Source organism: Leucopleurus acutus (genome assembly GCF_964270905.1).
Source record: "Leucopleurus acutus genome assembly, chromosome: 19".
Taxonomy (NCBI): Eukaryota; Metazoa; Chordata; class Mammalia; order Artiodactyla; family Delphinidae; genus Leucopleurus; species Leucopleurus acutus.
The window spans coordinates 52,537,455-52,781,247 of NC_139161.1; the positions used below are offsets into that span (position 1 = coordinate 52,537,455).

General features: G+C 45.3%; 5 protein-coding genes and 1 long non-coding RNA gene across 11 annotated transcripts; 1 reads left to right on the top strand and 5 right to left on the bottom strand.

Annotated features, from left to right (window-relative positions):
• Positions 1 to 14,827: 14,827 nt before the first annotated feature.
• Positions 14,828 to 18,227, bottom strand: LOC309975488. The gene is made up of 3 exons (XR_014326947.1): positions 18,137 to 18,227; positions 17,760 to 17,945; positions 14,828 to 16,776 (listed from the first exon to the last, which is right to left on the bottom strand). It is a non-coding gene; the product is annotated as an uncharacterized lncRNA (long non-coding RNA).
• A 3,734-nt stretch (positions 18,228 to 21,961) lies between these two features.
• On the bottom strand, positions 21,962 to 26,815 carry RPL26 (ribosomal protein L26). The gene is made up of 4 exons (XM_082860859.1): positions 26,755 to 26,815; positions 25,784 to 25,956; positions 24,512 to 24,652; positions 21,962 to 22,122 (listed from the first exon to the last, which is right to left on the bottom strand). Exons 2-4 carry the CDS (start codon positions 25,949 to 25,951, stop codon positions 21,994 to 21,996), a joined length of 438 nt encoding a protein of 145 aa, XP_082716985.1. The 5' UTR covers positions 25,952 to 25,956; positions 26,755 to 26,815; the 3' UTR covers positions 21,962 to 21,993.
• A 7,180-nt stretch (positions 26,816 to 33,995) lies between these two features.
• RNF222 (ring finger protein 222) lies at positions 33,996 to 34,523 on the bottom strand (the record flags this gene model as incomplete). Its single annotated transcript, XM_082861276.1, has 1 exon — positions 33,996 to 34,523. One exon carries the CDS (start codon positions 34,521 to 34,523, stop codon positions 33,996 to 33,998), a length of 528 nt encoding a protein of 175 aa, XP_082717402.1.
• A 10,153-nt stretch (positions 34,524 to 44,676) lies between these two features.
• Positions 44,677 to 51,717, bottom strand: LOC309976153 (ubiquitin-conjugating enzyme E2 B-like; the record flags this gene model as incomplete). Its single annotated transcript, XM_082861631.1, has 2 exons — positions 51,268 to 51,717; positions 44,677 to 44,693 (listed from the first exon to the last, which is right to left on the bottom strand). The coding sequence occupies exons 1-2, from the start codon at positions 51,635 to 51,637 to the stop codon at positions 44,677 to 44,679; spliced, it is 387 nt and encodes a 128-aa protein (XP_082717757.1). The 5' UTR covers positions 51,638 to 51,717.
• An 878-nt stretch (positions 51,718 to 52,595) lies between these two features.
• Positions 52,596 to 107,870, top strand: NDEL1 (nudE neurodevelopment protein 1 like 1). Of its 5 annotated transcripts, XM_082861367.1 has the most exons (10): positions 68,499 to 68,615; positions 76,737 to 76,834; positions 78,240 to 78,393; positions 79,309 to 79,457; positions 81,397 to 81,533; positions 84,561 to 84,734; positions 88,723 to 88,814; positions 93,589 to 93,740; positions 97,002 to 97,036; positions 100,460 to 100,513. In XM_082861367.1, the coding sequence occupies exons 2-10, from the start codon at positions 76,749 to 76,751 to the stop codon at positions 100,465 to 100,467; spliced, it is 987 nt and encodes a 328-aa protein (XP_082717493.1). In that variant the 5' UTR covers positions 68,499 to 68,615; positions 76,737 to 76,748; the 3' UTR covers positions 100,468 to 100,513. The 5 variants fall into 5 exon arrangements, with proteins under 5 accessions (XP_082717489.1, XP_082717493.1, XP_082717492.1 ...); XM_082861363.1 differs by lacking the exons at positions 68,499 to 68,615; positions 97,002 to 97,036; positions 100,460 to 100,513 and adding exons at positions 52,596 to 52,694; positions 106,277 to 107,870; XM_082861366.1 differs by lacking the exons at positions 97,002 to 97,036; positions 100,460 to 100,513 and adding an exon at positions 106,277 to 107,869.
• A 1,524-nt stretch (positions 107,871 to 109,394) lies between these two features.
• MYH10 (myosin heavy chain 10) lies at positions 109,395 to 243,283 on the bottom strand. Of its 2 annotated transcripts, XM_082861232.1 has the most exons (41): positions 242,920 to 243,200; positions 236,212 to 236,588; positions 222,452 to 222,608; positions 209,011 to 209,038; positions 193,036 to 193,138; positions 186,361 to 186,453; positions 173,153 to 173,216; positions 171,335 to 171,433; positions 169,748 to 169,891; positions 169,399 to 169,494; positions 165,128 to 165,246; positions 164,345 to 164,497; positions 160,501 to 160,674; positions 157,912 to 158,085; positions 157,094 to 157,208; positions 143,373 to 143,566; positions 143,159 to 143,280; positions 140,752 to 140,821; positions 140,503 to 140,663; positions 139,392 to 139,500; positions 139,156 to 139,287; positions 138,082 to 138,288; positions 134,111 to 134,248; positions 132,893 to 133,016; positions 131,437 to 131,608; positions 130,151 to 130,363; positions 127,582 to 127,726; positions 126,793 to 126,999; positions 125,571 to 125,675; positions 124,230 to 124,382; positions 123,638 to 123,886; positions 123,143 to 123,355; positions 121,370 to 121,582; positions 120,130 to 120,291; positions 115,654 to 115,782; positions 115,205 to 115,293; positions 114,201 to 114,324; positions 113,923 to 114,131; positions 112,525 to 112,633; positions 110,960 to 111,132; positions 109,395 to 110,207 (listed from the first exon to the last, which is right to left on the bottom strand). In XM_082861232.1, exons 2-41 carry the CDS (start codon positions 236,554 to 236,556, stop codon positions 110,063 to 110,065), a joined length of 5,931 nt encoding a protein of 1,976 aa, XP_082717358.1. In that variant the 5' UTR covers positions 236,557 to 236,588; positions 242,920 to 243,200; the 3' UTR covers positions 109,395 to 110,062. The 2 variants fall into 2 exon arrangements, with proteins under 2 accessions (XP_082717358.1, XP_082717357.1); XM_082861231.1 differs by having other exon boundaries at positions 113,923 to 114,324; positions 243,187 to 243,283.
• Between the last annotated feature and the right edge of the window lie 510 nt (positions 243,284 to 243,793).

Sequence of the window (243,793 nt, forward strand, 5' to 3'; positions counted from 1 at the left end):
TGGACCTAGCAACCCAGATCTTTTACAGTCTCATTCTTTATTCAGTGTGTTATCCTTGGGCTGGCAGCATGGGCACCACCTGGGAGCCTGTCCAAAGTGTGGCGTCTGCATTTTAATGAGATGCCCAGGCCAGGAGTACACACATTAGAGTTTGAGGAACACCAGCAATGACAGGCCCACATGAAGGAAGGATGCATATTTCATAGATGTGAAAGGGAGGGAACATTGCAACCACTGAAATGAATTCTGGCCACTGAAATGTCCTAGCAATGCCACGGGTCTGGGAGCTCACCACAAAGGAGATTCATGCTGGTGTCTGTACCGGGATGAGCTGGCCTGGGGTAGGACTGTTTCTGAGTGTAATGCAGGTAGCAAAGCACGTCCACGTGGACATTCAAGGAGTCACCAATAAGCCTGTGTTCTTGAGTCCATGTTCTAAGCCCAAGTCCATGTTCTCCAGGTCGGCTTTGCCCATGGGCACTGAGAGGCTATTGTCCCCTAAGGATGTCTAAGCACCTGCCCTTACGGATGGAACAGTGGGGCGCCTTCCTTCTCAGAAAGCTCCCAGCCTTGCACTCCATTCTGGCTGCATCTCTGTACCTGTGTGAGCAAGTGATCATTATTTGCTGACTGCTCAGCTTCCTTTCTTTTGGCAACGATCCCTCCCCAAAGCCATGTGGTTCTGGTGGGCTGTCAGTCAAGGCATCCCGGCCAATCAGACTCTTGGGATTTGGAACCCCCCCGCCCAGGAATAGACAAGGATGGAGGTTTGGGGGGAACAGGAGGGAAACAGCGGGAAGAGAGACCAGCTCATGCTAATGATACGTCCATGCTCCCCTGGTCTCTGTTTAGTTATAGGCCTGGATGTTCTGCTTCCCCCCGAGTCTGTTTATTCAGTATCGCCTCAATACATTCCTTTTTTCTTAACTTCGTCTGGGTTCGCGCTTGCAACCAAAGAACTCTCACTGATACAAAACCTTGCAAGATAATTGGCCAGGACTTCCCTGCGGTCCAGTGGTTAAGATTCTGCGCTTCCACTGCAGGGGGTACGGGTTCGATCCCTGGTAGGGAAAGATCACTCATGATTCGTGGTGCAGCCAAAAAATAATTTAATTTAAGTTAAAAAAAAAGATAATTGGCTAGCACTGCTGCTAGCCCATAAGGGGTCTTTGTGCCTTTAACCTTGTTGTTAAAAGGCAGCCCCTCTGGGCTTCCCTGGTGGCGCAATGGTTGAGAGTCCGCCTGCCGATGCAGGGGACACGGGTTCGTGCCCTGGTCCAGGAAGATCCCACATGCCGCGGAGCGGCTGGGCCCGTGAGCCATGGCCACTGAGCCTGCGCGTCCGGAGCCTGTGCTCTGCAACAGGAGAGGCCACAACAGTGAGAGGCCCACGTACCACACACAAAAAACACTTCAATAAAAAGGCAGCCTTTCTGAATAGATGGACGGGTAGTTGACTTGGCAGATAACTGCACTTTTATGAGATACAGAACTAGGCGCCTCTTCCTCCAGGCCCCTGGAGCCCCCTTGGCGGGGCTCGGCTTGTTGAGCAGAATGCTGGCTGGAGTTCAGTTCTCACTCACCTCCTTTGCTGCGTGCTCTTGTGCAGTGCCCATCCTGCACAACCTTACGTGGAGACTCTGTTGTCAGGTCGCCCACATTTCCCTTTGGCTCTTTCTCTTCCTTCCGCCTTCTAGTTTACCTCTTCTAGGCTTTTACTGTGGCAACATCAAGGTTGATAACAGCTATGTTTACTTTCATAGCTGTAGTTAAGTTTTCCGTGCTTTGTCCATCTGTTGATTCTAAAAACTGAAACTCGATGAAGAGTGTTTACCTTACATACTGTGACTGTATAAATATCTTTCATTGCAGAGCTAGTAATCACTAACATTATATTTCCTTTCTTGAGGAAATGCTGTTGGACTACTTTTAATTACCTTTTGAAAAAGAATGTTTGATACATTCACAGGGTTATATGAAATATATGTTAGTTATAAATGATTCGAATATAATGAATACCTGTGTACCTATCACCCAACTCAGGGACAAATTACTTATTGCCAATAACATGTTATGTACCAGTGTAACCCTCCCTGTCCCATTTCCCTGTAAACTGCTCCCTCAGTTTTGCATCAGAGTTATTCTAACCTGCAGCCAGGGAAGCTCGGGAATTTGCCCACCAATTCCCTATCTGTCGTTAGTTCATAGGTCAGCCTCCAGACCCGGGTGACCCTGACCATGGCTAATGGGATGGCACCTGTCCCTGGCAGGGCCAGAGAATGTTTGGGCTTGGGACGGAGAGACAGCCCGCGGCTCTGGCGGCTAAGGACAGCCCACAATATAAGGGCCACATTTCTCACCACGTGGACCAGAGGAGGAGGTTGGTTTGCAGAGAAAGAGCAACATGGTCAGGGAAGGGACTTCCCTGGTGGTCCAGTGGGTAAGAATCCTCGCTCCCAATGCAGTGGGCCCGGCTTTGATCTCTGGCAGAGGAACCAGATCCCGCGTGCCATTAACTAAGACCCGTGCAGCAAAAATTAATTAATTAATTTTAAAAAAAGATGCTCAGGGAGGAGCAAGACGAGAGTCCAAGTGCTATGGTCTGAATATTTGTGTCCCCCAAATTCGTATGTCGGGAAAGTAACCCACAAGGTGACGGTTTTAGGAGGTGGGCCTTTAGGCGACTCCACTTTCATTAATAGGATTAGTGTCCTTATAAAAGAGACCCCATAGAGCTCCCTAGCTCCACGTGAGGACACAGCAAGAACTCAGTGACCTGGAATCGGGCTGTCACCTGACCATGCCAACTATGATGGACGGCACCATGATCTTGGACCTCCAGCCTCCAAAACTATGAGAAATAAGTTTCTGTTGTTTATAAGCTACCCAATCTGCGGTATTTTGTTATACAGTCCAAACAGGTTAAGACACAGAGGAAGAGTCCTCACAGGATTTGAATTCTGTTTTTTTTAATTTAATTTATTTTTTATACAGCAGGTTCTCATTAGTTATCTATTTTATACATATTAGTGTATGTATGTCAATCCCAGTCTCCCAATTCACAACCCCCCACCACTTTCCCGCCTTGGTGTCCATACGTTTAGGATTTGAATTCTTGATTCCAACTATTCTGAGGTCCAACTGGACACGTGACCTCACAATCCGTAATTAACTCCCCTTTGGCTTAAACTAATTTTGGTTCCCTTCCATCATTTGCAGCCACTCATTGGCAAGGATGCCTGCCAAACACCTCTGTGTTTTTTGCTCCTTCTCTGTTTGCTAGTAAAAGAGTGCAAAACAGTTAAAACAACTTAGCAATAATAACTCCACTTTCTGGGAATTTACCAAAGTGTGCTTTTTGTTCATTATCTTATTCCATACTCAAACCAAATCTAGATGAGTATTATTGTGCTGTGTTATAGATGAGTAAACTGAGGCATAAAGAAGCTATGGGGGGGGGGGGCTTCCCTGGTGGCACAGTGGTTAAGAATCCGCCTGCCAACACAGGGAACACGGGTTCAAGCCCTGGTCTGGGAAGATCCCACATGCTGCGGAGGAACTAAGCCCGTGTGCCACAACTACTGAGCCTGCGCTCTAGAGCCCACGAGCCACGACTACTGAGCCCACGTGCTGCAACTACTGAAGCCCGTGTGCCTAGAGCCTGTGCTCCACAACAAGAGAAGCCACCACAACGAGAAGACGGCGCACCACAACGAAGAGTAGCCCCCGCTCGCCACAACCAGAGAAAGCCCATGCGCAGCAACAAAGCCCCAACGCAGCCTAAATAAATTAATTAATTAAAAAAAAAAAAAAAAGAAGCTATAGGGGGACTTCCTTGGTGGTCCAGTGGTTTAGGGTGTGGAGCTTTCACTGCCGGAGCCCGGGTTTAATCCCTGGTCCCAGAATGAAGATCCTATAAGCTGCACCAAAAAAAAAAAAAGAAAGAAAAAAAAAAGGAAGCTCTATGAATCCTGCAGGTTCACAGGACCGTTAAGAGAAAGGCCCGTTATCCATGCCTCTGCCTGCTTGACCTGAAAGCCTGTGTTCTTAACCTCATGTATCACTGTCTTTGCAAAGTGAACCACCACTGGTGGGATCCAAACTCACATCCCAGATTTGAAAGTCTCCTTCCTCACGAGAATTCCAGAGGCTGACTGAGGTCTGGAAGGCGTGGTGATCAGGCTGCTGCGGGTGACTCCGATTTATTTTCCGATAGCTTAAAAGGGAGCTTAGAAAAATCTTCTCAGACTGTGTGACACCCCCATGTCCTCTCCTCATGCCACAAGGCCCTCTTCATGGGCTGCTTCAGGGCTAGCTGCCCCCAGAGCGAGCCACCTAAGAGAGTAAGCTCCGTTGCCTTTTATGACCTAGTCTTGGAGGAGAAGCACTGTCACTTTCATCATATTTCTATTTGCTGGAAGCAAGTCGCTAGGTCCACCCCACACTCAAGGGGAGGGGAATTAAGCTTCACCTATTGAGGGAAAGAGTATCAAGAATTTGTGGGGGGACTTCCCTGGCGGTCCAGTGGTTAAGACTCCGTGCTTTCACTGCAGGGGGCGCAGGTTTGATCCCTGGTCAGAGAACTAAGATCCCGCATGCAGCCCAAAAAAACAAACAAACAAACATAAAAAGGAATTTGTGGGTCTATTTTAAAACTACCAGAGTTTGCCTTCTGGTCACAAATTACTTACATTCCTCCCTCATGACAAATATGCTCACCTAGCCCAAGGTCTCCAAGCATCTCATCCCGTTCCAGCATCAACCAGCTGCAAGTCCAGACTCTTGCTGTGTTGTAAGTGGGGGAGTTAAGTCCCCTTTGTGGAGTCTTTGAGGATTATTCCAACGTGGCTGTGGCAGTGCCAGCTGAGAGGCGTAAGAAATTAGAGGTCCTAGAAGAGGGGCGCACGGCATGCCACGCAGGGGCCACATGGGAGGAGCACCCAGGGAGCGGGCTCAACCAAGCAGGTGGAGAGCTGAGAGCGAGAGTGAGGACCCGTGGGCAAATGTCTTTACGGGGTCAGGGTGGAGTCCACAGGCAAAAGGCATGAGGGGATTTCATTGGTGCGTTTGGATGTCACTAGGTCACAGAGAGGGGAGACCAAGAAGGGGAAATTGTGCCAGGAACCAGACCAGCCTGATCACACTGGTGCACCTGGTTACCTGGTGAGGCATCAGGGAAATATGAAGTTTCAAAAATTTACAATACATTTGCCAGTTGTTATGGGCTGAGTTGTGTCCCCGCCAAATTCATATGTTAATCCCCAGTACCTCAGAATGTGACTGTACTTGGAGATAGGGTCTTTAAAGAGGTGACTAAGTTAAAATGAGGCTATAGGGTGGGCCCTTCTTGAACTGACTGGTATCCTTGTAAGAAGAGGAGATTAGGAATAGAGACACCAGGGATGTGTGCTCATAGAAGAAAGACCATGTGAGGACTCAGTGAGAAGGTAACCATCTGCAGACTAAGTAGAAAGATCTCAGAAGAAACCAAACCTACGTACACCTTGATCTTGGACTTCTAGTCTCCAGAACTGTGAGAAAATAAATTGCTGTTGCTTAAACTGCCCAGTCTGTGGTACTTTGTTATGGCAGCCCTAGCAAACCAATACACCATCTCAATCAAGTCCAGGTACAGATGAGGCTCTTTGGATGTAATTCCTTAAGTGCAGCTCCTGAATACCTGTGAACTAAAGAGACAAGCGATCATCCCCTGCATACCCAAAATACAATGGTGGGACAAAGGATAACCATTGTAGACATTACCGTTGCGGTACGCAGGCCTCTCACTGTAGTGGCCTCTTCCGTTGCGGAGCACAGGCTCCGGACGCGCAGGCTCAGCAGCCATGGCTCACGGGCCCAGCCGCTCTGCGGCATGTGGGATCTTCCCAGACCGGGGCACGAACCCGTGTCCCCTGCATTGGCAGGCGGACTCTCAACCACTGTGCCACCAGGGAAGCCCTCTATCAATTTTTTAAAAAGGAGAAAACCAAGTGTGAAGAAAGAGAGAATATAGAGTTTAATTTTCTACAATGGAGAAAACTCAAGGGTTATACTTTCCTGCCTCCACAGAGCATTTGACAGAAACAGGTTGAGAACCCTTGCTGTACAGCAAGGAATGTCATTGAAGGATTCAACCGCTGGGAAGGAAGAATTGTTCTCTGTGGGGGACCACTGTTTGAGGGTGAAGCTTGGTCAGTGGGATAGAAACTGTCCGCGGTATTTGTGAGAATTCTGGCTCTGTGTCTGTTTATCTGCACAGGGATTTGTCAGACACTACGTTCTACTGAATCCCTGAAATATACTTATGTATGGAGGGGAAAATGGCACAGGGGCTGGGGGCTTTCAGTCACCTTTTGGGATCTGCAACCTGGGCGATGAAGACGGATTGCATGGGAATTCCCTGGTGGTCCAGTGGTTAGGACTCTGAGATTTCACTGCTGGGGCCTGGTTTCAATCCCTGGTCGAGGAGCTAAGATTCCCCAAGCTGCATGACACGACCATGCTTGCATGGAACGCTGCTTCTGCAAGCCTAAGACTTACTGCCCTGTATCCCCATGTTCACAGGTCCCCAGGCCTAAGGACTGGTCACAAGAAGGCAAAGCTGTCTGTCCTCTTGGTGGGACTCTGACAATTAAAAAAATTTGTGGTGGGGCGGAGACACCATTTCAGAGTTACAGAAAAGTTGCAAGAACAGTACAAAGAATTCCTTTATATTCTTCACCCAGATTTCCCCAAATGTTAACATTACTACATTGCTTTGTATCTCTCCCTCCCTCCTTCCCTCTCTCTTTCTACACACATGCACACACACACATACACACTTATTTTTCTTTACCATTTAAGTCGCAGACATGATGCCCCTTTCCCTCCCAATACTTCCGTGTGTATTTCCTAAAAACAAGGACATTCTCTTCCATAACCACAGCACAAGTCTCAATATCAGGAAATTAACATTGATATAATAATATAACATCAGATTTTGCCAATTGTCCCAGTGATGTCCACTGAAAAGAAAGTCCTGGATCATGCACTGAATTCATTTGCCATGTCTCTTTCACCTACTTTAACTGCAACAGTTTCTCAATCTTTCTTTGTGTTCCTAACATTGACCAGTTATTTCATAAGATGCCCCTCCATCTGGATTGGTTTCATGTTTCTTCATAATTACATTCGGGTGATGCATTTTTGGTAGAAACATCAGAGAAATGTCGTTGTGTTCTTCTCAGTGCATCATATCAGGAGGCACCAGTAGTTGTACCAACAATGATGGGATGCTCATTTGATCACTGCGTTAAGGTGGTATCTGCCAGGTTTTTCTACTGAGGATCTTACCAAGTCTATTTCCCCTGTAAGAAGTCCTCTGATGCAAAGGAGGCAGAATGTAGAATGTTCACTGGTGAACTGCAAACAGTCCTTCAAAACTCAGCTTAAGTGACCTTTGTGTGGGTCCCTTGTAAATCTTTGCTTTGTGCCCTATTTCAGCATTTAGCACTCTCTATCACGACCAATGACTTGATGGTAAACCAGCACGATGTCTGGCACATGGTTGGTGTTTATAAATGTCAAATGGATGGATGAAAGAGAGGCTAGAGAAGTGGGTGGGTGAGGAGAGATGCAAGAGGGAAAGCCAAGACTGATAGATTTCAAGGTGGCTCTCTCCCTGGTACAGAGAATACCTGCATCTGGAGATGCGGAAGGGTGGCAGCTGCCAGGTGTCAGGACTGGCTCCCTCCACTCCACTGAGGGCAGAGACAGTGTTTCAGGGTTATTACTGGTGATGTGGGTTAAGTGTTGAGGCAAGATCCTAGGGGTCCCTGCAATTAAGGCAGGATTCCTGTCACTGCATCAGGAGAAAGGCATAGGGAAAGGGGATATCCTCCAAAGACGAGCAAAGAGGGGGGCAAACACCTGGTCACTGCATGGCCCACCTGTGCAAAACCCAGGGAGGAAAGGCTCATGAGACCTCATCTGCTAGTCACGTCAAGGGAAGTGTCTAAAAGTGAAAAGAAATCCTAGACCAGCAGAGAAGTTATTCTGAACAAGGAGCTGCTCAACAGAAAGGATGTACCAGTTCAAATGAAATAGAACAGGAAGATTCTACAAAGGAGACTTGGGGAAACAAAAGAGAAAATGTCAGGACCAAATTTCAAATGGAAAAAGAGAAAATATAATTAGATCTAAACCAAAAAATACATATATTTAATCAATTATAAATAAGAAAAGTAGATATAAGATAAATGCGTCTGTAAAAGGCAAAGCCTCATATTAAAGCGGAAAGCCAACTGCCTCAGGAAGCTCAGATTTCCTGTCCACTTTGTTTGCTAGGAAAACACAGCAGAGCAGACCATCTGGGGTAATTAATTCTGGGGTAAAAATATCAGAGCCTGGGTAAACAAAGATTAGTGCCAAGATAACAATGATAAGGTGGAACCAGGAACCAAAAAAAGAAATGAAGTTTCAATAATTCAAAGGAATAGAATTTTGGATAAAATTCAGAAGAAGATTCCAGGGACAACCTTATTCTGCCATTGGCTAACTTGTGCACAACAGAGGGTTCTTACCCTTTTATATTTCAAAGTATCTCAGGTTTCAAATCAATTTCTGGAAAATTTCTCCAAAACAAAAGGAAAGATGTGTAAATCACATATTTAAAAACGGCTCCCCTCCCCACCAAAATGTTTCCCCTTAAAATTCTATTGATACAACCCAACGCCACCAAATCTGAAAAGGTTAAAATAACTAGGCAGAGGTAACTGGCCCACACAGTGTTGAACCTCACCTTGGCAAACCCTGCTTTAAATGGTCTGTTGCACAAAAGTCCAGAAAGCATGCAGAATAATTTGGAAGCAAGAGTTTAAGTCTGAGCTTCTCAGACACCTCCCCCTTCCTGTCTCAGAGCTAACTAATGACATTCCAATGTGTGGACTCAAAAAACTACCGGGAATAGAATCTCAGAAATATCAAAAGAAAATGTTTTTTCTTCCCCTACAGCTGCAAAAAAAGCAGATTCTATTCCACAATATTAGGCTAGTTTTGATAAAGTCATAAGTGGAAAATATTCACTAAAGCATCAATCTCTGAGTCTCCCATCTTCTCTCAAAATATTTGCAAACCATATATCTGATAAGGGGTTAATATTCAAAATATTTAAGGAACTCCTTCAACTCAAAAGCAAAAAAACAAATAGACCAATTAAAGAATAGGCAAAGGGGAACTTCCCTGGTGGTCCAGTGGTTAAGACTCTGCGCTCCCACTGCAGGGGGCACAGGTTTGATCCCCAGTTGGGGAACTAAGATCCCGCATGCCATACAGCAGATATCACCTCACACCTGTTCGGAATGGTATTACTAAAAACAAACAAAAGCTAAGTGAGTGTTCGCAAGGATGTGGAGAAACTGGAACTCTGGGACAGTGTTGGTGGGAATGTAAAATGATGCAGCTGCTATTAAAACAGCACGGAGGTTCCTCAGAAAATTAAAAATAGCAATTAAAAAAACATAATCCAGCAACCCCACTTCTGCATATTTATCCAAAAGAATTGAAATCAGGATCTGTATTTGCACGTTCATGTTTGCTGCAGCATTATTCACAATAGCCAAGATGTGGAAACAATCTAAATATGTACTGACAGATGAATGGATAAAGAAAATGTGGTATACATATAATGGAAGTTTATTTTATTCGGGCTTAAAAAAGAAAAAAATCCTGCTACATGTGACAACATGGATGAATCTTGAGGACACTATGCTATATCAAATAAGCCAGTCACTGTGTGATTCCACTCCCACTCCCGTGAAGTATTTTTTCAAATAGTCAAAACACATAGACGTGGAGACTGAATGGTGGTCGCCAGGGGCTGGGGGGAGGGGGAAATGGGGAGTTGCTATTCAAGGGGGTATAAAGTTTCAGCTATGCAAGATGATTAAATCCTAGAGATCTGCTATACAACACTCTGCCTATAGTCAACAATACACTTCAAGTTTGTTAAGGGGGGTAGATCTCATGTGAAGTGTTCTGACCACAGCAGAAGTGTGTTTGAAAACCAGAGTTGCTCTGGTTTTCCTGAACCAGACTGCACTCCTGAACCACCCCGGGGGCAGATGGAGAACCGAGGTGCATTCAACCTTGAAGGGTTGAGTGTGTCCTGACCCAGGGCTCCAGGACAGGCCTGTGGCTTGGAATGTGGCTGGACGTGTGACTATGCAGAGGGCGCTGAACCTTGTGCCAGTGGCAGAAGCCAGGAGGGAGGACCCAGTCCAGCACGGACTCGACTAGGACTTGCCCACGTTCGCTGCTTTCCTGCCTCCAAATCTCTCTTTTTTTTTTTTTTTTTTTGGAGGAAAGGACTTGCCTGTTTGGCTGGTCATCCTGGGTAGAGATGGAGCTCTGTGAAAGCTCCCTAAACTGGACGGAAAACAAGCCCCTCCCCCCATGCCCATCCTCTCACACACTTTATCACAATTGGGATCATTATTATCATCATCCCCATTTTACAGGCGAGCTTTGAGCTCAGGGGATTTGTTCAAGGTTACGTATCAAGTTTACAGGCTTGAGCCTGTGGGGCAAAAATGCTGCAGGATCCTCACTTCACCGTTAAGTCAAATCATCTTTAGCCCATTCTCCATTTACTTTTCCTAGTAAAATTGAGTTCCATAGGCCACAGAACAGAATCCCAGAGATTAGTCTTAAAAAATGTAAGTCTTCATAATTAACCAAAGGAGCCTCAGAAAGATATGGCAATATTCCCTCTCTCCTGCGGACGATGTGGAGGGAGAGACACTGTTTTGCATTTTAAAATTAAGCCAAGGGGAACTCCCTGGCGGTACAGTGGTTAGGACTCCGCCAAAACAAAGCCAAATAATCTGGTTGGACAAGGTATTAAATTAAGATCTTTCTCAAGAACTGATATTGGAGATTTGTATGAATGTTTGTAACTGGTAACTCATTTTTTCTGTCTTCTGTTAGAATAAATCTGCCCTTGTAAGTATCATTTAAACGGGAGGGTTTTGTAAGTCTTCTAAGACTTTGGAAATTGTTGCCATACCTCATAAAAACTACCTCTTAAAAAACTGTCACACTGATTGGCTCCTGCTATATGGGTTGAACTGTGTCACCCCAAAGATGCTGAAGTCCTAACCCCCATCTCCTGCCCTGTACCTGTGACTATGACCTTATTTGGAAATGGGGTCTCTGCAGATGATCAAGTTAAAGTGAGGTCATTAAGGGTGGTCCCTAACCCACTACGCTAAGGGGAAATTTGGACACAGAGACAGACACACACAGAGGGAAGATGATGTGAAGACATAGGGAGAATGTCATCTACAAGCCAAGGAACACCTGAGGCCGCCAGAAGCTAAAAGAGGGGCCTGGAACAGATTCTTCCTCACAGCAATCAGAAGGAACCAACGCTGCTGACATCTTGGTCTCACACTTATGACCTCCAGAACTGCGACACAATGAATTTTTCTGCCACTCAGTTGGTTACAGCAGCCCCAGGAAATGAAAACTGCTGTCCTGAATACAGTATAACCATTACTGTAGTTCCTCATCAGTCTATCTGTTAAAACAAGACAGTATCACTAATTTTTCTCCTCTCCCCCATGCATGGCAGAAAAAATAAAAACCCTCAAATAACTTGAATCTGTTTCATATAAATGGACAGCCCTGATCTGATTACAAGTCCAGTGCACTTCCATCCCACCACAGCTGCACCAGGGCACAGCTACCTGTTTGGTTTTTTTCTGCAGTTAACCTCTGCTCTTTCCTTTTGGCCGCTCTTCTCATTAATTTATAAGTGCTCTTTTAAAAATTAGGTTCTGTGCACAAAGAATGTCGCCTGCAGTATCAGTAAACAAAGGATGTTGTGACCATCAAGTCATGAGTCCCTGCAGCCGCCCACGACTGTGCACGCTGAGGAGAGTCAGGATGGAGAAAAACAGGATACTGGTCCCTAGTTAAGATGCGTATCAAAGGGATAATTTCAATAAGCCCAGACTCTTGCATCTTCCCATACATAGAAAATTGCTAAACTCATTAACTTGAGATGTCTGTGTTTTTAAAAAAAATTAGCAGTAATCTTTTGATGTTCGATTACCTGTTTTGGGTTTTTTTTTTGTTTTGGGGTTTTTTTTTGGTGCCAAAACTGCTATATATCCTGGCTCTTCCCTTACCTCTTTGGACCAGTCCCTCAGAGCTAACTGAGAACCTGTATCCTGGGCTTAAGTCCTCAGTAAGTCTGCTGAATAAACCATAATTCTCAACTTTTAGGTTATGTATTTTTTTTCAGTTGACAGTCCCTTATGTCTGTTTTAGATGTTGCAAATATTTTCTTCCAGCCTGTCATTTACTTTTTTCTCACTTTTTTAAAGGTATTATTTTTCATAGATATTTAAAATTTTTATGTAGCCAAGTATAGTAACCTTTTCTTTTATGGCTTTCTCCATTCCAAGATCCCCCAAATCTCCTTTTCCCCCAATATCTTTTAGTTTTGTTTTTTATATTTAGGGATCAGACTTCATTTTTTTCCAGTTGGATAGCTATATGATCCAGCACCGTTATTTTTTTTTAAATTGAGGTATAATTGACCAGCACCATTAACTGAATAATACAACCCCTCCCAGTTGTGAAATGCCCCTTTTATCATAAATTCCTAGAGGCATGGGTCTGTTTCTGGCCTTTATTCACATTCTGACTTCATTTGCCTTTCTTTAGCAACAGGCCACAGAAATGCATATGCAAAAATGCTGCAATGGCCCAGATGGTGGCCAAGTGTAGAACGCAGGCTTGCTTCCTGGGGGTTACCACTTGGTCCTCTGCTGCCGTGCAGAGTTGCGGGGGGTCAGATCTTCCAAGTTTTCAAGAGGTGCTGGACATCCAGATTTTTATGTGAAATCTTCTGTTTTGAAAGTGGCGGCAATTAATTTTTTACATTTAAAAAACATTAGGTGGGGCTCCCCTGCTGGCGCAGTGGTTGAGAGTCCGCCTGCCGATGCAGGGGATGCGGGCTCGTGCCTCGGTCCAGGAAGATCCCACGTGCCGCGGAGCGGCTGGCCCGTGAGTCATGGCCGCTGAGCCTGCGCGTCCGGAGCCTGTGCTCCGCAACGGGAGAGGCTATAACAGTGAGAGGCCCGCGTACCGCAAAAAACAAAAAACAAACAAAAAAATACATTAGGTGGACGAAATATATTTGCAAATTCAAAGCAGTCAGTTCTGTTCCAGATGCTGAAATGTGTTAATGAAGAGTAAGGCTGGACCGGGTCTAGGTGTCCACTCCCGCTCTCTCCACTGCAACCCTAAGGACCAAAGGAGGAAGACAGATGCAGCAGCTCCGGACGCCTAGGTTATTTGTGGCCACCCCCGGGAAAGGCAGTAGCGTCCTGCCGCATTTCACCTCCCACCCACACGAGTTGATGATGTGGTTCCTGGTTTGCTCCGCAACCAGGAAGTCAGCATACGGGGAGGGCTGACAACATCAGTCGAGTTGGGCCTCCAAGGCCCTGCTAGCCTGAGCGATACAGAAAGGATGGAACGTGAGGTGCTGGCCAAGGATAGAGCAAGATTCTGGTCCCCCCCAAACAAGCTGGAAAGTGATATCATCTCCTTTCTAATAATAATGCAGCCTTCTTGGATATCCAGCTTAACACTGTTTAATCAGCAAAGGAATGGCAACGGACACAGATCTCCAAAGCTCACAAGGAGGATAAGATCTGCTGATAGCAAGGACAACTCACATCTAGAACTTCACATGCCTTATCTCACTGTCTTTCACAAAGACCCCATGAGGTAGGCGGCATCAGGACTGTTCTTGCTTCTTTCAGAAGAGGAAACCAGCGCCAGGGGCAATCAGAATGGTTTTGAGATGCAGGAAGAATGAACGGGAGAATAAGGGACTGCAGCCCCCTTCTCCTTCCCAGTGTCCATCTCTGAAGAATCATTTGTTCACTCAGCAAATCCTTTCTGAACACCTCTGATGGGCTATGTACTCTTCCAGGCCTTGAGAATACAGCAGTGCACAGATCCTGGGCATTACTCTCCCCTTCACTCTGAACTATGACCCAGACTGGCCTTTGCTCTATTCTTCTCTGGTTGGAGCAGTGACCTCAGGCCAACTTTTGTATTTTGCTCAGGAGTGCTTAGTTGTTTCCCTGCTACTAGTCACTTCCTGGAATGCACTGACCCTTTCCAAGAATACATGTTGTACCGTGCCTGAGGTATAGAAAACTGGCAGACTCAGACCCAAATCCCAGCCATGCCTTAATTTTGACCTATTTTTAAAATATGTTTCAGACACATCACACAATAATCCCTGTGGGTGCCATTCGAGAGTGGGCATGGTACATCAGGTTTCTCTTGAAGCAGGCAATCTCTGGGGCATGTTAGGTCAACCTCTTTTCTTCTCGTTATTTGTCCTTCACCTACATCTTTTTCTCTGAGGCCCCCATCTTTTGGGTTATGTGTCTAGAAGCAGGAACAGGCACTAGATATACGTAAGGCAGTCCCACCAGCTCTACAGGCTTCAGACCCTATCAGTTCATGTTCTGCAGGCTAACATACTCTTCCACTGACTGTAGTTGGTAGAACTGCAGCCCCCCAAAAAGATAACGTCCAAGTCCAAACCCCTGGCATCTGTGAATGTGACCTTACTTGGAAAAAGGGTCTTCACAAATGAAATTAAGGATCTTGAGGGACTTCCCTGGTGGCAGAGTGGTTAAGAATCCGCCTGCCAATGCAGGGGACACGGGTTCGAGCCCTGGTCTGGGAAGATCCCACATGCTGCGGAGCAACTAAGCCTGTGCGTCACAACTACTGAGCCTGTGCTCTAGAGCCCGTGAGCCACAACTACTGAGCCCGTGTGCCACAACTACTGAAGCCCACAGACCTAGAGACCGTGCTCTGCAACAACAGAAGCCACAGCAAGGAGAAGCCTGCACACTGCAACAAAGAGTAGACCCCGCTCGCCGCAACTAGAGAAAGCCCACTCGCAGCAACGAAGATCCGAGGCAGCCAAAAGTAAATAAAAAGAATCTTGAGATGAGATCATCCTCAATTAGGATGGGTCTTAAGTCCAATCACATAGATTTGGTGTCCAACAGTGTCCTTGTAAGAGACAGAAAAGGAGCACACAGACAGAGGGGAGAAGACCCACGTGCAGATGAGGCGGAGACTGGATTTGTGCTGCTCTAGGCCAAGGGATGCCAGGACTGCCGGCAGCCACCAAGGAGAAAGGCATGGGATGGATTCTCCCTCAGAGCCTCCAGAGGGACAAACCCTGCCAACACCTTGATTTCAGACCTCTAGCCTCCAGAACTATGGGAGAAGAAAGTGCTGTTGTTTTATGCCTCCACAGTTGTGGTAATTTTTTATGGCAGCCCGAGATCAGAGACCCAAGTTGCTTTCCCCCTGTGAGCCAGGACTACCATGGACAGCTTTCCTGAGAGCGTGGCCTTCATTCCTTTCATCTGGGGCCTTGGCAACAGTTCTCAGGTGGCTACACGGTGCCCAGAGGCAGGTGTCTGTTCACCAGCAGAAGAGACCTGGGGCCCCTTGGGAGGTGCTGGGCTCTGCAGCTTTGGGAGGAGTGGAATTGACGTCCTCGTCCATGTCAGATCGGTCTGCTCCGACCTCAGCTCTTTCTTCCTGCCTGATCCAAAGGCTGCTTTCTAGCTGTTCTTCAGCAATTTCTAGTTCTTCTTCTGTTTGTAAAACAGACACAGTTTCCCGGGGTAAGTGTGAGGAATAGAGTCCAAATTTGGCTTTACAACCAAACATCGCCTCATATGGACTTTGCTGCAAGGAAACATCAAAGGCCTGATTCCTCACCATCTGCATGAATCGCAGGCCTTCAGCCCAGTGATGTGAATGGTGACTCTGCATCCAGGCACTTAGCATGTTCTTGACATCACGGCTTGCTTGCTCCAGGGAGCCCTGGCCTTGGCCAGGGTGGTACTTACCAGGGACAATCTTTAGGTCTGGCCATACCTCATTGAGCTCATTGACAACCTGGTTTGTGAACTCCAAGCCACTGTCAGATTCTAACATCGTGGGTGTACCAAGAATTGTGAAAATATCCAAGAGGACAGAGACCACCTCATGGGCCTCTTTGGCTTTTAATGGCCGTAAAATAATAAACTTGGTCAAGTGGTCCTGGTAATACAAAATAAACTTGAACTCACCATCAGCATTTGACTGCATGTCAAGGATTTCAACTTGGCATCTGGAGTCAATGTCCTTAAATGGCATGGGCTTGGGTGCGAGGCCTCTCTTGGATACTGGGTTCTTCTGGTGGCACTGTTTACACAGAGTCAGATATAAGACAATGACTTCTTTGGTGACGTTCCCATATTTTCCTTGAAGCTCCTTGAGCATGCGCGTCCGCCCGCCATGGCCAATATTGAGATGTGTGTCATGAAGAATGTCAAACAGCTCTTCCTTGTGTACATAATACCGTATTCGATCTTGTTCTCCATGAGTAGCTTCTATTAGTTTCTCTGTGCCTTGTACAGAGATCACGTCATATTTTGCTGCACGGCGATAATCACGTGATGACTTCCTCCCCTTCTCCTTAGCTTCTTTCACTTCCTTTATTGTTTGAAAGTACTTTTCTTTGGAAAATACCTTGCTGTTGTAACTTTTGCTTTCCACTAACTTTGTCACGCTGATGAGAAACTTTTCTCTCATGTTACTTATCTCCTTTTCCATTTCACTTGGATTTGAAACCCCAGGGGGATCATTTCCAGCTCTCTGTGGCATCATGGGGAACTAACTGGAAGAAGGATCCTAAGAAAGGTAGAAAGAAACAGAACAAGGTTAAATTTGCTGATATTCCATCTGCAAGACTTTCCCTCTAAAGTTCCTCATTAACTCTTTCATCTGATTTTTGAACATATGGAAGAAAGATTACTAAAGTAATGGTATAAAGCAATAACAGAATAAAGATAACTAGAGGGACTTCCCTGGTGGCACAGTGGTTAAGACTCTGTGCTCCCAATGCAGGGGCCCCGGGTTCAATCCCTGGTCAGGGAACTAGATCCCACATGCATGCCGCAACTAAGAGCTCACATGCCACAACTAAGGAGCCCACCCACTGCAACTAAGATCAGGCACAACCAAATAAATAAAGAATAAAGATAACTAGAGGGCCCACTGGGCCCATTCATAACCAGAGCATGTCAACAGAATTTTAAATCAGCAAGATATATATACAGATATGTAGTAATTTTTGACTTTAGGCAAACAGAGTAATTAATAAAACTGTTAGCTCAAACAGTGAAACCTATTAATTCGTCTTTGCTAACTGAAGAGGAGAGGATAAATGGAAATGCCTAAGGCAATAATAGGCTGATATCTCATCCTCCATTCCTTTTAAAATAATATAAATGGGAGAACGTTGCTAGAAGGAACCCACATAACAATAGTAAGTTGTGAACTTGAAGTTAGCACCAGAGACGGCTTTTCAGCTTTCCCACAATCAACTTAATTTCTTGTGGCTGAAGAGTCTGTCCTCATTTTAGGAGACTCAAGGAGAACGCGGTGGGATTTTGGGGGGATTTTTCTGGCCGCACCACGTGGCTTGTGGCGGGGTTGCAGGGGGAGGGCGGGGGGGAACCTTAGTTCCCCGACCAGGGATCGAACCCGGATCCCCTGCAGTGGAAGCGTGGAGTCCTAACTACAGGACGGCCAGGGAATTCCTGAGATATTTTTAAATGATGGTTTTCCCCATCGATTGTACACAGGATTAGTAAATGAAGACAAGTCCTTACGCTGAGGGACTGGCTTCTTGCAACTGTCCAGCATTGTGCCCCTGCTGCAATCCTTCTGAGAGGTCTCTTGACACTTCCAATCTCTGGTCACATCCTCAAATGTCACTGCCTCCCGAAATGACACCAGCTGCTGCCACAGGGACGGTTCTGTCTCGGGTCCTGGGCTAAGGAGTAGCTGCAGCAGGACTAGGAAAGAGACAGTAGAGGTATTGGGAACAAAGGCGTGCCCACATGCATGACTGAATGTCAGTCATGTGAGTACTACACAAAGAAAAGATAACGGAGGGAGAGGAAAGGTCTCATATCCAGCAAGATGAGTCCAGCTACGTGGGTGAGGAAGAGGGGTTTTGTCCTCCTGGGAGGTCTGTAGGCCTGACCTGTTTTGACACTGCCAGAGCTGGAGCCCACATATTTCCAGAACGAAGCAGAGAGTCCAAGAGAACTTGAGCACTCCAAGGCCGGGAGACACTTTCAGGTACAGGCTTGATGGTTCTGACGAGGCAGCAGGGCCTGTTTCAAGAAATGAAAAGATTACATCTAGGGACATAGAGATATGTCAGGAGATTATCATGCCAAAGAGATATCCCAAATGGAGTCCACACTCCACCAAGATTGGAGAATTCCTCCGGAAGAGAACTTGATACTCAGGTGTCTAAACCGAGGTTCCTTAGTTAGAACAACTCTGGAACACAGGATGGTGATGAGGCCAGGGGAAGAGTTCATGTGATGATCACAGGAATTCCAGTAATCTTAGGAAAACAAGATCCCTGAGATGCCAGCCATCAGATGAAGAGCTGAGGGGTAGGGCAGAATTCTGAGAAGCAGAGAAAGATGGAAACATTTAAAATATATATATATATATATATTTTAGTATTTATTTGTTTGGCCATGCTGGGTCTTAGTTGTGGCACACGGGATCTTGGTGTGGCATGCATATGGGATTTAGTTCCCTGACCAGGGATGGTACCCGGGGCCCCCGCACTGGGAGTGTGGAGTCTTAACCACTGGACCACCAGGGAAGTCCCGATGGAAACAATTAAAGCTCTGAGCAAGAGTCTCAGTTAAGCTGAGCCTGCTTCCAGATCCTGAATGTCCTCCACTAAAAAGGCTTCGAATTCCCTCGACTGGCATCACTGGTTAACCATGGAACATTCCTGATTCTAAGGACACTACTGACTGTAAAACCACTGACATAATGACAATTTTCTTTTGAGAGGAAAAACTGAGGCCCTATATTAAATGAACATATCCAGATGTTTTTTTTTTTGCCACGCTGCACGGCATGCGGAATCTTAGTTCCCCAACCAGGGACTGAACCCGTGCCCCTTGCAGTGGAAGTACAGAGTCTTAACCACTGAGCTGCCAGGGAATTGCCCACACATCCAGATTTTTTAAAGGTGAAAAATATGCATTTCAGGATCGAAGAAACAGAATGTTTTTAATATGCTCTTTAAGCCTGAGCTCAAGACCCTCAGTGCAAACTGACATTTTTAAAGGCTCTGAGAAGTCCTGCAGTAAATAAACCAGTCTGTTTCATCCACCAGTCCCATATAATCATTGACATGGGGCTTTGTTTCCCAAAGAATATGTATTACCATCCCACAGTCCTTAGAAGAGACTTGAAACCACAAGGTATTCAACGGGATCCAGGAGCACCTTCCAGACTCCTCACTGAAACCAGCATCTCTCAGAAACTGGCTGCACTGGCTGCTATCTGAGGCCCTTCAAGGAACTACACGGGAAGGAAAGGCCTCATCTCCATCCCATAAAAGAATGAAGAAGACACGCTAGAAATAGTTTATAATCAAAAGATGGAAAAATCTCAGTCTTTAATATGAGAAATGGTCCTTACCCTATACCATGAAATTCTAAAGCACAGCCCTAGGGTCACATTTGGCTAATAGACATATGTTGGTTAGTCTACCCAGTTGTTTGTTTTTTAAAAATTGAATGGTTTACCTATATTTACAGACTGGGGAGTTCATATAAAAATCTAGGTTTCTGGCTTTCATGAAAAATGGGACGATCCAGTCATACTGGGAGCTTTGCTACTTGGCAACAACTGGCTGGAGTAGAGAGGCAGCCACTCCCTTTAGATAGACTACACTCGGTTTCCCACAGTCTTTAAGCCAGCTACTAACTATTTACCTTAGCTGCCCACCCCTGTAGTTACCTGAGTTTTCAACACCTGCTCTAAAGCAAAAGGAAAGAAACGAGGCCCCAAAGAAAGATGGCCAACTTCCTGGTGTGATCTGTGCTGGTGGGCTGATAAATGAGCTTGTTTAGAGAAAACTGGAAATATCTTCCTTCCTCACCCACCTGCGAGTCTTTGCTTTGGCTGTCCCGGACCTGGAACAGGTTCTTCCAAATCACACCCAGCTCAAATCAGCATCCTTCCTGATGCACTCCAGCTGACTGCCATCTCTCCCGCCTCTGAACAGCCTGCACCACTCACTGGAGCGCTTTGCATTTTCAGTCGACTGGTTCAGGTGTACAAACCTAGAAGGCAGGCGCTGAGGCTTCTACCTCGCTGTATCCCCTCAGAGGGCAGATGAATACAGAGCTGAGACGAAAGATGTTCAAAGGGCATTTGTCAAACACTTGGCTTACAAGTATAGAAGAGAGGCATTGCAGAGGCATGGTAAGTCAATTTCTGACGCTATTATTTACTGTGTGAGTAGGCTGGGCAAAGTTACTGAGGCTTCATTTTCCGCAACTATAAAATGGGGAGAATACCACTCTCCATCACAACGAGTTGTTGGGAAGACTCGGTGATAATGCAGATAATGACCTGGTTCGGGCATCAAGTCCTTTGTGCCGTCCTGGGTTCCGCGGTCTCGGCACCACCGCGCCAGGCTCCACGCGGGTTCCGCCTGCTAGTCGGGCCCGCCCACTCCTCCAAGGGCGGCCAACTCCGGGGGAGGAGTGAAATGAATGAGCCAGGCCAGCGGGAAGAGAGGCCGATCCGGGTGGTTTTGCAGAAGAGGGAGGTCCGGAAGGGAAAAGGAATGCTCCAGGGCCGCTGTGCCTGGAGCCCGCCCCACCCACGGCTGCGTCCGCCAGCGCCGCCCAGTCCTTTCCCGCCCGCGTGGGTCCGCGGCGGCTGAGGCCGGCCGTGCCGGCCGGAAGCGGCTCCGCGCCGGCCGGAAGCCCCGCCCCCCCGAGGGCCAGTCCGCAGAAGCCGCGGCGGGAAGAAACCTTAGTCCTTTTCTCGGTTACAAAGGCTGTGTTCCGGGGTCCTGCCCAGCCTGCAGCGTGCTCGGCGGAAGCTGCGGTGAGTGAGATCACTGAGGTGATAGCTGGGGCCGGGCCCAGGTGCGACCCTTGGCTAAGCCAGCCACTAACTCAGGTCTCCGGCGGCGGCAAAATTGGTCACCTATTTCCACACGTTGTCGTAAAGGCTCCAAGATAAGTAAATGCTCGCCTCCAGCCTGGAAAGTAAACCCCATTCATCGTCCTACACGTTTAAATGCTTAAGTCTAGAGTGAGGAAGGTGTTGCCAACAATTACTCTGTGCACGGTATCACTTAATCCTCTAGGAGAAACTGCATTTTAGGTGAGCACTTTTTGCTTCAGATTGTAAGCTAAAGATTCGTTTTGGTCTAACAGCACTCACACAACATCAGTGCAGAAAACAAGGTTGTAAAGGGGGTCCTCGGGTATTCAGCTTTACCCTAAAGTGCTGCTGCCTCTGTAAAAGAAAATCACTATTTTATCAGTCCCGACCTCGGAATATTCTTAGAAAGCATTTCAATCATTAAAGAACTGATGCTTGGGACTTCCCTGGTCGCGCAGTGGTTAAGAATCCGCCTGCCAATGCAGGGGACACGGGTTCGAGCTCTGGTCCTGGCAGATCCCACATGCTGCAGAGCAGCTAAGCCCATGCGCCACAACTACTGAGCCTGTGGTCTAGAGCCCGCGCTCCCCAGCGAGAAGCCACCGCAATGAGAAGCCCAAGCGTAGCAACGAAGACCCAACGCAGCTAAAAATAAATAAAATTTTTAAAAAGAACTGATGCTCAAAGTTGGTTAAAAAACCAACTCTCTCTAAACAGTACTTTTCATTACTGGAATCAAGCCACAAGATAAGGGTAGTCCGCCCCTAGATAGCTAACATCACCTGAACTTCCCTGAAAACTGACCCACCGAAATCTAGTCAGCGTCTCAAAGCACCACACATTAACAAAGACTCTTAATTTTAACAGTCTTTAATGAAAGTTGTAAACAAGATCACTTCATTCCTGCATCTTCTCAATTGTTTCTTCCTTATATTTGCCCTTTTCCTTCCCTACTTGGCGAGACTTGGCTTTACGTTCGAGGATCTTTTTGCGGTCTTTGTCCAGTTTTAGTCTGGTGATGACCACCTGCAGACAAATAAGAAAAAATGCTCCTGAGCTTTAAACAATTACCAACACAAAACACATGGGAAGCCCAACATTCAGTGCCGTTCCCCACACCTGTGGGAGTGGATGCCTAAACACTGAAGCGCCAGAAATGATTCTTTACCCCCAAACCTGGCTTAAATTTAAACGTTCACTAATGCTCAGCCAACAAAGGAGAAGGCAACGTGGCACTGGTGGTTCTTCTCACGTCCTCTTCTGTGCTTTATTTGAAAATCAGCTTTTTCTACTGCAAAATGTTTCAACTATTCCACTCCTCTCAGTTTTATAAGCTAACAAAGTCATACACGTTTTTGTTTCTATAGTAACGTTAGTACCACAAGGTTGGAAATTAAATGTAGCCTTCACACATGCTTCAACCTGCAAAACCTTTAGTGAAGTCATAGAACAGACCTTATTCCAACAGACTTGTCACTAAAGACACCCAGATTATGATAAATTTTAGTCTTAGAGAGGAAGGTGAGGGAAGGCAAAGACAGCACTGAACAAGGTATGGAAATATAGCATAGCGACCAAAAGACAATCTCCACCGCCATGGAGGTTATATCTAATATGAGATGGAATGCTGGAGGACAGGGGCTAAATCATGATCGAGATTAGGCAAAGCCTCACGGAAAGGTCTATATTTGAACAGAGACCTGATAAGAAGGGTAGAGTATTCCAAACAGAACAGCAAGCACAGAAGTCCAGAGGCAGAAGAACTTCTAAGTTTAACAGGTGTGTTTCTCAAATTTGAGTGTGTCTGGAGGGCTTATTAAAATAGACCCCTGGGTCCCACCCCCAAATTCTGCTCCAGTAGACCTGGGAACAGAATGTACAATTCTATGAAGTTGCCAGGTGATCCTGCCAACCAGCAGACACACTGAGTAGCATGGCTGTAGGAACAGTAAAGAGGCCAGTGGACTAGACACGGAGAGTGGAATAAGGTGACATCAAGAAGTAGCTGGTGATGGGACTTCCCTGGTGGCGCAGTGGTTAAGAATCTGTCTGCCAGTGTAGGGGACACGGGTTCGAGCCCTGGTCGGGGAAGATCCCACGTGCCGCGGAGCAATTAAGCCCGTGTGCCACAACTACTGAGCCTGTACTCTAGAGCCCACGAGCCACAACTACTGAAGCCCGTGTGCCTAGAGCCCGTGCTGTGCAGCAAGAGAAGCCACCGCGATGAGAAGCCGGTGCACCACAACGAAGAGTAGCCCCCACTCGCCACAACTAGAGAAAGCCTGTGTGCGCTGCAAGGAAGACCCGATGCAGCCATAAATAAATAAATAAATAAATAAAAAGAAGTAGTAGCTGGTGATCAGTCTTATAGGCCACTCAGATGGTAACAATATTCTGGATACAATGTGACAGCAGTCAACAGGTCTTATCGACTCATGTGGGGTATATAATAATGACATTTTGGCCTGAGCCATTAGGACAAAGCTGCCACACACAGTGACGGTAACAAACTGCAAGAGGGTTCAAGGATAAAATCAGGAGTTTAAACATGTCAGGTATGAGATACTGCTTGCAAACTAGTCAACTGGATATTGAGGTTTGTCTGGAATAAGAGATGAAGATGAGCCACAAAGAGGGAGATCAACTGTCAAATGCTGCATTAAGTTCATAAAACACTAAGAACTGGTCACTGGATTGGTGACCTTGACAACGGCTCATCTAGTTGGGGGCAAAAATAAGACTGTAGTAAAGAATGGGAAAGCCTTCGCTCTTAAGAGATACACACTGACGTAATTAGAGGTGAAGTGCCAGGATGTTTGTAATCCACTAGTGGGCAGGGCAAAGGGCAAAGAAAATGGAGATTGTGAATTCTACGTGAAAGATATGCAACAGCTGTACTAGTCTTGCGACTTTCCTGTAGTCTGAAGATTAGATTTGTGGTGCCAACTCAAGATCTTAAAAAAACGAACACCTCATTATCTGAATAGGCACCAAGCACATTTATTACCTTTATATTAAACATATTTTTTTAATTGAGAGAAATTAGACAGCAGTATTGGAGAATTCACATTAAAGTCCAGGACATGAGAATCAGACCATTATCTTCTATTTTGGCTTAGATACCACTATCAATGGGATCTAGACCCTGAGGTCCAGATTTTTTCCATCTGCAAATAACTTAATACCTACTTTGCAGGGCTGTAAATGTGCCTTACTGTTTACTCAATTCTGTTTAATACACAGGATATCAGCTCCATATTATCTAAAAATTACCCAATTTCCTATATTTTAAGATCTATTCATTTTTAGATTGATCGATCAGCTTACTAATAGCTTTTAAGGAAAAGGTACATTAAATACACATACAAAATAACTTAAAATTTTCTTCTCCCCTCTCATTCTTAAAAACACCTACCTTGCTGGGGTGAATGCCCACGTGGACAGTTGTGCCATTAGCCTTCTCCCGCTGCACTCGTTCAATGTAGATGACATACTTCTTCCTGTAAACCTGGACTACTTTGCCAATTTGCTGCCCTTTGTAGTGCCCTCGTACAACCTAAATGCAAATTCAAAAATAAAAGATATATGTGGTTAAAAGAATATTAAACTTGAAAATCAGGAAACCTATGAATCAGGTAAACATCATTCACGTTATCAGATACACAGGATCTTCCAATTTTGAAAGACCTAATCATTAATGGAAATGTGCCAATAATTCTATCTCTGGCTTCAATTAACCTGGAAATAAACTATGCTCCATATAAATCTACAGTGATGGACAGTGCATCCTACAACTGATGACCCACCAGCAGTGGTGGGCTTGTTAAAAGGTTAAAAACGAGGAACAAGCCCACCTTGGTTTTTTGTACCGAGTTGACAAGGAAACTGTCACTCCATCTCAAAGGGAACAACAGACCATAAATATTAAATTCACAACCCATTAAAGGGCCCAACTAAGTGCCAAAGAGTGGGCAGCAGCTAATATTTAAGGAAACATGCCACTTCTTTCCCTGAGGTTAACTAACATCGTTCTGTACCCGCAAGTCCCAACGACCCTCAGCTTGCCAAAGTGCTTCTGAACAGATGTTTCTTCCCAGTTGGAGAAAGCAGAGACTGCCTCCAAAACCTACTGGCAATTTTAGCGCCAGCACAGGAGCGACAAATGGCTATTCATCTCATGAAATGCTGGTAACGTGTAAGCTGCTTTAGAGACTGCTTGAATCTTAATCACTAGCTGCAAGTTACAGCTAAGAAACATTAATAGACATTTTCACTTAAATAGACTTGACAGATTATTTACTGTTACTCTCAAACAATCATATGGAACTACAGCTTACTTGTAACTCATATATGGATTTTGATTCAGGCACAGAATTGTTTACTGGTCCTCAAAAGCCTCTCCAATGCCCAAACACACCCAGAAAAAGATAACTCCAAACTAAGATTCTGGTTCCAAACCCCTTTCTTCTGTTTAATTATGACTGCATCTGACGCTTGAGACAACTGATTTTCACCAAAGTGTAAAGGTGAAGGAAGCTACATGCTTTTTGTTTAGCCCCCAGCTCAACTCCTTTTGCAATGCTGTTCTGGGAGCCAATGTCTCAGATGTATCGCTCTCAGAATGCAATCCATCGTCTGTGCCTAACGTGCGGGATATTCGCCAAGATGACCTGAACACGGCACATACCTGAACTTCATCATCCTTCCGGATGGGCATGGATCGGACATTGTACTTCTGTCTCAGCTCTTTAGAAAGAGGGGAAGACATAATTTTCCTGCGAATGTGGGAAGGCGCATTGAAATGCCTTTTCCGGTTCTTGCTTCGGTCAGAAGTCACAAAGGGATTGAACTTCATTTCGGCTAAATAAAAAGTTAAAAGAGGTGTAAACCCTTAAATGACCAAATCTCAGTTTACAAACAAGTAACTGCAACAATTTCATCTGGAAAGTTCAGAATGCTCACAAAAGCTGTCACATTCTTTAACTTCATCAAAAACTGCTTGTAGTGAACTGCTTTACTGGGATGTTTTCTGTATTTGCTTATGGAACAGAAGAACGTTCCATTACCAACACACCTGTTGTAATTAAACTTTTTGTTTACACTCTCAAACTGCATAACCACTGCGTAAGAAAGCTAAAACAGGCCTTATATTTCCGCTGAATTAGGGCAAAGCAGACTGACAATTCAACATCACATCACGTTTTAGAAAGACCAACCAACGTTAATCTGCGAACTTGAGCGTGAACACATTTAGCCCCATCCCAAATGAATGAAATCAGGCCCTCATCCCGAACCTGGAAAATGCACATAACTCGGGTCCAAAAAGCCTTCCAATGGGCGAGCGCCGTCTGAAAGTTCAGTAGATTTACCAACAAGTTATCCTGAGACCATTCTTTAGGAAACTACACTGCCCAGACTAGACTCCATCACCATAGGCCCTCTCCCCTTCAGCTCCCGTTTCGAAGTCCCCAAATCCTCTTTCCTCCTCCCTTCCCCACCCCGGCGGGCCTTGAGCTAGGAGAAAGGTCGAGACCATCCTGGCCCCCCTTCCCGGCTGCTACTCGGCCACCGGAACAGTATCGGGGCCCCCGGGGTCGAGATACACCGTGCCCGTGAACGGATGGCTGCAGATTATACGCGTTGTCCCGGCAAACTCACCCGTTAGCGCTTCAGCGATGGCCACAGAAGGGAAGAAATCCACACACAGCTTCCGGTTTTGTAAGTTTCCGAGAGGTCTCGCGAGACCGATGTTTCTTGGAGCGAGAGAGGCGCAGAGTTTGAACGCGGACGGAAAACTGGGAAAGAAATTGATCACTAGCGTCATCTCGTGGCTCGGAGGGGAACTGCAGAGCCCTTCTCCAGGTCCTGGTGCGTTCCGTGGGAGCTCTGGGTTCTGCAGCTGCGTCCTCTGGGAACGGTGGTTCCCGGGCAAGTGGCGGGGGCTGCTTGGGGTCTGACTGCCCCGCCGGGTGTTGAGGGAGCTAGCGGCCCCAGGGACCCGTGTCCCTTCACTCGAACACCGGGCAGCGGGTACTCCCTTAGCCGGGAAAGGGCAGGTCCTATATTTGACCGCCAGGTGGCGCTGGGACTCCGGCCGGCCGGTCACCTCGGTTACCTAGACCTCGGGCCAAGGGCGTGGGCCTGTCGAGTGTGCCTGACAGGTAACCAGCCAGCTCCAGCCCGGCGCCCGCAGCCGCCCCAACACCAATGTGTGTGCTGACTGCTCCGCGGGGCCCGCCCGAGGTTCGGCTCCCGCCGGCGAGGGGCCTTCCGAGGACTGGGGCCGCGGGTCTGCCAGGTGATGCCGAGGGTGCTGGTTCGAGACCACAATTTGAGGATAGCGGCGTGAGGAAGCTTTTCCACGTAGAGAACTGTGCCCTTTTCTTTCTTTTTTTAAAAAATAAATTTATTTTATTTATTTATTTTTGTCTGCGTTGGGTCTTCATTGCTACACGCCGGCTTTCTCTAGTGCGGTGAGCGGTCTTCTCATTGCGGTGGCTTCTCATTGCGGTGGCTTCTCTTGTTGCGGAGCACAGGCTCTAGGCGGGCAGGATTCAGTAGTTGTAGCTCACGGGCTCTAGAGCTCAGGCTCAGTAGTTGTGGCGCACGGGCTTAGTTGCTCCATGGCATGTGGGATCTTCCCGGACCAGGGCTCGAACCCGTGTCCTCTGGATTGGCAGGCGGATTCTTAACCACTGTGCCGCCAGGGAAGCCCCACTGTGCCCTTTTCTTAATTTTACTGCCTGCTCACATTCAGTTCAGGATCTGATGGAAGCAGGGCAAGGGGGTGCGCCCTCCTGAAGGATTGCAGTGCGGGGTGAACTCCTGCCGCGTGCCTGGCCGCGCACCTAGTAAGCGATCGGTTTCTGTTGAATGAATAACGCAGGTGTCATACTAGGGGAAGACACATGTTTCATGATACTTAAGACGTAGTAAGCTTGCAGAGTCTTAGGGACACCCTTCTACTCACTGCCTTTTTAACTCCTTTAATCCACCAAATAGCCTTGCCATCCTGGTCTTGTTGTCCTGTTTTACAGATGAGGACCCTGAGCCACAGAGAAATGAGAGGAGCTCGTGCAAGGTTATACAGAACCCATAGGTTATAGACGAACCCGTGCAGGCTGGCTTCCCAGCCCCTTCTGATAATTCCCTATATGGTCCCACTTTGTAGGAACCCACTGGGGTCAAGTCAGAGAGTGAGAAACCATATCCTTGAGGGCCCAGAGTGGAGTCAGTGAAGAACAAGTGTTTTCATGATTTAAAAATAGTTGTGTTCTTAGATATGCTGTGAAGATATAGCCCCGGATTTTATTTGTTATTCAAAACTTCAGTGAGAGCAGAATTCTTCTGCTGCAATTCTTTTCAACAAGTGTTTATGGAACATCTTTCATGGGCCAGCCAGGTTGCACCCTGGAGCTACAAAAGGCAATTAGTCAAAGTTTCTGCCTGCAGGAAGCTCACTGTCTAAGAGATGAGATAAACAACAAAATTAACAACCACAGGCCCCCAGAGAAGTGCTCGCTGAGCCTGGCTATCCTTGGTGCCTGGGTGCTTCCGGAAGAGAAGAGAACTCTGGGGTCCGGGAAGACCTGGGGTGAAGTCTTCCTTTAGTGACCTTTGAGGAATGTTAAAATTAGCTCCAGGAGGCAGAGGGAATAGCTTGAGGGAAGGCGTGGAGGTGTGACGCCCATGACACACTGTCACCAGGTGCCGGGTCCCTGTGGCTGGCATGAGAGGGATTCAGAGAGGAGCCCATGGGGCTCTGGGGTTGAGCTGAGTTTGACTTGGACGCTGAAAGTCGTAGGGAGCTGCTGAAGGCTCCTGCCTCCCTTTCTGGTCTTCACTTTCTCTTTCCTCTTATTGTCTTTACTAGTTTCCTTCATCGCCTCTTCTTCAGGCCTCCCCATCATCTTTCTCACTTCCCACAAAGGTCCTCTCTGTTTCTTCAGCCTCCCCATCATTCTCTGCTGTCACCCAAGCCTCTCAGACCTCCCTCCATCCATCCAACACAGTCATCGAAATTAAACTCGAGCCCACCCACCATGTGGAAGCATAACCACTTTATACAGTGTGAAGACTGTTGGAAGTTGTACCCACAGATGCAGATGACTGCTAGCCTAGTTACACAGTCTGTTTATCTTCACAAGTGTCTGTTGGGCGTCATGGCGCCACCCTACATGAACCTCTGGCCACCTCACCTGGCTGTCCTCTCTCCACATTCTTCTTACGTGAGTCCTTTTTTTTTTTTTTTTCTTTTTTGAGTCTTAACCACTGGACCTCCAAGGAAGTCCCCAAATGAGTCCTTTTAAACTGGCTCCTTCGGGTCATTTTGAGGGTGGTCTTTGTGTAGCCCTAAGACACACCAAGGTAGGTATTATCCAGGCTTCATGCCTACATCCCTGGACTAAACTTTTTTTTCTGGACCACAAACCGTCATGTTTACTTGTTCATTTGTTCATCCATTCATTCCTTCACTCATGCATTCTTCAAATATTTATCCAGCTTCGACTCTTTCCTAAATTCTGTGCCAGACACTTGGTATGATCTGAGCATCTTGTATGATCTTGTCAAGGAGCACATTGTCTAGAAGGAGGAGACGGACTTGTCAACAAACACGCATCATCAAGTGTCTCGGGAAGATGGTGGAATGCAGCAGGGGACACAGCACAGGTGCGGCCAATTCTAACCAAGGTAAGGGTTGGGGGAGGTTTTATAGGTAACCCATGAACTGTTTCTGGAAAGCTAGGTAGGAGTTTTCCAGGTAGACAATGGGGGAAGCGTGTTCCAGGTGGAGAGAGCTACCCAAACGAGAGCCCAGAGGCCTGCACCAGCATTGCTTGTAGGAACTGCCAGTAGTTTGTGTTGAGAATTAGTTGTGGCGCTCCTTTGTTCTGGGTTTGAGGAGGACGAAGGAAAGGGACAAGTTGTGAGGGTGGGCCAAGGTTGTTTATTTTGTATCAAAAAAGGACATTTGGATCGTGAAGGTCAAAGAGAGAAGTGGTGATTGCAGAAGAGCTGCCCGCGTCCTCAGGCTTCACTGAGGGCAGAGGTCACGGGCCGAGGGGCAGAGCGGTCTCTGATGTGCCTGCCCAGACTCCTGGCAGCCCTGGCCTGGGGCCCACCAGTGCAGTAGGGATCCTTCGGCTCGCTGGGTTGGCCTAGACTGTGTATGAGAGCTAAAGGTTATTGCAGTGGGGGGTGGCAAAGGGAGTGAGTGTGTGTGAGTGTGAGAGTGTGTGTGTAAAGGCGGGGGTATGCCGCTGGACAAGGGGAGAAGGAGAGGAGTGACAGTTTATGTTTAACCTCGGGGCATCCGTCTGCCTGTCTACCTATCTGTCTATCTATGTTATCTTCCTGTAGTGCCCTGACCCCAGGGTGGCTGCTTAAAGCGAAAGATTTTATTTGAGAAAGAAAAGGAAGGATAGAGAAGAGGGAATCAAAACAGGGAATTCCCTGGCAGTCCAGGGGTTAGGACTCCCACTCTCAATGCCAGGGGCCTGGGGAGTTGGAAAGCTAAGGTCCCACAAGCCGCACAGCACAGCCAAAAAAATCGAGAAAGAGGGAATCAAGATGAGCACATTAAATGGTGGGGCCCAGAGAAATCCCTAGGAACTTAGGAACGCTGAGAATATTAAACATTTTACCTTCCTTCCTGGGTGCCTGGTAAGCCTGAGATGTCATACCTCGAACGAGACACATCAGCTGACACTTTGGAACCACAGGTCAAGCAGTCTGGCGGCTCCTGGGGCCGACTCCTCAGTAGGCAAGTGTGTACACTGAAGATATCTTTAGCTTCTAATATAATTTTTCAATTTAATGTTCAGATAATACCTACATTTACTTGGTTCAAAAATCCCAAAATACCAAAGGTAAAGGGAGAAGTTCCCTTTCCATTCCATCATTTTCTCATCCCCATCCACAGTTCACCACTCTTACTAGTTTTTTTTTGAATATTCCCAATTGCTTTATGCGCAAATAAACAAATCAGAAAGTAAATTCTTTTTCATTTTTTTGGGCATGCCACGCGGCATGTGGGATCTAGTTCCCTGACCAGGGGTCGAACCCGTGCCCCCTGTAGTGGAAGCACAGTCTTTTTTTTTTTTTTTTAAACATCTTTATTGGAGTATAATTGCTTTACAATGGTGTGTTAGTTTCTGCTGTATGACAAAGTGAATAAGCTATACATAAGTATACATATATCCCCATATCTCCTCCCTCTTGCGTCTCCCTCCCACCCTCCCTATCCCACCCCTCTAGGTGGTCACAAAGCACTGAGCTGATCTCATTGTGCTATGCTGCTGCTTCCCACTAGCTATCTATTTTACATTTGGTAGTATTTATGAGTCCATGCCACTCTCTCACTCCGTCCTAGCTTACCCTTCCCCCTCCCCGTGTCCTCAAGTCCATTCTCAGCGCACTCTTAACCACTGGACACCAGGGAAGTCCCGGAAAGTAAATTTTTATGCCCCCACTTTCTACACAGGTTGTAGTATCAGATACCCAGCGTTTCACACCTTGCCTCTGCCCATCGGCCATTGGATCTTGGAGACTTTCAGAGTCAGTTTGCAGGTCCTTCCTTGTTCTTTTTACAGCTGCATGACAGTTCCTGCATCTTAAGTTACACAACCAGCCCCTTCTGACTGGCATGCAGGGTTTCCCAATTCTTTGTTTTTAGGAACAACACTGCAATTACATATGTCAATGCCGCAATATGCAAGTGTATCTGTCACATACCTTTCTAGAACGGGAATTGCTTGGTCAAAGTGGACATTTGATAGATAATGTCAAATTTCCCCTCCTAGGGGTTTTATCAGTATCCCTTCCTACCAACCTCACTTGCTTCCCTCAGCGTTGGCAGCAGGGTGAGTTTAGACAAGCTAATAGGTGAAAAATGGGATGCCAGCAGAATTGTAATTTGCACTCCTTTCACAAGTGTGGCTGAGCAAATGTTTAAGAGCCATTTGCATTTGTGTTTTCGGATGGTCTTTTTCATTTAAAATGAATTATCCTAAAAGGCCAGGCTCATCGCTTCCCACATGCATTTACAGTGTGTCTGGAATCTTTGAGAAAATATATAGCTTTTGACATTCTTTGAAAATAAAAGGAGTGCTATCTACAAGTCACGACTGAACAATATGGAAACACTACAGGTATTTCGAAATTAACTTTCGGCAAACACAACAGAATCTGAAGAGGCTAAAAGCAGGTCCCCAGACATTCATGACACTGTTTGAAGCAGCCTGGGTGTGGTTAAAACTGACTCAGTAGAGTCTTTGTAAATGTAACATTTTAATTCCTGTAATAAACATTTTTCCCATGAATCCACCTGTACCTCCCCCAATAGCACCTATGTTCTTCTCTAGTCTTGAAAAGAAGCCCATAAGTGCATTAAATCAACTCTCTCTGTGTCCCAATATCGCCTGCAGGTGGATCCCATCCCCGAATGGTCCCCAAATGACCACCATTACAGGCTTTTAGGAACTAGGTAAGAGGGCGCTACTTCTTTCCCCACAGACAGCGAGCTTCGCTGAGAGAGGCAGAGGCTGTGGAGAGCTTGGCTGTTGGCACACCTGGGCTCTGAACCACCCATTTCAGAAAACAGCTTGAGGTTTTTGCTGGTTTTAGTCCTAAAATTAAGATGATGGCCCACTGACTTATGGGCCTTAGTAAACAGAAAATAGCTGTCCCCGAATGGCTCGCTCCCCAGACAAGACCCAATCTGAGCTTTTTCTAGTGTCCTCATCAAGGACCCCCAGCATAGGCGGGGTCCCCAGGTGATGTGACCTTGGCCAGCGCCGACAACAGCTGGGTTCCAGTGTTCACTGAGACAGAAGCGTCTCTGCCAAGCACAGCTGTGTTCTTCCCCACCCTTCCTCACCCAGCCCAGCCTGGGAATCCACCCCGGGAACTGGCCCAGCTGGTGTGGCCTCTAATGAGTGGTTGGTCATGAGGAAGAGGAGAACCTGGGCTGGGAGGAAGCCCCCAGGGGTTCGTTTGCCCACATAGTTTTCAGCTGACTCAAGTCCCGGCCACCAGGCTTCCCCTGCACTGCCCGCTTTCCACACTATCCTTGAAAACCCCAGGACTCAAAATTTGGACCATTCTTGGGCCGGGGAGGCTTGGGGAGACCTCTGGCTCTGTGGGCCATTCTGCTGGCCTCAGCCTCTGTCAACAAACTTCCGACTCCTGATGTGGCCTCCGCTCCCCTTTTCTGTTCCTTCCTCCAGCTCCCTGAGATCAGCTTCTCCCTCAGGGAAGACCTTCCAGGCTGGCACCCTTGCCCAGCTGTGGGGTGTCATGGATGGCGGCTGAGATTCCAGGAAACACAAGCGCCTTTCGCCCCTGCGCCACCCCTTCTGTTTATTGCTCGGAGCGGGTTGGAGGACCCTGGCTGGGAATTCTGTCCTGGAGGAGTCCTGCCCTTGGGCCCCTCTGGGATGTACCCCACGCAGAACCCCAGCTGGGCTCAGGCAGGTCACCTGGCAGGTGAGGACTACCCCTCGGGGCTGGTGAGCCCACAGGACGGAGCAGCCGCCCATCTCCCTGCGTTGCTCGGCTCCAGCCTAGAGGAAGGGTCAGCATCCCCGGAGGGTATACCCCTGCTGCTGTTTCTGAGCAGGGGTGTCCATCACGTTTTCCTCCCTGGCCTGGAGCCTGGAGTTTCCATTTCATTCAGCCCAGAGCCTGGCTGCTCAGCCCAGCCCTGGCCTCCCTGTTCTCCCTGAGACGCACTGGGAGCAAGGAGCCCGGGGTGGGGAGATGCCACTGGACCTCCAGCCAGCAGCGCCCTAACATCCCTTCTGCCCCTGGCCATCCCTCAGGGCTCGGCTGACACCCCCCAGGCAGCCTGGCTGTGTGAGCGGGCAGCTTCCAGAGCGGCCCTCGGGCCGGTGCCCCACTCACGCGTGCTTCCTCACCAGCAGCACCCAGGGCAGGATGGCAGCCACCACGGACACCACGGCAATGAGGACGATGAGCAGTAGGGCCTGGAAGCGGCTGCAGAACGACCGGGTGGAGCTGGGCACCGGGGAGGCCTCCAAGAGCTCGGCCAGGCTGCGCCCGGGCAGGATGCTGTCCTGCTTCCCCAGGGGTATCCCATGGCTGCTGATGAGGAAGATCTGCGGCTCCCGGAGCAGGCCGGGCGGCGGGTCCAAGGGCACGGCCAGGGTCTGAGAGCTCTTGTCCAGCTTGGAGGGCCAGCAGGAGCTCTTCTTGTCGAGGAAGGTGACGTAGCGGCAGACGGGGCAGACGACGGTCCTCTGGACCTGCCCGTCCACGCGCGTGGAGAGGAGGTACTTGACCAGGCAGTCATGGCAGAACATGTGGCCACAGCTCAGCGTCCGGCTGGCGCCCTCCATTTCGCGGAACTTCTCGTAGCACACGGGGCACTCGCCGCCCAAGCTTTCCTTGCTCTCCCACTCGGACATGGCCGCACGGGAGAGCAGGGCCCTGGCTGTGGGCGGGAAGGGCCAGAGCATCAGCGCCTTTCCCTCCTTCGCTCCCCTGCCGGACCCCTCCGGGCCTCCCGGCACCCCGCTGCCTCCGCCCCCTCCTCCCGGGTCCTCTCCCGCTGCTCCTCCTCCAGGGTCTACCGGAAGTAACCCCGGACCCGCCGGAAGCGATGAGGGGCCGCTTCCGGAAGGGGGATTGGGAGACAAATAACGAGAGCTCCCAGCCACGCTGGGCTCTGGAAGGAGGTGGGTGGCGGGGGAAGGTGTAGCCTCCCACCTCCAGCCCGACGGGCACTCGCTGTGAGGTCACCGCCTCCCGCTTCCTGGTTCCAGGCCCGAAGTGGAGGCCGGAGGACCCATTTCCCAGGGGAAGCGGGTGGCTAAGCGGTTGCACCCGCGGCCTCAGTCCAGGCCTCAGTGTGGGCGTGTGCCCAGAGTGGCCGTTTTCCACAACAGCCTCTGCTGGTGCTGCTGCGTTTCCCCGCCTGGGCTGGCCAACCCACTGGGTTGTGCGCAGCCCCTGCGCCGCATTCCTGTGTGCCACGTGTGGCTGTAAAGCAGCGAGGGGTTTGAAAATGAAACTCCAAACTTACACATCCAAATGACGGCTGGCCGGCCGCGCGGTCACGTCGGGGAGCTGTGGGCTCCTTCCTTTGCCCGTCACAGCTCACTCATCCTTCAGACTCTTCCCGGAGGCCTTCCCGAGGCTGCGAGAGAACCTTCTGATTAACCTCTGTGAGGGCAGATTTTCATCCTTCGAGGATACGTCTGGTATTTGGAAATGGCCAAAAGTCACCGGGTGCCCATTCTGGTGAGAAAGCAAATGAGTACTCAAGTGGCATGAGATTGTTTTAAATCAAAGAAAAGGAGTCACCATGATGCAACAGGTGGGTTTCTAACATTATCTGAGAGCTAAAGAGAGGCTCCAGCGATGCTGTCAGCAACGGCAACATTGTTGGATTTAGTCCAGTTTCCCAAGGTGTGAACCTTGATGGGAAACACCTCTTTGGGTATGTGATGTGGTCCAAGTGTTCTCATTATGCAACGTGTCCCCAGTATCACAGCTGTGTCATCTAAACTCCTCTAGAACAGCCTCTTCCTGTTATTGGTATATCAGTGATGTAGACAAAAGACCCCTGGACACACTGACACCTAGAGCTGTGTGGCAGCCCCCAGATCTGAGAGGTGACGTAGTGAGAACAAGGTTAGTTACTAGGAAGGACAAACTAGAGTTGGTTTAATCACAAATCTTTTGGAATCTCTCCCCGCCCCTGGCTTGGTTCCAAGTCCATTTTGCCAAGTTGAAAACTTGGTCCCATAACCAAGAAAGAGCAAAAATATGTAGAGGGCGGGGTAGGGGACTGGGGACCCTGGTGGCAACACCAAAGCCTGTGCAGGAGTTTTCAGGCTTTGGTCTCTGAAGTGGTCAGTGTGGCTTCCAGGCTGGGGTGAGGGTTCAAGTGCTCAGACTCTGAAGCTGGCTTCAAATCCTTGATATACCCAAGGATATATCTGTATAACCTGTCTGAGCCTCGATTTCCCATCTCTAAGGGAACGCTTCCTCTCAGCGTTGTCCAGAGTATTAAGTAAGTATTAAGTGAGGTAGCATGAGTGAAAAGTCTGGTTCGCAGTAAGTGCTCAATAAACGGTAGGTGTCATTGTTAAGGCCGCCGAGCCCTTTCCCCTCCTGACATCTGCCTTCCGGCCTTCCCTCTCCTCCCCAGATGTTCCTTATTACATAAGTGACTAAAGAATATCACACCCCTGACAGAGGGCAGCTCCCATCAAATTAGAATAACTGAACAGGATGACAATAGATTAGGTAAGTGATGGGCAATAGATCATTAAGATGGTGATTCCAGAGTTTCTCAGACTTTTTACTTTTTTGTTTCATAACACACTTGCAAGTGTCTAAACTGGGGTTATTCTCAGGATGGCCTTGATTTTCTTAAGCCGACCAACTGCTAACATGTCCCCCTGCATCTCATTATTCCCCACAGGCATATGGTGGCAATTCCATCCATCCAATTATTCAACAAATATTTATTGACCGCTTGCTGCGGGCTAGGTACTGAGCCAGGCATTGGAGATATGCAGTGATCAGGAAAGCCCTTCATGGGGCTTCCCTGGTGGCGCAGTGGTTGAGAGTCCGCCTGCCAATGCAGGGGACACGGGTTTGTGCCCCGGTCCAGGAAGGTCCCACATGCCCCGGAGCGGCTGGGCCCGTGAGCCGTGGCCGCTGAGCCTGCACGTCCGGAGACTGTGCTCCGCAACGGGAGAGGCCACAGCAGTGAGAGGCCCGCGTACCGCAAAAAAAAAAAAAAAAAAAAGAAAATAAAAGAAAGCCCTTCATGAAACTTTAGAGCCTGGGGGACATTTATAAGTTTTATTGAAAAAAGATTTTTTTAAAAGGAGGGATGCTCAATCGCTTAAGTTGTTTGGGTAACTAAGAAGTAAGTTATCAAGACAGGCAAGAGAAGTAAAGCAGGGACTTCCCTGGTGGCGCAGTGGTTGAGAGTCCGCCTGCCAATACCGGGGACACGGGTTCGAGCCCTGGTCTGGGAAGATCCTACATGCCACGGAGCAACTAAGCCCATGCGCCACAACTACTGAGCCTGTGCTTTAGAGCCCGCAAGCCACAACTACTGAAGCCCGCGTGCCTAGAGCCCGTGCTCTGCAACAAGAGAAGCCGACGCTCTCTACAATGAGAGAAAGCCCACGTGCAGCAACGAGGACCCAACGCAGCCAAAAATAAATAAATAAATAAATAAATTTTAAAAAGGAGAAGTAAAGCAGTTAGATAAGAGAATGCTGGGGGAAGAAAGGACTTCTGAGGCCATTTAGGAAAATCTAGTTTTATAGGTGAGCAGACCCGGGTCCAGAGATGGGGAAGTGACTTGTCTGAGGTCACCTGGGAAGGAGAATGGAGAGGGAGATGGGAGAGAGAGAGAGAGATTTCATAGATAGTACAGAAAACATCAGAATCAGTTGATAGATTGGGTGGGTGAGTAGATATTAGCCAAATCAGGAAGCGCCTTCCTCCTTGGGATGAGAAGGGGAGCAGGGAGGACTGCGTTTGAGGAAAAATTAAAAGGATGCAGGGGCTGCAAAAGACATCCCAGGTCCCCACTGGTGGCCTCTCTTTGCAGTCCCTTCCCCATCGTGTGCTTCGGGAGAGGCATGTCACTCACGTCTGGACAATGCCACCCGCCCTCCATCCCCATCTTCTCACCTCCCTTTCTCAGTCTCCGTGATGCCTCCCTCCTTGCGTCCCTCCCTTTCTCTTAATTCCATTTCATTCTCCATCCTTGAGTTCCTCTTATGGGCCTGACTCTGTCTCGAGTGCTGGGGCAGGGGAGAGGGCAGCAGAAGAAATGCAAGGAATAATGCTCTGATTTGGGCACAAACTAGCTAAATAACAGTGCAAGACATTATCTACCAAAGGCATCCCCATTGGTGCTTCAGGAAATTTCGGGGAAGGAGGGCTGAAAAGTCTTCCTAGGTGAGATGGGACCAGTGTTGAGCTAATAAATAATTATAACAGCGACTATTTATTGAACACTAGTTATGTGCTTAGCATTTTGCATGCCTTCCTCATTTCATCATGACAGCGACACTGGGAGGGGGATATTATTTCCATTTTACGGATGAGGAACTGCGAGGCTTAAGTAACTTGTTCAAAGTCAGGCTGCTAGTCCTGGGCAGACCCAGGGTTCGGGGCCACGTCAGTCTGGTTACGTGGCCCATGCTGCGTACCACCCTCCTGTAGTGAGGGCTCGGATGCCTCCGTGGAGGGCGTTCCAGACCTTGATCCAAGGAGTAGGTGAAGAATCGAGAGCAAGGTGGCAGAATTGGAGGTCCCAGCCCTCACAGAATGCTTCTCTACAGAAACACTGATCTAACAAACATCCAGGGTTGAGCATACCTCACGAGAGCTGCAGAATCCAGTTGTATATATTAAATATGTACAGCTTGTTGTATGGCAATCATACCTCAGTAACGTTTTTTTTTTTTTAAGGAATAGATGAAGCCTGGATGGGAAGGTGACTCCCCAAACTTCCCTCCTCAGAGTGATTGTAAACGGGGCTGCCCCTCCAGCCGCCTGGGAGGCAGGGGAGGACGAGGGCCAGCGCAGGGGGAGCCGTCCTCGTGAAGCCCCAGTGCCTAGTTTCACCCACAGCAGCCCACCTCGAGGACTGGAGGGGGGTGTCACCAGCCCAGACGATCCCCGCCCCCCACCTTGGGACAGTGAGCCTGTGAGGCAGAGTGAGACTTGTGGGCACCGGGTTTCCCTCCTGGATTCCCAAGGCAAGGCTTTGTTGACCACTTCCTCACCCCTAGACACCATACACACACACACACACACACACACACACTCTACACACACACTCTACACACACTCTCTCTCTCTCTCTCTCTCTCACACCCTGGCATCACTCCAATGTCAGTGCAGAGCCCTGCCAAGCTCTGACTGGATCCCACTCCTTCCCTGCCCCCAGCCCGGACCCCAGACTCACTTTGGCTGGAACCAGGGCGAGTAGCATCTGCCTCTCCACCCAGGCCCTCCATGGAGCAGGTCTGAGCCACCCAGAGGTGCTGGGCGGGCGGCACGTCCTCCTGCCGCTGTCACTGTGACAGCCGCTGCCTCCAAGGCATTTCCTAGTGACTGAGCAGGTCGGGAGGACAGCACGGGGAAGTGAATGTCGGCCAACCCGTTTGAGGCTGGGAGGCTCCTGGCGTTGCCCAGGGGTTTGGCCCCTGCTGGAGTCAGGTGGTGTCGATGAGGATGCTAGGAGAGGAGGGGCCCCTGCCTAAGGAGGAGCCCAGGGATGGGTGCTGGAGACAAGCAGAGGGTCTCACGATGGAGGCAGTGATCCAGGAGCTCTTTGACTGAGGCTCCCCAGAGATAGGTCTCCGCAGCTCAACAATAAAAGTCATACAGCCCTTCAGCCTCCTGGATCCATTTCTGCGATCCTCCCCTAGCCCCCTGCTCCCCTGCCATGAGAGGGTGAAGGGGTCAGTAATGCTTTGCCACCCAAAGTCATACACAAATATTTGGGTGATGTGCTTATGTACATTTGTCCTTCATCTCACACTCAAAGGGGCTCAGAGCTCCAAAGACCAAACACCATGGAGATAAAGAAGGAGGCAGAGTAAAACAAAGAAAGTAGGGCTTCCCTGGTGGTGCAGTTGTTAAGAATCTGTCTGCCAATGCAGGGGACGTGGGTTTGAGTCCTGGTCTGGGAAGAACCCACATACGGCGGAGCAACTAAGCCCGTGTGCCACAACTACTGAGCCCGAGTGCCACAACTGCTGAAGCCCGCATGCCTAGAGCCCCTGCTCTGCAATAAGAGAAGCCACCAATGAAAAGCATGGGCACTGCAGCTCGTCGCTTAGCCTGCATGCAGCAGCAAAGACCCAACACAGCCAAAAAAAATAAAATAAATTTATTAAAAAAAAAACCCAATAAAGTAGAAATGCACACCTGCATGGAAGGAAGTCCCTGATATCACATGAAATAGTAAGTTTCAGGACAGTCTCTGTGATTCTGTTTATGGAAATGATGATGATATATTATCATTTTTATAGAGGAAAAATCTGGAAGATACCTCCAACTTGATAGTTTTATCTCTGGAGGAACTTTTTTTTCTTAATTTATTTATTTTGACTGCTAGGGGTCTTAGTTGCAGCATGCAGGATCTTTAGTTTTGGCATGCAGGATCTAGTTCCCTGAACAGGGATCAAACCTGGGCCCCCTGCATTGGGAGCACAGAGTCTTAACCACTGGACCACCAGGGGAGTCCCTGGAGGACCTTTCTGACTTATACATTCCTGTGATATTTGAATGTGTGTTTCTTTCAAGATCAGGAAAAAATAATCAAGAATAAGGCAGGGACTTCCATGGCGGTCCAGTGGTTAAGACTGTCCAGTGGTTAAGACTCTGCTGCCCTCTCCCCTGCCCATTGCAGGGGCACAGGTGCGATCCCTGGTCAGGGAACTAAGGTCCCACATGCCGTGTGGCGAGGCCTAAAAAAGAAGAATAAGGCAGGAGTCCTTGAGAAATTGGTTTTCTTCTGACAAAGGAGGTTCCTGGATCCAAGGCACAGCCAAGCATGAGTGTGACCCCCCCAGGGCACCCCATGATGGCCCCTCCCTCACCCAACCAACCCTGGCCTGGCTCCATGGCCACCTTGAGGCTGGGGCGGGGGAGGACGGTCAGGGCGTCGCACCTGGTCACCTCGCCCACGGACGCTGTACCAGCTGTCACGACGGTCTCTTACGTTCTTTCCCCAGGAACTGGCTGTGAGGAGACCCAGGCAGGCCTAAATTTAGCAAATAGAAATGCAGACTGGGGACTTCCCTAACGGTCCAGTAGTTAGGGCTCCGTGCTTTCACTGCCAAGGGCCCGGGTTCAATCCCTGGTTGGGGAACTAAGATCCCACAAAAGCTGCGTGGCTCAGCCCCCCCCCCAAAAAAGCAGACAGCCCAGATGAATTTGTATTTCAGATAAACAAACAATTTTTAGTATAAGGGTGCTCAATGCAATATTTGGGACCTACTCATGGGTAATGGGGATCGACTGTATGGTGACAGACGGAAACTAAACTTTTTGAAAAATTTATTTATTTATTTATTTATGGCTGTGCTGGGTCTTTGTTTCTGTGCGAGGGCTTTCTCTAGTTGCGGCGAGCAGGGGCCACTCTTCATCGCGGTGCGCGGGCCTCTCACTATCGCGGCCTCTCTTGTTGTGGAGCACAGGCTCCAGACGCGCAGGCTCAGTAGTTGTGGCTCACGGGCCCAGTTGCTCCGCGGCATGTGGGATCCTCCTGGCCCAGGGCTTGAACCCGTGTCCCCTGCATTGGCAGACAGATTCTCAACCACTGTGCCACCAGGGAAGCCCCAGACGGAAACTAAACTTATGGTGGTGAGCACGCTGGAGTGCATACAGAAGTAGAAATAAAATGTTGTATGCATGAAACTTACATTATAAACCCAAAAAAATTAATACTTAAGCTCTATTTATACTAATAAATTATCCATTGCTTATCTAAAACTCAAATTTCAGCAGGCATCCTATATTTCATTTTGCAACTCTAGTCCCCGAGGGCTGGCCAAATCTTTCTCCTTTTATCAGCATCTCCAGGGGCACCTTCAGCAGTGTGGCTTCTGACTCTGCCAGGGCTTCCTGGGGGTCCCTGAAAAGAAGCCCCAAATACCCAGCATCAAGGCTGTGTGTGTCCCCCAGGGAGGGGACTGAGCCAGGCCAGGCTGTCCTTAGACTCAGACTAATGCAGCGGTCCCCAACCTGTTTGGCACCAGGGACCGGTTTCGTGGAAGGCAGTTTTTCTGTGGACAGGAGGGCGAGAGGGTGTTCAGGCGGTAATGCCAGCAATCGCGAGTGGCAGATGAAGCTTCGCTCGCTCACCGGCCGCTCACCTCCTGCTGTGCGGCCGGGTTCCTAACAGGCCGGTACTGGTCCGTGGCCCGGGGGTTGGGGACCCCTGGTCTAATGTGAAGTGGTTATAGTGGAAAATCTTTTCCACTGGTCCTGCCCTGCCATGAAGCTTGACTTTGAGGATTACTTTGAATATATAAGTATTTATTACCATAGTCTGTCATGGTTTTGTGTTCCAAAATAAGAATTCCACTTTAAAAATCATAGCTACATATGTATGTATAGGTATGCGTACACACACACACACACAAACACCCCTTACCTGAGAGAGTAAGTATATCAGCTGGGGAAACCTTAGCTTGAATTTATTTATCAGGTTGCCTCTAGCCATCTAGCAAGGTCCTAACAGAGTAGGACATAGGACAGTTTTTAAAAAAATATATTTATATATTATTTATTTTGTCTGTGCCGGGTCTTAGTTGTGGCATGCAGACTTCTTAGTTGTGGCATGCGGGCTTCTTAGTTGCCTACGGGATAGCCTTAGCATCACATATTATGGGGTGGTGCCCCCTCATTTTTGACCCCCAAGGAGCCCTTCTGCACATGTGCAATGTTTCCCTTGCTCCAAGGATGGGAAACGTATGACCTCTTGATCTTTTAACAGAGTTCAGTCCCACTCCGTCCCTGCCATAAAAATGTCCAATGTCTGGTTATTTACCCTATTTCTGTTGCTGGTTTTTATATCGAGGTGCAGATCTCGAAATATAGACAGGAGTCCGGTCATAAATATGAAGTCCTGGAGCTCGTTTGTCTCTTGCTTCAGGAAATGTAAACAGGGGGCTGGTAATGAATGTCCCGCCTGGAGCCCCTCTTCTTCTCACCCCGGGAAGTGTAAACAGGAGGCTAGTTGTAAATGTCTAACCTGGAGCCCATCTATCTCCTGCCTCAATCAGGGAAATGCAAATCAAGTGTCAAGTGCCCACCCCTGCATCCAGTTGCAGGGGCCCTGCTTGGTTCCAGCCAGCTCAGAGGCTGTTTTGGGATTTCAGTTCATTCACACCCCTGAAAAATCTCACTCTGTCTTACCTGTTCCCTTTGTCCCCTGGGCTCTCCCCCCATTATTACATAGCCTGGGGCTGCTGGTAGCACAGGGGAGACCTGGGGCCTTTGAACAGAACACAGGCCCTGCCAGGGCACCTGGCTTGGTAGGTGGACAAGAGCTGCTCTCATTCCCAACTCGCCCCCCTTGGCCCTCAGCCCCCTCAGTCCAACCTCCTGCCCAGCACACAGCAGCCAAAGAGCATCTTCACAAATGTTACCCTGCATCCCTCTCCCCCCTCTGAAGACTTCCATGGCTCCCCACTGCCCTCAGTGCAAAGCCCACCCCCTCAGCCGGCACATGAGGGCCTCACTGCCTTTCCCAGACTGTCTCTGGACATCCTCTTGCCCTTGGCTGTCTCATGCCACACAGAGTGGCCAGAGTGCTGGCTTTTAGTTTAGATACCTTGAAGGCCTCAGGCTTCTGGGGCTCTGTGATTTTTTTTTTAATGCCTTTAAAATAATTTTTTTTTTTCCTGGCTGGAATGCCTTTCTACCTCATCACCTCCCCTCTGGCATCTTTAACTTTTAAGACCTTGTAGGAGGGGATCCTAACTCACCTCTGTCCATTTTTGTGGGCCTGGTGTCTATCAATAGTGCTCAATAAATCAATGTGGTTTTTTTTGTTTGTTTGTTTTGTTTTTTTCCTTTGGGCCGCATCAGGCAGCACGCGTGTTCTTAGCTCCCCGACCAGGGATTGAACCCAGGCTCTCCTCAGTGAAAGCTTGGGGTCCTAACCACTGGACCGCCAGGGAAGTCCCTATCAATGTTTGTTAAATGAATAAAGGTAACCTCTGAAGCCTAGCTCACGTGTATGGGGTGTGTGTGTGTGGAGGGGTGGCGCCCAAGAGAAGTTTGGACAATGCATTCTCCCAAAGTCATTCTCCTTTCTATTCTAGACGCCTTTGGAATCCATACCAAGATTCCCCCCTCAAAGTCATAGTGGACTGAAAACCTCAGGTCTGGCTGGAGACAGGAGGATGAGCCCACCACCGGGGTACACAGCCACTGTACACCAGTGTTGTTTTAGAAAAAGCATGATCTTGGACAGGTTCTCCAGGAGGTGAGTCTGGGGAGAGGAGGGAAGATGGGCCGGGGAAGAGGGAGGGACTTGTGACGGAATCTGGGGCTTTTAAAGGAGGCATCCCCCCGGGGAAATCTTAATTTAGTGGTTTGTCTTGGTAATTGTTGCCACATCTAAGTACGCTTGTTTACTTGATTTTTCTTTAAACAACAGCAACAAAAACCTACCCTCTCTCATTCTGAGCATCCATTCTGTGAAATCACAGGTCTGATGCTCTAATTATATTCTTAATAAACAGCAAAATGAATACATACTGTTAAGTAAAAAAAAAAAAGTTTCTCTTGTGTACCACCGGAAGTCGTGGCGCGCACGGGCCCTGGCGCACGCTGATCTGAGACGTACGATTGGGGGATGATGACCCCCAAGGTCCGGAGCCGATCTCAGAGCGGAAAGAAGCCACTTCAGGATTTTTCAAGGCTGAGCCCGAGGCTAGCTTTCAATGCTTGAGAGCTCATTGGACGGGAAGCCACAGAGTGGGGTCAACCGAAGGAATCCTGAGAAAAGGAGAAAAATAGCTTAGACTTGCGAATGAAACTGGCAAGGACGGACGGTCACCCGAGGGTGAGGGCTGCGGGAGGAGACAGAGGGCAGCAGGGGTGGGGTACTGGGAGAGCAGGAAGGCTGAGTCACGCCGCAGCCGCGCACGAGCCGCCGTGGGCTGCGTCCTGCAACTCACCTGGTCTGCGTGCGCCCCGCCCCACGCCCTCCCACCGTCGTAAAACACACAGACCCCAAATCGCCAACTGCAGGGGGCCGAGATGCTCTGAGACAGGTGGGGGAAGGGAAGCTAAAGAGCGGAGAAGCCCAGAGATTTGCTCGCTGGGCGGTATGTGGAAGGGAAACCTCTCCCCACTTCCTGGGGGTGGTGGCAGCTGCAGAAGAAAGACTGCTTGAAATCAGTCTTTGTTGGAGGATTTTCTGAGTCTTCACTCTTCATCCCAGAACTGAAAGCCTCCCTGACAGCTGAGAGGCCTCAATGCTTGAGACAGGTAAGACCAGGGTCAGGGACAGAGTCAGGAGTGAAAAAAAATTTTTGTATTTTTTCTGATTATAAAAATAGCATTAGTGTTGAAAAAAGTGGAAATTTCATACAAGCACACGTGAAAAGGAAAAACATAAGCTCTATACCACCTCCACACATAACTATTATAACTATTTTGGTGTTTATTCTTCCAGCCCCTATATATATTATTATATATGTATATATATATATGATTATGCTAAAGATAATGATATATTATATAATATATAATTATAATATGTGATGATTTAAAAATAAATGGGATCACACTGAATAAATACTTTCAGGATCTGCTTTTTTTCAATTGTTATCTTGTGATCCCAATAAATTTTCTTTTACACCCTCATTTTTATTTTTATTTATTTTATTATTATTATTTTTTGGCCACACCCTGCAGCTTGCGTATCCCAGCTCCCCCACCAGGGATTGAATCTGTGCCCCCTGCAGTGGAAGGGAAGCTCAGAGTCCTAACCATTGGACTACCAGGGTACTCCCATACACTCTCATTTTTAAAAAAAATTTATTCATTTTATTTATTTATTTTTGGCTGTGTTGGGTCTTCGTTGCTGCGCATGGGCTTTCTCTAGCTGCGGCGAGTGGTGGCTGCTCTCCATTGCGTTGTGTGGGTTTCTCATTGTGGTGGCTTCTCTTGCTGCGGAGCATGGGCTCTAGGCCTGTGACTTCAGTAGTTGTGGTGCGTGGGCTCAGTAGTTGTGCCTTGTGGGTTCTAGAGCGCAAGCTCAGCAGTTGTGGCACATGGGCCTAGTTACTTCGCAGCATGTGGGATCTTCCTGGACCAGGGATCGAACCCGTGTCCCCTGCATTAGCAGGCAGATTGTTAACCCCTGCGCCACCAGGGAAGTCCCCAGAATTATCTTTTTTAAAAATGTACATTAGTTGAATTTTGCTTCTGGTCATGACAGAGTGGCTTGTATCAGGCTAGGATTCCTTTAGAGAACAATGTAAAAATTAGATTCCCCCCACCCCCCCCCCACACTCACAGCTGTTTTAAGGCTTTAAGAGTAGCCAAAGTGGGCAGAACTTAAGTAACCAGGATCCTGTACAGAAGGAAAACCCTTTGAAGTGAGGGGGATCATCTCCACTGCTTTCCTTAAGGAAATTCCTTACAGTAATTTGCTGATTTGCTTGGGAGGCATCGAGGCTGAGCAGAAAATGGTGGCCTAAAGTTTTGGCATTATCACAAGGCTCAGGAGTTCAGGAGCTGACAAGAAAGAGGGACCTGAGAAACACTTTAGGGTTTCAGCTGAGACCCCTGAAGGGCTATGATCTAGGAGCAAGGGCAATCCAGAAACATACCAGCCCATACAAAGCCAGGAACATCTCAGTTCCTGATTGTATTCAATGATTTAACCCTACTCTAACTGCCTGGAAACAACAACAACAAAAAAAAAAACCCCACAAACAACAACAAAACCACCCCCCCAAGACAAAAGAAAAACCCCAGAAATTTCCCATCTCTTCTGGAGAAATAACATAATCCAGAGCCTCTATGGTTTTTCATTCTACACAGCATCCAACATTTAACAAAAGTTAACAGATATACTAAGAGACAAGACCAAATGAACAAAAACCAAGAGAAAAAAATAAATAGTAGACCTGAAGGAGAAAAAGATATTGATATTATTGTACATGGACTCTAATACATTCAAGAAAGTAGATGGAGAACTAGAAACAATTTTTTAAAAAGAACCAAGTGGAAACTCTAGAATTGAAAAATACAATTACTTAAAAACAGAAAAAAAAAACCCAAACCAAAACAAAAAAACTCTATAGATGGGTTTAACAGCAGTTTTTTGTTTGTTTGTTTGTTTTGGGGCCACACTGGGAGGCTTGTGGGATCTTAGTTCCCTGACCAGGGACTGAACCCAGGCCACAGCAGTGAAAGTGCTGAGTCCTAACCACTGGACCGACTGCCAGGGAATTCCCAACAGTCGGTTAGATATAACAGAAGACAGGATTAGTAAACTGAAAGACAGGTGGGTAGAAAATATTCAGTCTGAAGCATGGGAGTGGGATAAAAAAGATGGAAAATACAGAAAAGAGCATAAGAGAGTATGGAATGTGATGTAAAGGTCTAAATACATTTAATTGGATTCAGGGAGAGTGAGTGAGTCGTTCTGAAGCAATAGGTGAAGAGTTACTGATTACAAATTTTACAGTATTAGTGAAAGACATTAAAACACAGATTCAAGAAACTCTACAAATCTGAAGCAAAATAAATACAAAAAATCCCTACCTGGGCAAACTAGTAAAACTTCTGAAAACCAAAGTCAAAGATTATTTTAAAAAATTGACTGAGGGCTTCCCTGGTGGCGCAGTGGTTAAGAATCCACCTGCCAATGCAGGGGACATGGGTTTGAGCCCTGGTCTGGGAAGACCCCACATGCTGCTGAGCAACTAAGCCCATGCACCACAACTACTGAGCCTGCACGCTAGAGCCCGTGAGCCACAATTACTGAAGCCCGTGTGCCTAGAGCCTGTGGTCCGCAACGAGAAGCCACGGCAATGAGAAGCCCACGAACCACATTGAAGAGTGGCCCCTGCTCGCCGCAACTAGAGAAAGCCCGTGTACAGCAACGAAGACCCAAAGCAGCCAAAATAAATAAATAAATAAAGACCTTAATTAATTAAAAAAAAAAGAAGTTGGAACAAAGAGGTTTACAAACGAAAACAGAGACTTCATTGCCGAGAGAGCTGAACTAAAAGTACTACTAAAGAACATTCTTTAGGCAGAATGAAAGTGACCCCAATGGAAGCAAAGACATGCAGGAATGAATGAATGACAAGAGGGAAATGTGTGGGAAAAATACACGAATATTGACTGTATAGAATAATAATATTGATAATATCTTAAGTTTAAAAATGCATGAAAAATTAAAATACTTGACAACAATAGCCAAAAAGCAGGAGGAGGATATATGGAGTTAAATCAATCCTAAGATTCTTGCATTAGCTGGGGAGTGGGATTGCTTGATAACCATTAAAATAATAGTGAAAGGGCTTCTCTGGTGGCGCAGTGGTTGAGAGTCCGCCTGCCGATGCAGGGGACACGGGTTTGTTCCCCAGTCCGGGAAGATCCCACATGCCGTGGAGCAGCTGGGCCCGTGAGCCATGGCCGCTGAGCCTGCACGTCTGCAACGGGAGAGGCCACAACAGTGAGAGGCCCGCGTACCGCAAAAAAAAAGAAGGTAAGCAAGGTTTAAAATAGAGACATTTCTTAAAAATGTCTTTGACTAATTATATTTCTTCTGCTATGAGCTTACCTGTATCTTTTGCCCTGTATGCTATTCGGATGCTTTCCTTCTGCTATTGATTTTAGATGGATTTAAATATAGGTAAGTAGAAATATGTCCATGTGAATGTTGCAAATACTTTCTTATAGGGATCAGTTTTAAATCTTTATGCCTAGGTTGTAACACTAAGGGCGTGGTTTCACCACTTGCTTTGATGTTAGTGAAAAGAGAAATGGTCAGGTCTTAGGCTTTACACCCCTAATCAATTGAACTGAACTGAGGTCAAGGGAGCAAGCAAACCTGAGGTGCTGCATTCTTGTCATTTAGAGAGTATGGAGTTATCTGAACCAGTGATAGGAATAACGAATGGTGAATGTTGAAGTCTAAAGAAGGAAGAGAAATAAACCGGGCTGGGAAAAACTACAAAAATCCCCAAGAGAAGGCTCAGCCGCCGCACACAAGTAGCTGCCGCTTTGGGAGGGGATGCCTGGAGCAGAGACGTGTGATGCATAGCTAATCACGACCAGCAGGTGGCGCTCTAAAGCCGTCCGATTGCTCTCCAGACTTCCAGAGTTGAGATTTTGCTTGAGCACCTAGAAAGTGGAAACTGAGGCCCCGGGAGCTTCGGACCCCTAATTTTTGGCTCTGTGGTCTAGTGCAGCGGTCCCCAACCTTTTTGGCACCGGGGATGGGTTTCTGTGGAGGACAATTTTTCCACGGACGGGGGTGGGGGCGTGGTTCAGGCGGTAATGCGAGCCACGGGGAGCCATGAGGAGCAGCAGATGAAGCTTCGCGGGCTCGCCCGCCGCTCACTGCTCACCTCCAGCTGTGCGGCCCGGTGCAGTCCACGGTCTGGGGGGTTGGGGAGCCCTGCTCTAGAGGCAAAATCCCCAACATCTAGAGCCCTGTGGGGTTCTTTTTTTTTTTTTTTTTCGGTACGCGGGCCTCTCACTGTTGTGGCCTCTCCCGTTGCGGAGCACAAGCTCCGGACGCGCAAGCTCAGTGGCCATGGCTCACGGGCCCAGCCGCTCCGCGGCATGTGGGATCTTCCCGGACCAGGACACGAACCCGTGTCCCCTGCATTGTCAGGCGGACTCTCAACCACCGCGCCACCAGGGAAGCCGAACCCTGTGGGGTTCTTTTTCTATGCTTGCTTTGCCTGTGGGTGCCTGAATTCCATCATCTCTTCAATTCAGTGGCTCAAACCTTGATGAGCAAACCGATCACCTGGTTCTCTTGTGAAAATGCAAATTCTAATTCAATCGGACTGGGGTGGGGCCTGAGGTTCTGCGTTTCTAACTAGCTCCCTGGTGATGACTCACACTCAGTAGTTCCGAAACTTAGAACATGCTGACTCTAAGGTCCTTTCTCTGCGATGTGGGAGGTGGGAGAGTTTGCAGCTTCCTGGAGTAAAATCCCTGGAGTAAAATCTGAAATGTCTACAAGTTAAAGTTGGGCCAGTTGCGTGACCTCTTGGGGTCTCAGTTTCCTCATCTGTAAAATGGGAATGGTGACGACCTTTACTTAGAGAGTTATTTGAAGGTTAAAGCAGGATATTGTATGTAAAACACCACAGTGCCTGGCGCCTAGTAAGCCTCAACAAGGCTTGGGGTTACACTATGAGAAGTATGGAGACGGGCAGCCCTGGTGGGGTGATACCTTGGAGGGAGCAAGAGGTGAGGGGCAATCCTTAAGAAGGTGCCATCTTAGTTATCAAGAGATCTGTCATCTGAAAAAAAGGGGACCTTTTTGTCATCTGGCTGAGGACAGAGAGCCAGGAGGAGAGCAGGTCTCCTGATCAGGTTGTAAACGTAAGGCTGCTTTTGAGGGAGATTTAAGTAGGCTGCAGGCTACGTGGGCTTCCTTCGGGAGATGGGGGCGGGATGGGAAGCAGTAGTTACAGGCAGCTTGAGCTGCAGCTTTCATCACACTCCACCATTTCACATCTTTAGGGGCTTTAGGGGTTGTGAGAAGAGCTAAGAGGAGCCAGGGATCGCCCTGGTCCTGCCCTCCTGCAAGGCTCTGCTGCAGCCTGCAAAACCGTTGCTATGGCGACCTCAGCCCAGATGCCGGAGTTTACCAAAACGCTTTAAATAGGGCGGTGTTTCCATAGCATCTTTTTTTCTTTTTATAAATTTATTTATTTATTTTTGGCTGCATTGGGTCTTCGTTGCTGTGCGCATCTTTATCTAGTTGCAGTGAGCGGAGGCTACTCTTCGTTGTGGTGCATGGGCTTCTCATTGCAGTGGCCTCTCTTGTTGCGGAGCACAGGCTCCAGCCTCGTTAGCTTCAGTAGTCGTGGCATGTGGGCTCAGTAGTTGTGGTGCAAGGGCTTAGTTGCTACACAGCATGCGGGATCTTCCCAGACCAGGGCTTGAAGCCAGGTCACCTGCATTGGCAGGTGGATTCTTAACCACTGTGCCACCTGGGAAGCCCCATAGCATCTTTTTTTTTTTTTGCCCTGAAGTTATGTATTTTAACAGCTTTACGTGTAACGTTCATATATAAAAAACTTTAAGTGCTTTCCTCCAATTAAAAAAATCTAAAGAATTCAAAAATAAGGCATTCAATATTTGAAAAAAGTACAGATTTACAAAATGTGCAGATTCTGTCATGAAAACTCCACACTAACATTATACACTTGGAAAAAATACAAGCAGGATATATTACACCTTTATGTAAGCAACAACTTAGTTCACACCATGCAATAAAAAGTACATTAATCAAGATACACTAGCTTTTGTAGATTCTAAACTGAAGGACTTTTTTTTCCTGCAGAATCCTTAAAACCTGTGGCACTTAAAATTTGTTAGCCTTTCTACTGCGAGGTAAATTACACACAACAATGATGAAAAAGATGAACAGACCAGTTGTGTATTGTGAATCATTCCAGCTTTGTTCAATAATGGCCGAAACCCTTTTCTCATCTCCTCGTTTGTTTTCCTGATAAAGCTGTGCTGCCTGCCTACTGGCTGGACTATTTGGATTCGGTTCATCCAGCAGGGACTGAATTGATGTTAAGAGAGAAGCTACTTCATATATTGGACTCCATTGATCCTGAAGGATATCTAAACATGTGCTACCATCAGCATACACATTCGGATGAAGCATTTTGGATAAAAACCTGACAGCTGGCAGTATATCTGGATACTCTTCAGAAAATTCTGTTACTGGTTTAAAAGTACCATCTTCAAAGGATGTCCCTTCTGGTCCAAATATAACTGCATTCCAGTGCATGATGTTGTTTTCAGATGGTGCGCCACTGACACCCACAGGTGGGTCCTCTTGCAATCACTTGAAATCCCGCATAAGCCTCCTCCAGGGCGGGTCGGCATGCTCCCCAGCTGCCCGCAGTCAGTCTGAAAGCCCCATGGCATCTTAAAGGTCCATGAACATTTATGGACTAACTTCCAGTGCTCTGCTGGATGTTCCTGGGGATACAGAGACAAAGCCATGCAGCCCTTTCCCTCTCTGGGTGACCTTGGGGAGGTAAACGTCACCGTGGGAAGGAGTGATCAGTGAAGGGCCTCAGCAGCAGTTCTTAGCAATGGTGCTTGTCCTGCGTGGTGGGACTTAATGACACACGGGACCTGCAGCCGCTGTGGAGGTGAGAGGTGTTTGGGGTGACTCTTCAGACCAGGATGGTCTGACCTGATAAAGACTTAAGGAGTGGGTCAGATTTGGAGAGGCAGAAAGGAGGGGGGATGCCACAACCCACTAAAGGGACTAATTGGATGTATATGAAGCCAATTACACACGTTATCTCATTTAAGCCCAAACAATAGTGTGAGTCAGTGCGGCATTTCATTTTGGGAAAATGCAGAGACGCACGGCAACCCGTTCAAGGTCTCGCCGCTAAAAGTGGTAAGTGGAGGCTATCTGACTTCAAATTCTTTCTTTTAAGTACCACATGTGTGCTCTGCCAGGCTCTGTGAATCTCTTCTTCCCCTCGCCTTTCCCCTCAAATACAGGGCCGGAGACATACATGCATATAGTAGACATGGGGAAGCTTGAAGTTCCGGCTAAAGAGTTAGGGCTTGAATTTCTTTTTTTCCCTTCCCCAGCCCTGAAGTCTTGTTCAACAACAGCTGAGCGATGAGGCTGGCAGGGTTGCCTCACTTCTAGAAGGCCGGCCCCAGCCTTCCTGGCCTGAACCCACTTCCTGTCCTTGTGCCTCTTGTCAGAAGGTGATTCTCACACTTCCTGTTGATTTCTATTTTGTTTCAGCGGCTTCAGCTCCGGCTGCTTTGTGCTGCTGTTGGTCTCATCAGCGAGGGCTGGGACACGGGACCAGGTACGTTGGGGTGGTGGGGAGTTGGGGGGTCAGCTTGGACAAGGTCTGGGCCAGGTGAGGGCCAGCTGGCAACACGCCAGAGTTGGGGTGGGGGGCTCCTGGTGGACCCTCTCTGTCCATGTGGTCGGAGGACTGTCAGAGGCTGAGGTCAGTTTGTGAAGTTGGCTGTGTCCCTGTGTGTGGGGGTGATACCAGGGGTTGGCTTTGGTGGTTTGGTGGTTTCCTGAAATCCCATCACCTTGATTTGGTTGTGTATTACCTGAGCTGCCCAGGTAGCATTTTTCTGGGTTGCAGAGAGACCTCCTTGGGTTCAGACAGGTTTATCTGAGGTTGACTGAGACGCAGCTGGTGTGCTGCTTGCAATTTTGCCAAGCTGACCAAGTTGGGGCTTGTGATTAAGTCTTGGCTTCTTGCCTTACTTATGGGCAAGTCACTTTCCTCTGAACCTGCTTTCTGGTCTACACAGTTGTAAAATGTCTCTGCTTTGTGGGATGTTTGTGATGCTTGAGCAGGACAATGATTGTGAAAGTGTTTTGTAAACTATAAGATGGCATTCTCAGGGTTTGAGGTTACTTTTATTTCATTTTCTTTGTTTTTTAAAATAAATTTATTTATTTATTTTTGGCTGCGTTGGGTCTTCGTTGCTGCATGGCTTTCTCTAGTTGCGGCGAGCGGGCTTCTCATTGCTGTGGCTTCTCTTGTTGCGGAGCACAGGCTCTAGGCGCGCAGGCTTCAGTAGTTGTGGCTTGCAGGCTCTAGAGCGCAGGCTCAGTAGTTGTGGAGCACGGGCTTAGTTGCTCCGTGGCATGTGGGATCTTCCCGGACCATGGCTCGAACCCGTGTCACCTGCGTTAGCAGGCAGATTCTTAACCACTGCGCCACCAGGGAAGACCCAAGCCATCTCGTTCTGTTGAGAAAGACTCTCTGATCTCCTGCCTGGAGGGTAGAATCCAGGCTGCCAGCATTCTTGGAGGGTCAGTAGGGGAGGGAATTTGGGGGTCTCATCGTTTGATATGAAGCCTTTGAAGAATCCTCCCTCCCTTTATCCCACTTCCCTTTCTAGTGTAGTGACAGCCTTTCCTTCTGGTGTGCCCAGTGTCCCTAGTTCTGGAGCTTCTCTGGTTTAGTTTCTCCAGAGGAGAAGCCTTCTCCTCCTGCTGGGCAGAGGGAGAGCTAAATGCCTTGGCTGGTCAGTTACCTGGACTGTGAAGTTTGAGTGCTTTGTAAACACACTGTGCTTTCAACAGCCTTCCTGTTTTTGGCTCCACCCCACCCCGTCTTCTGACATAGCTGGCACTTCCAATTTCTGGGCCTTTCTGCGGTTCAGAGGCACACCCTGCTTGCTTCTGGTTGGCATTCAGTTTCCAGCCTTCTCTGATGCAGTCCATCAGCTGCCATTCACCATTCTGCTTTCTGTCTTCCAAGTCTGTTGACGTCTGCTCTCCCGTACTCTGTCCTGATGGGTTTCTACCTTTTAAAATTTGTCCTGGGCTTCCCTGGTGGCGCAGTGGTTGAGAGTCCGCCTGCCGATGCAGGCGACATGGGTTCGTGCCCCGGTCCGGGAAGATCCCACATGCCGCGGAGCAGCTGGGCCCGTGAGCCATGGCCGCTGAGCCTGTGTGTCTGGAGCCTGTGCTCCACAACGGGAGAGGCCTGCATACCGCAGAAAAAAAAAAAAAAATTGTTCTGTCTTTTTTGTGATGTTTCAGGAGGAAGTGGAGCTATTGTATTCAATCCATTGTGGTAACTGCTATAGTTGTAGCATTTTCACTTGGACCAGTGTTGTCTGAGAGTGTTGGCTTCCTCACACTGTTACCAGAACTGGGTATTATCATTTGTTTTATTTTTTTAAATTTTATTTATTTTTATTCGTATTTCTTCAGTGAACCACTTATTTATGTTCATTGCTCATCTTTCTACTGGAGTAGGATAATTGTTAAATTGTTAACATATGGCCAGCTCAGGAAAGAGGTTTGTGGTCGATCCCTTATTTTCTTGTATATGTGATCTCAGAGCATAGGCTTCAGAAAACAGCAGTTCTTAATGACTATGTCAAGAATTTGATGAATTTTTTTCTCCTTTGGATTATAAAAGTAATCTGTGTTCACTGTAGGAAATTTGGAAAATACAGATAAACACAAAAAAGAAAATATAAATTGCCTAGAGATAGCCACCAGTTATAAATATATCCTTCCAGTCTTTTTTTCCTGTGGGTGTATACTTATAAAAGTGGAGTCATTTTATTTTGTATTCATGCTTTCGACTTACTAATCATAACTTGTTCTCATATTATTATACAGTGTTCTATTACATTATCATTCGTGGCTACCTGGTATTCCATTGTGTGGATATATGATCATTGATTCAGTCAATTCCCTTTGATGGACATTTAGGGTCTTACTGGGTTAAAATTTGCATTAACAATTTCCTCTTTTGGTCATGTCCCCATATAACCTTGTTTTCCACTGTGTATCTGCTTAGCAATTTCTTTTTTGGGGGGAAAGGATGAAGGTAAACATTAATCCTTTTCTGGTTAAATTATTACTCATTCCAAATTATACAGACTCAGGGAGATTTTTCTAGCACTTTTTTTTTCTGTGGGTCAGAGGGAGAGATGGGGAAGGGTCACTCTGGGATTCTCATTAAATTCCTCCACAGCTTTCAATTAGAGAGAAAATGATGAGGGGCAAAAGCACCAGGGAGGAGAGATGTGTGCAATAATGAGAAAAAAGAAGCTGACCAGGCAGGCATCTGAAAAAAATCATCCAAGAAATAATAACTTAAGAGAGAGAAAACCTGAAAGAACAAACTGGTTTGAGAGTTGAAGACCTGAATTTTTTCCCTGAGTCTGTCATTAAACTGTGTGTCCTTGGGCAGGTTGCTCAACCTCTCTGGTTTCCTCATTGGCATTCCTCATCTCAGGTAGCTTTCTAAGTTCTCTTTTATCTTCTGAGGTTCTATGAATATAGACTTTGTCACACTAGCTGTGTGATTCTGGACAAGTTGCTTAATTTCTCTGAGACATGGTGTTCTCAGCTGTAAAGCGGGAACACTAATAGCTACTTCATAGGGTTGTTGTAAATGGATGTGTGTAAAGCACTTATCACAGGACCTGTCCCAGATGAAGTATCCAATAAATGAAAGCTTTTAAAAAATTTTTTAATAGATATTTATTGGAGTATAATTGCTTCACAATACTGTGTTAGTTTCTGTTGCACAACAAAGCGAATCAGCCATGTGCATACACATGTCCCCATATCCCCTCCCTCCCACCCTACCTATCCCACCCCTCTAGGTCATCGCATATCACTGAGCCCATCTCCCTGTGCTATGCTGCTGCTTCCCACCAGCCAGCTATTTTACATTCAGTAGTGTATATACGTCAATGCTACTCTCATTTTGCCCCAGCTTCCCCCTCCCACCCCACGTCCTCAAGTCCAGTCTCTATGTCTACCTCTTTATTCCTGCCCTGCAAAAGGTACTAGGTTTATCAGTACCTTTTTTTTTTTTTTTAGATTCCATATATATGTGTTAGCATACGGTATGTTTTTCTCATTCTGACTTACTTCACTCTGTATGACAGACTCTAGGTCCATCCACCTCATTACAAATAACTCAATTTCGTTTCTGAAAGCTATTTTTATTGCATGCCAGTTGTTATGTAAAAGGAGGGCAGTTATATCATCCCACACCCTGTGTATTGGAAAGGAACTCTGTCTTCTTAAAAGCTGTTTCCAGGTTCAGTCAGCAGCTGGGACACATGCCAAGGGGCACAGTACAAAGTCACCACTGGCCTCGGATCTCCCTTTGCAGTGCATTCCTCCCTGGCACCTGGATGCTGTCCAGATATGGGTCAAGTAAACACCCTCTGCTCAACACAGATAAATAGGATGCGTGGATGTTGGTCCATAGGGGAAGCAATAGGAAACCCCACTTTCCAAATATAAAATACCCGGAAATGTAGCCGAAGGGGAACTGAACCCTAAATGATATGAATCACCAACGCGAGATGCTATTTAGAAAACGCTGACATCCTTTCAAACTGTGATTAATGAGCACGGAGACAGGAGGAAGAAGTCGAGGGTGTAGCTGCAGTTTTGCTGTTCGCTGCTGTGCCTTCTTGGATAAATTACCCTATTCTGTAAAATCAGGAGGCTGGATTCTATTTTTTTTCCCCAAAGGACAGTCTGTGTACTACTGGTGGCACGCACAGTGATGTTATGTGGTGCAGAGATGAACATTTGACATTTTTTTAAACTTTTTATTTTGTATTGGAGTATAGTTGATCAATGTTGTGATATTTTCAGGTGTACAGACATCTTTCTTAATGTATATATATTTATTTTTAAAAATTTTTATTGGAGTATAGTTGATTTACAATGTTGTGTTAGTTTCAGGTGTACAGCAAAGTGGATCTGTCATACATATACACGTATCCACTTGTTTTTAGGTTCTTTTCCCATATAGGCCATTACAGAATATTGAGTAGAGTTCCCTGTGCTGTACATAGGTCCTTGAACATTTGACATCTTAATAGTCATGTATTTAACTTATGAAATAGCAGGGAAAATACGACTAGCAATCAATTCTATAATTTCATAGATATGATTGTTTTTTAAAAAAAATATTTATTTATTTATTTGGGCTGCACCAGGTCTTAGTTCTGGCATGCAAGATAATTGTTGCGGCATATGGGATCTTTTTTTAGCTGTGGCATGTGGCATCTTTTAGTTGTAGTACGTGGACTCTTAGTTCCGGCATGTGGGATCTTGTTCTCCGACCAGGGATCGAACCCGGGCCCCCTGCCTTGAACCCGGGCCCCCTGCCTTGGGAGCTCGGAGTCTTACCCACTGGACCACCAGGGAAGTCCCCAATATGATTATTTTTTAAGTTCATTTTCTTAGAAAGTGATCTGATTCAAAGAAAAATTCAAAGATGAAAAGCAGAAATGGCAAATATCGTGAAGGTGGTAAAATTGGAGCATCAGATGTGGTGGGCAGAATAATAGCCCCCAAAGGTGTCCAGGTCCTAATCCCCAGAACCTGTGAGTATGTTACCTTTTATGGCAAAAAGGACTTTGCGGTTGTAAGTTAAGGATTTTGCGATGGGGGGATTATCCTGTTAAGAAGAGCTCTCCGATCTCCTGCTTGGAGGGTACAGGCTGTTGGCATTCTGGGAGACCATCAGGGAAGGAAGCTGGGGTCTCATTTGATATTCAGCCTTTGAAGTATTCCTCCTCCCTCTCCGGCTTCCCCCCTCTTTTTTTTTAAACATTTATTTATTATTTATAGTATTTGGCTGTGCCAGGTCGTAGTCAAGCATGGCATGCGAGATCTTCGCGTGGGATCTTTGTTGCTGTGTGCGGGATCTTTAGGTCCCTGACCAGGGATCACACCCAGGCCCCCTGCATTAGGAGCATGGAGTCTTAACCACTGGACCACCAGGGAAGTCCCCCGCTTCCCTTTATATTGTATTGATTCAACCTTGCTCTCCCGTATGCTCAGTGTCCCAGGTCCGTATGCTCAGTGTCCCAGGTCTGGAGCTTCTCTGGTTTAGTTTCCCCAGAGAAAAAACTTCCTCCTCTTCCCCCTGCTGGGCTGGATTATCTGGATGGGCCCAACGTAATCAGAAAGGTCCTTATAAGAGGGAGGCAGGAGTCAGAGAAGGCAATGTGATAACAGAAACAGCCACTGGAGTGATGCGGTCATGAGCTCAGGAACGCTGTGGCCCCTAGAAGCTGCAAGTGGCAAGGAACTGGTTCTCCCTGGAAACTCCAGAAGGAACCAGGCCTGCCAATACCTTTATTTTAGTCCCATAAGTCTCATTTTGGAATCTGACCTCCAGAACCGTAAGAGAATCAATTTGGGTTGTTTTTAAGCGCTAAGCTTGTGGTAATTTGTTACAGCAGCTTCAGGAAATGAAAACACCAGATGTTAGATGCACTTGAAGGCGGTTTATTCTGCAAGTTCAGCGATCCCGAGGCATAGCAAAGGAACGCTGGCAGGAATGAGACTGTTCTTGGTCATCTACCCCCCACCCATCTAGGACGGGGCTGACCCTGCCATCACATTGGGCAAACTGGCCAAGGAGAGGCAGGGTCTAAGCGCCCCGGGAGGGTGCGGGAACTGTTATCATCTGGTCCAACGTGCACATTTTACAGATAAAGAAACTGAGGCTCAGAGAAGGGAAGCAAAATCACCAATGATGGAGCTGATTCTCCAGAGAGGAGCAAACACCTGAATTCCTAAGGTGGAGGTTAGGGAAGATGAGCAGGCGGGACTGGGCTCTCACACCAGGGTGGGGAGCCCTGAGAAGGGGTGGTGCCTGCACCTTTGGCTCGAGGTGGAGGGTGGATCTTGCCACCCTTTGATCACCTCCTCTGTGTGTCTGGGCCTCTTGCTTTATATCTTTTTTTTTTTTAATTTATTTTTGGCTGTGTTGAGTCTTCGTTGCTGCGCAGGGGCTTTTTGTAATTGCGGCGAGCAGGGGCTACTCTTCGTTGCTGTGCGCGGGCTTCTCATGGCAATGGCTTCTCTTGTTGCTGAGCACGGGCTCTAGGCGCGTGGGCTTCAGTAGTTGTAGCGCGCAGCCTCAGTAGTTGTGGCGCACGGGCTTAGTTGCTCCGAGGCATGTGGGATCTTCCCGGACCAGAGCTCAAACCTGTGTCCCCTGCATTGGCAGGCGGATTCTTAACCACTGCGCCGCCAGGGAAGTCCTGTGCTTCCTCGAATATCTTTTTATCAGGGTTTTAACAACCATCCTGTCAACAGAAGACTTTCAAAAATGGTTGAAACAGCAACATGCTTGAAGAAAGGGCTCCTCTGCTCCCCGCTTATCCTGCCCCCAGCACTTTAATTAATGTCTTCTCTTCTGCCTGGACTGCATCCCTCCAAAGGGATGCTTCTTTTCTTTTTATAGAAGGGACATTTCTACTGTGATTAACAGCAAACCTAGGATGTTTTATTTCTGCATTTCAGCATTTATTTCTGCATTTCAGCATTTATGAATCAAAATTGGCTTCTGTGGCCAGGACTCTCCTGAGTAAAGCCCTTTCTCCTAATTTTGAGCAGAAGATATTTTCCATGTAGAGGCCCCCAAAACCCCCTTGTTGCAATTTTCAAAGTGGACATCAAGGCCTGTGTTGTTATTGTACAGGAATAGATGAAAACTAGCGTGAAATTGCCTCAGGTCCCATGGACTGTCATTTTACCATATTAGGTTATAATTATAAGTGGTCAGGGTATTGATCCCCTTATTTAGACAATGGTCACCAGACAAGTGACCCCTGGAGAAGCAATCCTTACATTCCAGATTACCTATAGTTGACATCCCACATGGTTCTATCAAAGTCCCAAATATCATTATGTCATCAGTTAATGGATATGTAGAAGATATGACATTTAAAAGATTGTGGGGTGGAAACTTTACACCTGTGGAACCAGCACATATATGTTTACTGGGGAGAATAACATCAGATTGGGCTAACTAGGGAGTCATAGCAGGAGGAATTAATTCTTTGGTTTTTTTGGCCATGGCATGTGGCTCGCGGGATCTTAGTTCTCTGACCAGGGATTGAACCTGCGCCCCTGGCAGTGAAAGTGCAGAGTCCTAACCACTGGACCACCAGGGAAGGGAATGAATTCTTATGATCTGTGCTATAGAATTAGGAGCCCTCCTACTGAAGCTTACCGACACTTGAGTGCCATGTCACTCTTGTCTCTGCTAGAGTGACTTGGCTGAAAGGCTGGGTTTTAAAATGGTCCTAAAGCCACAAACTTAGGAAAATCATTTGGAAAGAATTTTGAGGAAATGATCTTGCTTTAAGTTTGGATGCATTCCTTTTTTAAAATAAACTTAAAAAATTATACAGAAAAGAAACAAAAAATTATTTAATTCTGGTTAAAAATACAGAAGAGAAACAAAAAAGGAAGGACAGATGAGAGAAAATTACCTGTGATCTCACCTTCCATAGATGAGCACTGTTAACATCATTTTGGTATCTATCTTTCCAGACATTTTCTATGTAGAACATATGTATTTGTTTTACAAAAGTGGGATCCTATTATACATATTGTTGAGCTGCTTTATTCATCTGTTTCATTGTTAATATTGTTTCATACCATCATTGTTACCAACTATCTACTATTATATTGTGGCTATCACATAATTCCACTTAACTGATCTTTTCGTGTAGGTTGTTTCTAATTTTTTTGCCAAACAGTGCTTTGATGAGCATCCTCATGGATAAATCTTTGCACACATCCTTGATAACTTCTCTTCAGGTAAATTCCTAGGAGAGGCTAGATCGCAACGGCTGCATATTTGTAAGTTTCTGGCTCACGCCACTAAACTGTCTGCCAGGAAAACTCACACATGGGGCACCCACTTCGCACCGGACACGAGAGTGCTGGTTTCTCTGTGTTCTTGTCTCCACTTTGTAGTCTGATGTTTTAAAAATCTTATATGTTTGTTGGATGAAATGTAGAATCCCTTCTTTGCTTTGCTACTTTGAATGGTTTTGATTTGGAGCCAGGTGGAATGTGATATGTTTGTTAGCCCCCTGTGTTTTTCAATTTTGTCAATTACTCATTTTTTAATAGGGGAGTTTTTTAGTAGAGTTCTAAATGATAAAAGTGCTTTGATGAAAGAAAGAAAAAGGAGAAAGACGGAGCAGCAGAAGAGAGCAACGAAAATAACTCAGAACCTAACATTCTCTGCAAGTTTTTTATTCACTCAACAAATGTTAAGGGCCTACCACACGCCAGGTGCTGCCTTAAATGCCACCCTAAGTATAAAATATTGAAAAGTCCTGGCTGGCTCCTTTCCTCCTCAGTACTTACAACTGTCTGACATGCTAATGTTTCTTTATCTGTTTTCGGTTTCCATTCTTTCCCTTCTTTTCTGTAAGCTTGTTTTGTTGCCTGCCCAACTCTGGGGCCTAGAACAGTGCCAGGTACTCAGTTATATTCGTTTGATGGTTGAATTCATGATCTTTCATTCCTGGTAACTTTGACTCATGGGTTTACTGGTAATGGGAGTTTGGCTGAAATTGCCTGGTGACAGTCAGCTCAGGTTGGTAAGAAACATTCCATTTCTTCTAAGCCCTGTCATTTCATTAGGATGGTTTGGGAGTAGGCAAAACTGGTGCCACCTCGTCTGTGCAAAGGTGAATGAGCAGATGTCGCTTTTGTCTGGGGACAGTTACACTGTTTATGTAGGTGTGATGTCAGCAGCCCTTGGGGTTGCCAGGTGTTAACCAAATTAGCAGTGTTGTGCCATCCTATTCTGTGGATGTGGCTGTCACTCTGGGGTGTGGGTAGTGACCATGAAGGGGCTGGGGTGGGGGCCAGGGCTGACAGTGAAGACCGAAGCTTGGGGGAGTGGAGGCCCTGAAGCCAGGAAGCCCACGAGGCTGCAGACAGCTCCAGAACAGGAGGAAGTCCACAGTTCAGGTAGGCTTCTGGGGAAGAAATGGGGACGCTCCAAGAGATTCCTGGGGGCACGGCAGGATATCCGGGTCCATCGATAGGGGAAAGAGACTCTGGCAACCTCAGTTTGTCCCCCAGATGAGGACGAGGGCCCTTTCTTTCCTGCTACCAGTAACCAGGGCAGGACGCTGGCGGGAAGGCCTGTTGTTGCAGGCTTTACCTAAATTGTCCTCATTTTTCTCACCTGCAAGAGCCACTTGTCAGCGAGCTACACCTGGAGGCCCTCAGAGGGCGAAGCATCCTGCCAGGGCCAGAAGCAGGCCGCATTTTCAGACACCACAGAAAGGGAAGGAAGAGCAAGGAGATTTGGAACCTAAAACCCCTCATAACAAAGTCATCGTACCCACTTCCTGCCTTTCTGTTGACTTACAGCCAACTGGAGTTTGAAATTTAGGGGACAAATTCTATGGAAGAGCTGAGATTTGGGAGCCTGAGTTGCTTTGGGTAGTTGGTGAGCACTGTTTGCTCAAGAAGCTACCGAAGATGCGATAAAGGCAACAAATGGAAGTTCCTTTTCCCTTCGGTACAGGGATGCCATAGGCTGAGCTCTTGATGGCTGGCTGGGTCAAGGGTTAGGGACCCACCAGAAGTGGGCATTAAAAAAAAATTTATTTTATTGAAGTATAGTTGATTTACAGTGTTGTGTTAATTTCTGCTGTACAGAAAAGTGATTCAGTTGTGTATATATACACACACACATTCTTTTTCGTATTCTTCATGAAACCATATGGTTTATCACAGGATATTGAATACAGTTCCCTGTGCTATACAATAGGACCTTGTTGTTAATCCATTCTATGTGTAATAGTTTGCATCTGCTAATCCCAAACACGCAATCCTCCCTCCCCCACCTCCCCCCATCTCCCCTCCCCCTTGGCAACCACAAGTCTCTTCTCTGTCTGTTTCTGTTTCGTAGATAAGTTCATTTGTGTCATATTTTAGATTCCACATATAAGTGATATCATATGATATTTGCCTTTCTCTTTCTGACTTACTTCACTTAGTATGACAACATCTAGGTCCATCCATGTTGCTGCAAATGGCATTATTTCCTTCTTTTTATGTATATGTATTGTATATGTATTGTATATGTATATGTATATATGTATATGTATGTATATATGTATGTATGTATATGTATATATGTATATGTATATGTATATGTATTGTATATTGTATATGTATAGATATATATATACTTCATCTTTATCCTTTCATCTGCTGATGGACATTTAGGTTTCCATGTCTTGGCTAGTGTGAGTAGTGCTGCTGTGGACACAGGGGTGCACAGGAGTGGACATTTTTGAATCAGCCATGACCTGGTTATTATTCCTTATCTTGGAAGGGGAAATTTACCATCTGATTGAAGGCTCTGGCATTCTGTAGACCACCTAGCAAGTCATTCATTCAACCAATACTTACTGAGTGGCCACTCTCTGCCAGGCACTATGATGGAAAGTAAGATAAACTTCTCTATTTAAGGCACCTGCACATATTTTTACGTTCTTAATTTCACATCTCTGTTGCCCTTTATTTTAAGGGCTTCGACAGTTTTACAGCGAAGAATCCCCTGAGCATTAAGCCCTATTTTCCCTCAGGCAGCAGCCCGTGCCACACCTTATCCTCTTATCCTGGTGTGTTTCTTTATAGTACTTGTCATGACCTGACAGAAATAAATTTGTCTATTTGCTTACTGTCTTCTCCATTAGAATATGAGCTCCATGGGGGTGGGGTGTGCTTTTTATACTTATATGGTTGAAGCCCCAGGGCCTAGAACAGAACAAGCACTATAAACCCATAGCTGATGAGTGAAAGACTTTATTAAATCACTTCTCACCTCAAGGTCCAAGTATATAGTTTTTTTAAATTAAAAAAAACTAGTAGTTATTGTAAATTACAAAAGCAAAAGATGTTGCTTTGGAGATTGTGGATGCTATAGACTGAGATTTTTTAGTATGTATGTATTTATTTATTTATTTATGCCTGCATTGGGTTTTTGTTGCTGTGCACAGGCTTTCTCTAGTTGTGGCAAGAAGGGGCTACTCTTCGTTGCAGTGCGTGGGCTTCTCATTGCAGTGGCTTCTCTTGTTGCGGAGCATGGGCTCTAGGCGTGTGGGCTTCAGTAGTTGTGGCATGCGAGCTCAGTAGTTGTGGCGCACAGGCTTAGTTGCTCCGTGGCCTGTGGAATCTTCCCGGACCAGGGCTCCAACCCATGTCCCCTGCGATGGCAGGCGGATTCTTAACCACTTTGCCACCAGGGAAGTCCCTATAGACTGAGTTTTAAGTTTGGGGCTAGAGAAAAGTCATAATTGCTCATGATATAAATCCCAGTTCCTTTGTAACCTAGCATCACCTAAGTTCAGCCTTTCAGACCAGTGAAAAATCTCTCTATATGGTAATTTTTCTCAGAATGTGGGGCATTTTCCAGAAAGTGCTGTCAGTCTTGCATTTGGAGTTATTGCCACCAAACCATTGATTCATTTGCTCACTTGCTGCACTGTGTGGCTTGCAGGATCTTAGTTCCCCAATCAGGGATCGAACCCAGGCTCTGGCAGTGAAAGCGCCGAGTCCTAACCATTGCACTGCCAGGGAATTCCCTCTGTGACTTTCACTGAAGAATGTTAAATGAGTGTTTGCCAAGTGCCTGTTGCTGGCAGATACTAGAACAATCAACATTATTCCTGTGCTCAGTGAGCTTTGGTTCCTTGGGGGAGGTCAGACACCTCCATGACCAAAAGGCCGTGTTCAGTAAGTCTTCTGTGAACTATGCAGGGTTCTACATAGTTCCTTCCTCCTGAGAGGCTTTAGGTATCAGGGAAGGCTTCCTGGAAGAGGTAGCAATGAGTGAGACTTCAAAAGGCAGAGAAGAATGCAGGCTGGCCCTAGGGAGTAGCTGTAGCGCATCTGGCAGTGGAAGTCAACAAAAGGCCCAGAGAGGAAGGGAATTGTCCATTTGGGGTACACAGTGGAGGGTCTGATTAGACCCAGCTAGGTAAACTGCAGGACGGAGACAGGAGAAGTGGGTTGGAGTTGCTTTGGGAGGCCCTTGAAGGCCAGACTTCGTAGTGTGTATTTTATCACAAAAGCAGTAGGACGCCGAAACAAGTTTTGTTGCCCTTGATGCTCTGTACACAGTGGGATTTTAGAAAGGTTATTCTGATGGCGGTGTGCACTGCAGGGCTGGAACAAGAAATTTGAGGGAGAGAAGTTCAGGAAGGGATACTTTGGACTGGGGAGATTCAGGGGCAGATGACTGGAAATGTATTTGAGAGTTTATGAAGGGAAAGTCTTTCAGATTTCATTTCACGTGAGTGAAGTGAAAGCTGGGGAAGGGGATGATGAAGGGTGAGTTGACGAGGCTTTTGTGCCTTCCTGACTAGGGGAGTAATGACACCATTGGCAGAAACGTGAAACCCTTTCTGGAAATTTCAGCTGTGGCAAATGGAGAATCTCTTTGACGTTTAGACACAAAGAGCTGGAGGTGGTGATGGGAATCTCGTGGACGTATCCAGCAGGCCATCAGTAACTAGCGGGCCTCTGGGAGTCCCTTGCCCAGCTTGATTGATGCCCCTATAGCTTAGCAGAAAACAGTTGGTCAAAGAGATATGGAGATCAGACTGAATCAAACCTTTGAGGTGTCTGCTCCCCTGATTCACTAGCTTCTTCACGTGCCCCATCTCAGAGTTTTCACGGCAGGCCTGTCTGCACCGCATCCCCTTTTGTGAGTGTGTGAAGTGGCTGGAGTCCGCATTCTCATTGGCTGGAGTCTGTGTTAGTGTCCAGACCTCTCCTAAGGCATCTGGTCAACCCCTCCTCTTCCAGCGTTGGAACCTGGCCTCTGTTTCCCGGGTCTCAGAGTTTGTGGTAGGGAAGATGGGATGCTCTCAGGGACTGTGACGTTTGACCACCTTGGCTTGATCCAAGAAACACCTTGGATTGGGACCCATGCCTCAGCAAACCCCTTCCTAATGGTTTATGAAGGCAGAGGGTGGGGCAACCTTCACTCACTTTTCTACCTTCACAAAGCTGATTGTAACTTCTGTTCCCCTTAGAGGCTGCCTTCCATCTTTACCTCCACTTTATTTCTCTGGGATGGACAAACTGGAAGCAGGGAGTGGGAGAAACTTTGGAGAAAACTCAACCAACACAGAGGAGGGAGATCAGTACAGGGCTTTGATACCTCTGAGAGCCCTGCCAAGCAAAGGCCATTCATTAAGATGGGGCCAACACACCAGTCCTGACAAATACCAGCTCTGGTCCAGGCTGGGTGGGAGGGGTGGTGGCCTGGAAGATGATGCCCACATTTTCTGCAGGGCCTGGCCTGCCATTAGGTGACTCAGTGTGTTTCCCAGGACTTGGCAGGGACCAGAGCTGCAGCCTTTATTTGCTCTTGGGGTGGGACTGTTCCTTCTTGGCACCAGATGCACAGGAAGGCCTCCCTGCTCATCACCTCTGGGGCTCTGCTTTCCTGGCTGAAGCTGTGCCCTGATGGATGAGGTCACAGGCTTCCATGATGTCCCAGGTCACTGGGCTTGCACTAAGACCTGCTTGGGTTTAAACCTCAGCTCCCCGAGCCTCAGTTTTCCAGTATATAAAATGCATGTAATAATTTTAGCCTCCCAAGCTGCTTGTGAGGAAATGTATGTAAACCTCTTAGCACAGGGCTCTAGCCCAATAAGTAGTCGTTATTAATAAGTGGCCTCTCACGTTGCGGAGCACAGGCTCTGGACGCGCAGGCTCAGCGGCCATGGCTCACAGGCCCAGCCGCTCCGTGGCATGTGGGATCTTCCCGGACCGGGGCACGAACCCGTGTCCCCTGCATCGGCAGGCGGACTCTCAACCACTGCGCCACCAGGGAAGCCCATCCCCTTTCTTGAGTGGCAGTAGAGTAGTGGTTAATAGTGTGGTTTCTCGAGTTAGATAATCCAGACTAGGTGGGTTTGAACCTTGAGTCCTCTTTTTTCTAGTTAAGTGACCTTGGGCAACCTCATCTTACTGGGTCATGGTCTCCTCTTTGGTAGACTGGGAATAATAACAGCACCTATCTCATGGGGTCATTGTGAGAATTAAATTATGCAAACCAAGCATTTAGCACAATTGCCAGTACATACAAAAGGAACAACAAAAGTGTACTACTCATTATTATTATTATGATCTTTTCAGAGTCTAGTTCGAGGTGCCATCCTTCCCACAATCCCATTAAGTACTTCTTTGATTTTCATTGATTTGGACACCTCTTAGAATCTATCTTGCACTGCTCCTGTTTATGTCCATGCCCTCAAAAATATAACTGGACCTCCCAGGCTCACCTTGTTCTCACCTTGAGACCTTACACATTACTGTGTCCTCACAAACCCAATCCCAAGAGCACTGACATCAGAGAGAATTATGTTATACATTACACAGCAAAAGTTCCGAAAATTGTTTTAAAAACAGCTCTATTTCTTCAAGTTTTCACTCCCTAAGCAGTTGCCCATCCTCCTCTATCTCAGCCAGTTCACCCCGCCCCCCCTTCTCCAAGTCTTCTGGAGGGGAATATGTATAAATAAAATGGATTCCCTTAGTTGGGGGCCCAAGGGAATGAAAACACATACATACGCATATTTACATGAATAAATATACGCTTAGATATATAAAATATACAAGTGGAAATATTTATATTCCCTCGGTCCCCTCAACGAGTCCAATCATTCATTCAGCAAAGATGTGAGTTCCCACTTTGTGCCTGGGACCAAGCCATCTGCTGGGATAAAAAAGGAATGAGGCTCCGGTTCTCATGGAACTTACATTTTTACTAGAGGAAGACAGGAAGTAGTATAAAATTTCAGCTAGTGGGAATGCCGTAGAAACAACAGAGGTGTTCGTGAGAGGGAGTGACGAGGGGGCTAGAATACGCCTGAATTGGGTGGTCGAGGTGGACTCGGAGGTGGAATCCGAGCCGAGGTTCTTCTTGTAAACTGGAACACTGAAACAAACACTTGGCGGACTTGATGGCGGAAAACCGGGAGGCAGTTGTCATCCGCGGTGATGCCACCTTCCCGAACGTAGAGGCTTTTTGGGGAACCACGAAGGTCGCAAACGACACGCAGTGGGGCCCAGAACACCGGCGCAGAAGGCCGCCGCCAGCTTGACGTCAGCGCGCCGGGCCCGGCGCGGCCCGGCCCCCCGTGACACCATTCTCGCCACAGCCCCGCCCAGGCCGCCCCCGCGCTCGCGCGCATGCTCAGAGCCCCGCCCCCGTGCGTCACAGAATGGCCTCGGATACCCAGGCAGCCTCTGACGTGTCGGGGAGGAGGCGGGCGCGGAGGTGCGCGGAGTGGAGCTCAAGGCTGCGGAGGGGAGAGAAGCTGAGCGGCTGGGCGGGCCTGGCCAGGCCAGCGGAGAGGAGACTGCGGTTGAGCGGTGGCGAATATGCGCTTTTGACATATTGGAGGTGAGCCTGTGGTGCGGGGCCGCTCCCGAGGGTGCCGCGCCGAGTCGGCGGCGCCGAGGCCTGTCCCCGGGGAGCCTGCCAGCCCGGGGGCTGTGTCCGAGGCCCCGCTGGGCCGGGCCCGGGTTCCGGGGCGACCAGTCCGGCGGTAACTGTTCCAACCGCTCTTAACTGCCCTCTCCCGCCCTGGTCCGAGGTGTGGCCCACCGGGGCGCCTGGAATGGAGCGAGCCGGGCGGTCTCCCTAGGCTGTGCCCGTGTCCGCGGGTGGGGTGAGGGATGGCGGGGACGAAGGCCGGGACGTGGCACCATGGGCCCGGGCGCTGGTGGAGCAAGGAGCGGCTCCGTTGGAGGTGGCGGCGGCAGCTTAGCCATCCTCCTCCACCGCCCCTCCCCCATCCCTTCAGCTTGGGGGGGTGGTTCGGAGCCGGGTTGGATTTAGAACTCCCCGCGGGAGAGAAGCGAGGGGCCAGAGCGGAAGCAGCCCACCTTGGGCTCCGGTGGCATTCCCGTGACTGCCTGTCCCAAACTGCTCATCACCCCTCTTGGAGTTCAGAAGAGTGTCACCAAACGGGTTCGGGTTGCTTGTGCTGGCCTTTCTTTTTTTTGTTGTTGGTAAGCAACGAAGTAACCCTTTACGTTTTGCCAAGGAACTGAGGGTTCTTTCACTCCTGATAATTTTGTTACATTTCTGTAGCGCCTTTACTCGTTTCAGAATAGTCTCGCTATCTCCTTTGAACCTCATCACCTGGTTAGTGGCTGTGCCTGATTTATCTTCTCGCCATTTGACGGATGGGGAAATTGAGACCAGATGGGGTGGGGGCTTAAGTGATTTCTACTGTGGATTCTACCAGCCGGTGAGGGGCTTCGCTTGGTCCAGGATTTACATCTCCCGGCTTGGAGTTCTGGTTTCTCTTTGTGGGATTTTTATACCCTTCTCAGCTAGAAAGCAAAGTAGAAAGTTTGCCAAAAATATACCAGAAGCTAGTAGGAGATGTGCTCGAATGTTTTTGAGCAGACCTACCTAGGATAAGAACTGCTACTCATTTGTGAGAGAAATCCTACACTGGTACTTGGTCATGGTTGCTGGCTAATTATTTTGTCTGATAAATTGTGCTGCTTTTAATCCATTTATGAAACAGGGTAATGGCTTTGCTAAGTCATGAAGTTGGTGGGGGTAAAATGCAGCATTAAGTCATGTGTTGAAGAGAATAAAGGGGAACTAAAATACCGCCTCTGAATCTTTATTAAAGTTATTATTTAAAATCAGAGATCAGAAGGAACAACAACAACAACAAAACCTTTGGTTAGCCCTGGTTGAAGTTGACTGGGTCCAGATAGAAATCTTATGAAGCAGTTGTTTTTGTTCTGTTTTGGCTTTTTAAATTAAGTAAATTGAAATTGGATGAGGAACATTTAAGTAGAAACCTCAGTAAAAACCTAGATTGCTTTTGTGACATCTCCAAAACTTATTTTTATTCTCATTTTAAGTCATACTGGGATAAATTTGGTTACTAAAGCTTAAAATTACTTCTGACGTAAGTTTCTGAGCACTTCATAAGGTAGAAAAAGAAGTTTGATAGGACCAAAGGGGAGACCATATTTATGATTGACTTTGAAAAGGTTAAAATTCTGTATGTGTCACCTTTGGGAGTAGAAGAATTTTGGTAAAAAGGTATCTATTATCTATTGTGAATTCCAGAAGAACTCTTCCAGTCTCACTAGTCCATTCTACAGCTATTAACAAGGAGATAATATCATATAAAATGGATTTTCTTAGCATTGCACAAAGAATAGTTTCTTTGTAAATATAGCATTTGGGACAGGCAGTTTTATACCCAAATGAGTTGATTTGTCAGTTGCTAGATATCTAAAGGTCACATACAATATCATAATGCCCCATGTAGAAGTTGTCATACTTCTGGGGTTCACACTCCATCTGTATGGGACAAGGTATTGAGGGAAGATTTGGGTAGTGCGGAAGAGTATATAATTATCTACTTTCATTTCAGCTTCAGAAGATTGTAGATGTGTCATTAAAGCTTTTTCTTTTTTTTGGTAGCAGTATAGTTTTCTGTATTGACTTTCTGTAGTCTAATATCTCCAGTTACATAGTTTCATATAACACAGTGGACACATCCTCCTGCTGTAACTTGAAGCAAAATGAACAGATTGTCTTTATAGCCCCTGAGAAGGTAGCAAATTTTTGTTATTTGTAAAAAATCCAATTTCTGTAAAGGCTGAGTCTCATGAATAAAATTAGAGTGATAAAGCTGGATAATAATAATTAGGCAGTAGAAATGAGGTATGACCACAAAGAAAGAGCTTTTTGTTTATTTTTTAATCTGGTTCTTCAAGGCTATTCCAGAAGAGGTTTTAGAAATGTTTTCAGTAATGGTGGTATCACTGAAATATGCACATAGCTTCCAGAAGTGATTAATTTTAAGGAATCATTTGTATGTTCTAAATTCTGAAGTACATTTATTTTGTGGTTATACTTCAAAGGTCTGCAACTGAATGACCAGTTTTTAAAAATAATTTAACGACGCAACTAAGACCCGGCGCAACCAAATAAAAAAATGAAATTTATGCTGCGTTTGCTGTGCCAGACTCTGTACTAAGTACTTTCAAATGTTAACACACTTAATCTTCATGACAACCCTATTTTAATTATTATCTCCATTTTACAGGTGAGGAAGTGGGTCACTGAGTGGTTAAGTAACTTGCCCAAGGTCAACTAGTGAGTAGAGGACTCTGATTCCAACCTGGGCAGTTTGGCTCCAGGGTCAGGGCTCTTAACTGCTATGCTGTGCTGCTCCTACCACTTGTTACCCTCTTAAGTGTTTTTAATTGGTTTGTTTGGAAAAGCTGATGGTCATTTTAGTAAAAGGCTTCTGGCATAGGTTACTGTTTGAGGGACCAATAAGTGACTTGTAAAAGCAGCCTGTTAATTAGAAAAATTGTAGTCTACGTTCAACTCACATAAGATTCAGTGAGAAAACAGAAGCGAGTGTGAAATAAAAACACATATTAAAATAATTTGGCTAGAATTATTTGACGCTGAGCTAAGTAGTTGGACAAGGAAAATACAAGAAATAGAACTAGATTCTCAAGAAGTTTCACACGAAAGGCTATTTAAAACCTGAGTCGCCAGGGGACACTGATGGAAAAATTGGTAGTTGTATTAAGAATACGGCCCTATTCAAGAACCAAAAAACAGGGACAAATGGACACTTTATAGTATACCCAGAGGTGTAAACAGTGAGATTCCTCAGGGAACACTACTTAGCTAAGCACTCTTCAAAGTAATAACAGCTGTAGGTCCTCTGATACTGTATAAATGGGTCAACAACAACAATGAAAAACAGCCTCACACAGAAAAGTTTCAAACTGGGCATGTGAACGATAACATTTGTAGATAAAAACAACCCTAACCCTATTTGTAGAAGGGTTGGCTCCACATTCAAATACATTCAAGTAAATGTTAGATGCCAAGGGAGGCATCTAGTAGTCATTATGAACTTCTATAAGGACTTTGGCCCATGGACCAACCGCCAGAATCATCAAATACTGCACAGTAACAGGAGTACTGGAAACTGTAAAAGTATCCTACCTGCGAATAGAATGTTGACATGCTGAAGTAGCATCAGTCACTGAACTCCAGAAAGGCATGTTTGTAATCTAGAGAAGTTCCAAAGCAAGACAACAAAAATATTTAAGGGATCCAGATGGCTGCCAAGTGAATACAAAGCTAAAAGGACAAGAAATATTCACTTTGAGAAGACCAAGGCTGAGAGGTATTATCATCAAAGTCTACAGAATTAGGGCCTAAAAAAGAATACAGACTTGTTTACCAAATCCTAGAATCTTTAAAGGGAGCAACACACTAAATGTAAATTTAACACCAAATATACTGTGTTTTGATTTCTCTGGAGTTTCCAACTTGCTTTTTTTTCTTGTTGACACAAGAGTGATGTCCTTTTATCATAACCTCAGATTTATCCAGCTTCCCAGTCATGGTGTCTGTTACGGGGTTCCTCCTTTTTCCTGGAGCCATCCATCTGGACTGAGTGACTCTCGGGGCGTGATGGACTAGGCTTCATCTTGGGATGTTTCTTCTTTGCAATCCTGGGTTGGAGCCACTATTTCCTATAGCCTGTGCCATCCAGGTCTTGTTCTCTCTTTTGTAGCTGTCTCAGGAGATGTGTAGGAGGTAACCCTCCTGAGTTCTTGTATGAGAAGAGTTCTCTCATTTCCTGAATTACCTGTTTCCTCTAGGTTCAGTAGGTCCTAGGATTTTCTTACTCATGCTGCTGGCTTTTCTCATTTGTCTGGTGGTTCTTGGTTGTCCATTTATATTTAAGAATTAAGGGCTGGACAGTGATTATTTTAGGTAGCTAGTGTGCAGCAGTTATCGCCAAGGCTCGCCCCAGTAAGTCCCAGCTGCTCCCTATTCTGTGATGTGGAGCCTATGCTGAGCTTTATAAGTGACTGTGAATGTGGCTTGGCCTGCCTCAGACTGATAATTTTGTCTAGCCGAGAATGATAGGTTTTATAATCTTGATTTAATACATGGTGGTGTGTTGTGAGGTAGAAATAAACTGCCCACACATCTTTTGACTTACACCATTTCTGAAATGGGAATTTCGATATTAATAAAGGAAAGCAGTACTTTGAAAGCAAAGAGGGAATAATAGGAAAAAAAAAGATTATAAGTCAGATTCAAATATTAGACTTCTACGGCGTTCCATGTTCCTGGTGAGGCAGAAGGGATTTATAAGACACAGGTCCTGCCCTTGGAAACTACCTGGAGAGACACAACCTTTCATCGCTCTTCAAATATTTCTTTTTTTTTTTTTTTTTTTTCGGTATGCGGGCCTCTCACTGTTGTGGCCTCTCCCATTGCGGAGCAGAGGCTCCGGATGCGCAGGCTCAGCGGCCATGGCTCACGGGCCCAGCCGCTCCGCGGCATGTGGGGTCTTCCCGGACCGGAGCACGAACCCATGTCCCCTGAATCGGCAGGCAGACTCTCAACCACTGCGCCACCAGGGAAGCCCCAAATATTTCTTGTTTAAAATAAAGTAGCAGCAGAACTTTGCTTCTTGTGTCCCTTAGATCTTCATAACATTTTGCAATACCATAATTTATTGATTGTGTATGAGAAACTGAATATTTGAGCTCCACATTGATACATGGTTGCCAGTGTTCCAGTGGCGGATGTGTCTCTCCAGATTTGAGGACCAGCACCCAGGAGCTTCTTTACGGCTGGATTCATAGATTTCAAATGTAATTAACTTTTTTTTTTTTTTTTTTGCTTTTTGGGAAAAGACCTTATGTAGAGCATTCAAGGGACACAATGATTATTGCCTCACCCTGAGGCGCTTCTCTCATGTGTCCTGTAATTATATCTTCAGCTGGGTTGTCAAGGAGACTTAGGCAATGAGTCTGAGGGGTTTTTGATGCCATGTGGTGATGCCCTTAACTGCTCTGGATACTCTTCTGAGATACAAATAAACCTCTTGCTACTGGATTAGCCTCATCTTCATTCACACCTTACTACAAATTAAATTACAGTTACAAATAAGATTATCCCTACATCTGGGGAAATTGAATAGGAATTGGGAACTTTGATGAAGAGTTAGGATTATAGAATTAATCAGTATTATTTACTAACCAGTATACATATTTGAAGAAACAAGTCAGCTAGTATAGTGCAAACCCTTATTAGATGAAAAAACTGAGACTTTAAGAGATTAAGCAGATTGCTTAATTGCCATTAAGGAATTTAATGGCAGAGTGGAAACCCTAGAACCCAGTCTCAGCAGGACTCCTAACTGTGGGTTTTACATTTTAGTATGCTGTCATGCTATAACGGTATCTTCAAGAATAGAAAAACAGACAAAAGTGTGCCAGTGTAGGGGTAATAAGATTAGAGGAGGGTGCATTTGGTCCACTGAATGTTTATCCAGCACTTAACAATGTCTGACACATTGTAGGTGCTCAGTAAACGTCTGTAAGCACTATGTACTTTCTCTGAGCAAAGTGCTGTGCTTAGTGCCAGGAAGAGATGCCACGTATGTCAAGGACCATCTCTTTTCAGAGAACTCTTAGGCTGATTGGTAATTTAAGTTAATTAGAAGATTGACTAATATGCCAAAAGTAATAATAGACGATGTGGTCAGAAAAGACTTGACCAAAACCGTAAGAAGTCACAGTAGGCCGCAAAAGCATCACACTAAATGTATATATTGATAGTTACATTTTAATTTTATTCAACTAGAAGCCATTCTTGTGTCTCTTTGGTATACCTACCCTCAAGTTGAATTTGTACTGTATTTGTTCTTGTCCATGTCTTTTCCAAACATTCGTGAGTAGTGAGTCCTGCTGGATGAATTCTGTATTCTCTACAACTTCAAGTTTTAATTTACTTTTAAAATTTATTTTTGGCTGCTTTGGGTCTTCATTGCTGTGTGCGGGCTTTCTCTAGTTGTGGCGAAAGGGGGCTACTTCTCGACATGGTGAGATGGCTTCTCTTGTTGCAGAGCACGGGCTCTAGGCGTGTGGGCTTCAGTAGTTGTGGCACGCGGGCTCTAGAGCGCAGGCTCAGTAGTTGTGGCACATGGGCTTCGTTGCTCCGCGGCATGTGGGATCGGACCAGGGCTCGAACCCGTGTCCCCTGCATTGGCAGGCGGATTCTTAACCACTGCACCACCAGAGAAGTCCCTATTAATTTACTTTTAAAGCTGGCCTTGAATTCTTGCTACCCAGTATGGATTAGGTTGAATCAATTTTGGTTTAATTTAATAAATATTATTGAATATCTGCTATTGTGCAGGCAATGTGCTGGGGTTGAAATCAGTAAGAATAATACACAGCCTAATAGGGGGAGGTGTAAGCAAATGCATTATTATGTGATAAATATATGCATGAAAGCATATTCATGGAGGCCAAGAGTTTGGGAGATTTTAGTGCTGTCTGGGTGAGGACAGGAAATGATTTCTGGAAATAGGTGACAGCTAGGTTTTAAAGGATAAATAGGAGCTTTCTAAATGCACAAGGAAGGAGAGCTATTCCAGGTAGGGAAAATATCCAGACCTGAAGCAGAATGGTGCATTAGGACACTTTTGAACAGTATTGCTGGAATATAAAGTAGGATGCTTGGGGAGAGGGTTGTAGGAGGTAAGACTGAAACACTTAGGTGTGAATCTAGGACAAGCCCAACGTCTTTGGTATTCCATTGGGCCTGACAGTCAGTTGGGAATTTTAGGTAGCCAGTCTAAATGCAAGGTTAACTAAATAGATATATATATATATTTTTTATGGTACGCGGGCCTCTCACTGTTGTGGCCTCTCCTGTTGCGGAGCACAGGCTCCGGACGCGCAGGCTCAGCGGCCATGGCTCACGGGACCAGCTGCTCTGCGGCATGTGGGATCTTCCCGGACCGGGGCACGAACCCATGTCCCCTGCATCGGCAGGCGGACTCTCAACCACTGCGCAACCAGGGAAGCCCAAAATAGATATTTTTTAACCCACTCTGAAAGCCTTGGGAGAAGAACCAAGGTGAAAGAACATTGAAGTTGGAGAATTAGTGGACTTATGGAGGAAGTTTGGGACTTAAAAGATAATTAACAGGAAATTTTTAGAAATGTAATGATAGTAAATTATTGGGAATGTGGTCCCTGATCTTCTTGAAAGGCTACCTGGTATAAAATGTTTCAAGCAGGTGTTTTGAAGCAATTGTACAACAGAGACGGGCACGCAGCAGTAGCAACTCTAACAGTAAGCTTGTTTTCTGTCACCTGATTCCCAGAAGATCAGTTCGCTGTGAACCAGCTGCAGGATGATTCTGTGGGGTCAACTCCCCAGAACCTAGTGCCGCCACCAGAAGCGCTTCACGTGGCTTCCGTGACTTTGTTCATCTCCTCTCCTGACCCCGTCCACAATGCTGGTGGTCCCTGTGAGTGGGGCAGTGAAGTGATTTAGGTGCCTGAGCTTATTGTAATAAAGAGTTCACTGCTCTTAGAATCTTTCGTGTTTGACTCCCTCCAAAATGCTGCAGATTTATACTTTTACTAAGATTCCTATGTTCTCTATTAATTTATTTTCGTCTTTAATATTTCACAGGCTTTCTTGATCATGGATGGTGAAGATATACCAGATTTTTCAAGTTTAAAGGAGGAAACTGCTTATTGGAAGGAACTTTCCTTGAAGTATAAACAAAGGTAATGTTGAAAAGCATCCTAAAAATAGGAGAGGGCTTTGGAATACATAATCTCTAGTTTGTGCCTTTTTTTTTTTTTAGCAAAGCTAAATTTAGAGTTTCTGATATAGGATTGGGATTCTAGAAATAGTCATAGCATTGCTTGTATTTAAATAATATAAAAATGACATAAATCCTTATATTACTCGAATTATTAAAATAGTAAGAAAACTGTCATTTGTGATTTCTCCTGGTAGTTTACCTCCTTTTATAAAGCTTATTACTGCTCTTGGCCATCTTTGGCCTGCTCGGTGTACAGATTCTGCCTCGTCATTTTGGTCTTTTGGAGATTCTGATAAGCTCTCTAGGGCTTCATAGGGTAGACTTTCTTCAGGCAGGTGTTATCAGTGTCTGGAGCCAGCAAAGCTTTGAGGGAGGGGCAAGAGCTTCAGGGGTATATGCAGCATTTTATAAAATCTCAATCATTTCAATTAGTTGGGAAAACTTGTAGATAACCTTTTAAGTACCAAAACTTATCTTAAATTTCTTTTTAAAATGAAATCTTTCTAAAATATATATACATCTTCCAACTTTGGTTAACAGTTTAGTAAGACTTATCAGACCTTTTTTTTTTTGGGGCTGCATTGGGTCTTCATTGCTGTGCACGGGCTTCTCATTGCGGTGGCTTGTCTTGTTGCGGAACACAGGCTCTAGGCTCGCTGTCTTCCGTAGTTGTGGCTCGTGGGCTTCAGTAGTTGTGGCTCGTGGGCTCTAGAGTGCAGGCTCAGTAGTTGTGGCACGTGGGCTTATTTGCTCCGCGGCATGTGGGATCTTCCCAGACCAGGGCTTGAACCCTTGTCCCCTGCATTGGCAGGCAGATTCTTAATCACTGCGCCACCAGGGAAGACCTGTCAAACCTTTTATTGCTATTTCGCTGTTGTTGCTGAAGCCAGTTACTGTACTGTGCTAGTGGATATGGAAAGTGTGCGTCTATGGCAGGGGTTCTTAGTCTTTTTGTGCCATAGGTGCCTTCATAGGCTGGGGAAAGCCTATGGACCCCTTCTCAGAATAACATTTTTAAACGCATAAAATTAAATAATAGAATTACAGAGGAAACCAATTACATTGAAAAAACAAATCTAAATGTTAAACTAATTTGTGGATAGTAATATGTGCTTCTTTATCAATATGTTAAATAAGAAAGGGGTGAAGTATATAAGAAATGAATCCTTTTGAGGCTTATAATTTATTTTCATTGAATCCTGAATATAGAGTAAGAGATGCAAAATAGATAGCCTTTATTGTTTAGTATATTTTATGGTAGCATAACGTTCAGGCAAAAATTATTGAATTGATATATAATCATCTTCAGGATGATCCTTATGCTTCCTACTATAACTGATCTTTCCCGCTTTGTTTCTGATTAGCTTCCAGGAAGCTCGGGATGAGCTAGTTGAATTCCAGGAAGGAAGCAGAGAATTAGAAGCAGAGTTGGAGGCACAGTTAGTACAGGCTGAACAAAGAAATAGAGACTTGCAAGCTGATAACCAAAGACTGAAGTATGAAGTGGAAGCATTAAAGGTAACTGTGGCAGTAAAAGCTGGTGCCTCATTTGCTGGGTTTTATTAAAATGAGAAATACATTCTTTTAGGTGGAGCTTAAGAGCAGCAGGCAACATAAACATGTAAAAAGGCCTAAAGTGACTTTTTGACAAAAACTGTTTGCTTTCATGGAACCAAGGGAAAGGTGGTTTAGAGTTCAGGAGTTCACTTGGAAACTGTAGCTGTCAGTTTTTTTAGCTGTAATGTTCCTAGCTATAATATTACGCTGTAGTTCCTATAATTTTCAAAAGCTGCCTGATTATTTGTTTTGACAGAGTACCTCATTGTGTGGCACTTTAAAATTATATTTGTATGAAATACACATTTATTTCATTATGGTTCGTAGTCCCTTTAGTTTTGGAGTTCAGTTTTTAAAAATTCCCTTCTAACAAGGAATTTTCAGGAGTGAAAGATTAACCCCTTTTTGCTGCTCTTCCTCACATGCCTAAGCCAGATGCTTGGGGTATTCCTGTGTCTGGGCAGTGGGGTAGGTTTGGGGAAGGTGAGGTATAGGGAATTTGAACTCTTTGTCAGTCAACTTCTTTGTGCTTACCTGGGCTGCATTCAGCCTAAGAACCCGGAGGTTCCCCCACCAAGATTGAGGTTTTTAAGGCAACGGTTTCACTATTTTACCTCTTTTCAGAGAGATCATTATTAAATTTCTTTGAGAGGAGAACGATTGACTAATTTTATATGAGTTAAGGCACTTGGAATGAATGTGTCATTGTTTTTAAATAGTGTAAAAAGGAGAGAGGGGTACCATCAACTCAGATTGTGGGTGAATCTCTTGGATCCCACCCGCCCCCGTCCCACCCCTTACTTGAGTTACATCCTTTATTAAAGAAAACTATATGTTAATGACACATGCTTTCCTTCCTTATACCCACACCTTCAGGAGAAACTGGAGCATCAGTATGCACAGAGCTACAAGCAGGTCTCAGTATTAGAAGATGATCTAAGTCAGACCCGGGCCATTAAGGAGCAGCTACATAAGTACGTGAGGGAGCTGGAGCAGGCCAACGACGACCTGGAGCGGGCAAAGCGGTACGTGAGCGGTGTGCCTTCTGTTGCAGTGACTGAAGTTGGCAGTCAGTGATTAGAATTTGGTTTTAGGCTCAACCTATCACCTAGATCTTAGTTCCAGAGCATTTCCTTTTGGTATTTCATGTCACCTGTAACTCGTCACATTGAAACTTACCAAAAATCCTGATCTCCCCAGATAATGCCCTTCCAGGCTTTTCTTTCTGGTTTTCCTTTTTCCTTCTTCTTTCAGGTACCATTGTTGATCCTGTTGGTTTTTCTTTAAAACATGTCTCATTCATTCCTCCATCTTCCCTGTATGTTCTCAGTACTACCACACTTCTTGAAGGTCCTCACATCTTATATCTGAATCCTGCAGTTAATTCCTAGCTGATCTGTCTTTAAATTTTCACTGCTTTTTATTCTCTTCTGTTTTAATACTGACCAATGAATTGTCTCAAAATAATGCTTTTATTATGATTTTGCTGAACAGCCTATAGTGGCTTGCCGTTACTTTGCCAAGATTGCATATATCTATAATTAGTTGTTTCTTAACCATTGCAAACTTAATTCCTATTACTTTACAATTATTGTCTGATATTCCTTTCCTTAGTATCTGAGTGACACTTAAATGCTTGGCATGATGCTGGAGTTGAGGATACAAAGATAAACTAGCCACTGCCCTTGGGCGTGACAGATAGGGACAATCCACGTGGTAAACACTGGTACAGAGGAATGTACAGACTGCTCCAGGGCATAGAGAAGGGCACAGCTAAAGTACTCTGTGGTAACTGGGGAAGCTGAGTCTGCAAGGAGGAGTAGATGTTAACCGGTGAAGAGAGAGATGTGAAGGCAGAGGCAGGAAGGTGCATGAGGTATTAATATTTCACTTTGACTGAAGTGTGTAAAGACAGTATGGCTGAACAAGATGAGACTAGAAGATGTTTGGGGCCAGGTTGTGGAGAACCTTGTGCTCACCTATGTTTGAAAGTCATTCTGTAGGCAAAGAGGTGCTCCTTAAGAATTTTTAAACAAAGTAGTATTATCAGATTGTGATTTGGGAAGATAATACTGAGGAATTGAAAGTAGGGAGGAGGAGATGTGAAGACCATTGAGGAGTAATCCAGGTGATGGATGAAGAATTAAGCCAAGGGCAGAAGGTTGGAGGAGAGCAAATGGAATTGAGAGGCGTTTTGACAGTTGACGGGAGGTGGTAAAATTGGACATGGCATTGGGCAGCGGTCCCCAACCTTTTTGGCACCAGGGACTGGTTTCGTGGAAGGCAGTTTTTCCACAGACAGGGACGGGGGTGGGGTGGAGTGGAGGGGGTTTTCAGGCGGTAATGTGAGCGATGCGGAGCGGCAGATGGAGTTTTGCTCACTCATGTCGCTCACCTCCTGCTGGGGACCCCTGACATTGAGAGTTCTAACTTGAGGTTAGGAAATTTTATTTCTGTAGCACATAGTGGGTAGAGGGCACATAGCAGGTATCTGTGAATGTTTGCTGAATAAATAAGATGAGAAATGCGGGAAGAAGAAAAGCTTGGTAGGAAGAAAGTAAGTAGAGTGGGACCTGGGACTGCCTTTTAAACTAATTCTTAGTTAATTCTTAACATACTCTAAAACTATTGAAAAGTTTTCTTCCTGAAAATATGTAAACTTCATTGACTCATGTTTAAAGTCCAATGGGGAGATACAAATTGTATGATAAGTAGGCTTCCTTTAAGACACTTGAAGGAATTTAGATGGGAATTTAAGAGAAAAGAATACATTGAATGGCCCCAAATGGTAGTAGAGACACTAAATGCACCAGAGGTCAGAAGGGGGCGAGATCATTCTCTTTTAACTGGGCCAGGCTTTCTAGGTCAGGAAATGGCATGAGATAAACTGACAATTTCCTTTTGTAGTAGCTATTTGCACGTTATTTATTTAATTCATGGACTCTCATTTTTTTTTTTTTTCAGGGCAACAATAGTTTCGCTGGAAGACTTTGAACAAAGGCTAAATCAAGCCATTGAACGAAATGCATTTTTAGAAAGTGAACTTGATGAAAAGGAATCTTTGTTGGTCTCTGTACAGAGGTTAAAGGATGAAGCAAGAGGTAAATTATACTTAAAGAATATTTATTACCTTACTGTCCCTGAGCCAGAGTGCTAAGCTAGCTTCAGGATCAGCTTTTTAAAGCTACACGTTTATATGCTTTTGTCAAACACTATGCTAAGTACTTTGAATCTGTTTATTCAATATCTACATCCTCAACTCTAGGAGGTAGGTACTATTATCCCCATTTTATAGGTCAGAAAACTGAGGCACAGAGAGTTTGAGTTGTCAGTAGGGATTCAAACCCTGGTCTGTTTCCCAAAGCCTTAACCATTACCACTGTGCATATATACTGCTTGGTTTGTTTGGAGTTTTTCCTTTTTGCTTGTCCTAAATAATTTTGTCATGCACATATTAGCATTACATATGTGTACATATTGCTGTATATATATTATACATATAGAGAATATATACTTTCTTTTAAAATTCTCCTTCCCTCCCTCTTTTTTTCTTTCATGCATGTTAGAATGCAGAATATTGTAAAGAAGAAACTAAAAGTCTCTGTCAATCCCTTTATCTTGAGAGAACCCACTAAGAGTTTGGTGTGTTTCTTTTCACTCTTCCCTGTGACTATACATAAACATACCTGTATATTTTTTTCCTTTATATAATTGGAACCACATTATATATACATATATATTTTTTTCTATCCTCCTTTAATATAGTGAATGTAATCCATGCCATTAAAAAAAATCTTTTGAAACAGGTTTTTAAAAATGTATAATATTCTATTACATATGATTTTTTTTGATGGGTCCTTTATTATTGGTGGTTAATTTTTTGCTGTAAATAGTGTCCTTGTACATAATATTGGGGAGTATCTTTGATTTTCTTAGATTCTTAGAAGTGGCAAAGGATACAAGTATCTTTAATGGTTGTAATGGATGCTGCTAAATTACTTTTTAGAAAGTTGGTAACTTTACACTCTGGCAGTGACTGAGTGTCCTTCTCACAATGTTTACTAGTATTGTGAATAATAAAAACAGATTTTCTTTCTTTCTTTTCTTTTTTTTTTTTTTTGTGGTACTGGGGTCTCTCACTGTTGTGGCCTCTTCCGTTGCGGAGCACAGGCTCCAGATGCGCAGGCTCAGCGGCCATGGCTCATGGGCCCAAGCCGCTCTGCGGCATGTGCGATCTTCCCAGACCGAGGCACGAACTCGTGTCCCCTGCATCGGCAGGCGGACTCTCAACCACTGCGCCACCAGGGAAGCCCCAAAAACAGATTTTAAAATTATTTAAAAATCTATTTGAAAGTTGAAAATTGATATCGCATTGTTTTTAATTTGTAGTTCTTTGGTTACTACTTGTGAGAACTTTTTGCTAATGTTTATTGGCTCTTCTAAAAATTGTTTTTTTATGACTTTTCCTTTTTTGGGGGAGGGTTTATTCATCTGAAGAACTCATAATTTATATAATGTATAAAATATTAACTCTATCCTATTTTTAAGTTTACAATTCTGGTTTAAAAAAACCACGTAACATAAAATTTACCATCTTACCCATTTCTAAGGGTACAGTTCAGTAATGTTAAACTATGTTCACATTGTTTTGTAGATCTCTAGAACTTTTTCATGTTGCAGAATTGAAGCTCTTTGCCTATTGAACAACAAATTCCCATTTCTCCCTTCCCTAGCCCCTGGCAACTGCAGTTTTACTCTCTCTCTCTCTTTTTTTAAAAATAAATTTATTTATTTTTATTTTTGGCTGCCTTGGATCTTCGTTGTTGTGCGCGGGCTTTCTCTAGTTGCGGCGAGCAGGCGCTACTCTTCCATGTGGTGCGCGGGCTTCTCATTGCAGTGGCTTCTCGTTGTGGAGCACGGGCTCTAGGTGCGCGGGCTTCAGTAGTTGTGGCATGCAGGCTCAGTAGTTGTGGCTCACGGGCTCTAGAGCACAGGCTCAGTAGTTGTGGCACACAGGCTTAGTTGCTCCGCGGCATGTGGGATCTTCCTGGGCCAGGGCTTGAACCCGTGTCCCCTGCATTGGCAGGCAGATTCTTAACCACTGTGCCACCAGGGAAGCCTTGCAGTTCTACTTACTGTTGTTAGGTGTGACTACAGTAGTCCCTCCTTATCCGAGGTTTAGCTTTCCATGGTTTCAGTAACCCATGGTCAGCTGCAGTCTGAAAATATTAAGTGGAGAATTCCAGAAATCAACAATTCATAAGTTTTAAATTGTGTGCTGTTCTGAGTAGCAGGATGAAATTTTGCACCATCACGCTCAGTGGACGTAAATCATCCACTGAGGGTCTTAGAACATATGTTCCTCAGATAAGGGAGGGACTACTGCACCCTAGATACCTTATATAAGTGAAATCATACAGTATTTATCTTCTTGTGACTGGCTTATTTCACTTATCATGTGTCCATAATGAACATGGATGTGCAAATATCTCGGTGTCCTACTTTGAATTCTTTTTGATACATACCCAGGAGTATGGTAACTTTGTATCTTTTTTTAATAATAAGCAAGTATTCTGTAGGTCAGTTGTATAACTGGAAAAGAAAACATTAATTTTGGGTTAAAAATTCAATATTTCAAAACAAGAAAACAATTTGCAACTATTTTGACTACTTCCTTTCAAAACAAAGTATTTCATAGGATAGTTAGTAAAAAAAAAAAAAAAGCCAAGCCATTTAAAATGACAAAAATACACTTCATTGATTTTGTAATAATCCCCAAACTACATCATCATTTCAAAATAAATGCAAATGAGTTGGTAAAGAATATTTATTTTTGTGTCATATATGTTCACTGTGAGTTCTACTTTGGACTCTGCCCTATTTCTTTTTTCATATAGGCATAAATAATTGTTCTGTTAACTTTATAGCATTTTTAAAGTCTAAATGATCATGTAGACAGTAGGGTTGTTGTCATTTTTATTCCCCTGGTAATAAAAATTGTTAAATAGGAAATTCATTTTTGAGAAGTAGTAATTTAGGAAGAGTGTCTTTATGCCATTTCAGATGTGACTTTGCTTGATGTATTTGCTTCCTCTAGTGAATATTACTACTTTTGCAACATTTTACAGATTTAAGACAAGAACTAGCTGTTCGGGAGAGACAGCAGGAAGTAACGAGAAAGTCGGCTCCCAGTTCTCCAACTCTAGACTGTGAAAAGATGGATTCTGCTGTCCAAGCATCACTTTCTTTGCCAGCTACTCCTGTTGGCAAAGGAACAGAGAACAGCTTTCCTTCACCAAAAGGTTTGTAGTGTCTTTTCTTTTTGAACCTGTGGTTGATTATCCACTTAAGAGGCTTTGCTGGTGAAGCAGGGGTTGCTAAGTTTTAAGCAATCATTTTAATTTTTTTTTTTTTTGGCCATGCTGTGTGGCATGTGGGATCTTAGTTCCCCAGCCAGGGATCGAACCCATGCCCCCTGCATTGGAAGCACGGAGTCTTAACCACTGGACCACCAGGGAGGTCCCTAAGCAATCATTTTAGTTTAAAAGTTGGTTAAATCTAGCACTGAGTGAAGCAGAAGGCATTGTTGTCCTAGGCCAACTCATTAGTAGGAAACAGTGAGATGAGGGCTACATTTAAGACAAGAGCAGCTTAATAAATTGAAATTTTAATAAAGGTTTTTAAGGGAAGTTTATTTTTTGACTATAGCAGTAATACATGTTCATGTAGAAAAAATTAAAAACAAGAGAAAAAATAAAATCCATCTGCAATCTTAGGGCTCAAAGTCAACTCTTATTAACACTTTGAATTTTTTTCTGTTGTGTGTGCTTTTTTGTGTTTGTGCCACCTTATTACACACAAGTTTTGGGATCGTATTTTTTTTTTAATTAATTTTTATTTGAGTATAGTTGCTTTACGGTGTTGTGTTTGGGATTGTATTTAAATGCAGTTTTATTTCTTTTGCCACTTGACATATCATGGGAGACTAGAAGGCTTTATACACAGAAAGTACAGAGACTCACTGAGTTACCATTCAGACTTGTCTTAAGATTGGCTTGCGTGGACATGTCCATTCTATAACATGCCTCAGTAGCTGCCATTTTCATAGGTGATGTTCAGAGTAACTGATGAATAGTACAGAAAGAATATGCCTTTTGCCATCAGTCAGGGTGTTTTTTAAATCCAGGTAAGCTGAAAAACGATTTAGTAGCCACTAGATAGAACGTTAAGAACGGAACCCTGAAGCTCTCAATTGAGATTTATTTAGTTTTTGCAGCTTGGAGATCATATTTCAGCTACTTCCACACCCCACCCCCCCATACTTTCTTCTCCCCCAATGGAAGCTGTCTTTCTTCACACTTTTTTAAAAAATATAGGACTTTATCTTTCAGAGTGATACGAGAAGGTTTCTGTCTGGGTGGTTAGTGCACTCCATGTTTGTGCTGCCCAATACAGTAGCTACTCCAATGTGACTATTTAAATTTAAAATTTTTATTGATTTAAATGAATTAAAATTTAAAATTGAGTTTCTGATTGCATTGGCCACATTTCAAGTGCTCAGTAGCCCTTGAATAGATAAGTCACCCTATTTTCGTCTTTTTATGAGCTGAGGTAAGGTATGTGAAAATTCTGTATAGTTACGTTATTGATTGTACTGGTATGTGCTGACTCTGCTGCTGAGAATACAGAGCAGGCAGTATATAGATTACAGCAGTCATCAGAAGCTCTCGTTTTTTGGAATGGCTGCTTGTGTATTTGAGGACCTTAGAATTACTAGCATTTGAGAATTAACAAAGCTTTGCTTTTATGTTACTAATTAGAATTATGCAGATAAATTCTGAAAATTCTTTAGTTGAGCACTAATCAGAATAGTCTGGAACCTCAAGGGGGTGTTAGTAGGACATACAGCTTTGCTCTGGCACAGTTACAATAATGTCAGCCCTAAGGCAGTAATATTTGTCCAGTCAGACATGTTTTTCGATTGGAACTGATAGCATGAGCTTTCACTGACCTAAAAGCTGCCGTTGCATGACAAGAAAGTCTGCACAGACACAGTGAGAAGCCAGAGGTTAGAGAAATCAGTGGCAAGATTGAAGAGCTGATCTCTACGAAGTGGTCTAGCTCTAATTGTGTTTTATTGATAAAATGCCTGTTTCCAAAAAGCATTCAAGACAACTTACCATAAAAGTACAGATTTAATAATACCTAAAATATAAAATTCGAGGGGAATAGGGAAAAACAAGATCCAGAAATTGCTGCCAAGAGAAGTATAGCAGTTTATTTGTATCACACTGAGCACCTGTTATGTGTCAAGTATTACTCAGGATGTGGGGAGGATAGTGGTCTAATAAGACTAAGTTGCTACCTTCAGTGTGATTATATTCTAGAGGACAAGGGTAGCAGCAGCAGCAACAAAAGCTTTTTACCTGCTGATTACAACTCTGTAGAAAGAAGATAAAAATAATAGTAACATTTATTGAGCACTTACTGTGTGCTCTGCATTTAAAAAATTTATTAATGAATTTAAACTTAACAACAACCTTATGGTTTAAGTGCTATTATTAGCCCCCTTTCACATTTGGTTACTTAAGGTCACACAGTTAATGGCAGAGATGGATGTGTTTCTAGCAGTTTAGCTCCAGAGCTCTTAACCGCCATGCTTTAATATCTCAAAAATAAATTGAAGAAATGTGCACGACTGAAAACCTTTGCTGAGGGGCATGAAAGAAGATGTGAATAATTATCATGTTAAATACCATGATTCAGAATAGGAAGACTTAATTTAGTTGCAATATCCATTTTCCCCAAATCATTCAATAGTTTAAATTTCTAATAAAAATTCTAATAGGTTTTTTAAGTTGTGAAGTTCATTTTAAAGTTACTCTGGGGCTTCCCTGGTGGTGCAGTGGTTAAGAATCCGCCTGCCAACACAGGGGACACGGGTTCGAGCCCTGGTCTGGGAAGATCCCACATGCCGCGGAGCAACTAAGCCTGTGCGCCACGACTGAGCCTGCGCTCTGGAGCCCGCGAGCCACAGCTACTGAGCCCGTGTGCCTAGAGCCCGTGCTTCCACAACAAGAGAAGCCACCGCAATGAGAAGCCCGCGCACCGCAACAAAGAGTAGCCCCCACTCCCCTCAACCAGAGAAAAGCCCACGTGCAGCAACAAAGATCCAATGCAGCCAAATATAAAATAAAAATAAAACTTTATTTATTTTTAATTTTTTATTTTTTTGCGGTACGCGGACCTCTCACTGTTGTGGCCTCTCCCATTGCGGAGCACAGGCTACGGACGCGCAGACTCAGCGGCCATGGCTCACGGGCCCAGCGCTCTGCGGCACGTGGGATCCTCCCGGACCGGGGCACGAACCCATGTCCCCTGCGTCGGCAGGCGGACTCTCAACCACTGCGCCACCAGGGAAGCCCCTAAAACTTTATTTTTAATAAAGTTACTCTGGAAGAGTAAATGTGCAAGAATAGTCAATAAAAGTTTGAAATAGGTTAGTAACAAGAAGAGGCTTTGCCCTTTAGGAAATGTATTTTAACACTATAATAACTAAAGCCGCATATTTCTGGTAGAATAGACAAATAATTTAATGGAACTTGAAATGTATAGAGAATTCAGTGTGTGGTTTTAGTGCCATTTCAGATGAGATAAGTCTTTTTCACTAAATGGTATTATGACAATTAGATATCCATTTGGAGGGGAAAAATTTAGATATTTGATGAGTTTACTAATCTAAGTGGTGAAAAGTTTTTTAGAAAAACATTAGGAGAAAATGTGGGGAACATTTTTATTATGTTGCAGTGAGGAAGCCCAAGGCTCCCCCCGAAACCACAAAGTTGAAGAGATAAATGTCACACTGGGAAGTACAACATATATAAGAGAAAAGGTGAATATCTATAGTGTATAGTGCCCTTGCAAATTGGTTAAAGACAACCCAGTAGAAAAAAGTGCAGAGATTAAACAGATCACTTCCAGAAAAAAAGATTCAAATGACTCTTTGATTAGGGAAACAAAAATTAAAACAAAGTGACTATCAAATTGGCAGGAAATCCAGAAATACTTGTCTAGATGTTTTAAGGGTATATGTCCTTTTAGCATTGTTTATATTGATGAAAAATTGGATATAATCTAAACATCCAACGGAGATATTTGTGGTATCTCCACTTTACCCACAGTTTGGAATACTATACTGATTTTTCATTGAGCGTATACTGCTTTGTAATATCAAAACCCAAATGTAAAGGGAACTGCAAGAGTAATCACTCACCTTTTATTTTTCTCTAGCTATACCAAACGGCTTTGGTACCAGTCCACTGACTCCTTCAGCTAGGATATCAGCACTAAACATTGTGGGGGACCTCTTACGGAAAGTAGGGGTAAGCCTTTAATTATTTATCACTAGATGTTTCAGCTGCCAAGGTAATGAATTATTTCTTAATTTGCAGCGAGGGAAGATAAAAGGATACCTTACTGTGTTAAAGTCTGTAATTAAGCTGAGAAGCAAGAGCATACAGTGACCAGCTGAGACTGTGAACACCTCCAGGGCTCAGCCTTGCCAGTGCCTCTGCAGAGGGTCCCTGCGCTTAGCTCCCAGGTTCCCACTGGGCCTTCTTCATGTTCCCCATGGCTGTTACTAAAACATCGTGATTCCTCCTACTTCCTCTAAGGCTGTATGTCTTTTTTTTTTTTTTAGGCTGTATGTCTTATACCGCCCTCTGATCCTTTTCTTTGCTCTGCCTGCTGTCCTCCTGGTCATCCCCGGGCTTTTTCTTCATAGGACTTCCGCATTGGCTCATGACATGAATTTCTTCTCTTAGTCATACACGTCTTACTGCTGCTTGACCCCCTCAACTCCTGTGCTGTCTCCTTGGCTCTAACCTTGCATTCCAGAACATTTCGGCTTTTGGAATATTAAACTTGGTTTTGTGCTTATTCAATTTTTTACTCTGTGTAATACCTACTCTTTGACTTTATCGAGAGCAGTACTCTTGTTTTGATTTTTCGCTTATCTCTTGCTTTCACTTTGTTCCTACGCATCTGTGATCCACGGATCTCTTACTCTGCCGTTGTTGACTCATGGGCTCTTTGGCCATGGAGGAGACCTGCAGCCTGGATCAGTCAAGGAACTGGATTTCTTTCCTGCATCCAGATCGCAGGAAACAGTCATATGACCTTGTGGATTTTTAAGCCACTATAAAGTTAACATTTCTAGCATTAGTCAGTTTTCTTTCCTGTTTCCCTCAGTGACTTTTCTCTTTTCAATAATCTACCCCTGAAACTTCCCACTATCCACTGCCCATTCACTTATTTTTGTGTGCGTGTGACTCTGAAAAAAGCAGAAATTGCATTATACTTTACACAAAGAAGAAATGGGAGGCCAAGATAGAAGGTCCTATTGTTACCTTTTCTGGCTCATAAAATTATTGTCTGACCGTCAGATTAACTCTAAATCTGCATTTTAAAGTTACTATAAAAAGTAATGTGTACAAATCATTCATACATAGAGTAATCTTCCCTTACTCCTAACATAATTTCTTTAACCTAGCTGTCGTAAGAGTTGCGTTGTAATAGTGTAACCTATTTGTTGTAACCTATAACTTGAAGTAATGTGCTTGCTTTTCAGTATCTTAACAACTTTAAGCAAAAAGATGAGGAATTTAACTTACATCCTCCTAATTTTTTATTTTTCTGTTGGTTATTTTTATAACTTTAAATAACATGCTTAAACCTATGTTTGTGAATTTATTAGACTGTATCTCAGCTCCCTGTTGTGTGTGTGTGTGTCTCTGTCCCTTCTTGAGCTCTCCATTGGTTGGTTCTGAAAATTAGTCAACAGCACCTAAAATATTATGCCTACATGTGTATTATTTACTGAATAATCATAGAGGAGGAGCTGGGCTCTAGGGCTGTTTTACTTGTGCTGCTCAACAGGTGTTTCAAGCATTTTGTTCTTTACCTATTATTTACTCAAAACCATATTAGGTTTTTTCATATTTGTATCACAGTTGACATGTATGTCTTTTTCTTAACATTTTTTAAAATTGGCCATCTTTTTTATTATTTTCACTGCAAAACAATTTTTACAAGAGCACAATAAAATAAATAAAAAGAAAAAAGCTAAAATCCTGTCATTTCAATGAATTCAACCATTTTTATTTTTTAAAATTACATTCAGCCTTTGTATGCATATATAATTTGTATATCATTGGATATTTTTGTTATCATGGGTCTTACTTAGCATTTCTGATTACCTTTGTTTTCTTGTGGAGGGAAGAAACATACACTTTCTTTGCTATATCTTGTGTCTTCCGGCTTCTTATTTACTGAGTGCTCTGATATGCTTCTAGGGCTGCTGCACTGCTGTCAGCCTTGAATTTCTCTTCATTATACTCTTGGGTTAGTTCTGCCTGTTCTGGACCCCATGTTGTCATCTTTGTTCCCTGTTTTGCTTTAGTACCTTAAGTAGTTTATTTAGAAATGGTGCACGAAAGTTGAACTTAGAGTCCTTGCATTGTTTACACATTCAGCAGACAGTTTGTCTTTTAAGGTGTCGTTAGAATTTTTGGTCTGCTGTTATCCTCCAGCCCCTGCATACTTTTATGAATATTTCATTTTCTACTTCTTCACACTACTTTGTCCACTGACTTCACCTGGAAGCCCCATTCCCACTCTTGCATCCTCTTCCACTGAGAAATCAAGGCCATCTATTTAAACTTTGTTTTCCTCTCTTAACCTTCTTTTAGTACTCTCCTATGATTACCTCTGTGGCTGTTCTTCCTTTTTATCTCAGTGGTAAAAGTATCACATTCCTCCCATGGCTAATTTTGTCCCTGTGTGCTTTGGATCTCATTCCTTCCAGCCTTCTCATCTTATGTCTCCTGTATCTTCAGACTTTTACTATATGTTTTAATATTTATATGCAATATTTATATATAATGTATTACATATATATACTTTATATTTACTATTTATACTTTATATCTAATATTTATATATTACATATTATACACTTTTTAAACCTTAAGAGCAAAAATAAAAGCAGCTATTCTTTCCTTTTACCCTGCGTCTCTCTTTAGCAGTCATTCTGTTTCTCTTTTCCCTTCCCAGCCAAGTTTTTGAAAGCATGTCTCCATTTATTGTTAGCATTTTTGATGGCACACACACTCCCAGATAGCCTAGTCTGGGCTATGTTTCCTGCTCACTCCACTCAGATTGCTCACTGATGATCTCAGTGCTGTCAAATCCAAGGGTTGCTGTTCTGTCCTAATTTTACTTGAAACATTCAACACTGACTTATTTTTTTGAAATGGCCTTCTTTTCTCTGCTTTTCTGATGCTGTGTCGCTGTGTCACGTCTGCTTGCCTTCCTGCCTGTTCCTGTTGGTCACCTTGTTGGGTCTTCATCTGCCCACCCTTTCGGTGTTGATTTTGCTCAGAATTCTGTCCTTACCTTTCTGATCTTCTTCACAACCACAGTTTCATCTCCTACTTGGTGTGGATATGGTCTGAATCTTGATTGCTAGGCCACTGTTTTTGACTGCCAGACCCAGTGCTTGCATTAGGCTGTCTCACCGACACCTCAGATACAAGTTGTGCCTGTTATATGATAGATTCTCAGCAAATATCAGAACAAATAAATGAGTGTCTTGAATATAGGAAATTAATGGCTCTCAATTTTTATTGTGTATGTGTCTATTTAAGAAGATGCTGAAAAAATGCTTATTCAGAGCTTGTCCTACAAGGTCACTACCTCTCCTCCTTCTTCCGTTGTTATTTTACTAGGTCATGGTACTTTTGTTTTAAGAAAGGAGAAGAGAAAGAAGTTTCAGTCTGTTTCTGTTGCTCTGTCTTAATAGCTGTTGTTGAAATTATGGGGGGAGGGTTCTCAGAGTGGAATGTGTTATCTGTGGATTTAATTTTTTTAAATAAATTTATTTTATGCATTTATTTTTGGCTGCGTTGGGTCTTTGTTGCTGCGTGCGGGCTTTCTCTAGTTGCGGTGACGGGGGCTGCTCTTCATTGCGGTGCGTGGGCTTCTCGTTGCGGCGTGCAGGCTTCTCGTTGCAGCGTGCGGGCTTCTCGTTGTGGTGGCTTCTCTTTTTGTGGAGCACAGGCTCTAGGCACATGGGCTTCAGTAGTTGTGGCATGTGGGCTCAATAGTTGTGGTGCATGGGCTCAGTTGCTCCTCAGCATGTGGGATCTTCCTTGACTAGGGCTCAAACCCACGTCCCCTGCATTGGCAGGCAGATTCTTAACCACTGTGCCACCAGGGAAGTCCCTGTGGGTTTAATTTATCTATGTATTCCACATTCCTTAGTGTCATGGATAATAGGATTGGACTATTTTTTGTCTTTTTCTTTTTTCGGGGAGAGGGGTTTGATTTGGTTAAGTGTTTGTGGGAAAGGGGGAGTTGGTGATATTTGTGAGCAATGGAAATTGATGAGAAACTTCTGTTCTCTTCATGTCATCTGTTGGTTTGTAGAGCCTGGCACTGACCAGGTGTTGTGGTGACAGGTGCTAAGCAGGCAGTCAGTTTAGAGGTAAATGCTAACGGGCTGGTGTCATTTTCAGGTGAATTATTTAATTATAGACGAAGGGTATTAGACGTTTTACAGTGTGCTCTCAGAAGTAGAGTAGCATTTAACTTCATGTGAGGTGTTGTAAATGAACTTATCCATTCTGATACAGTAGAAATGACTAACCTGAAGCCCTAAATAAAGAATCGGCCGCTTTAAAAATTTTTCAAGTGATGTTTTTGCATTCTTTAAAATGCTTGCTCCCAAAACACACACACGCACACACCCAACTAGCCAACTAACAGTCCACAACTTAGAAAGAAACAGTGGATAGGGCCAAGAGACCTGGGATACCTCTCTGTATACTGTGCCACATTTTTCTTAGTTGTAAGGTGAGGATTATATCTGTATCCCTCAGTAACACTGAGAGAAGTGTATATTCTGAGTTCATTAGAAAGGGAGTCAGCATAAATATTCCCTCTTTCTATTAGAAAGGTGATTGATATGGCTTAAACAGCCACCATTATCAACTGAGAGAATAAGATTTGAGTCTTGAAATAGAAATGGTTTGAAATGCAAATTTTTATGTGCAGCTACTGTTTTGACAACCAAATCATTCCTTCTTCCTTTTGTAGGCTTTAGAATCCAAATTAGCAGCTTGCAGGAATTTTGCAAAGGACCAAGCATCACGAAAATCCTATATTTCAGGGAATGTTAACTGTGGGGTGATGAATAGCAACGGCACGAAGTTCTCTCGATCAGGGCACACGTCTTTCTTCGACAAAGGGTAAGTCTTGGAAATTCTAAACGTTAATTTTTTGGGTAGTGAAGTTGCCCATTATTAATTGAGCTTGTTGAACTTTGAACAGATAAACTCAGTTTGATAAACCTACCTGAAGCATTATCATTGAGATCTTAGGGGACATGAAGTCTGTTGTCTTCTAGTCCCCATGGAGTCTGTTGCCCTGGGAACCCTGACTCTGAAGCTTCTGTCCTGGGAAGCAGACTCTTGAAAGGCAGCTGTGTTAGGCTCTGGGGATTTAAAGATGACTGTGATGCAGCCCTTGTGCTCAAGGTGCTTGCAGGCTAGTAGACTTTCTTGGCAAATATTTGTTAAGAGTAGAAGAGAACATGATGGTCATGTATGTGTGAACTCTTCAACAAACCTTTTGTCTGAAGATTTTAGAAAAATATAAAACCACTGGATCAAGTACAGTTTAGGAGATACAAGTTTTGTATAATGTGAAGATGTTTTTTGGGGAATTGAGAATTAAAAAAAATTGTTGTAAGATTAAAGCAGTGGTACATCCTTAATACAAAAAATATGTCAGTTGGTACAGAGTATATAAAGTAAAAAGTGTTTTCCGTTTTCACACTGTTTTTGCATCCTTATAGTTATTCCTAGGCATGTAAAATCATATTTTTATGCATCTGCTATACACTTTTAAAAACTTATGGGCTACTTTATTTATTTAATTAATTTATTTAGTTTTGGCTGTGTTAGGTCTTCATTGCTGCGCGCGGGCTTTCTCTAGTTGCGGCGAGCGGGGGCTACTCTTTGTTGCGGTGCGCGGGCTTCTCACTGCGGTGACTTCTCTTGTTGCGGAGCACAGGCTCTAGGCACGTGAGCTTCAGTAGTTGTGGCATGTGGGCTCAGTAGTTGTGGCTCGTGGGCTCTAGAGCGCAGGCTCAGTAGTTGTGGAGCACAGGCTTAGTTGCTCCATGGCGTGTGGGACCTTCCCGGACCAGGGATCGAACCTGTGTCCCCTGCATTGGCAGACAGATTCTTTTTTTTTTTTGGCTGCATTGGGTCTTCGTTGCTGCACACGGGCTTTCTCTAGTTGTGGCGAGCAGGGGCTATTCATCATTGTGGTGCGCGGGCTCCTCATTGCGGTGGCTTCTCTTGTTGCGGAGCACAAGCTCTAGGCACGCGGGCTCCAGTAGTTGTGGCTTGCGGGCTCTAGAGCGCAGGCTCAGAAGTTGTGGCGCATGGGCTTAGTTGCTCCACGGCACGTGGGATCTTCTCGGACCAGGTCTCGAACCCATGTCTCCTGCATTGGCAGGCGGATTCTTAACCACTGTGCCACCAGGGAAGTCCCTGGGATACTTTAAATACTGCTCTACAATATGCCTGTGGTGACTTATATTGCCAGTATCTTTCCGTGTCAGTACATATTGTTCTACTCAATTAAAAAAAAACAAACCAACAAAATGCTGCATGCATATACTCTTGTATGGGTGTGCCTTGGTCTAGGTAACTGGTTAGGACCTATGGTCTGAGATGCTGACCGTGTGACTTAAGGTAGCTGGTAGTGGAGCAGCAACTGAGGCACCAGTGGTCCCTTGCCACTGTCTCTGCTTTGAGTCATAGAGGCAGCTTGTCCTTGTTCTGTGAAAGCAAAATAGAAATTTTCACAACTTCTTAAAGGAACTTGTATTTTCTGCTTTCCTCAGTGACAGTGGCACATTTATGGAGGCCTTGATTTGATACATAGTCCACTCTAAAAAGCTTTTTGTTGTTCATCCTTGTGGAGTGGAGTGTTCTGGTTTTTCTCTCTCCCTTAAGAGAATTCTACCTTGAAGTATATGTATTTCATTAAGGAGCACATTCTAAAATAATATATAAATCAGGGCTTTCTTTATACACATTTCATTAAAAGCACATTCTAAAATATCAACATATAAATCAGAACTTTATTCTAACCGTTGGGGCTCCTCAGTGGTGGTAAGAATAAAATTAATATTCCGCATGTTTAGGAGTTCCAGGCAACCTTGAGGAGTGTCATTTTTTTTTTTTTTTTTGGCGGTACGCGGGCCTCTCACTGTTGTGGCCTCTCCTGTTGTGGAGCACAGGCTCCGGATGCGCAGGCTCAGTGGCCATGGCTCACGGGCCCAGCCGCTCCGCAGCATGTGGGATCTTCCCGGACCGGGACACGAACCCGTGTCCCCTGCATCGGCAGGCGGACTGTCAACCACTGCGCCACCAGGGAAGCCCAGAACAAATTTTTAATTGTATTCTTTCTGTTAAGAATGAAATATGGTTTTGTGGGTTGGCTTTTTCTCAAGTGTTTAGTTTACATGGTAAATGGATTGTGTATGCACACTCAAATATTAACCTGTTCTTGCTCGAGTTACGTTTGTAGTTGCCATCTTCCTGAGGATAACTCTCGTGTGGGTTTTGCTATGTTCTTACTTCCTTGCTGCTTTGCTTTGATTCTGGCTTCCTTTTGGCCTGCCTGGCTTTTTACCTCTGGCCTTCCTTCCTGCTCACCTGGTGACTAGATAAAAACCATGATGGCATATACCTGCTGCAAAAGGAAGGGGTAAATATCCCCACTCCCAGCTCCATTATTAGACCTGGCTGGTTAAAAGCATAAATGACAGTTCTTGTAGAAGTGTAGCTTGTAGTTTCAGCATGAGAAGAAGCTTTCCATTTAAAAAAAGCCTTTGGCTCTAGAACTTGCCTGCTGCCTCTCACTCCAAGGAGTCTGTCTGTAGCACTGTTACTGTTTGGGAGAGTTTGCCAAAGTTGGTTTGCGTGCGTGTGCACGTATTGAATGTGTGTGTATACACTGTGCGCTCCTGCTTCCCTCAGAATCTTGAGATGAAGCAACGCCTTACCACGTAAACATAAAGCCTTATTGTTATGTATTGCTTTATGGGATTTGAAAATATTTTGTAAGTTCTGATTAGTTGAGGGCTTCTTGGAGTCAGGATTTTATCTTGTCTGATCACTTCAGTCCCTAAAATGCGGGTTACTGGGCCTACTTCCCTTTTGTTGCTGTTTCCTCCAACTGCTACCAGCCGTTCATATCACTCATCCAAAAGGACACCAGTTCACATGCAGTGCAGTCATTTGAGTTCTCTCAAAAATGTTCTTGTTTTCTCCATAGCTTTTGTTTAGCTTCTTACGTATCACTTGTCCTAATTTTGTAAGCCAGTCTGATTTCTTTTGGGTTGGGTGTAGGTGAACGTAAACTAATTTTAGGGCATGGTGTGAAAATAGTATTTGTATTACTGTTTAATATTTTTTCCTTTCTTTTACTAGGCAAGAAAAAGTTATATTTCCCACGTTGTTCATGGGTAACTGAACTTGTTTGCTGTGCTCTTTCATTCTTAATCATGGTGTGTGGTGGAAGACAAGTTAACATTAACAAACTGGTTTTACTAACTGCATGGGGCTGACTGCTTTAACCAACTTCCAGCCCATGAGTGAGCTTTCAAGTTCCTGTTTGATTTGACTGTGCACCATTATTATTGGTTCAGCTGTGCAAAACAAAAACAAGTTAGCTGTAGTGGTCCTGGGGCGGTTGTGAAGTGCTCTGATGGTACTCCTGTTACAGGTGGGAGTGTGGTAGAGATGACGCCAGCCGTCTTGGGGCGGGGGGTTGGGGGTCACTGCCAGGCCCTGGGACCCGCATATGACTGCCTCCACGGGCCTGGGGTGCTTCCTGTTACCCAGTGTCTTCTGTTTTCTCAAAGCAGCGCTAATGATATTGGATTCTTGCTGTGTGGGGACTTTCCTCTGTGCTCACGCTTGTGTTCCCTCAGGACACTGGAATGGTAGATGGGGACGTGTATAAGGGCTGCCTTCCTTTTGAGGAATGTAAATTTCAGTTTGCAGAGCCTGGGCCGAGGACTGGCGCTGTGCTGAGCTTCCATTTATCCATATAGCTGGAAGACTGGGGTCTGGAGTGTGTCTGCCTGCTCTCCTGAATTAGCTCTAGCCCAATCTCTTCCTTTTCTTTCCTGCCCTCTCAGGTGTACCTGTTCTTGCTTTGACAGATTTAGTCCCCATGCTTTATCTATATTGTGTTAAATTTATTATCCTCCTGACCAGCTTCTAAACATGCATTGGTTCTTTTCCCTCTTTCACGTCTTCTGTTGCCATTTACAGCTGACCTTTAGTTCCTTATCTTAGCTGGATTCTCTATTTTTCAGACTCTTAAACTAGATTTTTGTGGTATGATCAGGAAATTTTATAGCTTCTGGAACCTTTTTTACTTAGATGATTCCCAGATCTGTATCTCCATCCCTGCCCATTTTTTCTCCATTCAGTCCTGTGTTGTCCACTGGGACATTGCCCTTCGGCTCTTTTGCTGCTCTCTAAAACCAAATGTGGTGAGTATGGAGATGTTTCTTTTCTTGGAAACCTTTCCTCATTAAACAGCTTTGCGGTTCCCTCAAGGGACCTCACCAGACTGATAATTCTGCCTCTAGGTTCAGCTTTCTCCTTCCTCCTGGTCTTTTACTTACTGATTCTTGACTCCAAGAGGGGAGCGAGGTTAGACCCTGGGGGATTGTTATTCTCTCTCTCCCATAGAACTTTCAAATCCAGAATTCCCATCTCTGTCCACACAGAGAAGCTACATTATCTAGTTTCTTGTTTTCCCTTTATATTTTGGATCGCACTGCTTAGTTTTCCCATTAGAGCAACCTGCAGTGGGAGCACCAACGTGCTTGTTCACTGGAGCCTGTCAGGTGTCCCTGGGCCAGGAGGAAACTGAGAAAGGATAATGGCCTGGGCATCTGGAGGCAGGTTGTGGGCCCAGCTCCCCATTGACAAGCTCACAGGGTGCACTCAGGTGAATGGCTGGACCTTCTCCTGCTTTTGTTTCCTTGGCAGTATAACAATGGGGATGAACTTAACATTCCTTAAAGGTCCATTTCTGAAGATGCAGGAATCTCAGTCCTAAGCCTGCATGTGGAGCCATCCTCACATTTGCTGCTTTTGCACGCCTGTGGGACAGGCGCCAGGTTCTTCTTGGCACCCAGCAGTGCTCCCTTTCTGCCTAGTTTTGGGGACTGTCTGTAGCCCTGCCTTCTGCCATGCTCTGTGCAGCTCGGAATCTGATGTCCACACGTGTAAAGCTGAAGCTGTTTGTGAGGCCTGCCTAGTTAGTTCTCCCTGAGATTCTAGGAGAGGAAGGCATCAGGGCTCTGGGACCAGGCAGACAAATGACAGACAAATGGCTTATTATGTGAGGGCTACAATGGCATGTGGATGTGGGCTCTGTCCCCAGAAGAGGCAAAGGCATACAGCCTTGGAGGATGGGGAGGGATGAGTTAAAGTTTTCAGATGTGATGAAGCTCAAATATCAGACCTCCCCAGCCCAAAGAGAAAAGAGAAAATCTTGAGTGTGCATCACTGAGGTGGAAAATGGACAACAGGGAGAGATTGCACTGGTCAGAGCCCCTTCTGTTGCTCTTGGCCTGTGCGGGTAGCATGATTTCCAACTCAAAATCTATACGCAGGTTAGTTTCTTCAGATGTTAACTGTTCTTCAAAGTAGTCAAGGGTCATTAGTCAAGTCTCTTTGCATGCCTGTTTCTCCAGGAGGTTGCCCTCACCTCTTCAGCGTATGAAACTGTCATCTTGATCTTGGTGGGGAATGTGTCTGTGTTTTGCTTTTTTAAGAGCACCTCTGTCCATGAGTCTGTATTCAACTCCCTGGGCCCCTCTGATGAGTAGGCCGGTGGGGACAGTGGTGGGTACGTGTGGGGCAGTCCGGCCCCTTGCACTTGGTGGCATCTCCCAAGTTGTGAGTGGGACACATTTTCCTAGGAAGTTTGTCAGTGTGGAAGGGCTGCAGTGGTGTCCTGAGAGGGGCTGCAGGCCTTGCACTCATTCCCTCATTGCTTCCTGAGGCTGTGCTGCTGGGCGCTGGGGCTGGGGCGGGGCTGGGTCCTGGCTGCAGGTGCTTGCGCTGGGCGGGGCTGGTGTCTCACAAGGTGGCAGAGAAGCCTACCCATCTGGCTTTGCTTGCTGAACAATTTAAAAAAGTTATTTTTCTCCCCCTTATTTAAGATGTTCCTGTACATTGTAGGAGATTTGGAAAACAACAGAAAAGTATAAAGTAGTAAATAAAATTTACCCACAACTCAGAGGGAAGAAGAGTAACTATTGTTCCATTTTCCTTCTGTAGTATATGTGGGGGTGCGTGTGTGTGTCCACACGTTCTAGATTTAGCTCTGGGTGGTAATGTCTAGCTGTATAAGGGGCTGTAGTCCAGAATATGTACTACTCACTGTTTTGCCTTCATATTATGGAGCATATCCAGTTTGGTAACCTGATGCTTTTTCCACCTAGCGTTAATTACATTCGGAATATTTTCCGTGCTGTTAAGAACCCTGGAATGTGTTTTTAATGGCTGTATGATATTTCATTGTTGGTTTGTACCCTTATTTATTTAGGTAGTTCCCTACTGGTAGACGTTTAACCTGCTCTGTTGGGAAATCAATCAGGGCTGTGGCTGCCACAGCCAGTGTGATGAAGTTGCCGAGAAGGGAGCAGTAGTGTCATCACCCCCAGGACCACAGGCTTCTCAAGTCTCTCACCAGCTCATGCTCTCTAGGCAGCTCTCTCCCCTGGGCCATCAGGATTCTGCTCTAGGCCGGGAAGAGGAATAGTTGTAGAGAGCAAATGAATTTCGCTGTGTGTCGAGTGATTTTAAATGACAGTTTCTCTTTCTCTTCCCTTCCTTCTCTGCTCTGGCCACCCCCACAGGGCAGTAAACGGCTTTGACCCGGCTTCTCCTCCTCCCGGTCTGGGCTCCTCGCGCCCGTCGTCGGCACCGGGTATGCTGCCTCTCAGCGTGTGAGTGCCTGGCCTCCAGGTCGGGGCTCCCGCCCTCCTGCAACAACCCAGGACACCCACGCCTCACCCCTCGGTGCCCGGGCCCAGCTCGTGCCCCTCTGTCTGCCTCCCCACGGCTGGCAGAGGGCAGGCTGCATGCAGTGGCGGCTGCTGGGCCCTGCCCAGCCCCAGGACTCTGCGCGACATCAATACTGGCTATTTTCTCTTCTCGCCGTAGTGCCGTTGGTTTCACATGATTGCACTTTTGTGGGTCACAAGGTGATACATACACGTATTACTTGGTCACTGGATGCAGAAGTACCCATTCATCACACCTGCCTCATAGCCCCCTCCCTGCTGTACTGATAGGATTTAGTTATGTTTAGGACATTGCAGATCTTCTAGAGGTTCTCCCCCAAATCAGGTCAACGTGTGCTCTCCTCCTGAGCTCCCACCCAAGCATCTCCAGTGCTCATGGATCATGTGTCCCCCACCTCCACCCCCACGGTTTGGGCCTGTTGCTGGCAAAGAGTCAGGAAGGTCACTGAATTAGGGAACATTTTCTGCACCTTCTGGTTTTACTTTAGCAGTTATCATTCCATAGACTAGCCTCCCAGAGCAGCAAAATGCCTGTCTGAGCCCAGGTGGCAGGAGCTTCTGGGACCTGGGCACGTGCAGGGCTGTGCCCCTGCCGTCTCCTCCTCCTCCATGTGCCTGAGACTCGGGGCAGGGAGTGGTGGCAACCTCCTCGCCAGCTCTCTGGTCCTTTGTTAAATGACACCTTCAGAGTGTTTTTGTTTTGTTTTCAGAGGGCCTGTCCAGTTGTGTTAGGAAGGGTTGAGTGGCCTGATTCCAGGGGCTGGCTGGTGCCAGCTCCTGGGGGCAGACTGACCATAAGTGGTTGTCCCTGTGCATCCTTTGATTACTCTCATGCTGCATTTACTGTTTACATTTGTTTTATTGTACATAGGTTTGTAAACATTATTGCCTAAGATATTTGTATATAACTTGGGCTTTGTAGCTTTTATTTATTCAGAACTCATATGGCATGTTAAAGACTTACGATGGTGTCCTACTCTGGGCAGCTGTGTAGGATCATCACGTGGTTAAAAAAAAAGACTCCCCCTCAAAAAAATCTTTTAATGTGGAAACAATAAATTTCACAGAAAAAAAAGAAAAAGGATTGAGGTTGCTTTATTGGGTTTCTGCCATCCTGGGAGAGAAGAGCTGGAGTTGCAAAGCCAGGTTCAAATGTCACTTCTGTTGTGACATGGGACATGGGGATGTGGACAGCAGCTGTGGAATAGGGCAAAGAAAATTCAGGCGGCCTCAGGATGTGTGAACAGGCATTCTCATGCTGACTGTTTTTTATTTATTTTTTTAAAAATTGAAGTATAGTTGATGTCCAATTTTACACAAGTTACAGGTATACAATATAGCGATTCACAATTTTTAAAGGTTATATCCCATTAATAGTTATACAGAGGTACCGGCTGTGTTCCCTGTGTCGTACAGTACATCCCTGTGGCTTATGTGTTCCTCATGCTGGTTCTTGATGCTGGTTTGTGCTCCTAGCTGTGATTTCCAGGAGAGCCTGAGAATAGCCCTGGCCCCGTGTGGGAATCTGGGAGGAGGGACCTGCACTTTGAGGGAGGCAGCTTGCTAAGTCTTGGAGTAACCGCGATGGATCCAGGAGCTGGTCCTCCTGCTGGGCTGCTGTTCATGACACGTGCTGGTGTTCTGGGATTAGAGGTTACTTGGATCCGGGCTTCTCTCCTCATCCCTTGAGAGAAGGTGCCAGATGTTTAGTAGCAAGAGACAGGGTGACTGGACTTGAGGAGCGAGTTAACTGGGGCATCTGTACTAATGTGTCAGATTCTGAGCACTGCTTATAACAAAGAGCATAAACGGAGTAGTTTGTAGTTTGAAGACTATATGTAAATGAAAAGTAAGTGAATCCAGTTCCTAAGTGCATAAGAAACATTAAGGTAGGTTACATTAAACATTTTTTCTTTTGTCAGTATGCAGGCAGGAATAGCTTCTATTAGTTGTTCCTGGAGATTTCATCATAAGTTGACTCAGGAGAGACGCTTGTCCTGGTGTGTGTGTGCTGTGCCCAGCTCTGCTGGCCGAACAGTTGAAAAGAAAACTCCAGGTCTCTTACTGATGGGCAGACTCCCAGCTTCTTTCCCAGCCATCATTGGAAGGGTTGGATTAGATCAGAGGTTTCAACGTTTAGCAGACCTCTTTGTTTATGCAGGAACCCCAAATCTAAAACATAACAAACAGAGCTACTCTGGTTAAAGTAAGGATGAGTTCTGGAGCTTCAATCCTTTTCCTTGGCTCCCCAGCGATTTCTCACTTCCTCTCCAGCTGCACACCCCTGGGATCATCTCACCAGTTGTTACTCAGGCAGTGGCTGGGAGTAGGGCCCTGGCTGCAGGGGCCCACGTGTTATTCACTGATGTCTCACCACTGCTTTGGGTCCAGGAGAGCACAGGCCAGGTCCGTGAAAGTACGGAGTGTGCTGCTAGGCTTATTTCTGGCCCCTTCAGGACTCCCACATAGTTTTGGTTTTTGATAGCTGCAGCAGCCCTTGGCATATGACCCCCTGAGGAAGCTGGTTGATTCCCCAAGCCTCTTTTAGCTTTCTCCGTGGATTCCAGATCTTCCTCCACTTACAGTGGGATTACGTCCCAGTAAACCCACTCATTGTAAATTGAAAATGCGTTTAATACACTTAACCTACTGAACATCATAGCTTAGCCTCGCCTACCTTAAACATGCTCAGATGCTTAGACATTAGCCAACAGTTGGGCAAAATCATCTAACACAAAGCCTATTTGATAATTAAGTGTTGACTATCTCATCTAATTGATTGAATAGTGTACTGAAAGTGAAAAACCAAACGGTTGTCTGGGTGCAGAATGGTTGTAACTGTATTGGTTGTCGACTCTCATGATTGTGTGGCTGACCGGGAACTGCCCTGTCCAGCATTGTGAGAGAGGATTGGGCTGCATATTGTTAGCCTGGGAGAAGATTAAAATCTAAAATTCAAAGCATGGTTTCTATTGAGTGTATCGCTTTTGCATCATGCTAGAATCAAAAAAAATCTTAAACCATTGTAAGTCAGTGGCCCTCTGTATCTGGTTCAAGATGCTGCTTTGTACTTGGCTCAAATAGAGCATTTGCTTCCTGGTGTGAAGGTTCTACTAACTGCTTGCCTGTATAGCTAAAGATCCTCTGAGTGGGTTCTCCTCCTAGGGCTGCTCGATTGCCAGGTTTGCGTGGCTCACACTGAAACCTTCAGGAATGAGCTGAGCCTGGGCTGGGTCCACATGGTCTCCCCTGCGTGGAGGGGGCTGATTTTCCAGGTGGCAAAGGACAGCTTCTTGTCTCCAGATATTTTCGTCTCACCACCCATTCCCATCCCTCGCTCCTGAAACATCTTCCTGCATAAAATAGGAGCCAGCTGAGTGGCCGGAAGTGATACCCCACCAACCCAGTGAGGAGCCAGAAGCCACAGCTGGGGTGTTGAGTCACAAGTAGGCAAGTGGCAACTAGATACAGTGGCCTGGGCGCAGGATGAGCTGGTTTTGCCTCGGTCTACAGATGGGAAGGCGGGCCCAGGGTTTAGGTGACTGGCCTAAGCTCACACAGCTGGTTCACGGAAGAGCCAGGTTTGGAAAGGAGTCCAGTGGTTTTCTGCTGTCTTCACCACCTTGTCAAACTCGAGGCCTCGCTGGCCTTGACTCTGTCTCATGCCTCAGGAGGTGAGCTGATTCTGAACGCTTGGAAGTGATGCGCACGAAGGCGACACAGCCTTTGCAGCGGGAGGAATGCGGCTCATCCACCCTCCTCCTCTCCCAATCTTGTCTGTCGTGTGTGGACTCTGTTTCTCTCAGAAGCTGTCTTGGAGACGCCATTAGCATCTCCTGCGAGGCAAGGTGGAAGCTGGCACCTCTGGGGAAGGGGACATGACCTGGGGTGCGGCAGTGGCTTTAGGGGGCAGCCTGTAGCCAGGTCTCTCCTGCCTGGCCGCTGGTGGGAACAGGGCCTGAGGGGGGGTTGGGTCCAGGCTGTCAGTTGTCCGCACTGTTTGCCTAGAGGATGCTAAGATAAGCCTTTTCTACATTCTGACTTTTACTTCATGGGTTGTTTTTCTCTATATTTGCCTCAAAGTTTGAAACAAATTGAGAGCACTAGCTTGGCCTTTAAAATTTGAATGTGTTTACTGAATTCTTTTCTAAAAATGGGAGCGGGGGCAGGAGGCATCTTTGCAAATCATTTTCCTATGACTTAGAGCATCTTATCTAACAACTGGTCCCATGACTTAAAAATATGATATATGGGAATACAGTAGCCCTTTTTTAATTTTAAGGAAAAACAATCTCTAGTAAATATTAATGTAACAGACTTCTTTTATGAGATAGTGCATGTGAAGAGGCAAATTTGAAAACAGAGCGAAGCTTATGGTGCTGGTGTTTGTGCCACATGGGGTTATGATTTGGAGTCATGCTTTATCCTGCTGCCCACCTGCACCCACAGGAGTTATGTTAGTGTTCGGAAACTGAACAGATGTTTCACTTGTTTACCTGTGGGGTGTTTTCTAATCCGGTATCAAGTTTGCTGCCCCCATTGAAATATGGGCATTCTGCTTGGGTCATGATATGCAGGTGGAGGCCTGGGAATGAGGTGCTGGACTGGCAGGACTGGGCAAGTTTTCTGTGCGTGGATCAACAGCGACGTCTGTGTGAGGCTCAGAGCCTTGTCAGTAGATGGAGCTATGAAGCAGTTTTTTGGTTCTAAAAAAAGTGAGTGCTTTAACTGCCCACCCTCCCCAGCAAATCCTGCTGTCACCTAGAATTTAGGGGACTAGGTACACTTTTACATATTGGTGTCACTAAATTAGCCTCTGTAAGTCTTGACTCAATCTAACAATGTGATAAGCTGTAACAGCTCTTCATCTATGGTAGTAAGAACAAACAAAATTGGTCTCAACAGTACTAATATAAATGTCTGATGGCAGGGGAATGGAATGGTTGGGATGACTTATCAGCTGAACAAAAGACCACAGAGCCACTGAAATGTAAGTGTGCAGTTGTGCTAATCTGTGGGAATGGACATGATCAATGAGGACACAAAATAGATGAACATGCAATTGCAGCTTTATAAAAAAAAATCAGAAGTGAAATGAAAAGATGAAAATAGTTTACTATTTGTCAAGGTTCTAAATTTTCCTGTAAAGTTGCTCAAATTTTTTAAAAATGGAAGTAACAAGACTGATTTTCTTTCACTGCCCCAGTTGGTCTGAAGAATTGTGCTGAGTAGTTCTGAGAGTTGACCAAGTAGCACAAAGCAGGGGGCTCCCTGACCTGCCAGACGACCGGGCTGAGTCATACTTGGGGAAATTTTAAAATGCAGATTCCCCCAGGTTCCACCCCAGCGCCAGCCTAGTGAGGAGAGTTCTGTATTTCATGGAGTCTCAAACGTCAGCAATTATAAGACACACCTTTATTTTGTAAACCGGTAAGAAAAATGTGCCAGCTGGAACTATGAAAACGCCTATCGTTTAGACTTTGTATTTATTGAAAGTCTAAAAGACTTCTTTATGCAGATTTTCATCATATAACACTTAATTCATACACAAAAAGGAAAATGTGAGAGATAGTCCTAAAACTTCATTGTGATTCCAACGTTCTGAACTACATTTTGACGCAGAGTTGTCCTTGTCCGTGTTTTCCCAAGCAGTGTCATCCTCTGCGCTGCGGTGAGCACTGGTGATGCAGTACTTCTGAAAAGCATACTCTACTGCTGGCTCCAGAATTTTACTCTAAACTGCTGACACTCATTCTACAAGATCTGACGCTGGGCTTTATTGACCTTACCAGGAGTCAGGCAATGACAACCACATGACAACTGCCACCTCCTGAAGGCGATTATGAGATGCATGAGCTTACACGTGAGAACAGGAGCATCTTAGCTTCTGTGCAGTGTGGTCCTTTGAAGGAGCCAGCGCTCTGCTTGGATGTCTCAGTCAGACCCAGTGTTTAATAGTCTGATTATGTCACGTTACCTCTTGAATAAGGCTTCGTGACATCCAGTTAGCGGGGACGGATTCCATTATTGGGCGACTTTGAAAAAAATAAACAGACCTCACTGCTGTAGTGCATCAAACACGAATTTGTAGTCTTGGTGTTAGGGGTGAAGGGCGTGTTCATACTTCGTGCGTGTGGTACGTAGGCACTGTAATTACAGTTAACGTTGTCTTTGGAAACTGGCGTCATGTCATTATATCTTTATAGTGTTTCATATTAGATTTCTGAAAAGAACTGTATGATTTGCTAGATTTCCAAATGACAGGTGGCTACACGAGGAAGTAGACTGCCTGGTTGGTCCTGACCGTGCACAGGACATAGCATTCTTGCAAATGCTCAGCCTTTGGGAAAGCTCTTGGTGAAGATCTTTTCCCTCCCAGAGCGACTGGGAAGCTTCTGTGGATGGGGACTCGCCTCGGGTCTCAGCCACGGGCTTCACCCAGGCCTGCCTGAACTAGGGGGAGTGGAGCCATGTCTCCACTTTCTAAAGATTCCAGCCTATGGCCTGTTGTGACTTTTTTTTTTTTTTTTTTTAGGGGCGGGGCAGGAAGTGGTGGTTCCTAGCCTCAGACAACCGTGAGCTCTTTTCTTCCGCAGTCTTGACAGACATGTCTATTGTCATAGCAACGTTGGCGTCAGGAGGAAGGGGCCATGGGTCAGTGATACCCAGAGCCATAGGGAGGGCCGGTTGTAAGATATCGGTCTTCTAGCTCATTTCATCTTCATTGAGGTTTCCAGGGATGGGGAAGATTGGTGACAGAAGTAAATGTGATAGGGCACCAGTCTTTCTGATATCAGAATGCCCAGGACAGTCAGGCTAGGCACAGATGTGTTATCCGTACCAAAGTAATTTAGAAGAATTTCCTAGAACGTCTGCATTAAAAAGAGCAGCAACTGTGGTGTGCCAAGGGCAGACAGAGCATTTAAAGTGTACGTGACAGAGTTAAAACCCCAGCAGAGCTCATCTAAACTTCATTTCCACAAAAGGCTAAGGCTTTCCCACGTCTTGCCTGAGTCCTTCCTCACGATGGACCATACACCTGTGGGGTGGGAGCTGGCCTATTGCTTTGTCTTTGACACTCAGAGCCCGGCTCCCAGGGATTGGAATCTGTTCATGTAGATTATATGTTTCTCCTGATAGGCTGAGTAGTTGGGAAACAGTGTGACATTAACACCAGTTAAACCAGCCAGCAGGGAAGGATTCTTTTTGAGAAAAACAAGCCTCTGAATTCCACAAACCCCTGGACTGAGATATTGAATGCAGGGGTTGAGAACACACCTGAGACACGGTAAGTGCAACTCACCTTTTTTTCCTACGGTAGTGACACAGGAGAAAGGGAACACTTTTGCCCATTTTTCACATCCCCACAACTGCCGAGCAGCCTAGGTATATAGTTCAGACCACCAGAATCAGCCTAAGCTGAGCATATCATGGAAAACCCCCCAGCATTCTCTACATGATTGTGTTCCCCTAGTATTTCTCTCCAGCCTGTCCTAACGGGCTCACAGCTGCCCTTGGATCTCGTCGCCGAATCCTCCCAAAAGCATTTTTAATGTGCCTCCTGCCTGAAAATGTAGTCTGAAACGTCTTGGACCTCTTAATCCAGTAATGAGCTTCATTGGTTGGTGACTGGAAACCCTCCTCAAGGCTTCATCCTGCAGCCCCGGATTGCTCCCTTCTCCATTAACAGTTGGCGCTCCAGCTCCAGCAGCCCTTTCCTTCCTGATGCAGCTACACACGGAGGCCATCGGTGAGAAGAGGCTCTGTCACCACGACTGCCCAGACTTAGCCTGTCATCCGACAGTTTCTGCGAGTGCAGTGCCCTCAGATAAAAGCAGCCTGGCTGTCAGCATTTAAACTCTCTGTAGCTTCCAACCTCCGATCAGACCACAGGTGGGAAATCGAGAACAGAAGGTGAGAAAACAGATTTCACATTCACATGATTATTCTTGTTTATTGAGGTCTGTTTATTCTCAACGGGTGCTTTTTCCTCCAAGTAAATAGAGCAGGCGTAAATATCTATAATGAATAAATTTATTGTCTTACAAAAATCATTGTCTAGAAATATGGGAATACAAGAAAAGATATTTGCAGTCAGGTGTCTGGTGGTCAACAGCCAGTACAATTCATAAAGGGGAAAATCAAAGATTCCAAACCCACATGACAAATTCTTCCTAACAGATGTTAAAGCTTTTAACCCAAAAGGTTTGTGTTTTCAAGCATGTTGCAGAGGATCAAGGATTTATAATTAACACTGATTCATTGTCACTGAATGTTTATAATACCACTTTGACTAGAGAGGTACATGATATATGAAGCACAGTCAAAACTTAATACATTAGATTGTTACAGAGGCAAATAATATATTTAACATTGTCTTAGTACTGTAGTGTCTAAGGCACTTTCTGTAATGTCAGTTTGATTAACTAGCAACCAAAAACAGAATGCTAAATGTTCACTGTAACACTGTCCCAAGGGGGAGGGGAAAGGAGAAATCAAAAAGGAGTCACATCCACTGGCATGTCAACATTCAGGCAGGTGGCATCTGTTCTCGAGGTTCTGTCAACCTCATCAACAAACTTGGAACAAGTCTCGGACACAAAACCAATATTCCCGTTTTGGGCTCAAAGCAGCGGCTGAATTTGCAAGGTCAGCATGAGAGCCTGGCTGGCGAGGGAGGGTATCGCCCGAGCTCCTGCTCCGGGGCCTGCAGCTGCTCGCTCCAGAAGCGAGGAGCACACCGGGGAAGCCGGGGCCTCCGGAGGCCAGTTCACGTGAAGAGAGGGGGCACACCACGACTCGAGGGAGGTAGGCATGGCCACCCCACACGGACGCCGCTTCCCCACATCCAACCCACCCCTCCTAATCTCTCCAAAGCCCCTTTCACAGTTTGCTCACTGAAATAGTGTTGATCATTATTTGAAGGAAATGAGAGCTACAAGTGCAGTTTAGGTTCCACAACGTTCTAAGAGACTTGACGTGGCTGAGGAGGCAGGGGCCACATGAACACAGAACTAAGGTTAAGGTAGCTGTCCGTACGACAAAGCATGCAGAGCGACTGGGCAGCAACCCCGGGGCTGCCCCAGCGACCGGCAACGGGGTCTAGAGTTTGTTTGAAAAAGGGTTCTCTTCTTAACATGTATTATAAAATGGTCTCTTGATGGATATATGGAAAATAGACGCAATCATGAGACGATCTGTTTAGTATGTGTAGGTTTTGTGTGTATATATATATATATATATAAAAAGGGGAGCAATTGTACCTAAATCTGAAGCAGGAGACAGTCGTGTAGGCTGCAAGTCCTTAAGACACAGTTGATCTCTCAGGAGTCGTGCGGTTCGCCAGTCCCCCAGATCTGCAGGGGGCCCCAAGGCCGGGGCGCTGGGGGACTTCCTGCCTGTCCCTCGGTATCGCCTCCGCCGGCTTCCTCGGATCTACTCGGACTGGGGCGGCTGCGTCTCATTGACGTCACTGGTCTTACTTTCTGTGTCGTCATCCGACAGCTCCAGGGAAGCGCCCTCGATGTGCAGCTGGCGCCGGCCAGATCGGCTGGCGGAGAAGCTGATCGGGCCTCCTCGCCTGGAGAGTAGAGAAAGTGTGTGGGCACGACCGCAGCAGCTCGTGGCTGGCAAGTCGTTCAACCGCCTGACGACTCAACTTCCAGCCCTTCCTCAAGACGCACCAGCTGGGGTGGTGGGCAGATGAGGAACAGCTCCGTGCTTTCCCACCTCTCCCACACCCGCCTGCGGGACATCATCCTGGGAGGGCCCCGGAGCCCTGGGGGTGGCTGGACTCAGCCCCCTGCTCACCATGGGCCAGCCTCTCCCCAAAGGGTGGAGAGTAAATGCTCTATTTAGGCTTTGTGGGCCACCTAAGGTCTCTGTTGAACACTCTTATTTGTCTTTTTACAGCCTTTATAAATGTAAACACCATTCTTAGCTCCCTGGCTGTGTACAGGAGAGCAGGGCGCAGACAGGATCTGGCCCATAGGCCACGGTTTGCCAACACCTGTGCTAAGCTGTCCTTCTGGGGGAGAAGGTGTAGCCTTGGCTCCCCGTGTTCTGCCCTCACCCGGGACGCGGACAGACACCTGGGCTGGCTCCCAAGCCTCGAGCCATGTATTCGCACAGCCCACTAGCAAACGCGGAGCAAATGAGTGGGCCTGTTGCTCCTCCATCCTCAAGGACTACTGACGGTCAGGGATCCTGAACAGGTAAACAGGCAAGAACGAAGAGCTGGACAGGAGCCTGAGAAACCACTGCACCCGGAGCCCATGGACGCAGCTGTTTGCAGGCTCTGGGTGTGACCTCACGGAGGCCCGGGGCACTCACCTCAGCCGGTTCTTCAGCGTGCTGACCTCGCGGCTCAGGCCCTCGTTGGCCTCGGTGGCGTCATCCAGTTCCCGCTGGAGTTTGCGCCGAGACGCGTTGGCACGTGTGGCTTCTTCCTCTGCTTCCTCCAGCTGCCGTTTGAGCTGCTTCATCCTGGCGTTGGCCTTCTCCATCTCGGGGAAGTTACACGAACCAAGTCACACCAAACCGGTGAATCCAAATTCGGCATCGCTGCATCCTGAGAGTGTCAGCATAGGCCTCTGCCCTGCCAGCCACGCGAGTGCACACACGAGTGTACCCACACACACGGCAGGCATATACACGTGCGAGTGCACTGATACACAAGACTGGGGCCTGGCCCAAGGCCTTTTGACCAGCCTGCTATTCTCAGCAAAACCATGTCTATGCAGCAAATTATGCTAAAGGAAACTTAAAAAAGAAAACACACCCGCTTTTCATCCCCGAGTTTTCTGCAGAAAAATGACAGTTTAGTATCTTCACACGAGCGCCCTATGGGACTGTGAAAGGGAAGGGCTAGTCCCGCAAGACGCAGAAGAGCCAACAGCGTGGACAGTCTCCAACCCCAGGAGATGCTCCATTCATTTTACACCTCTGTTCAACACAGGTTTGTTGACGTTCTGTTTGATGCAAGTACAAAGCCACTCTGGAAGACCTGACAGGAGAACTCAGCCTGCCCACTGGATCCCTCACTCCTGAACCACAGAGACTGGCCAGTGCCCTGCGGGTCCAGCTCACACCCACCCAGAACTGCCCTCGGTGTTGCTAGGCCCTGAGCGTGGGGGTGAGAAGGGAAGGCCAGGCTGGGTGCCCGACTGGAGCAGGGGAGGAGGAGAGGGGGAGGAGGAGAGGAGGATCTGGGCCAGAGGCACTGGATCCTCAGCTCCAGCCACGGCGGCAGGTCTCAGAGAGGACCGAGAGCCAGAGGAGAACACAGCCCCCACCCAGGTTTTAGCCAGTGCAGACCTGACCACGGTCCAAAGCCCTATCAGCACATGCCCTTGGCACTGAGAAAACAGATGCCTGGACGCAGACAAGGAGGACCACTCGGGTTCCACATGCCGTACACTTGCTTTCTCTTCCCTTTTCATTCAACAATGTATCCACCCCTCCATCCAGCCAACATTCAGTGACTGCCAGCTGTGCCCAGAACTATTCTAGGCATTCAAGAGATGACAGTGGGTGAAACAGGCAGAAATCTCTGCACTCATGGAGCGTCCATTCTAGTGGAGGAAACATGATAACTTTAAGGTCAGTCCAGGCCTCACACTTCAAGCCTTCCTGACGTGCTCTTGCCCACTCCGGGGCACCTGGGGGGACTCACGGGGCAGGGCCAGGTCCTAATCACCTCTGTATCCCCAGCACCCGGGAGTGAGTGGCAGGAACAAGGAACAGCACATGTTTGTCGAAACGTTAGAATGAAGAGGTGCAAATAGCTCTTCCTCATTCACCTGGTCAAATGGCAACACGGCTGGTTTTGCATCCGTCTCCTTGCTACAGCATTTAGAGTGGAAGACGTGTTCCTCCTACCTGCCTTCTGCCCTTACCTGTTCTTTATACTGGTCGGCGTGGCGGCGTTCATCCTCGACCTGCATGAAGATTTCCTTCAGCTTCTTCTCGGTGCGACGGACGAGTTTGTTGGCGGCTGCTCTTTCCCTGTGAAAATGAAAATGATCAACACGTTAGTTTTCCCAATTCTTGAAATGAGTATTTTTTTTAAGTCCTTTTCTGTGGAAGATGGCATTTGTTAGAGTGCTTTCCGGGACCTCTGTATCATCGTGATCAATATGGCCCAGAAACGTTTCCCTTCTGGTCAAACTGTGGATTGCCTTTAATGTATTCTAATGCTTGACAGGTAGAAAAACTGCATTATTCCTTCACCATGTTAATCACTTTGTTTAGTGATCTACCAAAGATCAAATGTTACATACAAGCTACCTGTCACGTATTTGAGTGTAGAGTTTTTGAAGACAAAAACCTTAGTTGGTTACTCTAATCTCCTAACTCTTCAGCCTGGAAAACAAAACAAAGACTCAATTTATTAGGCAATGGTTTCAATTTAAAATTTACTGACTACATACGAAGATGCTAGAGCAGCTGACACTGAAACAACGCCCCCATCCCTCCACGCTTCACGTAGGAGTCAAAGCACCATGTTTCTAGACAGGCCTCCACTGTCCCACATGAAGCAGAGGTAGCTTATTTGTAGGACTCCACTGAAAACAGAAAAAGTTCTTTTGTTCCTCCACAAATGTTATGCAAAAACGATAGTGATGGAGTCAGCTGAAAGGGCGAGTCATGTTAATTACAACCAAGAGCAAACAAACCCTTAACTGTTAGAGTTGAATGCAGGGGCAAGTCTGGGATGCTGGTTGCAGAGGATGTCAGGCTCTGAGCACAGACCCGCATTTCTGGGCCCCAAGCTCCCCGACAGGAGGGTGAGCTGAAGGGCTGCTCTAGCTCTGGCAGTCTGTGATTTCTATCCTCATAGATTTGTAAATGCCTGCCAAAGGCTGTGTTGTGCAACTCATAAACTTCAGAGCGGTTTACGACAACAGAACGGAAACTGTCGAGCAGTCCCTTCCTCAGGGAGAAAAAAAGCTTGTATTTTTGTCATACCGCATTTCTTCTCTGCCAACAAATTGTAGCATTTCACGTGATGCCACCAACTCGGGCAATCGACTTTGGGTAGAGATGTAAACTATGGAACCAGGAAGTCACGGGGCACAGTGCGATGAGCCCTCAGCTAAGTCTGGGAAGAGCTGACAGGTGAGCCCAGCGTACCCTGAGGGCTCACACCACCACCTCTCTGGTTACACGTGTTCTTGTCATTCTTCCCCTGCCAAGGGAGCTCCCATGGGATAAGGGGCATGTCTGTGTCATCTCTGACTCACAGGCTAAACCTGGACCTGGTCTGTAGCAGAGACACGGTAAAAACCTCTTACTTGGCCTCCTGCTCAAGCTGCTCCTCCAACTGCCCAATCTTGGCTTCCAGGGCTGAGATGGTGGCCTTGAACTTGGACTTGACAGCACCCTCCAGCTCCTGCAGCTTGGCCTTCAGCTCCTTGTTCTGCCGCTCCAGCTGCTGGCGCGCATTGTCGCTCTTCTGGGCGGCGCTGCGCTCGGCCGCCAGCTCTGCGTTCAGCGTGTCCACCTGGAGAGGAGATGGGTCAGTCGTGCGGGGACGGCGCGGCCCTCCCTGGGGCGGCCGCTGCGTGCCCACCTGCAGCGTGGTCTTGCGGAAGCGGTCGTTGAGCAACTCCATGTTGCTCTGCTCCTCTTCAAGCTCCTCCTCCAGCTGCGCTATCCGTGCCTCCAGACGCCGCTTCTCATCCAGCAGCGCAGACCTGCCGGGCGAGGAGGCAACAGCTCAGAACCGGTCTCCACGGCACGGGAAACTCCCAGAGGGCGCCTCCACCCACCCTGCTGCTGGAAGCCGAGCAGCACTGTTGACTTTTCTCTTTCCTCTGTTCCCACCCCAATCCGCCATGCCTAGCCGGTTACGCTTCCAAACACACCGCCCACTTCTCTCCATCCCCAGGCCTACCACCCAGGCCAGGCCCCATCATCTCTCGTCTGGACCGGTGTGCAGCCTTCCCGCTGACCGCCCTGCTGCCTTCTCCAGCTCTTCTCGGCAGCCAGTGTCAGCTTTAAAAGTGCAAAAACATCCTGGCATTCCCTAGCTTTTCTAGTGCACCGAGATCAAATGCCAGGTCCAAATGATGGCGTGCTAGAAAATGACCACGATGAATACTCAGTACAGTAACTGAATGGAGAAAGCAGCCTCTTAATTGGAAGAAAAAAAAAGGGCTTTTAATGCAAAGTGCATCCAGGGTAAGGTAAGTCTAAGGAATGTGCTTGTCAAACCTAATGAGTCTGAAAGCGAGGACTTGCATTGCCAGGCTGTGCACCCTATGGAGACCGGGCTGGTTCTGAATGTCTTTCCTGCACACCTATGTGGGCATGACTGGCACAGGGAGGTGTGACCTGCCGGGGTTGTGCAGCCAGCCAGGGGCCGAGGCAGGCAGCCCGGAGGCTCAGCGTCTCGTGCTCATCTTTCCAGACTTTGAACAGATGAGCAAACCAACTACTGACTCCTAGAGGCCAGACGACCCCCATGGCTGTCTCAGTGCCACGGGCGTGCCCCAGTGCCCATGAAGATGGGGGGGGGGGCCACCACCGATTGTGAGATGCCCGTCCCTTCCCACCTGTTGCCAGGAGACTCACTTGCCAGAGGCGCTGTTGGCGATCTCATCCGCCAGCTCATCTCTCTCCTGCTCGGCGTGTCGGCGGGCTCGCTCAGATGAGGCAAGTTCCTGAATAAGTTCAGACCGTGATGGAAGCTCTGGCTGTTAACAGTTTCCTCAAGTGTGAAATCCGACAGTGCCTGTAGCTGCGGCCACCTTGCTTGAGGCACTAAGTGTGCCTCCAATTGCAGTCAGACTTGAGAAATTACCCATCAACTTCTCTGACGTTAGCCAGGTAGAACAGTGTCAAAGTATGACCACTTTGTTTGCCCAACTGAAGCAGTAAGATGGTCCAGTACCATACTAAACATGGATAGTGAAATTACACTAGGCTACAAAGATACTAAAATATAGTTATCTGGTCTTAGAGAAATTTCAAGGGCAGATATATTTTGTTAAACAAATGGATGAATAAGTAAACAAACAAACCTCCTGCAGTTGAAGGATTTCTGCTTCCAGACTCTTCAGTTTCTTTTCACTCTCTTTGGACTGAGCAAAGATCTCATCCCGGGATGCACGAGCTTCTTCTAATTCACGTTGGTAGTCCTTCATCTGAGCCTAAGATGAAATAGGAAGAAAGTTTTGGGGTAGTGTCCATTCTTAGGTTTTAAACATGATATTTTTCTCCAGATTATAATATGTATGCATTTATTGTAAATATAAAAGTATGTGGAAGTGACAGAAATAAGACAAGAAAACATTCAGGCCAATATCCCTTATGAATACAGATGTAAAAATCCTCAACAAAATAGTAACCAATTGAATCCATCAACATATTAAAAGAATTATACATTGTGTATATTTATATACCTTTAATACCCCACCATCCAAGTGGGATTTATCTGAGGAATGCAATGTTGATTTGATATCCAAAAAATGAATTAACTATATGATCATCTCAATAAATGCAGAAGCAGCATCTGAAAAAATCTAACACCTTTTCAATATAAAAACACTCAATAAACTGAAGGAAACTCTGATAAAGGGCATCAGTGAAAAACTAACAGCTAATATACTTAATGGGCAAAGATTGAATGCCTTCCTCTAAGATAAGCAACGAGACAGGGATGCCTGACCTCGCCCCTTCTGTGTAGCACTGTAATGGAGATTCTAGTCAAAGCAGTTAGGCCAAGACAAAGAAAGAAAAGACATTCAGATTGGAAAAGAAGTAAAACGAGCTCAATTTGCAGACGATATAACCTTACATATTGAAAATCTTAAGGAATCCACTAAGAAACGATTAGAACTAATAAACGAGTTCAGTGAGGCTGCAGCGTACAGGATCGATATACAGTCAGCTCTCCATTATCTGTGAGTTCCACATACGCGGATTCAACCAGCAGTGGATCAAAAATATTCAGGGGAAACAAATTCTCAGAAAGTTCCTAAAAGCAAAACTTGAATTTGCCACATGCGCAGCTATTTATATATCGTTCACCTTGTATTAGGTAGTATTATAAGTAATCTAGAGACGATTTAAAGTATACGAGAGGATATGCATAGGTTGTATGCAAATAATACACCATTTTAGCAGGGTACTTAGGAAGGGAAGGAGAGACCTTTTTTTCTCCCCCCCACCCCACCTTTTTTGGCTGTGCTGCACGGCACGTGGGATCTTAGTTCTCTGACCAGGGATCGAACCTGTGCCCCCTGCAGTGGAAGCGCGGATGCCAGGAAGTCCCAATACAGCATTTTACATCAGGGACTTGAGCATCTGAGGATTTTGGTATCCATGGAGTAGGGGGGTCCTGGAACCAATCCCCTTGGATACCAAATGACAACTGTACAAAAATCAATTATATTTCTATATACTAACTATAAACATTCTAAATATTAACAAAGCAATTACACTTAGCATCAAAAAGGATAAAATTTAGCTAAAGTATAAGACTTGTACATCAGAAACTATAAAATAAAGCATCGTTGAAAAAAAATTAAAGAATAGCGAAATGACTGGCATGATAGCCATGTACTGTTAAGATGGCAATACTTTCCAAGTTGATCTTCCAAGTCAACACAATATAAGAATCCAGGTGGGGGGCTTTGGGGGTTGGTGGGGGGGAGGCAGAAATTGACAAGCTGATCCTAAATGGAATTGCAAGGAACCCAGAATACAGTCATGAAAAAGAAGAACGAAGTTGGAGAAGTCACACTTTCCAACCACAAAACCTGCAGAGCTACGGTAATCAAGACTGTGGTACTGGTGGAAGGACAGACATAGAGATCAATGGAATACGACTGAGAGTCCTGAAATAAACACAAGTCTATGGTCAGCTGATTTTTTACAAGAGTGCCAAGACAATTCAAGAGGGGAAAGACTAGTCTTTTTAACAAGTGGTGCTGGGACAACTGGATATCCATATCCGAAAGAATGAAACTGGGTTCATATATGAGACCATATAACAAAAATTAACTCAAAATGGATTTAGAAAAAGAGCTAAAAATATAAAACTCTTCGGAGAAAACACAGGACTAAATCTTCAGGACTTTGGATAAGGCAGTGGTTTCACAGACCTAACAAAAACAGAAGAAACAAAAGAAAAGATAAACTGGACACCATCAAAATTAAAAACTTTTGTGCTGTAAACAATACCATTGAGGGAGTGAATAGATAATCTAGACAATTAAAGAAAATATTTGGAAACTGTATATCTCCTACAAAACATCCAGAACGTATACAGAAATGTTACAACTCAATTACTGAAGACAACTCAAAAGCTTAGCAGAGGACTGAAAGACATTTTTTCCCACATATGATATGGGCCAATAAGCACATGTAAAGCTTTTCAACATCATTTGTCATTAGGGAAACGCAAATCAAAACCACAATGAGGGACTTTGCTGGTGGCGCAGTGGTTAAGAATCTGCCTACCACTGCAGGGGACACGGGTTCGAGCCCTGGTCCGGGAAGACCCCACGTGCTGCGGAGCAACTAAGCCCATGTGCCCCAACTACTGAGCCTGTGTGCCACAACTACCGAAGCCCACGTGCCTAGAGCCCGCGCTCCACAACAGAGAAGGCACCGCAATGAGAAGCCCGCGCACCGCAACGAAGGGTAGCCTCCACTCGCCGCAACTAGAGAAAGCCCGTGCGCAGCAACGAGGACCCAACACAGCCAAATATAAATAAATTTATATTAAAAAAAAAACCACAATGAGATTCCACTTCATACGCACTGGGATGGCTATAATTAAAAGATGGACAATATAGCAAGTGTTGTTGAGGATGTAGAGAAACTGGAATCCTCATACATAGCTGGTAGGAATGTAAAATGTCGCTGTGGAAAGACCGGGCAGTTCCTCAAAGTTAAACAGAATTACTGTATAACCTAGCAATTCCATTCCTAGGTATATACCCAAGAAAATTGAACACACACATCCGTACAAATATATGTGAACGTTCATAGCAGCAGTATTCATAGTAGCTAAAAAGTCAAAATAACTCAAATGCCAACTAATGAATGGATTAATAAAAAAAATATGGCATGTCCAAACAATGGAATATTATTTGGTAATAAAAAGGAATGAAGTACTTATTTATGCTACAACGTGGTGAACCTTGAAAACATGCTAAGTGAAAGAAGCTGGTCACAAAAAGCCACATATTGTAGGATCCCGTCTGTATGACATGTCCAGCATAGGCAAATCTAGAGAGATGGAAAGTAGATTAGTGGTTGGTCAGTGTTGGGTGTGGCAGAGATAGTGTGGAGTCACAGCTAATGGGCACAGGGTCTCTTTTAGAGGGAACCAAAATGTCCAAAATGAGACAGTGGGTGATGCAGGCACAGCCCCTATGAATATTCTAAAAAACAGCAAAACACTCTAAATGGGTAAATTGAATGTTGTGTGAATTATATCTCCATAAAGCTGTTAAAGTCATAGTAATATAATTTATATTCTTTGTAATTAGCTGGTCAAAGTAAAAACCTTTGTATTTAGCTTTTTAAAAAAGTGTAAGGAAGCAAATAAGCTACTCATAAATCTATTATCCAGAGATGACGTTTCCTTCTAAACTTTTTTTCTAAATGTGTGTATCTACCTGTCTATATATAGAAGTTTACACACATGTGTGCTGAGTTACAAACTAAACTGCCCTCCCTACACTGTATCTTCCTGTGTCACTGCATACATATCCCCATCATTTGAATGGCTGGCAGTCCACCTACATTTAGGTTATTTCCCATCATAAATAACACTTCAGCTATGGTCTTTGTATGTAAGTACTTCTCCTCATATTTACATTTTGTTAGAATAAATTCTCAAGATGCAGAATCACCAAGGTCAAAAGGAATGGAAACTTTCTAAAGCTTCTGTCCTAACAAACCTCCCTCCAGGGAAGTTGTGCCTACTTCTATGAAAGGGCCCATCACATCCTGCCAATACTGTGAGTTACTATAGAAATCACTTTTTGTCACTGTGATAGTGAAAACCGGCACACCATCTGGGTAGCAAAAGTGACGATTCAGTGAGATGGAAAGGCTCACTAAAGCTCACGGCGCTAGCGGAGGGGAGTCGACACCACTCTCCTCTTGGTGGCTCAGTGGCTGCATGTTTGGTTGAGCATCAGAGGCTGTTCAGAGCCCCCAAAAGCTTGTCCTGGTGGCTGCCGCCCTGCTGGTGACTCCACCCCGATCAGTCCAAGTGGGGCAAGCACTGGCCCACTGTAGACACTGGAGCTACACACGTGCCATCTTTATGGCCCGTGGCCCCAACCCACAGCCGAGGCTGACGGCCGCACTGTGCTCTCTGCAGGGGTGACCTGGCAACCCTGAGCCTGCGGGCAAGACGGCAGGCTGGGTGCTGCCCGGAGCCCTTCTCCCCAGCTTCCCGGGCCATGTTGCGCTTGATCTAAGTAGGGCCAGATGACACCTGCCACCACCAAGGACTGACGGCTGGCCGCACTTACCTGAAGTTTGCGGAGCTGCTTGATCACTTCATCCCTAGCTTTGTTTGCAGCCTCGATTTGAGCTTCCAGGTCCTTCAGGTCTATTTCCATTTTCTTCTTTGAAGCCACAGCAAGGGCCCGCTGTTTCCGCTCATCCTCCAGCTCAGCCTCCAGCTCCCGCACCTAATGGACCGCATGGGGTTACGTCTGGTCAGACGCAGGTGCCCACACAGAGAACCGGCACGTGAGGGCTCGGGTTACTCTGGAGAGGTGCTGCCTGCCACTGGGCAGTTATGACTGTTATTAGCAGTTAATTTGTACAGAGAGATCTTTAACCACCACCACTGGTACAAACCATTTCCACCGACCACAGCAAAGGCACGTAAGGAGGCAGAGCTCACGGTCTCGGTGATGCAACGAGACTGGCCCACGTGCCCAGAGCAGAGTTCTCGGGCCAGCACCTTGCGGGTGGGCCAGCACCCCGTGGGCAAGCCAGCCAGGATGCAGACCCTCCAGCCCCCGTCGGGCCTTCAGGTGACACACCCTGCTAAGTCCATTCTGAATTCCTGACCCACAGAAACTCAGTTAATGCGTGTTGTTTTAAGTCACTAAGTTTGAGGTAAGTTGTTATCTAGCAATAAATGACTAATAAAATAAGTATTAGTGGACTGCAAATAACAAAGCAAAATTAAATCTATCTCAGATCCAAGACTTGGTACCATGAACTCCAAGGGGCTGAGAAAATATCCACAATTAATTTTTAAAGTAAACTTTTAAATTAGAAGTTTAACATGCACTCAGGAAAGTGTATAAATCATAAGTGCCCAAGCAACTTCTTAAAATTAAAAAAAATGTAAATACCTAGAGGTTTCCCTTTAAAGAGTGGCTTAATGAGGACGTGTGATCTGACCTTTGGAATACTCTGAATCACCTTGTCAGGTACATACTGATTCTTCCCTTTATCGATATTCATGAGACTCACAGAACTTGAACCTGACTACATGTCCCTGGAGATTCCACTAAGAGCTTTTCAATGGATATCCTGGCTTGTAAGTAGCAGTGATATTATCTGAGAAATAGGAAATCAAAACCAGTTGTATTACATTTTAAAGAATAAAATTATCAAAAAAAAATTATCAAATGACCAAATAAATTTCCTCCAGCTAATATGTTCCAATGTGAATGAATAAGATATTGACCCAGAGCTGGGCTTTGAGAACAAACCAGTTCCTGTTCCGGGGGCCACTCTTCCGTGACCTACCTGTTTAATGAGTAGCCGCTTCTTTTCCTCGTTCTGCTCATCTCTGGTCTGCAAGTCCCTCTCGAACTGGGCCTTCATGGCCTGCATGTTGACCTCCAGGCGAAGCTTGGCGTCTTCTGTAGCCTGAAGCTCATCTTCCAGCTCTTCCAGCTGGGTCCTCATTTCCTCCACCTGCTGCTCTAGGGCCCGTTTGGATTTTTCAAGTTCATGAACCTGGACCACAGGAAGCACAGGGAGGGGATGACCCTTGGTGGAGGGACAAGCAAGGACAGCAGTTGCTGTTTATAGGCACCCCACCCCCCTATGCATCCTCCCCTCCCACTGCAGCTACACTAGTCCTCATTTCAGAACGCGCCATCTGAATGACAGGCCTGATTTCTTTATTCACGTGTGCTCTAGAGTCGATCAGTTACTCTCCCATAACCTTGAAGCCGAGAGACCTTTAAAAGCCATGAACAATAAAAAGAGCGTGGTGTCAGGGGAGTCGCCTGTTGACTGGCCACTGTGTCTAACACAGTACATCCCTCTTGCTGTGGAAGAGGTCATTTGTATTGAAAATGCACGTGTGGAGACTTAACGTACTAGGTGTGCGAGGCCTGCCAAGCAGGGTGCAGTGAAGAAGGGGTTTGACCTTTCTCTGCGCAAAGATCCCCACCACACACGTTTACTAAGTTCTCGGTGCCAAGCGCTGTGCTGGGTGCTCCCCCTTCACGTCCCCTCTGATCCTGGAGACGATCCTTAGGCAGGCGTGCGCAGGTGCTATTATGATGTGTCCCTTTGGGGTTCACGGCCATGTCAGTTCTCACGCGGGCAGGAGAGGCCTTACGACGTGAGGAGGGCCTGTGTCTCTTAGTGTCTGGCACTCCACAGGCACAAAGGAACGCTTGTGGAATGAACGTGGGACTGTCGATTGTTCTAAAGAAAACTAATGTGGAACAAGAAAACGGAATCGGTCGTGGAATTCTCTCTCTACATTTTACTACGTAATCCTGGCCATTTCTACTCTAGGAGGCCTCTTCTTGTCCACGGGGCTGGTCCCCAGGCTGTAGGAGACTCAGCAGGAAGGTAGGACAGTCCTTCCTCCCTTATGATGTGGCCAGAGAGTCCGTGTCCCAGGAAAATGAGCTTTTATCTTTAGAGAGGACTTTATGCCTGTCAGAGCACAGCCGCAGCAGCTTCATGAAACAGGCAAGTATCACGTCCATTTGACAGAAGAGGAGACGTAGGCTTAGGCAGGTTAAATGGGAGCTTGGGGGAGAGTCAAGCCCCGAACCTGTTCTGATCCCCAGGCCTGGGTCCCCATCACTGTCCTCAACACCTCGTACACTAGGGGAGGGGGGGAGGGTAAATAAAAATCCCAGCAGCTCCTGGGGGAGGCGTGTGCAGTGGGAGGACAAGAGGGTCCCCCCGGCTCCTCTCCAGCTTCCCCACTCGGTGCAGGAGACAGATCCCACGACCCTCAACCTGAGGGGACTTCAGGTACTTGCGTGTGATACACCTGAGGCTCAGGAACAGAGAAGCCCTTCATTTAAAGGACGCCCGTCGGGATGCAGCTTAGGGCGGGGAGGGCCTGTGAAAGCGACAAGAACTCCCCGCCTGGCTTTGGCACAGGTAACCGAGAACAGACTGCAGAAAACCTGATGGCTCATCCTGGGAGTCTTTAACCCCCTAATTACATACAGGCCAAGACACTCCTGGCCCGCTCCGCTGTAGGGCTGGGCCTCCCCAGAGTCGCCTGCCTGCCCCGAAGGCACCGGTCCCCGGGACACTCACGTTCTTGCCCACGTCGTCCTTGGAGCTCATCAGGTCCTCCATGTCTGCCCGCAGCTGCTTGTTCTGCCGCTCAGACTCTTCCTTGGCCTCCAGGGCCTCCTCAAGGGCACGGGCCAGGGACAGGGCTTTGGTTTCCTTCTCTCTGGCCTCCGCTTCGGCCCGGTCTCGCTCTTCCGCGTAGCGGGCAGAGATGTTCTTCTCTTCTGCTAACAGCTACACGGGATGGCGTTGGGAGACAGTAAAAATCGATTTCAAAAGCAACAGAGACTCCTCTCATTTGCTACGTGCCTGAATTATTGCTAAGAATATCAGGCGTGTTCTCCTGTTTCCTTCTTTATGCTGGTCTGCTTTTTCCAATTTTGCTATAAATACATATTGCTCTTAAATAAGAAAGGATTATTTTAAGCCGAAATGACAAAGGCGAGGGCTTTGCCAGGAGGAAACACGTGTGGCGCTGGCCCTGGAGCCCAGGGGTGGGGAGCGCTGGGCACCCACCTGATCGAACTTCTTCTGCTTCTTCTCCAAGTTGGAGACGATCTGGCGCTGGTGGTCCAGGTCCACCAGCAGGTCATCAAGCTCCTGCTGCAGGCGGTTCTTGGTCTTCTCCAGCTTGTCGTAGGCCAGGGCCTTCTCCTCCAGGCGCTGGCTCAGTGCTTCCACGTCTTTAAGGAGCTTCTTCTTGGCTTCTTCCAAACTTTCAATTGTCCCCAGGTCGTCATCTACTTTCTTCTTGGTATCTGTCAACTGAAGGAAAAAAGATCACGATTAAAGAACTCAACTGGATGTCACACTTGAGGAATAAAGATAAAACTTGTTTTCAGTATTCTGTCAGAAGAAATAATATCAAGCAATACTATGCGTCTCTGAGCAAATGGATCTTAGACCATCAATGTCTTCGCTAATCATCTATAAAAGGATGACTGGATTGGAATTTACATAGTGGACACAGTCCGAGGGTCTTCACCTTGCTCCCAGCAAGACCCAATTAACTGTCCCAACTGGAGTTGAAACCACCCAGCAGGGCAGGGACGTCAGCTGCTAAACACACACACTGAGGCCACACGGCGTCCCGAGCGGATGCACGCACCTGGGCCTGCAGGGCCAGCACCTGCTTTTCCAGGTTCTTCCTGGCCTCTTCCTCCTCCTCCTGCTGCTCCTGGAGGCTGTTCTTCTCCTCCTCCAGCTGCCGGATCCGACTGCTCAGGTTCAGTTTTTGGCGTGTCTCTTCCTGAAGAAGCTCCTGTTTATTTTTATAAACGGTCAGTACTTAGGTTATGGTAATCACCCAAACCACAATGCCTCTGTTAAAAAAAACAGTCTCAGTGTGTGCGAAATACCCAGTGATATTAACAAACAAGTGATTTTAAAACACACCTGATCATTTAACAAGTGCCCTTAGTACAATATTGCTTTAAAGTTGTTCACGAGGGAATTCTCTGGCAGTCCAATGGCTAGGACTCCGCGCTTTCACTGCCGAGGGCGTGGGTTCAATCCCTGGTCGGGGAACCAAGATCCCGCGAGCCGTGCAGTGTGGCCAAAAAACCCAAAACAAATTTGTTCACGAGCAATGGCAGCGTCACCCCCCCAGGGGCCCAGGCCAGGGACCTGCGAGCTTCCCTCTCCCACATCTTTTATCACTCCTGGAATCCTTTCCTGTTTCTCTCAGGTCAGCGTTAATGAACGAAAACCATGAGAAAATGTTTAAAACGGCCAGCAGTGCACGAAAGTATAACAGGACCACCGCCTGGTGAACCGTACCCCGGTGAACCGCACCCCAGGCAGCGCCCGGCCAGACGGCAAGAGCCGCCTACCAGGCACCCACATGCCTGCCAGACACAGGAACCGCAGGCTCTAGATATGAGCTCAGAGGTGAGTTCCTGAGCATCAGGGCTGGTTTTGGTGCAAGATGGTTGAAAGTAAACGTAGAGCAGAATGACTTCCCTGGTGGCGCAGTGGTTAAGAATCCGCCTGCCCATGCAGGGGACACGGGTTTGAGCCCTGGTCCGGGAAGATCCCACATGCAGCGGAGCAATGAAGCCCATGTACCACAACTACTGAGCCTGCGCTCTAGAGCCTGCAAGCCACAACTACTGAGCCTGCACTCTAGAGCCCGGGAGACAACTACTGAAGCCCGTGCGCCTAGAGCCTGTGCTCCACCACAAGGGAAGCCACCGCAATGAGAAGCCTGTGCACCGCAACGAAGAGTAGACTCCGCTCGCCGCAACTAGAGAAACCCCGCATGCAGCAACGAAAACCCACCTCGGCCCAAAGTAAATAAAATAAATAAATTTATATAAAGAAAAAAAAGTAGAGCAGAAAATCAGAAAGAGGTGATAAGAGGGCAGTTCTGGGAATAGCATGTTTCACCAATTTACAGATTACAGAAACAGCAGAGTTACTATTAACACTCCACCCCCAGGGGAAATACCTGTGTGTCCTGGAGTTGAGACTCAAGACCAGCTGCGTCCTTGGCAAACTTAATACCCTTTTTCTCTGCTTCTTCTAGAAGAGTTGAGACATTATCCAATTCATTCTGCAAGGAGGAGTGAAAGGTTATGACTCACTTCGGCAGCAGGCAGAGAGAAAAGAGTGGTGGGTTCTGGACCCTAAGTGCACACCAAGCGAGCATATCGCGGGGAGGAGGGGTCAGCCTCAGCTGAGGAGGGCTCACCACCGAGAATCTGCCGCCCCCGTGAGCAGGCCCTGAGCCAGCCACCGCAGAGAGCCTCCACCCACGACCCGGACAGCGAGGCTTAGGACGGCAGAGCCCACACGTGGAGGGCGTTCTCCTAACTGGCTTGCTATCTTGTTTTTCAGCGTCAAGAGACAAAAATTATACCAAATCCTCTGAAAGAGTGGCTGCTGTCCTATGTGAGGAGGCTCAAGATCAGCCGGTGTTTTATTTTAACCCTTTTTCACACGAAGATGCACCATCCCTATACTGGGGGGAGGTGGGTGGGGGCGCAAGTGTAATTCATTTTCTTAGAGAACTTGAAAACTTCATCACACAGATTCATGTAAGTTTAAATTCTAAGAGTCACAGCCCACAGTTCTTTTTCAGCTGAAAGAAAATCTGGTATGATATACTTATCATGAATATGTAGCTATTTCTTATGGTCAGATTTTATGAATAATGTGGTAAAAACATTTTTTTCTTTTTCGTGTTTAATTAACGAGAGCTCTAAAATACCTCCCCCCCTAGAAACCCCCATGGCGTAAGACCGTCTGTGTCTTTTGTGGGGACAGTGGGTCGTAGACAAAAGGAACAGGAGCTGCCCTTCGTTCTAGTCTGTCCTCTAGTCACGTGAGCAAAGGGAAGGCACACGGAGGACGTTTCTATACTTGAAACTCAAGCTGATGGCATTTGTTTTTCCTCATTTTAGCAGTGCCCTTCAGAGATCCCCCCACTTCATCAGTCTTGGCAGCAGCGGGGCGGGGAGGGCTGTGGACTCAGCAGAGCCCAGAGGCAGGCAAGCTTCTCACGTCCTCGTCCACCAGACTCACCCGGGGGGCGCTGTGAGCTTCAAGTGGGAGAGCGACACGAGGAGCCTAACGCGGACCTGAGGCAGCCCGGGCGCCCCCAATGTCAGTCCCCTCCCCACCCCGCCAGACACTGGGGGCGACGTCCAGGAAAGGCTTTCCAGGCCTACCTGTAACTTATTCGCTTTGTCGGCCAGTTCCACCCTGAGTCTGTCTCCTTCCGAGACCTTGGCGTGGAGCTCCTGGACCTGGGCGTCCAGCTTCTTCCTCTTGTGCTCAGACTCGGCCTTGACCTGCTGCAGCACTTTCACCTCGCACGCCAGCTCCTTGTTGTCTGTCTCCAGGCCCTGCTTATTCTTCTCCAGATTTGCCTTGAACTAGGAGAGAGAAGGGAGGAGCACTTCACTCGCAGTTCTACAACAGAGGACGCAAAGGGCGCGGCTTTGGTGTCCGGAGAACCGTGCTGACACGGAGTGAGCCTGCAGTCGACATCTGTTGCATAAATGAAGGAAGACACCTGCTGTTCTCGGAGTGTGAAGACTTCTGTGGGCGGGGCACCCCTGTACACCCCGCTCAGGGCAGCAGATACAGTATGGGGGGGCGCTGGCAGCACCGCGGGGGGCCAGCATGTGAGAGGCGGAGGCGGGAACGATGAAGCAAGGGCAACGATGTGTGCGGTGCCTGAGACAGACTGGAGGCGGGAGGGGCAGGGGGCAGGGCACCGGGGACACCCAAAGGGCCTGGCGGCTTCTGGGCAGCAGGTGAGCGAGAGCAGGACGTGCAGCTGCTGAAGCTTTAGAGCTCAGTCATCAGGAGGAAGAGGGCTATCAGTGAGAGGAATATGTGATTTAAAAATAAGATCGGGGGCGCCTGGCTCTCCCAGGCCAGCACTGTGCTCTCAGAGAGCGGCCGCTGCGGGAGCACCTGGACCCCCGCGCTGCCCACCGACGTGTCCCTACCCTCTTCGCCTGCTCTAGCTGCTCCGAAAGCTCCTCCAGGGCGGTCGCGTGTCTCTGCCTCATGTCCTGGATCTGAGCCTCGTGGTTCTTCGTTTCCTCCTCGAGAGCTTTCTTCAGCTCTGCCACTTCTTGTTCACGTTTGGTGCTAGAGAAACATAATTTTAGAGGAAGAAGCTCAGAATTAGTTGAATGACTAAATTAAATGCACATTTTTAAAGTTCTGCTTTTGTTTGAAACATGACATGGATTCCAGGAGGCTGGCGTGTCTGTTACTGTGGTAGCGGGAAACCTTCCAGAACCAGCATGACCCCCATTCCACATGCGACTTACAGTCGAGACGCGGTGTAATGTCCCTAAGGGTCTTCGGACGTCCGGGGCAGCCTGGGTGTATCACAGGCCAGGCACTGCTTAACACAAGATGCCAAAACGCCTGCCACAGCGCCAGCAGGCATTTCAGTAAAACCGGAAGAGGGTAAATCCCCAAAAGGGCTGGTAAAGGCTCATCAGGCGGGACACTGCACCCCGACAAAAGGGGGGCTGAGCACCACCTTTGATTTAAGCGCACAGCTTAACACTGAAACCAGTTAAGGTAAATACCACTCCTGCCGAGAGCTGCCGTAACACCGAGAGCTTAGAGAGCAGTAACGTTCCCATCATTCTGCAGCACAACTCTGGCAAACTTGCTCTAAAACCCGTGGCCAAAGCAGTGACGTATATGCTGATTGCTGTGTGGGCGCACTTTCCTCTCTACAAGGAAGCGAAATCTAGGGGCTGCGACCAGCTGCGGCAAAGAGAAAAGGGGCCCAGGTGGCAGCTAGCTGCGTGGTGGCAGGTCACCAGACAAAGGGAGCCACCAGAGTAACGGTGGCGCAGCCTGGCTCAGCCACACGTTCACTGGAGGTGAAAGGCATGCGGGGGTCTGGCCTTGTCCTCTGCAAGCTTCCGTGCAGAGGAAGGGATGGATGCTGGAGGTGGGGGAGGGGCACCGGCATCCAAGCATCAGCCCGACAGGACAGACTCCATCGAGGTTACCTCAGTTCACCCCCCATCTACCAGATAGCAACACCATTTCCCCTGACGCGTCGGAACTGCAGGCCATCCGACCCCTTCACCAGCAGAAGCAGGGAGTGCTGTGTTGGAGCACATCCACGGTTTTAACCAATATGCACATACTGGACTTCCCTGGCGGTCCACTGGTTAAGACTCCGTGCTTCCAATGCAAGGAGGGTGGGTTTGATCCCTGGTTGGGGAACTAAGATCCTGCAAGCCGTGCAGTGTGGCCAAAAAAAAAAAAAAAAAGCGCGTATCATTGGTACTTTTTTTTTTTTTTTAAACAAGAGTTGAAGGGAAGAAGTGAGCAGAACCTTTTTTTCTACCGTGGTTGAAAGCTCAGCTGAGAAAGGCTATTTCAACCAAGTCTAATCATTAGACTGTGGGTTCCAGCCCACAGTTCAGTGGTTTCCAGATATTTAAAAAGCAGGTATTTTAAAGCCAAGGCCAGGACTTAAAACTGCTAAAAGCAGAGCTGCTCTGTGGAGGCGGGTGGGAGGGCTCGGGTGGCTCTGCGGGGACACACCCTCCCGTTGTCCTGAGGCCCTGCGTGTTAGCGGGCAAAGTCCCTGGCACGCCCGTTATCAGGCTCACCTCCTCCGCTTCTTCAGCACTGAGCGCTCCGGACACCCCCCGTCTGACCTCAGCCTGACGGCTCGGCACGGCTTCTCTCCAGGCCCAGAACCTGACAGGCACACGCCCCTACCCACCTGCCTCTGTAAATGACCCCTACTGCCCTCGCCTTGCTGCAGGCTTTCCCTTAGCCCCCTTCTCGGGGGCAGGCTCCCCTTCCCACCACGCACAGCCTGGGACAGGTGGCAGGGGTGTGGGGGTGTGTGTGTGTGCAAGCAGCCAGGTCTACCCGCCAAGGCAGCCTGGGGATTCCTGGGCTGGCCTCACGCGCCCGGCAGCTTGGGTCTTGAGGAGGGAGGAGCCGGTCAGGAGGCCAGCAGGGGCCTCAGGCAGCCCACCTGCTCACCGCTAGTTGCGCGCGCTCTCCCGGGACTTCCCGTGAGTCGTGTCTGGCTGCGCTCGTCACTTTCCTCTTGCCTACGCTCGGCGGCTGGCCCATCTGTTACTTGGGTACCTGCACTCACCTGTCCTTTTGTCTTTGTGGACACGGGCCTCCTCCTCGTCTGTTTCCTCACCACTGTTCATCAGACCAATTGCTGCAGCCAGCAGATGCCCAAACAGCCCCATCTCCTCCTGTTTCTGTGTCTGTCCCCTCTAGCCCTCTGGTCCCTGCACCCCCCTTACTTGGTTCAGGTGTAACTCTCCCTCCAGCCACGTGTGCGTACCTGGGGCTTTTCTGATCACACCTCCCTCTGTGCACCTGGCTGTGGTGCATCCACCCGCCCTGTGCTTTCTACCTACAGGCCGGTTGGTTTCTAACCACCGAGATTTTGTTACTGTTCCACGTGCCACTGTTTCCAGGAGGGAGAGAGGATGCTCGAAGTGACAGCATACAGGAAACACCCCACTCCCCGAGGACGAGCATCTCTGCCCTGCCCCCACTCACCGCAGTTCCTGCTGAGCTGCCGTGGTGTCCAGCGTGTCCTCAAGCTCTGTCTTCAGAGCTTCCAGCTCCTCACTCAAGTCCCTCTTCTGCTTTTCCGCCTTGTTCCGCGAAGCCTTCTCGGATTCAAAGTCTTCCTGCAGCTCAGCAAGCTGGGCTTGCAGCTCTCGCACGACTTTAAGCGCGTTGTTCTTGTGCAGTGTCTCGTCGTCACCCCTGCGGAGACACCCGGGCACGGGAAGCGCTCAGAGCCGGCGCCTGGGGACTCTTCCCACAAGGAGACCCTGAGACACCACCCCCAGCCCACGGCCCACGGCTTGGAGGCCCAGAGCTGGTATCAGGATGGAGTCTGGGTCCTGTCCAAAGGGCTAATAAAGTTCTCCGTGAAAAGGTAGGACCATCTCACTTTAATGATTATAATATTTAAAAATTCCCTCTCAAGCAAATGTTCTTCTAGTTAAAACACTGCTCAAGGTAGCGGTCTTGTCCGTCAGATTGGTTCCAGCCCACGGCAAATGTGCAAATTCAGAGAAGTTCTTGGAACAAAGTGGAAGCAGACCCGCCACCTTCACACCCTCCACTCTACGCCTCCTCTATCCTCTGGTGCATCTTTTTGCTCACGTGTGATTTAATGTGGGTGGATGTTCTGACCGGGGATGGGTGGGAAGTTTGAGATGAGGGAGGGGAAGCTGACACATGGGAGCAGGTGGAGAATTTTAGTTCTGGGTCTCAGCCCTCACCTCTGTAAGTGGCCGAAGAAAGACTAACAGTGACAGAGGCAGAGAAGAATTTCTGTTATAAGATTTTCTTGATTGTAATAAATTATAAATTAAACCGAGTCCTATGACCATGTAACCAAACAGTTACTGGTTAAAGAAATGAAATGAAATATTAGCATAAATGTATTTACTATATATGACTTACATTCTGTAACTGAATGGTTTAGGACTGAGTAGCAAATCGTGCTACAAGAGGGGGGAATACTTCTGAAAAGCGATTTCCTCTAAACTTCTAAATCATATTGAAATTAATCTGTAACGTACAGAAACCAGAGCATTTGATATGGTTAAAACTGTTGGTTCAGGTGTGAATTTTCAAGGATTTCATGATATGACTCGTGATTTTTAAGTGTAAATACCAAGAAGGATTGATGAGATTTTCTGGCTGCCCCAACACACATGCTCCCTGGTCTCCCAGGCCCGTGTCACACCCAATGACGAGGAAGCCATACGTCGGTGTCCCGGGGTCTCTCTGTCGGGACCCCCTCCAGCCACATGCCTAGCGCAGACCTGGCCAGGGCGCCCTGCAGCTCCTCCTCCTTCTTGGCCACCTGGATCTTGAGCTCGTCAATCTGCGCCTGGAGCTCGGCGATCTGGTCCTGCAGGTCTGTGGTCTCACCGTCCAGTTTCCTTTTGGCCTTTTCCAGTTCCTGGCGGGTCTTCTCCTCCTTCTTTAAGCGCTCTTTAGGGCAAGAAACAAGAAGCCCTTCAACACACTGAATGTCACTCCATATGGACAAATTTAAAAAGTAAACTGATTAAAGTTGAAAATTAGCCGTTGCGTTCTAAAGCACGTCGCTGCCAACCGCTCCATCACCTGAAACCCATTAAGATCAAACCGAAGGCGAGATATATTAGTAGGAGGGTGGGATTTTCAGGAAGAAACTGGGAGGATTCTAAGGATATCCTTCCACAGGGAGCGGGCCCCCGCTCTCAGAGCCAAAGTGACCTGGACCCCGTGCTGTGCCCGGGATCGCAGAGGGCTTGGCAGAGGCGGGGCGGCATGTGACTCCTGTCCCCCCGGCTCCCCTTTCACCGGGAATCCCTGGTTTGAACCCAGACTGCAGTTCCTGAGCCCTGAGGGCGAGAGGGCAGAGTGTGGGCATCTCTCCCGCCCGCCCTCTGAATCCTGCAGTGATTCCTTAATTAGGGCCCGGGATGCTTCCCTTCACACGCTGTCCTCACCCGCCCAACAGTCAGGTGAGAAAAGGACAGGCCTACCTACCCTCCCCAGAAGAGTCGCCTGCAGGTAAGAATGGTTTACGGAAAGAATTTCAGGCTGACAACAACGAGGACAACAAAATAAACCCTAAATATTGTTTTAGAAACCACTCATTTTCTCCCCGTTATAAACGACCACACGACAGCAGGGTGTTAAGAGCCAGGTTCTTCCTCCTCTGTCGATGCCAGTCTCCAGCTGCGGGTCAAAGGGAAGGTTTTCTGGGGTCTTTCCAACTTCCACCCTCTTTTCTTATTTCTTTTGCAGAAGGCAGTGATCCATTTTGCAAAAATCCTAGCATTTGTTGACATGACTTGGGCCATCAGAGTGAGACACTGCTACCGTGCACAGAGTCTCCTGTCCCTGTCAGGTTTTGTGTCAGCAGCTGTCCCTTTGTGAAGGGAAACCTAGGCACCTCGACGCAGCATTTAGATTAAACACATACAAATTTAACGGCCTGTACAGCTCAAACTTAATTTACGTCCCAACTGTGTCCACCAAAGGGCAATCTACTTTACTATAGGACCTAACTTTAAAAGTTTAAAGATAATCTAGTGCCGTTTGATGACACTAAATACCTGGTGACTAGGCAAATGACGACACCATATAAGAGGGCTATTTTAATAGCTGAACCCAAACTGATGAGCGGTCCCCATGTACACTTCCTATCACAGCATGTTCTGATTTAAGTAGAATCTAAAGGCTCACATGTCCTAGCCCTAAATTTCTCTAGCCTCCAACACTCACCTTCTAAGTCTGAGATCATCACTTCTTGCTTATTCCTGATCTTGGCCAGGTTTTTTGCCTTTTCTTCCTCTTCAGCCAGCTGAGAGGAACACTCAGCAATGCGATCTTCCATGAGTTTCTTTTCCTGAATAGCAAAAACGGCTTCAGAAAAGGCATTCAAAATGACAAGTGGGTTTGGTTATTACTTAGAAAACAAGTAACGTTGGCACTGTCACCCCCAGCAGACCGTATATTCCAAGAAGGCAGGAAAAGGAGGCTCAGGACCCTCTAGAGCTTCGCCCGCCCGCCTGGCCTGCAGTCCCGCAGCCGGTGCTGAATGTATTACCGCCCAGATGGGAACAAGTCGTCGGTGAGTGTCCAAAGGGCACAAAATGTCCACGTTCAGTCATCTCAGGGATTAAAAGGATGTTTGGTGGATTAAAAAAATTAAATAGTTTCTGTCTTTAGAAATCTATACCGACTATAAATCTGTAGAGACTTAGAAAACTGAATAAATGAACTTGAAATCTTGAGAACTTCCTGTTTCAAGCCACTTTCAGTGAGAGCATTGACACAAGTATTTTCCATATTCTAAAAGCAGCTCTTGGACTCCCCTGGTGGCACAGTGGTTAAGAATCTGCCTGCCAATGCAGGGGACACGGGTTCGAGCCCTGGTCCAGGAGGATCCCACATGCTGCGGAGCAACTAAGGCCGTGCACCGCAACTGCTGAGCCTGTGCTCTAGAGCCCGTGAGCCACAACTGCTGAGCCCACGTGCCACAACTACTGAAGCCCGCGGGCCTAGAGCCCGTGCTCCGCAACAAGGGAAGCCACTGCGATGAGAAGCCTGTGCACCTCAACGAAGAGTAGCCCCTGCTCGTTGCAACTAGAGAAAGCCCGCGTGCAGCAACAAAGACCCAACGCAGCCAAAACTAAATAAATAAAATACATTTATTAAAAAAATAAAAATAGGGCTTCCCTGGTGGCGCAAGTGGTTGAGGGTCCGCCTGCCGATGCAGGGGACACGGGTTCGTGCCCCGGTCTGGGAGGATCCCACATGCCGCGGAGCGGCTGGGCCCGTGAGCGATGGCCGCTGAGCCTGCGCGTCCGGAGCCTGTGCTCCGCAACGGGAGAGGCCACAACAGTGAGAGGCCCGCATACCACAAAAAAAAAAAAAAAAAAAATAAATAAATAAATAAATAAAAATAAAATCAGCTCTTAAATGGAAATAGTCTCTTACTTTGATAAATTTGGAATTTTGGTCCTCGAGAAGCAGAATCTCCTCTTCCATCTTCTTGATCTTGGCCTCTGCCGTCACCTTCTCCAGCTGCAGTTTCTGGCGGGCCCCCTCCTCCTCGTCCAGCTGCTCCTCCAGGTCCTTGGGGAGAAGTACATGCGGTCAGTCTCCCCACTTTCTCTACGAAATTCTACACATGCTAACAAGCAAGGTCAAAATGAAAGGCCAGTGTTTGATTTTCAAAATGGCAGGGTTATTTTTAAACATGTAAAATGTAATTATGTGAAACAGACACTTGTGTCCACTATAGGTTAAGTACAAAGTGGGTCAGTCCTTCTAGAAGCCAACATGGAAGAATGGAGCAGCTCTGAAAAAGAGCATTTCTTTTAAACCAGCGGTTTCAGGAAAAGGCACAGATGTGATTTATATTGAAAAGACCTGTAGCAAAGTGTTATTTATCACACTGAGGAACTATGAACATACTTCAAAAAAGTCTTGGTGATTAAAAGTGGGTACATTTGTAAAATGGGATAATGTAGTTATTAAAATCCATACTTTAGAATAGTAGTAACACAGGGAAACTGAATAATATAGTCCAACTACATCAAACACATAAGAGAAAGACAACTCAGAAACAACCATGGAAATAGTACAGGTTGGTGAGAATGGACTGTCTCAGGTCAGGCGTGCCGTGCCGTTCACAACATGAGTGCACCGCCAAACTGGGTGGGATTCCAGAGTTTACACATGGTTTTCCTATCACATGCTTCTCTTTATTTCATACCCTACATTATCGTAGCTAATAAACATATGCATTACAGAACAGAGTTGTACATACAAATCAATATATGGCCAGTTTAAGAAGGTTTCAAGGGACTTCCCTCGTGGCACAGTGGTTAAGAATCCACCTGCCAATGCAGGGGACATGGGTTCAAGCCCTGGTCCAGGAAGATCCCACATGCCACGGAGCAACCAAGCCCGTGCGCCACAACTACTGAGCCTGCGCGCCTAGAGCCCGGCTCCGCAACAAGAGAAGCCACCGCAAAGAGAAGCCCGCGCACTGCAATGAAGAGTAGCCCCCGCTCGCCACAACTAGGGAAAGTCCGTGCACAGCAACAAAGGCCCAACGTAGCCAAAAATAAATAAATAAATTTATTTTAAAAAATTAATAATAAAAGCTCATAAACACAGAGGTTAAAAAAAAACTTTCAAGGGTAATTTTGGCTAAATAATTTATCACGGTTGATTCTGTAATGAAACCTCTGCACAAGATTAACCTTTTTTGTGAAAAACTTCAAACACACATATAAGTACAGAGTAGCATGGTGATTCTGACACAAATGCATCAGCCCAAGCTTAACAAGCATCAGCTCATGGTCAGTGGTCACTTCTAAACCCCCAGCTTCTCCCTCCTCCACTGCGTTATTTTGAAGCAAATCCCAGACATCATATTTCACCTGTAAACCTTCAGGCTCTATCTCTAAAAGATGAAGACCATTTAAAAATACACTTGTTTGAACTGGAATCCAAATAAGGTTCACACACTGTGATTGATAAGACTCTTAAGACTGCTTTAATCTCTAGGTTCTCTTAAATTTCTTTCTCCTCCCTTTTTCTCACCATTTATTTGTTAAAAAAAAAAAAAACCAAAAGGGCTTCCCTGGTGGTGCAGTGGTTGAGAGTCCGCCTGCCGATGCAGGGGACGCGGGTTCGTGCCCCGGTCTGGGAGGATCCCACATGCCGCGGAGCAGCTGGGCCCGTGAGCCATGGCCGCTGAGCCTGTGCATCCGGAGCCTGTGCTCCGCAACGGGAGAGGCCACAACAGTGAGAGGCCCACGTACCGCAAAAACAAAAACAAAAACCAAAACCAAAAGAACCCCACAGGTCATTTGTCCTACAGTTTCCCAGAGTCTGGATTTTGTCCACTGCATCCCTGCACTGCACACTCCTAAGGTGACAAAAGCAGTGAACAGAACAGTGGGTCCAGTGTAATTCAATTAATAAATGAATCCACATATATCTGTTCAGAAATATATGCAAAAAATAATAGGGATTAATGGGATGATGGGTGGGAGGAGACTTCTAAGTGCGATTTTATATTCTCTGGGTATTCTACAATATAGTGTTATAATCAGGGAATTAATATTGAAAACAAAACCAAAACCAAAAACAGCTCTAGTAGAAAAGGAGACAGATCAGAAATCCCTGAAAGCCTCACTTGTGGGCGGGGGGGGGAGGACAAGAGACCAACAAGGTTGGGTTTTCCCAAGAGCCATGCAGTTAATATAGAATCTCAGATATTCCATAAGAGGGGGAAAAAAATTTAATAATAACATTACCATAAATATTTTACAATGTGTTTGAATTTACAATGGAGATATTAAGATAACAGTGCAAAAACCCAGTGAAAGAGTCTAGAGTAAAGGTTATGAAGATGGAAAGTACTGAAAAAAAAAAACAGGCAAACAACAACAACAAAAAACCCTGTTCTTACAAGGAAATGCTTGTTTTCTAAAGAGAGTAATGCAAGCATTTCATGTGGAGTTGTTAAAACGTGGAGCGTAAAACAGTAGGTTGGGGAGACTGGAGATGACTCTGGGTGTCCTTACCCTGTGTGAGTAAAATATTATCACTGAAATGAGCACATGCTCTGAAACAAAGAGAAGATCAAAATGGAAAACGAATTTGAAAAAGGACACATGTATATGTATAACTGAATCACTTTGCTGTACACCTGAAACTATCACACCATTGTTAATCAACTATACTCCAGTATAAAAATAAAATGTTTAAAAAAAAAAGAGAAAATCAAAACTGTTGATAATACCACCAGAACTCACTGTTATTGGTGACTATTATTCTAGATCTTCTGTACGTCCCCTTATAAAAATCATACAGTTTGTAAGTTATATACTTTTTGACCTTACTGTGTATACTCTTTTGCAACTCCCCTTACTAATGTATTATAAATACCCATAAAAATAGACATCTTTTAAATTTATAACTGTATATTATTACCGTAGTTTAAGAATCCCCTATTGTTAGATAATTAGTAGGCTTCCACTGATTTATGCTTTCAGTCCTAGAACTAGAATTGCTGGATTAATGTGTACTTTTTATAGCTTTCGTGATATTTTGCCAACCTATTATGGGATACTGGAAAGCTGTTTGTGTTGAAGAATGGAGAGGGCCTGGACAATTTATTGTATGGGGTATTTGCCAAAGAAATAATATGATATCTTTTGCGGTTCTGAGAAATGTCTGAAATGTCTGTGCTTTGCGAAGATAAGCCAAGTGGTGGGGATAAAATTAAGGGAGAGATCTGGAAGAAAGGAAGTTTGGTGCTGGACCCATGAAGCAGCGGGGGCAGATACAGACACCCTGACACTCGAGGCCGTACTGGGTAGGCTGGCGTGGGATTCACGGAGAACGTGTCTCAGGGCACAGGCACAATCACTGTCGTCTGCATCACTCATCTGGGTGTTCAATCAGAGAGAACCGCGCTTCGTGTGAGGACAGCTGGATCTCAACAAGAAAGTAGCTACCAGCAGGAAGGGCTAAGTGTTTTATTCTGATTCCTGGCCACCTCCTGCGTCAGCGCTGAGCATTTATTGTGAACCACACCACCTCGTAGGTGTCTCTAATGGATGGAGTGAGCAGTGGAATTATTAATGAGAACACAACGAACAAGCTCCGTCCCCGCAGACCCTGGGACGCATCCTCTAAGATGCCACAGCAGAACGTAAAAACGATTCCTGTTCAAAATAACCAATCTGCGTTTGGAGGAATCTATTATATGTGTGCTTCGAGTGATCTTTTAAAGGGGTGGGGGGGGGTGGGGAGAAACGGCTTATTACTTAGGCTCCTGTTGCTCCTCAATGGACACAAGAATCCAAACCCAGAGCATCTCTTCACTCAACAGATCCACTTGGAAAACCCCAACTATAACCCTAAATGAAGCTTATCGCAGATACCTGAATGTGTGCTTGCATTTTCTTCTTCTCATTTTGGAGGATTTGGTTTCTTTCTTCTTCTTCTTCAACCCTAGACTCCAAGTCATGGAGAATCTCTTCTAATTCCTGCTTCTTAGCGGCAAGTCTTGCCCTCATCTCTTCTGCTTCAGCGAAGAGCTCAGTCTCTGCTTGTAGTTGCTCTGCCAGGATATTCTTCTCTTCTAGCAGCTGCAATCACAATAGAGCGTCCGGTGCTATGACTGGCCGGTTGTGCACAAGAGACAGTCACTGGGACTCCAGTGGCCAGTGCAGGTCGCCCAAGAAACCCGGAGTTAAAAATATATAACGTCACTCGCAAAACTTTCAAATATATCTTCGGCTCTAGCAAAATAAGCTGGGTGAAAACTTGAGACAACAGAAACAACGAAAAAGGTTATCCTGAATAATACATATTAAATTCATGCTATTTGAAAGAATTCCCTTTCTTACTATTAAGGTAATTCACAAAGGGACCAAAGAATAGGAGGAGAAATATTATACAAATGCTATGAAGTTCATGGTGACTGAAGCCACCTGGTATCAAATGATATTCTGGCCTCTACTGTTAAAACTTTTCGGCCCTGAACACATCAGTCCTATCACTGTCAACTACAAACATTTCCTGAGTCTCTGCTTTGTCCATGAAGCACGGCTCCCTGAGAACGGGATGTGGACTCAGGACCACTGTGGCTGGAGAACAGGCAGCGGGGTGCCTTGTACTGTCTCATCCTTTTACTTTTTTCTAGGTCCCTTGTGAGCAGTCACAGGAAGGTGCTAATACCAGGAGAAGTGTCACCGGTGTTAAACGCACCCCTGATAGCAAACTTGATCATCTGGGTGTCCAAAGGGTGACAAAGGCAAAAATGCAAGAGCTCAAGCCGATTTCAGTTTATATATACCCCAATGCTTGGCCTAATACATCTGCTACCTCTATGCTCAAACGTCTATGAATACACATAAAGTAAGATGCTGTTTATTTGGAATTCACTGGGTGGGTCCCTATCCGCGGGATCGCGCATCTTCTTCCAGGGCTGAGCGGGAACTGGTGAGCTGTACCTGTTGGTGCTTCCTCTCCATCTCCTCCAGCTCCCCTTCCACCTTCGTCTGCTTCTCTTTCACCTTCAGCAGCTCTTCGTCTTTGGCCTGGAGTTCCTCCTCTTGGCGAGTGACTTGTAGGAGCGGCTTCACCTACGTTCACGACATTGAACGCTGACCGTCGCACCCTGCACCTCCCCGCCCCTGGGCTTCTCTTGGTCCCGTGCGTGCCACCCCAGGGGGAGCCGGGCGCCCACCTTGGTGAAGACGCGCCACCACTGCCAGTGCCGCAGCTTCAGGTACGCGGCGCAGTTGCGCTGCAGCACCTTCAGGGCGCTCAGCTGCTGCTGCTTCTTGGCGAAGGCCCTGAAGAAGAGGCAGGAAAACTAGTTAAAGAAAACTGTGGTTTTGTTTTTGTTTTGTTTTGCTTGTAAACAACAATCATTTATTCCTCACAGTTCTGGAGGCTGGGAAGTCCAGGATCGTGGCCCCGGCAGATTCCGTGTCTGCCGAGGACCCACTTCTTCACTGACAGCTTCTTCTTGCTGTCGCCTCACGTGGGGGAAGGGCGAGGAAGCTCTGTGGGGTCTCACTCACGAGGACACTAATTCCATTCGTGAGGGCTCCACCTTCATGCACTAATCACCCCAAACCCCATCCCACTGGGGATGAGATTCTGGCGCACGAATCTGGGGGACACGTTCAGGCTACAGCAAATAAGAGAGAACTGGCTTTGACAGCTGCTGTCACAGGAGACTTCCTAGAGGGAATGTTCTTTGTGGGCTGGGCTGGGGATCGGGGACACAACCACGTCCCTGCTGGATGGCGGGCCTGCTCCGCCCACCTCAACTCTTGTCACGGGACCTGGTACTCTGTTCACAGACGCTGCCGGAAACGGCCCCTGCCACCTACCCCCAGACACACACGTCCGTACGTGTCCGCGCGCACGCGGGTGTGAACAAGGCCCTGCTCTCCCCCTCCCTTTGCTGCGCTTCTCATCCATCCTCTATTAGATACTCTTTCCTTTTTGGATGTGTCACAGGACAAACATCCCTCTTTCTTTCTAAGGTGCCCTTTCTCCTCCTTCCCTCCTGGACTGGACCTGCAGGTCCTCTTGCTGACACCTCTCATTTACAGACGGGCTCAGAGAAGCCCTCCCCGAGGACCCACGCTGAAGCAGGACCCCTTTATTGTCTGTCTTGGCCCCTTGTTTGTATCCTTATTTAGAACGTGTATCTGCTTACCTGGCTCTCGGTCCCACAGGACAGGGACCTCAAGTCTCCCGCGCTCTCGTATTTCTAGCACAGAACACATGCTTATTAGCGCAAGCACACACTCTAAGCATTTAATACATGATTTCCCACTTACTTTCTGGCTAAGTAACCTCTGCAAACAGCCTGAAAGAAGATAATGATATCGGTAATTTTTAAATCTCTTTCTTCCTCTAAGTGTGCCAGAACTCCAGCTCTGAAAAATATCTTGCTCTGTCCAATCCTGTACAAGTTTGGGTCCAATTCTAAAGCCCGGATCTGAGAGAGAGAGAGTCTGTTTGTTATTTTTGCTACAGGAAAGATTGTGTCAACAGCCCACGAACCAGAAAAATCCAGAAGAGCTTACCATGCGCTCACAAGCCTGTTTGCCATCCATAAAGCCCTTAGGAATAGCATTTGGAGTTAGGATCTCGTATCTGTAAGAAAAGCAGCCCAAAAGCCTTTTGTAAAAATCTGTGGAAATGTTTACCTACTAACTATGAGTCTGCTTCCCCTAAGAGGCAAGGATATGATGGGCAATCATGTCGAATGAAGAGTAAAGAAATGACCAGCTGATAATCTGAGGTTTTCTGCAGATCTAGTTTCTATTTCTTAAAAGCAGCAGCAAAATGAAAATGCAGTCATTTCTCCCAAGTCAGAGACCATGTTTAAGAAGTTGTGGTGGAGAGGAATCAAAAGCATGATGATTTTAGAAACTTTCTGTTTTTTGTCTCCCACAAAATGTCCACATCCTTAAGATGCAAGCAGAATCTGGCTCTTTGCGTGCTGAGTCACTGTCAACTTGTAGGCATTTATTAGATAACAGAGAAGGCGTAAGAGCAATGCTTGGAGGGCCTCTGTTTAGAACAGGAGGAAGGGGACTTCCCTGGTGGCGCAGTGGTTGAGAATCCACCTGCCAATGCAGGGTACACGGGTTTGAGCCCTGGTCTGGGAAGATCCCACATGCTGCGGAGCAACTAAGCCTGTGAGCCACAACTACCAAGCCTGTGTGCTGCAACTACTGAAGCCTGCGCGCCTAGAGCCTGTGCTCTGCAACAAGAGAAGGCACCGGGATAAGAAGCCCACGCACCGCAACGAAGAGTAGTCCCCGCTCACTGCAACTAGAGGAAGCCTGCGCACAGCAATGAAGACCCAACACAGCCAAAAATAAATAAATTAAAATTTAAAAAAAAAAAAAAAAGCACAGGAGGAAGTCTCAGGGTGACTCAAAACAGCACTGGGCTGGGCGCACATATGTTCACCGACCTGCACACTTGAGGGCTGTGCATTTACTGTATGTGTGTTATACCCAAGAAAATAAATTTTAGCACAAAGACAGTGGCTGTATTAAAAGATGAATCCTGGCTACTTCAACCAACTTTGTATTTTGGATGCTAGTTATGTTCCATTTTCTTCTATCAAATAAAAAGTGAAGGGCTTCCCTGGTGGCGCAGTGGTTGGGAGTCTGCCTGCCGATGCAGGGGACATGGGTTCGTGCCCCGGTCCGGGAAGATCCCACATGCCGCGGAGCGGGTGGGCCCGTGAGCCATGGCCGCTGAGCCTGCGCGTCCGGAGCCTGTGCTCTGTGATGGGAGAGGCCACGGCAGTGAGAGGCCCGCGTACCGCAAAAAAAAAAAAAAAAAGTGAAAATCTACCAGCTCGTTTATCATATGGTGGGGCCATAATAAGGGTTTCCCCGAAAACCTGTAGGGATTGGAACAGTTTTTCAACTGGATTCCCTCTGGGAGAAAGGGCTACTCTTCGACCTGCAGCACTGTTTATTTTATGGAAAAACAAATGCTTCATATTTGGAAACTTGATTTCCAGGAGCAAAGAGGAAAAAGGCAAACTAGACTAACTGTTAAAGAAAATTACATAATACACTTTAAAAAAAACTGTTGCCCATCATATGTTTTCATCCATTTCTACTGCACACTGATCTCCCTCTTGTTTTTTTTCCTAATTCTTTTCTAATCTCCACCTATTTCCGACCCTACTTTAGTAAAAGGATTGTAAGAACACACACACGGGCACACACAGTGGGAAAAATATATACATACACACGTACACAGATATATTCATTGAAAAAAAGATGGAAAGAAATGTCCCAAAGTGCTTTTAGGAGTCACACCTGAATAATTTTTATTTACTTTTAACGTATTTAAAATTTTTCCTAAAAGGAACATACGTTATTCCTATATTTTATTTTTATTTTATTTTATTTCTTGCGGTACACGGGCCTCTCACTGTTGTGGCTTCTCCCGTTGCGGAGCACAGGCTCCGGACGCGCAGGCTCAGCGGCCATGGCTCACGGGCCCAGCCGCTCCGCAGCATGTGGGATCTTCCCGGACCGGGGCACGAACCCATGTCCCCTGCATCGGCAGGCGGACTCTCAACCACTGTGCCACCAGGGAAGCCCCCTATATTTTAAAACATCAGTTTAAAACAAAGTTATGCTTAAATCCCAGGTAGAACTGTCTGAATGAGTGAACTGTAAGTTCTCAGCTCTGTGTTTCCTCACAGCTGCCTCAGGGTCCCAAGGCCCCCGTCTTTGCTGCGCCCAGAGAAGTTATGAGCACCCTGCCTCTTTGTAAAGTAGGCACTCAATATTCCCGACCAACGGTAAAGGGAATAATTATGACCGCCCTCCTATATGAAAAGAGAACGGAAACCCTCCAGGGAACAAGGAGGAGTCTTTTCGCATCATCTCACTGTTTGATTCACATTCAGATACGCTTTGATACGCACAGAACCCAGGTAAAGGTGAGCAATACCTCTGTCTGAATTCCTGGAAAACAATCCGGTTGGGGAATCCCTGGCGACAGATTCGGATCCCTTCCAGGACACCGTTGCAGCGAAGCTGATCCAGCACTAGGTGCGGGTCCAGTTTCCCAGCCTAATCGAGCAGATGACAGTGTTAGAGCTCCATCTCTGGGACCGGACCTCGATCCGCCTTCCACACCCGCCTCCGTTCTGCTAAGCACGTACCCGCTTCTCGTGATTCGGAATGATGCAGCGCACGAAGTTAGGGTTGGTGTTGCGGAGCGTCGCCATCAGCTTGGTGAGAGATTCTTTGTAGAGCTGCCCGACTGTACGGAACATGCCCTTCTTGGTTTTATAGGCAGAGCCAAAAGCTGTCTCCGTCATCCCCGTCACTTGGTCCAGACCCACGATCCGGTCCACTGGTGGAAATAAAAAAGACAAGCGAAAATAAGGCAACTCTAACTCTTGAGCAGGGAAAGAAAAGACAGAGTGAGAGTGCAGCAGCACAAGCTTTGTGGGACAAATGATAAGAGATGCCATAGAGGTAGGGCAGTCAGCATATTTAGACACTGCACAAGCCGTGGACCTAAAAGCCACACACTTCTAGGGCAGGATACTGTAGCGCTTTGACAACTTTGTACCGCACCCCAGCAGGTGCCTCCCGCTGCACTAGTTTCAGGAACTCACTGCCTGATACCATTGGCCTGTCACATATACAGTTATTTGGTAGATGCAAGATTACTGGCTGGCACTGATACGCAAACCGACACGGTAACAAGTCTCAAAATAGGAAATGGCTTCTAAAAATGTACGTTAAGATATACGTTTATACAAAGCAAGTCCACTTAGTGAACATGCTCAGCAGTTAGGGACCAGAGTCATCTCTTACGGGTCATTAGATTTCGAAAGAGAAAGGCCAGCAAATGCAGGAAGATTGGGTCACCTCAGCTCAGGTTTTTAGGAAGGAGTAAACTTCAACTCTCTCCTCAAAGCATGGATGACACTCATGAAAGGGCAAGAACGCTCCAGCGGAAGGAGTCTTCTGAAAAGTAATCAGTGCCCGAGCTCAGTTCAACGATGGCTAAACCTCTCAGACGCTACGCTCTTATTAAAGCAGCGGACAGTTTCCACTGTCCACACACCTAACGCTTCCCGTGATGGGATCACACGCAGAAGCCCGGCAAGTGCACCGGCGGCCAGCCAAACATTCGGTGCCTAACACGCTCTCGTCAAAAAAAAAACTGATGAATGAACGAAACACACAACAGAAATACTTCTTTAAAAAACCAAAATATCAGTTGAACTACCCCATCCACGCTCTCTTCGACCCTAGCAGTCCCCTCCGTTTCTCCCGTCTGCGCCCAGGGCAGAAAGCACGTGGGGACCAGGCACCACATGAAGTGCTCTCTCAGCAACACCTCAGTCTTGATTCCAATCCTTGCTTTCCAGGGAGGTTTTTATGGAAGAGGCGACCATGGCCCGGGAGGTAAGGGAACTTGTCCAAGTCACGCAGGCCTTCCGCGGAAGCTGCGAGAAGGGTGGACGACGCCTGCACACTGCCTACACTTTCCCCTGAGTGAAGCCAACAGACTCGAGGGTTGAGGGCAAAGCTAGCCCTGCCTGTGCCCCTCGGAGACCAACACTCTCTCCTGGGCCTTCAGCCCGTCTCTCCTCACCAAGCCTGCCCCTGCACGCGCCATGACAATGAACTTCCGTGAGCCACCCGCTTCCGTCTCCTCAGAGCCGGGCCTCTTTCTAGGCGGTTCCCACACCTGCCATTCCTCATCCTTCCCGCCAGTTCCTCACTGTGCAGCCGACTGGCTTCCAGGCCACCCTCCCCCCACACCCCATTCCACTCAGGCCACGACAGGCCCGGGCCTTATTCAACTTGACCCTGGTCCATTTACCTGTTGACCGTCACAGCAGCATTCTAGAAACTCGCCACACCTGGCTTCTCTTGTGGACTAGGGACCCCACCTTCTCCTGGCCCTCGACCCACCTCTCTCACTACCACACTCTCCTTGATGACTTCTCTTTTGCGTTTTCTGTACATCACGACGCTCACTAAGGGCCCAGACTCAGCTCACCTAAAATCCTTTCTAGAATAAGACAGGACACAAGTGCGGGCAGAGAGCATTTGACCAGAATTCCTCAAGCCCCAATCTCATCCTGGGCGATCACATCATACCTGACCTCCCAGCACCTGTCACTGAACACCTATATTCTGCCCACCCGGAAGTCACACAGCTGCCTCTGCCTTCCACACAGTGCCTCTCACGTCTGCTTTTCTCAGTATCACCCCCCTCTAACCTAGTGCGACGCCTGGCATATAACATGCTTGATACATGTATGTTAGCAAATAAATGAAGTAAACATTAAATGCTTCCATAATTACAAACAGTGAGAAATGCACTGAAAGAAAAGAACAGGATGCTACGAGAAGGATGGGCGGTTAGAGACCTCTCTGGAGAAATTACGTTTAATGCCTTAAGGGTAAGGACGAGCCAGTGCGGAGATCACTGCAGGCAGTGGCAAGAGCAGGCGTGAAGGACCAGAGGCAGGAAGAAGTGCAAGCAGCTGGTGCCAGTGGGGCCTCAGGAGTGAGGAGGTGAGGACACGCACGCAATAGAGAATGGACTGGGGGAGGGGTCAGGGAGCAAGGCGTGGCCCATGCTGTAGTCCAGGCTCTGAGAGAGATGATGGTAGGTTGAACTTGGAAGATCACAGAGGAGATGGTGGAGAAGGAAGATTCCAGATGTGTTGTGGTGGCAGGACCGCCTTGCTCTTAGGATGAACTTGGTATGAAGAATATGGCAGAGGGCGAGGGCAAGAACTCCTGGGATTTGGGCTTGGGCAGGCAAGTGGCTGGTGACACCACTGGGAAGATGGGGAGAGAAGGGGGTTCTGTGGGTAGAAAGATGGATCCAAACCCTATTCAAGTTTGGGGCGCCCGTGACACGCTGAGGCGGAGATGTCAAGTGGACAGCGGACAGTCTGCTGCTAAGAATAGAGGTCTGAAGGAGAAAAGGTAGATTTGGGGGTTGCTGACTTGCAGGTAGGACTTAAAGTTACGGGACTGGATGAGCCCCCTAACGGGCAAATGACCAGAGATGGGGGCGTGGGGCAAGCCCTAAGGAGCTGGGGCAGATGGAGGAGTTGGATAAGGAGGACGAGAAGGGGCTGGACGTAGGGGGGCCCAAGGTCAACGTCCTAAACTGAAGCACATTCTCCCCATCCCTCCTCCTGTATATCTAGTGCAGACGTGGCCACGGGTTACTCAAGCCAGAAACCGGGAGTCGGCCTCCATGCCCCTCCCACATCCAGCTGCTGATTTACCGGAACCAGTCAGGACAAGCTTCCGGAGTCTTCAGTCCATCCCTCCTCTCCACTGCCCTGGTCTGTTCGACAACGCCCTACCGGGTTCCTTCCTCTAGCCTCACTCTCCCATTTCATCCTCCACCTCTGCAGCCACAATGTGCTTTCCAGTTACACCTTTGTCACGATTAACAGCTGTGTCTAAAACTAAGCAAGTTCCTTGCTCCTAGACTTAAAATCCTTCCATTTCTCCTACAGCTTGTAGGAAACGGTCAAATTAACAGCCCGGCAGCAGAGCACAGGGATGAAGAACTCTACCCAGAGAGTCAGAAACACCTGCAACCTACAAGCTGCGTGAACTCGGGTCTAGTTACCCATCTTCTCCCAGCCTCAGTTTGTTCCTCTGTGAAATGGAGCCAAGGTGACCTACCTTACAGAACCGAGGTGCCTAGAAAGCATGAAGTGCTCGGTGAAGGGACCTCCTGTCACCTTCCCTAGACGCCAACTCTACAAACCAGCTGCATTTTCTCAAAGACACAAAGCTCTCAAGTCTTCACCCTTTTCTCTCTGTCAGGAACCCTGCCTCCTTGCAAACTCATAATGGCTTTTAAATCTCCATCCCTTTCCCTACCACCTCTTCCTGTCCACCTGCCTCCAGGCTAAACAGGCCACTCCCTCCTCAAAGCTTCAAATCACATACGTCAGACCCTGGGATGACACTTCCACTCTGTTCCCTGTATATTCCTGCTGGACTAAGCTTCCGGGGACGTCTCTCTCCAGCATGGAACACACACGGGGTCCTGAGAGCAGATCCCTGGTGCCCCTGGGCCCCTCTGATCACCAGCTCAAATGGCTGCTTCTGCCTTCCCCACGTCCTGACGTTGGCCTGAGCATGGTCCCTGGCACATAGTAATTTTTTTTTTAAACAAATATCCACTGAATGAACACAAAATTACCCACAAGAACAAGTCACGCCCATAACAAAAGAGAAGGAGCCCCACGCTGACTGCGGGGGTTTAGCCGCACCGGTCTGCAGCTCTTTCCCTGAAGGGGCAGCTCCTCTTCCACAGGGCAGGGTGGCAGGGACCCGCGATGCAGCCCTGGGCAAGGACCACTTTTTTGTTGTTTTTTAAGTAATAAACAAAAAATATAATCATAATGAGCCTGATTTTCAAATTTAACTTTAATAAGGGTAATCCAAAGCTAAATATTCAGAGTTTTAAAAAATTAATGCTTCAAACTTTCAGTTTTTGTTTTTGTTTTTTTTTTTAAATTCAAATACTTAAACTCAGGGTTAGTTTCTACCAATGAGTAAAATTATTGGGTAAAAGAGAAACACTTCGGGAACTTCATTAAATGATTTGGGCCACACTAATCATATACGATTTCACTCAAAAATCAAGACCTAGGGCTTCCCTGGTGGCGCAGTGGTTGAGAGTCCGCCTGCCGATGCAGGGGACACGGGTTCGTGCCCCGGTCCGGGAAGATCCCACATGCCGCGGAGCAGCCCTTGAGTCATGGCCGCTGGGCCTGCGCGTCCGGAGCCTGTGCTCCGCAACGGGAGAGGCCACAACAGTGAGAGGCCCGCATACCAAAAAAAAAAAAAAAAAAAAAAAAAAAAATCAAGACCTAGAAAAACCTCTGGGTTTTTGTTTGTTTGTTTTTTGGTGGTACGCGGGCCTCTCACTGTTGTGGCCTCTCCCGTTGCGGAGCACAGGCTCCGGACGCGCAGGCTCAGCGGCCATGGCTCACGGGCCCAGCCGCTCCGCAGCATGTGGGATCTTCCGGGACCGGGGCACGAACCCGCGTCCCCTGCAAAGGTAGGCGGACTCCCAACCACTGCGCCACCAGGGAAGCCCAAGAACGGCTTTGTTTATCCTCCTCCTCCATCCAGGAAAGGCTGGCTAGGCTGCTGGTGGGCACTGCAATTCATTACTTGGTTGCCCAGTGGCCTGAAAAGAGTTCCAAGTATTTTATACTAACAACTTATTAATCGATAAACCCTACGCGGACAGTCAGAAATGAGATGAGCTCTACAGACCTGCGATCTCTAAGGGCATATTCATAGTTTAGTTTTACGTAAGGAATGGTGTCGTCTGCAGCCGGAATGCTTAACTGGCCCTTCTTCTAGCGGACGGTCTCAGGAGACAAGAGGAATACATGAGATTTTTGTGTTCTTTAAATCTGTCCATGGGCCAAAATACTAGTGGTATTATTTCATTTGAAGTATTTAAGCCAGTTCTTCAGAAACTCTCTCTAGATGATAGAGCTGGAGACCAAAAAGGGGGGGAGAAAACTGTCTTAATGTTAACTTCAACACCCAGACACAATGATTAGGAACTACAACACACACTCCCATCCTAGAGAAGCCTCTAGTCCCCAGCACGGTGCCAGGCACATGGTGGATTCTCAGTGCTCATTTACATAGACTAAAAGACTGTTCTACTCTTAAGGTACACTAAAATGTTACGAACAGTTGAAAATGGTTCCGAAACAGATATTTAACTTCTATGAATTCCCAGAGACAATCTTAACATTGAATCGTCTATCTCCAGGGTACGGCTATTACACAGTAATAACAAATTTACAGTGGTTACATAACTGGGTTGTAGAACCGATCTGTTAAATGTTCTAGGGTGTTTGGGAAGTTTGAGAAAACTTCCAGGAAGTTCAGCAGTTGACGGGGAGCGTGTGATTCAGGAAGAGAGCAATCTGGCCTCCCCCAAGCGCCAGTGTTAAGGTGACCTGAAATTTGTCTCCCTTACCCATCCTCCCCATCTGTACTTTCTGCCCCTGCAGAAGCCAAAGTTTGGGCACACAGGGAGCCCCACGCTTCCCGCCAGCACCTCTGGCACGGCTACTCCTGCTTTCTCCTGCGGGCAGGTCCCATGAATACGATTCGTGCCCACCGCGGGCAGCACAGCACGACTGCCTGTCAGCGGGACCTCAGGGCACTGAAGAAAAGAGGACCTGCGTGAGACGATGGCCAAGGAAATAAGCATTTATTGATCTTCTCTGTTTTTTATAATTAGAACAGCAGCAGCAACGAGGGTACGACAGCAATTACGGTAGCTGCAGAGGCAGCCACGGCAAGTGCAAGGCCAGGCAGGCAGCGTGTACTCAGGCACCTCCCGGGCCGGGTCAGGCTCTCGCTGCCTCCTCTGATACTCGCGGTAACCCTGAGAACTAAGTGTCACTGTCCCCACTGGACCTCGGGAACTGGAGGTGCCGTCCCCGGAAGCTGCTTCTCCTCGAGCTCCCAACTCCAGTTAGAACTCAAGATAAAGAAATAGGAAAGAGTAGAATATGCAACGATGCATATCCACTGAACACGAAGACAATGAAACTGCGAACAGAAACCGGATCACACCTAAACCAGAGAGTCTAAAAGGCACTAAAAATGGGGGTTAGGACCAGTGGATACAATCTATACGGAGATCCAATGATGACCGTTTTTATCAGTCGTGCTACTGGATACTAACAGCTCACTGAAGGAAAAAAAAAAGACTGGTTCAAAGTCTTCGAAGTCAGAACGTCATCATTTCTGTTATGCCAAGAAGGAAGGGAAGAATTCCAGGGCCACTAGGAGATGAAGGGAGACCCCAGTGGGTCAGCCCTCCCGCAGACCGGGACCGAGATCTCCCTGCTGATTCCCAGCCCCAAGTGAATTGCTGTCACCACGTTTCAAGCGCTGCTTCTGCGAGAGATTGAAAAGGGTGGCGGGAGTTCTCTATCGACGACGAAAACTTGCTTCCTGTACTTCTCACAGTGTCTCCGGTGGTCACCCTTCCAGACCCATCAGCTGCCGTCCAGCGCTCGTGGGGGGGTCAGAGAACCTAAGGGTACTTACTACCCTGTGAAGGACACGGCAGGTGTCCGCTAGCATCAGGGCAGATTACACACAACCGTCCCTCCGACACAGTTCGCATCAGGACCAAAGCCACAAACTACCACCCCTATCGTCACAGGCCCTTTTAGTCTAAAAACCCCGCCTACCACTTTGAGGTTAGGAACCCGCTTTGCTAATTCGTTGCATCCTCCATTACTAGTTTATCCCAGGAGTCTAGAGTTTCAACATATATTTGGAAGAAAACAGTCCTTTGGTTTACAGCAGAAACTTGCATGACCTCCTTATTCTGCCTCTAGGAATTCTGTTCCTTTCTTCCTGCACTTGCTCTTGGATGGTTTTGGAAACCTCTCTTACCCCCATCTCTCACCTTTCTCCTCAAAAGCCCGCACATTCTTCTAATGCTGTTTTCCTAACTTATGGCTCTACTTAGAAGCACAGGGCCCGCGGTAGCTCTCTGTCACCTCATTGAGAGGCACCGCCCACCTCAGTGTGTCAAAGGCCATCACGATTTGATCCTGAGGAACCCCTTCATCCACCGTCTTCCGAGAAATCACTGAAAATACCAAAGCCCATGTTTTCATTTAAAACCCGTTACCCCTCCCTGGGGTTTGAATCCATGAGCACATGTTGAGGAGAACATTTCTGCTGGAGAAATATCAATACTACCTACAACTTCGAAGACCACCTGGGGCCATGGTGGATAGAAGGCCCTCCGGGGTGGGGAGAGACTGAGACCCCGACACTCGGGTCAGCCGGCTGACTCAACCAGAGGCCACCTCATGAGAGAGACGGACCAGGCACGTTTCCAGTGCCCAGGCAAGCAGACGGGAGGAGGGAGCCGGCTCCCTCAGGGAATGGCTTTGTCTAGGGTGGCCCTGTACCTGATCCTGCAGGTACAGAAAAGCACCTGGTCCACAGACCCCGAAGATCACGGCCCCACAGGAAAGAGCATCTGTGCTGCAGGAGAGGGAAGGCCATGGTGGGAGGGGCTGGGCGAGGCTGCTGCCCCTAGCTGCTGGGTGTGGGACACCCACCCCCAGACTTCACGGTGCGCCCGTCTGGAGCCAGGAGCGGGGGAGTGATGGGGGCCCACGGGCTGGAAGTCTCTTAAACGGTTAGAAATCCAAGAGTTGGAGGAATGAATTTAAAGAGGGAGCTCTACTTTGGGAGAAAGTCCAAAAGCTCGAGCGCCGACCTTTCAACAAAGCATAAGTCCCAGGCAGACCATAAGCTTCAAACTACCACCTAGCTCTTTCTCTCCCCACTTCCTCAACTCTCTCAGTACCCCCAAGGCCAAAGATGGCGGACCTTGAAGAGTTCTCCTGTGGACTAGTCATCCCAGCTCAGGAGCAGCCTTCGGCATCGTCTCCCCCTCCCTCCGCCCCCCTGCTTGCAGCTTCCTTAACAGTACGTGAGCCAGAACTGACCCCAGGAATCTTGGATTAAGACGGGTATGTTTCTTTAACATATTTTTAAGACACTTTTGAGATGGGTTCGGGTCTCAGCATTATGTTCCAAAAATCATGAAGGAAATTTTATAAGACGAATTTGACTTTACCTTGGAGTTTTTACTGCTTGACAATTTCACTAAACAAGTGGAAGGTTAGGTGATCTTCATTTATATTAGGCTTTTGGAGGGCCTCTTCGCCACGGTTGGGCTGTATTCTTTCCTTCCTTCCATCTATCTATCTATTTTTAAAGTACAGTCGATTTACAGGTTAGGCTGTATTTTAAACAGGGCTAAGGATTCAATCCATAAGGCCCAAATGTGTGAAACTCAATTTCAGGTTCAAGGTACAGGTTCCAACACTCCACTCTTCGTATCAACGTGCACATATCAAGCCTTGTAGATCGTTTCATGGCTTTCAGTTCAAAAGAAAAGGGCAAGTAGCCAGACATGTACATAAATTCCAAATAAAAGGCATAATGATGAGACCAACATACGTGAGATAATTATGTAATTATTTGTTCACAAAATGTTAATGACTTGAAAAAAGAAAAAAAAAAAAAACCCTACTCCTCCTTGGAGTTCCTTAGAGTTGAAAATTTAAAGGTAACTCAAAGACAAAGGAGATATTACTGGGCACATCGATTCCTAACAATTCCCTTCGAGGACTGTGTATCAAACGGCACTACTGGAAAAGGTAGTGACAGACCTTTTGCTCTGCGGTGCTTACGGGCTACGCATAAAAGAAGCAATGTGTAGGCAGTAGCGACTGAATTGTTTATGCGCTCAAACAGTTGCCTTGAAGGATAAATAAAACTGAGCATGAAATGAAGGTTCATGCAGGTCTATGAGCAGAACAAAAACCAAAACCCAGAAACCAAGCCCCCGCCCTCCCAGGCCACCCTGCCGGGCCCCCACCCCGCAAGTTCTTCCTCTGGGCTGAGACCCCTTGTGTTTGGAAGACCTACAGGCTTTATCCATTCACCTGGTGGCTCATGAAGACCAGAAACACTGTCATAGAAAGAAGCTCTCTGAATATTCTGAATCTCTAAAGCAGAGAAACAGCAAAAACAGGAGGACAGAAGGGCAAATACACAAACACTTCAGTTAGTGTGAAAGACATTCGACATCACAAGTCAACTTTGCAATCGGGCTACAAAAGCAGCTAGTCCAGGGCAGACCCCATGCAAACATTACTGTTTAGAGAATTTGCACATCTGGACAAAGTTCTGTATAAAATAAATGTATACAGCGGAATCATTCCCAACTCCAGGTGTGAGCATTACATCATATTAATGTCAAATGGTTACCCCCACGTAAACGCAGGATGAAATTTAAGAGTAATAAGGTACTATTTGCGTTGTCTTTCATAAAATTATCCTCCAATTAGCAAATGAGGACAAGACTGCAGCAAGTTAGACTACTCTGGAAAAGGTAAATATTAGTGGCATTTACTGTCAAAAATTCACACTGCTGTGTAATTTTATTTCCCATCCAGATTGTGGAAATATAATTTACTTCAAATACAAACTACGAATAGGTAACTACCACTAAGGAAAACAAAATTCTATTGTAGCAAGTTCTATTGTACAAAATGTTAAAGCAACTTCAAACCGTAACTAAGATGATACCTATTGATCATACCGTTACTCATGAAAATACCATAGGAGATACATTTACATGAAAATGTAATTTTTAGGTCTTTTCTTCCTTGTACGTTAGCCCCCAAAAGTGGCAAGAAATCCGTGTGCAGCTGGGAGAGAGATCGCAAAACATCTTGCAGCAAAAAAGTAGGGCACTATGAATCTCTAGGGCAGGGCTGCCACCAATAAATCTTATTTCTCCTGGTTTGGCCTGGAGGAAACTCTAACACAAAGTTTATTTTAACGTGAAATGCTTTATACTCAAGGCGTTGCACCTTCACAGGCAAACTATATCCATGCGTCATATAACTCACACATTCAGTCAACCTGTCATGTTCTGCCTCTGCACTGATGTGGCTGTAACAAGAGAAAAGTGATCACAGGCTTTTCCAGGGCTACTTTCTTTTCCTAGAGAAGAAGCTCCCCTTCTCCCAAGACATCTCTACGTCCAGAGCGAGCACGGCGAGTTCTCCACCCTACGACCCTCTTCAAAGTCCTGAGCCTGCCGCTGACCTCACGCGTGCAACACGCGGTCCTCGAAATCGGAGGAGCCTGGCATTAGGCTCCGCCTGCCCCTCCCTCCGATGGTGGGCCACCTCTGAGAGCCTGTCACTCAGATTAAACCGAGTAACCGTCCACCTGAGCTGACGGATGGCAGGGCGTCCCACTAAGAGAAGCGATACCAGGAGAGCAAACACACAGGATGAGTCCGGAGTGGATGCCGGCACGGCCAGGTCACAATGGGAGAGGATTTCCGCTCAGCCCATTTGGACAAAAGTGGCCACACGTGCTCCCAAGCTGGCCACGTGGAGAAAGGTGAGGGCCCCGGCAGGGCCTGAGCTGTGGGCCAAGGACAGGTGGACAGGGCTTGAGCCACGACGGGAGGGCCCCGCAGGCCACACGCCTTTCCTCTCAGAGCTTCTGCCATCAAGTGAGTAACCTGTCTGTAGCTAGTCCATGAAAAGCACAGAAAGGCAGGTAAGGGCTCTGCAGATGGGGTCCTACCTGTGAGACACGTCACCCGCACCTGTGACACGGAATGTGCATCATATCATCACTGCAGCTACAGCCCCCATCTCCACCCTCACCTGCCGGATCTCACACTCCTGGCACTTCTGACCTGCTGCTGCCAGAGGCCCTGCCGTACCTGGACGGTGAGGCGGGGAGTTAAAGGAGCCTGGAAGGAGGAAGCCGAGGCAGAGGCGCCTCGGTCCTGTTCCCGCCTGTGTGCGTGTCCTGAGTTTCCATCCGGAAGAAGGCCCTGGGCGGCAGGGAACACGCCGGTTGTGGTTCCCGAATCCACCTCACTGCTGACAAGCGTGGGCGGTGAGCTTGTCCAGCGTGGCTGGACGTGCAGGCTCACAGGAACACGTCAGGGGCTCCAAAGGTGTTCCCCACAATATTGTTTTTGGTTAAGAAGTGAAAAGACAAGAGTCAAAAGTGGCTCGCAATGTCAGAACCAGTGTGTAAGCCCGGGACCTGCTGTCGTGATTCCCCAAACACCTGCTTCTCTTCTCATGCAAAATGAAGAGAGAAAATCTGTTTTTGAGACTTTAGCGGTAAAATGCTAGTTTCCTCTGTTCCTCTTCTCCTTGGCTTTCCTTCCACGGTCACCTCGCGCTGAACTCCCCGCTTCCGGGGTCTTTCAACCCGATCCATCCAACAAACCACTGCCCGCTTTGCTTCTTCAAGTTCACACTGTGTCCCTGCCCTGGCCCGTACAACCACTGATGCCATCTAGTCAATGAAGTCAAGTTCACCTGAGACTGGCCACCGCGTTACTCCGTGCTCCGGCCTCATCCACCACCGGCCTCATTTCCTGCTCACTCTGCCTCCTGGCCCCAGCCCTGCCCTAACGCCCCAACGGGACACTCACCCCGAGCTGGGATTTTCCACTTCTGCCCTGTGATCGTTCCTTCTACCGGCTTCACCCCTGCTTCTTCCACACCAGCATCACTCCTAGAAATGGCATCCACCCCTAGATGAGTGGGTTCGCAGAAACCTACTCACCCTCCATGGTTCAGGCCCCAACAGGATGTGAATGTTCGTCAGGGGGTGCTGGGAGACTGCCCGGCCCTTAGCACGTGCTCAGGAAATGCTGGCTTTCTTTGTTTCTTCAACAAAGTATTATTTTTCAAGGACAAGGAAAACTGCCTCATCCTTCATGACATCTGACCTTAGCACCCCAGGAACAAGGCAGTCCCCGCTCAGCTGTCCCCGTGGCATTCATCTCAGGGGTCTGCGACACTCAGCCATCAGACTGAACACAGCATTTCTGACGGGCAGCGTTACTCCTTCCTCCTCTTTTTGTGACCTTTCCTGTGCACCTTTCCCACTGACCTGTGCTGCTCTTCCCAGCCCTGTGGACCCGGTGGCCACCAGAGCTCAGGGTCCCTTTTTCCACGCTAGATCCATTTCTCAGACCCACTCTCACACTTCCCAGAACAGGGCCAAGAGTCCCTCAGCCGCGTGGGCACCGCAGACACCACCTTAGGGTCCTGCTCTCGCCTCAGTCCTCACGGGCCCCCCTAGGCTGACCAGGTCACCACAGGTGACAGCGAGCACGCAGCAGTCAGGTGAAGACCTCCATCCAATGGGACAGTGATTAAAAGCTTCTGTTTTACTTGCTGGAAACCTAACCCTTCCCCCAGCCCCTCCCTGTACACAGTCTCATGCACACGATCTCTCCCCAGGACACGTGCGTGTACGTGTGCGGTGTGCCCACCCCTGCAGGCTCCCTCGCACTTGTTGGAGCCGACGTACGTGACCTCGACTAGGCTGTCTTTGGTAGGGCCATCATCCCCCTGCTCACTTTCTCTGTGGTGGCTCTTCTCTTTCTGTCTCTTTCCTTTTGTCCTGATTGCCCTAAGCCCTCTGATCTGCCTTCTGGGTTTCTTTCTCTCTACCTGAGGAGACAGCTAGATGGCAAGGTCTTGAGATGCTTACAGAAAAAGCAGCGAGCCAGGTAACTGACAGGCCTGGCCTCAGGGTCAAAGCCTAGGCAGGGGCAGATCCAGAGCTAAACTGAGGTGCTGCATGACCTGAGGCCAAGTGAAGCGGTGGGGACAACCAGGACGAAAGCGCAGAGAGCGCTAAACGCCAGAAGATGCTGGTCCCACTACACGTACAGACACACAGCTGCTTTGTTCTTCTGGTACCAGCAAAATCTCTAGTCTATGATAAGATCATCAAAACCTTCACCTGAGGTTCACGTAAACCGAAGAACTACGGGGACTGACGGAAATAAAAACAACTGATCTATATGCAGATGGTCTGAGTTTAGTCACCAGCCACTTCGCGTGTGTGTGGAGGGTAGGGCACTGGGGGAGAACGCAGCTCGGCTGACCTGGACACAACACAGGGAAGATGCACAAGGCCTCTCAGGTTTTGTATCCCAACACCCTTGGATTACAACTGCACTGGGACCAGGGTGGCCTGAGGCAAATGTGTAGTTCTTTATGGCTCTGCTACTAGAATGTTCCTACAGCACCTGACCAAGAAGGCAGATGTCTTATTACCCAAGTTTTCTTAAAGTGGGTAAATTCCGATACAACGGCAGCCCTGCTCTAGGGAAAATAAACAGCTTTAAAGTAAAAAAGTCTACACACGTCTATAAGTAAAAGAACCATATATAAGCCTTAACTGTAAAAGATTCGGCCAAGTTTGATTACAAACGCAAGCACATTCTCACCATCCTTCCAGAGCTCTGCCACAAATCTGTCGGAGGACTGATGCAGGAGGGTGGCCACGTTGTCATTCAGGGGGTCCATATTCTTCATCAGCCACTCGTCCGCCTTATAGTCCACCTGCCGGGCCAGAGCCGGGTGCGGCAAGAGGGAAAAGACAAAAACAAGAGACATTTCCAGCCTTCACCTAAAACGTTCACAGGACCCCCCCACCCAGGGGGAGGATGGCAACTGCAGGCTCAACCCAAGATTCCCGGAGCCCCGCGCTGTTCCCTCCCCAACAACCAATCAGAAGAAAGTCACACACGCTGCAGCCCTCACCCCAAATTTTACCTATAAAAACCTCTCCCCCAGGGGCTTCCCTGGTGGCGCAGTGGTTGGGAGTCTGCCTGCCGATGCAGGGGACACGGGTTCGTGCCCCGGCCCGGGAAGATCCCACATGCCGCGGAGCGGCTGGGCCCGTGAGCCATGGCTTCTGAGCCTGTGCTCCGCAACGGGAGAGGCCACAGCAGTGAGAGGCCCGCGTACCGCAAAACAAAAAACCTTTCCCCCAAACTCTCGGGGGCTCAGGGGTTTTGCGCACGAGCCACCCGTTCTCCTCGCTTGGCCCTGCAACAAAACTTTCTCTGTACTCCCCCCGTTCCACCCCCCAAATAAGTTCATAGAACAATCCAAAAAAATGGGTTGTCTCGAAGGAAGTGCATTTGTAATATGTACTATATTTAAGGGTTTGTAAGTGTATATCAGCACATTTGTTACAACCTTCATCAAATGCAGCAACATCTCAAACACAGCACTTTTAATGGAGTTCTTTCACTCTTACCTTCCCTGCATAATGTATAATGCAAAAGTCAGCTTTGTCTTTCAGTTGACGAGGTTTCTGAAACTTGGAGTGGGACCCTTGCTCTTGAACTAGTTTTTCAACAAAGGTCTTATCTGTGGCTTTAGGGAACCAGCACTCTTCATCCAAAAGGGCCAGCACGCCAGGAGGGTTAGCCTGATAACAGAGGCAAGAAGAACTGACACGTTTTGCACGTCACTGTACATACAAGGATGCTTTCCACTGGGTGTGGCAGCTTAAATCCCAAAACAGTCAGAGCTTCGTGAAGATCTGTGCAAATCAAACTGCTAGGGTAGCAGGTAATGGCAAATCGTAACTATCATGCAAACACTGAGATCTCAAACTGCTCAACAAGTACTGGTAAGAAAATGGATGAGTACTGTATCTCACAAACTTATAAAAAACTAATTCCAAGTAGATAACTCCCCCAAAAGTAGCAAATAAAAGACACCAGAAAGGAACTGAAAGGTGTAGAGACAAAACGGAATCTTTATATTCAATGACTGGCTGGATAAATTGTTATAAACCCTCAACTGGCTGGAATGCTTCAGACATTTTATACCCTAGTCAATTTAAGTTTCTATTTAAGTGATGATTAAATAAAACGAGCACTTCACACTTGGTGAAATATTTAAAACTATTGTTAAGTAGAATATATGGAAGGTGATGAAGTAATTTATCAATTACTTCATTGGTTTGTTTTATCAACAAATAAAATAGAGCCTTCATTTCACTCAACTAGTTCACTGAAAAAAGCCTTAGAGACTTAAAGACACGGAGACATAAGATAGATTAGTGGCCCAGGGGCTGGGGGAGGGGAACAGGAGTGACTGCCAAGGGTAGGACGTTTCCCTCTGGGATGATGAAAACGTTGTGGAATTAGACAGCGGTAATGGTTGTACGACTCTGTGAATATGCTGAAATTCACTGAATTACATACTTTAAAAGGGTGAATTTTAGGATAGTGAACTATGTCTCAAATTAAAAAAAAATGCCCAGAGCTTGCCATTCTCTGGGAGCTCGGAAATCAATGCAACGACTTCTTTTTTTGGAGGAAAGTGGGGTACACATGAAAGCTAAGCGAAATATTTAATGATGGCCTATTTTATAGTGCTTCGGGGGTCATCGTTTATTGCCATACTGCAAATATGGCAAGTTTCTGATACAAGACTGAGCGTACCAATTCTAGGGCACAAGGATGAAATCAGCTTTTGGAATAAACCTCTTCAGACCAGTTTTCCTCAACCCACAAGGCCTTTATGTTTACTGCAGAAGAGCGGGCTCTGTGCAAATATTCTTAAAAAGTAGCTGGAGGTTCTAGTTAAACATGAATGAAACAGTGGAATAATGTGGTCACAGGAAGGCAGAGGTTAACAGAACAGAGCAAGCAGAAGCAGCGGAGAGAATCCTCCCCGCTCCGGGAGCCCAGGACTGAGACCCTTACTCCCTGGCTGTCTAGTTTGTGGCCCCTCTACCTGAAAGCATTTGCAGGGTTCAGAGCTGCTGAAAGAACACTAGAATCAAAGGCCACTAGGCTTAGGTGATCCTAGGGTCCAGGACGGCATTTAACCCAATTCACCCCACTCGTCTGACATCTTTGAGAAATGAAGTTCTAGATTAAGTGAAACACCCATCTTTCTGCCATAATTTTTACGTTTTTAATCTGTTTCAATGAAAATACTTCTCAATTCTGAAAAAGGAGCCAAATGTAATTCAATCTTTTCTGAAGGACTAAGTGACAGCATGATTCAGAAGATCCACAATTTTGTCTCCTTTTCATTTCTCCTACTTCATCTTTCAACGTCAAGATCTCTCATCCCTTTTCCTTTTCACTGGGGATTTCTAAAGAGCTTTAAGTTTGGGAGACCATGTTTTGTCTCGTGGTCAGAGTACTGTAAGAAGCCAGGCGGAGCCTGGGTTTGTGAGAGATGAGGGCAGACGCCCAGGACAGGCAGGTGCCCCGACAGAGTCGTTTTAGGTATTTTTCTTCTGGAAAAAGTTGTCCTCACTCTCCATTTTGAAAGGACCCACGATGGAGTCATGATGCCGCATCATTCTACATGCTATAGTTAAATTCCCTATGATTATAAACTCTTACAAGGTTTTGAAAAACCTTATAAAAAAGCATCTTTGTACTTATGAGGATAAGCTTTAGTTACCCCCCAAAATGGACGTGCAAGACCTGTCTTATTCCCAGCTAGACACGGTGCCCCTTTATCACCTCGGACGTGTGCCCAGGAGAGCCCCACACCCTTGACACGTGCCGAGCGCTGGAGTGAAGGCAGCTGCCGCCACCACCGTGGCACCTGCGGGCAGCGAAGGCCCACGTCGGCCAGCGCACGGCCCCACGCGAGGACAGGACACGGCCGTGAGAAAGGACAGCTCAAGAAGGGTCTTACTGGCATGCTACTCACTTTTCAAATGGGCATCCCTTTCCTAGGAAATTTAGACTAGAAAATTATCTTAGCATCCATGAGACAGGATAATTCCCGTCTCAGTTGATGGCGAGAAAAAACTCAAGGCACCGCCTGCGCAGGAGCTGAGAGCCAGAGGGCGGGGAGAGGATCTTACGGGTCTCTCGATGAGGTCGATGCACGGCTGCAGGTCCAGCCCGAAGTCGATGAAGTTCCACTCGATGCCCTCGCGCTGGTACTCCTCCTGTTCCAGGATGAACATGGTGTGGTTGAAGAGCTGCTGCAGCTTCTCGTTGGTGTAGTTGATGCACAGCTGCTCGAAGGAGTTCAGCTGCAGGTGCAGGAGAGCCATGTTCCAAACGGGGGGTGGGGGTGGGGGAGGGACAATGAGTCAGCTAGTTCTCAGAAAGTTCTCGAAGAGTCATTCATCAGGTCTTGACTATCCTACTGAGCCCATGAGATGACAGTGACTAAACCGAGGGGAGTCTCTCTTAATCTCTGTCTCTCTCTCTCTCTCACACTCACTCACACACACACACACACACACACACACACACACACCCACCCACCCATATCACATTACTGCGAAGCTAAAATGAGAAAATGATACTTAGTGTGCTGAGTATCTACAAATAAAACCATTTTGATTAGCGAATGGTTAATGAAGAGAAATGAATAAATGAGAAAGAAAGTGAGAAAATGAAGAGAAACAAAGAGACTTGGGAAGGCCAGAGGCCAAGGAGGCAAGCACGTCTCCATGAGCTTTGAGGGTCCAGAGGACAGATGGGCTACGGCCTCCTCTGCTCCTTACTTAGGCCACCGGCTCCAGAGTGAGTTAAGGAAAACAATAGTAGAAACAAATATAACCTTTTCATCTGTTACAGACATTTCTCTTTCCCTCTCTGTGAAATCTGCCCATTTCTCTATTGTGCTGCTGATGGGATGAAACATGGATGGATGAAGTAACAGGGATGATTTTCTTAAAGCAGTCGCCTTATATGAGAAGTACTCAGCCTTTTCTTCTGCTTCCATGCTGTCCACACAAGTACCATGGGCCCATAAACAACCTCTTTCATTATAAAGTGATCTTTAATTAGGGAAGGTTTAATCAAGCCCCAAAGAATAGACTTATAGTCTGAAAAAGCCATTCCAATCTTCCCTGGGAGGTGTCACACTCAGCGTCTTAGAACGAGGTCACGCTAGGAGGGCCAGGGCAGAGCCTGCCGTGTTCAACGCCGTATTTCTAGTGACCCACATCAACACCTGCAGACCACCCGATGGTGCTTGGTTACGCTTATATGAATGGATTTTGCTCTGCCTTAAGATCATGAGATCTTAGTGCTCTATTTAGCCTGGGCTACTACATGTGATGGAATTTTTCTTTAATGGATTTCTACTTGTCTTCATATTTAAGCTACCAACTGTATTTTAAAATAATCGATTTTTAAATTGGTAACACGTGGTATAAAATTAAAAATGTACAGAGTTGCACTGAGAAGTCTCACTCCAGTCACCCACTTGCTCTCCTGTAAGCAACCACTGTCACCTATTTCTTGTGATCCTTCCAGAAATAGTCTGTGCACTCATAAATGTGTGTGACCCCGATTTTTAAAAAGACTTAACAACGCATCTTGGAGCCTGTAATATAATGCCACCTCATTCTTTATAATGGGTGCATAGATCTCTATTGCATGAATATATGTAATTAATCAAACCAATCTCCTACGGTGAGCATACATCTCCTAACAGTGGACATTTTCCATTCTTTTCCATGACAAATAACACTCACTAAACAATCCTGCATTTTTAGCGTCTAAAACATTTTCCTTTTTCTTTTTTTACTGTCTGTGTATATTCGTACGTCAAAACCATACAGCTTTATAATGTTTTATCTCTTAATATCCTCTTTTCATTTCTTTTTCCGAATTTTACTATCTATACTTTAATTAACTTATTTTTCAAATTAGTTTTAGAAGCAGGTTGCCTAGTCCTCCTCTACCCCTTGAAATAGGTTTTAAACAAGTACGTTCACTTTAAAGATAAATTTGGGGGAATTCCCTGGTGGCACAGTGGTTAAGAATCGGCCTGCCAATGCAGGGGACACGGGTTCAAGCCCTGGTCTGGGAAGATCCCACATGCCGCAGAGCAACTAAGCCCATGCGCCACAACTACTGAGCCCGTGTGCCTAGAGTCCGTGCTCCACAACAGGAGAAGCCACCGCAATGAGAAGCCTGTGCGCCGCAATGAAGAGTAAGTAGCCCCTGCTCACTGCAACTAGAGAAAGCCCAAGCACAGCAACAAAGACCCAATGCAGCCAAAAATAAATAGATAAATAAATAAGATAAAATCTATGCTCTTCTTTCTTGATGTTAAAAACATTTTAAAAAAAAACATGAATTTGGGGAAGATTTACACCTTTACAATGCTGAATTTTCTCATCCAAGAACAAGCTATATTTTTACATTTCTTTAAGTCTTTCATTTTTTCACAGTTGCACTGTAAAGTTGTCAACTAAATCTTGCCCATTTCTTCTTAGGTATTTCATCTGTTCTTGTTGGCAGCTGGAAGTGGGGGTCTTTTCTTTCACTGTATCTTCTGATTGTTTATATACAGGAAGGCAACAGACATGCAATTTGCACGCAGCCACCTTTCATGGTTTTTCAGTTATTCACAAATCAATACATATTAAAGCAATCTTGGGGCTTCCCTGGTGGTGCAGTGGTTAAGAATCTGCCTGCCAAGGCAGGGGACACGGGTTCGGGCCCTGGTCCGGGAAGATCCCACATGCCGCGGAGCAACTAAGCCCGTGCGCCACAACTAACTGAGCCTGAGCTCCAGAGCCCTCGAGCCACAACTACTGAAGCCCGCTCACCTAGAGCCCGCACTCCACAACAAAAGAAGCCACTGTAATGGGAAGCCTGTGTACCACAACAAAGAGGGGCCCCCGCTCGCCGCAACTAAAGAAAGCCGGCGCACAGCAACGAAGGACCGACGCAGCCAAAAATAAATAAATTAAAAAACAAAAAACATATGAAAGCAATCTTTTATAGTGTCAGTGGCAGTTTGGGGGATAAAACTGCTTATACCAGTAATAGTTCAGATTTTATGAGGACAGACTTATATGGTCCAAAGGGGTTCATTTTAAAATCGGACAATTCAGTATCCAACTGGTCAAAGCAGCACACTGATCCCAAGAAGTATTTAATTCAGTATTTGTGCCTTGCTATATAGTGTCTATCAAAGGAGAGATAAAGATACACATTTTTAGGAGACCAAAATTTTATCAACGTTTAGCAAAACCACAGCAGGTATGTGACTACACACCTTTGATGGATTGATGGTGAGTGTTTGGAGAAATCTAGTCAGATTAGTAGTGAAATACATTGAGGTGCACCACCAAATCCTGTGGGTGTATCTTCAGAACAGAGTCCACTATGTTTCCTCATCTCTTGATCTCACACAGCTGCTCCTGACTCCCGCTCAAGCCAGTGTCATCTGGCCGCCAGGCTACGGCAACGCCATCCTCCGCTGGCTCCCTGCTTCTGCTTTTCCATCTCCCACTCCATGTCTCCAGCTCCTCTGCCCCTCTGGTCAGCTACATCTAGTCCCACTGGCTTTCTAGCAGTTTCTCACATCTGACAAGTTCTCTCCCATACAGGACCACTGGACCTACTCTCATTATGCTGGGGCTTCTTCCTGAGGCCGGGGGCTTCTCGTGCTCCACTCTTACTGCTGCAGACACATCTTCCACAGTGGGCCCCCGCAAATTCCTTCTATCACAGCCCCCCCCCTCACTTCATTATCCAAAATTCTGAGAATTTTGGGTTTCTGTCACTCAATGTTTGACTCTCTACTATCAATAGAATGGCAGGGACTGTACCTACTTATCCACCATCATATCCCTGGTGGCTGGCACTGCAGCTGGTACAGAGGGAGTCTTAAGTGTTACTTGTTAAAAGAGTAAACAGAAGGAAGGAAAAGCAGGAGGGAGAAAGATATACCTCAAAAATCTCAAATCCAGCGATATCCAGGATTCCAATGAAAGACGCCCCTTGCCGTTTGGTCCTGTCCAGAGCTTTGTTGATGCGGTGTACGAGCCAGCGGAAGAGCCGCTCATAGGTAGCTTTTGCCAAAGCTTCTACTGCAAAATCTGCCTGTAATTAGACAACATCAACCTTTTATTCCAGAAATAATCTCAACAAAACACTAACAGCTGTTTGATGGAGGGAGTTTAATGAGCTACAGCGCCCCCAAAACCCTAAAAGAGCACTGACTGCTTAATCCTCTCTGAATTTTATACATCAACAGAGGGTATTAGTACAATTAAATGTACACTGGAGATAATCAATGTAGGAAATGGGTGGAGACGCCCAGTAAAAATAAACTCTTCCCTCTGCCCCGGGGTTCTAGGCGGCGCATCTGCCCAGAGTCCACCAGGAAACGGGTGGATCTGACGCCCGCATTCTTGGCGCTGTCTCCCCTCCCCCCAACAGGGACAAGGGAGCAAGCAGGGCACCCCCCTGTCGGGCGGGACCCTGAGGTACATGCCCTGGGGAACATGTACGATCCATCTACCTGGGGAAAACTCACGGTGATATTTCAGATTTCCTTTTTTTTACAAGTCACCTCTAAAAACGTTCTGAGACAAAGTACTCAATTAGTGCCGGGAAACATCCATGTAATAGAGCTGCTGTTGATTCGGTTTGTTACATGCCCATCACAAGGTCTAACGGCCATGGTGGTCATTCAGACAAACGTGTGGCAGCAACTGACGTGAAACTTACTTGTTCTTTGGTCTGTGCTTTCTGCACGTAGTCTCGGCCGACCTTGATCCGGGGGGTGAGAATAGCCCGAGTGAACTCCATCACATTCATGCCCAGAAGATGGCAGAGTTTCTGGGCAACTAGAGGGTAAAAGGTCTCCTAAATGCTAGGCTTCCACTTATGATTTAGTCACAATATATTCAGTCAACACTGGAAACGCCTGAGTAATTATCAAATTGTATTAAGAAATTAAATATAAGGCACAAGGTTGGGCAAGTTTTAGGTCTGATGACAACGACCTTCCTCCTTTCAAATGAATACTACTCATCCTTAGGCTATATAAGAGAAGATGAGTCAGCAGTTACTTATTCTGGGTAACTTAATGCAAGTTACTAAGTCTTAGAACCCATGGATAATGCACAGAATGAGAAAAACGGTGTTTAAAATAGTTCAAATCATCATGTTACCAAGACAACTAATCATGCCCATATAGTGATCCTAACAATATTCTAGTAGGCAAGAAACCTAAAGGTTATTAAAATTATTTGATTCCTCGGCTAAAAAGCTGCTCATTTTGTTACTGTTGATTCTCACCAGCATTAGGGCACCCACCTCAGCAGAAGTTCACTGTCTAATGTCACTAAGGTCCAACAAGTATTCCAATTATTACAATAAATGTTTGATTAAGTGTTAAAATAACAATAAAATTCTATAAGGGTAAGTACATTTTAAATCACGTTAGAAGCATAACCAAGTTCCTTCTCAAAGACGCACTGCATCCTACCCCCCTGTGATCCAGGTGAACTGTTGGCAACCTAGCAGCTCCCTGGGTGGGCAGGGCAGGCCGTGCCTCAGCGAGCACTTCCTTTGCTTTGTGACTCTTCTCGCCAGCTCTTACCAGCTGCCCTCCTCAACCCCTACGTCCTGCCTCCTTTTAGTTAACCTACATGTGTGTGCTCGTGTGCACGTATTGAATGGGAAGTTGAAAAATACAAAGAAGCAAAAGGAAATTGCCTACACTCTCGTGCTTTATCACGATAAACATCATTTTAGCAGCGAAAAAATAGATTTTAGAGTTTGGTTATACCTTGGCTTACTTTCCTCTACCAGGAAAACAAGTTCCCTTATAATTGCATCACATTTTCTACTTCCTAAGCCTATTATCCTCTTATTTGCCATTTATGTTTTAAAAGAGTCATATTCAATCTAAAAGGTAATAATTTGCCAATATCGCTCTGAAGGCAACTCCTGGGAGGCGCACGTAAATGTTTCAGCATCACTGGAAACGGAACCATTCACCCTGATTGCACCCCGTGGTCATTTAACATGTGCCTCCGGCCTCTGTTCTCCTGCAGAGAGGTGGTTAGATCTGGCAGTCTTTTTTTGGTTTTTGTTTTTGTTTTTGAAGCAGCAATAATGACCCTAATTTCCCAGCTCTCGCTTGGTCTGTTTGTGATTGTTTTTTTCAGATTCTATCTCGTTTCAAACTGCCTTATAGCCAAAGGCCAATAATCAAAACGTGCTCTTCCTTTTGGTTCATTATTATGTTTGTGATAAATTTCTGTGATTAAATGTATTTTTTTCTTTTGAATTTGTGGTGCTCTGGTACTACTGGTTAACAGCTATTTGCTATATTTACCTTATTCATGGGGCGGGGAGTGGATAAGGAGGAATGCGCTGTAGAGATTCATGTTTAATAAAGATAATTTTACTTTTAGTACTATAGACAATAGTAGAGAATAAGTCTTTTTTAAGAAATGCCACTTTGGTACCAACACGTAAAAATGCCATGGGAAATTAACGTATAATAACATATTAATAACCTGATGAAATACGCCAGTCACAAAAGACAAATACTGAATGATTCCACTTCTACGAGGTGCCTAGACTAGTCAAATTCATAGAAACAAACTAGAATGGTGGTTGCCAGGGGCTGGGGGAGGGGGAAATGGGGAGTTGTCTTAGAGTTTAAGTTTGCAAGATGAATTCTGGAGACTGACCGCATAATGATGCGAATATACATTACTGAACTGTACGCTTTAAAAATGGTCAAAATAAATTTTGCTATGTGTAATTTTATCACAATTAAAAAATTTTTAAATATTGATAACCTGAAAAACTCTGTAAGAGAAAGAAATATCACCAATACTAAAAGAAGTCCAAGTGTATATGCTCACTTCAGGCCCTTGTATTTTGATCCTGAGTCAAGCATCAGACTAAAATATTTACAAATGAAACATCTGGGACTTGCTTTGAAATAATCCAGAAAAGGGCAAGTGAGAGGTGGTATGAATGAAACACAACAGGCCGTGAGCTGGTGACTGTCTACGGCAGGTGACGAGAATGCGGGGAGTTCTCTACACTCTTCTCTCTCCTATTACATGTTTAAATTTTACTGTAATTAAAAAGTACAAACTCTTAACACGCTGCAACACAGCAAGTGTTAATTAACCACCACGACCTAATATAGGTAATAATTTGAGAAAAATTATTTATAGAGTTGTAATTTTTTAAAGCTTCTCATACAATTAGAAAGAGATTTATTTTACTTTCATTACTGGTGATGTAGTGAACAGCAATGAAGCAATGACACTGGAGCCATTTTAGTTGTTTTTTTTTAAAAAAACAGTTGTTCTGTAAATGAAGCAGGAAAAAAGGAAAAAGGAGGGAAGGATGGAAAGAAAGAAAAATAAAGTTAGAAAGAGATAAAGGAAAGGAGAAAGAAGAAAAGAAAGAAGGAAAAGAATAGAGAAAAAACAAAAAGAGAGGGAAAGCCTTGCCATTATGAGACATTTCCAGATTTTCAGGGAAATTTTCAAATGCCATAGTCTATAAAATTGTATGAAAAAGTAACAAATCAAGGGCATTAAAAAAACAAGGAAAACAAAATCAACCATTATAAGCTAAAAGTTATCTTAAAATAACAAGTAGAGGACTTCCCTGGTGGCGCATTGGTCAAGAATCTGCCTGCCAATGCGGGGGACACGGGTTCGAGCCCTGGTCCAGAAAGATCCCACATGCTGTGAAGCAACTAAGCCTGTGTGCCACAACTACGGAGACTGCACTCTAGAGCCCGCGAGCCACAACTACTGAGCCCACGTGCCACAACTACTGAAGCCTGTGCGCCTAGAGCCCGTGCTCCACAACAAGAGAAGCCACTGCAAGGAGAAGCCCGCACACCACAATGAAGAGCAGCCCCCGCTCGCTGCAACTAGAGAAAGCCTGTGTGCGGCAACGAAGACCCAACGCGGCCAAATAAATATTTTTTAAAGGTAAAAAAAAATAACAAGTAGGAAACCTATCACATTATATTTTAAAAAGTAGAAACACACTTGGCTGCCTTGTCTTTCAGAAGGGTGACCTGATTCTCTTCTACCTCTAGGTCAAGATTTCCAAGCAAAGTTACACTAATACATTTCTTGTTCTAAATCTTAAACTGCTCAATTTTAAGTCTTACTTAACCACGTGAAAGCTATATGGAAGAAGCTGGCCCAAATGTCAATCAAAATACTTTGACTGAATGATATATTTCATGATCCTGGAAATCTAAAGATTTAGGATGAGGTGCAGAGGCTCTGTCAGGAAATGGTGGTGATGAGGTATCAGGAGACGGACAGGTCCCTTAAAAGGGTTACACAGAATTAAATTAATATTGGTTACAACAAAGAAGGCCGATTTCCAGGGCAGAGACTGTGATGCACGTCAGCCTTCACTGGCCACGGTGGATCCTGTGAGGCAGGATAACGTCCTCGGGTGATCAAGCATTGGAGTCAATACACTGATTCCTCAGTTTTCTTTTTGTCTCCAGACCTTCAGAAGCAGACCCCACAAGGCTTGCAAACACATTTTATGGTTCACAAACTTCTGTCCTTGACCAGTGTGAATTTCGATCCATTTTCGATGTTTAAAAGCTTGAAGATTTCATATTAAAATCTAGGTTTCCACCTTTCTTTGAAAAGTCAATTCTAGTTGGCAGCCCTGGGCCTATACTGCTGCCAAGGAGAAGACTGGCCATAGAACCTAGCAGCTGCAGCTCCGTTTCAGGTGAGCCCTGTGGTCTCTGCAGCCTTCCACCCCCCAGTCCTAACGCCCCATCGCTAAGGCAGTCTCCACTGCCGCGTCTCACCCTGCACCCCATTCTCTTCCCTCCTTTATGGAATCAGAGTGACCCTTACTCCTAGGCACGTGGAGTCTCATAGGAAACACTTCAGGAGGACTTTTATGCTTGCGTTGTAACATGTTTTTGGAGAACACAACAGACCACGGAAATAAAATCAGTATTCATCAATTACCTGTATTCTCCGGCATGGAAGCTTGATCAGTGTTTCGTTCCTTTTTGAAAGAAATATTTCCGAACTGTAGCACTGAAGATACCACTTTAAGCATCGCTTTATGTTGATATAAAAAGAAAAGAATTAATTAAGATACTGCATCAAAATGTAGCAGAGACATATTCTAACTTATGTTGTGCTAAAAATTAGCTATGCAAAATTTTTCAGTAAGACAAATCTCAGGATTTCATAAAATTACAGGCAGTTCCCATTAGTTTCTCAATCATTTTCTAGTTCAGGTAATTTACCCCCAATTTATAAGTCTTATGAAAACTGAGCATCAGAATCTTATGAGAGAAATCACACATACACAGAATCTCTTCGTGGGAGAAGCCCATTATATGCATTGCTTCCATCGTTTCTTGAAAGTTATCTTTGTCTTGCTGTCCCGGAATAGGAATATAGCCATTGGAGAGAAATCTGTAGTTATTAAATCCTTCAAGGAGCAAATCAGCTGAAAGAAAATGTAACAGGATACAACGTAATAAAGAGTCAGCAACAGACTCAAGCACATCCCCACCTTCCAACTGCACCCACATGGCAGAAGAACATGCAACCCATCACCACCACGTACTTCTTCTTTCTTTATATGCTCATGTTAAATACACAGACATAAGACAGTTTTCCATTATCTGTACAATGAAGGAAAACGATGATGTAAACTACAAACATCTAAACAGGGGCCTTGGGGAACAGCGGTTTGTATAATATTATATTTGAAATCAGAAAGCTGGGGTATGATAATCTTCCAGATAACTCAGCTTGATTTTCAGATTTAAATATTTTAGGCATCTTTTGAGGGAAAGCTTTCAAACCCATATTCTATGTTCCTATATTAGCAAGGAGTTTATAGCACACACTATGAGGTCAATGTGAAGACTGCACATGGGCCTAGATAAAGACTTGGATATGGAAGGTGTAGAATATGGACCAGGCAAATGCTGAGTCCAGACAATGCCTTGAAACTGTTTCTCCAACTCAGTCTGTTTAGCGGTACATTGCCTCTGAGAGTGATGTCTGACACAGTAGTAGTCTGACAGGGTATTATAACGGACACTCCCACTGACTCTATACTTCAGGGTCCATGAGTTAGAGAGAACTCAACCGACTCCTTCAAGGAATGTGTTCTTAAGAGCAGAAGGACGTTCTCAGGAGCACTCAGAATAGTAAAACAGGTCGTTATCCCTTCAGTAGATGTTATCACGTGCTCCTAGCTTTCTGTGTAACTGGCTGTGCCGCAGAGGATTTCTCCCGATCACCCCCATCCCTTACTTCTTATTTACATCACATTGAGCTTCTACTGGGTATCGCTTGCTTGCCAGAAGCAGCACGGACTTTGAAACTCAGAAGAAACTGGAAAGTTGTGTACCTTCTCCTCTCCCTCCTGACCCAGCAAAACTCTGACCCAGAACAGAATTTACTTTTTACCCTGTCCAACCCTAACCTTGTGATTCACAAAATAAAAAAATAAAAATCCGCACAGGTTCTTTCTAGTACTACTGGAAGCATAACACATATTCAGTTGTAAATCTAGGAATACACATATTTATTCAAGTTAATTTTATTAAGTAAATGTATTTTCTCTTACTTTTGTATTTATAAACTTTGAAATGGAATGTGTATAAAAACACATCATTTGTCTTCTAATTTAAAATTATTTTAAAAGAAAAGAAACAAAAGTACAGAAGATAATAGAACACCACCCATATGCTTGCCACTTAAAGTACTGATCCCATGGCTTGGAAGTTCAACATCATTTTCGTAATTTAACCGGCTAGGATTCTGGTGTATGTGTATAAATCTGTTTCCCAAAACTGTTCTCTTTCTCAAAAAACTTTTTTAATATTAAAAAAGATACTCAACTGAATATAAAATAGTAAAAAACTTTGTAACTTACACTTCAGATGTTCTCCTGCTCCAGATAACAATTGGTAAAAGATATGAAAAGTACGTTCATCTTTTGCTTGACGAACAGCACGAGATTTTTCCAGAAGGTCTGAGCAAAGGAGGTTAAGGGTGACACTGAAGGCAGGAAAAGCCTTTTAACATCAGAATTACTATCACAACTTCACAAATAAGGAAACCAAGGCACAAAGAAATTACTCAAAATAACACAGCTGGGACTTCCCTGGTGGAGCAGTGGTTAAGAGTCTGCCTGCCAACGCAGGGGACACAGGTTCAATCCCTGGTCCAGGAAGATCCCACGTACCGCGGAGCAACTAAGCCCATGCGCCACAACTACTAAGCCTGTGCTCTAGAGCCCATGAGCCACAACTACTGAAGCCCGTGCGCCTAGAGCCCGTGCTCCGCAGCAAGAGAAGCCACCGCAGTGAGAAGCCCGCGCACCGCAACGAGGAGTTGCCCCCGCTCACCGCAACTAGAGAAAGCCCACGCGCAGCAACGAAGACCCAACGCAGCCAAAAATAAACAAATAAACAAACAAATAAATAATAAAAATGCGAAGCATTGTATGTAGAAAAACTTAAAAAAAACCACCAGCTAATAAGTGGTAGAGGTACAAATCAACACTTTGTTGAACTCCAAAATACATGTGCATAAACTCCTGTCCTACCCCTTTGAGTCCCCCACTCAGCGCCTGCACGTCATTAACACCACGCCTCCGCCTGGGTATCAGGACGCACATCTGGGGCCTGCTTGGGTTCTCTGTCCACGGGGCCTTGATGCTCCCAGTGTGTCTCTGGGTTGAAAGCCACACTGGACTCTCAGAGTCTCAGTTTCACTGCTTTGGGAGAGGACTGCCTCCTCTGAAGTAAAGCTTCCCAGGGGCCACCAAAGTGAATTATGTGTGTACCATACAGCCTGATTTTAAATCAGACTATCCCAAACACATCCTCCACATCCGGCGAAAAGTACACTCACATGAACGATGCTCCCCGGTATGAAGAAACTCTAGCTCCGTTCGCCTGTCATTTTCAAGTGCTTCTTGTGTTTTCTGGCTCTGAGCATATTTAGAGACACAAAACACAGTTCTGAATTAACAGGAAAAGTTTGATTCATCCCTCACCTGAGGGATAGAAGCAGTGTATTTCTATCACTAAAGAGTAGTTAACAAGTATCAGAGGATTGTCACCTGTATCTTTCCTAACTGGCACATCATCATTCAGAATCATTTCTAATTTATTATCTCTTAAATCAAATCAATTCTTTATATACCTATCATTCTTTAAGGCCATTCTATGCATGCGACATTTCTTAAGACTAGTCTATGTATTTGACTTTTTTTGCCTCTAGTTTTAGTCTGCTTAACACTAACTGAAACTACTTCAGCTCTGTACATCAATAAGGTTTGTTTTGATGGGACATGCTCATCCCACTAGTATCAGAAGTAGATGGTAAAAAATGGGCTAACACGGCAGTAACTGAAGATGTTTTCAACATATCGGTATTCACCTAAACGTCCTTACAGCACACAAACACTTCCTGGGTCGATGTACAGGTACCCTCACCTCAGTGGGACTCTCCACTTCCCCAGGCATGTGACCAGATCATGACCTGGTGTTAAAAACAAACAACAACAAAATACCACTTTGGAGTTCATATTCTGAAGTTGAAGGTATTTGAACAAGTCACAATCTCTCTGGGCTAAAGTTTTATCATCTGGATAACGGGAGAGGTACCACAGAGGGTTGCCACGAGGCCACAGGAAAATTAAAGCATTCTCTATTTTGAATAATGTGATTATGAAAAAGGATACATGTTTCAATGTTGGCCCCAACGATATAGCCAGTTACGTCAAAGTTGATCCGAATAAACTTGCCCTGAAAATAAATCACAAAGAGAAAACTGAAAATAAATTAAGGACACAGGAGATCTGACACTATAATAAAACAATAAGCCAAAGTACCCTGTCATGTATCCATGAATTGCTTACAAAAGCGGATCTTACATATTGCCCCAAATAAAAAGAAAAAGCCTCAATAAATTTTAAAATGTAGGGTTAGGATAGGTTACTCTCCTTGACATAATAAAAATGAAACCCTAACCATTTAGAACTTTTTAAAAGCTCTTCTAAATGATCTGAAAGATTTTAATAGCTTTAAAGGAACACTATGCCCAGCCCTATAATGCTAGACTTGAAAAAAGTAAATAATATAGATGACTTCCTAAGAAAACAGAAATCCGTTCAGGAAAACAACAAGAGAAAACTTGAACCGACCATAATCATAGAAAATAATAAAATATAATTACTCCTTTAAAAATGACGGATTGGTCTTAAATAGTTTTGCAAATTCCTAGGGAATATTTGATTGCTTTACTGCATAACTGTTTCAGGGAAACAGAAAACAGCGATTCTTTCATAATTCATTTTATAAAGTTGTCATAACACTGAATACCCAAACTGGTAAAGAGATCATAAACAAGGGAAAGCAATATAAAAGCAAATATCTTACTTATAAATACTGATATAAAAGGCCAAATTAAATACTTTGCAAAATAAAGGAACATAATAATGATAAAAAATTCCAGGACTGCTAAGGACTGATACTGGTAAACATACTACTGTTATTCAGCAAATGAAAAGGCAAGGGATTGGAAGGCTTTCTTTATAGAAGTGGACAGGCAGATTCTAAAATTTAAGGGAAATGAAAAAGATCTAGCAAAGTCACAACAATTCTGAGAAAGAGGACCAGAGCTTGAGGACGTGCACTACTGGATTTCAAGAAGCTATAAAATTAAGACACTGTGATTAAAGGACAGAGATACAGAACAATGGAGCAGAGTCCAGAAATAGACCACGCACATTCGGTCAGTTCATCTTTGACAAAGGTGCCGAGGTAATTTAACAGGGAAAGGACCAGTCTTTTCAACAAGTGGTGCTTGAAAAATATGCAAAATGAAACAAAAAGAACCTAGACCCTTACCCCACACCATATACAAAAATTAACTCAAAATAGATCACGGGGCTTCCCTGGTGGCACAGTGGTTGAGAATCTGCCTGCCAGTGCAGGGGACACGGGTTCGAGCCCTGGTCCGGGAAGATCCCACATGCCAGGGAGCAGCTAAGCTCTTCATTTCTACACCGTCCACTTCCTTCCAATCACTTTCATATACAATTCTGCCTTCAGCATTTGTCCCTTTACAAACCATACTGCATAAATGCTGATCCACAAACATTACACAAGATGAAAGAACACTGTCACATGGCCCTTTAGTAAAACCAGCGGTCCAGATTCTTATTACAAAATTCTGAGTTAGGAAATCCTTCCTGTTGAATGACTAACTGGATGCCAATGACACATTTCCTTTTGGTCTTTAGAAACAGATTGTTCTTGAGTTTGAGAAAATTCAAGGCTGTACCATTTGAAGACTCAACCTGAGACTTACAGAACCAATTTCACTGTCATCAGAGTCTACAACGCTGCCTGTCTCTTTGCATTCATCTTCGGATTCATCTAATATTTGTGAAATGTGTTCCTCCGTCACTTTACTGCTCTTTGTCATTAAGGTGAAAACTTCTGATTTTTTCAATTCTGTTCACTGAAATCTAAAATCAGACCACAAAAATACTATCTGTAGCATTCTTTCATACCTTCTTGAGAGATAATGCAATTCTTTGGGCAATACAATAAGCAAACGAAAGGATGATGCAACAGTCACTGTTACAGCCTCCTTCTAGGCAATTCCATTAGTCTTATTACTTTAGTCTTTTTTTAAAATAAATAAATAAATTTATTTATTTATTGGCTGCATTGGGTCTTCATTGCTGCGCACGGGCTTTCTCTAGTTGCGGCGAGCGGGGTTTACTCTTTGTTGCGGTGCCTGGGCTTCTCGTGGCGGTAGCTTCTCTTGCTGCGGAGCACGGGCTCTAGGCGCGCCCGTGGGCTCAGTAGTTGTGGCACGTGGGCTCAGTAGTTGTGGCTTGCGGGCTCTACAGCACAGGCTCAGTAGTTGTGGCACACAGGCTTAGCTGCTCCGCTGCATGTGGGATCTTCCTGGACCAGGGCTCGAACCCGTGTCCCCTGTGTTGGCAGGTGGATTCTTAACCACTGTGCCACCAGGGAAGCCCCTATTTTTAGTCTTTTTAAACACTGTTGGGAATAACTGATGAATAATGATGAATCAATTCCAAGGATGATGAAATAGCAAAATGTTACAAAATACAGAAAAAAATAGGATCACTAAAACCCTTAATTTTTCTTAGATTTATAAAATGGCCCAAAGGACTCATATGGTAATTATGAGAGAAAATGAGTTTTATGGTATTTTTAAAATAAGTCATATTTGTTCTTGTTTTGTGGAAGACCCTTAAGAAACAATAAAGTTCAAAACTATCAGTCCTTACAAATCATTAGAACTGCTCAAAAAAAAACCTCAAAAACTAAAATCAGGTCCTGATGTTATAATGAGGATTAAAATTCTTTACAAATTTTAAACAGCTGTATCATCTATACACTATTTCATTAATAAAAAATTACTATTTTAAGAGAGAGTAGTCAAGACAATGTTATTACTTCAAAGCTGCAAAGATTACACTGCCAACACAACTGCTCAGATACTTTTTCAAACTTCTCACTTTAACCCTGCAGAAAGGTTAATCAAAATCATATCATATCACCTAATTCTTACTGAATATTTCACTTAAAAATTCATTATATAGTAATACAAACGTTCAGCTTTCAATAACTTGTCTAATTTATTATGTATTTATCTACATGCTGTTTAAGCTTTCAACTTCTTATACTATTTCCTATTCCCTTTTCTTTGCCACTCTACATTAGAAGTTCAAAATTCATTAAACAAAAGAAATTCTTTATTTGGGCAAAAGGACAAAGTTATCACACTGGTAATGTTGAACTCTAATAACTTTAAAATTTTAAATTGAACACTATCCATTTTATATTGGGTGAACTTATTTTTCCTTTACTTCATGAGAAAATATAAACTAAAAAAGGAAGTTAGATTCAAAGGAGGAAAAAAAAAACAAACTAAAATTTTTTAGCTCTTCTGAACTAAAAACATGGGCTTCTGAACAGGTAACCTAAAAAGAAATGTCCCCAAATAATTTAGACATGTGATCACTTACCTGGATAAACAAAGTCACCAACATACAACATCTAATTTGCTCATCAGTTCCCTAGCCAAATCGGTTCCCTTTCCTTTTTATAACTGGCATCCGTAGTTGCTCTAACCATTACAGCTAGTGCCAGAGAAATATCTTTTGGCTAAAGGAAAAGCGCCAGGCAAAAAACTAATGAAAAAAGAGGATGGAATGAGAAAGCCTACATGTGGGAGAAGGCAGAGTGGACTGGGGGTGTCCCTCTGGCCCTGTCCTGACCCCAAAAGAAACCAGTAACTCTGAAACAACCTACTCAGTAACTAATAAATCTTGGTTCTATTTTTAAAACACTTTAACAAAACAAAAAAACCTTATAAAGTTGGAAATTATCAACTCTCTATGCTAAGTGATACTCATGTTCAGCTATTTTACGAGATCTACCCAAGTATCGATACTTTGACAAGAGAAAAAAGCAAAATTTCTGAACCAAAAGGAAATACTTTACTGAATATCCCCCAAATGGTCTAGGATTTAAATATTCCCCTTAATGTTGAACATCCTGGCAAATTAGGTAAGAGGCAGGCCAGGGGATGGGAAATCACTTCAGTGTTAGTCTTGGGGTGGGGTCAGGGGAGAAAATAAAATATATAGGTTGAAAAGCTTTTCCGTCACATACATAATAAATACTCTTTCAGAATTAACGTTTTTATTAACATACAAATCTAAAGTGGAAAAGAAGCAGAGTTTTACTTTTAAATGGGTTGGGTCCCCTCATCTTTTAGACATGATGTGAAGAAACTTGTGGTGAAGATGCCCACACTGTATTTGATTCCCATATAGGTCAGATTATGGTACTCAGAATATTCAACCAGGATTTCGCCAATAAAAACAAAAACAAAGGAAAAGCAAAAAAAAGCACAAGTACATTATGTGTTAATGATAGAGGATGCATTTTGATGCCATGCACATTGCTTCCCAATCCAAGGACAACGAAGACAGCATGTTACTGCAAGAGTCTGAACAGCAAAGATGGCCAGAATCCGCTCTCTTATGTAAAACAGAAACTAAAGAATTTCACTCAAAAGATGCAATAGGACAACCTGGATATTTTGATACTGTCAAGAAAATAAGAAGAAAATTATCTTACTTAAAGAATTTTATTCCTTCTGAATCGACATTGGCTTTCTGGAACTTTTTCGGTGGGTGGTTAAGACGTATCCATAGTTATTAAATCTAGAGTGTTAGCAACTTACTGCAGGGACAATGCAGGTTTGTTTCATGCTCTGAAAATACTTTCCCCCTTCCTAATTTGGTATTTAAAGTTGTCATAAGATCTGTAATTTACCTGAAAACATGTTAGGACAGATAGCGTGCTATGGATGTGTAGTAGTTTGCTCCAGGAAATATCTCCACTCTGGAAGCAGCTATTTGCCCTAAATGGGAAAACCCATTCGGGAAGTAATTAGTTAGGATTTAATCCCAAGGCCAGATGGCTATTGTAAATGCTTCAACTATCTTAATCTCCAGATTACACCAGAAGCTTTGTTAATTAGTAAAATGAGTTTTCTTGTGAACTAAGTGGCCCTGTTACTTAGTGTAACGGATGTTAAGAAATTCCTGGGGAAAAATGAGTGACATTAATAGCCATGGACTGATTGGAAATACACAGATGTCCGCCAGCCAGTCTGGTGTGGGCCGGGTGTCAAGGCTGCAGCGAGCCCCAGGGGCTGCAGGGTTGGGAGGGCAGCCGTGGATCTGGAGGATGGGGGTTGCGTGGTGCAGACCACGTTCTGTGTCTGATACTGTCACATTTGCCTCGGTAAATCTTTACAGAAAGGCTCAGTGACACAACACAAGACAGAGCAGCAACTGTGTTCAATTTACCCACAAAATTGATTCTGGTGCCTGCTCGGATAATACACGTGAGGGCGCAGAATTCTGACTCACTTTCATTGTAACCTGGTAGCCAAGGGGTAAGGAGGCACCTGGAGGCTTTATCTAGCTTCAAAAATTAGAGGCTAATTAGCTACCACAAGGTACGTAAAACGGAATTGCCAAATTGGCTTAAATCTTTGCAAAGGAAAAAAAAAAATAGAAGAAATAAAGGAAAAGATTTGTGCACATATGGTAAGTGATCCCTACTAAAACTTTCTAAGATGAGATGTATCTGCTGATACAATCATTTTGAAACTGAACTCCATTTCTAAAGTTTCATTACAAGACGTTCATTTTACATAAATCTCCTCCATCTGGAACGCATTTCACTTGTCCATAAACAGAGAGCTGGACTAATTGTGAACGGTTATTTTCATAAGGGCAATGCTCTCCTAAAGAATCCCCTTCAATACAAACCATGAGCTAGTCACCTTTGAAAGAAAAGATATTCTTCAGGAAAGTACTTGTCTATATCAGATCAAAGAAATGGAAACAAGTGGATTCTAAAATTTACAGAGTTTATAGTTTCTAATATTTTCACTGCAGGCATGTGGCTTGTAAGTAATGACCACACGGAATTCCACTGTACACACAACTCATCTTTGAACGTCACGTCACTCTTTCGGTCTGACGTCCAACCGCAATCCCAGCCCCAACCCCAGGCTGGCCTGGCTGTGGGGCCAGCAGCTCCCAGGCACCTTCTGCCCACACTTCTAAAACTGGGGCATACGCACTATGGAAAACAGGGTGGAGGTTCCTTAGAAAGGTAAAAATAGTTACCGTATGATCCAGCAATCCCACTCCTGGGTATATATACGGAAAAGACGAAAACTCTAGTTTGAAAAGATACGTGCACCCCAATGTTCACAGCAGCCCTATTTACAGTAGCTAAGACAAGGAAGCAACCTAAGCGTCCAGCAACATATGAATGAATAAAAAGATGTGGTACATATGGATACAACAGAATACTACTCATCCATAAAAAAGAACGAAACATTGCCATTTGCAGCAACATGGATGGACCCAGAGATTATCATACTGAGCGAAGTAAGTCAGAGAGAGAAAGACCCATTACACGATGTTGCTTATATGTGGAACTAAAAAATAATACAAATGAATTTATTTACAAAACAGAAACAGACTCACAGACATAGAAAACAAACTTACAGTTACCAAAAGGGAAGGGTGGGGAGGGATAAATTAGGAGTATGGGACTAACAGATACACACTACTACATATAAAACAGATAAGCAACAAGGATTTACTGTATAGCACAGGGAACGATATTCAATATCTTGTAATAATCTACAATGGAGAAGAATATGAAAAAAATGTGTAACTGAATCACTTTGCTGTACACCTGAAACTAACATGATATTGTAAATCAACTATGCTTCAATTTAAAAAAAAAACCAAAAAACTGGGGCATGCATATTCTCAGAGCCTGGCACGTGCAACACTCCCCGAGCTCAACTGTACATGATGGCATGTCATCAAAAACACATTAAAGGTAAAACTCAACTGAAGGTGAGCTCTGTGAGGCTGCAGACCTTTGCTTTGTGCACTGATATATTCCCAGGGCATAATAGAAGAGTGTCAAGTGCTTAGTAGGTAACCACGCTGTAACAGTGGATTCCATAAATACATATACCTACTCTGTACTTACACGTGGGAGGCAGAGGCAACTAAGGATCCAGAGAGCAAGGCGGATGGGGTCCCTACCGCCAGAGATCTTACATGCTGGCAGGAGAGAGATCACAGATGAGCAGAGTGCCGACTACAGACTGTGCTACAAGGGAAATCAGCAGGACACTGGGATAGAGGATATAGAGGAAACCTCCTCAGACCAGGTTTGAGACGAACAAGGAGTTTAAGGGAGGGAGAAGGAGAACCGTGGACAGATGTGAAATACGTCCTGGAGGTGGAACCACAAAATTCCCTCCTGGCTTGGACATGGGCCGTGAGAAAAAGGCTCAATCAAGGATGATTCCTCGGTATTTTGTTTTTCTAGGTTTTGTTGTTTTTATTTTAAGTTTAAGCAACTGGGTGACTTGAGGGTGCCATGTACTGACGTCAGACTTAAAAAAAGAAATTTTGAACGAAGAGAAAAAGTTCCATTTGTTAATTCAGGAAATCCATTAGACATCCAGTGGAGATAACCAGTAAGCAGCACAGTGCCTGGCAAAGAGTAGGTGCTTCACAGTTAACTGAAATGCACAACAAAAAATCTAAATTAATAAAATTTGATTTAAAAATGAGTCTACACTGGCTACTCTCTAACCCCCTGAGAAACAGTGTTGGCAACACCCACAGGAAACTGCTAAAGGGTGTTTTAACTGAACATGAGTCAGTCAACGGAACTAATTACTTCACTATTCTTTATGGACCTGCTAAAATCAAGTTCTTGTTGTATTGTGCAGTTAATGCCTTATGATAATAGTCTAGCTACTAAACTCTTTAAAAAAATACTGTACGTATCAATATAAAGTTGACTTTCTAAGAATTAAAGCCCAAAGTCAATATTAAAGATACGTTTGTTTCTTGGTGAATAGCTAAGAATACTGCCTGAATCAAAAATCTTTGGTGAATACTGCCTTAATCAAAAGAATACTGCCTTAATCAAAAATCTTTCCTAAACAGATTAGCTTTTATACTACAAAGCTACAGTAATCAAGACAGTATGGTACTGGCATAAAAACAGAAATATAGATCAACGGTACAGGATAGAAAGCCCAGAGATAAACCCATGCACCTATGGTCACCTAATCTATGACAAAGGAGGCAAGAATATACAATGGAGAAAAGACAGCCTCTTCAACAAGCGAGGCAGTGGAAAAGCGAACAGCTACATGTAAAAGAATGAAATTAGAACACTCCCTTACACCATACACAAAAATAAACTCAAAATGGATTAGAGACCTAAATGTAACACCTGATACTGTAAAACTCTTAGAGGAAAACACAGGAAAAATACTCTTTGACATAAATCACAGCAAGATCTTTTTTGACCCACCTCCCAGAGTAATGGAAATAAAAACAAAAATAAACAAGTGGGACCTAATTAAACTTAAAAGCTTTTGCACAGCAAAGGAAAACATAAACAAGACAAAAAGACAACACTCAGAATCGGAGAAAATTTCGCAAATGAAGCAACTGACAAAGGATTGATCCCCAAAATACACAAAACAGCTCACGCAGCTCAATATCAAAAAAACCCAAACAACCCCATCCAAAAATGGGCAGAAGACCTAAACAGACATTTCTCCAAAGAAGACATACAAATGGCCAAGAGGCACATGAAAAGATGCTCAACATCACTAACCATTAGAGAAATGCAAATCAAAACTACAGTGAGGTATCACCTCGCACCTGTCAAAATGGTCATCATCAAAAAATCTACAAACAATAAATGCTGGAGAGGGTGTGGAGAAAAGGGAACCCTCTTGCACTGTTGGTGAAAATGTAAATTGATACAGACACTATGGAGAACAGTGTGGATGTTCATAAAAAAACTAAAAATAGGGCTTCCCTGGTGGCACAGTGGTTGAGAGTCCGCCTGCTGACGCAGGGGACACAGGTTCGTGCCCCGGTCCGGGAGGATCCCACGTGCCGCGGAGCGGCTGGGCCCGTGAGCCATGGCTGCTGAGCCTGCGCGTCTGGAGCCTGTGCTCCACAATGGGAGAGGCCACAACAGTGAGAGGCCTGCATACCGCAAAAAAAACCACAAAAAAACAACTAAAAATAGAACTACCATATGAATGAAATTAGAACACTCCCTAACACCATACACAAAAATAAACTCAAAATGGATTAAAGACCCAAATGTAAGGCCAGACACTTTTTAAAACTCTTAGGGGAAAACAGAGGCAGAACACTCCATGACATAAATCACAGCAAGATCCTATTTGACCCACCTCCTAGAGAAATGGAAATAAAAACAAAAATAAACAAATGGGACCTAATGAAACTTAAAAGCTTTTGCACAGCAAAGGAAAACATAAACAAGATGACCCTCAGAATGGGAGAAAATATTTGCAAATGAAGCAACTGACAAAGGATTAATCTCCAAAATTTACAAGCAGCTCATGCAGCTCAGTATCAAAAAACAAACAACCCAATCCAAAAATGGGCAGAAGGCCTAAATAGACATTTCTCCAAAGAAGACATACAGATTGCCAACAAACACATGAAAGGATGCTCAACATCACTAACCATTAGAGAAAGGCAAATCAAAAGTACAGTGAGGTATCACCTCACACCTGTCAAAATGGCCATCATCAACAAATCCACAAACAATAAATGCTGGAGAGGGTGTGGAGAAAAGGGAACACTCTTGCACTGTTGGCGGGAATGTAAATTGATACAGCCACTACGGAGAACAGTATGGAGGTTCCTTAAAAGACTAAAAATAGAACTACTATATGACCCAGCAATCCCACTACTGGGCATATACCCTGAGAAAACCATAATTCAAAAAGACACATCCACTCCAATGATCATTGCAGCAGTATTTACAATAGCCAGGACATGGAAACAACTTAAGTGTCCATCAACAGAGGAGTGGATAAAGAAGATGTGGTACATATATACAATGGAATATTACTCAGCCATAAAAAGGAACGAAATTGGGTCATTTGTAGAGATGTGGTTGGTCCTAGAATCTGTCACACAGCGTGACGTAAGTCAGAAAGCGAAAAACAAATATCGTATATTAACGCATATATGTGGAGTCTAGAAAAATGGTACAGATGAACCTATTTGCAGGGCAGGAATAGAGACACAGACGCAGAGAACAGACATGTGGACACAGGGGCATAAGGGGAGGGTGGGACGAATTGGGAGATTAGGATTGACATATATACACTACCATGTATAAAACAGATAGCTAGTGGGAACCTGCCGTATGGCACAGGGAGATCAGCTCAGTGCTCTGTGATGACCTAGATGGGTGGGATGGGGGTGGAGGTGGGAGGGAGGTCCAAGAGGGATGGGATATATGTATGCCTATGGCTGATACACTTCATCGTGTGGCAGGAACTAACACAGCGTTGTGAAGCAATTATACTCAAAAAAAAAAAAAAAAAAAAAGATTAGCTTTTACTATATTAGATTGAGCATACTTAATGATGATTATTCAGTAGTACAAGCACTTTGGAAGGTGGAACCTCAGCTGAATCAGGGTTTGTTGAGAATTCACACTGAATGGGTGATTCTTGCTAGAATCAGTCTTGCTAGGAAACAATCTAAGAAATTCTTCCCGCCAGTAGGATGTAAAAGAAGTTCCCACCAGAATTATTGTATCAGCCTTTGGAACGGGATGCGTCAATAACAAGCATTAAGGAGACTTAAGTATAGTGATTGCTCTGCAAATGAATTTCAAAAAGTGATCAGCTTAATTTAGACTACAAGTTAAAGGAACAAACTAGAGCAGAGTTTCTCAACCTCCATATAACTGACATTTGGGGAGAATTCTGTTGTGGGGCCTGTCCTGTACATTGTAGGGTGTTTAGCAACATCCCTGGCCTCCACCCACGAGACGTCAAACGTGGGATCCCCAGGGGACCCCACATTGAGAACCGGCGATCTAGAGTAATGCAAATTACGGATCGTAGCCTACATATGTCAATGTGGAAATCTAATGATCTCTGGTAGCCGACTTCCAAGATGGCCTCAGCAACCCCTACCTTCTGGTACTCGGGTCACCTGCTCTGGGGGATGCCGGCTGCCGCGTCGTGAGGCAGAGAGGCCACTGAGGTGTGGGACTGAGGCTTCTGGCCAAGAGCTACCCAAGCAAGCTGGGAAGCTCCTCCAGCCTCAGCAGGCGTTCAGATGCCTCGGCGCTAGCCAATCACACAGTAATGACGACCTCATGGGAGACCACGGGCCAGAACCAGCACTCAGAAACGCTGAGACGGTAAACGTTTTACGTCACTAGGTCTCAGGGGAATTTGTTACATAGCAACACGTCTGTCTGTCCCAAACACAAAAACCTCAGTAGATGAATCTTTACCACTTAGTAACAGAATCACTACATTCTGTACCAAAGGACACCCATGACTGCTTAGTAGCCATTTATCTTTTCTAGGCAAAAATGAGACAAATGGGTACAAAAGTGTTTTTCTTGAATTTAGAGTGTGGTTTGGGGAGGGGGGCGCTAGAAATCAGAATAGACTGGTAACTTGATTTATGTGGTAAAAGAAAACATTTTCCACTAAGAAGTCCTTGAAAATCTTCACGGAGATTCACATACCAAAGCTGGTAGCTCACTGTGCCTCCCGTCCCAGGACACAGCCACTAAACACAGGGCTTTCAGGAGGAAGAATTCCAGATTTAATTGTGGCTCCAGCTCAGTGCTGACGGTCCACAGAATGATAGAAACTCACAAAGCAGCTCCGTTTCCCCAGAGCCAAAAGTCACGGCCATGCTTCCTACTGACACGGGCACATTTGTTATCCCACTCTGTACAGAAAAAGCTAGAATAATTACTAAATGAACTTGGATTAAGCAAATCTTCAGATTGTATTTTACCGGGAATAAACAATATTCCAAGCAAACAGTCCCATACTTCTTACATAACTTGGCTAAAGTCTCTTGCACTTAAACTACCTCTGAGGGTGTTACGGGCTGAATCGTCCCCCACCCCCAAATCCATATGTTGAAGTTCTAACCTCTAGTAGCTCAGAGCATGACTGTGTTTAAAGACAGGGTCTTCACAGATGTAATTAAGCTAAAATGAGGTCACTAGGGTGGGCCGCATCCAATATGACTGGGGTCTTATGAGAGAAGAACGGACACAGACACATGCAGAGGGAAGAGCACGTGAATTCACAGGAGACGGCCGTCCACAAGCCAAGGAGAGAGGCCTCGGAAGAAACCAACCCTGCCAACACCTTGATCCCAGACTTCCTCCAATTGTGAGAAAATACATGTCTATTGTCTAAGCCACCCAGTCTGTGGTGCTCTGTTTTGGCAGCCCGGGCAAAGGCATACAGAGGGTTATCTAGCTACCTTTGTATTTCCTGGGTCCTCTGTGATCTGGTGGCATCTCCTAATCACAGAAACCACATCGTCAGGAGATTAACGTGCGGACCCAGAGTAAAGAATGTCACAGTGAACCCGATTTCCAGAAACTGCCCATCAAGGGATTGTTAGAATTGAAGTCTCTGATTCTGGCCTTCTTAACTTTAACCAAGACGTCTAATATCAGAGGAGGGAGGAAAAACATAGAATTAACTCGAATGACTTAAGTAGAAATAACAGAAGTTGAATGATTTGCTATTGAAGTGTCGACTCTAAGCAGCTGGAAAGGGGAGGGCCGTGTCCTGTAAGTCACACTGAGCCGGCTGTCACTCGGGATAACGTCCCCAGACTAGGCGCGCAAGCCGGTCGGGCTGAGGAAGAAAGTAAAGCTTTCAGCGAATTAAGGGAGTCGAACGGCTGAGAGGAAATTTTTGAGGAGACAAAATGTGAGGGACAAATTTTTCTGAGGTCCACATCCCATAGAAATGGTAATGTATGAAAAGAACAATTTACCACATCCAATTCCAACTTTGCTTGTTGAGTGTTCACTGTGCCTGGTTCTGTGTTAAGTATTCAGCACGCATCTCATTTAATCTCCACGCCAACCTCATAATTACATATCATCCCCAATCAAACACGAAGAAATAAGTTCAGAGAGGTTATATAATTATACATCCACAGAATAATACATAACTATCTATACACATAACTATATATAATAAACATATGATTAAAATTACTTTCCCATTTGCTTTTTCCCATTTGTTTTGCTTTTTAAAATGTGACTACTAGGAAAATGTTAAGTACACGTGACTTGCATTGTATTTCTGTTGGACAGCCCTGTTCCATACTACATCTGTTAGGAAGGAAAGTACTTGATTTGCTTAATCATGGTAGACATTCAACTAGACGTCTGAGGAATGAAAAGTTTCTGGTGCTTTTAAACTTACAAAACGAGATGAGTTATCATTTTTCACAGTCTTTGCGTTTCCAAATGATTCCAGGATTGGATTTGCTTGCAAAAGCTGCCGTTCAAGTTCCCCCTAAAAGACATCACACACACACACACACACACACACACACACACACACACACACACACACACACAAATAAAAGCAAATATATGTTAATCTAACATGTCTACTCCAGTCCTCAGGGAAAAAAAACCAAAGCAAAACCAAACACTGCCTCTTTTGCTCAGTATTTTCATTTTATTTGCCATCCAGCAAACTCTGTTGTTGGCTTCTTACCTTGGTCTTATGGGCTCTGCTAAAGGAAAAAAATAGCATCTCTCATGTGCTCACAAGGAGAAGAAAATGTCACATTGCACAGTGATGGTAAATTTAAGGACGGGGCACATAAATTAAGTGGAGAATTTTTTAAATAAAGCAAACTGGTTTTCATGAAATGAAATTTAGCATGATACTTCCATTAAGGACATATTAATACTTATACTCCTGCTTACTTCTACTTCGCCTCGTTCCAAAGATTTAAGGCAGCAAATTCTAATAATTTCCACTGTACTGGTAATAAGACTTGCCATTTTTCCAAGGGTTTCACATAACATCTTAATGATGTAGACAGGGCAATGTCCTCATCTCCGGTTTCAGAGACGACAAAGATGGCGATGCTACTGAATTCTTGCACGTATTTAAAAAGCTAAGTGTACTGTACTTGGTATAATGGCCATTACTTATATGCAAATTAAGCCATAAAACAGATTTTACAAACAAAATACGTTAAGTATATATATGCTTTAATCATGAAACACAACAGAAGGCTGTATGGGGAAGCATGAGGCATTTCTGTATCCCTGGAATGTAATTTCAGAATTACACTGTAGGACTTAATTAAATCTGCTCTTTCCAAACACAAATCTTACCCCTGTATTTTAAAATACCCACAGTATACTAGACCTCAAGAAAAGATAAAAACTGCTAGCTACTGTGATGCTCTAAGCAAAAACAGAGTACAAGGAAGCTCACATAAGATTTTAAAATTAATGGCCACCTGCCCTGTGACGTATTACACTACCATCGACTCCAAAATCGGGAACAGACCTATGCCACACGTGCAGTCTTGGCATCTGACCCAGGTGTGGTTCACTCCACTGAAAGGGTAGGAAATGTTCCTGAAGCACGTGACACAGTGAGGCGCTGCAGTGTTACACGTCTACTCTGGAGCATTTATGTGGACTGTCCCGCTGTCTGGATTCTTTTCCCAGGTTTTATCTATAGTCTACTATTGTGTTCAACTGCAACCAGTCAGGAACCAGTCCTGCCATGTGAATGGCATGACGTGGCATCAACTCACGTTCCTGGCTTTAGATAATATGCTCCCTGTATGGGGGATCTGCCCGTTTAGGGACTTCAAGACACCAGACTACTTCTGATGTAAATTTTTCTAAACACTACATGCTGTCAAAGTTTCTTAAACATGGTGTCCTGAACCAACGTTAATGGCTGACAGTCATCACTACGAATAGCAGCCGTTGTGCTGTGACGCAGAAGCACAGCCTCCCCTGGAGGTTAGCGGCCACGGCCATCACTGCGCCTGTGCTAGCATCTCGCAAAGCTCTCGGTGCCCTGGCACCGCAGTAATGATTTGGGCTCTAGAATCCCTTAACCTCACTCAATCTGTGTGATCGGGGCGTAGAAACTGTCAGAAAAACCCGGACTTGATAAGTGGGGCACTGCCTTTACCTGATACTCCTACGGTTGGATCAAGGAGTCAGAATACAGATGCCTTAAAATTACACACTATCCTACCAAATCATAATAAAAATACTTTCAATAATAATCTATCTTTAAAATATTCTCCTAACTTGAAGGTAGAACAAATATTATATACCTCATTTTAATATTCCCTAGACATGGCTTCAAGAACTCTGGGTCAACTTTATAGATTCTTTTCTCCTTTGCGTGTGTATGCGCGCGTGTGTGTTCACGCACGTGTGTGCATGTGATCCACTGATCCTGATTCCACTCCTTCTTCTCTTGGCTTAAAGGCACCGGCTCTATACCCTACGTGAGGTTAGTCAGCATCACGCCAAAATGATGCTCTGTGAATGTTTGCTGAATGGCTGGGTAATCAGCGGTCCGAAGACATTCTAGTAGTATTTGGGGAGGGGATGGTGGTGAGCCAGAGGTGAAGTAAGATTTGGGTTAAGGGTCCTCCTAATCACTGTCATAACCACAGGCCTGGGTCCCTGCTTTGGAGGCCACAACATTAACAGGAATGTGGTGGTACTTCTCTTCCAATGGATTTTTGACATCACTGAGACCATGTAAAGATCTCAAAAACTCATAAATGAATCACAAAGAGCTTGACACAGAGCTAATATCATAAAACACACAAAAATGATCTTTAAGAAATTACCACTAAAATTTGACCATTTCTGCCTTGAATAATTTCACATTTAGATAAACAGGGCTAACAGCTCTCAACCAGATTATGAAGCCATTTACAAACCATCAGGGGACGGTGACTAAGTGCTAACCTCTCTGCTGGGACTCGGATGGGCAATGTCCCTTTCCTATTCTATATAGTAATGAGAAATGTCACTTGCGAATGTGGGGAAAAGAAATCAGCATTAGCTATTTAAATGATTTTTAAAGTTCTAAGTATTTAGAACGATACGATGCTTTAAAGGTTTACCAATCGTGATGAAAACTATACCCTTGTGTTTATTACACAGTGTATTATATACACTTGCTATATGATAGATATAGGATGAGTTTTAAATTGGTTAAAAAAAAATTATATATATACATACACCTCTTTCAAAACTCCAGTTCAGCCAGCAAGGGGACTCGGGCTGGACTCTTGCTGCACCTGTAGGCCTGATGGGCAAAGCTGCAGGTGTCCCACTGACCGCAGAGTACGGTTGGAAGCTGGCGGCAGCAGTCAATCGCCATGTTTAGAACCAGAGTCTCATCTCGAGTGGCAGGCTCTAATTTCTGTGCTTGTTACCTGCTATCTATCACCTTTTTGTCTTAGTTCAAGGCAGCTTAGACCAGTAGATAAGAGTCATCCGGAAGCTGCCATCTAGAGGTGGATGACTCAGGAGTCAGTGGGCAGGTGGGCTGGCTTGAAGGGGTCATTCCCAGGGGATGGTCCAGTCTAAGAAATTAGTCATCCTCAAACCTGCTCTGAAATCGTACCACGTCCAGGCTCTGGAGTGGCCCTGAACACTGTGCCAGACATCGAGGGTCTGTAACAGTGACCTACGATGAGGGAATATGGGCACTGGAGCTGTACTTGCTGTTGGCCGGGGCATTAAGCCAAACGAGGACTCATTTTGTTACGGTAAGTAAAAGTTGAGAGGTAAATGGTTTACTTCTTAAATACTGTGACCCTAACTTTGAAAATTTATTTCTTACATTTGTTCCTATTTCTATAATGAAGTTATAAGGTAAACATAAAAAAAATCGGTCACTTCACACTGCTAGGATGGCCTAAATAAAAAGACAATGACAAGTGTTGCCCAGGATATGGAGAACTGGCCCCCTCAAACACTGCGGGGAATGTAAAGTGGTGCAGCCTCTGTGGAAAAGTTGGGCAGCTCCTCAAAATGTTAAACATAAAATTACCACAATCCAGCAATTCCACTCCTAGGTATCCACCCAAGAGAACTGAAAATGTATGGCTACGTGAAAACTTATATATTGCAGCATTATTCGTATTGGTGCCAAAGTGGAAACAATCCAAATGGCCATCAACTGGTGAAGGGATAAACAGAACGTGACAAGTGTAAAAGAACAGGTTATTATTTGGCCACAAAAAGGAATGCAGCACTTACACAAGCTCCAGCATGGATGAACCTTGAAAACATTATGCACAGTGAGAACCACATATTATATGATTCCGTTCATATAAAATACCCCGAATAGGCAGATTCAGAGAGACAGGAAGTAGATGAGGGATTTCCAGGGGCTGGGAGAACATGGAAGGTGATTCCTAATAGGTATACGGTTTCTTTTTGGGGTGATGAAAATGTTCTAAAATTGATTGTAGTGATAATTGCATAACTCTGGGAATACACTGAAAAAAACACTGACCTGTACACTTTAAAGGAGTGAATTTTATGGGACATGAATTTAAATCTTAATAGAGTTATTTAAAAAAAAGAATGAGCAAAGAGACAAAGACTCACAAAATCAGGAGCCTACAAATGCCTTCCACTTTGTTTTTACAATTTATACTGCTGTTTAGTGATAAAATGCTAGCAATTGACACAAACTGTTCCTGGGAATCTGAGTTTTGCCAATAAAGTTCAACATAAATTTGGAAACCAGTGATATTAAACCAAGAGAAACACTGCCTTTGCAAAGTATAACCGTTACTTTACGGCAGTCATCCTCAAAATGGGGCAAGGAAGGCATGCCTGCGGGCGCCCGGGAAGGGCAGGGGGTGTGGGGAGAGAAGTAAGTTCTCGACTCAACCCTCCCCAGGGTGTGAGCAGTCCCTATGCTCAGGAGTATCTCATATTCCTCAGGTGCGCTGGGGAAGAAAAAGTAATTGAGAACCAGCAGTCTTCTCATGTTTCTAAAAACATGGCACAGCTACTACTTGACTAGCTTTAACATAACCTTGGGGAAAGCAGCATGGAAGATTCTGCGCAGAGTGCGAACATGCAACAAGACATGCAAATCAGTAATGACAGTGCAGCACGGCCCACAGAAGCTGTCGCCTCGCCTTCTCGGAGGATACCTGCTTACGGGGGTTCATTTGACTCAAAGTAAAATCTAGGGGTAGGCATGCCACTCACACACCACAGGGATCCGCTCTGTAGTTTAAGATGACATCGAAACAAAATGTTAACAATAATGATTTATGTAATCCACAGAGGATTTGGAAAAACGAAATCTGTACGTTAACTATTTAACACTATTTTGCTAGTGATTTAAGTACATATTAAAAGGTCATTTAGCATGTACTCTAAAACACAAAGAAAAGCTGGTTGCTGGTCTAGAGAGTCCTTCTTTAACTGGCAAAGAAGCCTTTAAATATCATATAGGATAATGATTATTTCATTCATCTTCCCAATGCGTATCACTGGTCTGGTCTACAGCTAAAAGCAAAAGGACATCCTGGGCCTTCATAGGTATAGTACAGCTTTAGCGTCTGAGAATTTCTTAAGAATTCTAAAAAAGATATCTGAAAATCTCAGTATCTGGGACTATTCCTTTAGATGTTTCTGATCGTTTATGTTAAGAGATTGTTTTCATAACACTATCATTTCTTGCTTTATGCTAGCTTTGCACCACTATGCTTGTGGAAGACACACCAGAACCGTTCCAGTGCGAGGGAATGGGCTGTCCAAGTACAGACGTCCCATTCTATCCAAGGCATCTGGCTCAGCTCCGCCCTCCCTCTCTTGCCAAGTAGCAGGAAATGCTCCGGTCCATGGTTTGTTCACTGCTATGCTCTGCGGAGCTAAAAGGCGGGCATCTGATAATTAGGGAGAATAACATTCCTCTGCTACTTGCCCTGGATAAAGAAAATCCTAAATTTATGTATTAAATACAACGAGGCTTTGGGGTTAAAACACTTACCAAGCCCTACAAGGTTAACAGATCAGAATTTTTTTAAGTTGCAACTTTTCGAGCTGCAGCCCCAAATTCAAAATTTAACGTGTGGCATAAAGTTAGGTTTCCACCTGTTTAGGGAGTATTACAGTAATTCCACCTGGTAATTGACACGTGAAACCCTAAGTTTACAGACTTCATAAACATATGATTCAATGTCATGATGAAAGGGTAAATAAATATTAAAATTCCTCTAGAAAACAAAGGTAAAGCAAAAGGGTATGCTGCTTCTCAGGAAAGAATAAGCCTCAAAGCAACACAATTTCAAAACTCAATATTTTGTTCATAGGAGATGTTGCTCAGAACTAATGGTATTTGTTTCTAGTAGAGATTCAATCCAAAGACAGAAATTAGTGCAAACACTCATGACTTAAGAAGCGTAAAGAAAAGCACTTGCCTGGTGTTTCACTGGTTTAGGTGATTCCTGCTGCTCGTTACAAACAGATAAATGCAAACGTTAGCGAGTTTGGGTCTTTTCCTAGCGGTAAAGCCACATCCAAAGCACAAAGTCAATGTGCGGTTTAGAACCGTGAAAGCTGGTATGCCTGGCATCTCTCAGGGAGTGTTAACTACTACTTCTCATACCTACAGATTAAGGATAACTGACGTCTACATTCTCACCCCTTTTCTATCATCAATTCTCCCCAAATTTCTATCCTCCCCTCGGGCTGCTGTGGGTGGTAGCTCTGTAGGTTCAGGAAGAAACGCTGAAAATATCTGAGGACCTTCTTTTGGTGGAAACGAAGAAGCCTTCCTAAGCACTGCTCATCCATGTTTAACAATCCCCACCACAGCTTTGTAAGAAATTAGGCTTCGAGTTACAACCGTAATTCCAGTTTGCCCTGGTGGAATCGCTAGTTACTAACAATTTCCTGATGCCCTAGCTCCCTCCTTCCTGGGTGGGGAGTGGCGGAGACAAGGGACCTGTCAATTACAGCAGCACACTGAGGACGCTTGCTTTCTGATTCTTGTTTCTGAAATTACAGAAGAATAAATCTAAGGGTTTGAAAAAACAACAGCAGAACAAACACTTACAGGAATATTATGGTCCTTTCGTCCTTTGTGGGAGGAAGCAACATGAGCAAGGTACTGAATGACTTTCTTAGTATTTTCTGTCTTCCCGGCACCCGATTCACCCCTGGAAGAAATATTAACACAGGCTGCTTTACGAAAAGCACAGCACACACATTCCCAAACTATAATCGACAAAATTAAACTGAGTTGGAACAAGAATTAGTAGAAAGTAAAAAGAGAAAAGGTAGGGAAGAAGAAGAAGAAAAAACTATCACCAATAGCTGGAAAATTATTATTTTTAAATGGCATAAATTAACCCAAATATTGTTTTGGTAGATGCCGGTAAGGGGACAGAGGAAAATGTTCACAATGATTTGTTTTTTTTTCCCTTGGAATTGGGGGCTCCTCCAGAGAAGTGAAGTTTATTAGAATGTTTGTGAAGCAATGCCTCAGCGCCAGAAACACATCCAGCACTGGAAACGGTATTCCTAAAACAGTTAAGTTAAGGCAATTTAATCTGAAGGAGCTGAATGAACTCTGGGATGTCCGCGGATTACTGACAGCATCTTCAAGGCCACTAGACGCCCTCTTGGCTCATCCCTCAGACCAGGCTGACGGTGGTTCTCTCCCCTAGACCCACACAGCACCTTGTACATGCCTCATATACACATCTTCACAGTGATCACCAGCCTCACCCGAGGTAAGGATAAGGCCCCATGCGTTTGCTGATTTGTATGTTTGTGTAGTTTCCTTTTTTTAGTTTTTTGTTTTTTTTTTTTTTGCGGTATGCGGGCCTCTCACTGTTGTGGCCTCTCCCGTTGCGGAGCAACAGGCTCCGGACGCGCAGGCTCAGCAGCCATGGCTCACGGGCACAGCCGGAGCCGCATGTGGGATCCTCCCGGACTGGGGCACGAACCCGTGTCCCCTGCATCGGCAGGCGGACTCTCAACCACTGCGCCACCAGGGAAGCCCTGTGTAGTTTCTTTTTAATCCACGTAACCTTGTGCAGTGTTGACACACAGCCAGGACGTAATTTGTAGAGAAAATGAAGGAATACTACGAATTTTGTTATGAACCGGGACAAATGCTATCACCTCCTATGTTTTCTATTTTCAAACGAGGCTGGCACATTTCAAAGGTTGCTTTTTATTTCTACTCAGTACTAAGCTTGAAATTCTGGCAAGCTGCTAGCACACAGTGTGATCCTTGAATTATGGCCTCTCTGATCAAATACCTGAGGTTCCCCAAGGCCCTGGCAAAGCAAACCTACCTGGACAACGAATAAAATCTCAATTTGGATTAAAATAAAGAACTGTAATATATAATTAATTTTCTAAAAATCAACAACAAAAACACCCCAGGAACTCAAAAAATGTTATTATACACACAGCCAACTAGTGATCCTCTACGCCTCTTTTATTTAAGGCTTAAAAATCTATTTTTTCAAACTCTGACCCTTTCTTGAAATTGTACTTGGAATTGTACTATCTGAACTGTCCCCAACATGAGTCCTTTAGGTTTCCTGGTTGCATTACCTCCCTAACTCTCTGCTCCCAAACACCACCAAAGTGTTGGGCAAAAGGGTCCTATTGATCACTTAGTTGTATGGCTTTGAGGAAGGAAATTAACTTCTCTGGAAATGGACATCATCATTGGTAAAATGTAGGAATAGGATTAGACCCTTTCCCGCTCCAAGATTTGATGATTCTAGATACAACCCACTTACTGGTGTCTAAGAATATTTTACATATTAAGCTTATTAACCACCATCTACTGTTGTATTAACAACTGTCCCCTTCTTTGTTTTGCCATCTAAGTCTACTCTTAGGCACTCCAATCCACCAAACCTTCTATTAAGGTTTCTGCCTGCTATTCAGGCTTAGAAAGGCCTTTCCTGCACTAACATTATATCCATCTATATTTTCATTTCTATATCATCTATATTCTTAAAACCATCTATATTTTCTTCCAAGACTTTGATGGTTTCACCTTTTACAACTAAGTCTTTAAGTAATTTGAAAGAAAAAAAATGTATGGTCTGAGGTCAAGATTGAATCTCATTTTCCCCTCAAATGATTCAGTCCACATCCCAACATCAGTGGTTGACCAAGACACTGATTACCCAGCGATCTGAAATGTTATCTTTACCTTACACTTATGACTTACTCCAAAGCCAGTACCACACTGCAGTAGTTTGGAAGTATGACTAACCAGAGCACCCATCACTGTCTTTAAAAAATAAATCAAGTAGTCTCTGAGGTTAATTTTTTTCAGATAAACTTCAAATAATTTTGTCCTGCTATATCCCTCTCCCATCTCCTCCCGCCCGCCACCCCCATAAAAATAGTCAGACAAAATTTTGAGTTAAATAATACACCTGCTATTTTTAAGAGAAATGATGGCTTCATCTGTCTCAGTTAAATTCTGTATTTCTCTAATTTCAAAACAGGCAAGGACCATGTTTGTCTTATTCACCTTTTAAGTCACAGTGCCTAGCATAGCAGGTACTTGCTGAAATCTGTTAAATAAATGAATATACGTCCTACACAAATTTATTTCTAAGCTCTATTTGATAATTTTTTGTTCCTGTTATTAATTTCACCACCCTTATATTTTCTACCTGGCTACCGTTGGTACATAGATAATGATCTTCGTTCATTCAACACATATTTGCAAATCACCTTCTATGTGTCGGGCATCCTTTTAAGTGCTAGATAGCGCTGTGGACAGGGTCCTTGTGCAGCTCAAGATCAGCAGAGACTTAAAGTAAACAAGAAAAACAAATGGGATATTACATGTGAGGGAGGCGACGAAGGGAACAAGGAGGCGGCTGAAAGCGAAAAGGCAGAAAAGCAAAGGACAACTCCCTGGAGATGCCATGGCGGGAAGGAGCCTCCTGAAAGGTGACCAGGACCAGGCAAGAGAGGGCCTGGGGCAGGGCATCCAGGGGGATGGGAAGACAAATGCAAAGGCCTCAAAGCAGAAAAAAGCTCGGTATAGGGCTTCCCTGGTGGCGCAGTGGTTGGGAGCCCGCCTGCCGGTGCAGGGGACGCGGGTTCGTGCCCCAGTCCGGGAGGATCCCACATGCCGCGGAGCGGCTGGGCCCGTGAGCCATGGCCGCTGAGCCTGCGCGTCCGGAGCCTGTTGCTCCGCAACGGGAGGGGCCGGTGAGAGGCCCGCTAACTGGCGGCTGGAGTGCAGGATTTAGATAAATAACTAGCAAGGCAGCCAGTGGCAGTACCTCCTGCGGAGGTGGGAAGGGGTGGATGTGATGTACCCTGGAGCCATGGGAAAGAATCTGGATTTTATTCACGTGTAATTTGGTAAGAGCTATGATGTCGGTTTTCTTTGTTTTGTTCTTAACTTTATTCAAAACGCCTAGTGTTTCAAGCTAAGCATGATGTTGGCTGTTGGTTTCAAACAGATAATTTTTCATTATATCAAGAAATGAGCCTCATGTAGCCTGGTGATGACTTGTCTTGAAAACAGCTGTGATCGGTACTCGTCAGCATGGTTCGCCTCTGAGGTTTCTCAGCTAACCCCTCTCAACTGGACATGCTTCAGTGTGTCCTGGAAGCATTTTTTGCCCCCATCTGTCACACTTACTTGGCTGTACTTGACAACCACCTATGAACTCTGCTACATATTCCATATTTCAGGTCTAAGGTACCTCCGGCTAATAGAAAATATTGCTTCAAAGACAGATGTATTCCAATACCTTACGGTTGAGGTCCCAAGAGGCGAGACAGCTTTATACTCTCACCTCAAAATGGGGATAATAGCTTCTGACACGTAAGGTTATTGTGAAGGAAAAAAATACAGTCCATCTAAAGCTTATAATTAGTAGTCAGTAAACATTACCCATTATTGTCCACTCAGCTGTTCACCCACCACACAGGAGGGAATTTGAATTACTAAACTCTCTAGTGTTAGTAAAGTGGTTAAGAAGTGGGCCATGGTGTCCTGGTGACCTACTTAGATTCAAATCCCATCTACCACTTCCTAGCTTATGGGGCTTTGGGCAAGTTACTGGGCTCTCTGAGCCTCAGTTTATACTCCTTTAAAATGAGATCCCCTTACTTCAAAGGACTGAGATAATGCATGTAAACAGCACAGCATGGCACCCAGCCAGAAGTTTCTCCATAAATGTCAGTAGTGGTAACAACCATGACAATGGTCAACAGTGATGATAAAGAAATTGACAGAAGTAAAAAGGTGATAACCTCTGATTTGACTATGAAAGATGTGGCAGGATCAAAGGAATATAATTCTTAGAGAAGTTTTTTTAAGGGGAAATGGCACATCTGTCCCAGATGGAAAAGGGGGAAATAAAGCAGCTTGAACAAAAGTAAATGGGCAGAGCTCCCCTGGGGGCGCAGTGGTTAAGAATCCGCCTGCCAATGCAGGGGACACGGGTTCGATCCCTGGTCCAGGAAGATCCCACAGGCTGCGGAACAACTAAGCCCGTGCACCACAACGACCGAAGCCCACGCACCTAGAGCCCGTGCTCTGCAACAAGAGAAGCCACTGCAATGAGAAGCCCGCGCACCACAACGAAGAGTAGCGCCTGCTCACCGCAACTAGAGAAAAGCCCGCGCACAGCAACGAAGACCCAACGCAGCCAAAAATAAATAAATATATATATTTTTAAAAAGTAAACGGTCAAGGGAACCACAAAGAAAGCTCAGCAGACTCCTCTTGAAGAAAATTAGGAGAATCCTCAAAGGTAACAACAGGCCAAGCCCTCAAAGAGTGAAGAAGACAAAGGGAATCTGACCTCATTTCCACCAACGGGACAAGATCTACCAATGCAGTAGTTCTATACTGTAAAGGACTGCTTGTTTCATTGCTGGTCTCTGGGGCACAAGTGCAAGGTTAACGGGAGAACAGAGCAAGCAGCCTGCTGGGTGGGGTGCCCTGTTGTCTGTTGCAGCACATAGAGGATGGAAAAGATCAGGAGTTTCTAACCTGAAGGGGTTTGTGTTTTCTAGAGAGATCTGTGGCTTCCACTGGCTTCTCAAAGCAATGTGCGATCCAAACAATAACATAAAAAACCACAGTGGTGAGAAGCACTGCTGCAGACGGTTAACGCATGATCAGTTCCGAGATCTTTCTCTGAATCCTTCTGGACTGTGGGTATTTCCCCAAAGAGAACCCTCCTTTCCCAGATCTTAATTGGTTTTGCTTTTATTCTCTCTGGATATTTGGAACAGCAAATTCAGTCTAGCTTCAAAAACACTCTTTGCCTGAAGTTCTTGCTTTAGATAACCTCAATTAGAAAAATACATATTTTACATAAACATATAAATATACATACATATATATATATATATATATATATAGCGCATTACTCAGTGACTTCCTACAGTTTCAAAACTCCGTTCTATTAGAAAGCAGCTTACTAGGAAGATGGAGATAGACTTGGGTTCAAGTCTTCTATTAAACACTAATACCAGCTAGTGTCAGCCGTGGCATGTGAATGGAGATAACAGGGGTATTGCAAAGATCCATGGAGATAACATTTGCAAAGATGTTCGTTCCTTTTTCTGCAACATTTGCCTGGAACATTTTAGACTTCTATTTACAAGTTGATTTGCATACTCGTTCCCCATAATACAGCTATCACTGAGATGCAGCCACAGTGATCTAAAACCCCCCACGTTTTAAGACTTGAGGACACATAAAGCAAAGAGTCATCAGAAAAGCAAACTGAGGTCTAGAGAAGCTCACTGTCTGACCTAGGGTCATGGTAGAGCTGGGACAAACCCCAAAAAACAAAAAAACCTATCCAACAACACAATGGTTTTTTAACTACAACACACTTTTTGTTGCCTTCACTATTTTTTTTAAGACTATTTTCTTTAGAGCAATTTTAGGTTTACAGCACGATCGAGAGGAAGGTACAGAGAGTTCCCTTGTAACCCCTGCAGCCCCGCACACAGCCTCCTCTGTGATCAACATCGGTCACCGGAGTGGTACATTTTTTTACGTAGGATGAGCGCTAAGTTCATAGTTTGCATTAGGGTTCACCCTGGGTGTTCTGTGGGGTCTGGACAAGCGTATAATGCCTTGTATCTACTATTACAGTCTCACACAGAATATTTTCACTTCCCTAAAAATCCTCTGTGCTCTGCCTATTCAACTCCCGTCCGCCCCCCACTCCCCTGGCAACCACCGATCTATTGATGCTTAGTATCTTCATAGTTTTGCCTTTTCCAGAATGTCATCTAGCTGGACTTATACGGTATGTAGCCTTCTCAGATTGGCTTCTTTCACTTAGTGATGTGCACTTAGGGCTCCTCCATGTCTTTTCATAGCTTGATAGCTCATTTCTTTTTAGCACTGAATAATACTCCGTTGTCTGGATGTACCACAGTTTATTTATCCATTTACCTACTGAAGGACATCCTGGTTGCTGCCGAGTTTTGACAATTATGAACAAAGCTGCTATAAACTTTCAAGTGCAGGTTTTGGTGTAGATATAAGTTTTTAATCCTTTGGGAAAATACCAAGCTGCCTGATTGCTGGATCGTATCGTAAGAGTACGTTTAGTTTCGTAAGAAACCGCCAACCTGTCTTCAAAAGTGGCTGCGCCATTCTGCATTCCCACCAGCAGCTAGTGAGGGTTCCTGTTGCTTCACATCTTCAGCAGCATTTGATGCTGACAGTGTTCCAGATTTTGGCCAGTCTAGCAGGTGTTAGTGGTGACATGATGTGGAACATCTTTTCAGGTGCTCCTTTGCCATCTGTGTATCTTCTTTGGTGTCTGCTAAGGTCTTTGGACCATTTTTTAATTGGGTTGTTTTCCTACAGTTGAGTCTTTTAAGAGTTCTCTGCATATTTTGGATAACAGTCCTTTATCAGTCGTGTCTGTGGCTTATCTTCTTTTTTTTTTTTAATAAATTTTAATTAATTTATTTTATTTTTGGCTGTGTTGGGTCTTTGCTGCATGCAGGCTTTCTTTAGTTGCGGCAAGCGGGGGCTACCCTTCGTTGCAGTGTATGGGCCTCTGATTGCCATGGCTTCTCCTGTTGCAGAGCACAGGCTCTAGGCGTGCGGGCTCAGTAGCTGTGGTTCTCAGGCTATAGAGCACAGGCTCAGTAGCCGTGGCCCATGGGCTTAGTTGCTCCGCGGCATGTGGGATCCTCCCGGACCAGGGCTCGAACCCATGTCCCCTGCCTCGGCAGGTGGACTCTCAACCACTGTGCCACCAGGGAAGCCCCGTGGCTTATCTTCTTGATCTCTTGACATTGTCTTTTGCAGAGCAGAAGTTTTTAATTTTAATGAAGTCTAGCTTATCAATTATTTCTTTCATAGATGTCTTTGGTTTTGTACCACAAAAGGCATTACCACACCCAAGGTCATCTGGGTTTTCTCTTATGTTACCTTCTAGAAGTTTTATGGTTTTTCATTTTACACTTAGGTCTCTGATCCATTTTGAGTTCATTTTTGCGAAGGGTATAAGATCTGTGTCTAGATTCTTTTTTTTTCTTTTTGCACGTGGATGTCCAGTTCTTCCAGCATCGTTTGTTAAAGAGACAATCTTTGCTCCACTGTATTGCCTTTGATCCTTTGTCAAGATCAGATGACTACATTTATGGGGTCTATTTCAAGGTTGCCTTAGCTATTTAATCAATTCTATCGATTTGGGTAACTTAAAACTTTTCAGGTATGTTACTTATAGCAAGAATCAACTAACTGTTTGAAATCCAGGATGGCTTATCATTACCACTTAATGTAATATTTGTATAGGACATAAAATTCCTTAACAACAAAAATAATCTACTGTCACATCCTGATAGAAGACTGATATGAAGCAACCATTGTTTTATAATACAATTGTTACATTATATACAAACACACTTAAAAGGAGAAAAACTAGAGTTAACCAGCAGTTAGAGTCATAAAATGTAAGCAGAGTATTCTTTAAAAGGGGGCTTAGAGAACAGAGTAACTTCTTCACCAAGGGTGACTGTGAATTTTAATTATAATGAGAAGGGAAGTCAACATAAGGATTACACTCTTAACAGGATTTCACTTCCAATTACATTGGGTGCTCTCCCATGATCAAGGAAGTCCTTGCCGGGATACTAGAATAAAGGATCCAAGCCACCTGCTTGGTCATAAGTGGGAGAGCTCACACTGCCTGGCCTGAGTCTGCAGAAGTAAAGGCTAGTTGGGGAGCTGTACGCAGATGAGGCCAGAGGGTAATTTACAAATTCATCCTTTTGGGGGAAAAGTAAATTAGAGAGTAAATGACTAAAAAAGTAGAGCTTAAACAGGAGCTGTCAAACTACTTAAGTACTGTTTTTTTTAAAAAATGGTGCTTCCAAATGTATTTTCTCTTTGTGATACCTTTGCAAACATAGGTACTTAATATAAAATAACTACTAAATAAAACTGACTAGTTATTCTCATACAGAAATCTTAATTAGCTCAGCTGTGTACTAAACTTAAGAAGACCTGGGCTTCCCTGGTGGCGCAGTGGTTGAGAGTCCACCTGCCGATGCAGGGGACACGGGTTCGTGCCCCGGTCCGGGAAGATCCCACGTGCTGCGGAGCGGCTGGGCCCGTGAGCCATGGCCGCTGAGCCTGCGCTCCGCAACAGTAGAGGCCGCAACAGTGAGAGGCCCGCGTACCGCGGGAAAAAAAAAAAGAAGACCCAGGTTACATACTCCTAGAGTTCTTTATTTGGTGGATCCTCAAAGGCACCAGGGAACATATCATATTTTCTTAAGCCTGGGATACCCTGTTTAACATTTTCATGTTTCTCAAGTCACAATGTAGCTTGTAATAGATATAAGCAGGAAAAGCCATTTGTGATTAAATATCATAACCGGTAGATTATTATAGAATTACTAAGAATTAAAATATGGTGAGGCTAAAAGAAGTGAGGGTAGGAATTGGCTGGATACAGGAGGGAACTTTCTGGGGTGATCATAAAGGCAATGTTCTCTATCTTGATAGGGGTTTACGTTACACAAACAACTCAGCACTTACATACTTCAGATCTGTGCATTTCATTATATGTAAATTTTATCTCAAAAGATAAAGATGTAAATATTGGACTTTAGTTAACGTTATGTATGACGTATTTAGGGGGGGAGTGTGCTGACGTTTACAAATGCATCAGATGAAGGGATTAACAGCCCATCAAAGTGGTTTTCAGTTTAAACTGAAAACTATCTAAACAATCAGCGGCCACAGAAAGGAATGCCATCTCACCTTAAGCAGAGCCTCCTGAAAACACAGCTGCCACGGGACCCCCATCCCAGGGAGTTTCCGGATTGGGAGAAGAAGTCTGACCCTTAGCACCAGGAAGTGCAAATTCAGCTGTCCACTGGCATCATAAAGCCTGATAGAACCCTCCATACTTTCCCCCAGAAGGCCTAAGCCTCCTACAGCACTCCTCCTTTGATTAAATTTAGTATTTAAGCCTTTTATTTCTGGTTTTCAGCAAGTTACTCATCACTGAGCACTCCCACACGCATGCGTGAATACACCCTCGTCTTTCCTCGTGTTTGTCTGTTGTCAATTTGCAGACACCCAACCACAGGACCCAAGCTGGAAAAGTTTTCCTCCCAACACAAACAATAAAATGGATTGATAGATGGATAGAGCAATGAACGGATCAACATATAATAAAGCGGAGTCTTCCCTGGTGGCGCAGTGGTTGAGAGTCCGCCTGCCGATGCAGGGGACACGGGTTCGTGCCCCGGTCCGGGACGATCCCACATGCCACGGAGCAGCTGGGCCCGTGAGTCATGGCCGCTGAGCCTGTGCGTCCGGAGCCTGTGCTCCGCAATGGGAGAGGCCACAACAGTGAGAGGCCCACGTACCGCAAAAAAAAAAAAAAAAAAAAATAAAAAAAAATATATATATATATATATATATATAAAAAATAAAGCAAGTATAGTAAAATATTAATGGTAGAATCTAGGTGGTAGATATATGGGTCCTGACTGCAAAATTCTTTCAACTTTGCTTTACGTTTGAAAATATTTATAATAAAATGTTCAGAAAATTCAATTTAAAAAAAAAAGAAAGAAAAGAAAACAAACATGGTACTTGATGACTGCTACTTTGTGTCCACAAAGAGATAACCAGCTGCTAGGAGACTTACCTCATAAATCCAAGCCTGTCCATGGATGCCAATGTCAGTCTAAAATGACAGTGACCATCTAATTACATGCCTGTAATGGGCACTTTTGGTGACATGAGTAAATCAGTGCCCACTAACCTTTGGTTCTGTCACAACAGCAGTCATCCCCTCCCCCAAGAGTTTCCTGCTTCCAGACATTCCAAACAGTCCTTAACCAAAATGGTCACCCAAGCTCCCAAACCACCCAGAGAGGAGAGGTCCATGTCCTGCACCTGGTCCCCTGCGTATTGCATGCGGGCTCACTGCTACTGTGACACTGCAGACAGGTGGCACACAAGTTCTATTCCTCTCTCGCTCCCGAGCAGAAGGTAGCTCACTTATTACGCTCATTTCACAGCTTCAGTGACTAGATTCTTGTGGCGACTTTATATTAACCGGTGCTGTATAATAAAGAATTGCTGGTGTTTGTTCCTGATTCCTGGGAGGGAGCCTCTAAGTACCTGGAATGTCTTTGTTATTCATGGTGGGCAGTTCAACAGCTCCAGGATGGGGGCTGGCCAAGCTGAGAGCCCAAACGGGTGATTAGAGGTTTGGGCTTTAAACCATGTGACATGAGCCTCACCTCTTGGGAGTGGATACTGATTCAATCAATCACGCCTACATGATGAAGCCCAATAAAAACTCTGGACTTTGAAGCTTAGATAAGCTTCTTGGTTGGTAATACACACTGATGCACTTGGAAGGGAAGTGACCAGAGTATACGGCAGATGTGCCTTTGGGAATCCCCAGACCTCAGCCTCTGTGTCTCTTCTTTTGCCTGCCTCTGACTTGTCATTCTAGCAAAGTATCGAATCTGAGCGGGTAGTGGCAACCCCCAAACGTGTAGCTATTTATTTAGTCAGAAGTACAGGTGGCCTGGGAACCCCAGAGCTTGTGGCTGGTGTCTGCCCAGCAGGCCCACGAAGTCAGGGTCAGAAGTGCTTTGAAACAGTTTTAAAAAGACATTTGCAGATCACGTTCTAAATAACTGACTTTGGGGAAGAATACAGCCAATGGAATTGAATAAATAAGTAAGTAAAGCAAAAAAGTGAACAGACTATTCTAGAATATAGAATTAAAATGAAGAGATGTAAGGAATGCAAAGCGTGAGAGCCTGACAGGATTTAAAAGTTATTAGAAACATGTTGAGGACTGTTATAGAAATTCGAATATGGACTGTACATGAGATGACATTACTGAATCATCGTCAATCTTCTCAAGTGTGACAACGGTCTGTGGTTATGTGGGAATGCCTTGCTCTTAGGAAACGCCTGCTGTGTACCTAGGGGTAAAGTGTCGAAATGCCTGCCAACTTGCAAATGGTTTTTAAAAAAAAAAAAAGTGCTGTGTGTGTACAAAGAGAACTGACATTTAAGTGAAGGGTATACGGGCACTTAAAGTACCATTCTTTCAACTTTTCAGTAAAATTCAGGTTTGAATTTTTTAAAATAAAAACTTGGGGAAATGCATAAGCAAAGGTTAAAAAAAAGGAAAAAAATGAAGTAAAGAAAATGTAAAAATTAAAAAATCACTGAAGTAGGGGATGGGTATATGGGGGTCACCAACTATTCTATTTTTGTATAGGTTTGAAGTTTCCAAATAAAATGCCTTTATAAAATGCTATCAGAAAGGTTTTACCCTTTGGAGACACATACAGTATTCACTAGTTTCTAAACTTCCTAATCTGTACTTAAGCCTGTTTCTTTGATTCCTACTTAATTAAGAGACTCTTTTGTTTGCATTTTTATCCATTTCCTAAGTATGTTCAGTGTGCCAGGTTCTCAGGGGATAATTAAAAAGCAATGAAGGTAAGTCACAGTTTCTGCCTTACTGTCTAGTTATAAAACAAGACCCACACGACCTAAATAGGTAATGAATTGCCGTCTATAAAAAAAAAAAAAAGGGCCTGCTGAGGGGAAATCAGTGTGGGCTGCAACTGGCTGTATCGATGGGCATATTTCCTCCCTGGAGGGAGAAAGAGGCTAAAAGGCAGGAAATCAGCCAGGATCCACCAAGATGGGCCAGACAGTAGGTGCTGGGCAGGGCTAGGACAAGACAGGAGAAATATGAAGCGAGGAGACGACCAGAAATAGGGATATGAACGAGAGCGGGGAGTCCAAACACAGGGCAAGATTTAAACCTTGAGTCTGGAAACACACAGCGTTGATGCTGGAAAGAGGATATTGAGAGGATATTCCTACATCTTGTCTGTGTAGGAATAAAGGTTAATTTTTAGGCATGTTGAGTTTAAACTAGCATTTATTCCCTACTTCACACCCTGTGCTCCACGTAAGACCAAATTACGTGGAATTGCCTGACACCATTTCTCACCCGCTGTCCCCTATGCCTGAAGGTTCACTGATTCTTTAAGAAGTCCCGAGGGATTGTGACAAGGATGAGGGTCTAGAAACTCACCTGGCTGCCTGGCTGCCCACCTGAGCTAGAAATCCCCTAGAAGCCAGTAAGGACCAGCGAAGGCTGCTGCCTCCCAAAGGCCCAGGTCCCCCCCCCACACCCCTTCCCCAATGCACCAGGGCCCAGAGATGAGCTCTGCACGGGAGCCTTGAGACTCACACCCCCGCCAGCCTTGCTCACTGCCTCAAATGTCCTTCCTCTGCTCTCATGTTGTGTTTTCTTTCTCCTGATCCCAAACCCCATTATTTCCTACTCCCGCCCCCCTCTTTTCCTCTGTACTCTCTGGGCCCCTCATTCCGCAGTGTGCAAAGTCACCCATGTTCTCAGTGTCCTCACGGAACACTCCCTCCTCCGCTGGCCTCGCTCCACATCACACACCTGCACACGACCAGGAAGGAAGCCAGGGGCACCCTTCTCACTCTCCCTCATGTCGCTTCCAGACCCTCTTGTTATAAAGCCTCTACCCCTCGCCCCCGCCTCTCTGAGGTCACGTACAGCCATAACGGTTGTTCTGACACTTGGATTTTTGTCTAGTAAGATCATTAAAAACAAACAAAAACCTCCATTCCCATTTCAAAAAAGAAAGCACTTTTTATTCCAAAAAAAAAAAAAAAGGAAAGGGTCTTATCTTAGAATAAAGGACATTCCTCTAAGTGAAATAGTTTAGCTTTTTGAAGGGTTTACTGGAGGCCACCATCCTCACACTATCACTCGTGTGTGTGTGTGTGTGTGTGTGTGTGTGTGTGGTCAAGCCTCTCCTCTCATGTGAGTGACACACCCCCAACTCAGGCCCCTTGATACCTTCAACCCCGATGACCTTCACCCCCGATGACCTCCCACTCCCGCTCTGCTTCAGCTGCCCACTCCTGTGGCCACACTGAGGTGCTCCCAGCTTATCACCTGCGGCCACACCACCCACTCTCCCTGCTCCTTCTGCCCCGGTGTCCCCAGGGGGACCTGTCCTCTAGTTCTCTGACCCAACTCCTTCCTCCCTATCAATCCCCCCTCGTTTGCCCATATCCCAGGCAGGGTCCATCGTGACAGTTTCTCTGGCCAATGTCCTCAGTTCTCTCATTTCAGTGACCCACCCCCATCTGCACCCACTTACAAAAACCGTCCCAGCTTTGGTTGGATTGAATCTGGTTCCATTCCAACACCCTTGTGGTGGACGGTCCACAGCAACAGCCCCAACTGTTTCACATCCTGCTGTACCTACCCCCTTGGCTAGCGTTTCACACACTGACCTTGGCCTTGGCCACACATCTGGCTTGGGAATGGGGCGGCAGCAAGTGTGCACAGCCCTTATGCACTGGAGCTCACTCTCCTGCTGCTCTTGGCACCTGTCACCATGTTAAAACCAGGGCTGGCCTGCTGGAGAATTAAAGGACCTACAACCAAGGCACCCCAGCCAGCCAGCCAGCAACTCCCCCCTTCCCCACCCCCCGTCCCAGGTGAGACAGCTCAGCCTGGCGCCGCTCAGCACAAAGGCCCAGCTGAGCCCAATCCAACGGCTAGGAAAACTGCTTCAAGTCATTAAGTGTCAGGGTGGTTTGTGGTTTAAGAAAAGCTAATTCAGGGGCTTCCCTGGTGGCAGTGGTTAAGAATCCGCCTGCCAATGCAGGGGACACGGGTTCGTGCCCTGGTCCAGGAAGATCCTACATGTCGCGGAGCAACTAAGGTCGTGCTCCACAACTACTGAGCCTGCGCTCTAGAGCCCGTGCTCCCCAACAAGAGAAGCCACCGCAATGAGAAGCCCGCGCACCGCAACGAAGAGTAGCCCCGGCTCGCCACAACTAGAGAAAGCCCACGCGCAGCAACGAAGACCCAACGCAGCCAAAAATAATTAAAATAATTTAAAAAATAAATAAATTTATATTGATTCGTATAACTCAGAGGCTAAACAATGCTGGAAGAAAATTTACACAACAGGGAGACTAGTGTCAGCTGTTTCTGCTTCTCCCCTCCCCCATCCTATTAACACCAAAGTTTCTCTTCATGGGAAGGAGAGAAGCCACGAGATGGGAACTTTCTCAACTCCCAGCCTCCCCGTCACTCTAGAGGCCTCGCGTGGCCCCAGGTCCCGGCCCAACACCCACCCCGTGCCCTCCGCACCCCTCAGCTCTCTCTGCCCTGCCCCTATCTCCCTCTACAGCATTTAACCTCTCGCACGTTAAACACACCATCAAAAACAACAAAAGTCGATTTCTCACCACTAATCCACTGCTGCAATTTTCACTTTCTCAAGTCCTGTGGAAGTAGCAGGCCTACACTTGGCTTTTTGTTTCCTTTTTAAACTTTTTCACACACACACACACACACACACACACACACACACACACACACACACACACCCCACCCCCGTCATTCCTCAACTGCCATCTGGCTTTGACCTCCCTCCCCACCCCCAGTGCACCTCAGTCGACCACCGCCAGCCTCCTGCTCTAGCGCTAAATCCCACGCCCGTGGTTCTGTATATTTCACTCAATCTCAAGGGCGTCTGACGTGCTGACCCATTCTGTGGCCCACGGCTTGGGCGTCTCACCCCCTTCCCCCACCCTTGAAGGTCGCCCCTCCCGGGGATCCCACACTCTGAGGTGCCCTCACTCACCGCGTGGCTGCCGTCACCCAGGCCGCCGGCTCTGCATTCCGGGCACAGCTCTGACTCCACGTTCACGGGGCCAGCGGCCGAGTGACAGCTCCTCTCCGGAGAGCCACAGTCACCTCAAAGTCTGTCCTCCACCAAGCTCCTTGCCTTCCACCCCGAACCTGTTCCTCCACCGAACTCCTTACATCCTGAATCTGGCACAACGCCAGCCTCTCTGAGCTCCCCTTTCTCGGGCGTGTGAATCACCGAGTCCCGCTGCGCCTGCCTCCTAAACTAAACTCCACCCGAGATCCACCCACTTTCCTCTGGCTCCACGACCACCTCTCCACCTGAAGTCACTTCCATCCCTCGCGGAGCTAACTCAACAGCCTCCCACCTGGTCTTCGCGTGTTCACGCTTCCCCGTGCCTCGTCCCGTCCCCGCCGTAGCCAGCGTGTCCTTCCTAACATTTGAATCTGACCGCTTCCTGCCATGGGTTCTCTTCAATCCTGACTCTCCAGCACTTCACACACAGCACACAGGCGCATGATATTAATGCTTCCTGGGTGGTACGGGTAAATTCCCCAAATGTCCAAGAGGTCAACACTTGGACAAACAAACTAAAGATGTAAGTTTCACAGATTAACGTTATGAAATGTGTGAAAAGCCCAGTTCGACAACCAAAGAGTAACACCAAATTTAGGCAACTTATATATTGTAGTCTTAAAACAACAACTGCAAGGTTTCCATCCAACTCTTGACGGCTCTCCCTTCCCCCTCCCCCCATACAAAAAAAGAATGGCTTTTACTTTCCAACAGAAGTGAAAAGAAGTCTGAATGTTCAACATTTACTTACGTGCAAAGAATTGACTGGTCCTCACGATCTACAAAACAAAACAAAACAAACAAAAAAAAAAGAAAGTGACCATTTGCCTGGTTTTTAAAAAATTTGATATAATAATAAAGTTGCAGTGATAGCCTCTAAAATACTAGTAACTCTGCTGCTCTCAGGTCAAGTTAACGCTTCCCAACCCTATTATATATTAGATAGTCCTAAATCCAGTCAAGTTCATCATTCTAACGCCAGACTCTCTGGGGTAGATGACAATGCAGGCTCAGATGACCGTACCCGTCTTATCAACCTGGACCCTGCAGCCTGGCTGCCCATCAGAGTCAACTGGGAAGCTGTATAAAAATGAACTCCACAGAGCTCCACCTTCGGGGGAGGGACTGAAAACCCCTTTTTAAGTAGGTTCCCCAGGTGATTCTGATGCAGGGCCAGGTTTGGAAACCACTGCCTTTCCAGAAAACCCACCACCAGAGGGGAATCATTATTAATTTGACCTTAAAGGAGAAAAAAACCCCACAAAGTATCAAACGCTGAGTGGAAAAGAAGATTGAAGGAGGATAAACATCTATATGAGGTTTAACCACTGTCTCCAGTCAGAATGTTAGATACACCCAAAATAACAAAAGGACGCATGATGAAAAAAATCGAACATGATTTTAAAGTGATGAATGATTTAAGTATTCATATTCAGCTCAATTTTTCAACTGAAAAGGTGAAATGCAAACCCATGTGTAGTCCAAGGACAAAACCACCTGTGTAGGTTGTATGACTTCCAATCACTTACGAGCATCATTATCTCTATTTTACAGACGAGGATGTTCTTTGAGGAAGTTAATCCTCCAGTCACATAGCTACTGGGGGACAAGGATTCAGGTGAGAACCCAGGCCTGTCTGCCTCCAGTGCCTGTGTCCTCAACACTCCCGACCAAGACTGTCACTGCCTCAAAAGGAACTGCGGTCACGAGGTCACGAGGGAGCATTTCTGTCGCTCCCTACGCTGTGCTTGCTTTTCCATCAGAAAAGCCATCACGTGCCCAATGAAGGTCTCACGGTAGTTCAGGCGTAGATAACCTCCATCAAAGAGAAATGAAGAGGTCCTTCACTACGTCATACTCTTTTCATATAATATTATTAAAAGAAACAAATCCATTCATATACTCTGTGTATAAACTGGGTTATAGCAAGAGCATATTACTGCCTGGCCCCTTGAGTCTAATTTAATTCCTAATAATAGCTCCTAACCACTGTTTTCTCCTTCTTTCTGGCTGCCATGGGCAACATAGTTGATGTCTGCCCCTTTATTGGTTCACTTTTCCAGGGACGCGCCATCTCCTTTCTTTGGCATGTCCTTCCCGGATCCATGACCACTTGGATTACCTCCACCTGCCCTTCGTGCTCAGCTCAGCTGTATCTCCTCTGAGGAGCCTCCCCAGACCCTCTTCCTCAGGCTCCTCCCTGTTTCCTTCTTTTGACCACAGTATTCTGGAGTTAACAAACAATACTGCCAACTGCCTGCCCCACCAGCATGTGCTGCCTGAGATCACAGACTGTCTTGCTTCTTTATTCCCAGAATTAACAGTCAGCCACCTGTCCACTGAGAGAACCCAGTACAAGGAGCCAGGCCAGGCACTGGCAAGACACTGGGAACTGGAATCTTCTGTCCTAGTTCCAGCCCCACCACAAACTTCCCACAGATCTATAAATGAGGCATTGATTCCTTGCTGGTCTCGGGTTCTTCACCTATAAAACTAGGATTTTACCAAGTTTTTGCATATTATTCACTCTAAACATGAACCCTCACACCCCAAATTCTCCTGGTCTGAGCAACATCTATAGAACTCCACTTCATAGTTTACAATGAACTTTATACTCTAAAAACCTATAAATATAACCAGACACAGCCTTATAGTGACATTTAAGGGAAATAACTTCATGTTCAAAAATGCAACTAGCCTTCTAAAAAGAGTAGAGACTCATTTGATAGCTCAGTTATTTTCCAAAGCACCTTTCAAAAAACACATACGGAGGTACTCAATAAATCCATGTTGAATTAAATCATATTTTCAACAGTGAAAAAGGTTTCAAATCAGTCACCTCAGCTCCTACCTTAAAAAACCAGAAAAGCACAAATTAAACACAAAATAAGTAGAAGAAAAAATGATAAGGAACAGAAATCAATGAAATGGGAAACAGGAAAAAAAGAAAACAAAAAACAAGTGACCAAATGCTGGTTCTTTGAGATCGATGAAACTGATAAATGTCTAGACAAAATGATCAGGTATAAGACACAAATTACCAATATCTGTAATAAGAAAGGGAAAACCACTATAGATCCCAGAAATACTGAAAGGATAATAAGGAAATATTAGGAAACACTTTCTGCCAAAAAATTTGACAACTAGGATGAATGGGATAATTTCTTTAAAAGACATAAACTACTAAAGTTCACTCAGGAAGAAACAATAACCTAAATAGATGTAGAAAAGATATACAATAAAACAACATCCATTCACGAGTAAAAACAAAAACAAAAAACTCAGCAAACTAGGAATACAAGGGAACTTCAACAACTTGATAAAGGGCATCTACAAAACACCTACAGACAGTTAACATCATCCTTAATGGTGAAAAACTGAATGTTGTCCCCGAGACCAGGAATAAGACAAGGATGTCTGTTCTCACACCTATTCAACATCACAAAGAAGAAAAATAATTAAAAGCAGAGACTTGCAAAGGAGGAAATAACAATGTCTCTATTTGTAGAGGACGTAATCGTCTATAGAGATAATCCCAAAGAATCTACCAAAAAACCTTTCAGAATAAGTGACTTTTCCAAGGTTGCAAAATATGTCAATATATATTTTAAAAATAACATTTCTATATATTAATAGTGAACAATTGGAAATTAAAAATTTTAAAGTTCCATTTAACACTACTAAAAACAGGAAATGCTTAGTTATACTAAGGGATATGTTATACTTAGATATAAATCTAACAAAGTATGTGCAAGATCTATATACTAAAGACTATAAAATACTGATGAAATAAATTAAAGATCTATATAGATAGAGATAAACCATGTTCATGGATTGGAAGACTCAAAACTATTGTCAATTCTGTTCTAATCGTTCTATAGAGGCAATGCAATCCAATCAAAATGTGAAGAGTGGGACCTTTTTTAGAAAATGACAAGCGAATTTTTATAATTTATATTGAAAGACAAAGCAACTAGAATAGAGAAAATAATTTTTAAAGAATGATGGTGGAAAATACATTATTTGATTTCAAGATTTACTATATGGCTATTGTAACCAAGACAGTATGATATCTGCAAAAGGACAGACATACAGATCAAAGGAACTGAGAATCCTGAAAAAGGCAATTCACTGGAGAAAAAAATTGTCTTCTCAACGAATGGTGCCAAGATCAACTGGATATCCACAAGCAGAACGATGACCTTCAATCCATACCTTGCACCATACATGAAAATTAACTCAAGATGGATCACAGATTGAGTGGGAAAAAATTGCAAATCACTTACCCGATAAAGGACTTGTAACTAAAAAGGACAAAGAATTCTCAAAAATGAGTAATAAGGGCTTCCCTGGTGGCGCAGTGGTTGGGAGTCCGCCTGCCGATGCGGGGGACGCAGGTTTGTGCTGTGGAGCGGCTGGGCCCGTGAGCCATGGCCACTGGGCCTGCGCGTCCGGAGCCTGTGCTCCGCAACGGGAGGGGCCGCAGCAGTGAGGGGCCCGCGTACCGCAGAAAAAAAAAAAGAGTAATAAGAAAACAAACCATCCAATTTTTTTAAATGGTCAAAAGATTTGGACACTTCACCAAAGAAGACATACAGGTGGCATAAGCACATCAAAAGATGCTTAATATCATTAGTCACTAGGGAAATGCAATTTAAGACCACAACGAAATATCGCTACACACTTATCAGAGAGACTACAGTTTAATAAAAAACTGACAATACCAAGCGCTGACAGGATGCAGAACTGGAACTCTCCATCCATTGCTAGTAAGGTTGAAAAATGGCCCAGCCATTTGGAAAAAGTTTGGTAATTTCTTATAAAGTTAAACATACACCTACCACGTGACCGAGCAATCCTACTCCTAGGTATTGAGCCAAGTGAAATGAAAACTTACACTCAAAAAACCTGTATACAAATGTTTCTAGTGTCTTTACTGCCAAGAACTGGAAACCATCTAAATGCCCTTCGAATGGTAAGCGAATAAATAAACTGTGGAACATGCATCCAATGGAATACTACTCAGAACTAAAAAGGAGTGAAGTATTGGTGGATGACGCTCAAATGTACTATGTTAGTGAAAGAAGCCACCCTCAAAAGGCTAACTTGTGTACGATTACATGATGTTCTGGAAAAGGCAAAACTATAGTGACAAAGGAAAAAAAAATCAGTGGTTGCCATGGACTAGAGGGGAGGGAATTACCCTAAGGAGAGTGTAGAAAGTTGGGGGGAAGATAGAACTGTTCTATACCTTGATTGTCGTTACACAACTATATGCATTTGTCAAAAGTCAAAAAACTATGCCCTAAAAAGGCTGAATATTACTGTATGCAAATGATGCCTACTAAAATTGTATATATTAGTTTTCCCATCCAGCAACATGCTGTGCCTCTACCTTTAAGACTTTAAAAAAGTTCTGCAATTTCTTATTCAGGTTCTGCCTATTTTTGTTTACTGCTACCATATATATTTCTGGCTAAAGAATAAGTACATTTTTAAACTTATCACCCAGTGAAATCCCTGTTTCATCCCCTCACTAACCCTTCACTCTGATGCCTGTACCCTCTTAGTTTTCTTCATAGCACTTATCACTATGATATTGTCTTTATTTATTTTCCTGTATCTTCAATGAGATAACAGTTCTCTGTAACACAATCACTGGAAGGGTTTTCCTACATTTGACAGCCTCTCAGGGTAAGGAGTGTTACTGTCTCCCACTGTCTGTATTCCCACATTATAAGATTCAATACATAGATTCAAGGCAACTGTAATTCATTATAAAACATTCCTTTTCCTGGCAGAAAATAATGCCCTTTGTCCCTGTTTCTGCTGTGACGTCTACTTTAGACTTGAGATGACTTTAATTGGTGCTCCCTTTTTGTACCCATTTGGCCGAGGAAATGCCCATCACCGCACTGCTATTCTTTTTCCACTTTGAGATGTCTCTCTTGTAAGGGGCATATGATTATATTAGGCTCTGTTATTTACAGGGGGTTAAAAGTATTTATATTTGCCGCTGTATTTGGTGTTAACCTGTTTTCTGACCTTTGGAAGCCTTCCTTGAGGTTCCTTTTAAACGATGGTTTGTTTTCCTTGCTTTTCTTTCTCCTAATGTAAGAAACTTGTATCCAGTTTCAACATTTTTCAAAAAGAATCCTTTAACCTACATTTTAAAGGTTCACATTTTGATGTATATCAATCCTAGTCTCAAAAGACTTATTCTTAAAACAAGAGAGGGGTAGTATATGTGCTTATTCTACTAGGACATCCCTTGGTGTGTCAGACATCATTTCAAGACTGCTGCTCAGGATCCCACTACATAAATGAGCCATCCTTTTAAGGAATTACTTATTCGTAGAACAACTGGTTACTTCCATTGTTTCTCAGGAAGCTACTGGAGGTTATTCTGCATCCAAAACAACAGCGCATGGGATCCATAAATTAAGAAATACAACCACGGAAAGAAGCAAGGAGGACTTCCCTGGTGGTCCAGTGGTTAGGACCCCGTGCTTCCACTGCAGGGGGCACGGGTTTGATTCCTGGTCGGGGAACTAAGCTCCCGCATGCCGCAAGGCGAGGCCAAAAATAAAACACACACACACACACAACACACATACCCTTAAAACACACATACCCTTTGATCCAGCAGTCCACAGAAAGAAGCAAGGAATTTCCAGAGCGCAGGCAAAGGCAAGTCTGAAGACCGCTAAGTACAGACTGGAGGATAAAGGGTCCCCAGAGGTATGCCTCCAAGGGAGGAAAGACACTGATAAATTATGGGATACATGTCTACGTATTGAAAGAAGACTTGTAGTTCTGTCAAATCAATGTAGCAATTGCAGAACTACTCTGTTCCCCCCAAATAGGAAAATTACTAACCCCAGGGAAAACAGCAAATTGTGTAATAAAGGAAATGTGATCATAGGAGAAATAGTTTAAATGCTGAATACTAATTTGACTCCTATCAGGAAGATGGGGGCGGGCAGTTAAAAACTCTTCTGTCATAATAGGAAGTCTATAGAAAACACTGGAAGTTAAAAAAAAAAAGAAAGAAAGAATATCACAAGCCTGTTACTTAGAAATATATACATATACAAGAAACAGATTAAAATATGGTTTCCTCTAAAGAGGAAATCCAGAATGGGCAGGGGTAGGACAAGTATCTCTTGTTTCTTTTTCAATAATGTGAGCCTTGCTTGTACGGTGTGTTTGCTTGTTTCAACTATCTTCACGTATTACTTTTTAACAAAAAGTAAAAAGTAATTTAAGCATTCACAGTTCTCTGACAATGTCTGATCTTGATGTTATCCAGACTCTTCCGCATTGTTTAATGGTCTAAAACCATTTAGATAATAACACAGGAATTATCTAGTCCTTGAGGTTTGATAGACTTCACCGCTAAAATGATCTGGGCCTTGTGCCTTTGAGGCATAAAGGCACAACCTCCGACCACCTTTGCCATTCCTCCCACTGGCATTGTTCTAAGTTTTCCACCTTATCTTGAGTCCATTTTGTCTCTGTTTATAGTGTTATAAAACCTTTATTCTTTCTGGTGGTTCTCTCTTAGTCACACTTGCCAAATTGCTTGTCTTTTGTACGGTCTTTTTGTGGAACCAGTTCAAGTTTTACTTAACAACTTTATGTTTTTCCTCTTGTTTAGGTTCATTTCATGCTGTACTTTTAAAAAAATTGAGGTATAACTGACATGTAACGTTATATTAGTTTCAGGTGTACAACACAATGATTCGATATTTGTATATACTGCAAAATGATCACCACAAGAAGTCTTAAGTTAACATCCAGGCTGTACTTTTAAAGAACTTCTCTTGTGTGTGTGAAATGACACAGAGAAAAGCTCATGAGACAATACAGCTTAATAAATTATCTAAAGTTGTCTTTTATCTATCTTGTGAGTAAAAAGGCTTGTATATAAATTTTTGTTTACTAATAAAAATATTTATAGGGGCTTCCCTGGTGGCGCAGTGGTTGAGAGTCCGCCTGCCGATGCAGGGGACGCGGGTTCGTGCCCCGGTCCGGGAAGATCCCACATGCCGCGGAGCGGCTGGGCCCGTGAGCCATGGCCGCTGAGCCTGCGCGTCCGGAGCCTGTGCTCCGCAACGGGAGAGGCCACAGCAGTGAGAGGCCCGCGTACTGGGAAAAAAAAAAAAAAAAAAAAAAAAATTATACCTATGAATTCTTTCTTAAAGCAGTTTTTGCCTTAAGCCATCAATTTTTTACATGTGATATTTTGTTGTGGTTAACTTCTCAAGAATCTGTAATAGCAGTTTTGATTTCTTCTTTTACCAAAAAGCCATATAGATGAATGGCTAACAGCAAAAACAGTAAGAAGAACTCATTAAACAAAACTCCTACAAAACAAACCCAAGTGGAAATCTGTTAATACCTTGTCTTACTGCACTGTGGTCAGAGAATGTGGCCTGATCTGAGATTTCTATTGGTGACTTAGCATCAAAATTACAAGCCAAGGTTGTAAATGTTTTCTGCTCGATGGGCAGTAGTACTGTACATACATTTTCCAATTCAAGCTTGCTAAACAGTGTTGATCACATTCTTTATACTCTTTCTTTTCCCTACTTATCTCAAATTCTGAGAGAAACACATTAAAGCTCCCTCTATAATTGTGGGTCACATTTCCCCTGTACTTCCAATAACTGTTGTTTTAAGTATGTGACACAATGTCAACGGTATAAATGGAAGTATTATCTGAGTCTTCTAGAGAATTATGTCACACTGTTCCTCTCTTAAATCTCCCATCTCTGCTCCCTCCGCCTCACTCTCAGCTGGGACCCTGCTTCACCTTTCCCTGAGAAAACAGGAGCGCTTTCACAAGTTCCTACCACCAACCATATCTACCCACCAACCGGCAGATGCTTTCAAGAAACATGGCTGTGAAGGGAAGGAGAGGATGGAAGAGAGAATTTTCCTTTTTAAAGTAACGGGGAAAACTTCAGCACATTTAATGCTAACATTAGGAGCCTCTAAAAAGGGAAGCAGAAGACAGTCAACACTGTGAGCTTCCTGAGACGGATTCCTAGGAGAGATGGGATGGGCATCAGAGGTGAAGGAGCTGGGAAGACGGCCTTCACAGGAGTGGGCGCAGGACAGGACGGTTTGTAAATCTGGCTCAGGAAGCTGCGGTAGCTCCTCTCTGGTGGCTTCTAATTTCTCCACGGATCAGGGGAAGAAGCCACCAGCTGGGGAGGAGAAGGGGACGCAGGGACCTAGGGAGCTGAAGTGGGCAGGGGCTTGAGACAATCATTAGGGAGAGTGAGGTTATAATCTTAATAGACAATCAGGGAAGCAGTGTTCTGCGTGAAGTCTGGGCTCATGATCACGAAATTAACAGGAGTATTGATCTGTTCAGCTGTATGAACAGAAGACTCCAGAGGCATCAGCAACCCAAGGAAGAGCCTTAAAAAAAGACAAATGTCTTGATTGACTTAGGGTGAGAATTTTGCCAAATAAGTGTAACAAAAGAACAAAGGGACAGGGGGCGTAGGATACTGACAGAAGACGCTGAAATGACAGACTACAAAATGCAAACTACGCAAGGAAGAAAGTCAAGGCAGTTCTGAGAATCCACAGGGGAAAAGGAGAACAGCGTTTGGACCCAAGATCTAAACGGAGTCAAAGAACATGGTCAGGAGACTTGCTGACTGCACTGCCAGGACGGAAGGATTTTGCAATAGAATTTCTGAAATATTTGAAAAATAAGATCATTTCAGAAGGTGGCACAGTCTAGGGTGTCAGCAGCGTAAGTCAGAAGGGAAGAAGGTTAAGAGGAGATTAAGAGACTGGGGGCTGGCTGTTCACGAAAAACTAGGAAGTAACACAGGGTTATGGCAGGGCTTGAGGCAGGGAGGAAACGACAGACGTGTTGGGGGCCAGACAGACGCACTAAGGAGGGAGGGGAGGAGGAGGGAGGAGGGGGACCCAGAAGAAAGCTGCTATAAGCGATGAGGGGCAGGCAGAGGAGGGGCAGTGTTTTCAAGGGGTGAAGAGTATTTGTTAATAGTCCAGCAGATGCACTGCGAGTAAGGACACTGACCCCATCTCCTAGCGCATAGGATCGGAGTGGAGGGCCCATACTCAGGGGAAAGCCAAGTTTCAGTTAAAGCCCGGAGGAAAAGAAAACACTTGACGAAGACATTGAACACATAGGGAAGTTTGCACATCACAGAGTGGGAGTTACCTGAGGCAGAAATGAAAAGAGAGCATTACGGAAAACGAAGATGTGACCGGGAAACAAAAGAACACGGAGATGTGGATTTCCTTCTAAGACTCCAGGAAGAAGGCAGAATCTCAGGTCTTAGATACGCATGGGCACCCCCGCCCCGCAACTACTGTTAACAGCAAAATTTGCCTTTACATCCGTCTAGGTCAACAGAAGGTGGGTGGCAGTGTTGGCTGCTACTGAGTGGAAGCTGGCTGGGGTGGACGGCCACGGGGAGGGGCAGAGGACGAGGCGCACACGGGGTGCTGGGGGAGCCTGGAATAGTAATGGCCTTAGGGCCCCTCGCGTGATTACCTACCGGGCACAGGTCTCAGTGTGCTGCGTTCAGTTTCTAACACGCAGGACTGCGAATGAGAAGTCTGAGCCCACTGACGCCCTCTCCACCGAGATCACCTGATGTCGCCCTATCCACACCACGCTGCGTTAGACCAGGCCTGTGTCTCCTTTCAAGGTTCCTGCCTGGCACTAGGGGACCCTCTCAGCTTCAAGACTCAAGTCCTTCTTCAGCTCTGGTGAACTTTTTCAAAAATATCACTTCTCTCATGGCCCCTGAGAGTCTATACCACGTCTACAGATATGGAGAGTCTATACCACGTTTCCTGCTCTTTCTGCCATAATTTCCATCAGTTTCTTTTTGCTGTGTATTCTGGAAGAACTCCTTGAGTCGGTCTTCCAATTCATTGCTTTAGTCCAATTATGTCAATTCTGCTATCCCATGCTTTCAGAGTTGGTGACTTTTGCAAGCAAGTGTATGTCCAAGAACTCTACTTTCACGCATGCAGTCAATGAATATTTCTTGAACAACTATTATGTGCCAGGCACACTCTGCATCTTTTTTTTCCAAAGTCCCACTGGTTGCTTTTTGGGGGGGGGGGGGGGGGGCCGGTGCCACGCGGCACGTTGTGATCTTCATTCCCTAACCAGGGATCGAACCCATGCCCCCTGCACTGGGAGCACGGAGTCTTAACCACTGGACCACCGGGGAAGTCCCCCTGCATTTTATTGACGCAATATCCCCTAGAATCTAAAGTTAAGGGGAAAAAGTAAGCTCTCTTCTGTTTTTTGTGTTAAAGAACCAAACTCTGTTCAGTAGGACCATCTGCTCTGAATCCTCCACATGGTCCCGTCGAGCTACAGGTCCTCTTCGCAGGCCCACTGACGTTTAGCTATTTGCTCACGACTGTAATTGAAAACCTAGATGGATAAGCATTGGTAGCTGGTCTGAGCTTCATGAGCAGTTGCTGTTGTTGACTGTTGTCTGACTGCTCTAGCAGACGTCCCACCCGACTGTGTTGTACCCTATATCAGCAGGTAGCCCCCTACTTATAGAACAAAATACAGCAGAACTGGTTAGAGTGGGGTTTTTTTTTTTGTTTTTTATTGTCTGTTTTAAATTATTACATAATCAAAACTATCAACTAATTCTTTTAACGTTCACGTGGCAGTTTGATTGTGGATAAGAATGTGTCACGTTGCCTTGGTTTTGAATCCTCGTTCATATACCTCTTACTATTTACATTTTCTTGGTCAAGTTATTTAACTTTTTGTGCCTCAGCAAAATAGGGACAGTAATTCTATTTACTTTATAGCATTGTTGTGGATTAAATAATACACATAAAGCATTTAGCCCAGTGCCTGGCACATAATAATATTCAATACAGGTTCATTCTAGCATTAGTGATGATATTAATAATACCATAGACTGGTAAGCCACATCTTCCTCATTCTGTATTCATATAGTTGGTTTGGAAACCCAGTAGTGGGGCATTAACATTTATCCCTCTTAACTAGAGTCAATTCACCATTCAACCTGTCAAGAGCTTTTAAAAACTGTTTCTTTTCATCAAACGTATTTCTTTTTCCTCCCAGTTTCATGTCATCTATAAATTTTACAGGCATGCATCCTATGTCTTCAAGTATGTTGATTAGAATGTTGGAAAGGGCACAAACCCCTTGGTGCACACCCTGACGCCTGGCCAACCTCTATCATTAACCAGCATCTCAGGCACAACTTTGCAGCATCCAACCACGAGGAGATCACAGGGGCCATGGAACGCCATGGAGAAGTCCTAATTCTCTGATAACACTGTCTACTATATTTCCCTTCCTACTCAGTGTAAAGTAATGTGAGGAATATTTTCATGCTGTTTCTAGACTATTAACAGTAGATTCTAGAATGTTTCTTGGCAGGTATAGACCAAGAGTGGGAGCTCTTGATCTTAATATAAAGGGGAGCCTCTTCCTCTTTTTAAAAAATAGAATTATATAATGTGAGACCATCCCCGCCTTCTGGAAACTCCTGTTCTATGTAATACTTCAAAGAACAGGGGTTCGATAGTCTCAGCTGTGAGAATGTATTTGTTTAGAAGAGACAATATGGATCCAATCAGAGGAGGAGTGTACTTTGGCCAATTTCTTCTCCCATATAAGGCAGTGTGCTCATTCATACAAATACTTTTCTGCATGTAAAGATCATTCTTCTTAATGGAGACACAGAATGAGACACAAAACAAAAGCCTGATGATTTTCCTTCTCCGTCACCTGACTGCAGTTTATCACAGTCACGGCCATTTCTTAACATTCTTGGCTCTGAACCTAAGAAAGGGTTATTAAATTGAATCTTTTTTAAGCCTAAGCTCATTTTGGACTCTGAACGTCTTCTTACCCATCGATGCCACTATTCTAGTCCTAAAGCACTTCCTGTTTGCCTCCGAGGACCTGGTATATAAGAAGAATCCAGATGATACCTGAGTAGGAAATGGGTATTAACTCCCTCACACTACCCTTTAGACCCAGCACCCAGGCAGCCTTTCCAGGACCTGAGATTTGATGACAGGTGGATGCAGCGTACTCTGCTTCCTGAAGACCTCATAGATTTTATTTTACTTTACAGAATTCATTTTTAAAAAAATAAAAGGAGGGAGAGGGAGAGTTACTATAGAAGATTTCACATAGCGCTAGGAAGTCCCACGTTTAAATGCAGTCTGTATAACACAGAGAGCTATATTCAATATCCTGTGATAAACCATAATGGAAAAGAAGGAAAAAGAATATATAAGGGAGTTCCCTGGTGGTCTAGTAGTTAGGGGCCACCGGGGTCACTGCCGGGGCCCAGGTTCAATCCCGGGTCAGGGAACTGAGATTTCACAGGCCATGTGGCGTGACCAAAAGAAAAAAAAAGAAAAAAAAAAAAAGAACATGTATATGTATATAACTGAATCACTTTGTTGTACACCGGAAATTAACACAACATTGTAAATCAAACTATACTTCAAGAAAATTGAAATTTAAAAAAATTTAAAAGGAAAAAGAAAATAAATGCAGTCTTGTTACTCAATAATGTTAAATGCATTCAAAACTGCTCCGTCCTAGTTTTCAAAAAAAATTCCTCCATAAATCATTGCGTCTGAAGCCATAATTCCAATTAAGGACTCTTCAAATTTATATTTCATTCAAAACCCAAAAAGGAAACAATCAAAATCCACCAACTCCACACATGCTGTTTAACTTCTGTTGGGTCCTTTTTCATGCCTTTAAATAAAAAATATTTTATAATCTTTCTTTCCCCAATGATGCATCCACCTTTTCTATTATTCTTCTTGTTGGTTTTAAAAACGAATGCAGTAGAGCTTTGATTATACTGGCTTGTGGTGGAGAGATCAGATATATATAAAAACTAGATGCTTCTTAACAGAAAAATTAACATGGAGTATTTACGAAGCCCCAAGCATACTTACCGGATGCCTATAGAAGATGGTCATATTGCCTAGTCTAATCTTAAGAATTCATAATTTTTCTACAATAAACATCTATCACTTTTCTTTTTAATCTTAAAAAAAAAAAAAGTAAAGCCCTCTGTAGAAAATATTGAGGCATTCTAAGAAAAAACAAATTATATTTAAGAAATTCTGAGTAGCATTCTAACATTTCCAGTTACCTTGAAGCATGCATCTGTAAGCAGATTCAGATATGGCATAGATGTGTGGAGGCATCTCGTGACGTTTCTTCCCTCTGTACATTTCAATAATATTCTCAGAGTAAATGGGAAGATTCTTGTAAGGATTTATGACTACACAGAAGAGTCCAGAGTATGTCTAGAATAGATAAAAATAAAATACAGTGTTAAAAAAAAAAACTGCATATATCCACAGGATCCAATCAGGAGACAAATTTGAACAGGGGACCTTTATCATTTGCACAATTAATCTATCCCTAAAATTAAATCTCACCCATAATGGGCAATTCCAAACCACAAGCAGTTCTCCTACAGAGAGCCTATTAAGTGTTACTTCCTAGATTCAATTCCCTCACCTGTCAAATGGAAATAATAATATATGCTTCATGGCTGCATGAAGCCACGGGTCATTATTCAAACAACATGTCATCTGCTTTTTCACACTCATTCTCTCATGAGTGTACGAGGTATGAAACGTTCATTAAGGTAGTTTCAGATTCCACATTGCAACTCATCTTTAAGGAAATACCGGTGGCCAAGTTTGGGTACAGTATCAAAGGAGAATATCCACAATTATCTGGAAAGGTTATTATTAAAGAGTTTTTTTTTACGTGTAAAACATTTTTACTCTTCTAATTTTTTTTTGCTTTGGAAAATATAGGGGTTTTTTTCATAAAAATAATTTATGTCAACTTGTTATAGGTTTAGTTTTAAATGAGTTGATAAATATTTAAAATCTGTGTTTTACTTTCTAAACACAGTAAATATCATGAAATATAAACAAAAGCTCTTGGGGGGCCCTCAAAAAATTTGAAGAGCCTCTAGTCTAGGAGATAAAAACCTTCCTCATCAGTAGGGTAATCATTACTCAGAATTAATACTAGGAGCACTTTTGCCTTTGGGGTTTTTTTAATTCACATGGAATGATTTCTGAGAACTGACTCTGGGAATTATGGAAGATCAAGAGCGGTTAGGATTGCTGCTAGATGCTCCAGTCCTGGTGCGGCTGAAGGCACCTCTGCTGCACCGGGAAGCAGACCCTTTACTTCGGGTGATTCTAAATCTAAAGGCAAGAGGACCTTAGAAAAGGCCGAGGACCAGTGGTGCTCAGCTCCCCCCCCAGGCAGTACCGACGGGCTTCTAACCTACAAGCTGTGTTCAGAAAGGCTGAAAGTCCTGGCAGTGGCCACCAGGAGGCACTGTCGAGCCCACTCTATGCTGAACGTTGCAGTGAATGATGCTGAAAGGAGAAAGGCGGCCAAAAAAAAAAGTTTAAGTGATCAGAACCACCTCAGCAGCTGTTCTCCTTTATCTTTGCTTCCCTCCCAACCGCGGCTCGGATGTGGAATGCACTTCCTACCTAGATTGGCGCTTGGGAATAAGACAAAGGCAAGCAAGGGCCCTGCCCTGAGCTCACTGATTTGGGCTGTTTGCCTGATTCCTAAACTGATTACTGTTTGCCTGAGGCCACAGTAGTTACTTGCCCCTCCCTGGGTGACCGCTGGGCCTGAAGCCGTTGGCTTTCTCGCGTCCGGCATCAGACCTCCAAGAACCCGGGCTGGCTCTCAGGCCACCCACCCGGCAGCCTGGCACCTTCTACCTAGTCTCTAGTCTAACTAGGCCAGCCTCTCTCTGCCACCCACAGGACAAAAAGGCAACGAGAGACAATAAAAACAGAGATTTTATTAAGGGCGAGAAAACTAAGGAGAGGCAATCTCAACATTTTAATTTTTTATTGAGTTTAATTTATACACAGGAAATTTGACAAATCATAACTACACATCTCAATGAATTGTTATATATACAACTTCCACTTTTTCCTTCAAAAATGAGATAAGAGTCGATCGTGAAGCTACAAATTCTGCATGTCACTCTTTTGTAAGAGGAAAATAATTACAGACTGCCAAAACAAAAACAAAACAAAACAAAGAACCCCAGAACCTCCAAGGAATTCAAAATACGCCAATTCCGTCTAACATCCCGTAGCATGTACGGCATGGTAACAGATCCTAATGAGGACATTTGCAATCAGAAATCATTCCAACGTGTGTGTCTATCATGTGTTGGGGACTTTTCTGAGGACGAAGATTACAGAGATGGGTAAATCTCACAAAGAAAACAAGGTTGAATAATCATCAGTATCCTATGCTTGCCAAAGAGAAGCAGTAATAGAGGTTTAAGTGGAAATAGTAAACTGAAGTGCTTAAAAAGCTAAGCTTCTATCTTGAAAATTAGCTCAAATGTTGGGCTCCTGCGCTGAAACCAGTACTGTACCACATTTGTCCTCCCCAAGTCACACGGAAGGAGGGCGATGTGTTGTTAATTTCTCTGGAGGCCTTAAGTTCAAAGTAAACGTCATTATTAAGCATTTGAATACATGCGGAAGATACTAAGCACCTTCTTATACGCTCTAGGGGATGAGGACAATAAAGATACACTAAGCAAACAAGACATAATATAAGGCACTAAAAAGAGAGTGATACAAAAAAAAGAAAGATGAACAAGCCTTTTAAACAGAGAAACTCTGGAGCGGAACACACGACAAACCCCACTAAAGGTCATGGCCATCTTGTCGGAAACCGTACAACTAGGTACTAAGTCCAGACCTAGAGGGTCCCTGATGTTCTTTTTAACGACTAGTAGGTTAAAAGGACGGATAAAGGAATTCCTATTAAAATAGTACGAACGTGGGGCTTCCCTGATGCTCCAGTGGTTAAGTGCTCCCAATGCAGGCGGCCCAGGTTCGATCCCTGGTCGGGGAACTAGAGCCCGCGTGCCGCAACAAAGGTCCTGCGTGCCGCAACTAAGACCCGGAACAGCCACATCAATAAATATTTAAAAATTTAAAAAAATAAAATAGTAAGAATGTAAAACTTGGTGGCCGGGTATATCCACGGCAGAGTGAAGCGCAGTCTAGCTGACAACAGTTTGCTCTGTGGAAGGTGAGAGAAAAGAGCCCAGACAGGCAGATTTTGTCCACTCTAGGGGATCAGGTATCAGAGGTCCTGGAGAGAAGAGTGATGGAAGGAAAGAGGCATTCCTGAAACCGCATAAACCTGGCAGCCATATGGAGAAGAGACTGAAGGGGCAAGAGGTGGGAAGCAGGAGGTAGAGACCTCTCCAGGCACAGTAACAGGCCTACAGGAGAGAAAAACGAGACAAAAACGGAGCTGGGATGAGTCATGAAGAAAGCGGGCTGGAGATTCAACAGCAGTCAGGACTCTGAAGAGAGAAAACCATTCAAGCCTCAAGGTAAAGATGACTCCAAGGTTGTCAAGCTTTAGAGATGGAAAAGTAACAAGTGGACGGGAAAAATCATTTGATTTGTGGGGAGAGATACTAAATCCCCTTTTAACATATTGAGATTGTGGCACGTTAAAAGGAGATTCATTACAATAAGGGAGCCCAGGAGAATGAGTGCCTACTGAACAGTTGGAAACACTGGAATCCTAAAGCCATGAGAACATTTTGAAGAACTGCAAAGCCTTGAAGAAGTTTGCAAAGGCTTTAAGACACCAAGTAACAGTTATTATACAAAAATACTAGCACCTTTGCGACCACCTAGAGGGGTGGGATAGGGAGGGTGGGAGGGAGGGAGATGCAAGAGGGAAGAGATACGGGAACATATGTATATGTATAACTGATTCACTTTGTTATAAAGCAGAAACTAACACACCATTGTAAAGCAATTATACTCCAGTAAAGATGTAAAAAAAAAAAAAACTAGCACCAAAACAACCTTGAAATTTTCCCAACAGTCTGTGCTGCTTTATGCCTCCAGGCTTCTCCATATGCCGACCACTCTGCCGGGAATGCCCATCTCCTATCCAGTATTGGGAAATGTTGCTATCCTTTAGGGTCAGGCCTCAGTCTAAGAAAACAGGGATATGCATATACATTATTACTTCATAGCTTTGAAGGATTAGAGAACCAGGAAACAGAGGCAGGTATAGATATCAGTGCAATAGAGCAGATACAACAGTCTCTTATTAGGAACAGGGGATTGAACTGGGAGCATCACCCCAACTTACACCCCGACCGCTGCTCTCAGAAGAAATCAGACCGCCGCCCAAAAAGGAAAGGAAGAGAAGAAAGAATAGGTCGCTCACACCATTTGCAAACACCACACCTAGATAAAATTCACATGTGTCTTTAAAAAACAACAACAGGGCTTCCTTGGTGGCGCAGTGGTTGAGAGTCCGCCTGCCGATGCGGGGGACGCAGGTTCATGCCCCGGTCCGGGAGGATCCCACGTGCCGCAGAGCGGCTGGGCCCGTGAGCCATGGCCGCTGAGCCTGCGCGTCCGGAGCCTGTGCTCCGCAGCGGGAGAGGCCATGGCGGTGAGAGGCTCGCGTACCGCAAAAACCAAACCAACCAAACAAAAAAACAACAACAACCCTATGTAATAAGGAAAAGATCATCTTCCAGAATATTCAGAGAGAGAAATGACCTCTGGACATTCTCTACAAAATAAGCTAAAAGAAAACTTCAGGGAATAGATTTATGGCTGCAACAGAATGTAATACAACATGGACTCTTAAAGAAAGATAAAACAAAGGTAAATAATAAAAGAAAAAGAAGGCACAAAGATAAAACCAATTTAAAAAATACACAGAGGAAAGGTGAACATGGAGAGCAAAGAAAAGATAACTAAAATATTAATCATTGCTCCTTAGGGAGGAAAAAAGGTCAAAATTCTGTAAAAAGAACAGTAATCAAAAATAAACTTGAAGAAAACCGTCTGTGCCTGGTTGTGGCGGGGAGATGTTGTAATACACATTCAGTTGAAAAAAAAACTCATCAAGCTAATAATAACAGAAGGAATGATGACATTAGACTATCACCATTTTGCTTCCTAATGAAATGATGGATCAGGACAGTGCCCACCACCGGCTCTAAAACCCTCGGGTGAAGGTAGACACTCCTGAAGCACAAATCAACCTGACGAAGCCCAAACTGAGTCACTGATCCATCTCAACGTTGTAAGCTGAGAGACAGCTGGCATCCTGTGCGTCCTGAATCTGAATCAGATCGAGCCGCCGCATCCAACTACCAGCTTACAGAAGGCACCACAGGTATGCTATCAACAAAATCCAGACTACGGGAAATTCAACAGCACAGCAGACCTTGGTTTTTTCTTTTTTTTTAAAAAAAAAGCCACTCCGGAGGAGGGTAAATACCCCAGGCGTTCAGCTAGAACCCTAACTGCTACACCCTGAGAGTTTAGAGTATACCAGAAATAGACCAGCCCAAAGCCCAGCTGGGAAGGATGTAAATCCCTGACTGATCTACACGTGCTCGATCCCCTTCATCTAGCTGCCTGCCCAGAGCAAAACTCTAGAACTAGCTTGGTGTCATGCAGAGCCTCAAATTAACTTCACAATTTTATATACAGTAGGTGCCACGTAAGGCAACAGTTGCGACTAGAATCCAAGATAATATGTGGATTCCCTGTGAGGCTACTTTTATTGCCTTGGATTGTTATCTTGCACAATAATATGCTCAAGTAATTAAAAGAGATGATTGAGATTAGTAAAATTGATAAACCTCTGGTGAGGCTCATTTTAAAAAGGGTGGAGCAGATTATCAGTATCAGGAGTGAGAGAACATCACTACAGACCCTACAGGAAAAAAGAGGGTGTTATGAACAACACTATGCCGATGAATTTGAAAATTTACACGAAATAGACAAATTTCCAGAAAAACTCAGTATCAAAACTGACACCAAACATTTTTAATCTGAAAAATTCTACATCTATGAAAGAAAAACTTCCCCACAAAGGAAACTATATCATTATTTTAAAATGAAATAACATCAATCTTATCCAAGCTCTTCCAGAGAAAATACAAAGATAAAACATTCCATGATTCATTTTATAAAGCCAGCGTAATCTTGATAGCAAAGTGTGACAAGGACATCATAAGAAAGTAAAATTTTAAGTCAATCTCATTTATGAATATAGATGCAAAAACTCTAAACAAAATACCAGCAAACAAAATCCAGGAATCCAGTAATACATAAAAAGAATACTTGGTCCTTGCAGGTTAGTCTTAGCACTAAAAAATATAGTATATAATTCACTACAGTAACAAAATAACCAGAAAATCACACTATCACCTGATCAGAAACTGGAAAAACATGTGATAAATTAACAACCAATCAGTACTTTTAAAAATTCATCCATGCGGGATAAAAACTAGGAACAAAAGGAAACTTCCCTGAATCTAATAAAAAAATATTCAAAACAAAACAAGTCATTCTTAATAGTGAAATATTGAAAACTTTCCCTCTGACATCGGGAATGATACAAAGATGCCTCCAATAACCACTACTATTCAACAAACATTTCCACTTCTTAGACAATGCAATAAAGTAATGTACAAGAATTAGAAAGGAAACAATAAAAATGTCATTATCTGCAGACAACATGAGTGTGTGCAACACGACATCCAAAAGAATCCTCAGCTAAACTATTATAATCAATTAATAAACTTAGTAAGGTTGGTGAATATAATGTCAATATACAAAAGTTAACTGTAAAAAAACATGGCAACTGTATTTCTACCTAATGGTAACAATTTAAAAACAACACTTAGTTAGTCCCTGGTGGCGCAGTGCTAGAGAATCCGCCTGCCAATGCAAGGGACACAGGTTCCAGCCCTGGTCCCAGAAGATCCCACATGCCGTGGAGCAACTAAGCCCGTGTGCCACAACTACTGAGCCTGCGAGCCTAGAGCCCGTGCTCCGCAACAAGAGAAGCCACCGCAATGAGAAGCCTGTGCACCGCAAGGAAGAGTAGCTCCCGCTCACCGCAACTAGAGAAAGCCCGAGCACAGCAACGAAGACCCAACACAGCCGAAAATAAATAAATAAAATAAATTTATTAAAAAAATAAAAATTAGGGCTTCCCTGGTGGTGCAGTGGTTGAGAGTCCGCCTGCCGATGCAGGGGACACGGGTTCGGGCCCCGGTCCGGGAAGATCCCACGTGCCGTGGAGCGGCTGGGCCCGTGAGCCATGGCCGCTGAGCCTGCGCGTCTGGAGCCTGTGCTCCGCAACGGGAGAGGCCACAACAGTGAGAGGCCCGCGTACCGCAAAAACAAACAAACAAACAAACACCTAAAAATAAATCCTACAAAAAATAAATCCAACAAACGATATACACGGCCTCTACAAAAAAAACCTAAAACATATTGAGAAAAATTAAGAACTAAATAAATGAACTAGATGAACAGATATTGTAAAGATCTCATTTCTCCTCCAAAATGAACTATAGAATCAGCAAAAACCCAATAAAAATTCCAATAAGGGTGTGTGTGTGTGTGTGTGTGTGTGTGTGTGTGCGTGCGTGTATGAAAAACTGACAAGTGGGTTCTGAAATTATACTGAAATGCAAAGCACCTAACACCAGAACAACCCTAAAGAACACAAATGAGAGAACTTACCCTACTGGACACCAAGCCATAGTCTAAAGCTGTAATAATCAAGACAATGTGGTGTCAGCCCAAGGACAGGCACAGAGACCCATGACACAGAACAGGTCGTCAAGCACACATTTATGAGCATCTGATTTACAACAAAGGTGGCGCTTCAGAGCAGTGGAGAGAGGGCTACGTTTCAGTAAATGGCACTGGGTCAACTGAATCGCCATTTGGGGGAAAAAAGTTAACCTTGCCCCTACCTTATACCACACACAAAATTAAATTCCAAATGGAACTGAGGCTGACCCTAAGAAATATATCACCAAATTCCCTTCTCCTCTGGCTTCAAACTGAGTTAGGCAGCAGGAGATTGAGGGTAGGGGGAGAATGAAGTCAGGATGTTTATCCCCCAGGCCCCTCCCTGCTAGTTGTCTGCTTCCCTCTAAAGGCGGCCACAATTCCTACCAGGAAGCCCTCTCCACGTGGCATCCTCTCCCAGCTGAGGTAACAGCTCTTTGTTCCTTTAAAGATGAAGAGGGGTCCAGGGCTCTCAGCCATCACTAGTGCTGGGATCCTGCGACATTTCTGCATCTGTTTTCTAAACTCTATTCACATGTTTGTAAATCGTCCCCTTATTAAATTCACAGAATACCTAGTTAGAGGGCCTTCTGTTTCCTGCTGGAATCTGACTAACTTAGGCATTATCTAGAAAAGCTGAAGATATGGGTTAAAGATATGCATGTCCTATATCACCCAGAAATTCCACTCCTAGTTATACACCTTCTAGAAAGCCATGCTTATGTGCACCAGGACACGTCCGAAACTGTTCACGGAAGCACTGTTTGTACAATAATAGCCACAAACTGGAAAAATAAAATGTCCAAAGACGGTTGAGAGGATAAATAAATTGGGGCAAAAATCTTACAATGGAACATTACATTCCACAAAAAGGAACGAAACACTCAAACTTTTATAGTTCAGGGCCCTTTACCACTCTTAGAAATTGTTAAAGATTCTAAAGATCTTTTGTTTTATATATTTTTATACAAATATACGTACATACATAGTTTTTAAATGTGTATTTATTCATTTAAAAATAACAATAAATAACATTTCTTATGAAAAATAACCTTTTGTTTTCCAAAATAAAAGTGAGAAGAGTGGTACGGTTTTATATTTGCAAATCTTTTATTGTCTGGCTTAATAGAAAACACTCAATTTTCTTAATAGAAAACACTCAACACTCTGTTTCAGCATTTAGTCTACTGTGATGTTGTTTTGACTGAAACACATGAAATTAGCTTTACACTGATATTTAACTGGAAAAGGGAGGAGTAGTTTAACAGCCTTTTCATGTATAGATATTCCTCTTCGATACTATACCAAAACTCGACAAGTAAGAATTTCTTAAAGATTAGATGCAATGTAGCATCTGATACCCTGTCCATGAACTTTTCATACTCTGTTACATACGCCACATCCATTGGCTAAGCTTGCACAGGTGAATGAATCTTTTACCCAGGCATGATTTTGTAACATCATGTACACATCATTTGGAAAACTCTGGTTCAATGAATTGTTCAAGTCTTCCAAATGATGACATTTCACACTATATGACATTAAAAAAAAAAATCACATTCATTAATATTGCCATCTATCTCTCATCAGGAAGGTTTTAAGTGTTGACAAGCTGTCAAGTTCACAGTGGCAGATACAAATTCTAATTTTCATGTGAAAACTCAAATTTTATCATTGTCAACAAATGCATTCAACTGTTTCCTTTAAAATGACAGGCTCACTTTGTTCATTTTCAAGAAGATGTCTGCCAAATACCCCAGTGTGAATTAATCAAAGCTTATCTATCAGCCATTCTATCAAATAAAAAGGTATTCTATCAAAAAAAGTAGCAAGTTTAGTTTGCAACTCAAATAGCTACACACGTGCTTTTTTTTTCAAAGCAACCATCCTAGTTCAATATGCAGCAGAAGCGCTTTATGCATACTTGTCATTTCATCACACAGAATATTAAAAGATGTGTTCTCAAGAGCTGAAATAAATTCAATCATTCCTCCTGCTTTACCAAGGACATTCTGGAGTGAATCTGGATTAGTATGACCACCAGTACAGTTTGGGGTCACTGCTTTTACCCACGATAAGGTGTCAGCAGTTTTCCTCACCGTTGCTTTTACACCATCAGTACCAATGTCAACAATAAAAGGGCAAATAAAGTCTTCAATAATCATGAAAATAGCCTGGACCTCAAGGATCCCGTGAAAGGGTCTTAAAGAAACCCTAGGAGTCTGTAGAGCACCCTTTGAGAACAACTGAGTTACATCAACACAAAGTAATGTGGGTGAATCTTAAAATTGTAATGCTGAGCAAAAACACACAAAAAGGCATGTATTAAGAGAGGCACTCCTGTAAAATTCATCAGCAGGCAAAACTAAACTGTAGTTTCAAGGAATGCATACTTAGTTTGAGAAAACACACTGGGAGATTTTAAGACACTTCTCAATAATCAACAGACCAAGAAGAGAGAAATTAGTAAAGTTTAAACACAATTAAAAAACTTAGTCTAACGGCCACATATAGAACGCCACACCCAACAGAAAACACATTCTTAGCAAACACACATAACACTCATAAAAGCTGACAATATGCTACATGAAGCAAGTCTCACAAAAACAAGGAGTGTTATTATATGGACTATATTAATTTAAAAATCAATAACACAAAGATAACTTAAAAAACAACATTTAGGAATTTTAAAAGTATACTTTTAAATGGTTCATAGGTTAAATAAGGAATAATAGAAGCTAGGAAATATTTAGAACACTAAAAATACTACACGTCAAAATGTGTGAAATAAGCTAAAACGTAGTAGAGAAGACATCTGCAGTTTTTAAGTAGTTTTATTAAGAAGATGAAAATTAATGACCTGAGAAGGTGGAAGTTGGGGAGATTAAATCCAAAGAAAATATAAGGAAATAACATAACCAAACCTGTTAGTAACTTACCTAAATGAACATATGTTATGTCTTATCTATAGAAATATATCCCAATGGACTTCCCTGCTGGCGCAGTGGCTAAGAATCCGCCTGCCAATGCAGGGGACACAGGTTTGAGCCCTGGTCTGGGAAGATCCCACATGTCGTGGAGCAACTGGGCCCGTGAGCCACGACTACTGAGCCTGCGCTGTAGAGCCCACGAGCCACAAGACAAGCTACCACGATGAGAAGCCGGTGCACTGCGACGAAGAGCAGCCCCCACTTGCCGCAACTAGAGAAAGCCCGTGTGCAGCAACAAAGACCCAACACAGCCAAAAATAAATAAATAAAAATAAATAAATTTATTTAAAAAAAAAGAAAAGAAATATACCCCAAAGGTTCTATCCAAGTTATTATAGTGTCTATACCATGGTACCTCAATTGATCAATTTCAAGTGCTGGGTGAATTCCAAAGCCCAACACTATACCCTTCACTCAGTGTTCAGCAGCCACGGCCATCCGCAGCCCCATTCTCTTAGTAGGTTTCTTTAGAGTCAAGCGCTCCAACGTGAATCTTCCATAGGAACCCTTTCTCCACCCCACTAATTGAAGGTATGATCCTCCCAAACCCTCACCTCTGCTGTGACCTTAGTACTGCAAGAAAAAACTCAGAGACTTCCCTGGTGGCGCAGTGGTTAAGAATCTGCCTGCCAATGCAGGGGACACAGGTTCGAGCCCTGGTCCGGATAGATCCCACGTGCCGCGGAGCAACTAAGCCCATGCGTCACAACTACTGAGCCTGCGCTCTAGAGCCTGTGAGCCACAACTGCTGAGCCCGCGTGCTGCAGCTACTGAATGCCACCTGCCTAGAGCCTGTGCTCCGCAACGAGAGAAGCCACTGCAATGAGAGGCCCGCGCACTGCAATGGAGAGTAGCCCCTGCTCATTGCAACCAGAGAAAGCCCATGGGAAGCAACGAAGACCCAAAGCAGCCTAAAATAAATAAATAAATTTTTTAAAAAAGGAAAAACTCAGATTCTCCTTCTGTAAAGCCCAGGGGGCTGTGCTTTGAAAAGAAACCCAGAAATTCACTCCTGTTGCCCCCGAATTAAGCTGGAAAAAAAAATCAAACAAACTCAATAAAAGATACTTGCAAAGTCTTAGAATTATCATGAGAAATGGCTACAAAAGACTAAATTGTCTTTTCCCTCCTCCTTCTCTTTTACCCACAACTTCCTTCCCCTTTCTCTTTCCCTCCTCTCTCCTCCCTGCAGCAGCCCTCGAGGGCAGGGTGGGGTCTGGGGGCAGAAAGGCTCCTTTCCACAGCGCAGCACTCCACAGCTTTTTGGTTAAGTCCCTGCATTTCCAGCCCTTTGCAATTCACCGCACCAGGTCTCATCCAAAATTGATTCACCTCTCAAATCTCAGATGTCAACATAATGATCTGACCACAATCTCTTAACTTCCCAGTTTTCTCACTCCCTCTCTCCACTCCTTTCTCTCCAGACAAAAATGTGGCCACCTTACACATTCTGTTATTCAGTCTCAGCTGGATTCCCAATGCTGCTCTCCAATTGTTTTCTTACCCTTGGCTTCCTCCCCTTTCCAAACCTTATGCATTCTCAAGCCACCTTCCGGACCCTGGTGCCTCTTACCCTTACTTTGCATCCTAACTCATAGGGAAAAAAATAAAATAAAATAAAATAAAAGAGACCACCAGGCTTGATTCAGACTACTCTGGCAAAGGTCATGAATGAACTACTCATTCTCAGATGTTCCCATGGCTAGCTCCCTCCTATCAGTCAGATTCCAGCTCAGATGCTACCTTCTCAAAGAGCCCTTCCCTGACCCGCTGGGGAAAGCCATCCCATAGTCCTGTTTTATTTCCGTATAGGATGTACTACAAAGGCAGGGATTTGGCCTGGCCTGTTCACCACACTCTCTCCAGCACCTAGAACATAGTAGGTGCTCAGTAAACATCCACTAAATAAACTAATTCGATGGGAAAACGACCTCTGCTTTGCTGAAGTTCTGAATTATACATGGACGTTAGTACCACACTCTTTGCATAAAATTCAACTTCTCTTTTCCAAATTCAGACCATTACAGTGTCAACCTTCCCCTCTACTTCTCTTCATTCTAAATCTACATTCTATCTACCCTGCCTTCTTTCTTTTTTAAAATTTATTTTATTGAAGTATAGTTGATTTACAATGTTGTGTTCATTTCTACTGTATAGCAAAGTGATTCAGTTATACACACATACACACACACACACACACACACACACACACATTCTTTTTCATATTCTTTTCCATTATGGTTTATCACAGGATATTGAATATAGTTCCCTGTGCTATACAGTAGAACCTTGTTGTTTATCCATCTTATATATAATAGTTTGCATCTACTAATCCCATACTCCCAATCCATCCCTCCCCCACCTCCCCTTGGCAACCACAAGTCTGTTCTCTATGTATGCGAGTCTGTTTCTGTTTTGTAGATAAATTCATTTGTGTCATATTTTAGATTCCACATATAAGTGATATCATATGGTATTTGTCTTTCTCTTTCTGACCTACTTCACTCAGTATGATAATCTCTAGGTCCATCCATGTTGCTGCTAATTACCCGGCCTTCTTTAAATCATTGCCACCCGTGTCTACCATCCCTTCAAGCCTCTTTTGGCATTAGAGATTCTTTCAGTATCTGGCTTGCATTTTCCTCTCAACCCTGATCCCTTATTACTTTCGGGAACTTCTATATGGTCACAACACCGTCAGTGCCTGTGACACATGTGTCAACTGCTAACCACAGGACAACCCCAGCCTCAATCTCACCCTGAACTGTTTCCTCTTAAAAACCTCAGCATTCCGCTTTCCGACTTCCCTGTATCCGATGACCTTGGTCTTGCTCCTCACTGAAACCTCTAAGCTTGCAGCCCCGCCACTTTATACCCCCTGGATATACACTGGACTTCCTACCAATCTGCCGTCTGTATCCTACCACTAATGCAACTCTTATTACCATATGAAAGTCCCTTATCTTTCTGCCACAGGCTCTCCCCCCTCTTATTAAGCTCCAGAGCACCACTACACAAAAGTCTCAAACACCATTTTAGTATATTTAATTGCAGACTGGATTATTTAAAATTATGTGCTAAGATTTAAAGCAAAGCAAGACTTGGGTAAGCAAGGGACAATCTTTCTATCTTTAATAGAAATAGACACGCTAAACAGAGAGTATGTGAGCATTCCACATCGATTAGGACAGCATGTGTAATTTCCATTAATTCCCAGTCACCACTTCACATGATTACTTAGAGGGCATACTTACATAGATAAGTCCTGAATAGTAACGATCCTTCAGATTATGCAAAACAGAAGCTTCATTCAAGCACGTCAATTCTGCCATATCCTCCACCTTGGAAAACTTAGGTGGGTTCATCTTCTGAATATCATCTTTGTTGACCATTGCTTTCTTTCCATTCTCCGCCAACTCCACCATAACTTCATCTCCCCGCTCTTCTTTGATACTAGCTGCCTCGAAACCATGGCGTTCTGATGGAATCCACACTAGCTTTTTAGCCGTCCAATCCGCCTGAGTGGCAGGGTTGTAGATGACCGCCCTGTCCACAAAGAGATACCTCTCCGGATCTTCAAGTCCAGTTCTCTGCGCCATTGTGAACAGAAGGGATCCAAGAGCGACTGCCTCTGCGAGAAGAGGAGGAGGACAAAGTCAGATATTCCAAAATATACGATGGCTCACAAATTTTACTCTTCTAAGAAACCTAAAACAAACGCTTTGGTAAACAGAAAGCGTGAACTTTGAGTGAAGGAGCTGCGGTAGCCCTCTCCGTGGCCGTACTAACTGGGTTTCCAAGGTAAATTTCAGGCCTGACCACAAATGATGACTCTGGTCGTCTGAGGACCACTCAAGATGTAGCCTGTCGCTGACGGCTGGAAAACAAGCAGGAGGGAAAAGCAAAGTTCCAGTTTCACCCTTTTTTCCCTCTCCATCTCCTATTTCACCCTTACCACAAATTAAACAGGGACTTAAGAAGGGAAAGGAAAAGGAAGAAAAAGAAAACAAAGTTTCATGACAAAAGGCCCATGGAGTGCTGCTGGACCACCAGGATGTACTGATAGCTACAGAAATGCACGGTGGCTGCCAGCAGACCGACCCTCAGGTCTAGAATGTGCCTCCCATCCTACCTTCAGACAACAGACTCGACGTTCTTCCTTACAATTACCCTAAGCCAGCCCCCTGCAGCTTCGCTATGGCCCACGTGGCCTCAGTGTGATCACGAGACCACAGGGGGTGAGCGTGTAAGTTGGCATCACACCCAGCCTTTCAAGTATGTGATGGGGGCTGTTCAGGTCTCCACTCCCAGGCCCACAGCTGCTCCCCGCCGGTTCCTCTCCTGCATCCCGTCCTTCATCAGGACTCACTCCTCCACTCTGGTCTCTCGCCTCTAAACAGACTCCATGCCCCTTTAGAGTGTGGAGACTGGAAGCAAACAGAATATTCCAGACACAGTCTGACCAGTGCAGAAGAAAAGGAACTGTTCACAGCCTTAGGCCACACTGGGGAAAGCACTGCTTCTGTGACTTTTACAATGAACAGTATCTCAAGACCTAAGTGGTTTACTGAGCGCTCATTTACAGTTAGTTGTTTCACAAGGAACGGTCAGCGAAAGCTCCACCCGTGGTCCTTGAAGCTACTTCTCCTCTTATACTTGTGGGATTGACTTCTTGGATCAAAGGACAGGATTTTACATTCGTCACTCACCTTTCTGATGTGACTCATCATTCCTGCCTGACAATATCTTTCTGGAATCCAACACCATCATTAAATACTAATGTTATTACTCCAAATTCCAGGTTATTACAAATCTCATCCAAGTCAATGAAAGAAGGCAAGTGAGTAACCATCAAACCCTCCCAACTTTTCCCTCTCCCCAAAATGATGGGGATTCTTGGTAGGCAACAGAATGGAAGGCTGCAAGGGAAATCATAAAGTCATCCAAAGTTGTCATGAGGCTCTTAACCTCCAGGCTGTAGACAAAGTTCAAGCTCCGTGAAATCACTGAAATGGTCTAAAAACGTTGTACAACTTTCTTGTATATCTGTGCTTTTCTGAGGAGAACACGTATAACTTTCTTCGGATTCTTAAAGGGATCTATTTATCTTTGTCCTAAAAGATTAAACACTGATAGTGGGTACAAGATACTAGCCCTTTCAGTCCCAGTAAGAAGGTACTAGAATCAAATAGCTAAGATTCTTCAGAAACTGGTTGTTAGCAATGTAAAGGATTACAAACACTCATGCCCTGGGGCATGCTTCTCAAACTTTGGCAAGGGCGCCAGCAACACCTAAAGGGCTCATTAAAATACAGACCGCTGGGCCCCACTGCCAGCATTTATGATTCAGTAGGTCTGGGGTGGAGGACCTGATAATTTGCATTTCTCACAAAAACTCCCAGATAATGCTGGACCACACTTCGAGAACCATTCCTCCACAGTTCTCTGGTTGCCATGGTGAACCACTGTTACTACCAGGTATGCTGGAGGAGAAAAAAAGGTTGAAAACCAATGTTTTAGACTAATTCATAACCTGATTTAAAGGATATGCTAACGTTTCAAGGAGTATACACTTGGATAAAACAAAAATCACAAAACAGAATAAAACAAACAAAAAAATCACAAAACACATAACATTAAGACTTCTACCGATAGAATTGCTAATATGCTCTCTAACTATACTTGCAGTTGCCTTCCTAGGCATCCACGTGGGAGAGGGCAATAGAGAAAATATTCAAGCACACATGTACATTCTGAAGAACGGTTTCAAACACCCATCACCTCTCCGGACTGCACTGATAAGGTTATTAACAAGTTTTCTGTCTTCCCAACCTATACACTCGCTACCCACTGCTAGGAAGAGGATGGCTCTGAAATGGGAATTATCCTGGATGAATGTGGATACAGACAACAGGACACACACTCTGCCTTAGGAAGGACAGTCTCTTAAAAGAGAAAATATCCAACTAGAACAAAATACGATAACAAGTTACTCTTATTCTTATTAGGTATAAACTGTATACCCCATACAACACTTCAGAAACTGCCTTGCTGCCTGTAATTATATGCTTAGATTTAACAAATGACTATAAATTACAGTAACTTAACAGGTCATTTCTAGGGCAGGTCTTTTTTCTTTGTTTAAAAGTAAATCATGGATTTATAAATTATTTGATCAAATCAACACATTTTAAATTTATCAGTATGTACTTTTTCTAGGTGGGGAACCACCTATAATTTAATATAAGGGAAAAAAACCCACAAGAGATCACAATGTGTGATTACAATATGCTCCCGATTTTGTGTGTGTGGGGAAATTACATAAACACTTTTTTTTCTTTTTGTTTTAAAAGAAACAAATAGTCATTGGGTCTTCACTGGGTAGTGGGATCACAAACTACTTTTAATTTTTACTTTTCCAGAGTTTTCTACAACTAACTAAACACTATGAGGATGGTTTCCTGTCTGCCATACGGTGAGCTTACCCCCTGGTCCACAGGAGGGCCTCTATATACCTACTGATCAATACTACATGAATGGTGCCCACCCTCACTGTAAGCTTCAGCTTCTCCTCCATCACCAAAAGCTAACCATTCCTTCAAATCCTAACCCAGCGCCACCCTTTCAGAAGTTCTCTTCAGGTCAGCCTGGCAATTTAATCCTTAGCCTTCTCCTAACATTTTGCACCGCTCTCCTGGCATTCTTCTAACCCTCCCTCGCCTTTGTACCAGAGGACTCAGGTAGTAGGTGCTCAAGTCCTTGTTTGGTTGACAGAGTCCCTGAGGCCAGTGAAGATGTTTTGTTCATCTTAACTCTTCACTTGTGGTTGCCAAATATGTTGTATTTTTTTCATTCCATTGTACATTTGGTACCTAATCTTGATAATGCTGGTATTTAATAGGGAAACCTCTCCCAAATGCTTTGCCTTTCGGAAAGGATAATACTAGAATTTTGAAAACAGCAGATACTGTTGTTATATACCACTAATCATGGCCAGGCATGTTTATGTATGTATTATTTTAAGCAGTTTATGTATGTATTAACTCTTAATCCTCACAACAGCCCTACGTGGTAGGTACTATTCATATCTCCATTTTACAGATGAGGAACCCAAGGTTCAGAGAAAGCCAATAACTGGCTGGAGGTCACAGAGCTAACGAGGGGCAGAGCTGGGAGTAAACTCAGTTCAGCTCCAGAGCACATGCTACAAGGATGGAAGGTGAGAAGGAGAAAACTTTGAAGGGCATGTAGTACACGACATACTGCCTCTTGGATCAATTATCAATCATGGCTTCAAGAGTACAGGCTCAGGGAATTCCCTGGCGGTCCAGTGGTCAGGACTCTGTACTTCCACTGCCGGGGGCCCGGGTTCGATCCCTGATCTGGGAACTAAGATCCCACAAGCCGCCAGAAAAAAAAAAAAAAGAATACAGGCTCGGCCAATGAACGCACTAGCACAATCTAGCAAAGGCTTTGTATTTTATAGAAAAAAAAAAAAACCTATATTGGGGGAAAAAAGGAATAAATAGGAACATCTTTGCAACAGACAGAATCTGAAGGTTCTTGGTGTCATCTGAAATAACTGCCTAATTATGGGTGAATCATTTATCTGTGCACAAATTAGCTCCCTACAGAGCCAAAGCCCCATCCCCTTCATTTGCTTTTAGACACACACACCCCTGGGCTCCATCTCCAAGGCCATTTTAGACTCTCAATGAAATATCACCCAGGAAACTTCTCGACTGCCTCCCAGCACCTACTATAGGTACAGGCACAGAAAAACAGTTTTATGAATATCTTGCATATAAAAAGCCAAACAAAAATGATGGATAAGGGATCCATATGATAGCGCATCTCTCTAAGACAGATAAGCTAAAACAGAATGTCCCAATTTGTGTAACGCTACCACAGAGGTCACTTACATTACAGAGACCTGTAAGTCTGTTCATTTATCAGCATCCTATTCAACCAAATGAGCAGAAATACAAACTAAGTGCAAAAGGACACTATCGCTATTCATGGCCCAAGCCACCTCTGTGAATATCTTTACACCGTGTTAAATGTTTCTGAAACGTGGAGCCGACACCAGGAATTTTTATTCTTCCTATATGACAAGTAAGTACATCATCCGCTGAAGCCTAGAGTCTTTCACCATACAACGTGCCCTTCAAAATTTCCTCCATCTCACCTTCCATCCAGCCTGTCTTCATTGAAATGATTTCCCTAGGGAGCCCAAATAAAAAGCCAACCTCTCGGGTCACATCCCTTTGCAGCAAAAGCTAGTGCTATATCACACAATTACACCATATGCTTTCTCCAGATAAGGACGAGAAAGAACTGAATTTAAGATGCAGAAGTAAGGAGCTGCATAAAATGGCCACTTTTCCAGCGTCCGTGACAGACAGGGCATACTTAAACATCAAAAGCATGGAACTGAAGGAGTAATTAATAAAGGTGGATTGATGAAGGAAATGAAACAATAAATACATTAAAGTTTTCCAGAGTGAGATACTATCAAGAATAATTAAGCCTGACTCAAAGAATCCTCAGCTTCAATGTTAAAAAACAAAAATCTCAGCAAAGCCGAAGTATTATATTTGATATTATATTATTCAGCGAAAACAGCAGTCTTTGTTTCATTTGCAGTCGGGATCTACCCTGCCTGCTTTCCCCTACCCCACCCCACCCCCTTCCATCCACCGCAGTGATCTCGAAGGGAACTGCAGAGGCCCCAAGGAACAGAGATAACGGTCATAGGCAGAGGCCACGTTACCCAAAACTCACCAGCCGAGCTCAGACCAGAGTCGCCAACCTCCTTCCCAAGGCCCTAGTTGCCAGGCAGGCCAGGCTGGGCGCCTCGCCGGTCCCCGGGCCGCATCCACCCACCGCAGGCCCACAAAGCCCCCGCGGACGCCGGGACTCCGTGCCTTCAACTTCCCTCCGACCCCATTCCAGGCCGATTTTATGGGATCAGGGTGTGACCCCCACTGCAGAAGGCCAGGAAGAGACTCCGCGCCGAGCCATGCCCAGATCACTTACACAATAAAGGGATCCCGAGGCGAGGGCTGACCCTCCCCCCCCGACCGCCCTGCTGCAGCGCGCCCCCGCCACATTTCCCGCCTCGCCCCCCCAAACCGCCCGGGCCTGGCCGGGTGTCCACCCCCGGCCCCCGCCGTCCCCAGAGCGCCTGGGAAGACGCCCCCCCGCTCTCTCGCCCAGCTCCCCCGGGACCAGCGGAGCCCGACCCTCCCCAAGCCGGCTGCTGAGACCCTCACCCGCCGCCGCACGCCTCCCGGGCCGTGCGCAGCCCTGCCCTCCGGTCCCTTCACCCCGCAGGTCCCGGCGCGCCGCCGGCCTTCCGAGCCCTCGGCGAACCCCTCACCGCACTCGGGATGCCGGACCCGGCCTAACCCACCCAGTGGCCCTTCCCGTCCAGCGCTCCCCCACCCCCAACCCGGATGGCGCTTTCCAGCCCGCCCCAAGACTCCCTCCCCTCCCGAGAGGCAAGCACAGGCTCGCGGGACCCCCGGGGACACCCACCAGGGCACGAGCCCCCCCCCAACCCCGCGCCCCACGGATCCCGCACGCCTAGTATCAGGTCAGCACATGCCCACCCGCAGATCTCCATCCCCAGCCCCCCAGGGGTCGTCCTCCCGCACACCCAGGCCCTAATCCCTGCAGGAGTCTCACTCTCAAGGACCTCATTCCCCGCCCCTCCAGGGGTCTCTCCACCCACCCGGGTCCCGTTAACCACCCCCAAGGTCCTTCCTTGCGCGAATCTACGGCCCCTGCAGCACAAACCCTCCGCCCAGAACCCCTTCTGTCTTCCCCAGCTCCCGCTTCGGCTCCGTTCCTGCCCTACAGACCCGCCCGGGCCCCCAGCCGGGGATCCTTTCCTCCCCTACAAACCGTCCCTCGGTTCCCGGCCGCCGCACTCGGACCCGGGAAGCCGCACCTCTCACCTTCAGCCGAAGATGGTGGCGCCGGCGCACGTCCCCAGCCGCGACCACAGATCCGGCGCCTCAGTCCAAAACCCACCGCTGCCTCCGCCGGGCTCCTTTAGCACTGCTACTCCGGGCTGCCCCACCCCCTCCCACCCTCATTGGGCCAGCTCCACGCCCGTCACCACCGCCCCCAGACCCACTGGTCCGTTTGCGCGCCCATCTCCAAGGGAAAACGTTAGCAACCCGAAAGAAGCTACCTTCCCGAGGTCCGCTCCCTCCACCCACCTGAAATGATGCTCATTGGCTCCCGCTCCCAGCCCAGGCCTCCGAGGCCCCCATCTCATAGGCTGAGCCGCACGCCCGTCAGAGATTCCGGGAGGTGCGGCCGGGGCAGTCGCGGGCGATTGGCTGGCTCGGGAGGAGATGGACAGCTGCGGCTGCCTGGGTGCCCCGCGATTCCGCGGGGCAGAGGGTGCGGACCCCGCAGCGGCCTCGGCCGTGCGGACCGCGGGGCAGGTGTGCCACGGCCGCAGCCCCGAGCTCCGCCTGGACGCGCCTCGCCCTGCCGTCGGGCTGCATGGGGCAGCCCAGTCAAGTGCCTCGCCGCCTCCTCTGCCTGTCGCAGCCGGCGTGTCCCGCAGCGGGACCGGCTTCCACCGCGGAGTCGCGGGCCTCGGGCCGCGGGCGCTGCCTGCAGGGGCGGGGCCGGAGCGCGGTCCAGAGGCCTTACGTCACTCCCGGGGCAGCTGGGGGGGTGGGGGCCGCGGCTCGGCGGCTCACCTGCAGTGGGGGAGGGGAGGCAAGTCTCGGGCTGCTGCTCTGCCCATGCGCTCCGGCCCTGAAGCTGGGGCCCCGGCTTCAGTCGGCGGTCCGCGCTCCCGACACTGTCGCG

Coding starts and splice junctions, on each gene's coding strand:
- RPL26 (XM_082860859.1), bottom strand. CDS start 25,951: ATGAAGTTCAATCCCTTTGTGACTTCTGACCGAAGCAAGAACCGGAAA. Junction 24,653..25,783: donor GGAAGGATGATGAAGTTCAG/GTATGTGCCGTG, acceptor ATTTGCATTTAG/GTTGTACGAGGGCACTACAA. Junction 22,123..24,511: donor TGGGCATTCACCCCAGCAAG/GTAGGTGTTTTT, acceptor ATTTGTCTGCAG/GTGGTCATCACCAGACTAAA.
- NDEL1 (XM_082861363.1), top strand. CDS start 76,749: ATGGATGGTGAAGATATACCAGATTTTTCAAGTTTAAAGGAGGAAACT. Junction 76,835..78,239: donor TCCTTGAAGTATAAACAAAG/GTAATGTTGAAA, acceptor GTTTCTGATTAG/CTTCCAGGAAGCTCGGGATG. Junction 93,741..106,276: donor ACGTCTTTCTTCGACAAAGG/GTAAGTCTTGGA, acceptor TGTTTTCCCAAG/CAGTGTCATCCTCTGCGCTG.
- MYH10 (XM_082861231.1), bottom strand. Junction 127,727..130,150: donor GCAGCTCAGCAGGAACTGCG/GTGAGTGGGGGC, acceptor ATGTTTCTCTAG/CACCAAACGTGAACAAGAAG. Junction 127,000..127,581: donor AGCTAGAGCAGGCGAAGAGG/GTAGGGACACGT, acceptor TCTCTCTCCTAG/TTCAAGGCAAATCTGGAGAA.